The sequence below is a fragment of the Sabethes cyaneus genome, chromosome 1 (assembly GCF_943734655.1).
Source record: "Sabethes cyaneus chromosome 1, idSabCyanKW18_F2, whole genome shotgun sequence".
Lineage (NCBI taxonomy): Eukaryota > Metazoa > Arthropoda > Insecta > Diptera > Culicidae > Sabethes > Sabethes cyaneus.
In genome coordinates, this window is record NC_071353.1 from 115,325,432 (window position 1) to 115,613,789 (window position 288,358).

The 288,358-nt window shown below is 41.8% G+C and overlaps 3 protein-coding genes across 12 annotated transcripts; 1 reads left to right on the forward strand and 2 right to left on the reverse strand.

Annotated features, from left to right (window-relative positions):
- Positions 1-20,737: 20,737 nt before the first annotated feature.
- Positions 20,738-34,671, reverse strand: LOC128738442 (uncharacterized). The gene is made up of 3 exons (XM_053833575.1): positions 34,211-34,671; positions 22,460-23,928; positions 20,738-22,393 (listed from the first exon to the last, which is right to left on the reverse strand). The coding sequence occupies exons 1-3, from the start codon at positions 34,241-34,243 to the stop codon at positions 20,941-20,943; spliced, it is 2,955 nt and encodes a 984-aa protein (XP_053689550.1). The 5' UTR covers positions 34,244-34,671; the 3' UTR covers positions 20,738-20,940.
- A 9,037-nt stretch (positions 34,672-43,708) lies between these two features.
- On the reverse strand, positions 43,709-60,399 carry LOC128738449 (endoplasmic reticulum resident protein 44). Of its 2 annotated transcripts, XM_053833596.1 has the most exons (7): positions 59,923-60,395; positions 57,527-57,602; positions 57,365-57,456; positions 45,278-45,671; positions 44,948-45,214; positions 44,678-44,876; positions 43,709-44,611 (listed from the first exon to the last, which is right to left on the reverse strand). In XM_053833596.1, exons 1-7 carry the CDS (start codon positions 59,968-59,970, stop codon positions 44,458-44,460), a joined length of 1,230 nt encoding a protein of 409 aa, XP_053689571.1. In that variant the 5' UTR covers positions 59,971-60,395; the 3' UTR covers positions 43,709-44,457. The 2 variants fall into 2 exon arrangements, with proteins under 2 accessions (XP_053689571.1, XP_053689561.1); XM_053833586.1 differs by having other exon boundaries at positions 44,948-45,671; positions 59,923-60,399.
- A 12,110-nt stretch (positions 60,400-72,509) lies between these two features.
- LOC128738457 (protein FAM107B) lies at positions 72,510-222,374 on the forward strand. 9 transcript variants are annotated; one of them, XM_053833609.1, is made up of 6 exons: positions 72,510-72,741; positions 84,320-84,615; positions 85,158-85,504; positions 157,641-157,750; positions 210,632-210,893; positions 220,524-222,374. In XM_053833609.1, the coding sequence occupies exons 5-6, from the start codon at positions 210,748-210,750 to the stop codon at positions 220,807-220,809; spliced, it is 432 nt and encodes a 143-aa protein (XP_053689584.1). In that variant the 5' UTR covers positions 72,510-72,741; positions 84,320-84,615; positions 85,158-85,504; positions 157,641-157,750; positions 210,632-210,747; the 3' UTR covers positions 220,810-222,374. The 9 variants fall into 9 exon arrangements, with proteins under 9 accessions (XP_053689584.1, XP_053689605.1, XP_053689614.1 ...); XM_053833630.1 differs by having other exon boundaries at positions 72,510-72,673; XM_053833639.1 differs by having other exon boundaries at positions 72,510-72,673; positions 84,442-84,615.
- The last annotated feature ends 65,984 nt before the right edge of the window (positions 222,375-288,358 follow it).

Consider the following 288,358-nt stretch of genomic DNA (forward strand, 5'->3'; position numbering starts at 1 on the left):
TGCTGTGATGAGGAAAGTACGGTTTTGGGCACTTACCATTCGGTTTGGTTACAGCTTCGAAGCTTTCCAGAGGGATGAGACGAGCGGTTGCAGGGGCGTGTTCTGGTGCCTGCATGATGTGCTCATAAAGGGTAGCGATCTAAACGAGAAGGAAAGTTTAGAGATCGTGTTGTCACGATTAAAGGCCTAACCGAGACATTGAACTGAATTGGGGGAGGTACCAATTGAGAGTTACAGAGTTGGACTTTTTTTTTAGGGTAAAGGAGGAAAAGGAAAAAAGTGAAATACAAACGATTCAATTGTCGCGAGAACCAAAATGCGAATTATCTTAAGTTTTTGCCAATGTTAGCTACGGCTGAGGAACCTTTACGAGGGTTAGTAGGCAAGGAAATAATATTCGGATGGAACAAAAAACAATCGAGGTCATTCCACGCTATTAAAGATGCTATGAGCAAGATTAAGAGTCTCGGGCTGGGGGCCATTTTGACTCAGTTCGATGAGCCCAGGAAACGGCGTGTTATCAATTTTGCTTCGAAGTCACTGGCTGATACGGAACGCCGCTGTTGTCAAACGAAAAAGGAAGCGTTGGAAATGATTTGAGGTACCGAACGTTTTCAGTATTACAGTATAGTGTATGAGTTGGTATTGCAGGCGTTTGACCACAAAGTAGTGTTTACGTTAGAAAAAGACAATCTGGCAAATACGCACAGTTAACCAATGGCAAATCAGGGTTGTCAATACAAAAAGCAATACCATTTAATTTTTCAGAAGAGATTTTTGTTAAAGCAGAGCTGATTCAAAAATCCAAGAAATTTGGGGATACTGAAATCCATGCTGCAATCGCCAACGAATTTTGTGGTTTTCGGGGCGTCCTTATTCGAGGAGATCGAATTGTTGCTGCATGCTCTATCCGAGAAACACTACTAATCGCTCATAACGGCCACCCAGGAGTCGCGATGATGAAGAGCCATCTGCGGTCTCACGTTTGGTGACCAGGGATCGATGATCAAGTAGAAAAAATCGTAAGGAACCGAGGAGGATATACCTTAGTTGGCGTATCAGAGCCTCCAGAGCCATTGCAACGGGGATAGCTGCCTAGTTATCCATGGCATACGATAGCATTGGATTTTTTCGGTCCTCTATCGGAGGGACAGCATCTGATGGGTTTTGTAGATTACTATGGCCGCTTCATAGAGATATGCGAATTGGAAAAGAACACTGCGCGTGATGCTATAAACGAATTTTCTATTATGTTCTGTCGATACGAAATTCCTTTTACATTGAGGGCAGACAACGCACCACAAATTAGAGCAGACTATGTTGAGTTCAGGGAATTCTGCGATGCGAGTGGCACCAGGCTTGTGGACACTATTCCCTATTGCCCACAATCAAACGGGGTGGTTGAGCACCGGAGCCGTTCAATTATTGGGCGTGTTCGTATAGCCCAGGAGCTGTGAGATGACTGGCCCCAGGAGCTTTACGTGTGTTTTATTACCCTGTCATTGCTCCAAGTACCCAACGATAGGAGAGTTTCCGGGTGAGATTGTTTGGTTGATGCGTCGAAAGTGGTTTGCCGAGCATTTCATCTTTTCAGGAAAATGCAGGGGTTAGGGAACGAGATGCTGTAGTCAAAGAAAAGGAAATGAATCCGCGGATCAATTGATATGGGATACTGGCTAATACTGGTACTGGTAAATCTAATAAACTTGACTGGAGACTTCATTAATGACGAATTGGTCATGTTGAGGATTACAACATATTTGAATTTCGCAATAATCAAAAAATACCAAGTGAATATCAACCTTAAATTAAATTAGTACATGTACACGATATTGTTACTTTACCCACTGAACTGAAAGTGAGCTACTATTTGGCCTACGGCAATTGTATTTCCGCTTCAATTGATATTATAATACTTATTATCGCTTCATGAAAATCTACATATGTATTGGTGAATATAAAACCACTTTACATGAATAGTTTAGTTAGTCTTAAGAAACTCGTTCAATTATATACATCAAACAAATTCTCGTCGTTATCATTTCGCTATCTCGAAAATTCAATAAATTCGAAATCGTCGAATTATATTAAACAGTGGTGCCGAAACCCGGGAATCGCGTCGCCGGATAAATTTTGTCGTAATTTCTCGTCATCGGGGGAACAATCGAGTTCACTAACCATCGTTTCTACTAAGGAAGGCTGATCGATCCTCATCGAGAAGGAGCGCATGGTGAAATTGTGCAATCGCTTGGGACTCATTCTTGGACTCACTCGTTGGAATTATCGTTCGTTGCATGCTACGAGTGTCGGTAGCAACAAAGGTTAAGTAAGGCAATTTAAGGTGTGTACTTTTATACGATAATGAGCCCGAAGAAGAGAGCTCGCCCTGGTGTTAGCCGAATAAAGATTTTGATTCGCCGTAGGGCAAATGTACTAGGTTCTGCGTCTTTAATTAAATCTTTCGATGATAACTACCAAGAAAGTGAAGTGAGCCAAGTGCAGGTTAGAATTACTCTTTTGGACGATCTTTGGCGGCAATTTTCTGAGATACAGGACGAAATTGACATGTGTGAAGATCCAGATAGTTCTGAGTTGTCTGAGGATCGTATTTCTTTTCAAAATTTGTATATGACCTTAAAGTCGTCGCTTATGGTTAAATTACCACGTGAAATCCCTTCAGCGCAACCACGTGCTCCTCCTATCATCCAGCCAAATAATATTACCCTAGGAGTGCGCCTTCCCGAAATAAAGATCCCGGAATTTTACGGCAATCCTGAAGATTGGGTAGAATTTCGCGATTTATTTAAGTCTCTCGTACATGGTAATGCGCAGCTCACCGCGGTGCAAAAATTCCATTACCTAAAGGCTGCTTTAAAGGGTGAAGCACATCGCATTGTCTCTTGTTTAGAGGTTTCAGCCGCCAATTATCTCATTGGCTGGAATCTCATCGAAAAACGTTATAACAATCCCAATTTTTTAATAAAGCGTCACATTGCGGCATTGTTCTCGATACCAGTTCTAAAACGTGAGTTAGCATCAGCGCTTTCAGAACTGGTCGATCAATTTGACCGCCACGTTAACGTTCTGAATCATTTGGAAGAAGCAGAAGAACACTGGAACTCAGTACTTGTCGAGGGCCTCAGTCGTCGTTTAGATTCAGTAACTCTAAAGGAATGGGAGAAACAGTGTAAGGAAGACGAAAGGCCAACCTACGAACAGTTAGTTACATTTGTTCGCAAACAGTGTCGCATGTTACAGTCCGTAAAGTTATCTCAAACCGGTCAGAATATTATCGAACCTAAGCAACCGGTAAAACCCAAGCCAATTTCCACTTATGTAGTAACAGAACCATCAAATAAATGTGTAGCATGTAAGCAAAGCCATTCGTTGTTTAGTTGCGATCGCTTTAAGGGCATGCCACCCAAGGAAAGGTTTAATTTAGCGAAAAGGAATAAATTGTGCATAAATTGTTTAAAGGGTTATCATATGGCGAGAGACTGTAACGCATCGTGCTGCAGTATATGTACGCAACGCCACCATACTCTCCTACATTTGCCACCAATCGCCGATAAGGTTATCTCGGAATCGAATATACAGCATCCGCATGCCTTTTTCACTACAGCTCATCCGTCGTCTCGTAAGGTGGAACAAATATCTATTCAATTTGATAACTCGTCGTCGCAAAGAAATAGAAAATCAATCGTGTCGCCTCGTTTCGTGCATATGCCGATTGCGTTTTCGAGTACTCGATCGTGTGATAAGCAATTTGTCGATCCTCAATCGTTAGACACATCTCAACCGTCCGAGTCAACAGTGCACCCCTCGCGGACCGGTTGCGAAGTGTTCTTGTCGACAGCCTTGGTGAAGGTCAAAGATAAATTTGACTTCACACATCTCGCTCGCATTGTTTTAGATAATTGTTCGCAATGCAACTTTATTTCAGAGTCGCTTGCCCGAAAACTAGGCTTAAAACGAATAAAAACCAATATGGATGTAGTCGGAATCGGTCCAGGTAAGGTACATATATCGGAAATGTTGGCAGTGAAGATCAGCTCTCGTGTTGGAAATTTTAGTGTTACAGTTTCATGCTTTATTATACCAAAAATTCCAGCGGTTTTGCCTAGTATGAACGTAGACATCAGCAATTGGAGATTGCCAGAAAATTTACGTTTGGCTGATCCAAAATTTAACATTAGTGCAGGGGTGGAGATTTTAATTGGCGCAGAATTATTTTTTTCCTTAGTTGAGAGGGAAAAACTTTTATTAGAAAAGGGTTATCCTTTATTACAGAACACAGTTCTCGGATTCGTAGTTAGCGGTATGTATTCGAACCCAGTGAATAAACCTGCGATATGTGTTATAAGCACCGGAGAGGCTTTGGATGCCATGCTGCAGCGATTTTGGGAGACTGAGCACTGTTACGAAGAAAGAATGCTGTCTCCAGACGAACAACAGTGTGAGAACCACTTTAGAAGAACAGTTTCGCGTGATGAACACGGCCGCTATGTTGTTAGATTGCCGTTAAGGGAAGATAGATTGCCAATGCTCGGGGATTCTTATCCACTAGCGCAGCGTCGATTTCTTTCGGTGGAGCGACGATTCAATTCGGATCCCGTGCTTCGAAACGAATATCTTCGTTTTATGGACGAGTACGCCAGATTGGGACATATGGAGGCTAGCTCTAGAATAGGTAATTTTCAATTTTTTCTACCGCATCACGCTATTCAGCGTCCAGACAGCTCAACGACAAAAACGCGTGTCGTATTTGATGCTACTTGTAAGGGAGGTAACCAGTTGTCGTTAAACGATGTTCTTTATGCAGGCCCTATAGTAAAACCTTCACTTTTATCGATTGTATTAAACTTTCGCATGCCGAGATTTGTGTTCATCGCGGACATTGAGAAAATGTTTAGACAAATTTGGATTCATCCAGAAGATCGAAAGCTACTGAAAATCGTGTGGCGATCGGATGTGACTGAACCCTTGCAAGTTTTCCAATTAAAGACGGTCACGTATGGAACTAGTTGTGCTCCTTTTCAGGCCACACGTGTACTGAATCAGCTGGCAGCTGATGAGGGAAAGGAGTTTCCCTTAGGTGCTAAAATAATAACCAGTCGAACTTATGTTGACGACACGTTAGCAGGTGATGATGATTTAGATAGGGCAATCGAGTCAACCGTTCAGTTAAATGATCTGCTGAAACGGGGTGGTTTCAAGCTAAGAAAATGGTGCGCTAATGACACTAGGGTACTTTGCAGTATTCCTCCGGAGTTGATCGAAATGCCCACTGAAGTAGAAATTGATCGTACATCATCCGTAAAAACACTAGGTTTATTATGGAATCCACACAGCGACCAATTTCGATTCAAAATTCCCCAATATGATGATTTGCAAACTCTTACAAAACGAATTGTTATGTCAGAGATGGCCCAACTATTTGACCCTTTGGGGCTCGTCGGATCGGTAATAATAAGTGCGAAAATATTTGTACAGCATTTATGGGCGGAAAAATATTCGTGGGATCAGACCCTTCCAGAAAAACCATCGTCGTGGTGGATGGAATACCGAAATCAAATTTCTGAATTACAAAAACTCAGTGTACCGCGTCGGGTTCTTTATAGTATTAGATACCATTTGCACTGCTTTTGCGATGCTTCGGAACGCGGATACGGTTGTTGCGTGTACGTCGTGTCGTTCGATGAATCGAAAACGGTATGCAGTAATCTGCTAATAACGAAATCGCGCGTCGCTCCGCTTCGTGGAATTTCTATACCGCGTTTAGAACTTTGTGCTGCACTACTTGGTAGTCAGCTGGTCGATCAAGTATTGTCGTCAACAGAATTTAATGGACCGGTTACATATTGGACGGATAGTACCGTGGTGCTACAATGGATTAACTCGCCACCTTCAAACTGGAAGGTATGTATCGAATCGCGTTACTGAAATTCAAAGGTTATCTAAAGACAATAAATGGCATCATGTGCCTTCTGAATTAAATCCGGCTGATAAAATATCGCGTGGAATTCAACCACATAAAATTCTCGATGATCAGCTGTGGTGGTATGGTCCACCCTTCATCCTTAAGGAAAGCAAATATTGGCCAAATACACCTATTGGGAACGTTGCTGCCAATATTCTTGAGGTCGCACGCCGACCAGCTATCGCTTTGTTTTTAGCGCGTCAGCTGGTGAACGAAATAGAAATATTCGACAGGTTTTCCGAACTATCAAAATTGTTAAAGGTAATCGCATATTGCCTACGGTTTGCTCGAAATTGTACGGTTGCATATAATCAACGCGAATTCACTCCATTATGTCCTTCTGAAATAAATAATGCCCTCAAAACGCTCATTCGACTCGCTCAACAACAATCGTTTCCCTTCGAGATCTCGAAATCACAAAATGCTGCAAGAGATGATTGCAGCCCTACGGAATTGCAATTTAAGTCGCTCTTAAAGGGCTTGAATTTATTTTTAGACGATCATGGTTTAATTAGAATCAGTGGTCGGCTGGAGAAATTATCTGCACCATTTGACACACGATGCCCGATTTTGCTACCTGGAAAACACCGTTTGACTCAGATGATAGCGCGGTCGATTCATCTGCAGACTTTGCATTCAGGTCCAGCCTTATTATTGGCTACAATGAGGCAACGGTATTGGCCTATTCATGGTAGAAATTTGGCCAGAAGGATAGTACGAGATTGCATACAATGTTTTAGGTGTAATCCACGTTTCCATAACCAAATTATGGCTCCGCTACCTGAAGTAAGAGTTACCCCCGCGCGCGTGTTTTCGAAAAGCGGTTTGGACTACTGTGGTCCGTTTCTTGTTCGCCCGCTTGTAGGAAGAGGCTCGTCGGTTAAAATATACGTCGCGTGCTTTGTATGTATGTCATCAAAGGCAATTCATTTAGAAATCGTGTATGATCTCTCGTCGGAATCATGCATTAATGCAATTAGGCGTTTTATTGCAAGACGCGGTGAAATATCGGATATATATTGCGATAACGCAACAACATTTGTCGGTGCAGATCGTGAGCTGAAGGAGACACGGTTACGATATTTGGAACAGTTCAAAACAAGCAAATGGGAGAATTTTTGTCTTGACAAGGGAATAACCTTTCACCACATACCTGCCCGCTCCCCTCACTTTGGGGGTCTGTGGGAGGCAGGTATAAAATCTTTTAAACATCATTTTCGTCGCGTCTTTGGGAATCGAGCATTTAGATTAGATGAGATGTCAACGGCAATCGTGCAAATCGAATGCATCCTCAATTCTCGCCCTTTGACGCCCATGTCGGATAATGTAGAGGATTTAACTGCGTTAACCCCTGGTCACCTGCTAATTGGTGAACCAATGTTTTTCTTACCTGAGCCAGATCATACAAATACAAATAGTAATTACTTGCGTCGTTTCCAGGAAATGAAACGGAGCGTACAGGATTTCTGGAACCGATGGTCTCGCGATTACGTCAGTCAACTGCATCAACGAACGAAATGGCAATCGGACACGCACCCTTCTCTACGCGTAGGTACGCTAGTGCTGCTCAAGCAGGGCAACGTACCACCGCTTTTCTGGAGCCTAGGACGTATCGTGGAAACTTTTCCAGGCAGCGATGGTCGAACCCGGGTGGTTCAGGTCAAAACCGCAAAAGGATTGTACAAACGCGCAATTACCGAAGTATGCGCTCTCCCCATCGACAGTCCAGAGACAAACAACACTAAACGCATGGCAACAGTGCATCCAGAAACGGATCAACAACCCGCTGCGGTCCACGAATTTTTTCGGCAATTGTATTTCCGCTTCAATTGATATTATAATTGATATGATATTATTATCGCTTCATGAAAATCTACATATGTATTGGTGAATATAAAACCACTTTATATGAATAGTTTAGTTAGTCTTAAGAAACTCGTTCAATTATATACATCAAACAAATTCTCGTCGTTATCATTTCGCTATCTCGAAAATTCAATAAATTCGAAATCGTCGAATTATATTAAACAGGTCATTTGCCGGAGGAGAGGGACAGATACAATAATCCAATCAAAAGGCAATGGCAAGCAATACAGACGAAACTCAGGTCTTCTTAAAACAAAGAATAGGAGAGCAACTACATTCTTCTGTTAACGAGGCAACCAATGGTGTTTGAGACCCAGCACACACAGAAAACACTTATCAAAGAAACTGGACCCAAACACTTGTTAAGTGATCTAGACTAATGAATCAGAGTACCACCGTCAAAATATCATGCTGCCCCATACTCGGGCACCAATAGTAATATACATCTTTACAGCATCTACATCAGTGATGGCCAAACTGCGGCCCGCGGGCCTGAAGTGAACTAATGATCTAACAAAGGCAAAATTATTTTGTGGCATCTTACAAATATACCAGTTGTAATGTTTAGAGACTGAGATTTAGTAACTTACCACAACCAGTCACATCTTTGAGCAAAACTTGAATGCTGCAGCATGTGATTTCCCATAGGATTGGATGTTGCATGTTTTATTTTTTACTATCGATTATTTGACAACCAACGAACCGAAGTGCTAGTAATAATAGTAGTGATTTACTGCGACCCAGTAACTGGGTCACCATGCCTTCTGGCAAAATCATAATATACGACTACTAACCGCTTAACTGAGTTCGTTACAAGCAGTGATCGTCTGTGTTTGCAAATGACACCGCCAGTACCTACCTACGAAAGAAGACGAAACATTAAACGACAAATGGTTGGTCGCCCTGAGCGGAATATCTTATCAAAGAACTCAAGGAAGATTGGTACCTCAAGCCATACTTACTGAATAGTGACACCGATAGAAAAAATCCAACCGACAGTTTTGATCTTGTGTATAAGTAGTGAATCCTGGGGGTGAATTGAAATTGGAACAGAACGGTGCACGGTGTGTGTGACTCTGAGTTCTATTGATACATCGCAAACTGCTACCCGGCAGATGTTCATGAGTGCACACATTTACCTTCATTCGGAAGCCGTCCATCCTGCAAGCTGCAAGTCAAACGAATGCATGGTGGTTATCATCAGGATTGCAGAAAATGTTTTATTCAATTACCTCAAACACAACTCACGCGACTACTACAGTCAACAGTCAATTGTTTGAACTGGCATCTTGCCATCTTCTCGGGGTTCTGCAAACTGCAGATTTACGAACGGGTGGTTTGGACAGTGTCCGAATCCATTCATCATTGAACCTCGAAGAACACTTCGAAACGGCAAAACACTACTATGATTAAAACGAACTAATATGGAAGAATAAATATGGAGCTCTAAGACCTGGCAACCAACTATCATTCATTCCATTTCGTAAACATTTGTCCTACTCCTGCCCGTTGATCTGATTGGTAACATATGAGCACTGGAATGATAAATGTAAGGGAAAAAAGTATGAAGGTCTGTACTTAGGCGCACGGACGAAGGGCTCACGAAGGACTACGAATGCAGGTTCAATTCGACAAAGCTTGACACTTTACAAATGTTTATTACGCAAATTTTTAATTTGCTGAATTGTTAAATCCTCTTAAACATTTCTATACATTCAATACAAGAAGAAAAATTTAAATTTCCTAAATGCCCGTGCTCTGTATCAGTTTTATCCGTTTCTTAGAGTTTGTAGTTCCACACTTGTTCTTGTGATTGGCAACAATATAGCATTTTGAAATTTTTTATGTGACTTGTCACTAGTCAACTTTAGGTAACTGGCTTGAAACTGGTATGCTGTTGACTACTGTTAATTGGCTGAAGAATCTTGCTCAAAACATAAAATATTTGTCATTGGACGCACATTGAACGATAACGATTCGATTGAACGGAAAAATAAATAAATAATTGCAGTAGGTATATGGATACAAACGGGCGAAAGATCGAGTTGGTCACTAATTTTTTTATAACTGTTCACTTTCAGGACATCAAATTGGACTAGGTTTATATCGATCCCAAGTAATCTTGTTAAGACGAAAGGACTTTGGATATCGTACGCTTTTTTTCTATTTGTCTGTCAAGGCGGTAATCAGCCTTTGGATTACGTTCCATATCTGTAAGGGCGGCATTGTCTCGTCGATTGATTTGCTTCCTCTTGTCTTTCCTTTCTAATCTTTTAATCCCAACTTGATTTTTATTTAGCTCTAGTTGGCTCGTTAAGTTCTTATTTTTATTGAAATTTTTCAAAAGCTCGCTTTAGTTCATACGCGATATGCTTTTTGGATTTCCTCATTCCACCATCTTTTCAGAAAGTTGGCTTTCTTACTACTAATTGTATATGTAAGCAATATATGTTCTTCGAAGTGTTGTAGCATCTCGTGTGGACTGTACATCATTTGCGGTTGAATTTCATTTAAGTTTTTAATTGCCTTTGTGCTATTTACTTTGGTAGTTTTTGTAGCAGGTACTAGAATTGCTTGTTTAATTTCTATGTACAAGTGCAAGTGAGTACTGCCAAATTCTTCCTGTATGACATTCCATTCTATGACTTTGGCCAGCTCGCTAATGGTGAAGGTGAGGTCAATTGCTGTAGCATAGCAATTGATGTGTGGGATAATGGTGGTCTGGCGATTTTTTCCGCCAATATTTCGGACAGATTTTGATCTATCCGCTTGATCTCTAGTAGCAGCAAATTTCTAATAGGAAACTTTTCACATCTGATGTCTTCTCGTATGAGAATCACGTCTCCGCCGTAACCTTCATCCCGACGTTTGGCAGCCAGGTTGTATAAATTAATTCTTAAATTCTCATTTGGTCTGAACCATACCGCTTGTAGGCTAGCAATTTCTATATTTTCTTTTTTCAGGAAACCCGTTAGTTCTTTTCTGGTTTCTATTGGTCTTAATGATTGTACGTTTGACTGCAAAATTTTAATTTTATTAATTGTGAACTCTTCTGGTTCGCTTATTCTGTTATCTTCTTTTTCCTGAGACTCTACGAAAATTCCTATGATATCTGAGAGCGTGGTACTAGTTTTTATTAACAACTGTTCTCGAATATTGTTTATTTACTAACTCTTCGTTTATCCCGTTTTGTAGTTTTATAATTTTGCCTATAATTCTTAGATGCTTCCAATTTGTCTCTAGTTAATAGTGGAGCTGTTCTAACGCACCCACTTCGCGCTGATTTTCCAAATAAACGAGTGGAACTGATTCATCTCAAGCTGTAGAGGGATTTTTTTTTTCGCAATGGTTTCTCAAACGATTTCATTGGCACTCAGATTGTTCTGAGTTGAGACCAGGCTTGTTATTTCCTCACTCATTGTGCAAAAAGTGCAACTTTTTTTGTTCCACACAATGAGCAGAACTGCTTTCAGAAATGAGAAGTAAATCCACACAATGAGAAACAGACTAAACACAATGAGAAAAACTGACGTGCAGAAAAATTTCTTAATGCGCTCTTTAAATGAGCAACTTTCGGTTTTGCTCCCGGTCCTCTCGGTAGCTACAGCAGTAAACCTGGAAACAAAACAACCGGTGCGCGTACAGCAGCTATACACTCAGAGGCGTCAAGACAATCAAAAGTCGTTATATTTTGAATCTTAGCGGAGAATTGCCTTTGTTTATAATGGGACTTTCCTGTTGGTACGCGTCAAGAAGCAAATGTATGGGAATTCAAATGTTGCCATATCTAAATAACATTTTTCGCACTGTTGCCGTTGTGACATGCCTAACCATATGATGCAGTTGCGTTCACGGGCAGCCAAACTCAACTGAATATACTAAATGTAAGAATCATGATTCAACTGCATTAATGGATTAATATTTTTCTGATGGCAATGACTGCTACTGACAATCGTCGTTTTTTCTCAACGCACTACCCATGTTAAAACTACCCGTAGTTGTCATACGTCAGCGCATCGCATCAACTTATTCAAAGTGTATTAACATTCTCCTCAATGAGTAGCACAGTGTACGGTTGCTCATACAACTGCGTTCAGCAAGAAAGAGCACAGTTAAAATGAAACGGAGCAGAATAAATCGCGTTGAAGACTGAGCACAGTTTGAATTTTTCTCTTCTCTTTATTTCTTCTGAGGAGGTGCCATTCCTGGTTGAGACCCACTGGTTCTTCTCGGAATGCGATTATCCAGTTCCGGAAATTGATCATGATTTGATAGCAGATCGATACGGTTCTGTATCACGACACTCTCGATATGCTTCGTCGTACGATTTTTTTTGTTTTTCTATAATCTCTGAAATCTTATGAAACTTTTCAACTGGACCTAAGTACCTCTGAGAGTTTCTCGTCGGGTTTCTTCTCTTATCACGGCGATGCAAAAGCACTTTAATACATTAGCTTTGCATGAATCGGTTGCTGGCGTCACAAGCTAGCTATTCATTAATAGCGAATTCATAAATTAACCTGGGTTCGTTAACTCGAACCCGAAATTTATGAACGATACGGGCAGTTTGACAGATCGATCCGTAAACCGTAATGCTAGACAGTTTTAACCTGCGCTTCAAACTGAATGCTGACAGTTTAACCGAGATGCAATCTCGGTTAATTTATGAACGCTTTGACAGCACTTCGATTAAAACTGAGTGCAAACTGAGTTCCACTGCCTATTACTCTCCGGATAGCTTCGATCAGCTGCGTCGTGATTTCCTTCGCAGTTGATGCACTTAGTCTTGTCACAACCCCTTTCGTCGTGAGGATCGTGGACTGCATTTCGTTTGTCTTCTACATTTTTTTCTTTTTAGTGCCTATAGCCCCAACAGTTATGGCACCGTCGGACAGGGAATATAGGGCACGGGAGGATATTTTCAGCTCATTAAGCAATTGCATCTATTTTTTCGGCCTATGGCCGAGGGGCAAGACACTTCATAATATTGTCATATATATTAATATATTAGGCCCTATTAAAGCCCTATAAATGTATATCTTTATAGGGCTTTAGGTTATATTATGAGTGGGAACGGTAGGGAAATAGGGAAAAGTAATATATTTTCAACAGTGTCTTGCCCTTCGCCTATGGCCTAGTTCTAGTGGAAGAACAGATGGTTTTGACGTTCTTTGAATAAAAAATAGTAGATTACTTACAATCTTGAGAAAATAGACGTTATATCATACTAAAATTGTATCTTGGCAAAGTATTTTTATTGGCGAAAGAAGAGGCAAATAGGCTGAATTTAGAAACCTGCTGAAAATACCCTCCCGTACCCTATATACTTTGTTCGACTTTGGATTTACATCCGTACATATCAACACTTTCAGGGATGATTCTACCGTCAAACGTTATTTTCACATTCTATGTCGGCAGGAGATCATCTTTGTTCTTTTTACGCATCATTTCTACTTTTGAAATTTTCATGTGGCTGTGCAGCTGCTTAGGTACTTCGTCTTCCTGGTACTCAAGCGGGATAGATATAATCAATCCAATTGTTTTTCTTCAAGTCCACAGGACATAAAGCTTTAAATTGTGCTTGTTGAGGTTGACTTCACTGGCTTGTTCAGCTTCTTGTGCCGTGCTAAACGTGTTTTTGCTAGAATATTTTTATAGTTTTTAATTCTTGCTGTATTTAGTGCTTTCCCAATATGCACTGGGTGCTTTAGTATTTCCTTACCGAACTCAATCAGTTCGAGGAACATCGTTTCTCTTGTATGCAATCCCGTTTGTTTTGAAGTAGTTTATTGATTTTTCCACCCCTGTAGCGTTTTGCTCGAACTGGGCTCGTTGAAATTATGCCACTTTATCGCGTGACTCCAGTTTTGTGATCTCTACTATTAACAAATCGTTGATTGTTTGGCTAACAGTGCTGTCAGAACTATCTTCATTGGAAAAACTCATTGAATATTGATCAATGCTATCGTCCATCAACGATGACGCAGGTGTCTCCTTCGGATCAGTTTTATCAACTTTATCATTTTTATCTAATCCAAAACTATGAAATATCTGCAAAAGTTTACGTTTACGCCACGTGTATGTTGACGAATCGAAATTAGTAATGGTGGATGATGGAGGGCGTCCTTGACGAGAGGAGCCGGTGCCAACACACATTCGGGAGCAAGACTGCGAATGCTGGAGAAGCAAAGGTCCAAACAGCGTCCGTTTTCGTTGAGGGTTTAATTGATTTGTTGCAAAGTAGCTGTACTGTAGCAGTCGAGCAATTCATTGGTGATCGGGGGAAGTGTTGAAGAACTGGAGTCGACGAACAGATATCCGTTGCCGCGTTCACACCAATTTATACTGGGGAGATTGAAATCGCCCAATATGAGCATGTCGTCAGAAGCGGAAGCTGCCGAGGAAACCTCGGAAACCGAAGCCATGTGAGCCTTAAGAAGAGCGGCATCTCTTATCCGGTCTGGTGGGAAATAGACAGCGCACAGGTATAAACAGCGATCGGTTAATTTTATAGTGACCCAGACTTGCTCGACAGGTAACCAGTCGCTGTGTTCCAGGACAGCGGCCTTGAATTGGCGATGAACTGCAATTACAACACCGCCACCCGTTGATTTACGACTGTTGTGAACACTTCGATCGCACCGAAAGACTTCGTAGTTTGGTCCGAAGATTTGTGTAGAGGAAGTTCGATCGTCAAGCCAGGTTTCGACCAAGACAATTATGTCGTATGGACTAACAGCACATGCTAGCAGGTAGTCGTGGACGCTTGCGTTCATTCCGCCGATGTTCTGGTAATAAACGTGGATGTTATCGTATTGTATGTCGCACGTGCTGTTCAGTGGCCGGTTAGATGACGAAGGGCTAGAATCGGAAGACAAATCAACGGTGGAATCTGAATTGGCGATAATGCGCTTGCCTGGCCAGGAGTTTTGGAAGCCCCCATCACTATACCCACACGCAGGGCCGGGACGGCTGTTGGACACTGGTGAGAAAGGCTCGACTGCGGCAGGGAGGATGGGAACTTCCATAGTACCAAAGTCGGTGCGTCCCGGTGTCCTGTGGAGTCCAGATTTTGGCATGGCGTCGTTCTGGCGGGTGGCTATGGGCTTTGTCCCTGATGTTCGCACGTTTTGGTTGTTTCCTACGTTGTCAGTTGAGATGGGACGATAGATCGACTCTGAAGCTGGGGTACACGATGCAAAACAGCTTGAGAGAACGCTGGGATCAGAGGCTCGACGACGGGGCATGTCGCTCCAGAAACCGTTGCTATGGACGGAAGGAACTTCAGGAAGCGAAGACGAGTTATCGTGTCGATACTTGCCTGTGGAAGCAAGTTGGAAACCCTCATCGCCGACACCACGCACAGAAACGGAACGGCTTTGATGGCGGGAACTGATTGAACGATCGACGAGATAGCGAGGCTTGAGTGGAGCGGGCGCGTTGAGGGTTTCCATCAAACTTTTTGATGTGCGTTCCGTTGGTGTAGAAATAGGGGCGAAAGGCAAATGGTCTTCCAGTGGTCCAGAGGTCGTTGGCCTGAAAGCGCGGTACGCATCAGCAGAGCATAAAGAGGAACAAGATTTATACTTGCCAAGAGTTAGGTTCTGGAAGCCCTGTTCCCCATACTCACACGCAGGGCCGGGACGACTGTTGTACGCTGGCGGCAGTGGCTCGACTGCGGTGGAGGGGTAGAGGGCTTCCAAAGTACTAAAATCGTTGCATCCCGGCATCCAGTTAGGCGACGAAAGGTTGTCAGTCCTGCATTCGGCGTCTAGGAACCTATTTCCAACGGTCCCGGATCTATGATGGATGACGGTGGATTGCTCGCTGGGGTTATCTCTATTCGTGGAGTGGATGGTGATACTCGAGGTATAGATGGTGCCCAGTAGTTTTTTACGCTGGTGCCTTCAAATTCCCTGAACAGTTTAACAGATTTAATTTGTAAAAAGTTGCATAAATAACAATTCAGTTTCACAATACAGTTATTGCGTACTACTGGCACATGAAATATAATGTTTAAGCACGTTATTTTTAGTGATCAAAATTAACGATATTTTCGATACAAGGGCGATATTTTTCGAAGCCTTTCGAACCAACACGATCCCGCGAATACAACGCATTTCGCAGTGAGTCAGGTAACACAGTAGGCTTAACTTTGGTCATATCTGGACATGTTTGGGGGACTCCGGAAAACCCTAGGAAATGACCAATTTCAAACATGAACATAATAAACTCATCATACGACACCTTAAATCACACTAAGACTTTTAAAATAGATCCAAGTAAGCCAAATTGAGTATCAAGAACCACAATAACCAATTCCGAACAAGTCTTTATTATCAAAAATGTACCACATTGTGTTATTGACTTCCCAGGGGTTCCCGGGGTCCCCCAAATATGTTTAGACATACCAAATCTACCCCTAGATAGCAGATTTGGCTTCCATTGATCTAGTTATTGAATTCTAGTATCATTTAAGGTATCGCACGATAGGTTTTTGTTCATGGACGTAATTGGCTACTTGTCTGGGTGTTCCCGGAAGTCCCTGGAACTTGTCCAGATATAACCAACGTGATGCTAGGTAGTTGATCTGACTGTCAGTGATCTAGTTTTTAACTTCTGGCGTAATTTGAAGTGTCGCATGATAAGCATTTGTTCATGTTCGATACAGGTTATTTTCCACAGCGATAACATGTGTAGGGACGAGGGAGAGGATCTAATCACAAACGAGCGCGAGGTGATCGACAGGTGGAAGCAGTTCTTCGATGAACACCTCAACGGCGATGTAGCAGCAGGAGACGCAATGGAAGTTAACCTCGGAGTACCTACAAACGACAACAGCGTACCGGCTCCCGATCTCGAAGAGATCCGACGAGAAATCGGTCTGCTGAAGAATAATAGAGCCGCCGGGAAGGACCGACTCCCGGCAGAACTCTTCAAAAATGGCCAAGAACCGCTAGTAACGGCACCTCCCTGGCTGATTTCAAGTATTTGGGAAGAAGAGAAAGTACCGGAGGAGTGGAAGGAAGGCGTAGTCTGTCCCATCTACAACAAAGGACGACCGGCTAGACAGCTGTAACTATCGCGGCATTACGCTGGTCAACGCCGCCTAAAAGGTGCTCTCCCAGATTTTATTGCGTCGTCTATCCCCAATAGCAAGAGAATTCGTAGAGCAGTATCAGGCGGGCTTTATGGGGGCCCGTGCTACTACGGATCAAATTTTTACTCTCCGACAAATCCTTCAGAAATGTCGAGACTACAACGTGCCCACGCATCATATTTTCGTGGATTTCAGAGCAGTATACGATACCGTTGAACGCGAACAGCTATGGCAGATAATGCACGAGTAAGGTTTTCCGGACAAACTGACGCGGCTGATCAAAGCTACTCTGGAACGAGTGATGTGCTACGTGCGCGTTTCGGGGACACTCTCAAGCCCTTTCGAATCGCGCAGAGGGTTACGGCAAGGGGATGGACTGTCCTGTATGTTATTCAATATCGCTATTGAAGGTGTGATCCGGCGAGCGGGCATCGAAACGAGAGGAACGATCTTCAGTAAGAGTAGCCAACTCCTAGCCTTTGCAGACGACCTCGACGTTACTAGAAACCGTGGGACGGCGGAGGTAATCTACGCCAGACTAAAAACGGAGGCTAAGAGGATAGGGTTACAAATTAATGCGTTGAAAACCAAATATATGGTAGGAAGAGGCTCCCGAGAAAGTAACGTCTGCCTCCCACGGACAGTGACTATTGACGGCGATGAACTGGAAGTGGTTAATGAGTTCGTATATTAGGGATCTCTGGTCACCGCCGACAATAATACCAGTAAGGAGATCCAACGACGCATTCAAGCTGGACATCGAGCCTACTTTTCCTTTCGCCAGACGTTTCGATCAAGGAGCATACGCCGCCGCACAAAGCTGACTGTCGTGCTTATCAACCCGTTTCGTAGCCATTTTCGAAATATAATTTCACCCACGAGAAATACGTGCATTCAATGCAAACTTAGCCAACAGAATGAGAATCGTCTCCCTTTTTAAATGTTAGCAACCTTTAGCTGCTCTTCTAACTCAAAGCCGAATTGCTTCTCTTAATCACCCGTTCCCCGAACGCTCCGAAGAACCAACGATACCGACCGATTCTCTTCCGCTCATACAATTTCTCTCCCGCCAATAACATCGTTAGAGAATATTCAGTAATCGGACAAGCCATCTTTATTGATGGCAATACGTTACTGGCTTCCATCGATATTGTATGTGTGAAGTCGGGATCGGCTCCCGCCAAAGAGCGCTCGAGGCAAAACCAACTTGCGCAAGTCCTCAGTCACACTCACACACGCGCAGCTCTATAAGTGGACAAGAGTTCGCTCAATACCGCCAACGCGAAAGCTACGACTCACGCAATTTATTCTCGCATATCATATTTGATCGGTTTCCACTCTTTCCTATCTGGAAAGGCTGCCGTCTGCCTGTGTGCGTATGTACGCTTGAGACCTGTGACTCGAAGTATATAGCGGGCATACATATTTTGCGGATGCCAACTTTTATTAATACCTCGCTTATCTACTACACTGACGATGTACAAAACGCTAATTAGACCGGTAGTCCTTTACGGACTTGAGACAGTAACTTTGCTTACGGAAGTCATACGTGCACTTGCCGTTTTTGAACGAAAGGTGTTGTGGACTATTTTTGGCGGAGTACAGACAGAAAGCGGAGAGTGGCGGAGACGTATGAATCACGAGCTACAGGCACTGCTTGGAGAGATTACCATCGTACACCTGGTGAAAGTTGGGAGACTACGGTGGGCCGGCCACGTCGCCAGGATGCCGGACGACTGTGTAGTGAAATCCGTTCTCTTCAAGAACCCCACCGGCACCAGGAATAGAGGGGCTCAACGTGCTAGATGGCTCGACCAGGTTGAAGTCGACTTGCGTGTGTCGAGACGCGCAACGAATTGGCGACGAGTAGCCCAGGACCGAGTACAATGGAGAGGAATTCTTGATATGGCAAGAGCCACCCCGGTTCTCGGCTGAATAAACGAAAACGATGAGCAATCTATCCTTTAAAACTTCAAAAGGGCGTAACTCAAAAATTCGTCGACCGATTTTTTAAAAATTGGCTCAGAGGTGTAGGATGGCAATACAAACCAACTGGCATTTTCCGTTTAAATGGCCTATTTTATTTTTTAATAACGGTATTTTGAACACCGTGATATCATATGTTTAAACTAAACTTGAACTTTCATAGTTTTAAATCACTTCTTAGTAAGTGCATTCGCTGCAGCCACGTTATGGAGCTTGAGAAATAAGCCAATCTGCATAGAATTGTGATAATTCAGGAGCAATATGTGAAAAGGGTCTATGTGCAAATGAGAATCCCTCATTTGCACATAGGCCCTTTTCACATGTTGCGCGACAATTGTACGTGTTCCCCCTGAAGCTGTAACGTTAGGACAAATAATGGGTAAAATGCCTGGCAGAACTGTTCAATAAAAATCCAATGTTTCGTTAAATCTGTAAATTTGCTCGGTATGTATGAATATTTAAAATCAATAATATTTTAATGTTACTACTTATCAAATGGTCCTGATTTTTTAATATCGGAAGCATCGGGTGATCTTTCAAGTCCTTGAAGTGTTTTAAGAGTAAATACCAGACATTCCTTCTCGTTTTTAAGACTTTCGTAGGAAGATGGCAATCTTTTGAAGAGAAAACAGCTGTCGGTGAACGTTGTGTCACATAAGGATTCCAATCTTATTTATTGCCGCTATACGTGTTTTGTAGGATTTTAATACATCCCATACCGCTAACTGAGCAGTATGGACTGCACATCGTTTACTCTCCAATAAATCCATTTCGTATGATTCTTCGACATCAGAAGAACCATCACAGAGATCAGACCAACCAAGCTTCCCGTTCTTGTAGTCGTCACACATCTTTTCTTCATTCACCTGATCTTCCACGAGAATTTCTTCCCTATCGCCAGGAATATTTGTGTCATTTTCGGAATAGGCATTCAGCACATCGATTTCTTATATTTTCAATTCATTAGCTCTGAGGTCGTGGTTTCTCAACTGCTTCGTCCGTTTCACCGAAGATATCAAATTTTGACCGTTATCGTGTGTGATCGACAATACCCTGTTTGCTGCTTAATCCGTATTCCTGCATAACACTTCGCATGACCTGTTCCACATTCTCTTTTGTGGCTCTTTCAACCATTTCCATCGGAGCTGAAGGACGGATATTTGTGGCTAATAATATAGAAATAACTTAGTTTTTTACTTTCCATTTATTTTCTTATTTGTTTGTGTTGTTTTCTCCTGTGAGGATTATATTCCAAAGGCGAACAGGAGAACGGGCAGCGGCTAGTTGCATGACCAGAACAAAACAAAAACTCATTCGTCATTAGCTGACAGCTCTGAGTCACCAGGTTTTTACCGGTCGACCCAGTCGAGTTACTTGATAAAATCGTGTCGCATGTGACTTACATAATACACGTGACGTGACGTGGGTTACAGAATAGAGGCCATCCAAAGAGGATCCAAAGACCTTGAAGCAATTGTGATGCTGCACAACGGTTGCAGATTGTGTGATATTATATACCGCAGTCGGATTCCTATAAATTACAGTAACTAGATCTCGGCTCGCTGATGGTAGTCATATGATAATTGGGCTTGTTTTGACGACGACAATAGTCCGTCAGGTGTTAAACACCATTCTAATCAACCAAGTAAGAAGTTTTAATTTTAATTTGCTGAAATTAATCGAAAAACCAACGAGCGGGCGGTGTCTGGTGCTTTCTCTGACAGGCTGCAACGAAATCGGGTTACCTACAACACTAAACTCAATTAGTACGACATGCAATTAAAGCACCGACGTGTTTGCTACTATCCAATTAATTTATTATCCTTCTTTGTATTCTGATTAGATTCAATTTAAAACCACGTTACTTTGTATTATTTGCTTATTTTGTGTTAGAACGTAATTTTGTATTCTCGTACGTTTGCCTGTGTTTAAGGACTTTTGTTTTTGTTTCTGTTTTTTTTTTTTCACCTGTTTCTTCTTTATACACCTTTATCCTTTCGTGCGCACCTCAGTAGAGATTCAGCGCCATATTGACCATTCCGGAGGCGGAATGCTGCACCGGTGATTTGCACAACCCGGACAGACTGTTCATTGCGTCGTCGTGGCAGCTAGAATTAATCAGCGGCAGATGGTGATGATGGTTGTAGAGAACAGCACCCCCGCCGTGGTGGCCGTTTTGCTGGGGCAGGTAGTGATTGTTGTTGTGCTGATGGTGGTTGACGGCAATGTTGTTGTTGTTGTTGATGATGTTATTGTTGTTGTTCGAATGCAGCAATAGGTTATGTTCATTGACCAGTGTGCTTAAGCTGGGAAATGAGCTGGACTGGTTCAGCAATTCATCGGCGTTGAAGCTGAACGATTGCCGATCAACGTGGCCGTTTGGAGTGCTTGTTACCAGGGGAGTCGTTCCGTTGTGGGCAGATATGCCGTTGCTGATGTTGTTTCCGCTATCGGTGGGATTATTGTTGTTCAAAAGGCTCACCGTGTGATTCAGTTTCTTGTACTCCTCCGCCAGGGAAGATAGCTTCAGTCGGTACTTGCCATGATTCAGGCGTAACACGTCCGCCACATTATGGTCGATATATTCTACAGTACTGTTCTGCTCTTCGTTGGTTATCAGTTTCGGAATCAGCGCCCGAACAAAATCCACGAAATTACTTATTTCCTTCAGCATGATGCGGCCCTTGTCGTTTTCGGTAAACTTTTGCAACAGATCGAACAGATGTTTGTAGAGGTAAGTTGACTTTTCCTCTTTTTCCGCCTTCTTCTTTCGTTCGGTTCCAACGCAGTCCCGCTCCGAGTTGTGGCTGGGATATTTTTGCAGGTGTGTTTGCATTCGCTTCCCTAGGAACACTTTGTTGCAGGTCGAACAGCGATATTGCAGGGGAACCTTCATTTTACGTTTGGCGTCCGCACCGGAGAGTGGCGTTACCGACAAGGCAGATCCTGCCATCGAAGGGTTTACGGTGGAACTGAGGGCAGCGGAGAAGTTTGGTAGTTTTTCCGCCGTCTCAGGGTCCGGCGCTGGCAGTTCCAACCTGGTAACCGGCGGTGGAAGTGGCGGCGGTGGGGGTGGGGAATGTTCGGTTTTCTGCTTGATATTCTGGAAGTAGTTGTTCGCGTAGCGCGGTGGTTTGCTGAGACGTCCGGAACGGGTCACCGAAACCGGAATGTCCGGATCGAGAGGTTTTGAGAGTTCCGCATTTACGGCAGTCGTATTCTGTCCGTTAATAGTACCGTCTGCATTCGGTCCAGCCTCCGGGAGAACCTTCTTCTTACGACCACGCTTTTTCGGCTTTCGACTTCCACGGTGTGGCTGTAGAGTAAGGGTGGCCGACGTACCGCGCCCGGTACCTGCCAAACTTAGATTCAGTGATTTAGGGTTCAAAATGCTGTAGATTACGTTCGTGCTGGTCACTGGATTTTGATAAATCACCGTTTTGCCACGATCATGGGTATTACTGCAATCGAAAAAAAAATGTTGAGATTAAACCAAAAATTTCTTCAAAATAGATTTTGCCACTTACTTCAGCAGTGAAACATGTCCAAACACATTTTTGTCCATCACCAAATCCGCAACCACCTTCAGCTCTACCGGTGGCGGACTGGAAACCGTCTCCCCAGGCACCAACCCAATCTCAGTCGAATCGATAACTCGCAGGTTGCTTTCCTTGTGCACTGGTGGCTGTACAGCTTCCGATTTCAGTGACGCCGCTGCTATCTTCTCATTTCGTTCAACAAAAATCGCTTCCTGGGCTGCTTTTTCTTTGATGCCGGAGAAATTTAGAGCATTTTCCATGACAGCAACGGCCCCACCAGGTGACAAGTTCACCTGGCTGGCTACCGATGTGAAACAATTACCCTTCAAATTGTTCATGGTTGCACCTGCCGTCGTAAATCGTTTGCCCGCAACACCGGGTTCGGTCGAAAGTTTCCTAATAGTGGTGACACCCAACGGTTTGATCGGTTCCGGTGCAACTCGTGCCACAATTCGCCCATTAAGTGGTTCGACTTTGGCTGCTAGTAAAACCTTCTGAGCCGGTTTCTTCTTGCGTTTTTTTGTTCTCATTATGCGACGCTCCGGAGTAATCGGAATCGCCGATTGTTCCTCGCTCGTAGATAGGTGCTTCTTGTTTACGATCAATCCGTTGTTGATGACAGTGGAAACGACCAGCTTGGCGGCCGGTTGGCTATCGTCCGTTCCAGCCACGCCGCCGCCGCCCCCATTGCAAAGGCCATCGCTGTTGGTAGTGGAGGTAGATTTTTTCTTTAGTGGAGACGCACCGACCGAGGACGATCGAAAAATACCCGAATTGCTGTACCGATGGTCGGAAGGAGAGAGTGGTCGCTTGATGCCTTTTTCAATGTAGAACAGTGTCTTGGGGACGGGCGGCTCGGGTGACGGTGAGTTACAGAGCACTGTTTGAAAGTGGTTTACCAGATGTTTAGCTGGTGCAGGAATTGTCTCGACGATGGGAGGCGGCGTTTGCAGAATCGGCCTCGGTTGCGGCCTCTGAGATGGAACGAAACTGCCTGCCAATTCGCAAAAGGTGCCCGATTCGTTCGAGATGTATATTTCGTTATTGGGAGTGACTTTAAGCTGAAACTTGGACACTATTGGAGCAGGCGAAGCCTGCTGTTGTGGCTGTGGGGTTAGCTGTTGTGGTTGTTTCTGTTGTTGCTGCTGCTGCTGCTGCTGCTGATGATGATGCTGCTGTTGATGCTGTGGTGTTGTTGACTGCTGTTGCAGTGACTGTGAATGAGGCTGCAGTGGTTGAACGAACTGGTAGTGTTTTGGGGTTTCCAGCAGTAGTGGGGGTTCCGGTATGGGCGAAGGAGTTTTCAGTGAAGCTCTTGAATTTGTGGTTACCAGCGCCGACGGATCTAGTGCAGGCGGAGGCGGAAGGTTTTCCAGCGCGGGAACCGAATTTGAATCGAATCCGAACAGACTGTTGGAGAAGTGAAATCCATTCAGGTTTGTCGAGTGGTCAAATTCCTAAAAGAAATAAAAAAGTTTTAGTAATTTTGAATTATTTTTTAGAAAAATACGCATGCGATGGTATGACATTTGCCAGCCCCTCGGTGAACTACGAATGAATTGGTACATCCGGCTCATCGCCAGAGGGGAAATAAAAAAAATCGAATATATGATTGCCACAGCATGAATAGAATAGATCAGTTAGACGGCATCAGAAAGGAATGGTGCTACAGTTAACAACTGATTGACCTGCGGTGTTGCCCTGTGATGCTCGTCAAAGCATAAAATTGGATTCGTTTATGCAACATTGATACCAAACTTAAAGAATAAATTGTGTTCATTCACTCCTATTCGATAGTAATTTATTTCATTGCATATCAAAGCTAGATGAACCAAGTTAATGAAATTGGAATGATTCATCTACACGCTGTAGGAAATCCCACTAGCGCCACGGAAAGCGATTGCCAAGAAATTCACTCCTTATGAGTTCGACAAGCAGTGTGACCAGATTGTGGGATTAATTATGTTCGGAAAATTAAGTTCTGTCCGTTGTCACTTGGAATGTTTTTGAATATTTTTTTTCTTGTTTGTAAATTTCTAATCTTTTAATAACATTATTTGTTGTTCTTGAGTTAAAGCCGAAATACTCGGTTTTCTTGAAGATTTACCTGAGTTTAGTGTTCATATCCCATGAACCAGCCAACGTAGAGCATTTCATATGAAAATGTTAGTAAACCGTCCTAACATATTCATAGATGGATTACCGAAAGAATAAAAATCGGCACGAGAAAAAGAAAAAAGTGACAGAATGGAAAGGAAAACGGGACATAAAAAGAGAGAAAAAAAAGAAAACGTGCAAGAAGAAGAGCGAGTTATACGTTATTAGGCCATTGCAAATTATTTTTAAAGTTTTTGTCCCCTCGTCCTTCAAAATTGGCTCTAAAAACGGGGGGCAAAAAAATTTGTTGAACTTGAATAAAATTTTTTTGTATAAAATCAATTATCTGTGGGTTTTACAATCTAAAGAACTCAAAAAAAGAGTGTACGGAGTGTTAACGCTTCTAGCACAAAAAAATGGAAGTACAAATAATGTAGGTTCCGAAAACCGGCAAAAAAATTTTTTTTTTTCGATTTTGACTTTATTTTGGAAGTTTTTTGCATAGAAAATAACAACGCATATATCAAAACCAAGAATAAATTCGGGTTTCACGATTAAACTTCAAGCAAAAATTCCTACAAATCTCAATTTTTTTTTGTGTGATTAAAAAAATCTGTTATTTTTCGCCCCCCTTCAGTTGTCTAGCATCGAAAGGACAAACACTTTAAAACATATTTGTAATGGCCTTATTTTCATGCAAAAATCTACGAAAAAAAGCCAAAAACGAAAGAATTTTTTTTTGCCGATTTTTGGAAATTCCACTGTTTGAATTTCCATTTCTATTTCGTGCTAAAAGCGTTAACTCAACTCGTAAACTCATTTTTCGGATTTTTTAGGTTCTAGAGCCCACAGACAATTGATTTTATCTATACCTATAAAGAAGGATTTCTGTCTATCTGTCTGTCTGTCTGTCTGTCTGTCTGTCCGTATGTTCCTTATAGAATCGAAAACTACTGAACCAATCGGGATGAAAGTATGCATGTAGAGGTTTCTTGGGGTCAGGAAAGGTTTTAGTGATGGTTAGAAACCCTTCCCCCCACTAAGAGGGGGGGCTCCCATACAAATGAAACACAAATTTCTGCATAACTCGACAACTAATCAAGCAAATAGAACAAAATTTATCATGTGGGTGTTTTCGGTGACAAGAATTTATTCTATGGTAAATTGAGACACCTCCCCTCTTTATAACGGGAATTATAATTCCTCTCCTCTTTAAAAGGGGGGGCTTCCATACAAATTTCCTCATAACTCGAGAACTAATCAAGCAAATGGAACCAAATTTGACATGTAAGTGGTTTTGGACGCAAGATTTTTTTCTATGGTGAATTGAGACCCCTCTCTTCTTTAGAAAGCGAGTTATGGCCCATCTCCCCTTTAAGAGGGTGGGCTTCCATACAAATGAAATGCAAATTTCCTCTTATCTCGAGAACTAATCAAGCAAATGGAACCATATTTGGCATGTGGGTGTTTTTGGAGGCAACCATTTTTTCTATGATGAATTACGACCCCTTCCCCTTTTAAGAGGGGAGCTCCCATACAAATGAAATTCAAATTTCCTTATAACTTGAGAACTAATCAAGCAAATGGAACCAAATTTGGCATGTGGGAGATTTTGGAGTCTTGAATTTATTTTAGGATAGCTAGAGACCTCTCACCCCTGTGGTAGGGGGATATGGACTCTCATACAAATAAAACAAAAATTTTTGCGAAACTCAAAAACTAATCGAACTCGAGAAATTCGAGACTCTTCCATAAAACATTAGTCAATACAAGACCACAAAAACTATCTACAGTTACACTAGATCATTCAGGACGAGACGGTCGCGAGTGTTGCCGGTGACCCGCCGTCGGAAGCGCCGCCCACTGGGGGGCTTGCAAAACTCGAGATTGTGACAAAGATCATCCGAGATTCATGATTTATGTACAACACAGGTTAATTTGTGGCAATACGAAGTTTGTCGGGTCAGCTAGTAAAATATAAATGTAACTCATACCCTACAAATTATTTTTTGCCCCCCGATTTTTCAAGCCAATTTCCAAAGGGGGAGGGGTAACAAAAACTTTAAAAATAATTTGCAATTGCCTTACTTATTTGGTAACTCTTAGTCTAAATATATACTTCGTCATACCAAAATCAAACATATCAGCAATTTGGTCTAAACAATTACAGAACATTTCTATAGGGTTGTTCCATAGGCACCTCGATCTCCAGAAGGAAAAACAAGAACAGAAAAAGAGGAAAAACGAGACAGGAAATAAAATAAAACGAGGAGACATAAATAAAAACGGAAGACAAAAGAGTTAAAACGGAAAAGAAATACAAAATGTGATGGAAAAATCGGAAATCTGGACCTCATAAGGGGGAAGAACCGAACCGACGAACAAACAAAAAAACGGGATATAACAGGAATTAAAAAACGAAAAGAGATCCAAATTCAGGCCGATAAAAGAAAAGAATCAAAAAAGGATAGAGTATGACAAAAAACGAGACAATTGGAGACGATAAACGGACCCAAAAACGGGATAAACCGAAGAGAAAAAAACAGAGGAAATTCAGGACTCAGGAATTTTCAAGGGCGAAAAACGGGACATGAAAAGAAGAGAAAACACAGAGAAAGTGGAAACGACGGGTAGAAAACAAGGAAAAACGAGAAAAAAGGGAAAACGGGACAAGAGAAAAAGGAATAAATAACAAAAGAAACCAAACAGGAAAAGAATCACAAGAGGAAAAGAAAACCAATAGATCATAAAATATAAGATATATAAGAAATATTATAGTATTATAAGAAAACGATGGTAGTTTTCTTAGAAAGCAGCGGCCGAAAGACCCCAAAAGATCAAAAAGTTCATTTCAAGATTTCGCAGTTTAATCAGTATCCTATTCTAAGCATTCTATGGACCTTGTGGTGGCTAGATATAATATCGATGACATCAACTACAATACCTTCCAGCTTCTGCTATCACGTTCAGAGCGCTTGAACCACCCAAAGAATCCTGCATACCCAAATGGAAAACTTGCAATAAAAATAAAAAATTAGAGGGGTTGTGTACAAGACACGACCGCATATATAGGTGACGCAGGACTACGTAAGTCTCTTTGTAGTGATAATAGCATGTATTCATGCTTGTAATCATTCGATTGTTCCTGTATACATGCTATATGCAACATATATACATGCTACATGCGTTGTATGTAACATTTATCAACGTAGTAACATTGCATACGTTCAATTCAAAAGATTGTGCATTTGAAAACAATTTAACAAAATCAAGAACACAAACTATTGCTTTCCTGCTACCTTACAGATATTAAAGATTGTTTTTATTACCCATGGTTCCCCACGTTGAAGGGATTTTATGAATTCAATCCTATTTTATCAACAGCACATCTTTCCACTAGCACTTCCTCGGCAAGCATGCGTATTCATACAGAGTCGTATTATAACTGAACACTACAGCTGTAGCACATTTTTCCAAAACAGATATCAAATTCGCCTAGGTTTAATCGTCTCGCAGTCAAGAATTTGCGATCTGTTGGGACAACGAACTTGTGCCATTTTTTCTGGCACACTTCCCTAACACAGACATCAAATTGGAATAGGTTTAATCGCGTTCGTAAGAAATCTGTTGGCACGAGGGGGCTTTGTTACTCTCTCTGGCGTACTTCCCAAGCAAGGACATCAAAATGGTCTAGGTTTAACCGCGGTGTTAAGAAATCTTGTTGAAATGAGGAAACTTGGTCACTTGTTTTGGCTTACTTCCCAAGCACAGATATCAAATTGGTATAGGTTTAGATCATCGCAAAGAATCTTCCAACCAATGACGAAGCGAGAATTCTGGTAAAACATAGGTTCATTATTTTCAATTTTTCAATAGTTCAACATCAAGAATCCATACTTTTCTTCATTTGGGTCAATTCTTAGAAGATTTTCCAATCGATTGGTGTAAGAATATTGAAAATCGATAGGAAAACCGCTGAGCTATTAGCGCTCAAAACCTTTCATTTTTCGTGACGCTCGCATTTTTCGATTTTTTGGAATGACACCCTATCTCAAAACTTGCCGTAAGACGTAGTCCTACGTCAAAAAATCGTCGACATCAAAAAGTTGGAATCTTATATTCTAGATGAAGATGATATCACTAAATTCTATAAGGATATTTTGACAGACTGGCCAACGTGTAACACTGAAACCCAGGATGATCACGACGAAAAATTTGAAGGATAACCTATTCCTCGTTTCTCACAAAAGCAGTAACCAACCATTTGTTATGTAATGTTAATAACAGTGCAATATAGAAAAAGTTCAATACTCTATTTGTTTTTTGTTAACTCCCAAGCAAATTTGACATGCTGTTTTCTCTTCGATTTCGCTCTTTTAATTATTTCATCTCAGCCGAACAGATTAAGGTATTGCTCACGTATCATTCTCTTTTTTCCTTATGGTATAACGTATTTTGAGAATAAACCCTAATTTCCATATAATTCTGTTCCATATTCCCAGTATGTTTGTTGTCCATTATTTAACATATTCATTTACTGGTTATAATATCATTAATTACTGATAGTAAACGACTTTATCGAGGTATTCAATTTGATATAAATACGAATTATTCCGGTCAAGTTCTTTAATTCAAGAACTGCTGTTACTCTATCATAATTTCAAGTGTTAATAGATACACACACTGGTGAAAATTCGAAAAATCAAAAATGGTGAAATCAAAAATGTGAAAGCTTGTATTATCCCATATCAATTTTTTTTTTTTGATAAATTACGTTCAATGACCCCCCCCCCCGGCTATTTCTTCCTGGTGCACATAGTAAATTAACATCCCCTGTGATGCATTCTAGCAAATTATATCACTATGAACATGAAAAGACCTCGATCGAATTTGAATGAAACTGGCCTAAAACTATTCAAGTGTACCGCCGATTTCTCGTTTGTTTGAGAAACTCCAAATATCCATCAACTTTAAAGCATTGTAATTTGAGCTTAAATCATTATTTTGATCCAAAAATAAGTCTATACAATATATTTTTAAAACTGTAATAGAACCTCTTACCAGAAAATATAAGAATTGGTTCAACATTTTGAGAAAATCGGGTTTTTGTTGTTTTCCAACAATTGTGCCGAGTGGACTTGTGGGGTTTCTCAAACAAACGATTGATTCATTTAGAATTGTTTATAGATGCCTTCTGCTATATAAACAAGTACAAGTTTGCTTGGGAAATGTTGCAGAGTGGATTTTACTTCCAAATTTTGCTTTCATTTTTGAAGGTTATTCATCACGCTCGTAAAAGTTTTATAATTCGTGTAATCAAAATCTTTAAAATGGAGATTAAAAATCAAGGTTAGTAGAATAAATTTTGGTTATAGAAAGAATTCATTTTGACCTCACTCCTAAAAATCGCCTATAGAAACGACATAGACATTGGCCTTCAAAAAACAGAACTACAATTTGGATTATTGATTTAAAAAACTACAAGGTATACAGCCCTAAGGGTTGTACGAAAGGGTGACGTAGGACTTTATCAGATCATCAGATCAAAGACTAATGTAAACTGCATTTCTGACATAAGTATGTTTATAAGAATCTGTGAGTGCCATTGTTTAAGTGAATGTTTAAAAGAGAAGAGCGCAAAATTCAGATTCAATTCTTCATGGAATGCAATGGTGGCTTTGAAATACGTGGACGGGGGTTCATAAGTACAACGCCAGCAACCATTGAGACATGGAGATTTCTTTTAAAAATCACTTGTGTGCATTATAAACGTTGAAATGGTAATAAATGGTAAATGGTAATTAATGGTAATAAACCAATTTCTGTTTTATTTGTATGAGAGTCCTTATCCTTCTACCACAGGGGTGAGGGGTCTCAAACCATCATAAAAAAAAATTCAAAATAAATTCATGCCTCCAAAAACCCCCTCATGCCAAATTTAGTTCCATTTGCTTGATTAGTTCTCGAGTTATGAAGAAATTTGTATTTCATTTGTATGGGAGCCCCCCCTCTTAGAAGGGGAAAAGGTGTCAGTACACCGTAGAAAAAAATCCTGCCTTCTGAAACCCCCATATGCCAAATTTGTTTCCATTTGCTTGATTAATTCTCGAATTTTGAGGAAATTTGGGTTTCATTTACCCCAATGCAATGTATATGTCAATGCACTGCATATACTGCCATTATGCACATATCAAGTATGTACACTGTTGATGGAGATATGTGCTTGATGTTAGTAAAACAATATTTTAAACTCAATAAGACAAAGACAAAGTTTAAAAATTCTAAAATCCTATAAAGAATCTTTAAATCGATAAAGCATTACCAAGTTCAAATTTGTTTCCCGACTTGTTTCTTAGCTAAGACGGGAGAAACACTCGACGTGATGTACCTATTCATCTGACCTTATCACTCGTCTTCAGATTCATATTCATATTCATATTGAAAATCAAGCTGCCAGGCTCCAACTCAACACCCAACAAAAAAAATGTTCCACCGACTTCCAAGCTAAAATATACACAGAATGTTTGTTCAAAGTGTCCTCTACAACACGACCGAACAGGCTTTAGCTGCAACTATCTGCAACTCTGCAAGATATTCCAATATTTGTAGATAAATGTCAGGCACTGATAAACCGTCAGATTTTCGTTTATTCTGCTATATTATGTTATCCTTGTCAGAAGAAACCACTGCTTATGAAGTTTTGTGTTATTACTGATCAAAATTAAACTCAAAGCAATTTAATTTCATATAGTGAGCAAATATTTCTTAAATTTTTTTAATAAACTTGGTACCAGCTGATGTTTTTCCCGTTTCTCGGCTTGATAATAATGATGAATGATAACGATTTCTTGCTGGGAATTCGTTTCGTGGATCTAACTAAAATGTTTTCAAAAATTACCCAACAAAAACAGAAAACGACGAGCTGCAGACTTTGTCTAAATAATGCCACGGAAAAATTATTATTTACTTTTCCGTTACGGCTGAGAAGGGTAAAACATGGTATTACTGTATTTTATTTATATTATGGTATTAATGGTATTACTCAAACACTAGCTCTTTCCCAGCTTTCACGCACTGAAGAAAAACCTTTCGATTACCGAAATTGCTGCCAAGCTGGATCTTCAAGTGCTACTTAATCTAACAAGATTGCATTGCTGATTTTACCATTGTATTTCTAGTACAAATGCCGCTTTCACAACTACTAGATATATTGGTAGATATATAGCCGTCGGCAACCCATACAACGATGAAAAATGAAAGCAATGCTTGCGTAAAAATTTGGCGCTAGAGACATTTTTGCCATTATGTAAATATTTTGAGACATTTAAGCAAATACTAGCTTAGATTATCACAAACTACTTTTTTCATTAAACTAGCTTGATAAAATGTCTAAAACTAGCAGTTTTGATTTTTGTCTCGCAGTCGCAGTCCGTACGTTCAACGCACTGTGCGATGTTTTGTTACAAAATTTGTTCGAAGAGTTACGTCTGTTACTCTGTGCTTTAGGTGTCTTTAATATAATATGTAAATGTACAAAGTGGAATTTAGTTAGAAATTTAAGCAAGTTAAATAGTCAAAGGTTCGTGACACTTCGCTACAACTCCGCGTCTGGAAAACAGAGTGTATGGTGCACCGTGCACAGCATATTCCCAGACTGTGATTATCGCCCCCGCAGGCCCTAATTGCTTGCCCAATACAGCCATCCAATAAACAATTATCAAACGATCCTCTCGATCAAAGTGGTAGGACATTTCGATTCGGTCATCGTGCAGTCCAAATCATCGTCCTCCGCTTAACTTTCAAACAAATACTGAACAAATACCTGAAAGTATTGGGATGATTAGGACCAATCAGTACCAAAGGTAATGAAACCATTTTTCCAGTATGTTTCCAACTGTTCCGTATTGGCTAAACAAAGAAAAGTGATCCAACTAGGATTCCTTCCAGAAGTATGGAGCATGAAAGAAAATCTCTATTCACAACATAACTTGAACCTCGAACACTATTACGGGCTTTCATAACAAACTTAACAAATATGTTGTTGAAAGGCGAAAGCCACATAAAGTTGAATGCCATAGTAGAAGCATTTCAATAGGAAGAGGTACGTTTGAAGTGGCTAACTGAACGGGAACGGGGTTACGGGACACCATATCCACTACGCAAATCAATTTCCATTTCACTAAATTTTACTAAGAACGAATAATTTAACTGTTATTTTCGACACTTCTTTGCATTCATCAGTTAGCACGAAAAGAATACGCTATTTGTTGCGATAGAATGGTAGCCTTTTATCAAGCGATCCAGTTAGTATACTGCCAGTTCAACGATCACCTCACTGCAACAACGCTATGTTGCAAGTTTGTTTCACGACAACAAAAGCTATCGGAGGTTTACAAAATTTGTTAATAGTTAGGGCATGGGATGGTATTTTCGACATGTTTCTAATTATTGGACCTACTCTATTTTTGTGTATATAAGCCTGAAGAGCCAATCTGTCACCACGAAACGAATATGCAAGAAAAATAGTGTATATTGGTAACAGTTTTCACTCAGCCTCAGGATATGGAGGAAAGAGGATATGCCCTCAATAGAAGTAGGCTGAAGGACTACTTCCGAACCCTAACTAGTGCCACTGAGTAAATAAAATATCTAGAATCAATTCTGGGATAAAAGCGTGAGGAGGCTGCGAGTGTGATTCCTCATTTACGGTGTTGCTGTAAACTATTGAGATTAATGAGGTAAATTGTACAAATTCTACATTCTATTACCTGCGTTTTCGCACGAGACTTCAATTTCGATTAGGATCTAATAGAATATCGATTGAAACTGTTCAATTTAAGGGACAGTTTCACACTTTACAAACACATTTTACATTCAATACATCACATTGATTTAGGTTGACATAACTCGTGGTCTATTACGAGCCGAATTAAGCCCTTCAGGTTAAAGGTGCTAGAATAAAAAACCAAAAAAAATAGTGGTCTATTGGGATGAGGACGAGGAGATCCTGTCACTGTTTCTCAGAAAATATGCTTACACGTGATTGGTTGATTCAAAAATTATAATAATGCTATTAGATGTTTATGCGTTTATCAATAGCGAATTTTAGAAAATGAATTGTTTCTAAAATATTGTTCAATTCATAGAAATATTTCTGACCGACTGTTATTGATATCTTTCGAATTGATAGAGAAAAGAACAAGTTATTAGCGCTCACAACTTAAAGTTTTTGGCGACGCAATTTGGGGCCATTGTGCGGGCATTTAATTCAACATAACCCAGTAATTCTACTTTTGCCCGGATTATTTGCAAATAATTTTAGAGATAATCTGTTTTCAAACCCTAGAGCAAATCTGTTTTCCGCCAATTTGGCAATACTGCCCGTACGCTACGGGAATCAACATCCACACACACTCGCGCTGGAGAAATGAACTCCCCCTCCCCCCGTTCCCCAGCACACTTTGCACAGAAAAAATAACAGAAATAAACTGTATCGAGGTCGAATCAAGAGCAAAGAGAGGGGCAACGGCCGGACGGTGTTGGATGTATGGAATGGCAAAGATGACGGACGACCGTCATGCCAGAGCAATGAATTTTCCGCTAGGCAGCCGTGCCGTGGTGGAACGAGGAAAAATCACTTACCAGAAGATCCTGAAAGGAGGTGAAGAAACTCATTTTGGCAGCTTCGGACGTCCGTTCCTGTAGTGGTTATATTCCTGTGGGGTACTCCCCGCAGCAGCTACTCCCTCGCAGCGTAGTAAAACCGATCCACTGTCCGCCAGCCGCACTTCTCTTCCGTCGTCTTCTAAACTAACTTAATTCCACACCTGCTCTAGAGATTCGTCACCATCGCTGCCACTGCGTGATACCTTAATTCGAACGCGTCCAGGCGGTTTTTCGATGTTTTTGCACACTTTTGCCGTCGAAGGAGGTCAAATTTTTAGCAATTTATCTGCGCTTCACTGCAAAATGCACTTGCGGCCCTATACTTTCTCTCTTCACACCTCACGATGAAGATCCCACACTCCTGCGGTTGAGTGTACGCGAACGCGAACGAAATGCAATGCAAGCTGAGTTGGTTGGGTATATAGAAAAACTCAGCGAAGAAGCACAAAACTGTGCTTCACACACCGACCGAGGTTAAAGAATTGTAAACGAAAACGACTATTTTGACGTTTCTGTCATGTCGTGTTGCTTGCGGTGAGCGTTACACTCGTTGCTGCAAATTGTCTGTATAGTGTTATTCTGCGTTACACATTCTACAGAGTCGAACTAGGGTAATGGAAGTACAGGTAGTTTAGACCATGCGTTACGCAGTCTCTGTTCCGAAAATCACGTAAAAATCCGTGTAAATCCAAAATGTGCGTAAAACCAAGTAAATTTCAAAAATCGTGTAGAAAATCACGTTAATTTCGAAATTTGGGTAAAAAATAATCGTATAATAAAAAATCAGAGGGGCTGTGTACAAGACACGTCCGCATATATAGGTGACGCAGGACTACGTAAGTCTCTTTGTAGTGATAGTGGCATGTATTCATGCTTGAAATCATTCGATTCATCATGTATACATGCATGTATATTATAGTTACTATATATATAGTTCGGCGGATAGAAAACCAGGCGAATTGGCATCCCTGATTTATGAAATTAAATTTGAAATTATGGTGTAATGTGCAGGTTTTTACAAAAAATAATCACTGGCGGGTGTTGAAAATGACTAGTTCTATGAAAATAAAGTGTATTTTTTTAACATTACTCCTGCATTTTGGATTTTGAAAAGCTTTTGGCTCCGCTTTTGACGTTTATTTGGCTCCCGATTTTCTATCCGCCGAACTATATATATAGTAACTATAATGTATATATGCAACATATATATACATGCTACATGCGTTGTGTGTAACATTTATCAAAGTAGTAATATTGCATACGTTCAATTCTCAAAAGATTGTGCATTTAAAAACAATTTAACAAAATCAAGAACACAAACTATTGCTTTCCTGCTACCTTACTGAAATTAAAGATTGTTTTTATTATCCATGGTTTCCCACGTTGAAGGGATTTTACCAATTCAATCCTATTTTATCAACAGCACATCTTTTCACTACACTTCCAATGAAACGGCAAGCATGCGTATTCATACAGAGTCGTATTATAACCGAACAGTACAGCACATTTTTCCAACACAGATATCAAGTTCGCCGAGGTTTAATCGTCTCGCAGTAAAGAATTTGCGATCTGTTGGGACAACGAACTTGTGTCATTTTTTCTGACGCACTTCCCTAACACAGACTTCAAATTGGACTAGGTTTAATAGCGTTCGTAAGAAATCTGTTCTCACGAGGGGGCTTTGTTACTCTCTCTGGCGTACTTCCCAAGCAAGGGCATCAAAATGGTCTAGGTTGAACCGCGGTGTTAAGAAAGCTTGTTAAAATGAGGAAACTTTGTCACTTGTTTTGGCTTACTTCCCAAGCACAGATATCAAATTGGTAGAGGTTTAGATCATCGTAAAGAATCTTCCAACCAATCACGAAGCAAGAATTCTGGTAAAACATAGGTTCATTATTTTCAATTTTTCAATAGTACAACATCAAGAATCCATACTTTTCTTCATTTGGATCAATTCTTAGAAAATTTTCCGATCGATTGGTGTAAGAATATTGAAAATCGTTCGGAAAACCGCTGAGCTATTAGCGCTCAAAACCTTTCATTTTTCGTGACGCTCGCATTTTTCGATTTTTTGGAATGACACCCTATCTCAAAACTTGCCGTAAGACGTAGTCCTACGTCAAAAAAAAACGCGTAACTGCGCGCCTAAAGAGCGACTTCAGTGTACATGTATGATTACCCAAGTAACAATTTCTGGCTGATTAAACGCTATTATCCAGCTTTCCACGAGCGATAATGGCGGTTATTGAGCACAAGTGGGCACAATCTTTTGACATTCATTGGAGGAGCGTCGAGTTCGCCCTGACGGAGTTACTATGGAAACATCCATGATTGTTTGTTGTTCGAATCAAGGTTCGAATGTAAAAATGTAAACATTGTTCAATTTTGTAGATCAGCTAAAGAGGAACATAATTGAACGGCCAAGTTTTATGAATTGTGGCTTCGCAGTTTTCGGATATTTCAGGGAGAATGGCCAAATACGCAGCGGAAAGTTTCTTATCAAAACGACACGCTGTTCGAGAGCAAACTTGGCAACGGTTCGACTAATATGAAGTTCAATGTTCACGTTTGCCTCTGAGTGCATTCGAATGTTTAATTCGCACGATTGTAGAAAGTATCCTGAGCCGGTGCTTTCAGGAAATTATGGCCACAAACCACTACAAAAGTTTGAATCCGTTCAATTATGTTCCACTTCAGCTGATCTGCAAAATGAAACAATGTTTATATTTTTACACTCGAACAACAAACAATCATGGATGTTTCCATAGTAACTCCGTCAGGGCGAACTCGACGCTCCTCCAATGAATGTCAAAAGATTGTGCCCACTTGTGCTCAATAACCGCCATTATCGCTCGTGGAAAGCTGGATAGCTGATTTTATTCAACCTGTGGCTGATCTATGGTTTAGGTTTAGAAATAAAAACCTTTTTTCAGCTCTTATCTAAATCGGGTGATTTTATCAAGCCTCAGACTAATTAATAGCTGCTTTCGAAGCTGCAATGAAACTTAAGAGAAACTTTTTTGCGCTCCTCAACAGCCAATTTGCGCAATGCTGTCAATTCTATTATTAGAACGAGAAATAATTTTGCAATCTGCTTTTCCAGTCGCTTCATCAACCTTTATGCAGCCAAAAAAAATCTATTTTTAAATTTAAAAAATGGAGCGCAGCCTTAATTATTTTGCTGTGAACATGTTTCGAACGCGATATATTTTTAATTTCGAATAACTTTAATTCGTATAATTAAGCTAGCTACACTGACGAACTGACAAGACACATAGAAGAAAATCCTTTAAAAACCATCGTCCTACACATTTTGCTTGCACACTAGCACCCTCTACTGCGGAGTAGCTTGCATTTGCAGGGTTTTATGCTGTAGGATTTTTACATTTGTATGGTTTTATACTGAAAATTCACTCGCGCGCCGTGGTGTGTCCATGTTGCGAAACATGCTTTTTTGAAAAATGGGTGGTTTTTGATTGGACGATGGAATTAACGCGAGTGTCTCGTCTGTTTGTCTGTGCTAGCTACTTAAAAATGCATATCTTTTTTCCGGGAATTGAACCCGCCATCTTTTGATCCATAAGCACTCACCGTATGATCCGCCCCATTTGCATCTGCAGAACAGACAGTGAGAATATCTTTACACCTGAAGCCTAGCCCGCCTAGCGTGAAGCAGTCGATAATATCGATAACTGACAAACTTTTGCCGTCAGCCGAATTGCGAAATTCTATGCTCTGACAGTATGTGTACTGTGAGCCGAAAGAAAACTTGGTAGAAGTTTGTAAAGCCACTTTAACACCCTTAAGCAGCCTTAAAGTAGTTTGAAAGCTGTGAGCCTAATGAAAGCTTCCACTCTATACTTTAACACCTTTAAGCAACCGTAAAACGGTTTGATGTTTATGGCTGTTTAGAAGCAGATTTTTTAGTAGAAAAATCCGCTATTAAACTTGTTTATCAGCTTTTGGGAGAGAACTGGTTTAAAAAACTTAAAGTAGCTTAAACGTCGCTTATTTAAACGCCATTTAAGTGCTTACTTTATGCAGCTTTGATCGCCTGAAACCAACCCATAAACAGCCATTGCTCTTGCAATTCAGCTACCATTGTTACTTGGGTAATTTGTTATAACTTTCGACTGAGTAATAAATAACTTTTCAGAAATTGCTGATTAAAGCGAACGTTTTTCATTTGCTTCCGACGTTTCGATTTTTATTAAACCTTTTCCAACTTACTTACTTATGTGTCCATGTCCACTGATGATGAAATCAGAGATGTCCACTGCTGACGGTTACCCGCTGTCGCCAGGCCAGGTTCTTCTCTATAGCCCGGATGTCGTTGGCTAAACTGCGTCGCCATGAGCCTCTGGGTCTGTCTCTTCTACGCTGTCCTTGTGGATTTCATTCGAGTGCTTCTCTGCAGACCTGTTTCACTCCTTTCCTCAAGGTGTATCCGACCCACTTCCACCTACGTTCACGAATTTCTGCTGCTATCGGCCGTTGATGACACCGACGATGGAGTTCCTCATTGGATATCCAGTTATCAGGCCACCAGGCACGAATGATATATCGCAGGCACCGGTTAATGAATACCTGCAGTTTTTGCGTTGCCTCTGCTGAGACGCACTAGAGGTGGTCGGGTGGCGGAAAATTTGCCCGAAACCCGCACCCGTACCCGTAACGTATCCGCCGGGTTCAGGTCGGGTTAGGGTATTGAAAAAATATAATTTGCGGGTTCGGGTCTGGTACGGGTTCTTAATTTTTGTTTTTGAAACCGGGTACGGGTCGGGTATTCAAATTTTCATACCCGACCATCTCTAAGACGCACCACGTTTCGCAGGCATACAGCAGTACGGATTTCACGTTTAAATTAAAGATTCGGGTTTTCGTACGTAGAGTGATCTGGTTTGAGCGCCAAATATTTCGCAGACCTGCAAAGGCACCCCTGGCATTCCTGATCCGTGTGGCTATATCAGTCTTGGTACCACCATCGGGCGTTGTCTGGCTACCAAGATATTGAAAGGCGTCTGCCTGCTCAACTTGTTGTCCCGCTACTGTGAAGTTGGTGGAATTGTCAGTGTTCACTACCATCGACTTAGTTTTTGCTACATTGACTGTGAGACCTGCTGCCTGGGAGCTCTCGGAGAGGTCATCTAACTTGCTTCGCATATCGTTTCGACGTTGTGCGAGCAAGATAATGTCGTCGGCTAGGTCGAGGTCATTTAGCTGCTCCATCGTAAGAGGATTCCAAGGCAATCCTCGATTTGGTCAACTGTCAATTGCTCCAACTAATATTTCATCTATAACGATGAGAAACCGAAGCGGTGATAAAATGCAGCCCTGTCTCACGCCAGCAGTAACCCTTATGGGGTCGGACAAGACGCCGTCGTGCAAAATCTTGCACGAGAACGCCTCATACTGAGTCTCGATGAGATGGACCAGCATATCTGGAACTCCTCTGCGCCTAAGTGCGCCCCAGATGTTTTCGTGGTTGAGTCGGTGGAACGCCTTTTCGAAGTCAACGAATACCAGCAGAAGAGTCCTGCAATTCGTTGATCTGCTCCAATACAATACGGAGCGTTGTGATATGGTCTACACATGATCGGCCACCACGGAATCCAGCTTGCTGCCATCGGAAAGTAGCGTCGATCTTCTCCTGGATCCGGTTGAGGATTACCTTACAGAGTACTTTGAGAGTAATACAGAGCAACGTGATGCCAGTTGAATCAATATATATAGAATGCCAGTGTTGCTGCAGCGCTCGTGGTAAACATCACACATTTGAAAATTACGTATTTACACTGTATGCGCATATGTGTGAGTGATCGATTCGAAACGGGAATCTGATTGTCAAACTAAAAAGGGTAACCCAATAAAAAATCCTTCTGCTTCTCCGTAAATCACGTAGGATAAATCACCCGATTTGGTCGTTTTGGGGTATTTCGTCGGCAGGAAAATTTTCTATTGGGCAATTTGACAATGTAGTTCCCGTATCCAAGACACGAACCAGCAACATGTTTGCCACCAAAATATCCATGAAACACCAGCGACACTGGCATTCTATATATATATTGATTATACTGCTTTGACCAACATGCCCTGTCCACCGGAAAAGTTGCGGTTTCCCAAATATTGCTGAAAAGCTGATGCATCATCTGGGCTGACAAAGATGGGTCAGCTTTGAGCATTTCGGCTAGAATACAGTCTATCCCTGGTGCTCTATTGGATTTCATACTCTTGATGGCTGCTACAATTTCATCCAGCGATGGCGCCTCCGAGTTGACGCGATTAATTCGACGAACTGTAAGCGTCATACGCTGCTGATTCTGTTTATCTCTGACATTTGAAACTCGGAAGAGTTGTTCAAAATGTTCAGTCCATCGCTTAAGCTGTTCTGTACGGTCAGTCAGTAGGTGACCAGCTCTGACCTTTAGCGGCATCTTTGTATTCATCCTGGCACCACTAAGGCGGCGAGAAATTTCGTACAGCAAACAGATATCACCATTGGCCGCGGCAGTTTTATTAGGAGTGCTATCGTCACAAATTGCTGTCTTTGCTCCGCATCTCTTCGCGCTATGTAGTAAGCTCGCTTTTCGTTTGCACCTGAGACACGGAAATCTTTTGAGAAATGTTATCGAATCTGATCTTAAAATCAAGGAACTTGCCTGGAATCCAGCGCTCCCATCCAATGTGCCTTACCGCTTCAATCTGGTACTCTAGTTGTGAACGGAGTGCAAATGACGATGCTGCCGTTTCTGGTTCGCATAAGTTATCCTCCAGATGTCTGGTTCAGAACAAATTTCAGCATGCTCAGTCACATCATGTAGTCAGCAACATCATATTCTGCTACTGGAAACGCCATCGCTTCTCTCTTGTTCGCTTTGTTGCTTACTCAGGAACACATCGTCTCAGATAACGAAAGCTTACGTCGTTTGCAGTTTGGTACCCTATCTCTACACTGAGAAAACTTTTCGTATAGTTTCTATGTGTCCCACACATAGATTTTTGCAATGTGCCCAGTTAATGAACTTTATATGCCAAACAGTTATAATTTATGGGTACGCATATTTTTTATGTGTATTTCTAGGCGGATTGTGCTTATATGTGGCACATGATAATCATCTGGAATTTCATATGGAAATTTACCATTAGTTATGTGCAGAATATTTTGAGTGTAGGTTTCTGCTGCAGATCCCAAAAATACTCCAGACTCGGACCAGAAATCCCATTTCTACCTTCATATGTTCGAAGCATGGACCATAACTTTTGTCCCGAACACCTGCAACTGCGATACATAGATCTGATCTCTTTCCGGTGAACTTTTCTCTTGGTGTAACGTAACTGTAAGCCCTTCTCTTGGTTGGCGTACTCTGTGCCGTTGTCAGTCCTCGCTTCTCAACGTAAGCTTTAATTTTTTTGAAGCAATTCTGCACTTCTGTTTTCGTTCACAGAAAGTACACGAAACATTTCCTATTACAATCATAAATCAAAATACTGGCTTGGCCGCACAAATCGGAATGGATCAGGTCTAGCACTTGACAAAAGTTCCGCATCGATGAATTTTATTCGCAGCACTTTGCCACGAAGTTGCTCGAGACTTTGAAGGTTAAAGTGTCGCCTTCACTTGTGCCACAGCTCTAGATCTAGATCACCGGTATTCTACATTTCGAACGAACTTTCCGCCAGCAAAATCAAATGGGCAAAACATCTCGTTCGAAACAAGTCGAACGGGGTGGGGTGAATGACTTCGCCACACGTGAAACATTTTCACATCTCTGATGCAGCTTCGCAATGACGTCGCCAGCCGAATTGCCCACTTCGCACCAGTCCTTCATGAAAGCATCTCGAACTCGATGACCAAATCCGCAAATCTTCGACACTGACATCAGATTCATAGCAAGCTCCGGAACACAAAGCGCATCTGCAACCTTGATCTTAATAGATTATCCTCCTGCATCAAGCTTCTATTTCCAGGTCACTTCCTTAGCCACCATAGACATCTTCATGTTATTGGCAACCTTCACGCTCTCGGTCACGTTTCGCCAGTTCTCCAGCTTTTTATGATCCAGAGTCAAGAATCCAATTTTCTGTGATTATTTTTCTCCGTACATTAGAAGCGCCGAGTGCTTCTTCTTATTCTTCTGTTGCTCCTTTGAAACTTACGGTTCCTGCTTGCATTTTTTTGTAATACCCTTTATTTTTAAAATTTTATATACATGGTCAAATTGTATATTAAATTCATAACATTGTGACTTGATTGAGGTGTTTCGTTTACGAACATTATATACCTAATGAATATCTTCATTATTTTCCTCATGGTGTTTGGATGATTTGCTCTTTGCAGTTCTGGGTATTGTAGAGTCTTGAAAGATTGAATTCTAGCAATGCTTGATAATTCTGTGAATATGTAACTCCATGCATTCGGACGCGTAGTGTCCGACCTGCTTCACCGGTAACATTTCACCCTGGACTTGTCCAGCTTCACGTTCACGGCCTTCTTATTGCTCTGGACATAGGGCACCCTATCAACATCGCATGCTGCTGACTCATTTAGTGTAAGAACGCTCTATTGCTCCCGGTCCACTTTTTCTTACAGGGCGGCTCGAGTGCATCCTATCTGAATTTAGATGTCCACTTAACACAACACAAGCAACGCAACAAACAAAATTTACCGTTATCGAATCTCGCGGTCTCTCTTATTGCGGTGATGGTGTATGGAAGGCGGTCCCCGGGTATCTTGCTGATGAAGGTGATGATCAGCTATAGCTGTCAAAACGCAAACACGTGAAACTAATGCGGTTTTTTATTTAACGTATCGTATCACAGATGCCTGACTCTTCTGAAATTTTTATCCATCTTGGAGACAAAATCTGACATGTCTTGTAGTTTGCCCCTTTGCATGAGCCGTTCGTCATTCGGGTTTTTTTTTCTCGGGTCGCTTAGTCCAATCGTCACGCGCTGATGATCAAGGCTCTCCCTTCGACTCTAGTTGCGTTGTGCGCCACGCACACATACCATGCGATCATCCTTGCTGTCTCTGTTGCCGAATTCAGCGACCGAACTCAGCGCTTGTTTCCTATTTACCGCGGGAGACGTACAACCTAGCTATCCCTAACCCAAGGTTAGTCAAGAGAGGTTTTCTGATGTTCAAATTTGTTTTTTACCCCCGCTGGGTTACCCTTGACGATCACCGAAATTTTCAAAGCGGAAACTGTTGAATGTTTTAACAACGTCGATGGTTGCTAACCAATCGTTCCGCGCACTTCTGTTCTACAAACTGTGAAAACTAGATCACCTATTTTAACTCACCTTGCCCTAACCGTTTATTTTCACCAGTGATGGCCAAACTGCGGCCCGCGGACTGACTTGTGGGATGATGGACTTGCCTATTGACTAACTGAATTCATGGATTACTACGATCTCTAAAACAAACCCCCTGGAAATGTCATCACAAAATAGGACACATCAAAACGCGGATTACCTATACTCAAACCGGATGCGTACAGCTGATGGTTTAGTTTCTTCAATTTATATTATGCAATGCTTTACGTGAATTATCAACAGAATAAAGACTGTATACATCACTTCAGTATGTTTGTTGACTTCTATAATCGATGAGAGAAATTAAAATTCCCAACTTCTTATTCATTCTACTACTGGGTCTGTCGATCGATTCACCTTCATCCGGTAGTGGGTAAGGGTCGCTGCTTATACACAACTAAAAACAGTCACAGCCAATCCAGGAGAAGAACTATGGTCTTCCCAAATCAAACACAAACATTTATTCACACATTCATTCAAACATCCGTATTATTTCCATGCATTTGGTTCAAGTGTAACCCACAAACTAAGTTTATGTCCTCAAAATGTGTACTACATTATCCTATTGGGCTGATTTGTTTAGGATCAATATTTTGTTCTTACAGTTACTATTTGCGTCGTTGACTGAAGCCTGAACGAACAGTGAAAGCAGCGTTTTCGTAGTGAAAAGTAAGAACAGGCGGGGGGAGGGGGACTGGAAAATGAGCAACAAATTGAAACTGCTACGAAATTGTCCGAACGTTATTCGCAGTGCTGCCTAAAAAAACTAAAAAACTGATACTGGGCTGATCAAGTCGGACGAAAGAAGGATAGAGATGTTCTATACGCTAACCGTTCTCACTGGTTACCAAAAGGAATTCTACTGGTTACGTTTATCCCGCTATTAGTTGCACTCAACACTTCCGTGTCTATAGCTCGTCCTTCAGCAGCGTGTATCGTTTATCGGATGGTGCCAAATGTTTGAAAGTCGATTCCGGAGGTGTAGTTCCTTTTTTCACATCTTGATTGGTGACGATTTCGATCGTGTTGTCGTCGGTCTTCTCCGGTCCGTAATGGAATTCGCTGTGGAAGTTTTTCAGTAAGAAAATATTACTATTTTGATTGGAACACCGGAAACCATCAACCTACCGATGCAATTTTCCGCTGTAGAGGTCATTGAGGAATTGTTTCAATTTGCCGGGAACAAAAATATCCTTGAAGTTGGGGAATAGATACATATGCCGGAAGGAATCGATTGCAATCAACGGTAAATCCGATTGACTTTTTCCAAGATGGTGCAGCGGATGTGCGAACCGCTTGCCGTCAGCCGTTAAGAAATTGACGTTTTCTGTGAAAATGTTACAAAAAAAATATGTTTATCTTTAAAAAAATATTTGAAACAGATATATAGTTACGTACGTTTTTCCGATAGCAGCTGACTTTCGATGATCGCCTTGTAGTCTTTGATAGATTGAAAATCGTCCGGAGCATGAAACAGAATTAAGAACGGAAGACCTTCCTCCGTCAGCTCTTCGGCATTCTCGAAGGTGATCTCTCGCACCAGTGGAACGCAATTCTCCTGCACCCAAATGTTCAACTCGTCAAAGCTGTTCAGATCTCCTTTGAAAACCTCGTCATTACCATCCGTGACAGCCACATCTGGTCGAAAAACAATTATTGGATGACCTGAAAAAGGTTGATCGATAATAAACTTCTGAAAAAGAGTTGGTGATGATCTTTTGATTTTACTTGGCGGATGCATGGCCGCAACGACGTCGCCGAAGCCGGCGTGAAACACGCAATCCTCCTTCAGGTGGCTTGCCACCCGCCGGAACGTGTTATATTCCGGCATGTCGCGTCGATCGAAATACCCCACGACTATCCGCTTTTTGGTGTCCAACGATTCCAGGTCCTTCAGATTGTGGAACTCCTTGATAGGATCTTCCAGCTGCTTTTTGATGAACTCGGTGAACGCCTCCACCGTTCGGGCTCCCCGGTACTCTCGCTTGGTGGGTTGCCCGTTGCGGATCACCTTTAGCGTCGGGTATTTGGAGATGTGGAACCGACTCGCAACGGTGGATTCCTTATCACAGTCCACCTTACCCATGACTACGCGACCGGCTTCCGGGAATGCTTCCCGAACCTGTGTGGAAAGTGAGATAGGTCTTAGTTGGATCGGTATCAATAGTGAGCTTCAGAAATATTAAAATAGTTTTAAACTTCTTTTTTCTTTTTTTCAGGTTCTCAGTTGGTCGTTTATAGTAGCGTATGAAACTCTATGCCGGACTTTATGTGTTGTCATCATCAGAGTATGAGGAAGACCTCAAAGACCAATTCTACCTGGCGAGACAGGGAATGTCGCCCACTAAAACACAGGTAGAGTCCCAGGCATAACCGACACGCCTATGCCCGTAGGCGGAGGACAATGATGATGAGAGGACAAATAATAGATGTAAATGTGCTTTTTCCTGAATATTTTGTACAACTTGAGTTGTAAAATGTAGTATAGTAAAGTGAAGATCTAGTCAGCCAGGCCTAACACCGATTGTCCTCAACCGCGCACCCGCCATCTATTTTCTAACGCAACCAACCACAAATGATCAATTGGAAGGTAAATCTCGGACCATCAATAATTATCAACTTATCAGGGCTTGATCCATGGAACCAATTTCAACTTTCATCCGCTGGCATTTATGCACTATGCACTATTTATGCGCAGCACGACTTGGGCGTTCGCGGTAATCGACAGAAGCTTTAATCAACAGAGCCGCACTCGCCTCCCAACCCTCGAGACTAAAGACCTAGTGCGTAGCATTTATATCGGGAATCCGTGCCAAACCCCTTTCTCGAAATTTCTCGAAATTAGACTTTTGACACTTGGTTCGGTCTGACTTAACACCGACCACTTGAACGTTTCACAGCTGATATTAAAATCAAACAAGTAGAACACAGAGTTAAAAACTGCACACATAGCGGCTAGTAAACGGCTGAGATATGCGTACCGTCGGTGCCTTGTGCACGTGTAGGCATAAAATAGACCCTACAGTGGTTCATAGCCTCTTATTCGGCAACTCCTATTCCTACCTCCTCGTGGTACCAGCCGGGATACAAGTAACTTTGGTGGAGATCGGGTAACCAACCCCGATGGAAGCCAAGGTCGTATGCGGACAAGAAAGGAGGGCTCTTTCGAGCTTCGTTGGCCCTCTGGTGAAACAGGGGGTTGATGTAGCAGGTCTTGCAAGCCGTCACCAAGAGAAATACTAAAGCATGGAACGATGAACAAAGAAATTCTTACTGGAACAATCGGAATAGACCCACGCGACGAAAAAGGACTATGGATTGGAAACTCGGGACGTGGAGCTGCCGAACTCTCAACTTTCAAGGGAGCACTCGAGTGCTCTCCGACGTATTGAAGAGCCGCAAGTTCGACGTCGTAGCGTTGCAGGAGGTGTGCTGGAAGAGCTCAACGACACGTACGTTCAGAGATGGACATACCATCTACCAGTGCTGCGGCAACACACACGAGCTGGGTACAGCTTTCATAGTGATGGGCGAGATGCGGAAACGGGTGATTGGGTGGTGGCCAATCAATCCTCGAATATGCAGATTGAGAATCAAGGTCCGATTCTTCAATATTAGCATCATCAACGTGCACAGCCCCCACCTCAGAAGTACCGATGAGGACAAGGATGAAATCTACGTGCGGTTGGAGAGTGAATACGACTGCTGCCCAAAACAAGATATCAAGACCAATGCTTTTTTCAATTTCAATGCTCATGTCGGCCAGGAGTAGGAATACAAACCGGTGATTAGAAGGTTCAGTATCTTTTTCCAGCACAGAATCCATCACAAGTACACCTGGAGGTCACCAAATCAGACAGAATCACAGATCGACCACGTTTTGATCGACAGTCGGCACTTTTCAGACATTATCATTACCTAGTGATGGTTAAGATGCGCCCAAGACTCTCCGTTGTGAACAGCATTCGGTACCAACGCCAGCCTTGGTTAGATCTCGCGCGGCTGAAGCAGCCAGACCTTGCCGCAAACTACGCGCATTCACTCGAAGCTGCGCTGCCGTAACAGGACGAGCTGGACGAAGCCCCTCTCGAAGACTGTTGGAACACTATCAAAACAGCCATCGGCAGTGTAGCGGAGAGCTCCATCGGGCATGTGACCCGGAATCGGCGGAACGATTGGTTTGACGATGAATGTAGGAGGGTGATGGATGAGGAGAACGCTGCGTGGGCGGCCAAGATGCGCAGTGCCACACGTCAGAACATGGAAAGACACAAACAGAAGAAGATGCAGCGAAACCAAATCTTTCGGGAGAAAAAGCGCTACCTGGAATAGTAGGAATATGCAGAAATGGAGCGGCTGCATCGTTCTCAGGAAACGCAAAAGTTCTACCAGAAACTGAACGGATCCCGCAAAGGCTTTGTGCCGCGAGCCGAAATGTGTCGGGATAAAACTGGCAGTCTTCTGACGGACGATCGTGAGGTGACCGATAGGTGGAAGCAGCACTTCGACGAACACCTGAATGGCGCCCAGGCGGAAAACCATGGCGGCGGGGAAAGCGATTTCAACGGTGCAACAAACGGGGAAGAGGTGCCAGCCCCACTGATAGGCGAAGTTAAGGAGGCCTTCATGCAGCTAAGGAACAATAAGTCAGCTGGGAAAGATGGCATCGGAGCCAAAGCCGCATATGATACCCCTTCAAAGTCGCATATGATACCATCGACCGGAAAGAGCTATGGAAAATCATGGACGAGAACAGCTTCCCCAGGAAGCTCATCAAACTAATTGAATCTGCGATGCATAGTACACAGTGCTGTGGTCAGATTTCGGGCGGATTGTCAAGTTCATTTGAATCACACAAAAGGCTTCTTTAAGGTGATGGTCTGTCATACCTGGTGTTCAACATTCGTCTGCTTTGCCGATGACATGGATATGATCGGCAGAACATCTGTGGCGGTGGCTGAACAGTACACCAGACTAAAGCGCGAAGCAGAAAAGATTGGGTTAAAGGTAAATACGTCTAAAACAAAGTACATGCTGGCCAGCGGAACCGAGGACGTACGACACCGCTTGGGCAGTAGTATATTGACCGGCGACGATGAGTTTGAGGTAGTCGACGAATTTGTCTACCTTGGCTCACTGGTAACGGCGGACAATGAAGCCAGCCGTGAGATTCGGACTTCGGAGGCGTATTATCAGCGGAAGTCGTGCTTACTATGGACTTCACAAGCAATTGCGGTCGAGCAGACGAAGTCCCCGTACAAAGTGCACCCCGTACAAGACGCTTACTAGACCGGTTGTTCTCTACGGTCAAGAAACATGGACAATGCTCGAGGAGGACCTGCGAGTGCTAAGAACGATCTTCGGCGGCGTACAGGAGAACGGAGTATGGATGCGGAGGATGAACCGTGAACTCGCACAGCTCTATAGCAAACGCAGTATCCAGAAGGTGGCTAAAGCTGGACGAATACGATGCGTGTTCGCTTCAAATCCGGTAGGAAAAAGACGACCAGGAGCGCAGCCAGCAAGATGGTTAGACCGGGTGGAGCGAGATCTGGCGGAGAGTACTCGGTGTCCGAGGAATTGGAGAGCGGTAGCCCTCAACCGAGTTACATGGAGAAACTTTGTTCAACAGGCTTTGTCTTAGGACGGCAAGCCACCTAAGTAAGCAAGTAACAGCGGTAACAGGTTCGTTTTGACCATATAATGTCCGATGAAACGGAATTCTGAGGAAGTCAGTTGAGCGAAGAACTCTCGGGGGCGCGTTCATATTGTTCTTTGCTAGAATCCAAGGGGTATCATTTGCTCTACACAACTTTGCAACAAATACGGCACGCATATCGTCCCTTCTCTTTTCCAGTGTCCAGTGTAAGCAGCTTACACCTGTGTTCGTAAGGAGAAAGTTCGACTGGATCCGCCCAAGGTAGATCCCGAAGCGCATACATGATGAACCTTCTTGTATAGATTCGATTCGAGCCGTCCAAAACTGCCGTCTCCAGTGATAAGCGTACAAGTGCGTAATACAAAGCTCTCAGGCAGTATGGATCACGAAACTGTATTGCAATTTTCATTATAAATCCCAGGTTCTTGTTTGCTTTGGAAATTATGCTGCTGTACTGGTCCTGGAATGTATTTTCGGTGTCCAATAGAACACTACGATCCTTGACGACTGTTACGCTTTGAATATTCTGGCCATTTATGGAATAACTGTATTGAATTGAAGCCTATTTTCGGCTGTAACTGATTACGGAGCACTTGGTAATGCTGATGCTGAGTCGGTTGCGTATAAACCAACCGTAAAACATGTCGATCAGCTTTTGTAATTTGATACAATCAGCAACTGAGCGAACTGCAAAGTACATTCTGAGGTCATCAGCGTACACGATTCTGCATCCTGGGGAAAGTATCATGCAGACATCGTTGTAATATAGCGAAAATAGCAATGGTCCGACGTTGCTGCGCTGAGGCATGCCTACGGTACTTCGGAAGTCGCAAGACTCAGTGATCCCCGGTTTGACAGAAAGACAGCAGTTTTCAAGGAAGGATTTCAACCATTAAATAGAAGCAGCACCGAGATGCTTTATTTTAGCTAGCAGTGTGGTGTGGTCAACACGATCGAACGCAGCTTTGATGTTAGTATACACGGTGTCAACTTGTGCATATGTTGTAGACGAAAGGTGCTGAACTCCACCAGATTTGTGCTGATCGAGGGATTAGGAAAAAAGCCATGCTGATCAGTTGAGATGTATAGCGCAAAACTTCTGTGCAACAAGCCACCGATAAGAGTTTCAAATAATTTCGAACCAGTGCAGAGCAACGTGATCCTGCGGAAATCGGCAATATCGTTTTTGTTTTTGTTTTTTCAACACAGAAAAGATATAGGAACTCTTCCAGCATACAGGAAAGTTTTCCTGAAGAAGCGATTGGTTTATAATAAATTGTAGAGGTTTCGAAAGAGTAGATGCGCAATTTTCCAATATAATCGAAGGTATTTCATCCGGTACGGAAGACGCCGATGATTTCAACTGCTTTAAGGCAACTTCAACTTAATTTTGCGTGAAACTAGTTACGTTTATATCGTACACGTTTGCGGGAGCGAACTTAAAACCTTCCTGATAGGTAATTATTAAGTCATGCGATTTCTCAGACACCAATCTTGAAAATAATCAATTATCCGCAGAAGTTCCTTGGAAGTCCTCAACATTCCGTATAGTAAAATAAATCTACAGATCATCAGCATATGCCGGGCGTACTGCTGATGAAAGCCTAGTAGCATATGTCGTTGAAGAATATTGAGAATAATAGTGGACGAAGATTGCTTCCTTGGGGAACTTTAGAACTATTCGTGAATATTCAGGTTGCACTGCTTGACACAAAGGCGACGATTTATCGGGTTTGACTTCTGCCAACGCATGAGGAAAGACGGAGCACCTAGTCACCTAGTCCATTTTTGCTATCAATATTCGATGACAGCCCAGTTAGCTGAAGTACGATGCTGGTCTAATAAGCCAGTCGTCATATGTTCGAATCTCGACTAGACGGCGCTTGCTAGATAGAGTCAGTAGGATCGTCACTAGCCCCGTAATTGTACTGTACTCTAACAGCCCAATTAAGCCTGGGCAATGCGCAATGCAACGCGACGCAAATTGAATATTTGATCAATAGATCACCCAGGAAAGATTTCATGTTGATCAGGAGAAATGCATGATTTGGAAGCATATCTCTAACGAAAATTTCGAGCAGTTTGGAACCTGCACAAAGCAATGTGATCCCACGATCACGTTTGTCTCCTTTTTATGACCAGGGGGTATAAACGATTCTTTCCACTGTGTTGGGAATGTAGACGGTGAGTGGTACTCAGCGATTCGGCGCATTTTATTAGGACCAGAGACGAAATGCCATTAGGACCTACAGCAGTAGACGCCCTCATTTTCTTAATTGCCGTTCAAGATGTCTCAATACGAGAAGTACTGAAGTACAGTACGATCTAAAGTTGCCATTGTCCAAGACATTGTGAGGGGCATTCACCATTATCACCAGCATTATCAATCAGACGAATGGACTCAGCTGGAGGATTGAGGCAATCAACTCCTGGAGCAAAACATCAGGAAACTGTATCGTAATTAAGTTGAATATTTCTTCACAAGCATCGGGTTGTAAACCACTATCCTATCTCTTCTGATTCATGAAAGACTAGAAACGCTATCGGTACCGCTTGAGACTTGATTCGATACACTTTATGTACCTTATGTAGACCAATTTATGATACGGCCTGTATCCGAGTCTGTATCCTTTATCCAAGTCCGACAAAGGAACATAGGAAAGAAACAGGCGCCAGAACAGGTTCTCGTCTAAAACCTGGATATCGTTAGCTAAGCTGTGTCATTGCAAGCATTGCTAAGTTGCATTGCATCCGAAGAAGGCAGTGAATGTTTTACCACAAGCGTTATTCAATTCATTTATTCACAACACCTTTAACTCAGCCAATTTAGGTAGATGGCTTTTGTTTTTTCAGCCGTTCAGATATATTGTTAGGTTCCTCGGTAATGCCAACAACGTTGACTCGCGATTTAAAAGATTTCTGGGTATCGACCTCGTATTTATCAAAGTGATTCTCGAGCCACATCCTTAACCGGGTAGGAAATTGGGTTGAATTTGCTACACATGTCTTGTTTGTTGACGTCAACCGAATGGGTCTGCTTTGGTTTAAAAACAATTGTCTGCTCAAACCACTTCAGTTGTTTTGGCTTACTTAATTTAGAGATGATGGTGATAGCAGTATTGGATTTGCTTGCTGGTGCTTTCGGATATTGAAGGACAACTTTAACGAAGGCATAGAAAAACGTGGTTTAAACGAAGAACTATTTATTACGTCTAAACTCAACTGAGTGTACTGTTGGAATGAACTGTTAGAAAAAAATAACAACTCTCGGTTTCTATGTGAAACGATTACATCTATATGTTAGGCGATTGCTGCTAAGTTAACACCCCCTCTCAATCGACCAATCCAATTTGAGAACAGATTTCAGTTAAACATTTTTTATCTAACGGCTTTGTAAACATATCAGCCAACTGACGATGTGTTGTTATATGTTCAATCTTCAATCGTCCATTTGCAATATGGTCACGCAGGAAACGGTGCCTTATGTCAATATGTTTCGAACGTTTGGGTTCAAAATTACGCGCTATGCCGATACATCCTTGGTTATATTCATAAATAACGAATGCCTCTTCTAGTTTTAGATCTTCAAGAATGCCAGCGATCCAAATTCCTTCTGATACAGCTGCACTCAATGCCACATATTCTGCTTCGCTTGACGATGTAGCTACCGTTGTCTGCTTTTTACTCGACCAAGAAAACAAGTTTCCAAATACCTTATAGATATAGCCGCTTACTGACTTACGATCTATGGTATCCGATGCCCAGTCTGTGTCTGCATATCCGGTTAATGGTTTTGCTTCATTATGCCGCTTAAATTCCAAATATCTGGCTTTTGTTCTTTTTAAATATCGTATGAGGTAGGACCCTTTTTAATAACTGCCAGTGAAACGTAAGAGGATTTTGTGTAAATGTTTCTAGGAAACCAACTGGGTAACATAAATCTGGTCTGGTACATAGCATGATATACATTATTGTCCCTAGTAGCTCACGATAGGATTCACTGGTGGAATCTCCATTAGTAGCCTATAATATCCCTATCTCCATAGGGGTTTTTACTGGATTGCAATCAGTCATTTGGAATTGTTTCAATAACTTTTCAATGCTCGTTTCTTGTGACAATTGCATGACTTCATTGTTGCCATAGTTTAGTTTTACACACAAGAAGTGATTTGCTCTTCCACAATCTGACATCGCAAAAATGGCCATTAGCTTCTTCTTTAGTTTGATGATAGTTGACTCTTTTCATCCAGCAATCAACAAGTCGTCTACATATAAAACTCTTTTAATTCCCCATGTAGGAACGCCGTTCATCTGGTGAAACCGGAAATCTTGATGAATGCCGACAGCCAGTATAATTCGTCTCTAGTAACTTACTGGGTAACCTGCGCTCCCGTCCACTGGTCCTCGACAATACACCTTGTCGATCTGTATGCAGAGGGAGCGCTGTGTTGATGTCTTCTGTCGTTGTTGGTTCACCTTCAAGAGCATCGATTCCATCTGAGTCGGCCTCAGCATCATGGAATTTACAGTCATTTTCAGGTTGAACATCACATTGCCTTTCTTGCTCGAAAGAGAAACTTATTATCAGCGGTACGTCTTCTTCGGGGTTGCTTTTCACATTTTGCTCGTCAGCAAACGGAAACGAGCCTTCATCAAATTTCACGTCTCTAGCGATGATTATTTTTCGTAATGTCTTGTGCCAAAGCCTACAGCCGTTTGGAGCGTAGCCGATCATTACCATTTCACGACTCTTCAGATCTAGCTTTTTCCGTTGTTGTGCCGGTATCCACACGAAGCATTTACATTCAAATATCCGTAATTTTTCCAAATTTGGGTTGGTATCAAACCACGCTTCTGCTGGAGAGATTTTACTAGGCACAGCTGCTGTCGGACTTCTATTTAAAAGGTATACACATGCAAGTACTGCTTCAGACCATACATTTTTCGGTACTTTTGAATTTATGAGTTCTGTGTGAATTCTTTCTACCAAGGTTCGATTAAATCTTTCCGCCATACCATTTTGTTGTGGGGAATAAGCAACCGTAGGCTCCACCTGAATGCCTTTTTGTTTATAATAGTTGCGCTGATTTGTCGAAAAATACTCTCGTCCTTGATCTACCGTCTTGGTTGAAATTGGTTTACTTACCATAGACGTTACTAGTGCCTCGTCTTCCTTGAATCGCTCAAAAACTTCCGATTTCTTTTTCAGCAGGTAGATCATTCCAAAGTGACTGTAACCATCGATGAAGCTGACAAAATATCGGAATCCATCCCATGCTGGAGGATCTATAGGGCCACAAACGCGACTTGCCCGTCTTCTGGTACCATTAAAAGGCTCTCGACACTGCTTACCTTGTATACTGCCGGTGGAAGCATAACTGTCCCATGTTACATTTTCTCATTTTGTTGTCAAACGTTATAGTTATATATGTATTTTTATAATATGAATCGAAAACATAATGTTTATATTAGAAAACCTCGAAAAAATTTGAAGACAATTTGTCCCTCTGGAAAAATGGACGCATATTTGTCTCGCAGCTTATCCCTTTTTATACAAAATGTTTTCAGGTTGTATACAAAATTGAGTGAAGTTTTTTAACATTATCTCAAAGAGGGACAAATCATAACATCAAAACTAAATAGTTTTAGAAAAATCAGTACTTCAACTTTGAGTGCGATTTTTTCGTTTTCGTGTTTTGTAACATGGGACAGACATGTTTCCAGCGGCAGTATAGGGTAAGCAACGTATTTTGGACCCCTTCAGCAGCTGTACATAATTTGGACACTTACAGCAAAATCAAATGGAAGTGTCCAAATTATGTACAGCTGCTGATGGGATCCAAAATAGGTTGGTTACCCTACATGGTTCACAAATAGCAGTTTTTGCTGTCCTTTTGATTCCTTTTAATGCACCTCGATTGATCATTTTTTCCAAGCCACTCTGACTAATGTGGCCTAAACGTCGATGCCAGAGTTTTCCAGTTTCCACATCACAAATTTCATACAAGATGACCTGTGGCCAGAATAACTCCGTCTTTCTCCAAAACTGCTCTGTCGCCTGAGAACACTACATCAATGCCCTTTTTCGTCATTTTCTTCGCTGACATCAAATTCTCCCTCAGTTCTGGCACGAGCAAAATATCCGTCACATTAAAGTGTACTCCTCGATTGCTTACGTTTATCTCTCCTATCTCCTGGGCTACCATTGTCTGACCTTACTTTGCCACTTGGATTTTCACTGGCTTATCCAGTTTTCGCAGGAACGAGATAACAGACTTGTCTTCCACCAGGTGATCACTGCAGCCTGTGTGTAACTTGAAACAGATTAAAACTGTTTTCATGCATCGACATCTGCCATGAAACTTACGAAGTTTTTAACAACAGAATTGGCTTTACTTCTATTTTGCTGACGGCAGTCTTTCTTGAAGTGTCCTCGTTTACCACACCCATGACACTTTCCATTGAACCGTTGCTGCTTCTTTGGCTTGTTTCCTGCAAACGCTGCCGGTTTTTCTACCACGTATTCTTCCTGACGGTCTGCCCGCTTAGATACGTTCCAGCGTTACGGGACACAATTAGCACCTATTGTTACCCTGTGAATCGCCTCCTGTTTCACCAATTTTTTGGGAAATACCTTGTAAAATAGTTGTTTAAGGAGTACTTCATTTTACACTAGAATGTCAGGGATTTGATGAAACAGGAACCGATCTGCATAGTAGGGATAGTGTCCCGTAACGCTGTAATGTGTCTTAGATTCCTCCGCTTGAACCCTTCCCTTTACTAAATCCAGTGTTAGTCCAGTCTCTGTTTTATTCTCCAAAGCGGTCACAAGGGGATCATACGATTCTGGCAGTGTTAAGAAAAGCTGCGATACCAGATTCGCCTCCACCAGGGTAGCACCAGCCGTCTTCAACTTTCTCACAAGTACATCGAACTCCTAGAGACTCCTAGTACTCCTGACTTCTGATATCAGCTCCATTTTTCATATGAAATCGTGCCAACTGCTTCCGAACCAGGGTCTGACTAATGACCGATTTCTTGACGTATGTTGCTTCCAAACTGTCCCACCTCAGTTTTGTCTTCTCTCTAACGATTTCCAAGCAATCGTCAGTTAGGCAGCTTACCAACAGCGCTTTTCCTTTGCGGTCCTTTTCCATGAACCTGTTCTTCTCAGCTTATTCCACTAGCATATTTTGAGTTAGAACTTCTGAGACTCCGGCTGCTTCCAAGAAAAGCTTGACACGGTAACTCATATTTCTCATATTTCTGTATTCCGTGAGCAAGGTCCTTATGCGTTGTGCCCATAACCTATTGAGGGACTTTAACGAAGGTACAGAAAAACGTAGTTTGAACGAAGAACTATTTTATTCCGTCTAAACTCAACTGAGTGTAATGTTGGAATGAACTGTTAGGAAAAAATAACAACTCTCGGTTTCTATGTGAAACGATTACATCTATATGTTAGGCGATTGCTACTAAGTTAACACCGAAGAATCGATGACACATTTTATTCCGGACCTCAATGATCCCGATGAGGGCTCAGCGGCACCAAATTCAGTGGACGCAGTTTTGACTTGTTAAATCGGAACTTTCGGAGTATTCTGGACTGTTGGATCATAATGCTTTCCAGCAGCATCAGCACAAGTCATTACTGATCTTCATGTCTTCGATCTTCGAATGCATTGAACTGTTCTTTCCGAACTAGAACAAGAACTTACATTTCTATTCATTGTGATCAAGTGACTACTCAAATATATGAACAAGACTTTTGTGAATTCTGCTAACGTGTTGAATTAGTAAATTTCACGTGTTGGCATTGTACTCCGGTACGTGTTAACCGGTCGTGTGAAAATTGAGAACAGTGTGTTATTCTGAAGCAACGGTAGCTTGGATAACTTCCACGTGTTCAGTCGACAACTGTTAAGTTTTATATCGACTTTCCTACTCGACTTTATGATGATCTCCTATTGTTCAGAAATATAATACAATTTACATTTTCGAGCCTGACCCTGAAGGGCCACTTATGACGCACCGACATCAAACAGTAGTATGTTATACGACTCCTTCGACTCAAAATAATAACAAATCTATAAGTGACGTAAACGTAGACCTAATGTTAGGCAACGAAACGAATTGTATCGTTCGTTACCACTTACCTTATCAGCCGCTTCGTCGAATATTGGTTGCAGAATGTTGCTAAACCTGCACCACTCAGCGTAGAAATTGATAAATATTAGTTCATTAGAAGCTGGAAAACAGGAGAATGCTGTTAAAATCAACTGTCCTGAAACCTAACGATGTATTAATAACCTACTCACCTAAAGTCATATCTAGATTTTCACTGTTGAGCTGAACCGCACCGCTGTCGGTAGGATTGTAGAAGAGATAAACCACCTGCGAAAAGGGGAACAGGATTAATGCGTGGATTAACTGCTTATTGCCGAATCAGCTGGTTCCAGTTGGGAATTATATAATATCGCCCCAGATATGAATTACCATACCAAGAGCGATCAAAATGCTAACCTCCTTATGTAGGACTTACATAAATCAAAATTCCAAAAAGCAGCAACCAACCCAAATTCACCCAACAGTGAACGTATCCCTGACTCGTGTGAATTCCACATAAATATACCAACACTTTTACTTGTTCTTTTGAGAGACAAACGAGTCAGTTTGAATCGACTCAACCCAGAATTACGCTTCAAATTCAGTCCAATTACCAAAACTCAAATTAATGTAATACATTTTTTCTTACAAACAGTTTCCAGAAGAAGCGTAAAATGTGTCAAATGATCATTGGGCTGATTCAGGTTAAACGAGGCATATTGTTTTCGAAACTCGAATCAACTAGCAAGTATATCTGATTTAATTTTTGCAAACCAAATTTACTTTTGGAAATTGAATGATCGCAATTATGCAAGTGTTGCTCTCCCGTTTTATCATCACTTTCTGTTTGATCTCGTGTCGTGACAACCGGTTTTAGATGATCCATCCATGCATATGTAGAAAAAGCTTTAATTGCTAATGAAGATGCCCCAGAAGCGTAACGCCTCCATCCAATCCAGTCAAGTCAAGTCAAGTCGGAGCTGCTATGGCTCTACTTTTGACAACTAGCGCATACATCCGTTGCAGAACGAACCTGCTTGCAGATAATAAGTGAACGACAAAACGCTTGTCTAGCTGCCGGCATGGCATGGTTGTAGCCGACGAGGAAAGCTGATAAGTATCGACATGACCGTGTTTTACTTTTCTGTGCGGTTCCGCGACATTCGCAATCAAGTCGCACAAACAATAATACGTCGGCATATCCACTTCCAACCCCCTCCGGTGCCACCGACACGTGCCGCACGCACGCACGATACTCAGTAGCACACCCACTACACCCAGGGCCACCCTCTCGCAGATCGAGGGAGGTTCATATTTGGCACCGTGTTGCTAGCAAATTTGGTTAAGTTTAATTTTGAGTCAAGCACGGCTTTAAGATTTTTGTAACATTTATAATAATCTTTACAAATACAACAAATACACACTTAATCGGTTCGGTAAAATTTTACCGAAATCTAAACAGCAGAACGTTCGGTAAATTTTTTTATTGCACCACACATTATTAATGATCTGTAAACGTCGATTGGCAACATCGAAATTTTTACTGAACGTTCAGCTGTTTAGATTTCGGTAAAATTTTACCGAATTCGGTGCTTTTGTTAAGAAATGAATCAAAATTGAGTCAAAGTGATCGAACCATCCCTGGGTACTGAGATTATCTACTAATTCAACGAAGGTTACCTAGTCATTTCCATGTGGCTTTTCATTGTCTCCCTTCCCTCTTAGTTATTCATTTCACCAACAGAAAACTATTTTTATGTTTTGGTTTTTATTGAATACTTTCTTCAAAATTATTTGACAATTAGACACCTACTAATATTTTTGGTAGCTGGTCCATTTTTAAAGAGTGAAACCTGGCTTTAGTTTTCGAAAGGTCGCATAATCAACCCTTTTACATACATTATACGACCTTCTGAAAACTAAAGCCAGAAATAAGTGTTTACATCCTTGGGCTACTAAAACCTAACTAAATGCTACAGTTTTATCCCCGAGGGAGTGGAGTCTTACGTTGACCTTTATTTAATAAAATTCTCCCAGCTGTAAATATGTAATATAGGAAACGTGTGCTACAGGAGGGTCACGCTTTCTTGCTTCCCCTTGATATTAGTTGGTCTGGCAATTGACAAAAAAAAGTAACAGTTTTATGTAATTTTCATTTTCCAGGACGCTGTCTAGAATTGTTAGTATGCGATCGATAGAATTAGACAAGTCCTATCGCCATCTCTCATTAAGTTGGTTACGTTAACTCTTTCGTTAACCATAACATGCCGAGTTTCCATCTGATAAATTGGCATCACTTCCTCTGCATTGTGTGATGCGGCATGAAGAAAAATGTCAAAAGCTGATTCGTCGAGAATACTGTTGTGTTGTGAGCCGCGGATTGGTCGGAACATTTTCCCTAATTCCTTGAACCAGCCGGAATATTTTAGCTTAGACGACAGCTTGCAATGCAAATGGGTCGAAACGGTTCCTTTTCTACCATATAATACAATTTTAAAAACTTCACTATTTCTGGGTACTTCACTATTTAATTAAATCCGTTACCCTTGATCCCACTCAAAAAATCACAAAGGGAAAAACCTGAGGTATCAAATCCGCCGCTACTCACCATAAAATAACTGAATATCGTTAATTTTGCACCCTTCAACATCGTCATTTTTGGGCCTTCTTCTCAGGTGACCAAAGAACTTATTTCAATAACACTGTTTATCTGGCCCTTATCTGCTTCGTGATACCCGATGTTACACTATAACTGTTATTTATTTCCTGCTTCGCAAATTTCGCACCACACACCGACGGATTGAATACTGACAATAGATTTTTCCCAATCCTCAAGCAATATCCGTACACATTGACTGATGCTGAACAGCGAACGTTAAGCAAGCAAGCACCAACTGAACCGCTAACTCTTTAGCTTGGCTATTACAATGATGATGAGCCTATTGCCGACGAAGACGAAAAACGATGACGACACCGAGCACGCGTAGGATGGAGGAAAATTTTTGGGTAAATGCTCACATCACACTTCACACTGTATACGATCACAGTCCGATGGCCGAAGGATGGCGAGAAAAGTCGCATCACCGCACCTTCGCAATTATGAAAAAATGACACCGATACTGACAGCAGAGCTACCAGATAATTTTCAAAATCTCAGTTGCATGAATACAAGTTTTAAATTTGAAACTTTGCTGCTTTTAATCAATACTGAAAAATGATTGGGTATTTCATATATTTTTTGAGTTGCAAATTTTGTATTTTGTTGATTTTTCATCTTTGTAATTCTGTATTGAAAAATTAAAAAATTTGCACTGCTACTATAATCTGTAAACTGTTCGCAAATCTGTTCGCCTGGCAGCCCTAACTGCCAGTAGTAGCGGTGGCAGCAGTGACAATCTGTAATGGGAAAATATAGATAACGCTAGTAACGCTTCGGTACAACATAGGCGATCTATCTATACATTTCAATAGGGCGAAAGTCCAACTTGTAAAGCAAACTGAATGAGGGTTCTTTTTTGGATATGCTGATATGCTGATAACCTGCCTCCGTATCCTGCCTGATTGCTGTCGCCTTATTGGGCTTGACACCTTAGAACGTCGTAGGAAAATTCAGCAAGCCATGTTTATTGCCAAAATATTGATTGGAGAAATTGATTCAACAAACATATTCTTTCAACGTTGAGCTTCCGTGCTTCTAAGCGTTCTCTCCGCTCTGCTGGACTGCTACAACCTCAACTGCACCATACAACCACAAACTATAGTTGTGATTACACTGTACGGAACATCCATTTTAGGTCATGCCTCCATCCACCCAAGTAACAACGGTAGCTGAATTGCAAGAGCAATGACTGTTTACGGGTTGGTTAAAGGCGATCAAAGCTGCTTAAAGTAAGCACTTAAATGGTGTTTGAATAATGTTTAAGCTACCTTAAGTTTTTCAAACCAATTCTCTCCCAAAAGCTGATAAACAAGCTTAATATCGGATTTTTCTGCTAAACAATCTGCTTCCAAACAGCCATAAACTTCAAACCATTTTACGGCTGCTTAAAGGTGTTAAAGTGTAGAATGGAAGCTTTCATTGGGCTCACAGCTTTCAAACTACTTTAAGGCTGCTTAAGGGTGTTAAAGTGACTTTACAAACTTCCACCAAGTTTTCTTTCGGGTCACAGCACACATAATGTCAGATCATAGAATTTCGCAATTCAGCTGACAACAAAAGTTTGTCAGTTATCGACATTATCGACTGCTGCACGCTAGGTGGGCTAGGCTTCAGGTGTAAAGATATTCTCACTGTCTGTTCTGCAGATGCAAATGGGGCGGATCATACGGTGAGTGCTTATGGATCAAAAGATGGCGGGTTCAATTCCCGGAAAAAAGACATGCATTTTTAATTAGCTAGCTTACTTAGACGAATTAAAGTTATTAGAAATTAAAAATATCGCGTTCACGGCAAAATAAAAATGACGCGCTCCATTTTTTCAAATTTAAAAATAGATTTTGTTTGGCTGCATAAAGGTGGATGAAGCATTTATTAAGCGAATGGAAAAGCAGATTGCAAAACTATTTCTCGTTCTAAAAATAGAATTTACAGCATTGCGCAAATTGGCTGTTGAGGAGCGCAAAAAAGTTTCTATTAAGCTTCATTGCAGCTTCGAAAGCAGCTATTAATTAGCCTGAAGCTTGATAAAATCACCAGATTTAGATGTTTAAGAGCTGAAAAAAGGTTTTTATTTCTAAACCTAAACCATAGATCAGCCACAGGTTGAATAAAATCAGCTATAAAAGCGTTTGATCAGCCTGAAATTGTTACTTGGGTATGGTTTCGAAGAGCCATTGACAAGAAGCGAGCGAAATACGCGTAGTGTACTACCGAGAAGATTCGATGACTATGTAGTCGGGCAGGTCACTCACAGTGAAGAACCGAGTGATTATTCTGAAGCGATGTCTGTAGCCGAGTGGAAAAGAGCGATGTGCGAAGAAATGGATGCTCATAAGCTAAATCAAACCTGGAACCTTGTGGATCTACCAATCGGAAAGAAGATTGTTGGTGCAAAGTGGGTATTTAAACTAAAGAAAGATGAAAGTGGTAGGGTAGTGAAGCACAAGGCCCGAATAGTAGCTCAGGGCTACTCGCAGACCCTTGGCATAGATTATTTAGAAGTGTTCGCACCAGTGACTCGCCAAACAACATTGCGGGTAATGTTAGCTGTTGCTGGAAAGAAGAAGCTAGTGTTGAAGCAGTACGACGTAAAAACAGCGTACCTCAACGGTACTATCGAAGAAGAGCTGTACATGCGGCAACCGTCAGGCTTTGAGGTACCCGGTCAAGAAAAGAAAGTGTGCAAATTACAGAAAAGCATTTACGGGTTGAAACAGTCGGCCCGGTGCTGGAATAAGGCACTGCACGCGGTGCTTCTAAAGCAAGGTTTTGTACAATCCAACTCTGATCCCTGTGTTTACGTTCGTAAAGGTAAAGGTCCAACTGTGCATCTGGTTGTATATGTAGATGATCTTTTGCTTGAATGTACGGAGGAGAACAAATTGGATGAAGTCTTTGAAAGCCGTCTTTACGTCTCTCGGTTTAGTGCGTCATTTTCTAGGCTATGATATTCAGAAAGAAGATGGTTACTATACCATGCGTTTAACTGCTTATATTAATGATCTGGTCAAGAAGTTTGGAATGGGGAATGCACACCCCGTGAAGACTCCCATGGATCCTAGCTATACATCGGTGAACAACGGAAGTCAACCTTTCGAGGATAATACTTTGTATCGTAGCCTAGTTGGAGCGCTTTTGTATTTGGCGGTGAACGCTAGACCGGATTTATCGGTGAGTGTAGGGTTGCTTGGCAGAAAAGTACAGGAGCCGAATAAAAGCGACTGGGCAGCTGAGAAAAGAATTTTGCAGTACGCAAATACAACCAAGGACTACAGGCTTAAGTTTTGTCCAAGTGATAGTTGGGAATTAATAGGCTATTCTGACTCAGATTATGCAGGCGATCAGCGGACAAGAAAATCAACGACCTGATTCATATTCTTCTACGGCCAGGGACCAGTATGCTGGACCAGCAAAGCACAGGACACCGTGGCGTTATCAACACTCGAAGCAGAGCACAATGCTTTGACTTTGACGTGTCAGGAAGTGGTCTGGCTTAGACGATTGCTACAAGACTTGGACGAACCGCAGATTGGAGCTACAAAGATTTTCAAGACAACCAGGGATGTTTAAGTTTCGCCAAGGCCGAGCGAGTTAGTGGAAGAGTGAAGCACATCGACACGAAGAGGCATTTTATTCGAGAGCTTTGTGAGCGAAAGGTGGTGGAACTTATTTATTGTCCTTCAAGTGAAATGATTGCAGACGCTCTGACGAAGCCGTTAGGACCGTGTTTGTTAAGGAAGTTTGTGGAGAGAATTGGACTTTTGTAACTGGAGTAGTCATTTAGGAGGAGTGTAGGATAATAATGACTACCTGTGTGTCACCCTCCCGATTGAAGACTTACATATTCATTTTTGGTAACACTGCATTGTATGACATTTTCTTTTTTGATCTCATTCTGTCTCATTCTCATGTGTATGAACCTAGTGGTAACACGCAAATAAACGTATTCCTTTTGTATACTAAAAGTACCGCGTCAATTAGTTTTTCCTCGAACTTTATCTCTTTTTATCCGAGTTCCACGGACAGCGCAGCAATTCAGTCCATCATCTCTCTCTGTTTTGACGCGTTGCCGCAGTGAGCATGCGACTCCTGGCCTGGTTCTTTTCATCTGTCACTCTCTGGCATTCGGCATCAAACCAGCTGTTACGCTGTCTTCCACGCGTCGTGCCTCTCTCGCAGCTGTTTCGATGGCAGCATGGATGTTCCTTCACAGCCCATTTATATCTTCTCTTTTTACCTGCAGTTCTGCGATACGTTGGTCAAGCTTCCTGGCGTACTCCACTGCTACGCCGTCTGCCGTTAACCGCTGGATGTTGAAACACAGCGTCCTCTCAGTGCGAGCTTTCGCCGTGTTCGACAGCCTTACGCGAATCTTACTCACTACGACATAGTGGTCATAGTCGATATTTGGTCCCCGAAAAGACCGTACATCGATAATGTCCGAAAAGTGTCGACTGTCAATCAAGACATGATCGATCTGAGAGCTAGAGTCTCCATTTGGCCACAGATACAGATGGCCATTCCTCTGACCGCGGCAAAATTTATAAGGTACAGACCGTTATCATTGGTTGACAGATGAAGGCTATATGTCTTACAATAATTGGACGGAAGAATTCCTCCCTCCCGATCTGCGCGTTTACATCTCCGATGATGATTTTCACGTCGTGTTCTGGGCACTCTCCATAGGTCCTCTCAAGCATGTCGTAAGACTCATCCTTAGCATCATCGGATTTATTATTTGTCGATGCGTATAAGATGATTAGGCTATAGTTGAAAAATTTGCCCTTAATCCTCAACACATATACGGTCATCTGCGGGCCTCCACCGGATAACTCGTTGCTTTTGTTTTCGTAACACTACGAGACCGACTCCATGTTCTGCTTTTTTACCGCCACTATAGTAAATGTGGTACTTGAAAGAAGTGCATGTAATAGGGTCTACTACACGGAATTCCCTTTCTCCGGAATTTGGCCACCGAACTTCCTGAATAGCAGCGATCTCCACTCCGAGTTGATGCAGCTATTGAGCAAGTAAGCCAGCCCGTGCCGGTTCATGGACAATTCGGACATTCCAGGGACCAAGTTTGCAATCGTTATACCTTAATCGTTTCCTAGTCCCTTGCCGTGTCCTATACCGATTGTTCCGTCCTGAATTTCTTTCTTCGTTGTTCGTGGTAATTGAATTTTCGGTATACTATCTCACCGGGGTCGCAATACCTACATCCCGCTGATGAGTCTGCCATCTCAGGTATAGCTTGTGGGATACAGCATTTCATATACAGCCGCCCGTTTCGAGACAGACGCTGTGTGAGCCGCCCCTCACCTGGAGAACAGGCGCTCTAGTTCGCACCTCCTAGCTTAACTGCTTCAGTAAGTACATGAAGCATTTCCGGGTAAGGCCTTCGACCGTCATCAGTTGACTTAGATCTGCGTGGAGGCGCCAGGTGGGAGCTTGAGAGAGCGAGAGCTATGTTTGACGCTCCTTCCAGGTAACTCTCTCCATTTCATACCCCCTTGGGTTTGTCCCATCTACAAAAAGGGCGATCGGCTCGATTGCTGTAAGTACCGCGGCATTACGCTGACGAACACCGTCCACAACGTGCTCTCCCAAATTTTTTTATGTCGTCTTTCTTCAATAGCAGGAGAATTCGGTGGGCTGTATCAGTCGATGCTTATGCACGTACTACTACAGTGGACCCCCGTTCGTTTGAACGATTTCTCATGCAAACTAACGGGGTTCGGTTTTAATTTGAACAACTAGCAACCCTAAATATGTTGAAACCTGTATGAACTGGCCGCCCATTGTTATTGTTTTGGTAGTTTGATTTAGTCTCGTTTAGTTGCTAGTTGCATGCAGCGAATGTTATTCTCCGATCGGATTTCTATCGTAATCGTTGGGAAACGAAATGTGAAACTAGGATTATATACGCTAGATCAGTACAAACAAATCGTGTTTATGTGCATTGTCTGCAAAGGCAAATGATGCCATGTTGAGAATGACATTTGAACCATTTTTAATTTGCACATCGTGCAAACCAGCGGGGTTCAAATTAAAAAGCGTTCAGATTAAAAACGGTCAAACGAAAGGGGGTCCACGGTACTAGTATGAAATTTCCGCTCTCTGACAAATCCTCCAAAAATGTCTGGAGTAAACGCACCCACGCATCTTATTTTCGTGGATTTCAGGGCAGCATACGATACATCCGAGCGCAAACAGTTGTGGCATATATTGCACGTGAGCGGTTTTCCGGACAAACTAACGCAGCTCATAAAAGCTACCCCGGAGCGAGTGATTCGCTACATGCGTGTTTCGGCGCACTTTCATGTCCCTTCGAATCGCTCAGAGGATTGTGGTAAGAGGATGGAATAATGAGTAAGGAATATCACCGACGCATTCAAGCTGAAAGTCGAGTCTACTTTTCCCTGTACAAGATACTTCGATCAAGGACCATACGCTGCTGCAAAAACCTGATAATGAACAAAACGCTAGCCAGCTTGGTAGTCCTATGCGGACTTGAGACGGAAAGCGCAGAGTGGTGCAGACGTGTGAATCACGAACAGTATCTTGGAGAGATTCTCATCGTGCACCTGGCGAAATTTGGGGGCCTATGGTGGGCCGGTCGCGTCGCAAGGATGTCAAACGATTGTGCAGTGAAATCTATTCTCTTCAATATCTCCACTGGAACCAGGAATAGAGGGACTCAACGTGCTGGATGGCTCGACCAGGTTGAAACCGACTTGACCGTATATTAAGACGCGCAACGGATTGGTGACGAGTAGCCCAGGTCAGAGTAGAGTGGAGAGAAACTCTCGATACAGCTAGAGCAACACTGGCTCATTGCCGTAAGAAGTAGTGATCGACATCGGACCGGGTAAAGTCCGGAAAGTCCGGTCCGATACCCGGTCCGAAATCCGATCGGAACGAAATTTTTGAGTCCGATTTTTTATCGGACCGGAACCGGAACGAAGCGTTCCGGAACCGGACCGGACCAGGTCTTCCGTTGAAAGTCCGGAGCACTTTTGATCGTAAAACTGACCGCAGTGGAAACGATGACTAGGACTTGCTTTATATGTTTGAAACTAATTTCCTTTAACTTCCTCAGTATTGAGGAAAGACAATAATTTTGCTAGCAATAATACACTTTCTGTTAAAGGCTCCAAAACAAGTCCAACGAATTGATTTATTTTTGAAAAATTAGCAAATATATGTGGGTCTGAACGTTTCGCAGCATCGGTTCGCCCTTATGATCCCTCAAAATTTAATTTCAAAGGACTAGTTTTAAAAGTTATGTAATTATAGCACTTCATCTTCCCGGTAATCCCATAAGTCACCGATATTCACGCTTATGGTCCAATATGAAAGATAACTCAATAGTTTAATCGGATTTTTCAAAATTATCGTATAGGTTTGGGCCGAAGTCTCAGATTTTCATGAAATTTTGCTTACGAGCATAGGATGTTAACTTTTTAATGAAAACAATATGTTGTCCTATTATCCCAGAAAACTCCACTAGAAATTTTTCGATTTTTTCGAACTCAGCTCATTTCGAAAGTTTATAGTTTTAAAACCAAGCATTAAAGAACAGCTTTTTTTATGAAAGTGCAATAAAATTTTCTCAGCAATCCAGGAAAAATATTAGTTGGAACAAGCTTTCCACATCATTTTCTATGACGGTGCAAAATTCTAAAGAAATGTTGGAAAGCCCATGTTCTAAGTCATAAGAAATGAAATATAGTGGACTCTCGGAAAAGTTAATCGATTGGTGAATGGGTCGATTAACTTTTTCGAAATATTACCTTTTCTGAGTAGTCCTAAGACTCATTGAAAATAATAAACACAAAAGCGGAAAATATATTCTCGGATGCAGGATACTCATTTTTAAGTATCTGGAAGTTGTAACGTAAAGAAATATGTAGCAAGATCTTTATGAAATAATGCTTCCCTACGATAAAACTGAACCTTGTCGTGGTGTAGAGCTTTTTAACTAATCAGTAAATGAACAGCGGTCACGTTTACTTCTGAATGTGGGTATATGTCAAAATACTTTTGTGATTTCAAGTGGAACTCGGGGTAAAAATTTACCAAATGCGATTGTTGCGTTGTTCAGAAAGTGCTTTTATTCCGTTTAAGAATAAGGCCAGTATGGGGATGTCTGATAATTACTAGATGAATGCTTTTGGGATTCATCCCTATTTATCACAGCTGTCACAAATATCTCCAAAAAATGTCGGATTGGTTGGGTCGATCGGGGGCTTAGGGTTAGTAAGGGGATGTAAGCGGGATACCAGATCCTGTTGGATGCCGAAGGAACACTCTACAATGATTACGGGTATAATAATAGAAGTGCTTAGGTAGCAGATGGGAAAATTAGGTCAATTCGTGTCGTGTGTTCGAGTCTCGGCAGGGCGGTGCTGCTAGATAGTCAGTAGGATTTTTGCACTGGCCCCGTGGTTGACCTGTGCTCTGATGGCCGGCGAGGTCTGTCGATAGGGAGGGATTGAGTCTTAGAGAGACGTTAAAGCCCACAGCTTTACTGCACTAGCTCTTTGGTCTCGAGAGTTGGAAGGCGGGTGCGTCTCTATAAAGCTTTATAAGCTCTAAAACTTCTGTCGACTGCCGCGAACGTCCGGGTTGTACTGCGCTCAATTTACTTTGTATCTTGGGACAGTGCATAAATGCTGGGGGAATGAAAGATTCAATTTGCCCTGATAAGTTGATAACCGCCAATGCTCCGAAATTTGTCTTTCCTATTAGTTCATTTGTCGTTGTTTGTGTTATAAAATAGAAAGCGGACGCGCGGTTGATGACCGGCGTCAGGCGGGGCTGACGAATCCTCCACTTCACTATACTACATTTTACAACTCAAGTATGACCGCATTTCAAGGTCAAGAATAAAAACCTGAGATTAGTCTAACTCAAGTAGTACCAAAAGTCCAAAGCACATTTACAAATTCGATCTATCATTTTTCTTGTCATCACCATCATTATCATCATCATCGTCATCATCATTATCATCATCATTATATTTATAAAATGGCATTCCGGCATAAAAATATGCCAAACCTCCCAGTTGGCTCCGAGGTATGACGCTGGCCTAATAAGCCAGTCGTCGTATGTTCGAATCTCGACTGGGAGAGGCTGTTAGAGTAAATTAGATCGTAGCAACTGGCCCTGCAATTGTCCTGCACTCTAACAGCTGGCTGCGAAGTCTGTCGTATAAAAACAGAAGGTCAAGTTTCGATAACGGAATGTAGCACCTAGGCTTTGCTTTGCTTTGGCATTCCGGCCTTTGGCAGAGAGATCTTAGAGTCAGTTCATGGAGTCTGCGCAGGGCCGGAACGCCGACATTGCCTGTCTGGTCAGATAGAACTGATGTTTGAGGTCTCCCTGACACTTTGTTGACATCACAAAAGGGCCCAGCGCAGAGTGTTATACGCTACTAGATGACCCGGCAAACTTCGTATTGCCACAAATTGAAATATGTTGTACATAAATCGTGAATCTGTCACAATCTCGAGTTTAGCAAGTTCCCAGTTATGATGAGACTCTATAACAAACTGTGAAAAGGCGTCAAGAAATCGAAAAAGGAGAAATAAAGATAGAAGGAAAACACACGTGTGTGAATGAACGCTTTGGATAAGCAAAAAATTTAAACTCTCAGAAAAGTTACGGCAAAAATAAACTTTTTAGAGTGTTGCATGGGAGCTAATATTCGCTTAACTTTTCTGAACAATTAACTTTTCAAAGTGTTAACTTTTCCAAGAGTCAACTGTTTTTTTCTTATTTGATAATTCATTTGTCTGTTACTGTCAAAAAGTTCATTGCAGTGATTTTATTTTTCTACAGGAGTTTTCCACCACCGTGAGAAATATTTTTTCCAACTGGTATTTTTGCCGTTTCATAAAACAAATTGTTCAAAAGTTATAAACTTTTGAAGCAAGTGATGTCCGAGAAAACTGGAAAATTTGATTTGAAGTTTCCTGAGAAAATAAAAATTCGCGAATTTAAATTAATTTTCATTAAAAAGAACATAAACTGGCGGTTGAAAGACAATTTTGACGTAGGACTACGTCTTACGGCAAGTTTTGAGATAGGGTGTCATTCCAAAAAATCGAAAAATGCGAGCGTCACGAAAAATGAAAGGTTTTGAGCGCTAATAGCTCAGCGGTTTTCCAATCGATTTTCAATATTCTTACACCAATCGATCGGAAAATCTTCTAAGAATTGACCCAAATGAAGAAAAGTATGGATTCTTGATGTTGAACTATTGAAAAATTGAAAATAATGAACCTATATTATACCAGAATTCTCGCTTCGTGATTGGTTGGAAGATTCTTTATGATGATCTAAACCTATACCAATTTGATATCTGTGCTTGGGAAGTAAGCCAAAACAAGTGACCAAGTTCCCTCATTTCAACAAGATTTCTTAACACCGCGGTTCAACCTAGACCATTTTGATGTCCTTGCTTGGGAAGTACGCCAGAAAGAGTAACAAAGCCCCCTCGTGCCAACAGATTTCTTACGAACGCGATTAAACCTAGTCCAATTTGATGTCTGTGTTGAGGAAGTGTGCCAGAAAAAATGACACAAGTTCGTTGTCCCAACAGATCGCAAATTCTTTACTGCGAGACGATTAAACCTCGGCGAACTTGATATCTGTGTTGGAAAAATATGCTACAGCTGTAGTGTTCGGTTATAATACGACTCTATATGAATGCGCATGCTTACCGTTTCATTAGAAGTGTAGTGGAAAGATATGTGCTGTTGATATCCCTTCAACGTGGGAAACCATGGATAATAAAAACAATCTTTAATTTCAGTAAGGTAGCAGGAAAGCAATAGTTTGTGTTCTTGATTTAATTAAATTGTTTTCAAAAGCACAATTTTTTGAGAATTGAACGTATGCAATGTTACTACTTTGATAAATTAAATGTTACATGCAACGCATGTAGCATGTATATATGTTGCATATAGCATGTAGCATGTATATATGTTGCATATAGCATGTATACATCAAGAATCGAATGATCACAAGCATGAATACATGCCACTATCACTACAAAGAGATTTACGTAGTCCTACGTCACCTATATATGCGGTCGTGTCTTGTACACAACCCCTCTGATTTTTTAATTAAAAGCTGACTTTCATGTTTGAAAGTGTACCATTCCATGATGGGTAAGCTACCAAGCACCAGTTAATGGTGTCGCATTTTCATTTTTTTTAAATGATCCGTTTCAGGCCGGTTAAGCCCCAAACACAATGCATACGGATTTTACTACGTTGCGGCAATTTGACAGTTTTTCCATGGGTTTTCTGTCAAATTTCCGCAACGTAGTAAAATCCGTATGCATTGTGTCTGGGCGTTTAGCTTTTAAAAGTTACAGAAGGTTCCACACATTCAAAGCTTTGCCTTTGACATTTATCTATTTTTTAAAAATTGGTCAATTTTGCATCCGGACAATTTCGGACTTCCGGACCGAAATCGGACCGGAACCGGAACCGAGCTAAATCGGACCGGAACGAAATCGGACCTAAAAAATTCGTTCCGATTTTTTATCGGACCGGACCGGACCGGACCGGAACCCGGACTTCAATTTTCGTTCCGATGTCGAACACTAGTAACAAGTACACTAGTGAGAAGCAAGGTTAACTAAATCGTTTGTTTGAGAAACCCCACAAACGCCATTTGACATGCGTCAATTTTTATCAATTTTTGACAGTTTTGAATCCTTGGGGATTCCTATACATCTTCTCTCAAATTCTGGAAAAGGTTGGTTCCATAAACCTCTTTTAGTTGAGGTTGAAAAAATTTCGAGAAAATCAGTTTGTTGTTGTTTGCCTACAATTGTTTCAAAAGCATCATATGGGATTTCTCAAACAAACGATTCAATTATAAACTAAGCAATTAGAAAACCTGTATGTGCCAACGATGCTGAATCAACCCACTACAATTTTTTGTTTTTACAGCAAAACTAAACTAAATCTGTATTTTCAGCAAATTATTGGTTTACTATTTATTTTTCTATTATTTAATTTTGAAAAACTCACAAATTTATACTTCGGCATGTGAATTTTGCATCGCTTTTGCGCAGTATTTGACTTATGGATGCGTGACTTTTGTTTGACAGATTGTTTTAAGGGTTTTTGGGCTTTCAGTAAAAAGTGCTATCGTTTTATGGCAAATTCTAATCATTGGCTGCAGATTTCAGCCGCAAATTTTAAGCTAACAGTTTGGCTGCATCGAAAGGGCCAGGTATTTAGCTTTGGCAGGCAGGTTCCATAATCATCCGAATATCTGACATCGCTGCTACGCTGTGAAAAACGCGGAGAATGAGACAGCGAGTACAAGAGAGTATACAGAGTGCAGGAGAATCAAGAGAATAAGCGAATGAAAACTTTTGTCGGAGTTGGGATTAGGAGGAAGCTACCACAGTTTTTATTTACACCCGATTTCGGAGTTCAGCCGGAGCCGGATCGAATCCATTCGTTCGTTTGTTCGGTCGGTCAGTCACATTTCGAAGCTCGCGCTGAATGGTAATAGTTTGTTTGGAGAATCGTTAGTGAAAACACGACAGTTGTTTTATTTCTGTGTTGGGCAAACAATCGATTGAACCGCGCAGTAGTGTGGAAGAAAAATAGACAACCGCCGCGTGTGTGCTTTTGGGTATTTTGGTTTTCGGTGTGAAGTGCATCCTGTAAGAAAAGAAGTTGCCGAGATTGGAATACACACATATTGTGCTTGCTGGTGTTGTTGTTTTTCAGTGTAAGGACGTTGTGATGTTATGCTTTTTGCTGATTCCGCATAACCAAGTGAAGTAGATCTGCAAAGTGCTTTAAGGGTGCCAGGACTCTGTTTCTCTCTGCTGGTCCTGGTCAGGTTTGCTGAAGCGGCTAAAACCATATGTGTGCAAATTGTTGCGTTAGTATCATCTAAATTTGTGTCAAAATCGTTTCTGTTTCGTGTTGCATTGTGCTATTATTCATATTTTGAATAATTTATATGTGGCAATTTGTACAAATAACTGTTGTGTAAAGTTTTTACTCAAGTGTTGCCTCAAAAATGTAATTTTTCAATTGAGAAATTTCATTTCGAAAACCTATTGAATGCTTGTATGTGTTTACCATACCAATAAACTACTTTCTCAGTAACCACTAATCCAATTTGGGAGCTCTTTGTTACGGTTGAAGGTTGACATAACTTGTTGGTTCACTATTGCGCATATGCCATTCATTATCTTCTATTCTGTACACTAAAGAAATTCTGTCATGTTAGAAAATCGAATTATAATACTAAGGACAATTTCCAGACTTCTAATTCTTGAATTTGAACTGTACTATTACGGTTATACCGTATTGTTAGAACGAAAAGACATTAAGTAGTTATCTTTGGTATTATAATTCGCTTTTCCACTGAAAGAAAGCCAAATCCAATTGAATCAGAGAAAACAAAATAAAATTAGGACTGCACTCAAATAGTAAATTAGCCAATAAGTACGTATGTGGTAAGATGTAAAAGCCACCGAAGAAGTTTCTATGCCAAATTAGAAGATTTTCTTATTAATTAATTACACAGATTCAATTTTCAGGAGACCATCTCTTCAGATCCCTGTCTGATGTTTAAAATAGGCTCCTCCACCGTTTGGGTAACCTTCGCATATATTTGAACCCCTAATTTCACTTCTGTTCACTTTGGCTGGACGCTAATGAGGTAAATTGCCTACCTCGTTGCAAAATAGGTTGAACGAAATCTCGGAGGCTCCTTCCGGGCCTATTCGATGCTGGTTGGGGCATGGCATTAGCGATGATAATGGCAGCCAGGCGGTGGGTTCAAATTTTTTTCTTGGTAGACCACCAACACTACCGTTGTGATGTGTTGTGTTGTGTGGTGTTGTGTGGACGAAATGTGGCCGGTGCCTGATTTCGAGGCTGGCAAATGATGGCTTTAACGGGAGTTGGAGGTGGATGAAATTTATAATTATTGTTACACTTACGAGTGATTACACGCGCTATTGCCTGTTGGCTGTCGAGCAGTTGCTGCGTAATTTAAAACCATTTTTTTGTTTCCTGTGACCGATATATGCTATTGGGTTTACAACCAAACTAGAGAAACATGGGTAAACCATGTTTAAAAGTTGAATAACTATAAACATACAGAATTAGTAAGGCAACGTCGACATTGACTCTCATATTTTTGGGAAAAAAAAATTATGGTTCAAAATACAATGACATAATCAGTCTTAGCTGCCACATTGGTTAATATATTTTTATGCAGAACAACTCAGTTGTGCATAACTTACCCAAAGCCTTTTGTGTGTTTTCATAGTTCAAGAGTTACCCATACATCGGCGAAGTTTGAAGACTTGAATAGGGCACAGATATTTGTCTAGATCAAACAATTTAGCTACTTTCTAATTTCTGTACAAACGTAAGTTTAGCAATCACAATCGGTTGTCTATTCTCTGTGCATATGCCTTACATGACCCTCAGTATTTGCAATATTTACGCCTTTCGCCTTTCGCGACCTACTTTGGACTCTAAAATATTAAATTCCAGTGGACCGTATTTCTACTTTCCATTTTCTCTGTATTGTTATTAAAAACAATTCGGTATGATTGGTTACTCGAATGAAAAGAACACACTGGCAAAACTCTTTCCCTTTTGTTTCCCTTTTTTCGCATATTCGTATATGATTCAAAGCGTTGGTTGTAAGCAATAATTGCGTGACCCATCGATGAAAAACAAATGGTACTCAGAAAAAGCATGGGATAAAGTTTCTTAGCAGAGTATTTCCAACGTATTGCCTTGCAACTGCTTCTATTGGTATGTAGTGGATCTTTGTCATGGAGAAGTGTCATCTTCTATTGCTTCTTTTGGTGATTTGAAATGGAACTAGAATAACTTCAATATGAAATAAAATATATTTAGTTGGTTATAGTGCTAACAAATACACTTCAATGGTGAATGACCAATTGGTTGAAACCACATTAAAAAAAATACACTTCAAGTTTCATGGCATTAATTTTAAATAAGCTCAAGTATTTGTCTCTTTTAACGAAAAACTACGTTTTTGTTTATTAGATAGGGGTCTACTTTAGAAGTACGAGAAATGAACATGTAACGAAAAGTGGTTACGTTTTGCACGCTTCTAACTCAGCCATTTTTCGATGGGTTTTAAAGATATTTGCAACAATCAAACAAAAAATTTTTCTATGCAGTGGTTGGTATAGAGAATATAATAAAAAATTATCGAGTCACTATTGAAATAAGCATAAATATCAGGCACTGTTACGAATGAACGAATCAGCCAATCACATGTAAGTACGCTTTTGCTTCCCAGACCTGGTGCGACAATTTTACATACCTGCGATTTGGTTTGCTTGAGTCTAGAAAAAAGTGACTAAATCCTTCCGTTCTAACCGGTTAGGGATTACCTATTTCGATGTTCTGAAAGTAAATAATATCGTAAAAGTGTAAAACAAAGTCTTCCCTTCGATCGATTCTATAATTCGAACATTGAACCTAGGCGAAATTGATGTCCTGAAAGTAAACCACCAAAGAAATAACTCCATTTCTTTCATCTATATGTCGATGTTCTGTGAGAATTTACTCAGAACTGAAGTCTTGTACGAACAACGTAGTAGACGGAATATTCGAGCATGTAACGTGATGCAGAAATTTTCAGAGTGGAGAATTCAGCACTCAAAGCCGCGTCGTCCGCAAACCATAGAAGCATGTTCGAATAGCACCTTACAGTGCAATGTTGAACAGTAAATCCGAAAGCCCGTCACCTTGCTTCAAACCATCGAACATCACAAACGAGTCCGATATCTCAACCGCTATTCTAACGCTTGATTTTGAATCATCAAGGGTAGCACGTATTAGCGTAATCTAATCAGCTTCGTTGGAAGACAATGTTTGAGTATAAACCTTCGTAACCCATCTCGTTTAACTGAATTGTACACTGCCTTGAAGTCTAAAAACAAATGGTGAGTCTGCAAGTTGGATTCCCGCATTTTATCAAGGATCTGTCGCAAGGTGAATATATGGTCCGTAGTAAAATTATATTCTCCAATAAAGGTTTTTTGTTGTGAGAAACAGGATTCGGGACAGAATTTTCTTTGCCGAATTGAGGAGAGTAGTGCCTCGGTAATTACTGCATTCGAGTCGATGGCCCTATTTGTAAATGGGGCATATGAGACCTTTCAAGCAGTCCGTAGGTAGTTCCACCTCAGTCCATACCTTTGTTTAGTATAACCTGATGGATTGCACAATACAGCCATTCGCTCCCGAATTTCAACGTTCGGCAGGGACACCATCCTTTCCAGCTGCTTTGCCGATTTTCAGCTATCTCGCTGCTTTTCTAACCTCGTTCCGAGTTGGTGAATCCACAGCTTGTCTATCATCCCCAATCTGTAAACCGCTCCATTTTGTTCACCATTCAACAATGCATCGAAATGTTGTTTCCAACGCCTAGCCACCTCTGATCTTTCGGTAACCAGGTTCAGCTTGTCGTTGCACATAACAGGAGTTGGCACGGTCCGGTTCCTGATTTCGTTGATCTTATTGAAGAAGCTTCTCGAATCGTGCCTTTCGAAGCAATTCTTCGCCTCTGCAAGAATACAATCTCAGTGCTACGACGGTCGGACGGATGACGGACGACTTTTCTGCTCTGGCGTGTCATAGTTGCAGCCAATATGTGACTTCTGGCTCGATTCTTCTCACCAGTCACTCTTTGACACTGCGTCAAACCACTCACTGGAAGCGGCTGCAGCAGCAGTATCCAACTCGTCTCGTGCTGTAGTACTGATCGCGTCGTAGATGAGCCTCTACTGTTCGTTCAGCTTCTCTCCAAGTTGTTCACCAAACCGCTTAGCGTTCTTCCGAGAGTACTCTGCAGCAACTTCTTCCGCTGATAACCGCCGAATGTTCAGTCGTATCTCCCCCCGTTGGTTTCGATTTGAATACATTGGACAACCGGGCGTGGATCTTGCTTACTATGAGATAGTGGTCCGAGTCGACGTTAGGTCCTCGCGAGGATCGCACGTCTGCGACATCAGAAAAGTGCCAGCCATCAACCAGAACGTGGGCGATCTGAGGGCAGGCCTCTCTATTAGGGTGTTTCCAGGTCTGCTACAGAATGTTCCATCGTGCAAAATGAGTACTATAGACAGCTATTGCTCTGGCTGCAGCGAAGTTGATTAGCCTCTAACCATTGTCGTTTGTGGCAGGATGGAAGCTTTCTCTATCGATAACGGGACGAAAAAACTCTTCTCGTCCGATCTGTGCATTTGTATCTCTGATGCCTATCTTTATGCCATGTCCTGGGCACTCCATATGTTCCCTCGAGAAGATCACAGAGCTGCTCTTTTATGTCATCGGGTTTGCCATTCGTCAGTGCGTACACGTTTATGAGGCTGTAGTTAAAGAATTAGCCAACACGCATAAACGGTCATTAATGGGCCTCTACCTAATGACATGCTTCATTTGTTTTCCCTGTAATACGAATCTGATTCCATGCTCTGCTTAACTACCGCCACTGACAGTAGATGTGATAGCTGCATGTCGTGCCCGCATTATCCCGTCTTCGGCCATCGCACTTTCTGGATGACTGCAACCTCGTCCTTCATCTTCTGCAGCTCTCTTGTCAGGATACCCGCGCATGCCGGTTCAAGTAGAGTCATTACATTCCAAGTACCAAGTTTCCCATAATCGTTGTCCTTTTTCTTTGGCCTGGGTCCATATCGATTATTCCGTTGTAGTTCATTTCCAGAATTTTTTCTAGTACAGTCAGTCACAATCATGGGTCACACAATTATGGGTCATTTTAGCTTTATTTGCCGATTAATGCGTAAATATTATGGTAATTAATTGATAAAATTGTTACTCGTAGGTAGCACTAATAATTTGATCAATCATTAGATGATATTTAAACGGAAATTACCGCAATTACGGAAGCATACCGCCTTACTAGGACTGCGATGCTTAATCTCGCGGACAGGGCTGCCATCTTGGCTTGGGTATAGCAGGCGAGGCACAGTGTTACATAAGTCAGACGCCCACTCCGGATCAATCGCTGTTGTATGCCGCCCCTAACCTGGGATATAGCCGCATCACCGTCGTGAGTCGCCCCTAATCTGGATACAGCTGCTCACGGCTGACAAGGCTGTTTTTTTTGCCAATACTCAGCGGAAGCATGAGTGCCTCCTTCCCTGTCGGTTCTCGACCTTAGTTTCCACCGGTGTTGGTTACCCGATCTCCGCTAAGGTTGCTCGTATTCCGGCTGGTAGCATGAGGAGGTAGGGATAGGAGTTGTTGGGTAAGAGGCTAATGACTACTGTGGCCATTGTGTGGTCTATTTCATAACTGCAGGTACGCGAGGTACGACGTCACGCATTGCCCAGCCAACAAAGGTGTTGATAGTGTCCAAATAGAACTGGACAAGGTGTGAAGGGGAAAGACCGTAAAATTAGGTAAGGGAGAAGAAGTTGTGTACTTAAGAAGTTGCGTACCGCATCGTTTTCCTAAACTTGGGGATCCGCAAATCAGGTCCTCCCAGGTATTGATTAAACTTTGAACAGCGGGCAGGCTAAAAGAAAACTTCACAACCCCCTTATTAAGCGTGCGACGTACTTCAAACTTCACCAACGCTGACGAGTTGAGTTATTTTTAGAAACAAATTGTGCCTCTTCCTTCTATTGTGTCTATTGTAAACGGTGTCCTTCAAATTCAAATTCTGGCATTGGGGAGTTAATGTTCTTGGGTACGGTAGTGACCCCGTTGGTTTCGTAGCCCTCCAGGACATCCCTTGAATAGTGGCACTAAGCTAGATCCGGCTAGAAGATCGTAGGGTCCTCGTGTTGTTTCAACAGAGAAAGCAGACGCTTCTGCAGACACTCTTTGAGATAGATCTTCCTGTGTACAGTCTCGGTGGTCAGGAACAGCGCACTGCTGTCCGGGCGGTAGGTGAAAAACAGTAGCTCCGGAAGCTGCTGTACAGTTTCCGGACCCGTGACTTTCCCATCGTATTTTGCCGTTTGTCTCGATTTGGAACCTTCTGCCCTTTGTACGTATGCAGTCCGATGATTCGGATCAATAATAGAACATCCATTCTGTCTGCATTTATTTTTCCGTTCGATGCTCAGAGTTTCGTAGTAACGTTTAATCACAAGACCCACACACCGTTGACTGCACGATTTCGAGTTGTTTTCCGATGTCCCGATGAGAGAGTTTAGGCTTTTCCAGGAGCTTGCGCATAAGCAATTCGCGACGTTGCTTTTCGGCTGACGCCAAAAATTGACAGCGATAAAAATACAGTGTAAACAATACACTCTAAACTATTTATATCCAAGTTTTTAAGAGGAAATACCCAATGGGTACTTTCCTACGGCGTTTTTTCCATGACGCAATTTGATGTGGCACACTCTTTAATTAAACCACCTACCGAGAAGTTTTATTTTAACTTCTTTTACTAGCCGGGATCACGAAACTGTATCCAGCTTTTTACGCGTTTTAATGGCGGACGCTATAAAGTGTGTTCGTAATATACAAACCATCTTTTTGACAACTCTGCATCCATCAAATCTGGCAATCTGCACCTGCATGGCAGTGTTGCTCTTTCTTTCGTTTACGCAAAAGAAGGAAAGCAAAATTGTGCGAAATGTAAACAAAACTATTGCTCTCCTTCTTTTACGTAAGCGAAAGAAAGAGCAACACTGCCGTGCAGGAGAAGAGTGCCAGATTTGATGGATGCAGAGTTGCCAAAAAGATTGTTAGCATATTACTTACTTAGGTGGCTTGCCGTCCTAAGACAAAGCCTGTTGAACAAAGTTTCTCCATGTAACTCGGTTGAAGGCTACCGCTCTCCAATTCCTCGGACACCGAGTACTCTCCGCCAGATCTCGCTCCACCTGGTCTAACCATCTTGCCCGCTGCGCTCCTGGTCGTCTTGTTCCTACCGGATTTGAGGCGAACACCATCTTTGCAGGGTAGTTGTCCGGCATTCTTGCAACATGCCCTGCCCATCGTATCCGTCCAGCTTTAGCCACCTTCTGGATCCTGGGTTCGCCATAGAGCTGTGCGAGTTCATGGTTCATCCTCCGTCTCCATACTCCGTTCTCCTGTACGCCGCCGAAGATCGTTCTTAGCACTCGTCGTTCGAAAACTCCGAGCATTCGCAGGTCCTCCTCGAGCATTGTCCATGTTTCATGCCCGTAGAGAACAACCGGTCTAATAAGCGTCTTGTACAGGGTGCACTTTGTACGGGGACTTAGTCTGCTCGACCGCAATTGCTTGTGGAGCCCATAGTGAGCACGACTTCCGCTGATAATACGCCTCCGAATCTCACGGCTGGTATCATTGTCCGCCGTTACCAATGAGCCAAGGTAGACAAATTCACCGACTACCTCAAACTCATCGCCGTCGATCAATATACTACTGCCCAAGCGGTGTCGTTCGGCCTCGGTTCCGCTGGCCAGCATGTACTTTGTTTTAGACGTATTTACATTTAACCCAATCTTTTCTGCTTCGCGCTTTAGTCTGGTGTATTGTTCAGCCACCGCTATATATGTTCTGCCGATAATATCCATGTCATCGGCATATCAGACGAATTGACTTGATTTGTTGAATATCGTGCCCCGCGTGTTAATATCCGCTCGGTTCATAACACCTTGTAGCGCTATGTTGAACAGCAGGCATGAAAGACCATCACCTTGACGAAGCCCTCTGTGTGATTCGAATGAACTTGACAATCCACCCGAAATTCGAACACAGCACTGTGTACCATCCATCGTAGATTTAATCAGTTTGATGAGCTTCCTGGGGAAGCTGTTCTCGTCCATGATTTTCCATAGCTCTTTCCGGTCGATGGTATCATATGCGGCTTTGAAGTCAACGAATAAATGATGCGTGGGAACTCTGTATTCACGCCCCATTTGGAGGATTTGCCGCAGTGTAAATATTTGATCCGTAGTAGACCGACCTTCGACGAAGCCGGCTTGATAAGATCCCACAAATCTATTCGCAATTGGTGATAGACGGCGGAAAATGATTTGGGACAGCACTTTATAGGCGGCATTGAGAACGGTGATCGCTCGATAGTTCTCACAGTCCAACTTGTCGCCCTTTTTATAGATCGGGCAGATAACCCCATATTTCCACTCCTCCGGTAGCTGTTCTGTATCCCAAATTCTAACAATTAGATGGTGTATGCAGACGGCCAGCTTTTCTGGTTCCCATTTTAATAAACTCCGCTCCGATGCCATCTTTTCCAGCTGACTTGTTGTTTTTAGCTGCATGATAGCCTCCTTAACTTCGCCTATCGTTGGGCCTGGTACTTCTTCCCCGTTTGTTGCACCGTTGAAATCGCTTTCCCCCGCCGCCATGGTTTTCCGCCTGGGCGCCATTCAGGTGTTTGTCGAAGTGCTGCTTCCACCTATCGGTCACCTCACGATCGTCCGTCAGAAGACTGCCAGTCTTATCCCGACACATTTCAGATCGCGGCACAAAGCCTTTGCGGGATCCGTTCAGTTTCTGGTAGAACTTTCGCGTTTCCTGAGAACGATGCAGCCGCTCCAACCCTGCATATTCTTGCGCTTCCAGGTAGCGCTTTTTCTTCCGAAAGATTTGGTTTCGCTGCATCTTCTTCTATTTGTGTCTCCACGTTCTGTCGTGTGGCACTGCGCATCTTGGCCGCCCGCGCAGCGTTCTCCTCATCCATCACCCTCCTACATTCATCGTCAAACCAATCGTTCCGCTGATTCCGGGCCACATGCCCGATGGAGCTCTCAGCTACACTGCTGATGGCTGTTTTGATAGTGTTCCAACAGTCCTCGAGAGGGGCTTCGTCCAGCTAGTCCTCTTCCGGCAGTGCAGCTTCGAGTGAATGCGCGTAGTTTGCGGCTACGTCTGGCTGCTTCAGCCGCGCGAGATCTAACCGAGGCTGGCGTCGGTACCGAATGTTGTTCACAACGGAGAGTCTTGGGCGCATCTTAACCATCACTAGGTAGTGGTCCGAGTCAAAGTTAGCGCTTCGATAGGATCTGACGTCGATAATGTCTGAGAAGTGCCGACTGTCGATCAAAACGTGGTCGATCTGTGATTCTGTCTGATTTGGTGACCTCCAGGTGTACTTATGGTGGATTCTGTGCTGGAAAAAGGTACTACATACGGCCATATTCTTGGAGGCGGCAAAGTCGATAAGTCTTAGGCCCATTTCATTGGTCCGTGGGTGTGCACTGAACCTTCCAATCACCGGTTTGTATTCCTCCTCCTGGCCGACCTGAGCATTGAAATCCCCGATGACGATCTTGATATCATGTTTCGGGCAGCGGTCGTATTCACTCTTCAACTGCGCGTAGAACTCATCCTTGTCGTCATCGGTACTTCGGAGGTGAGGGCTGTGCACGTTGATGATGCATATATTGACGAATCGGCCCTTGATTCTCAACCTGCACATTCGAGGATTGATTGGCCACCACCCAATCACCCGTTTCCGAATCTCGCCCATCACTATGAAAGCTGTACCCAGCTCGTGTGTGTTGCCGCAGCTGTGGTAGATGGTATGTTCATCTCTGAACGTACGTACCATTGAGCTCTTCCAGCACACCTCCTACGGCGCTACGACGTCGAACTTGCGGCTCTTCAATACGTCGGAGAGCACTCGAGTGCTCCCTTGGAAGTTGAGAGATCGGCAGTTCCACGTCCCGAGTTTCCAATCCATAGTCCTTTTTCGTCGCGTGGGTCTATTCCGATTGTTCCAGTAAGAATATATTTGTTCTTCGTCCCGTGCTTTAGTACTTTTCGTGGTGACGGCTTGCAAAGCCTGCTACATCAACCCCCTGTTTCGCCGGAGGGCCAACGAAGCTCAAAAGAGCCCTCCTTTCCTGTCAGCATACGACTCCTCCGATTCTCCACTCATACGACTCTCCACCAAAGTTGCTCGTATCCCGGCTGGTACCACGAGGAGGTAGGAATAGGAGTTGCTGAATAAGAGGCTATGAACCACTGTAGGGTCTATTTTATGCCTACACGTGCACAAGGCACCGACGGTACGTATTATTCAGCCGCTTACCAGCCTATGGACCAACCTATGATTAATTATTTGTGACAGTAGTTTTTTTACAATTGACGGAAGGACGGTAGAAGGAATTAATAAAACAAAGATGTTGATAGTGTTCGCACAGAAAGGGACAAGGCGTGAAGGGGAAAGAGCGGGAAATTGTGTAAGGGAGGATAATTGAAGCAACACTTGAAAATTTGTGTGCTATTTAGGCAAATAATTTGACATGTTATACATTTAGTTTTCGCTACAATTTATAGAAGATACAGAAATGCTCGTGTCAAAGCTACCCAATGGGACTCCAGACGATACTTTGTTTCATGATAAAATATGAACAACTGAAATGACTTCAAAGCTCGGTTCGCTGGACCGCGAAAGTGAACTTTGCCGCACCACGGATCATTTCACCTTATCGGAGCAAAGCCAAAGGCCACGCAGTTCATTGCTGTTTTCTCCGGTTAGATCGTCAGTAGCTTTTCTAGTTCACTGCTGTAGACAATAGAAGAAAAGCTATGATAAGTTCGCGTCTCACGCACACGGTGCGGCGCGGAGGTAAACGGATGTGTCTGCGCTGCGTGCTAAGCGGCGGTGAAGGTGAAATGTAACATTTCTGTACCACATTAAGCTGGAAAGTGAAATCTGCCCGTCTCAAGAAGTCATGCATATGCCGCCATGCAGCAATAATAGACCGTTGAACGACGAAGGACGCCGAGAAAACGTTAGGCGGCGTTCATATCTCAATGACATTACCATCGCAGTATATTGTTTTTTTTTTCTTTTTCTAAAATTACTGTTTTCGTTTATCTGCGTGTACTTGGCCTTCCAGCAGTTTTACTGGATCGCTATGCACACAGCAAGTGGAAAACTGGCTACGTTGAAGCTCCCCTCCTTTCCTTTATCCGTGCGATGGGTTGAAAATATCATTAGACCTGGAAATCGGATTTTATTTCATATCGCAGACTGGTGGTTGCTAACACCTCAGACAAAGATGATGTGCTACATCAGATAATGAAATTATTACACATTTGATTACCGATTTTTCGCTTTCCTGTATGCGAGTGCTTCACGCTTATACACCGAAATAATGAACATTTTTGGTACACCCGAAAGAAGAAAGAGGGGGCAATGGAAGACGAGACCGCGTATAACTGGCTGCCGCGGTAACGGATGACCGGAGGAAGCGAGAAAAGAGAGAAACAGAGAACCAAGACAAAAGAATTGCACGTACATTTCGCCTTCCTATTCGATCCATTAATATCTTGAAAAACACCCGTTTCTGTTACAGGCTTTTTGTGAAAATAAATTGAAAACAAATTAAAACAACAAAAGCAAGTGTTTCGAAAAACATACTCACTTACTCGCTCACTCACACAAGCGCTTGCTCTTGTGCGTTTACTCCGAGTGCAGAGTGTAGAGCGTAGAGTCTGCGAATCATCTCGAATTGAAACTTGCGTACACAAGTTTTTGTACACGGCTGCTGCCGGGCGGTGATGCTGCGGAGTGGCTGACTGGCTGCGGCTCTAGTGGAAGTGAAGAGCCAGATAAATAAAAAGAAGGCGAAATAAAGGAATACAGAAGGAGGTAAAACAATCAGCCCCACAGGCCCGCGGCTTTTGTTTTCGGAAAAGGCCCATTCATCGCGAATCGAAACAATGTAGCGGATCTTTGTTTTCGACAGAAGAGTGATGTATGCGCCTTTACTCGTCCGTCGGAATGGAATGCTAAAAAACGATTCACTTTGACCGGTTCATCTGTCAGCGAATTTGTTCACAGTGAATGAATGGAAGAATTTCCCAGCGTCCACCGAATACGGCTGGTCCACACGTGGTGCTCTCCCTACATCTTGCCCACTTCAAATTCAAGCTTTTTTCCTCGTAGCCGTAGGTTATCAACTTTCCGGTCCGGTTCTGGAAAATATTGAAAATGTCAACAAATTGCGCCAGTCTGGCGAACAGTGTTTGACCATTTCGTCGAACAGCCGTTTTTTCGGTGGATGCTGAGGAAGTAAAGCAAGCAAAACAAAGGCACACACTGTTGAAGGGAAGCCCAAAACAAGTTTTTGCGCATCCCGTTCGGGTGTTTAGCGGCTGTAGTGGTGATCCGATTGTGTTCTTTTTTTTCAGTGATTTTGAATGTGTATGTGTTGCACCGTGTAAAAACCAGTCAAGTTCTAGACACTCAAGAAAAAAAGGAAGAAAGCTCACCCGGTTTTACAGTGTGACGTGACAGCGGGAACGAAGAAGAGAGTGCATGATAGTAAGTAGTGAAACCATACCGTTGTGTGGACCAAATCATCAAAACAAAAACAACGAGCTCCCGAGGTCGGTAAACTAACAAGTGAAGCGAAAAGAAAGACGAATCTTTTGCTTTCCTACCCACACATACACACACACAAACACGTACGAGCAACAGCCGTCCGTCGCGGAACGTGACACCCACCAGGGGGAATTCGCAGACTCACTAGCAGAGGGTAAGTTTCTATCAGCTCTTGTTACCGATTTTATTCAACCCTTTCTTTCACGGATGCTGGAAAGCGTGATCCCAATAGAAATTATAGACAGACTTATGGTTATACGTTATAGTTGATTTGCATACAATTCCGCCATCCCGTGCCGTGTATTTGGGTCGTTGCTCGATGCTGCTGAGTAGGGGCTCATTTTCACTTGAATTATTTGCTTTTGTACTTAAAATGATTCGACATTTTGCTTACTGTTCATTAATAAGTAAACTTATACTATCAAGCTCCGATCTCTGACTATTATATTTGTAACTTTGGACACGGACCAAATAGGACAAACATAGTAGTTTGTGGCATATATGCTGGAGCAGAAACCGTGAAGGTTATCAGAACCTGTGTCTTTTATTCATCACTTTTAAAAATCAGAGGAGTCGCGTTTATTGACATGACTACAAGGTTGACGTGGGCAGTTTTTTCCATAAAACTTTGAATAAAAAAACAACAAAAAAATGGCCTGTACAATTGCTAGAAACAAAATCGGGGAAGGGCAAATTGAAAATCTGACTCCCGCTCTATTTGTTCCATTCCATTGCCTAAATGAGGTCTATTAGAACGTCAGCTGTCAGCAGAACGTCAACTGTCTACGTAGTTCTACGGAGCACGTGTTTAGGTTTTACGTATTGTTTACTTCAAGTCAATTCTTATCTATCACTAACAGAATGTAACCTATCAACATGACCTCAAAACCTACTGTATATAAAATCAACTTAATACTCAGACTTATAGTAAATAGTAGATGAGAATTACAACATATTTGAATTTCGCATTTATATATATGATCAAAAAATACCAAGTGAATATCAACCTTAAATTAAATTAGTACAAGTACACGATATTGTTACTTTACCCACTGAACTGAAAGTGAGCTACTATTTGGCTTTCGGCAATTGTATTTCCGCTTATATTGATATTATATTACTTATTATCGCTTCATGAAAATCTACATATTTAGTTAATCTTAAGATACTCGTTCAATTGTATCGAAAATCGCAATCTCGAAAACTCTTAAATTCGAAGTCGTCGAATTATATTAAACAGTATTCTTTCTAATATTAAATTGTTAGACTGTGTCCAATGTTATCGTTAGTGATGTCCGGTAATCGCTCGATTAATCGAGTAATCGATTAGAACATGAAATAATCGAATACTGCCGGCACGAATAATTCATTAATTGAATAGTTCCAAGGGGATAAGAAAAATGCGAAAAATCCCCATTAATCGTTCATAATCGTACGATTAATCGAAATATTCGAATATTTATAGTCGAATACTACTAGCACGAATACTGAACTGATCGATCAGTGCATACAACGCTAACCGATAAATCGTTAATCGAATAATTGAAAATTTCGGACATCACTAGTTATCGTCCTTGCCTGAAAAGTTAAGAAAGCGTGTATAGACAATGACTCCGAAGATGTTAACTAAATTTTCAAAAGTGAGAAAAATCAATTCACTCTTCTTCATTAAACGTACGTTCGTCGGCAGCTGCAAGGACAATGATCAAACTGATGTCTGTGCTAGTAAAACACGGTGCTAGTAAAACGCGGTTTGCTTTTAACGCGACTATTTTTACCTGAATTTTGAAATTTCACAGTTTTTACACAATTTTCGGAATTCACGCGGATGTGCTCTGAGTCTGCTTTTACAAGTAGCTTTAGAATTCACGGGGTTTTTACCACGAATATAGGAATTTAGGCACTTTTTACGCGAATATCGTAATTTACGCGAAACCTATCCGTAAAATTCGACTTGAAAGTTACAAAAATGAGACATGGTAATTTTTCAATGTACTTCCTATTGAATTTGATACTCAAAATGTATTCCGATCGATTGGCGCCATATTTTTTATTTGAAAAACGATTAGGAAATTGTTGGGTTTTGAGAGCTAAAAACCTAATAACTTTTCGTGGCGCTCACATTTTTAGACTAACAATGAAACCAAATATTTTACAACAGTTTGGCGTTAGTGGGATGATTTTATCTCGTCGCATTGTTGCTTTCGTTTAAATTATGTGAAAATTTCCGATCGCAGTATCCGACACCTATTAAAAATGAGCTTTAAGGTCCAATCACAGAAAATAGATATCCAATCAAAAGGTCCCCACTTGAATTACTTACTTTAGTGTAGTGGAAACGGTCCATTACCAATCCTGTGCCAAACGAACTATGGTCCTCCAATACTGTCGATCCTGGGCTGCCGTTTTCCAATCCTCACCAGTTGAACGTGCATCATCTTCGACAGTGCACGGCCATCGGGTGCGGGCTCTGCCTCGGAGTCTACGGACTCTTCCTGGGCAACTCTGCTGAAAATAGTTTTGACTACGGGTATTATGGCGACTTGCCCAGCCCACCGCAGCCTGCCACATTGTACTACCTTCACTATATCAGTAGATTTATATAGTTGGTACAGCTCGTGATTCATGCGTCTGCGCCACACTCCATTTTCCATGTTGCTACCAAGTATGGATCGCAGAATTTTACGCTTAAAAACCCCAAGCACTCGTCCATCAGCTTCCTCTAGCGTCCATGATTCATGTCCGTAAAGGGCCACCGGGAGGATCAGTGTTCTGTAGAGTGCCAGTTTTGTGCGAATTTGCAAACTACGGGACTTCAGTTGGCTACGTAGTTCGTAGAAAGCCTGATTCGCGGCTGTAATTTGTCGTTTCACTTCGCGGCCTACTTCGTTGTCACATGTCACATAGAATACGAGTGTACCAAGGTATATAACTTTCTCCACTACTTCATATTGTTCCCCATGATAACTCCACCTCGGCACCAACACCACTTGGTCTCCCACGTTCCCTGCCAGCAATCATGTACTTCGTTTTGGTGGTGTTAATGGTAAGTGTCGCACGAATCAGCGTAACTAGTTTCGTCGGCAAACCATGTTGTAGCATTATCTGCCACAGCTCGTTTCGTTTGACTGAATCGTATGCCGCCTTAAAGCCCACAAACAGATGATGTGTCTGCAAGTTGTACTCCCGGAACTTGTCTGGTAACTGACGCAGGGTAAACATCTGATCCGTCGTGGGGCGACCCTCACGAAAACCAGTTTGGTACTCCCCTACGAAGAACTCCGTTAACGGTCTCAGTCTGCAGAACAGGATACGAGACAGCACCTTCGCCTTCACCAATGAATACTGTAAATGATCTGTTCCATAACTACTGATGTTGTACATTTTTCCTTTTGCATAACAAGACGTGAAAAATTGTGCAACAAACCTTCAAATGTTTACCTATTTGTTACTAACCGCAGGGAACAGACCAACAAACTCGAAGATTTTTTTGGGAATGAATCATTTTAGCTAGCTTTTGCTTATGCTTACCGCTAAATGAACACTAAAGCGCCACGTGCCATATTTAGAGTAAGCTTTAAGATACAGCTAATACGACATAATTTCTTTCCATTCCGTTGCTGTTGACGGTTGCTGATGGTTAATCTGAATGGGCCTTTTTGGGAGGAACCATCAGATTGAAATTGAACTGCAGTGTGACAGTCGTTCACAGACGTTCGTCGAGTACGTTTGTCAAAAGATGTGCATGTCTATGCTGGAGATTTCTCAGCTTTTTAATGATCCATTCTTGGATAAAATTACAAATTAAAGTCGCCTACTATAAATACTAGTGTCACCACCACTGTACATAGTTTCTCCACAGAAAATAGAAATCCATTCAGAAACAAATTTTGCTAGAATTCTTGGAATTCAAATTAAAAACGAATAATATACTAGCGTCACCACCACTATAGTTTCTGTACTAAATGATTCTTTTTTAGACTAGGGTTTATTTCTAATTTCCGTCGTAGTAAGTAAAGCCACACTAATTTTCATCATTTCTTGGATGGATTTAATGAATACTCCAAAAGTTCTTGTACTGATTTGATTCAAGCACACTTGACTTACCTTTCGAGCCGTGCAATTTGAATTCACTAAAAAGCGATTATTAAAGCGTTTAATTGAAATTACGCAACTGACTTTATATCTTAAATTCATCGTATCGTTTTAAAATCCGTCTATCAAAATTTTTCATCGTCCGAACTAAAAATCAAAACAACGTTTACGAACGGACGTTTACGTGTAGGACGGTATGACAAATGTTGTGTTGCAAAAATTTTTGCTGGTAATGCAAGTTTCCCGGCTGCAGAATAACGACAATGTATTGCGTGAATTATTTGCATTGTATGAATGACGGAAATTGAAAGGATTAGTGGACATTTTTTTCTTCGTCGCACGAAAAAACCTAGGAAATTGGGATGCTAGGAATTCTTTAATGAAAACAGCTGTTGTGAGGTTTTTGTAGAAGAGACATATGTGGAGCAGTTTTTGTGGGCAAATTACTAACAGGCGAGATCGACTCCTCTTTTATCCTTGCACTAATTTGCATTGACATTCCGTCCAGAAACCTGAGATCACAGACAAACAGACATAACTCTTGGAAGAAAAATCAACAAAAATTATCGTACCTCACATTTAGCCTGAACACTAGCACCATCTATGATCGACATTCCCAAATATCAAATAGCAACATGGGTGTCCCTCGAAGTAGTAAGTATTTTTCATGGGGAATTCCCCTTCTTTCGCCAAAAAGCGCCACTTTGACCAAAACGGAGACATTCCCAACTAGGCCCAAATATGAAATGACGGTTTAATCGGTACGAAGAATGGAAAATGAGTGTGATGTCTGTTTATCTTTGCTGAGATCTTGTGAATTTTTAAGACTACAATACCAGCGCACTGAATATGAACAGAACGAACCCCTAAGGGCGATGTGTGAAGTTTACAATAAATGTTATTTATATTTTGACTTTTCCATGACCAGTGTTAGTTTAGAAAATAGATTCAGAAGATTATTTAGTTTATAAGTTTTGTGAATTTGTATATTAGAAATGTCTGTGAACCTTGTGCTATATGTAAAAACTTATTGTAAACGTCCAAAAGAAGATGGGGGTTTTTATGCCTTTTTTAGAGTCTATGTTAGATCTTCTCAAAAAGGCTCCTCATCCAAGTAAATTCATGGAGGCCTACCTGGCCAGATGGATAAATAAATAAAAATGAAAATTTTATCTAAAATGATTAAAGGACATAGAAACGCCACTCTTCACAGATTCTATCGTCAGTCAAGGAAGTAATTTGCGGCTTCGTCATTAACGAGAATGACATTAGCTGAGGCTCGTTTATGTAGGAGTGAGAGGGGAGCGAAGAGAGGAGGAGAGGATCCGGGAGTTTGAAATTTGATGTTGTTGATATTATTCCTCCTGCAAACAGCCTCAGCGAGGGCTTCAGCTAATGTCAAAAAATCTTTATCTGTGTGCGTGTTGAATTACTTCAGAGGTCCCTGACGGCCAAAGTGTTTACTAACCTGTCATAGTGTTTGTAAAGCGTTCTCTTAAGCACACGTTTGACTATGTCATCTGTCACTAACAGGCATTCAATTTATCGTTTCAAATGCGCGATATTCAATGAATTTTGCCGACTACGACTAATAATCTAGCAAAAAAGAAACGAGAATGTTTTATACGTATGTATTGTCGCTCGTGAGCGCAGCCTGCCTAAATTTTCCTTTATCGCTAGAAACACGCGATCATGATTTGTTTATTTTTTTTAATTTTTCGTAACACGAGTTTATCCTCTCTTTGTTGTGAGAGGCAGAGGACAAAGCAGTATCAGCAGTCTTTCAGAGACGAAAATACACAGGTTACTATTGAATTTACCAAGCAACCAGCCAACAAGAGAGAGACATGTAAAACAACCGAATTTATGTATTTGGGTATCACCATGGTTTCAATATTTACCTAGTACTGCATTAGAGTTTCGCGCCAATTCCATCTGCGATTAATATTTATCATGGTTCACTGAGAGAGGATAAATGTTTTTCAGGGAAAAATGAAATGATATATCACAGACTAACAGACGTAACACTGAAGCCTCATTCCATCGCCAATAAAAACGATCATTTCAAATGGTAACTTAAGCCAAGACTCAAACAACAGTCGCTGCGCGAGAACGCCGCTCGCTTGCGCTGGCGCTGTTGTCAGATAATATACAAGTAAATTTATAGCATTGCTAACTTTATAGCAAGCTGTTTTGCGTAGCGCGAAGACTGCACCAGGTGATGCTAGTGTTTTTTTTTAAGTTTTATGGGTGTCATTGAAACGACGTTTTGTTAGAAAATTTGTTCGAAGTGTTACGTCTGTTACTCTGTGGAGATACTATCAACTCTCATTCTGTAGCAGAAAAATGTTTTTCTTTCGCTTTGTACAAACAGATAACTACAGAATCTAGTTGTCATATGAGAATAATGGGTGAGCGAAAATCGTTTATCCTACATGTGAACATTTTAATCTCTGGTCACTAACTCATGTGTAAAATGAGAAGACGATACAAAGCCTATGATAGTTTAGTAAACCCTGCCACCAGTAGATAGTGCTGATGGCATACATTTTACTCATTTATTAGGAAACTAGCTGACCCCTTCGTATTGCCACAAAATAACCTGTGTTGTACATAAATCATGAATCTTGGATGATCTTTGTCACAATCTCGAGTTTTGCAAGTTTCTGAGGAGTTCAACCTTATATGATTCATTTTGGCAGTTACGTAACTATGAAAGCATCCCAGGTAATTAATAAGCATCACCAATGCTATTTAAATGTAGGCCAATAAGCATTAAAGTCGCCTTAAATGCTAATTAAATGCTATTTTGGCAAAATATACAGCTACTTTACTGATAACCTTCTTATAGTGCTGACAATGCTAATTTACAGCTAATTACCGACACGAAGAATTTGAATACAATTTTAGATGCCAATTTACAACACCTATGCAGTCAAAAACATAATATACAACAACGTGCAGTATAAAATGCCAGATACGCTGATTTGCTGCTTATGTTAATGCTTATTAGTTACCAGGAATGGGTAGTTTAATATACAAATTATACAGTAAAGTAGAAAACAACTCCCCTGTCCCCTCATTGCATAGCCAGAAAGCGGATAGTAATATTCGCCATGATTGTACAACATTTCGCAGAATATCATTTTGCGAAAAACCTTAAGTGGAATGTACCATTTCACGGAAAACTTTTTTGTGGAAAGTCCCATTTCGCGATCCTCTCCTTACTCGCTGTCGCTCGTTCCAGGAAACCCAGGTAGACCTAGGAAAACATATAAACCTAGACAGTAGTGATTTCTGCGGGGAGTTGCCTCCCCCCAGTGGGCGGCGCTTCAGACGGCGGGTCACCGGCAACACTCGCGGCCGTCTCGTCCTGAATGATCTAGTGTTACTATAGATAGCTTTTGTGGTCTTGTTATTGACTAATGTTTTATGGAAGAGTCTCGAATTTCTAGAGTTCGATTAGTTTTTGAGTTTCGCAAAAAAATCTGTTTTATTTGTATGAGAGTCCATATCCCCCTACCACAGGGGTTAGAGGTCTCTAACTATCATAAAATAAATTCAAGACTCCAAAATCTCCCACATACCAAATTTGGTTCCATTTGCTTGATTAGTACTCAAATTATAAGGAAATTTGTATTTCATTTGTATAGCAGCCCCCCTTTTAAAAGAGGAAGGGGTCGTAATTCACCATAGAAAAAAATCTTGCCTCCAAAACCGCTTACATGTCAAATTTGGTTTCATTTGCTTGATTAGTTCTTGAGTTATGAGGAAATTTGTTTTTCATTTGCATAGGAGCCCCCCCTCCTAAAGTGGGGAGGTGTCCTAATTCACCATAGAAAATATTTTTGCCTCCAAAAACCTCCGCTTGCCAAATTTGGTTCTATGTGCTTGATTAGTTTTCGAGTTATGAGGAAATTTGTATTTCATTTGTATAGGTGCCCTCCCTGCTAACGTGGGTAGGGATCCTAATTCATCATAGAAAAAATTCATGCCTCAAAAAACACCCACATGCCAAATTTGGTTCCATTTGCTGGATTGGTTCTCGAGTTATGAGGAAAGTTGTATTTCATTTGTATAGGAGCCCCCCTCCTAAAGTGGGGAGGGGCCCTAATTCACCATAGAAAATATTGTTGCCCTCGAAAACTTTCACAAGCCAAATTTTGTTCCGTTTGCTTGATTAGTTCTCGAGTTATGAGGAAATTTGTATTTCGTTTGTATAGGAGCCCCCCCCCCCTCTTAAAGTGGGGAGGGGTCCTAATTCACCTTAGAAAATATTCTTGTCCTCGAAAACACCCACATGCCAAATTTTGTTCCATTTGCTTGATTAGTTCTCGAGTTATGAGGAAATTTGTATTTCATTTGTATAGGATCCCCCCTTCTAAAGTGGGGAGGGGTCCCATCGTCATAGAAAAAATTTTTGTCTCCAAAAACACCCACATGCCAAATTTGGTTCCATTTGCTTAATTAGTTCTCGAGTTATGAGGAAATTTGTATTTTATTGGTACAGGAGCCCCCCCCCCCTCTTAAAGTGGGAAGGGGTCCTAATTCACCATAAAAAATATTCTTGCCCTCGAAAACTTTCACATGCCAAATTTTGTTCCATTTGCTTGATTAGATCTCGAGTTATGAGAAAATTTGTATTTCGTTTGTATAGGAGCCCCCCTCCTAAATTGGGGAGGGGTCCCAATTCATCATAGAAAAAAATTTTGACTCCAAAAACACCCACATGCCAAATTTGGTTCCATTTGCTTGATTAGTTCTCGAGTTATAAGGAAATTTGTATTTCATTTGTATAGGAGCCCCCCCTCCTAAAGTGGGGAGGGGCCCCAATTCATCATAGAAAAAATTTTTGTCTCCAAAAACACCCACATGCCAAATTTGGTTCCATTTGCTTGATTAGTTCTCGAGTTATGAGGAAATTTGTATTTCATTTGTATGGAAGCCCCCCCCCCCCCCTCTTAAAGGGGAGAGGAGTCATAAGTCCCCTTCTAAAGAGGGGAGGGGTCCCAATTTACCATAGAATAATTTCTTGTCACCAAACACACCCACATGCCAAATTTTGTTCTATTTGCTTGATTTGTTCTCGAGTTATACAGAAATTTGTGTTTCATTTGTATGGGAGCCGCCCCCCTCTTAGTGGGGGGAGGGGTCTCTAACTATCACTAAAACCTTTCCTGGCCCCAAAAACCTCTACATGCAAATTTTCACGCCGATTGGTTCAGTAGTTTTTGATTCTATAAGGAACATCCCGACAGACAGACAGACAGACAGACAGAAATCCATTTTTATATAGTAGACTAGCTGACCCGACAAACTTCGTATTGCCACAAATTAACCTGTGTTGTACATAAATCATGAATCTCGGATGATCTTTGTCACAATCTTGAGTTTTGCAAGTCCCCCAGTGGGCGGCGCTTCCGACGGCGGGTCACCGGCAACACTCGCGACCGTCTCGTCCTGAATGATCTAGTGTTACTATAGATAGTTTTTGTGGTCTTGTATTGACTAATGTTTTATGGAAGAGTCTCGAATTTCTCGAGTTCGATTAGTTTTTGAGTTTCGCAAAAATTTCTGTTTTATTTGTATGAGAGTCCATATGCCCCTACCACAGGGGTGAGAGGTCTCTATCGTAAAATAAATTCAAGACTCCAAAATCTCCCACATGCCAAATTTGGTTCCATTTGCTTGATTAGTTCTCAAGTTATAAGGAAATTTCAATTTCATTTGTATGGGAGCTCCCCTCTTAAAAGAGGAAGGGGTCGTAATTCACCATAGAAAAAATTTCTGCCATCTTAAACTCCCACATGCCAAATTTGGTTCCATTTGATTGATTAGTTCTCGAGATAAGAGGAAATTTGCATTTCATTTGTATGGAAGCCCACCCTCTTAAAGGGGAGATGGGCCATAACTTGCTTTCTAAAGAAGAGAGGGGTCTCAATTCACCATAGAAAAAAATCTTACGTCCAAAACCACTTACATGTCAAATTTGGTTCCATTTGCTTGATTAGTTCTCGAGTTATGAGGAAATTTGTTTTTCATTTGTATAGGAGCCCCCCCCCCCCTCTTAAAGTGGGGAAATCCATAGAAAATATACCATAGAAAATATTCTTGCCTACAAAAACACCCACATGATAAATTTGGTTCCATTTGCTTGATTAGTTCTAGAGTTATGAGGAAATTTGTATTTCGTTTGTATGAGAGCCCCCCTCTTAAAAATGTAAGGGGTCCTAATTCATCATAGAAAAAATGGTTGCCTCCAAAAAGACCCACATGCCAAATTTGGTTCCATTTGCTTGATTAGTTCTTGAATTATGAGGAAATTTGTATTTCATTTGTGTAGAAGCACCCCCTCTTAAAGTGAAGAGGGGTCCTTAGTTACCATAGAAAATATTCATGCCCTAGAAAACTTTCACATGCCAAATTTGGTTCCATTTGCTTGATTAGTTCTCGAGTTATGAGGAAATTTGCATTTCATTTGTATAGGAGCCCCCCTTCCTAAAGTGAGGAGGGGTCCCAATTCATCATAGAAAAAAATTTTGTCTCCAAAAACACCCACGTGCCAAATTTTGTTCCATTTGCTTGATTAGTTCTCGAGTTATGAGGAAATTTGTATTTCGTTTGTATAGGAGCCCCCCCTCTTAAAGTGAAGAGGGGTCCTTAGTTACCATAGAAAATATTCTTGCCCTCGAAAACTCACATGCCAAATTTGGTTCCATTTGCTTGATTAGTTCTTCAGTTATGAGGAAATTTGTATTTCATGTGTATAGGATCCCCCCCTCCTAAAACGGGGAGGGTCCCAATTCATCATAGAAAAAACTTTTGTCTCCAAAAGCACCCACATGCCAAATTTGGTTCCATTTGCTTAATTACTTCTCGAGTTATGAGGAAAATTGTGTTTCTTTGGTACAGGAGCCCCCCCTCTTAAAGTGGGAAGGGCTCCTAATTTACTATAGAAAATATTCTTGCCATCGAAAACCTTCACATGCCAAATTTGGTTCCATTTGCTTGATTAGTTCTCGAGTTATGAGGAAATTTGTATGGAAGCCCCCCCTTTTAAAGAGGAAAGGAGTTATAATTCCCCTTATAAAGAGGGGAGGGGTCTCAATTTACCATAGAATAAATTCTTGTCACCGAAAACACCCACATGCCAAATTTTGTTCTATTTGCTAGATTAGTTGTCGAGTTATGCAGAAATTTGTGTTTCATTTGTATGGGAGCCCCTCCTCTTAGCGGGGGGAGGGGTTTCTAACCATCACTAAAACCTTTCCTGGCCCCAAAAAACCTCTACATTATGTATGTAGATGTTTTCATGCCGATTGGTTCAGTAGTTTTCGATTCTATAAGGAACATACGAACAGACAGACAGACAGACAGACAGAAATCCTTCTTTATAGGTATAGATTTAAGACTGGCATATCTAGTTTCTTTAATAACCTAAGACGTTATGCATTTAGCGACATCAGCACTATAGTTTCCTAACTAATTAGACATACATTTTGTACAAGTAGGATTGTTTTGCTTGAAAGTCTGTTTTCTGTGCTGTAAACATTCTCATTCTCTTACTCAACATCTTACCTATTTTTATGCGATTTTTACGCTTTCGTTGAGTAGCTACTTTTCTGTTATTCAGCCCATATATCTTCGAGGTACGATGCTGGTATAACAAGCCAGCCGCCGCATGTTCGAATATCGGTTGGGTGGTGCTGCTCGAGTCAGTAGGCTCGTTTCGCTAGTTCCGTAATTGTCCTGTACTCTAATAACCGCGCGACCGCGAAGTTTGTCGATAAAGAAGGGTCTAGCCTTAACGACGTTCATATCCAAAGTAACAAGGCAGCATCCAGGAAAACAATAATATTTTTAGCATGGACAACTTTCGATTCTTGAGAAAGATTAGAATAAACAGTCGAAACGTCTGAAATGATAAGGATATCGTTTCTGATTTCCATAACAGACTGAAAAGTCGGACAAAGCAATAGAAAAACAACGAAGTTAACTATCGGATGGCGATTGAATTCAACTATCGCCTCATGGCGCGGGCTGCAGTCCTAGTACTGATCGACGAATGCGTATCGTTTGATTGTTGGCTGTCGAAACTCAATCACGAAACCAATTCCTAGCCCCATAAGCGCCCTCATTGCACGCCACCTGTATGCTTGATGAGCTCACATGTAAGTCGGAAGCAGTAATGTTACGAAACAAGATGACCAAGTATCACTGGCTGCTAGGTATATATGTGGGTCTCTGAGGCTATCTTTACGGACGGTGGCCGCCTGAGTCCGAGCTGCGCTAGGTGCAACCGTATGCCAGGTAGGCACACAAGATCAGTACCGGTCTTTTCTATAGCCGCCCTCTATTTCCACTTCCAATGCAGCGCCAGCGAGTGCTTGTTTTGGCTGCCAAATGGCCGGGCAAGCACTTGCTGTGGGGTGGAAAATGCGGTTGCGCAAAAGCAGCCTACATATTGCGCCTGCGCCTAGATGGTGCTGCCGGCTTGTAGGTTCCGATCCGAATCTCGGATCGGCACGTAACAGGAGCCACGATCGACTGGGCATCAATCTCGCATACACCGGCGGCCGGCGATGCGTAAGAGAAAATATGGGTGAGTAATAGTAACAACAACAACAACAACAACAACAACAACAACAACAACCACAACTACAACAATAATGGGTCGACCTGTGTGGCTAATCTGACCAAAATTGATTGTTTGATCGGCAGTTTGTGAAGCCTTGTTGAAGCCATCAACGGTGCGTGCGGTGGGTGGTTGGTGAGTACGCGGTGGAGGGAAATCGGTTTTCGCTGTTTTTCCAAAATAGCTCGAACAATGACATAAAATGTGGAAAAGGCGGAAGATAAATACGTAAGACTTTGATCGTTAATTTTCATATACGTAATGATTGAATAAATCGAAGTTTTATGCTCGGTACTTTGAAGTCGTTAAAGCCGTGGCAGCAGTGCCAGTGGAAGGAAAAATGACCACCATAAATTTGCAGTCGTGGCTTGTAGCAAATGGACGATTATAGAGGTCTTTGACAATTCTTAATTCAAACAAAGATTAATTTCATTTATGTTATCGCGATCTCAAGCCATATATTTTATGAATCATTTTTTCTCTGTGCGGAAAGTCACGAAAGTAGTTGATTACAAGAAAGGCAATTGAGCAAATTCAATAAATTTATTATTCATGACATGAACGCATAGCTTGGCTTGAACTACCGAAACAATCGGTGGCATTTTCGCTTTCAGTCAGGAGAAACTTCCCGTTTATGAAAGACTTTCATTCATCGCCGGAGCCAGAGACCGTTGACGAATGTTAAGCGACTTCGAGGACACTTCGGTGCGCTGCGCCGAGGGCGGGGGGATGAAGGCAACCTAATCGGTCAGCTGCCCGAGTGGCCTCCGTTGGCAATGTCGCTTGAAGCCAATCAGCATCATTCCTGCCTGGCTGCACGGTTATCTGCCTGCGCTTGCAAGGAAACTGCTGAGTTGACTCGGCGAGCTCGTTGATCACTTTTAATTGAATTAATTAATAGCTGTTGGCTCGGTGCATCTTGATGACTTCTGCCGGCTCGGGATAGTAACTGACGTCCTCTGAGATGACCCTGTCGCAGAATTTCCATACCATACATTACTTTCATTAGTTTGTTTTTCATTCCCTTTAGTTATTCCATGGTAATGGTCTTGATCAATTGAGGGCCACACTGGTCACACATTTCTTGTTTCTTAGAAAATGAACATAATTCAAAGCAATGATTGCACATAGCATGATTCATCAGTTTCAACCGTACTTGAAATGGAAATCGATTCAAAACAACCACAGCAAAGATGCAGGAAAAAGTGAAATGGATCATTAAAGATAGCTTGTTTTGAAATCACAATAGTTTGTTTTTGGCGCTAGTATATATGAGCGATTGAATGCACACTTGCGCCAGAGGCAAGCTGTTGTGATTCCAAAACTTACGTTTGAGCAAAGTGTATTGACATTTGAAATTCATACCTTCTCTCTTTGATTCGGTACACTTTTTACTCATGTATAAGGAAATCGAACATTAACATATCTAGTTCCTTTGATAATGCAAGAAATTGGTTGGATAGTGAAACATTTATTCTAGTAAAAAACATTTAGTTAGTTGGGAAACTAACACCACTAGATCCTCATAGTTCGACGGCCGTGTGATGGCTCTTGACTACGAATCTAAACAAGCTAATCTTTAGACTTGAACTCCAGACGTCTCAAGGACCAGAGGACAAGCAGATTGCACAAACAGAGAAAAATGACAAGCTGCAAAGATAGCCCGAAGCCTTGAGTCTCTAGTTGGCAAAGCAGAATATTTAAAGAAAACACAGCTTGATTATTAGAAGCGCCTAGAGAATAACACTATTGATAGCGGAGAGTGAGTATTGCACTTCTGCTGCACACCGGCGCGCGGACGGCATGGCAAGCAAGCAACAATGTTGTTGCAGACCGCAATTGACCCTGAACCAACCGAACGCCTCCACGCGCGCTGCCAGTAACTAACGTTACTTGGCTCGAGAAAAACTTTACCGCTTCTGGCCGGGCGATGCCGCCGCCGTCTGCTCGCACTTGTGAGGTGAGACCGACGTCGGCAGTCGGTAGAGCTTTCCTTAGCTCACAAAGCATCCCACACCTTGCCACCCAACCACCCACCCACCCAACACTTCACGGCACCTTCACGAAAACAAAGCAACTCACAGAACAAAAGCAATCGACATAGTTAAACGGCCTATTGTTCAGCTTAGGGTTGTTGTTACTGCGCGTGTACACAAGTTGCATTCACAACACAACAAACCCAACCCCATCTAGCTCCGGCCCAGGAGCTGCATTTTATTTAGTCAACATTTGCTCAGTCGTCGTCATTTCACAGTCCTACCTATCTTTCGCCGGTTCGGAGGTGCGTGGAAACGAGGGAGGCTGGGACGCAGCTATTGCAGTAACCTTCGAAAAAGCTTCCACTGCTGTTTTGAAATTACTTTTCCACGGCTTGACGGTCAGTTCTCACCAGCAACGGCAGCCAAACAGCGGTTGACGTCGTTGCCAAAAGATTGCCAGTTAACCTAAAATATTTATTACCTGTGCATTGTTAACGAATTTAGTTAAATATTGAACTACTTGATGCCATGCTTCAATATTGTAATTTATTATGTAATCTATAGTAACTCTCACTGCAATTAAATGACAGTGATTTTGTTAAAAATTCTTAAATCTCCGAAATTTAGAAGCTTTTTTAACATGTAAAGGAACATTTTCTCTTAGCTAGTACCGTCAACCGTTTTATTGCAAGAGAGATGAATCAGAAGATCAGAAAAAATAACAACCCACTTCCACGCAAATGGGGAAAACAACCGCGCCGGCTCAACCGCCCTAGGCTGTTTTTAAAGTCGACACGACCGTCAAACAAAAGAAGCTCCGAAACTTGCGAAGTGTTTCGTTATGAAAACAGTTCATTGCTTCCACGCAAGTTTGGCCTTTTATGTGATTTTTTGTTTGGACTGCAGGAAACCTTCGCGTGAACGTGACTGACCAATGAAATGTTAAAGATAACATTGAAAAACGTTTTTATGCTTAGTAATACCTCAAGAAACTTTAGGAAAAACTGAATTGGGTGACTTGTTTGTCGTGGAATCGATTTTACATCAATTAAAATGTATGCCGATTATGGATAGATCCAGTACAAACTGGAACAGTGTCGAGTTATGAGGGAATTTGTATTTCGTTTGTATGGAAGCCCCCCCCCCTGTTAAAGGGGAGAGGGGTCATAATTCCCCTCCTAAAGAGGGGAGGGGTCTCAATTCACCATAGAACCCATTTGTCAAATGTTGTTCCATTTGCTTGATTAGTTCTCGAGTTATGGAGAAATTTGTGTTTCATTTGTATTAGAGCCTCCCCCCCTCTTAGTGGGGGGAGGGGTCTCTAACCATCATAAGAACCTTCCCTGGCCCAAAAACCCCTATATGCAAATTTTCACGCCGATCGGTTCACTAGTTTTCGATTCTATAAGCAACATACGGGCAGACAGACAGAAATCCATTTTTATGGAGAGGGAGCCCCCCTCTCTTAGTGGGGAGGGGTCTATAACCATCATAAGAACCTTCCCTGGCCCCAAAAACCCCTACATGCAAATTTTCACTCCGATCGGTTCACTAGTTTTCGATTCTATAAGGAACATACGGACAGACAGACAGACAGAAACCCATTTTTATAGGTATAGATAGATTCTGAAAGGTTAGTGTATTTCAGGTATAGCAATTCTGCCCGCTACTCAATGTTATGCAGATCTTGCCTGCATCTGGAAGATAAAATCCCGGACAATTCAGACTAAAATTACGACAAGCCTTCAAGCCGCGTTGAGCCGAACGTAGAACGGTCACATCGGCACAAATCATTATGAAAAACCGCAAGTAACAACGGTAGCTGAATTGCAAGAGCAATGACTGTTGGTTAAAGGCGATCAAAGCTGCTTAAAGTAAGCACTTAAATGGTGTTTGCATAAGCGATGTTTAAGCTACCTTAAGTTTTTCAAACCAGTTCTCTCCCAAAAGCTGATAAAAAAGCTAGCGGATTTTTCTGCTAAACAATCTGCTTCCAAACAGCCATAAACGTCAAACCATTTTACGGCTGCTTAAAGGTGTTAAAGTGTAGAGTGGAAGCTTTCATTGGGCTCACAGCTTTCAAACTACTTTAAGGCTGCTTAAGGGTGTTAAAGTGGCTTTACAAACTTCCACCAAGTTTTCTTTCGGCTCACAGCACACATAATGTCAGATCATAGAATTTCGCAATTCGGCTGACAGCAAAAGTTTGTCAGTTATCGACATTATCGACTGCTGCCCGCTAGGCGGGCTAGGCTGCAGGTGTAAAGATATTCTCACTGTCTGTTCTGCAGATGCAAATGGGGCGGATCATACGGTGAGTGCTTATGGATCAAAAGATGGGCGGGTTCAATTCCCGGAAAAAAGACATGCATTTTTAATTAGCTAGCTTACTTAGACCAATTAAAGTTATTAGAAATTAAAAATATCGCGTTCACGGCAAAATAAAAATGACGCGCTCCATTTTTTCAAATTTAAAAATAGATTTTTTTTGGCTGCATAAAGGTGGATGAAGCATTTATTAAGCGAATGGAAAAGCAGATTGCAAAACTATGTCTCGTTCTAAAAATAGAATTGACAGCATTGCGCAAATTGGCTATTTAAAAGCGCAAAAAAGTTTCTATTAAGCTTCATTGCAGCTTCGAAAGCAGCTATTAATTAGCCTGAAGCTTGATAAAATCACCAGATTTAGATGTTTAAGAGCTGGAAAAAGGTTTTTATTTCTAAACCTAAACCATAGATCAGCCACAGGTTGAATAAAATCAGCTATAAAAGCGTTTGATCAGCCTGAAATTGTTACTTGGGACATTTCCAAGAACGCGTACATTTCCCGCAAGCGGATATCGAAATTAACACCCGAAATTATACCGAAATGAGCATCGTCATCAAGTTTCGGTTGCTGTCGTTGGTTGCTATGCTCCGCTCTGTCAAATTCAACCCTGCGTTACTCGCGTTGTTGTATTTTGTACAATGCCTGTAAACCGTTAACTTTATCTCGGTATATCTCGGGATTCCAGCAATAAAGAAAATTACTGCCTTCAGCAAACTAGATCCGCAGACCAAGATCTTTCAAACGGTGGAAAAAGTTTCATAAGTTTGTCTCCAATTGGCATTAATATTCGAGTGATTTCTGTTAGGTTTTACCATGCCATTAAATCGAAGTTGGCGCGAGTAACGAAAGGTTAACTTACCTTTACGATCCCCTCTACGTGAGCTTGGGCCCCGAGAATGAACACTGAGAACGAGACGAGTGACAGGCACTCATAGCAGGCTGCGAAATAATGGCAGATAGAGTAGGAAGACGCAAGTGTCGTATGTAGGACTCGCCTAGGGACAAAAAGTAGGTGGGGAAAACCCCTTCATTCTAGAGTAAGAATAAAACCGTAATGTACGAAAAAATATATGCGATTTGGTCGTCGTCTTAGTTGTACGCCTGCGGAAATTCAAAATTCATGTTTATGTCGATAAGGTAGTCTAGTTTGAACACCAAACATTGCGAGAAATCTCACTGGTACCTCTGGCGTTCCTGACCCGTGTGTCTGTATCAATCCGGGAACTACCGTCTGGCGTTGTCTGGCTGCTAAGATATTAAACAACTTCCACTGTCCCGCAACTATGAATTTGAAAAAAAAGTATTGTTAGTATTCACTTCCATCGACGAGGCATTTGTGACGTTGAATATGAACCTTGAAGCTGTCGGTGAGATTATCATGCTTGTTCTGCATATCAGATCCGGAGAACAATAGAGTGTCATCGGCTAAGTAGAGTTAATTTAATTGCTAATTGCATTGTAAAAACGCCCCGGCTCCAATTGAAATCTCTCCGTATCGACGAGAAACAGTTCCGGTGAAAAGTGTGCAACCCTGTCTCAATATAGCATTAATCCTTGTAGGGTCTGACAAAGTGACAAAACGCCCCCATGCAGCACTTTACACGAGAATACCTCACACTGAGCCTAGATGAGCCGATCTAGCTAGTCCAGGACTTCTTTACGCCACAAATGTTACAAATTTTTGTGTAATCTCCGCCAATTTAGTACACTTTTATCAAACAACTCGAAAACCCTACATCCTAGGTCCACCTCTGACCAAACTGTTGACAGTAGGAGTGATAGCTCTCCAAGTCTTCGGACGGGGATGTCACTCACAAGGGAAAGATTACTCCAATGTGGAGTGCGATTTTCCATCTCCGGGCGAGCTGTCAACTGTGATAGTGATAACCCTCCAAGTCTTTGGACGGAAGGGTCACTCATACGGGACACCTTTAAGAAATGGCAAATTATGCACAGTCGGCAAAATAGCCCATTTTGCCCCATTCATCCCTATTTTCTAATTGTGAAATTCTAGAAAACGAGTAATTGTAAAAATGCTTTGATTTCGTTCAAATTTTGTGTTTGTTCCTAGTTGAAAAATTTTAGACCCTTATTTTCTTATTGGATGCTTAGGGTGCCACTTTATGAATTAGGGTGGCTACAAAAATCTTCATGTTTGCTATTCTTTCTTTCTACAAAGTTTCAATGTCTTTGTAGTTCTGAATACTTTAAGCTATAGTAGAATGTATTTTCTGAAAAGCCTCTTCCCAACAGGCATGCCAGCTTGAAAATCTCTGGTAAAAGTATCGAATTGGCATTTTGCCTATGGTACAAAAACGCTTGTTTACCCTTGAGTACAATGGAGCCAAACAGACTTCCAGGTTATGTTGTATTAAAATAAAATTGTTCATATACCTTTTTTCTAACATTCTTTTTCTTTTCTTATCATAGAATCTCAAATTAAAGAGAATTTGTACATGATTCTTTCAAAACTATTAGAAAATACGGGTTAATGGGCTACTTCTCGGCCTTCCCGCACGTTGAGACCATCACCAATCAATTTCTCGTCATTTTTTACAAAAGAAAAGTCACTTTTTACCCCTTACAAAACAGCGGCAACAAAAAGTTCCGTTTTTTCGGTCGATTCTGCTCACTGTGCGAAGACTGAATGGGTGATAACACACCAACTCTTCGGACGGAACGGTCACTCATACGGGAAAGCTTTTTTAATACCACCACGAAGACTCGCAACGGTATGGGTGATAGTAGTCCAAGTCTTCGTACGAACTAGTCACTCATAGGGTAATGTCGTTATCGTCGGGCCACTGTTATGGTCGGGCCATCACGATTTTACAGCTTTAGTAACTCGTGATAACTACGTACCAGCATGGTAAAACTTTTTACTGTGACAGCTAGCTTTTCATAATATTGTGAGTTTCAATCGTGTATTCAAAACATGTGTACTGAATTCAGTGATCAAATCTTACAAAAAAAGTTTTGCCGGGCAGTGAACTTTTTTTCAAGAAATGATTCATGAAATGCAATTTTCGAGATAAATATTGAAAATGTATTGCATGTGTTGTGCTCATGAAGACTAAAAATCCCTCCGGTAAAGTGTTTGGGTAGGCTGAGGTGAAATATTACAAAAGCGCTTATTGTAAAGGTCGGGCCACTCAAGCAGTCATGGTTGGGCCCCTTTACAGCCCCTTTACAGGGAGCCAAGCGATGACTTTAAATATATTTTTAACATCAAGTTGTCGGAGAAACTCCTGACGACCGACGAGAAGGGTTATCGTACGAGAGCCTTAAATGCGGTAGCCGTAAGGACGGTTATCATACGTATGAATGGTATAAGGTATGTTTGCCATAATGAACGGAAGCCATAATGTAAGTTGGCTATAATTTATATACACAACGTTTCCTAGATGATTTAGGGCGAGACGGTCGTAGGCCGCAAGTGTTCGCCGGTGACCCGCCGTCGGAAGCGCCGGCCACTGGGAGTTGGATGGCTCCCATCCATTATGGCAAACATACATTATAGCATAGCATTCGTCTTTATGACATTCATACGTATGGCAAACGTATATATGGCTAATGGGGTGTTATCGTTGCCACCTTGACAAGAAGTATCACGTGAAGGAGGATGTGGTCTTTTGTCCAGATCTGACCTCGGTCCATTATGCCATAATATCACTGGAGCAGATCAACCGGCTGAAGATAAACATTGTACCAAAGATCGCCCTCCCTCCTAACCTCCCCAGCTGCATCCGATAGAAAATGCGGATGATCAATGAACATGTCGACATCCAGCTTTTCTATGGCGCCACTATGGCGACGATGGCTCGAACTGTGAGGTTTCCGTCAAACTTCTGTCTTGCTTCCCCGTGTTCATTTCTTTTTAAAAATCGCTTTTCGTTTGGGAGGTATGATTACTTTCCGTGGCAGTGCGGGTAAGACCAGCAACCCTTAGTTTTACTAGAATAGCATCAATTAATTGTGTTTTAAAACAATGGACATGTTAGTATTAATAATTTCAGATATTTTAAGACGTCATGACTGATATGAATCGTCAAATATCGAAATATAAACAAAAAAATGCGAGTGCCGCCGACTGAATGTATGCGAAATGGACTCGACTGAATGAACTCGCGAGTACGTTTTAACCTCTAATTCTCAAAAGGAGTTTCAAGTTCGTATTTTTAGTCTTTTTAGTCTGCGATCAACACGCCTTAAATGATCTGCAACTCGTTTACAGCCTTTTACAGAAAAAACAGATGTTATTTAATGTTACGGCTGTTATGGCTACCACTTATATACCGTATATACAACTATTGTCCGGTCACCAAGCCATTTCTTCAAAAGTATCCGGGACATGTTTAGATCTAGCCAATGTTAACCCAGCTATATTATAGACAAACTTCTATTGAACTAATTGTTGCATCTTGGTGTGACTTGAGGTCGCATAACCCATCATGCGTTAGCGTTTTCAAGTCAAAGGACTGGTCACTTTCTCGGTGGATACGGAACTTACTCGGTCATTGAGACTCAAGTACATGATTTGACTTTTGTCGTGCCTGCAAACTGACTGACAAAATTAGGTGCCGGTCTTACCCTGATACTGATTTCCAGTGTTGCAAGCCCGCGCTCGTGGGGTCTAATTTTCTTACACGCGTGTTTTTGTTCTAATGAACACGCCGGCATGAGCATATCCTTGGGACTCTTGCTCTTATTTTTTTCATGCACTGCGACAAGTTTTTGCGAGTGTGCATTCAACTATCGGCCGCGGTCGCCGCCTTCGCTCGTAATTGCGATCCAAGCAACTTACACCGATCACTCGCGAGGGCTCGCAGTCTTATCTGCGTGTGTAAGTGAGGGCGTAAGGTGAACAAAAAAGAAAAGCGAAATACGTATCCATGTATCCTAGTATGCCGCTAGCCCGCACAGGCTGTTGGCTTCTCACGAGCTGTTGGTTTTGTGAGTTGGCTGTGCAGAAAGACACTTTGAGGCTATGCGCTCGCTAGTAAGTAAGTAGCAGGATGTACGCACTCAGCATCGGTGGTTGTTTATCGTACGTTTGCGTCAGTATTCCCAATATTCCCTGCCTTTTGGTAAACGTACCATATTGCGTATTCACAAACATACAAATAAAAAATAATTCATAGATTAAAGTGTCATTAAAAATCATGCATAAAATAAGCATTATTAGGATTTGTTTTACTTGTCAATTTTAGTTCGATTTTTAAAAACATTTTGTTGAAACTAATACGAAATGCGGTATTTTAACGGAGTAAAATACTTGCACGCCGCCGCCGCCGCCGCCGCCGAATAAAAATTATTCCTACGCCGCGGCCGCCGATAATCTATAGAGCCGAATGCCATAGAGTGACAGATGAGAATAATCAGGCCATGCTCACTGTTACGGTACACGCAGACCAGACAAAGGTATTGAGAGGTGAGGTGTAGGAATTTTACTATGCCTGTGATATATGTTTATTTATTTATTTATACACAGTCAACAGGTTAAAAACAACCCCAATGATTCCACTTAAATTAATTTACAGATAATACAAACATCATTTATAACATCACACCGATAGCGCTCTTACAAAATTACTTTTAATAACACGTCTACACAAATTAATATCGAAGCACTCGAAACAATTCTCAAATACACGACACATATTTTTTATTGGCTTATGCATCCCATAGTTTGTCCTGGATCTCCCTATATCGAGGAACATATGGGAACGAAGAGCACATCTGCGGATGTTCACGTCCAAGAGACCGAGAAGTTCAGGGCAGTCAATGTAGGACGTTAGTAAGTCGGTGATGAAGCAAGCCTTGGCGACATCTCTCCTAACGCTGAGTGAGTCGAGGTGGATTAACTTGCAGCGATCAGCATAACGAGGTAGGTTATTCCGGTCGTTCCATGGCAGGTGTCGTAGTGCATAACGTATAAATTTGCGTTGGACGGCCTCGACTTTGATGATTCCATTTTGATAGAACGGTGCCCAAACGACCGACGAATATTCGAGCGTTGAACGCACTAAAGTACAGTATAAGGCTTTGTCCTGTTTTTTTTAAAAAGGCCATCAACTCGATTGTAAAAACTATCGATTGCTAAAGGCTGCTCTGCCGTATCATGTTCTGTTGGACTGAGACCGTTAGAGGAGTCCTTCGTAGGCGAGTGCCAAGTTAAGTTTCATGAGGATTGCTCAACGATGGATAATATACTTAATATACCCTGCATCAGTTACTAGCCAAGTTCCGGCAGTACAACTTGCAGACTCATCATCTGTTTGTGGACTTTAAGACGGCGTACGATTCAGTCAAACGAAATGAGCCGTGGCAGATAACGCTAGAACATAGTTTTTCGACGAAACTAGTTAAACTGATTTGTGCGACGCTGGATGGGTCAAAATCATGTGTCAGAATAGCGGGTGAAACCTCTGTCGGTCTCGGGTTTTTTAAAATATATTAGAGCAGAATATCGCAGTGTAGCTTGTTGCGATAAAAAAAATCATCGGAAACATGGACTTTTGGAATTTCTTCTGAACTTTGGCAACCAAATTAAAAGGTGTTTATAGAACTAACTTTATCTGAAATTTTTAGAGATTAGGTAGATATACTCGATAGGAATCGAAAATTGTCAAAGAGTGAAAACAATTCCATAGCATTGAAAAGTTATTACTCAACGGATATCTGTTCTTTCAACGCTTGCCTTTTGATGTTAAAGTTACTTAGGTAAATACCTAATCTGAAATCTCGTCTGGTTTCTAGTTTTCGATCCGTCAATCAATATCAACAACTTGCACTGCGAACTACATGTGCAGGCACTACCACACAGACGATTGCCGGGCGTACCACCAACTCATCGACCGATGACGGTAACAAACTAAAAGCTCAAGCCTCAAGCACGGGCAAAGAAGGTTGGCTGCAAATTGGGGAAACGGTTTTGGTTTACAGCCCCGCGGGCTTGTTCCCCTTGTGCTGGTGCTTGTGCTTGTGCTGTAGCCCGCCCACAGCTCGACTGCTTGCGTAGTCTGAAACTTACCCCACAATCTTCTGAATGCTGGGATTTGTGGATTTAAATAGCAGATCAAAAGTGGCCTAGCAAACGGTACATCGAAATGAACACCGAGCTGTTGTTTTTTTTGCTTTGTTTTGGAGGAATATTAATTTAGTTTTCGAGGCTCTGCTCTGGTGCGAAAACGATTCCCCCCGCAGCATCGAAGCAGAAAGTCAGTCAGTGACGCGACTTGCTGACTGACACCTTTGGATTTTTTTTCACTAATTTTCCGCGGCAAAAAAATACTTACAATGCGGCGGTTACTCAATTTCACGCACTATTGTTCGTCTTTCCGTGCGCGTTGTTGTTTGTCCGACCGAATTCGGTCATCGGTGGAGTGCTGTTTTATAATCGTTCCATAAATTTCACCATAAACCTATCGAATGTGTCAAAAGTGGTCCACTTTCGAACGGAAGCCGGTTACTTATTTTGCCGGAGAGCCGATAAGCCTTCGCGCATAAAGCATGCAGCGAATGGAACGCGTGTCAAACTTCTACAGTGCAACTTTACTGGGGCATACGCTAGTAATAATGGGGGTGTTCATGCGAGTTCGGTTGAATTTGAATTACCTATCTTAATTAAAACGCAAATTTTTAAACCACTATCTCATCATCCTCAGACTGCAATGCTCTTGTGTTTCAAGTTGTGTTTAAAAACCAATTTAGATTATCTGCTACCTCTTATGAGCGATAGTGTCGAACACCGTTCAAAAAGGTGCGAAAGATAAAATCAGTTTTACAACAGTTATGACAACTGTCTGCCATGCAAAAGCCGCGACGCGAACATTTGCTTTCTTCGCATAAAACCATCTCTCTTAAAGTGCACCCGATGTGGTGAACCAGTTTTGTCGCATAACCTAATATTTTGCGCGCACTAACCGTGCAACCACGTGAATCTACCGAACCCACCGCGCCCGATCCCCGACAGGTGGTGGCGGTGGTGGGCGCAACCCCGTAACTAATGCAATATTAAGAGCAAATTTTCCTTCTTGCCATGTACGTATGCAAATTAGCTTTTGCCCGTGTCTGGTTTGCTTGTTTGTCATTTGCTTTGTCTCGCTATGCTGTTGTTGCCCCGTAAATCAAGTTCGCTTCTTTTCGGTTTCGGGTTGAGGCCCCGGAATTGCTGCTACCTGGCAGTTTTACGATCCAAGATGGTTTGCAGGCGATACATGTCTAACTTGTGTGTTAGTAGGTTTTAAAATTTCTGCTTAATTAAGCTATTATGACACAATAAATGATTTTTACTGCTTTCATCGCCGGCCGCTCTCAAGCCAGCCCAGCATAGCAGCGGGAAAGTCATTTCAATATTGCGAGACTATTGGACGTTAGATGCATGACATTTCGCCATGTGTTACGTTGTATTTATGATATTCAATCGTATGGTGTAACACAATGGATTTTATGCACATGCAATCGAAGTCGTAGAGGAAAAACTCGACTTTCTGAATTGGTAACCCCCGGTAGACCACCTTAGTTATGGAAATCCAAGCAAAGTTTGGACATATCAATACGGCAAATTCGTTAATAGATAACTCATCGTGCCCGTCATCCTCAATTGCTATCCTGTTTCTTTCGTCAGGTCCAACTTGTTCAGTGTTAAGCTTTCAAAATAGCATCATAATATTGTTTCTAACGCCTTGCCACCTTCGATCTTTCGGTAATCAGGTTTCCCTCCCTGTCGTTGAATAGGGTGACCATATCGATCCAACTAAAAATCAGGACATTTTTTGCCCAAACATGCCGATGAAGATTTACTTACCTACTTAAGTATTTTGCCGTCCTAAGACAACGTCTGTTGAATAACGTTTCGCCAGTTAACTCGGCTGTGGGCTACTGCCCTCCAATTCCTCGTACACCGAGTACTCTCCGCCAGATCTCGCTCCACCTGGTCTAACCATCTTGCTCGCTGCGCTCTTGGTCGTCTTGTTCCTACCTACACCATCTTTGCAGGGTAGTTGTCCGGTATTCTTGCAACATGCCCTGCCCATCCTATCCGTCCAGCTTTAGCCACCTTCTGGATACTGGGTTCGCCATAGAGCTGTGCGAGTTCATCCTCCGCCTCCACACTCCGTTCTCCTGTGCGCCGCCGAAGATCGTCCATAGTACTCGTCGTTCGAAGCTCCGAGCACTCGCATTGTCCATGTTTCATGCCCGTAGAGCGTCTTGTACAGGGTGCACTTTGTACGGGGACTTAGTCTGCTCGACCGCAATTGCTTGTGAAGCCCATAGTGAGCACGACTTCCGCTGATAATACGCCTCCGAATCTCACGGCTGGTATCATTGTCCGCCGTTACCAGTGAGCCAAGGTAGACAAATTCATCGACTACCTCAAACTCATCGCCGGTGATCAATATACTACTGTCCAAGCGGTGTCGTTCGGCCTCAGTTCCGCTGGCCAGCATGTACTTTGTTTTAGACGTATTTACCTTTAACCCAATCTTTTCTGCTTCGCGCTTTAGTCTAGTGTACTGTTCAGCCACCGCCACAGATGTTCTGCCGATAATATCCATGTCATCGGCAAAGCAGACGAATTGACTAGATTTGTTGAATATCGTGCCCCGCGTGTTGATATCCGCTCGGTTCATAACACCTTGTAGCGCTACGTTGAAAAGCAGGCATGAAAGACCTTCACCTTGATGAAGCCCTCTGTGTGATTCGAATGAACTTGACAATCCACCCGAAATCCGAACACAGCACTGTGTACCATCCATCGTAGATTTAATCAGTTTGATGAGCTTCCTGGGGAAGCTGTTCTCGTCCATGATTTTCCATAGCTCTTTCCGGTCGATGGTATCATATGCGGCTTTGAAGTCAACGAATAAATGATGCGTGGAGACTCTGTATTCACGGCCCTTTTGAAGGATTTGCCGCAGTGTAGACCGTTGTAGACCGACCTTCGACGAACCTGGCTTGATAAGTTCCCACAAATCTGATCGCAATTGGTGATAGTCGGTGGAAAATGATTTGGGACAGCACTTTATAGGCGGCATTGAGAACGGTGATAGCTCGATAGTTCTCACAGTCCAACTTGTCACCCTTGATCGGGCAGATAACCCTGTATTTCCACTCCTCCGGTAGCTGTTCCGTATCTCAAATTCTAACAATTAATCGGTGTATACAAACGGCTAGCTTTTCTGGTTCCATTTTAATAAGCTCCGCTCCGATGCCATCTTTTCCAGCTGACTTGTTGTTCTTTAGCTGCATGATGACCTCCTTAACTTCGCCTATCGTTGGGGCTGGCACCTCTTCCCCGTTTGTAGCACCGTCGAAAACGATTTCCCCGCCACCATGGTTCTCCGCCTGGGCGCCATTTAGGTGTTCGTCGAAGTGCTGCTTCCACCTATCGGTCACCTCACGATCGTCCGTCAGAATACTGCCAGTCTTATCCCGACACATAGGGGGGCTCCGTAGCCGCAAGGTTATCGAGTCTGCTTTGACAAGTGAGTGGTCGTGGGCAAGCATGGAAAAAATCACATCAAACAGCATTCATTTTGAAATCATCGACGAACCTACTCATCGTAAGGTTTCAATCGCACTGACCATCTCTGTACAAAATTACGCACTCATACGAACGAAGCAGAACAAGCAAAGCAAAGGAAAATATGCGACAGCGTTCGTTGGTGGTTTTGTTCACGCGATGGATCTTTCGTGTGGTGTGTTCATTATACTACGAACGCTTGGGAAAAGATTCGCTTTTGAATGCATTCACTGAGTCGCAAAGAATCGTTCAAAAAAAATTCGTTCGAATGTTTCTTCCGCGATCGTTCGAATGTTTCTTGAGCGTTCGTTATTTATTAACCCCTCTATGCGGTCGGCATTATTTTTAAGCCCCGCAAAATTAAATGAAATAATCGTAATTTTTAGTGTTTTCCAATATTGTTTCACCAAATTTGGAAATTTTCTCTTCATAATCGCTACAGATTGTGATTATATGTCATTCGGTTCTGGATAGGGTTGAGATACCGGGCGTACCGGAACCGGGAAAACCGGTAGTATCGGCTGATTTTTCAATACCGAAATACTGGTACTGGCACGGGAGAATACAGGTTGTTTCGGTACCGACCAATGATGCAATTTTTCTAACATTCGTCCACAAAAACAAAGACGAGTAATAATTTTTGCAAATTTTGGAAACTGCGCGGAATGTTTTAATAAACCATTATAACGAGATTGGCGAAATCGTTGGTAAGGGTCCGCCGAGCGTTGGTTATGCGAGTAGAACTGAAGGAAAAATTTGAAAGGCCTGCAGAAGCACAAGGCAGTGGCAGCTTGAAGGGACTCGATTAGGCCCGTATTCCAAAAAAAAATAGGTCATATGAATTCACTTACAGTTGGATTTTGATTTTGGCATGGTTCGATTTTGGCATGCCTCGATTTTGGCAACAAAAGTATTCGTTTTTGGCAACACAAGATATTTCACTTCCAAAAATATGCTTAAATATCAATCAGTTTCCGCATACATCCCTTAAATGACGAAAAATGATGCCCTTAGTATGTTCATGAAAAAAAGTTATGTGCTTTCGAACAATAAAATTTTTATTGCCGTAGAACTACGTCTTACCGCAGGGTGTCAATAACTTATTTGTACCGGACGGATAGCTCTTGGCGGACTTTTTAAACATAAAATTGTTGCAATCGTTGATTAATGATATTTAGTCAATTTCTAAAGCATTTACATTCAATTTTTTCTCGTCAAAAAAGGGTCTCGATTTTGGCACGGTTTCGATTTTGGCATCATAGGCAACACGCATTTGTTGCCAAATTCGAAATCCTACTGTACTTCGAAACAAAGATTTGAAGAACAAGTATTTGACTATATGCTTTACGATACCTTGTGTACAGCCTGTCCTACGATGATAGATTCAGAGAGAAGATTTTGGGTGTCTGGCAATTTTGTTACAAAGGCATGGAGAATAGTGTATTGAATATTCTGTGCATCTTAAAGTCGAATTTTTGCAACCGCTAATTTTATTTAGAGTCTGTTATCTTATCTACACCGGTAGTATTATTTCCGGTTTTCGGACATTGTACTGCTAAAAATAATTAATACAGCTGGATTTAAAATTTGGCAACAAATGCCTGTCGCCTATGTTGCCAAAATCGAAACCGTGTCAAAATCGAGACCCTTTTTTGATATGAAAAAATTGAATGTAAATGCGTTAGAAATTGAGTAAGTATTATTAATCAACGATTGCAATCATTTTATGCTTGAAAAGTCTGCCAAGAGCTATCCGTTCGGTGTAAGTAAGTTTTTGACAACCTGCGGTAAGACGTAGTCCTACGGCAATATAAATATTATTGTTCGAAACATTCTATAACTATAACAGCTAACTTTTTTTCATGAACACACTGAGGGTATCATTTTTGCGTCATTTAAAGCATGTATGCAAAAACTGACTAATATTTAATCATATTTTGTTAGGGAAATATTTTGTGTTGCCAAAAACGGATACTTTTGATGTCAAAATCGAACCATACCGAATTCGAAATCCTACTGTGTTTCGAAAAAGTTTATCGACCCGATCCCCAATCGATTAACTTTACCGAGAGTCTACTGTACCTCTAACCGTCACAGCTATCCAGCAAAAATCACTTTAACATTGTTTAACTTGATGCCATACGTGACCAACATCGATCGATAACATGATAACATGAAATAAAATAATTTAATTTTTAGATTGGTCACACAAAGCCCGCACGACTAATTTGCATCATTTCATTTTTATTTAGCCTGTTAATGATGAGCGATACATAAAACATAAAACAAAAATGGCAGGATTATTCCGTCAATACCATTACAAAATCTGCTGAAATATAAGTTTCAGTTAGTGCCTTAGTTGAAAAACTGCATTGAATGTTCCTTGCATAGCTACGCATTGCGCGGTTTGCGCTTTACCAACAGCAAACATTCTTCTATTTCGTTCAGTAAGAAGATCGTTGAACGCATTCATTTGGATTCGCAATCATAGTTCGCAGATGATTCTTTCCAACACAATCTTTTGATTCAAATGATTCTAAATGAACCTCGATACAAAAGTTCCGATCTTGTTTGAATCATTCGCATTCTTCCTGCTGTAGGTCGGAGATTCATCGGTGAATTAACTCTGTAGGGTTCTATTCGAGAGCTTGCATGCGAGGGAGAATGATTGGAAGCAATACTTCGAAGCAAGCAATATATTCACCAAAAATAATGTGAGTGAATGAATTTTTCCATGCTTGGTCGTGGGTTCGAATCTTAGTAGAATCAAGCCATTCGATGTCAAGTGACTTTAGCATGGGTTTATTCTCAGGCCCCACCAATTACCCTTCCTTCATGCTGAATTCTATATTTACCCTCTGACGCCTCTTGACAGTGCAAATGTCCCTCCTACAGTTTACTGTGTACTGGTCAGAGGCACGAATGAGTCCTCGCCAGGGACGGCTATAATATGGGGATAGTACTGGCAGTGAGGAATATGTGGGTAAAGTAGATCAAACTTTGAAGGAAGGGTAAACCCCAATACACACAAGCACTCATAAAATTTAATAAGCATATCGCTCATTTAATAGTGATCATAGTGCAGTGCAGGTCATACAGCAAACACCCGGGCGATATCACAATAGATCAACGATACTGGTCGCAGTGATGAGTCCACACATGGAAAAAAAATCCCGACACATTTCGGCTCGTGGCACAAAGCCTTTGCGGGATCCGTTCAGTTTCTGGTAGAACTTTCGCGTTTCCTGAGAACGATGCAGCCGTTCCAACTGTGCATATTCCTGCTCTTCCAGGTAGCGCTTTTTCTCTCGCAAGATTTGGTTTTGCTGCATCTTCTTCTGTTTGTGTATTTCCACATTCTGACGTGGCGCTGCGCATCTTGTCCACCCGCGCAGCGTTCTCCTCATCCTACATTCATCGTCAAACCAATCGTTCCGCTGATTGCGGGCCACATACCCGATGGAGATCTCCGCTACACTGCCGATGGCTATTTTGATAGTGTTCCAACAGTCCTCGAGAGGGCTTTCGTCCAGCTCGTCCTCTTTCGGCAGCGCAACTTCGAGTGAATGCGCGTAATTTGCGGCGACGTCTGGCTGCTTCAGCCTCGCAAGATCTAATCGATAGGATTCTGACGTCGATAATGTCTGAGAAGTGCCGACTGTCGATCAAAACGTGGTCGATCTGTGATTCTGTCTGATCTGGTGACCTCCAGGTGTACTTGTGACGGATTCTGTGCTGGAAAAAAGTACTACGTGCGGCCATATTCTTGGAGGCGGCAAAGTCGATAAGTCTTAGGCCCATTTCATTGGTCCGCTGGAGTGCACTGAATCTTCCAATTACCGGTTTGTATTCCTCCTCCTGACCGACCTGAGCATTGAAATCCCCGATGACGATCTTGATATCATGTTTTGGGCAGCGGTCGTATTCACTCTCCAACTGCGCGTAGAATTCATCCTTGTCGTCATCGGTACTTCTGAGATGAGGGCTGTGCACGTTGATGATGCTTATATTGAAGAATCGGCCTTTGATTCTCAACCTGCACATTCGAGGATTGATCTCGCCCATCACGCTCATTCGGGCATCTCGCCCATCACTATGAAAGGTGTACTCAGCTCGTGTGTGTTGCCGCAGCTATGATAGATGGTATGTCCATCTCTGAACGTACGTACCATTAAGCTCTTCCAGCACACCTCCTGCAGCGCTACGACGTCGAACTTGCGGCTCTTCAATACGTCGGAGAGCACTCGAGTGCTCCCTTGGAAGTTGAGAGATCGGCAGTTCCACGTCCCGAGTTTCCAATCCATAGTCCTTTTTCGTCGCGTGGGTCTATTCCGATTGTTCCAGTAAGAATTTATTTGTTCTTCGTTCCGTGCTTTAGTATTTTTCGTGGTGACGGCTTGCAAAGCCTGCTACACCAACCCCCTGTTTCGGCGGAGGGCCAACGAAGCTCGAAAGAGCCCTCCTTTCCCGTCGGCATACGGCCTTGGCTTCCACCGGGGTTGATTACCCGATCTCCACCAAAGTTGCTCGTATCCCAGCTGGTATCACGAGGAGGTAGGAATAGGAGTTGCTGAATAAGAGGCTGTGAACCACTGTAGGGTCTATTTTCTGCCTTCACGTGCACAAGGCACCGACGGTATGCATTATTCAGCCGTTTACCAGCCTTTGAGTAATGGCACGAAGCTAGATTTGGCTAGAAGATCGAAGGGCCCTCGTGTTACTTCAACAGAGGAAGCAGACGCTTCTGTAGACACTTCATAAGGTAGATGCGGCATGAGCAACTCGATTGGCAAATCATATATTTCTTAGCAAACTTTGAAAGTTTCTGCTTCCTTACTTCCTGCGGAACATCAAGCTTGTGCTAGGCAGTGAAAAACAGTAGCCCTGGAAGCTGCCGGAAGTCAGCTTTGACGTAAGTTTCATCATTCATGATGAGACAATGAGGCTTCGTCAGCATCTGGTTGTACAGTTTCCGGGCCCTTGGCTTTCCCACCGTATTCTACCTTTCGTCACGATTTGCAGCCTTCTGCACTTTGTACGTATGCAGTCCCTCCCGATCATTGGCCGTCTGAACGAAAGACTTGGACAGATTCAACTTTTCGGCCACATCGCTGACCGAAGCATTGAGATTCCGCTTAAACGCTTTCACGACACGCTTGTGATTCCGATCACTAATGGAACATTCATTCTGACCGCATTTCTCCTTACGTTCGATGCTCAGAGTTTCGTAGTAACTGCAGTGACTGCATGATTCCGAATCGTGTTCGGATATCCCGATGAGATCCCGTTGAGGATTTTCCAGGTGCTTGCGCAAAATCAATTTACGACATTGCTTTTCGGGCGACACCATTTTTTCAGTTTTCAAAAAACTGACATCGATAAAAACACAGTTTAAGCAATACACTCTGAACTACTTCTACCCAAATTTTCAAGAGAAAATACCCAATGGATAATTTTTTACAACGTTTTTTCCATGATGTAATTTCATGTGGGACACCGTTATCAGCTCTCGGTCGACTGTATCGTATGCTGTTTGTAGTCAATAAAGATGTGATGCGTGGGTATATTGTACTCTCAACATTCCTGTCAACATGAGATCTGTCGGATGGTCAAAATTTGGTTCGTAGTGGTGCGAGCCTCCATAAAGCCCGCTTGATAATTCGTCACGAAGCCTTGTGCTATCGGTGACAACCGGTGTATTAGCATCTGGGAGAGTACCTGGTAAGCGGCGTTCACCGGCGTTATTCCGCGATAGTTGCAGCGATCGAGCCGATCACCCTTTTTGTAGATGGGACAAACCACTCCTTCCATCCATTCCTCCGGTAGCTCATTATCTTCCCAAATCTTGGAAATAAACCAGTGTTTCTTTGCCATATAAATAAAGCTCTGATGCTTGGCGGTCCTTACCGGCAACCTTGTTGGCCTTCAGCAGAAAATTTAAAGTGAACACTTACTGCTAATGTGGTTTTGGTATGTCGAAGATCGACAAGACAAAGCGTCAAAAGCGTTACGATATCCTGAGGCATCCCATCCCAAATCTTCTTCAAACGTTGCTTGAAAGTATCCACAGACAATTCTGTGGTGCTTCCTAGTTTGCTTAGCATGCATAGAAGTCGAGCATAGAGGACTCAAATCAGGTGAAGAGGTAGGCCACTCTTTCGAAGAAATAAAAACCGGAAAATTGTCCTCACAAATCATTTTTCAAAATATTCTTCATGGTTGACTGCGAAATTCCCAGTTCCTTGGCCATTTATATCCAGACTGATCTGGTTTCCGTCGAATTCGCTCTCTTACTCGTTTGATCTACCGGTGTCCTTACAGTGCATTTACAGCCAGGTTTAGGGAGTATTTTCCAAGAATCGGTTTCCTTGTATCGCTTGATGGTACGAAAGATGAATCTGTCGTTTATTCCGAGTGACCTCAACTTCTTTAAAATGTCAAACGGTCGAAAACTTTTCAATTAGAAACTTATCACAAGTACCCTTTTTGCATCTATGATTATCGCGACATCTTAAGACCCAAACAGAATGCTGCGTTAACGTATCCGTTAGCGTCAATTTGACAGTAAACCCATGGGAAAACTGTCAGAATAACGCTGACGGATGCGTTGACGCAGCAATCTATTTGGCCCAGAGATGCCATATTTTCTAAAAAATGTCTGGAACTGCTCGAAAACCGAAAAAATCGAGTAGTTTTCCGGCTACTCGAATTTTCTGGTTTGAAAATAATCTGCGAAAATCTGCACACTTTTTTAGGAAGTCTGTGAAAGTTTAAAGAGCTTCGAACAAAAATCTGCACCAAAACAATAAAAGTCATAAAAACTGCAAATATCTGCAAATTAAAAACGATCTGCAAGACCGTTCCAAAAATCTGGAATTTGCAGACAAATCTGCAAGTCTGGTAACCCTGATTTGGCCCTAACTTGCAAATTGTGTTGACATTTGAATACACTTTAAACGAAAAATATGTAGACACATTTAAGATCAATCCATTTTAAATAAACACGTCCAAAAAACACTGGCAGTTATTACTACTCATCATGTATCACGGACCACTTTCAGACTTTGGATTGCTGCAAAGAACTGACAATCTGCTATTCTTTACTGGTTTTCCCTAGAGTGACTATATATAGAGTGGTGACAATGTCAAAATTAGAATGATAATTATCTGTCAGTGTCATTCCAATCGAGCAGACGACCGATCCAACGCGAATACTGGAAAGAGATAGAAAATACGCATTGCATACTTTTGGGATGACATGTCGCCACTCTGTATATAGTCACTCTAGTTTTCCCTGCAGGTCACACAGTAGTGTGAGGCCATGAAACAGACTACCAGTTCAGCTTGTCATCGTAGCAACTAGCAAGCTAGCGGACAGCTGAAATGATGAGATGACAGAGACTGAAAGAGGAATGCAGATAGGCAAAGTGCAAAAGTGGAGCAAGCCTAAAATTTAGTAACAGCCTCTCGGTTCGCGTAAACCATTTCATAATGGATGTAAGCCATTTAGCTGTTTTCTTTCTTTTTTTTCTGTGTCGAAGTCAAACCCACGATAATTTCGAAAGAGGGTGTGAACTCGTCATCAGTTGATGATTATTATGTCGATAAGTATGATGTTGCAAACACCTTCGTCTTCTTTATTACCGCACGCCTCAAGCAATGAGAGTTGGGCACTCCCCAGTGCACATAAATATTCCGTACAGTAAGGCTTGTCAAAATATGGCGCCCGGTAAACAACATTGAACCAACCGTGGCGGTAACAATTCTGCATATCAATCAAAATTCGCGAATAAAAATTATCTGACAGCTTGCTGTCGGCTTGCCTATGTCAACATTTTTCAAGAGATTATTAACAAATCTGGCATCCCGCCAAACACCTTTCAGTGACCCTTGCGCCAAGGCGCGGCAGCACCACAAGACGAGACCGATCTACGTTCATATGGATGGTAACCCGAGAGAATCGGTGCTTCGAAGCCAGCGTCAAAGGCGAGCGCAATTCGTTCGGGGTGAGGGAATAATTACGTTTTAATTTGAGCTTGGTGAAATTGAAATTACTCGCTGCTGCTGCTGCTCCCGCCCGGAGCCCGAGGCACGAGGGTAAATTAGTTTTTTTTTCATTAGTTTTTGCACACTCACTTCAGAAGCGCTCTGCGCATCGAACCGCATTCGGTATCGCATTCGAGCCTAATTTGAGTGGCGTCTAAAATCTCATATGTTCCACGTCAGCCACTGAAAGCAAATACAGAAAGCAAATCTGAAGCTACCGCGTCGAGTCGCTTATGGGAACGGTACAGGGAGTTCAGCTCGGTAGCAATAAAAGATAGTAATTGCAAACAGTTGGAATTCGGTGTATCTGGCAACCTGAGTAAAGTTGTAGTTTCTTTGTCGTTATTTAAATTTAGCCAGTATTACGGCTTCTAAAAGATACAGATACCATCCGGAGAAAAGATGCGTGATAACCAATAGCAACACTTATTAACTTATTCATAATTCATAATTTTTATCGTTAAAGTACTACAAGAACAGTAGCGGTCCTTAATTGTTTACTTGCGGAACCCAAGAAGTGGCTCAGAAATATCGAGATTTAGTGCTGCAAAACTTCGCCGTATGAATCGAGTAAACGTCGCTGTAGAGGACTTCAATTAGTCCCCTCCCCCATGTGTTTATAGTTAAAATGAGTCAAATTAGTCACGATTATTTTATTTCAAAGAACTTATTTATCTTACTGTCGTATATTCGTGATCTTGCATGTTTTGTAGTCTTTCTGACTATAGTCTTTTTGACTACAGTCTTTTTTAAACGTTTTTTGCCGTTTTTTGTTGTGTATTGTTGTTGTTTTGCCACGTTTTCGTTGTCTTTTTTCTGTACTTTCATGGCATTTCCATCGCATTGTTGTAGTCTTTCATGGTCTTTTTGTTAACGTTTTTCCTAGATTTTTCATTTGTTTGTCAAAGTTTTTTCACTGTCCTGTCGTCGTTCTTTAGTCGTCTTTGCGCCATCCAGCGCCGTAGCGTGCCGTTGGCCAGACTGAGCTATTTTTTATGCCACGTTATTAGTCGATTTGCTAGCAACAGCTATGACGAAAACAGTCAAATAATTACGCTCGATGCTTTGTTCGTACTGCCAGTGAAGAAGTTGGCATGGTGAAGCACTTCGTATCTGTTGAATAGAGCCAACCTAGCAATTACAACAGCCTTCCCCACGAGAAACTCGAAAGCGTTGAACGGAAACATGGTTCCGGACCCCCGACAATGCTGCGCGACGTGCTGCAGAAGCTATAGATGAAAACCGAGAGCAAGGTGGTCTCATTGTTGCGCATCTTGGGGTCGAAGCAACCAGCTAAACGATGGAGAAGTACTGGGCCAAAATGGACATTTTTGACGTAGGACTACGTCTTACGGCAAGTTTTGAGATAGGGTGTCATTCCAAAAAATCGAAAAATGCGTCACGTCACGAAAAATGAAAGGTTTTGAGCGCTAATAGCTCAGCGGTTTTCCGATCGATTTTCAATATTCTTACACCAATCGATCGGAAAATCTTCTAAGAATTGACCTAAATGAAGAAAAGTATGAATTCTCGATGTTGAACTATTGTAAAATTGAAAATAATGAACCTATGTTTTACCAGAATTCTCGCTTCGTGATTGGTTGGAAGATTCTTTACGATGATCTAAACCTATACCAATTTGATATCTGTGCTTGGGAAGTAAGCCAAAACAAGTGACAAAGTTTCCTCATTTCAACAAGATTTCTTAACACCGCGGTTAAACCTAGTCCAATTTGATGTCTGTGTTAGGGAAGTGTGCCAGAAAAAATGACACAAGTTCGTTGTCCCTACAGATCGCAAATTCTTTACTGCGAGACGATTAAACCTCGACGAACTTGATATCTGTGTTGGAAAAATGTGCTACAGCTGTACTGTTCGGTTATAATACGACTCTGTATGAATACGCATGCTTGCCGTTTCATTAGAAGTGTAGTGAAAAGATGTGCTGTTGATAAAATAGGATTGAATTGGTAAAATCCCTTCAACGTGGGGAACCATGGATAATAAAAACAATCTTTAATTTCAGTAAGGTAGCAGGAAAGCAATAGTTTGTGTTTTTGATTTTGTTAAATTGTTTTCAAATGCACAATCTTTTGAGAATTGAACGTATGCAATGTTACTACTTTGATAAATGTTACATACAACGCATGTAGCATGTATATATGTTGCATATAGCATGTATACATGAAGAATCGAATGATTACAAGCATGAATACATGCCACTATCACTACAAAGAGACTTACGTAGCCCTGTGTCACCTATATATGCGGTCGTGTCTTGTACACAACCCCTCTGATTTTTATTGCGAAATATCAGTCGATGCTGGCTGTGTCGGATAGCATGCAATCGCCCAGCGAACGGCTAAGGGTGCTAGTGAAAACATCTTTCCGGCTAAGTACGATGTACCCGGCCGACATTTTTGGCACACTTATACTATATTCTATGGCGGTTCAAGCGATGTTAACTTTTGCTGCCAGTAGGTGCCTATTTATGGAAAAAATTACTTGTAAAAACGGTAAAATTTATGCTACAAATCAATTTATAAACCAAATAAAACAACAGATGATATTTGCACCTTCTGGAAAGTTACGTATTTTGATAGTATCAAATAGTTTGTGGAACATGCCGAATCTGTTAGATGAGGTTTTGTGTACAAAAAGTTAAAAAACTGATTTTAAGGGGGTCACGAAAGAAAGTAAATTTTATTTCGCAAACCATGCAGATGCAGATACTTATGAAGCGACCCTCATTTCCTTCTGTAACATTACATGCACGCATTTTCATCTGGCTGAACCCGGATGAACCAACCCCGGTCGGCTCAGAACATAAATTTAACATTTAATTCGATTACCCACGCCCACGCACGAATCTTCGGCAAAGTTTAATGAAATTCAAAGTTCTACAACTTTGCTGAACACATGACCATGCTATTTAGTTCCTATAAAAAATTAGTTTTTTCAAATTTGTTATACCCTTAATATCTAATTATGTATATTAAAATGTCATTAGATCCAGACTACTTTTCTATGAAACTTCTCCTAAGACACCTAAGCTCGAAAACGTCAGAAAAAGCGAGAAAAGACTTTTTCCAGAATGGTCCAACTGTGCGATGTCGCGGTCATAATGGTAGTAGTAGGATAGTAGTAGGGAAAAGCCACCATCACTTCAAGGAGTTAGCAGTGTATGTAGGTAGAATTACAGTAGATCCAAATTTGATTACCAAATGAATTTCACACTAATGCTGTTACAGAAGGGCCAAAAAGGATTGGGCGGACCCACAAGCAGAGGCACTTGTGCGCATTCCAGGGTTATAAGAGTCGCCTTCCAGCATTAGGATCATTCCATCCTTCCTTAATCAATTTCGCTGTATCAACTTTAACCTTCGTGATGATTTGTTAGTGAGAATTGTAAACTGCCATATTTGCTTCAGACCTTAAGGATTCAGGTTGGCAATCCACTCCATCATCCAGCCTTCCACATATATGATACACTCAACCCCCGCTAATATGAAAAACACCTCGTTCAGATTGGGCGAGTTCATTTTTAATCTGAATGTTTGGTAACTCTATTCTTTTTCACATACGCGCAAGTCGCGCACCCTATGAACTAGTTGTTTCGATTTAACGAAAACAAACGACTTGAAAACATTTTAAACATGCGCGAATTCTAACCGTCCGGTTTGTAGAAGAGGTAATTGGCTCGGCAGTTTCGACTAAAATTATCTATTTTGTGTGCTGGAGAGAGGTAAGTTCCATATGAGCTATATTGCCAAAGCTCTTGAGCAAGAGGAAACGCATTGAGTTCTTGTGCTTTTTTTTTCAATTAAACCGGTCAACTTTAACGTCAATTTTGTATGACGCTTGATCGGTTTTTAATGTGAACGCATTCATACCACCGGGGTACAGATTAAAAATGTTCAGATTAAAGAAGGCCATACCAACGGGGGTACACGGTATCAATAATAATACTATTAATAATATGATATTAAGATGAAATGTTGTATATATGGGCAAAAATAGAACAATCTCATCAGCAGTCCTTCGAATGGAATAGTGTTGCGTCCTTTGAGTTTCCATAAGTGCTTCCAATAATTAATTTAATTTTTTATTCTGTTATCCATGTGCAGTATTAAAACTCGTTTTGGCCAAAGTTTTCGCTATATAACAGGAGGTGCTTCATAAGCTAAAACGAAAAAAAAAATTAAAATAACTTATATTAGTCTTACCTATTAGCAAGGCCGTGTGGCTGACGATCAGCGAGAAGAGAATGTTCTAGTCGCTGTTGTTTCGTTCGGGGTTTACGGTGAACGAAAAGTTATGAAGATATCACTAGAGAAGATGAACCGGCTGTAGATTAACGTTGTACTGACGATCATTAATTCTCCCAACGTTCCCCAACTGCTACCAATAAAATTTTTTAGGTGAAAAAAACGGAGCAAAGCAAAGCCTAGGTGCTACATGCCGTTATCAAAACTTGACTTTCTATTTTTTTATACGACAGATTTCGCAGCCAGCTGTTAAAATACAGGACAATTGCAGGGCCAGTTGCTACGATCCTATTGATTCCAACAGCATCTACCAGCCAAGATTCGAACATACGACGACTGGCTTATTAGGCCAGCATCATACCTCGAGGCCAACTGGGAGGCGAGCATTTTCTTAAATAATTTTGTGGCCAAAACGGAGAAAGAGCTGATCGCTAAGGCCACGAAAGAGTCATCTGAAATTAGTCCATTTTTTTAATACATACGTTAAGTGCAACAAAGTATTGGATAAAGGAGGTATACGAAAAAATGATAAACCTGGAAGGAACACTGACTTAGGAAACAAGGGGGCGCCAAATGAGGTTTCCGCCAAGAGCGCGTCAATATCGCGCTATGGCTCTGGCGCCATCCTATTGTTATCTTTTCGATGCCCTTTCGCGTTTTTTTATCTTCCTTCTGTAGTCTATTCCTCGTATTCGTCATCTATTTGTCATTTCTCAGCGTATTTTTGTCGTTGCTTCGTAACTTTTTTTGCATCTTTTCATCTTATTTTCGTTTGTTCACTTATTCTTGGCGGCAAATTAGAACAAGGGGTGTTGCTTAGGTGCATAAATGTCGAGTATATAAAAATGTGGATATTGTGAAGCGACTAGAACACGGAAGGCTACTGTGGACTGGCTACTTAGTAAGGATGCCGAATGAGCGACCAGCAAAGATAATATTCTGTAGAGAACCCGACAGAGGGCAATAACTTCGTCGTAGACTTCGTTCTTGTATAATGAGTGCTGTCGACGCCGAGCAGCGGGTGTTAGGGGCGATTGGAGAATGGCAACCCTAGACCGACTGATGTGGATCCTAAATTCGGCGAGGAAAAGTAAGTCGCCGCATCCAAGACACTTTCACTGCACAGCTCTCCATGGAGCACTTGCGAAACTGACACGCTATGTATTTGCTGATTCTCTATACACATTTAGTAAATTAGAATCAGTTAGGTACTGAAAACGCAAAGAATTTGAAAGTTCAACTGAAAAAGCAAGCTTGTAGTGTTTCTTGTTCCCACCCTTTAATCGTATGCATTTTCCCAAAAAAAAAACTATAACGAAACACGCCGTCGGACTGCTCGACTGTATCCATCAAACAAGCAGACCTGATTAATGATTGTGTAAAACCGCTGCCAACGCGGTTTTAATTAAAGCACAAACAAGCTAAGCCTCAATGGATCATTGAAGATAGTGGGTACTGATTTCAGAACAGCTCGTGCTAAATGGACGATTTAATGCACACTAACGCCAAAAGCGTTTCAAAACCAGCTAACTTCAATGATCCATTCAAAACTAGTTTTTTTTGTAATCGCGAATTTATGCGAACTAATCGAGTTAGCTGTACTTAGAATCTGAGTACACTTCAAGAGGATTCTCAGTAATGTCAACAAAGTTTCGGAAAATTAGGAGGACCACCACCACACCATGCTTCATCCTTGTCAGAAGAACGTCACCCACCCCCAAATCTGAACGTTGGGCATGTTTTAAATCACCTTAAAGTGGTGCAACGAGTCCGTCGGAGCGTGCGAAAAGCCCAGCCCAGCGCAATCGGGTAGCAATTTAGTACAACAACTAATTAACACGATCGCCAACCCTGCAAGGCAACAGCCCGGCGCACGTGCTTCCCTTCCATCGTGCGTGCAAGCAGAGGCGTAGGCGACCGGCCCAATGACGACGCACGATAGCGTTCAAAAAGGCAGGCGATGAGAAAATGTTGGGTTCGCGAACAAAATGGTTTAATTGATTGGGTCGACCTGTTGTGACGACCAACCGACCGGGCGGCGGCGTGTAGCGTGGGATGCGAACTAATGTTTTGCAAATTGAATTAAACTTATTTTAACATTCCACTAACATAAACTTATGAGCAGGTGAACCCGTAAAGTATATTCTAGTGTTTTATATTTGAATTGAAGACGGGATCAAAGCAATGTCATAAAATTACCGCACCGGAAAAACGCGGAAACTTATCGACTTAACCTGATTCTTTCGTCTCGTGCGAGGCAATAATTCTAGCAGAGCGTAAACAACACTGCTGACTGTAACTAATTATACTAAAGCTAATTGTTTACTCCGCATCTTAGTATGTGTACGGGTTCGTACCGACCGAGCACTATTTGCGCGCTTGGAAATAATATTACGACTTCGGATGAGGCCGTGAAACCCGGCGGCACGGAGGGTTGAAGTGTAGCGAACCGTGTTTACTCGACGAATTGTTTAGATAAGGCTCCAAAACAATCGGTGCCATTCATCGATGTCCGGTGTATACAAACCACCCATTAGCCTGATCCTAACGTAAGCGTACGTTGTAGCAACTATAAATTACTAATATAGTGGATGAACGTCAACTGTCTTACAGCAGGGTACACTAAATCACTTGGTCTTGGGTGAAGCCAAGACTGCGGAGGAGCGGCAGTAAGGAGTACGCCACAGCCCGAGTTTAATCAGTTCGCCTTTAGCGAACAGACGCAGCCGGAGAGGAGGGCTGGGTTGGGTAGGTGCATGACACAGTGATGTGAATGTTGTCTAAATGGCTTTGCGGCGCAGCGATAGTGCACCGAGGATTCTTACTTTTTTGTTTTCCACAGCAAGGAAAACGACGACGTGTTGACACTGGCGATGTACATACTGTGTGTATATACATGTAAGCAATATTGATATGAACAGACACGTAATCGCACCGAGGCAGGCAGTAATTATCTTCGGATACGATAAATTGCTGTCGTACACTATTGTGTCAGATTGTGGTGTAATTATCCTCGGCGATAATCAGAAAGAAGGCCTCTGCAATCTCTGTTTGACCATGATACATACCGGATGGTTTGTTAATCTGTGAATATTTACTCGCTAGATGGTACAACTCCAGAAAGTATTTTGGTTAGTATTAAATAGAACAAATGAAATATCATAAAGTTTTCCCACTGGGTTATTTCGAGGATTTGGGAGGATGAAAAGCTACCGGAGGAATGGATGGAAGGAGTGGTTTGTCCCATACAAAAAGGGTGATCGGCTAGACTGCTGCAAATATCGCGGTATTACGCTGGTAAACGCCGCCTACAAGGTACTCTCCCGGATCCTGTTACGCCGGTTGTCACCGATAGCACAAGGTTTCGTAGGGAATTATCAGGCGGGTTTCATGGGGGCTCGCGCAACTACGGACCAAATTTTTACTATCCGACAGATCTTGCAGAAATGTCGGGGGAACAACGTGCCCACGCATCACATCTTTATTGATTTCAAAGCAGCATGCGATACAGTCGATCGAAACAAGCTATGGCAGATAATGTACGAACACGGTTTTCCGGACAAACTGACGCGACTGATCAGAGCTACATTGGAACGAGTGATGTGTTTTCGTACGGGGTGATCAGTCAAGCGGGCATCGAAACGAGAGGCACGATTTTTACCAAGGGTAGCCAATTTCTAGGCTTTGCAGATGACTTCGATATCATAGCCAGGAACTTTGCTACGGCGGAGGCAATCTACGCCAGACTGAAAGCGGAGTCTACCAGAATTGGGCTAAAAATAAATGCGCGTAAGACCAAATACATGAAAGTAAGAGGCTCAAAGGAAACAAACCTGTGTCTCCCACGGACGGTAACTGTTGACGGCGACGAACTAGAAGTGGTAGAGGAGTTCGTGTATTTGGGAATGCTGGTGACCGCGGACAACAACACTAGTAAGGAGATCCAGCGGCGCATCAAAGCGGGAGATCGGGCCTACTTTGCCCTTCGTAAAAAGCTACGATCAGGAAGCATACGCCGCCGCACGAAGCTAACAATGTACAAAACCCTTATTAAACCGGTAGTTCTTTATAGACTTGAAGCCGTGACGCTGCTCACGGAGGACATACGCGCCCTAGCCGTGTTCGAGCGGAAAGTGCTGCGGACGGCATTTGGCGGAGTACAAACTGAAAGCGGAGAGTGGCGGCGGCGTATGAATCACGAGCTACAGGCACTGCTTGGGGAGACTCCCATCGTACATCTAGCGAAAGTTAGCAGGCTACGGTGGGCCGGACACGTCGTAAGGATGCCGGACGACAGTGCGACGAAAATAGTGTTCTTTAACAACCCCACCGGCACCAGGAACAGGGGGGTCCAACGATGGCTCGACCAGGTCGAAAGCAATTTGCGACTTCTGAGAAGACTAGGAAATTGGCGACGAGTGGCCCAAGCCCGAGTTGAACGGAGACGAGTGCTTGAAACAGCACGAGCCACCCCGGCTCTATGGTAATGAGGAAGAAGAAGAAGAAGAAGAAGCAGAAGAAGAAGAAGAAGAAGAAGAAGAAGAAGAAGAAGAAGAAGAAACACAGCTACAGAGAACAAACATTCAAGTAAAAGGTCTCACTTGGCTACAACGTATGTCAAATTAGTTGAAAAACTATAGTGATGATGTCGCTAAAGACGCACAAATTTCTGCGATAAGCTCACAACAGCTAGCTTCTGGCTCTAGTGAAGCATTGAAGCAAATCAGCGAATTCCAGGACTCTTTTCTGTTTGTATTCGTTGACTTTGAAAATGTGTTTGACCGACTCACCCTTGAAAACATCTGAGGCGCCACTATAGAGGAATTCCAAATAAGTTAGTCCATCTCATAGTCCTAGAAACTCAGTACGAGACGCGCTCGTGCAAAGTGATGCACAACATACTGCTGGTGTGAGACAGGACTGCATATTATCACCGCTGCTATTTCTCACCATTATGGATGAGATACTAGTTGGAGCGACTGACAGAAGACCAAACCGAGGATTCCCTGGGAATTCTCTAACAATGGAGCAGCTGGATAACCTTGATTTAGTCTTACTCAACTATCCGAGAGCTCCCAGGCGGCAGGTTTAAGTCTATGATAGTGAAGACTGACAATCTCACCAACTTCATAATAGCTGGACAACAGGTTGAGTAGGTGGACGCCTATCAATACCTTGGTAATCAAACAACACCCCATGGTGATACCAAGACTGATATTGTCAAACGGATTAGGAAGGCCAGAGGCTCCTTTGCGAAACATATAGCGCTCAAATCATACCGCTCTACCTACCTAAAATCCTAGAAATTCCATCGTCGAGGTCATCTACGTTCATGAAATTTGAGAACGTAGATGGAAGTGGATCGGACACATCTTGAGGAAAGGAGCGAAACGAGATCTGCAGAGAAGCACAGCGTACAACAGGCAGGCCTAGAGGCCCGTGGCGATGCAGCTTAGTAATAAGTAGTAAGTAAGTTGGAGAGGTGATTGGAGATCTTGTAAAAAAACCAAAGCAACGAACGGCCTAAGTTACAACTCAGATCGGAACAATCGGCAAAGTCTCAGGCAATGAAAGCGGACTAACGATTAGAAATTAGCAACTTAGTCCCTAATATTCTTCGAAAGTAGCCACGTGCTTTCTGAAGTAGTAAAGAGCCGCAAGTTCGCAATCATCGAAAAGAACGATGATACGTACGTATAGGGATAATCACACCTTCTACCAGAGCTGCGGCAATACACACGAGCTGGGCATCATCCGCTCGCTACCTCGAAGAGCAGGAATATGCAGAGTTGGAACGGCTGCATCGTTCTCAGGAAACGCGAAAGTTCTACCAGAAACTGAACGGATCCCGCAAAGGCTTTGTGCCGCGAGTCGAAAAGTGTCGGGATAAGACTGGCAGTATTCTGACGGACGATCGTGAGGTGACGGATAGGTGGAAGCAGCATTTCGACGAGCACCTGAATGGCACCCAGGCGGAGAACCATGGCGGCGGGGAAAGCGATTTCGACGGTGCAACAAACGGGGAAGAGGTACCAGCCCCAACGATAGGCGAAGTTAAGGAGGCCATCATGTAGCTAAAGAACAACAAGTCAGCTGCAAAAGATGGCATCGGAGCGGAGCTTATTAAAATGGGACCAGAAAAGCTGGCCGTTTGTATACACCGACTGATTGTTAGAATTAGGGATACGGAACAGCTACCGAAGGAGTGGAAAGATGGGGTTATCTGCCCGATCTATAAAAAGGGCGACAAGTTGGACTGTGAGAACTATCGAGCGATCACCGTTCTCAATGCCGCCTATAAAGTGCTGTCCCAAATCATTTTCCGTCGACTATCACCAATTGCGAACAGATTTGTGGGAACTTATCAAACCGGTTTCATCGAAGGTCGGTCTACAACGGATCAAATATTTACACTGCTGCAAATCCACGAAAAGGGCCGTGAATATAGAGTTCTCACGCATCATTTGTTCGTTGATTTCAAAGCCGCATATGATACCATCGACCGGAAAGAGCTTGGAAAATCATGGACGAGGACAGCTTCCCCAGGAAGCTCATCAAACTGATTAAATCTACGATGGATGGTACACAGTACTGTGTTCGGATTTCGGGTGGATTGTCAAGTTCATTCGAATCACACAGAGGGCTTCGTCAAGGGGATGGTCTTTTATGCCTGCTGTTCACCATAACGCTACAAGGTGTTATGAACCGAGCGGATATCAACACGCGGGGCACGATCTTCAACAAATCTAGTCAATTCGTCTGCTTTACCGATGACGAGGATATTATCGGCAGAACATCTGTGGCGGTGGCTGAACAATGCACCAGACTAAAGCGCGAAGCAGAAAAGATTGGGTTAAAAGTAAATACGTCTAAAACAAAGTACATGTTGGCCAGCGGGATCGAGGCCGAACGACACCGCTTGGGCAGTAGTATATTGATCGACGGCGATGAGTCGGAGGTAGTCGATGAATTTGTCTACCTTGGCTCACTGGTAACGGCGGACAATGATACCCGCCGTGAGATTTGGATTTCGGAAACGTATTATCAGCGGAAGTCGTGCTTACTATGGGCTTCACAAGCAATTGCGGTCGAACAGACTAAGTCCCCGTACAAAGTGCACCCTGTACAAGACGCTTATTAGACCAACTGTTCTCTACGGGCATGAAACATGGACAATGTTCGAGGAGGACCTGCGAGTGCTCGGAGTTTTCGAACGACGAGTGCTAAGAACGATCTTCGGCTGCGTACAGGAGAACGGAGTATGGAGGCGGAGGATGAACCATGAACTCGCACAGCTCTATGCCCGAACCTGAGCAGCGAACCCAGTATCCAGAAGGTGGCTATAGCTGGATGAATACAATGGGTAGGGCATGTTGCAAGAATGCCGGACAACTACCCTGCAAAGATGGTGTTCGCCTCAAATCCGGTAGGAACAAGACGCATCCAGCAAGATGGTTAGACCAAGTGAAGCGAGATCTGGCGGAGAGTACTCGGTGTCCGAGGAATTGGAGAGCGGTGGCCCTCAACCGGGTTACATGAAAAAATTTTGTTCAACAGGCTTTGTCTTAGGACGGCAAGCCACCTAAGTAAGTAAGTAAGTAAGTAAGTGGGCATAGCTTTTATAGTGATGGGCGAGATGCAGAAGCGAGTCATTGGATGATAGCCCAATGTGCAGTGAATGATGTGAATTAAGGGCCGATTCTTCAATATTAGTATAATTAATGTGTACAGTTTTCGTCTCGGTAGTACCGATGGTGACAAATACGAATTTTACGCGCAGTTGGTGCGCCCAAACGACTGTCTCCCAACACATGATGTCAAAATCATCTTCGGCGACTATAATGCTCAGGTTGGTCAGACGGAGGAATTTAAACCGGTGATTGGACGGTTCAGTGTAAACCGTAAACGAACGAAAATGGCCTAAGACTTGTCGACTTCGCCGTCCCCAAGAACATGGCCATACGAAATACCTTTTCCCAGCATAACCTCCACCACCGGTACACCTGCAGATCACGCAACCAGACGGAATCACAAATCGATGCGTTATCGCACGAAATCGTGCTGCCAAAAGAGGGAGTTGGATGAAGCCCCTTTTGCGAACTCTTGGAGTACCGCTGAAACAGCCATTAACAACGTAGCGGAGAACGTCTTGGGTCATGTGGCACTGAATCGACATAACGAATGGTTTTACGAGGAGTGCCAACAGATATTTTATGAGAAGAAGGCAGCGCGGGTGTTAATGCTGCGTAGAGCCACCCATCAGAATGTAGAGCGATACAAACAGAAGCGAAAACAGCAAATCCGATTCTTGCAAGTCGAAAAAGTGCCAGTGCCAGCGCCACCAGGAGGCGCAGGAGTGCGAGGAACTCGAATAGTTGTGCCAGCTTGTAACGTACATAATACGCGGATGTTCTATCAAGACCACAACGAATCTCGCAAAGGCTTTGTGCCGCGAGCCGAAATGTGCAGAGATGAAGAAAGAGGTATTTTAACTGACGACCGTGCAGTGATCGAAAGGTGGAAGCAGCACTACGATAAACATCCGAATGGCGTGCAGACGGAAGACCATAATAGTGGAGGAAGCGATTTCATTGGTGCAGCAAGCAACGAAGATGTGCCACCCCCGTCGATAAGGGAAGTTAAAGAAGCCATCCAGCTGCTGAAGAACTACAAAGCAACAGAAAAGGAAGGTATTGGAACGAAATTTATTAAAATGAATCCGGACAAGTTGATCAGCAGCTTGCATCAATTGATTGTCAAGCTTTGGAGTACGGAACGACTACCGGAGGAGTGGAAAAATGGGGTTATTTGCCCTATCTGCAAGAAAAGTGATAATCTCAGGTAAAGCTACCGAGCGACCAGTATCCTACATGCCACCTACAAAGTGCTTTCTCAAGTCATCTTCCATTGACTGTCGCCAATAGCCAATAGGTTTGAGGGAAATTATCAGATCGACTTCCTGGAGGCAGATCCTTCAGAAGTACGGCAAGTTCCGAGTCCCCACGCAACAGCTGTTTATTAATTTCAAAGCTGCATATGATAGTGTAAACCGAGAAGAGTAATGAAAATTTTGAACGATGGGCTGGGCCAAGCGCGATAGGGCCCGCTTAGGCAGTACCGTGGTAATCGACGGGGATGAGTTCGAGGTAGTCGACGAGTTCGTATACCTTGGTTCGTTGGTAGTAGAGGACAACAATACCAGCCGTAAGAATAAAAGGCGTATTACCAACGGAAGTCGTGCCTACTACGGACTCCACAAACACTTGCGGTCGAACAAAGTACACATTGCACAAAACACTAATTAGACCGGTTGTTCTCTGCGGGCATGAAACGTATACATTGGTAGAAGAGGACTTGCGAGTACTCGGAATTTTCGAACGGCAGGTTCTAAGAACCATCTTTGGTGCTGTACATGGAGACGAAGAATTGTGGTTCATTCTTCGTCTCCATGTACAGCACCAAAGACTCGCGCGTCTCTATGGCGAACCCAGAGTTCAGAAAGTGACTAAAGCTGGAAAGTTACTTTGGACGGGAAATGTAGCTAGAATGTCGCATAACTGTCTTTTAAAATGGGTTTGGCATCGAATCCCGAAGGAACAAAACAAAGAGAGCATAGCAACCGAGGTGGCAAGACCAGGTGGAGTGAGATCTGGTATTTGAATGAAATCCGGCAACTGTCACAATCAGTTTACGACCTAGAAAGTGGGTACCGAGTCTTTCCAATTTAGCAATCGCATTAGCATGATTGATTTTGTCAAACGCAGCAGACAAATCAGTCTCGCTTGAGCGCATTCTGTTAAGCTTTTCGCAACATATTAGGTGAGACAACGCAGTGATTCGTAGTAGTTGATCTGCCTACGATGAATCGATGTTGATCATCACTCAAATATTGTTTACAGTGTAACAGTAGCGGAGTCATGGCTACAAGCTTAAGTAACTTGGAAATGGCACACAATGACGAAATTCCTCGGAAGTTGTTGATATCTTTCCGATCTCCTTTTTTAAACAAGAAACATAAGGACGGTTATCCATTCAAGCGGAAATACCCTGCTTGATATGGATAGGCCAAACAGCAGCCGGAGAGGGGTAAACAGGTGTTCAATATGCTTTTTTAAAAATACAGTCGGAATTCCATCTGGATCGCACAGAGGAGTATTTGGACCAAAAAGCTGGTCAAAATAAGGAAAGTTGAAACTCGTTCAATCACCTCCAATTAAACCTCGCTGTCTTCCCAGATACCTATCACACAATGTAAAAAAAGCAAAGCCATGGGTTTATACCGTCTTTAGACATTACCCTTCTTTATCGACAGACTTCGCAGCCGGCTGTTAGAGTACAGGAAAATTACGGGGCCAGTGCAACAATCCTACTGACACTAACTAGCAAGCACCGCCTAGCCGAGATTCGAACATACGACGACTGGCTTGTTAGACCAGCATCGTACCTCGAAGCTAGGCTTGGCGGTATCACACAATGTAACGTTAATTTTGAAACCATTTGTCTTGTTTACATCTTGCATAGAGCTGTCAAACTTCGAGTAAAAATGGGCCATATATTTTCACTCATGTAGGTAAGGATGTTGCCTTTCACATTTCTAAGGCTATACATATCCTATTGACCAGCTGTAAAAAGGCTTTTGAAACTCAGAGATTTTACAATAATTTGTTGATACAGACTTTAGATTTCAATGAATATAATGATGACAAGCGAGCAGTATTTATTATAGCAAATTAGCACAAATATGTTGCTACTTTAAAGTGATATTTGTTTATGTTCTCACCTTTTCTCATCACAATCTTCCATCTTCCATCTTCCATCCATCTTCCACAATCTTCCAGCCATTTGATAGCTTAGCGTCCCAGGAAGAGCGTTGTGAGGGATATTTTTGCAATTTTTTGCAATTTCATGAAATAAAAACTTTTTACTGAATGATGAAATATTCAATTTCGCAGCATTTTTCTTATGATAAATTATACTATCATGAAATTTCAAGCATTTGAAAGATAAATTTTATGTCATTGTGCTTGTGAGACACCAGAGGAATGCTCTATAAACTAATTGAACAAGAAATTTTAGGTATTAAAAGAGAAAATCGCCAAATTTCTTTAATTTCTATCAAATTTGCGCATGCTTTGAGTCTCTTCATTACGTAAATCACTCGATAAGCGTGTTATCATTCGAAAGGCCTATTTTGTAAGAAGAATAATTACATCCGGGAACTGGATTAGGTTTTCCTGTGATAATTTCCGGAGGGCCACCCATCGAAGGGATTCAATAATGGACCGAGAGAGAAGCATGCACAGGAAAACGAAGGCAAGTGTTTCAGATCTCACCTCTCTCTCTCTCTCTCTCTCTCTCTCTCTCTCTCTCTCTCTCTCTCTCTCTCTCTCCACAGCTCTCCATACACCTCTATTTCTCACCTCTCTCTCTAATACACACCTGTCTTTCTCACCTCTCTCCTTCTCACCTTTCTCTCTCTCTCCTATATTACCTCTCTCTCATATATATCTCTCCCTTTATTCACACAATTTCAAAAAAGTTTCCATTCTTCAACTATCAGTAAAAGCAATATCAGAAAAGTTGTGCTACACTACTAGGTAGATACAAACATAATTCCATAAAAAATTGCTTCATAGAACTAATGATACTATTTTTCACTCGTTACCGCTTGTTTACTTTACTAAAAATGATTAACAATACTTTTGACCAACTTTTCGGCTCAAATACTCCTATGTGGATCGTGTTTAACGTATGCATTAAAAACATGGACTTTTTTCGGATGGTGATAAAAAAACTAAGACAGTTAATTGAGTTTGATAAATTTCTCATGGAAGGTAATTATATTAGCTTACATGCAGAAAAATTCTAAGCTCTTGTGAGCGGCCTACCGGCAGTTAACCGGAACATTCGCCATGGCGGACGAAAACATGCGTGTTTTTGAGTTCCTCCTCAGTTTTCGTCATTGTCTGCAGCTCCGAGATCAGTGGACGGGACGGCCTCTTCCTGACATGTATGTCCATGTTCGCCAGGTGCTTTTTCACTGTTTGGTCGGTTGCTCCGACCTCTCGACCAAGCGCACGCAGCGACGTAGCGACTTTTTCCTCGGTCTTCCTCTTCAGCATCTTTTGGAGCTTCTTGTCGCACAAGGTTGTCGGCCGACCGAAACCGGGCTTTTTTTCGAAGCTCTGATTATTGTCCAATAGTGCCAAGGTGTTGTAGATGCGAGAACGGGCGTATCCGGCGTCCATAAAGTGCCGCACGATGTCCGTTTCCGACGCGGAGGGGTTCCGTTCTTTGAACGCGCACACTTCTGAGCGGAGTTGCTTCACTGTTTTCGCCATCACGGTCAGAGTTCGACTGATAGATGATGCTGCATGGGTAGTTTCGAAATTTAATCTCCGAAACGAGCAAAATGACTCATGATTCCAGGTTTCTAGCTTATGGTTTATGAAAATACACCATGAATAATAATCTGATATCAGTACAACAGCTTCTTACAGTACAACACGACGCAAAATCATGAACTATTATTCATGATTTTGTGCCGCCCGATATGACACGTTTAGTCATGATTTGACAGCAATTCAAACTTCATGATTTCATTCATGGCATCGGAATCAAATTTCTTTCCGTGTAAGAACTAATCAAGCAAATATTTTAACAAAACTCATTCCAAAAAACAACCATAAACGCGTCAATCCTATTAAATTTTTGTTTACTTAGTTGCAAGCGTAACTACGCTCAAACAGGGTTCAAATAGTATTTTTTTTAAAGAACAAAGTTACGAAAATGCTATATAGACGCATGGGGTTTTGTTATGCGTTTCTTTGCCAGAATTTCCTTTCATTAAGACTAAAAACAATCATCGTCTGACTGCTACAAAACACATTAGTTTGTAGACTGATTCGAACGTCGTTTCAAGCCAAACGATCAGTTTGGCTTTCGAGTTTGGTCCGAGAGCCGAGACTTACGTCATCCGGTGCCATTTTCAAGCGGTCATGGTGGATGATTGCCACTTTGATCAAAGCTCGAAAAATATTCGATTCGTCATCCTTGTCCGTGAGATCATTCCTTAACAACACACAAAAGGAATACAAACTCACGGATACTGTGGCTGGCTGGTAACTCTTACGTTTGGCCTTTTCGTCGTTCGAATAAAACATCTGTCACGTTTGTAAAGGAACGAATCGTCGAGATGCAGAAGAATGCCCAGTTTGCTGCGTTGTAGCAGGTTCTTTTCACATCTTTTCCTGATGCCTCTCCGGTGGTGGTGCTCAACGAAAACGTTTTCGTGTTTTGAATTTCTTTTTCATTTTCAACCCTGTTGCCTGCCCGGATTCGACCTTCCCATTATGTGCTCCAGCAAAGGAGAAGGTTTTGTGTATTATTTTTTATCGCTGTTTATCTCTGCTCGTTTTTACGTTTTACTGGTATCTTCGTTGGAAATGTTCCGATCTCAGCTTCAGTTCAGCTTCGTTCCTTGTTTTGAATCTTATACGGTCTGCTTGTGGCAATCAAGACCATTCATCGGAGGTGGTATCATTCAAGGTTTCGAATTACTGAAAAACACTATCAGGCTTGGGAATTCCGGTCTACGTTTGGTATTCTAAAACCACAACCTATTTATCGCTATCTTGATAGCTACAATCAACGGTCGTGCAAGAAGTAGGAAACTAAAATGCACTTGCACTGTCGTCTTGAGCCGTGTGGTCCACCGTTGATCATAAACAACGATTTTTTTTCATCTCGACACTGTTCGGCGAGACGGTCTATTTAGTTTCTGGCGCACATCTGTGCTGTGCACCGATAGAGTGAAAGGCAGAGAGAGAGACGCAGACGGTGGGAATTTTTCCCCCTGCCCAGGGCAAGCGCAATCCCGGATGTCACCAATCTGTAGACCGACCGACCGGGTGAGCGGTTGATGTGTTCCAGTAATTTGGAAGCCGGGTCGGTCGGTCGGTCGGTTGTTGTCGTCGCCATCGTTATCATCGGACGATGACACCACGACGACTGGACTTGGCATTACTAGAGGTGGCGTGGCGGTCGAGGCCGAACCGGTTCAAGTAGAATGCGGACTAGATGGGGTTAGGTTAGGACTACGATTTGCTGCAGCTTTTTCAGAATGATTTGTGTGAAATGTAGCATCATAATTGCTAGGGATGCTATTCAATATTTTCTAAACCTTAAAAACTTGAACTATTTCAAACTGTTGATAGAGTAAACATTGATGAGCAAAGATGAGCGTTGCCAGTTCTGCGAGAAGATGCATCCGCTTATCTATGTTTACTATCAATATTTCAGGTTTTTTTTTTGTAAAAACGAGTATATTTTCAGTGCTACGAATTCCACTCTTTAGAACTACCCTACCGTTTGTTGATCATCATTCAATCTAGGAGACGGACCGCCAAGGGACAGTAAATGAAATGATAAACCTGTCCAAACGATTCACTGGCGGCACCAACCCCACCCAAGCCGAGTGAACTTTGTCGGCAATTTGGTTCGGTTGATGGGATTGAAAATTGGATCTAATGCGATTAGCGTCTCTGAGCGAGCGGTAACTGAAATGGATTTTCCGAAGCATCGGTGCATTTTATATCTGCTTACTCCAACCTACCTACGTGTCAGTGTTGACAGCTCTCAACAAAATATGACAGCTTACGGTGGCGCGGCGGCCCGATCAAAAGCCACCGGTTTGAGGGGTGTAAGCCTTGGTAATTAAGTAGAAAGTTTAGAATGCGCCTTTTGTAAAACGAAATTTGTTTAGATTCGCTGTGAAAAAATGCACTGAAAATATTTTTTGTTAAACATCACAATGGGGTGAAACACCAAGAAAGTTCAGCAGCAGTTGAAGAAAAATTTAATTATACAACGAAACAATCAGGTCAAGTTCACTCATGATCCCATAAATCTATAATTAATCGTCCGTTCAAGACCTTGAACATTCGTGACCGTGTAATCCAATATAAAGCATGGCAATAGATTGGCAAAAGCCAGCTTTGTTGCCGTGGGCCATCTTTTATCCGCCCGGAGGAAGTAGAGTTGAGCGTTTGATTGTAAACATTTGAACACTTGTGCTTCTCTTTTTCGCGTGGAGCATTTTTCAAGGTTCACCGGGTAGTGCCGGTTGACCACTTCAGACTTCACTGCTCCGGAGGCGTTGAACCGAGTGAATCACTTCAAATGCGTATATCTGAAAAAATGAAAATTAGCAGAAACATTAGGCCAATCTACCAGGCGGCCGAGGCAAGGCTGCCAAGAGTGGAGGTTTTCACCTTTCGGAAGATATTTCCTAATCTACATCCGACTCCACGCAATGATTCCACGCCAGTAGGGTAACCAAACCAACTTTCAGTTTATCTTCGCTCGTGAGCTTTGGCGCCGTTTGTGAATTTATCAGTTCGGTCGGATACCCTAGTTTTTTTGTTTTCTTCCAGTGAGCAAACGCACCACTTTCCGAATATGCCCTCGCCGCAGCGCTGACGGACCTTGAACGAGTGAATCTTTTCCAGTGGAACTCTAACCTAACCTAACCTCTCTCATACTGGCAGTTGGCCGCCACTTGCTTTCAAGTGAAAAAAGATTATAGTAAATGTGAGAAAAAATACTGATCGATTTCGTTGCGTGCAATTATACATCGATACACCCAAAAGTTCAGCATTCATCATTTTGTATGTTTTTAATGTTACAACCATTCACACAACAGTTAGGCCGAATCGTAAATCGCTTTTCGATGCTTGGTTTAAAATACCACTTTTCTTGTGGCAGCTTCGTGTCGATGGACAGAATCGAATTAGCTTCGCATTACTGAGCTTTCGTGTGCTGCGTTCCGTTCACACATATGCAGAAGAGGGGATTGCCGATTGTAGGTAGTCATTGAGGTGAAACCTGCCTGTCCGTCCGCTAGGTCGAGAAACTTTTTTTTTTTTGGGGAAACCATTTCGAAAAAGTTAATTTTGATTTGAAGGAAATTAGTCCGATGAGCCTTGATGGTGTGGTGTAATGGCATTTGTCGGCGAATGGCGAGCGCCATAGATAATCATTTGGGTGATATTTGCTAATTGAAAATTCGGAAACGAATTTCTTTTTCGTGCAGACACGAAATTTTTACAGTGGACTGACAAGCAAAGCACTCATCGCCACAATCTGTGAACGATGTAACAATCAATATAAGTTTTAGTGTTGGTTGGGAATGACTCCATATTCGTCAAAGTGACGCTTTTTAACAAAAGGAGGGGAAGACCACTTAAAAAATATTAGCTCGTCTTTCCGACGATACTCCTATTGTGGTTCGTGATATTTTTTTTAGATTTTCAAATAGTTATCGCAGAGAACAGATTAACAGGCTCGAAGAAAGTAATCGATTTTTTGTGTGTCAAATCTGCCGGTGGTCCAGAAATAGTTTGCTAAACGCATAAAAAATATGTATGCACCCTTACCAATATCATTTTGCGCTGGAGTTACATAGTAGCGATGGCAGCGACATCAAGTTTTAGTTTGCCATTTACTGCTCGAGGGGTGCTCCATCGAAGGATTACTTGTTGATTACAGAAAAACCTTTTACACACTTCTCGTCGATTACCTGGTAGTCTGTTCTCTGTGTAGTTATGACTACTTATCTGACTTTAATTCACCTTAAATTTATAGAAAAAGAAATGTTGTATACTAAAATCACAGACACAACCAGTGGTTAGAGAATTTGCAAAAAAATTATTATTTGAATCGATAAACCTCCCTCATGAACATACTATTCGTCTGCCACACCGATAATGCATCCATCGGCTTTGAATTTTATCACGAACATAACCTCATTGTGAACATTGGAATTCGTTCAAAAATTGAATATTGAACATTGCGTGTAGCCGATTTAGCGGGCGTAGGATGCCCGGGAACACCGGAAAGTATACAAATAAATATTACCATGAAAAGAGAATACTTGAAAGTAGTATTAGTTGTTTTAGAAGCAGCAGACGGTGTTATTTCGCACTTTTACGTTGCACACGATATTCGCATATATTCAACGATGTTATGAAGCGTGAATGTATGTGGCTCATTCTTTTAAGTGAATTGAACCAATCGCCTCTGTGTTTTCTCATGATAAAATCATTTGTCGATGCTCGGGGTACATATTCATTTTGCGAATTTTCCAAACTAAAAAGAACTATTTCTGTTAAAAATTGTCATTTGTGATTTTTCATGTAAACTTCAAACTTCTTGTAGTGATCAGCGCTGCATAGTCTAGACTAGTCTAGTTCCAGTTCCAATTCCAGTCGCAGTTCCAAAGCTCCAGACCCATTTCCACAGTTCCAGTCCCAATTCTAGTCCCAGCTCCACATTTCCAGTCCCAGTTCTACAATTCCAGTTCCAATTCCACAGTCCCAGTCCCCGTACCACAGTCCCATTCCCAATTCCAGTCCAAGCTCCACAGTTCCATTCAGAATTGATTTGCGATATCGTTAACATATACCAGAAATAGGAATGGTCCTATATTACTACCCTGTGGGACGCCATTTCCAACTAAACGAGATGAGCTATTGACACCGTTAACAGTAACAAATTGTTTTCTATCAGTTAGGTAACTTTTAATTAAATCATTTGCTACTCCTCTGATTCCATAGCATTCCAATTTTTTTATTAATATGTCATGATTTAGAGTGTCGAAGGCCTTTTTCAAATCTAAGAAAAGAGCTGCTACCAGATTTTTAGCTTCAATTTCTTGAGTTAAGTTATCTACCAATTCAACAATTGCTGTAGTAGTACTACATTCACTTCTGAATCCGTATTGCATGCAATAGAATATATTATTGTATTCAAAAAAGCTTACTAACCGCGTAACTAACAGTTTTTCAAATATTTTGTTGAAAACTGATAGTGTAGAAATTGGTCGGTAATTACTTGGAGCCGGTACACAGGTCACCAGATTTAGGAATTGGAATAACTTTAGCTATTTTCAATATGCTAGGATAAGTTCCTAAAGAAATAATAATATTAAACATTTTACACAGAATTTTTGCGAACTGTAAAGGGTTGTTTTTAATTGCGTGAACTGGAATATTATCCGGTCCACAGCTTTTTTTAACATTAAGACCATTAATAAGTAAAATTACCTCATTAACAGTCGTAAGAATATTGAATTATTTACATGTCGAATGTTGCTGTACGGATTTAGATTAGATGACTTGGGAATGTCATCAGCTAACTTCTGTCCAATTGATGTGAAGTACCTATTAAAAATTTCACAGGTTTCAAGATCATTTTTTGCTCTCAAACCTTCGGATATTAACATTATATCTTTTTTTTTTGCTTTGATCTTCCAAACAGTAAATTTATATTTTTCCACATTTTCGAGTGACTGGTAGCACTGAGAATATTGTCATAATACCGTTTTTCGCAACTTTTTACCTTTGTTATACTATATAACAAAGGTTTAGGAATTGGTCGAAAAACACGAAGTTGATCTAAGGCCCGGAGGGCCGAGTCACATATACCAATCGATAGGGTTCGACGAATTGAGCAATGTCTGTGTGTGTGTGTGTGTGTGTGTGTATGTGTGTGTGTGCGCTGCTTATTTTCTATCGCCTATTTCTCGGAAATGGCTGAGCCGATTTGTCTGTTATTACTTTTGTTTGAAAGGTATTATAGTGGAGAATATCACTATTGAATTGTTTCGTGGTCCAATTTTTCGTTTAAAAGTTATAAGCAAAAATGTGAAAACTACGTGACACGATTTTCTCCGGAACCACACAACTGATTTCAACGATCTTAGTACCAAATGAAAGCTCTTACTATTGCTAAACTATTATGCTAAGTTTTATTGAAAACAAACAAGTGGTTTAGAAGTTAGCCTTAAAAAACCAGTTTTGACAAGGTCCAAATGATCGCCTGTTTCTCAGTGATGGCTAGACCGATTTATGCGGTATTAGTTTCATTTGGCAGATAATATAGCCTGATAGATCACTATTGAATGGTTTTTTGATTGGACGTTTGATGTGAAAGTTATGAGCAATCGTATGCACCACACCAAAATTAACAATAATTTATAATGATTTTAACCAAGATAATCTACCTAATTTTAATTATTTTAATATCAAACGAGAGGTTTTGACACTACGAATATATATGCAAAATTTTATAAGAATTGGTTTTGCCGGTCAAAAGATATTAACACTCCCTCGAACATTCGCGCCATCTTTTGTAACACGGTTACTCGCGCGCACAATAGCCCAAAACCAAAGAAAATGTGCGTACTAGAGTTTTGACTAGGAAAACTTGGTTTTAAGTTTATCGAGCCGTTGGGAGAGTTTCTTTAAATTGAAAGCTCTATCGTCTGGTAGAATTTAAATTTTGTATTAATCCCCCTAAAAGTGAAATAAAAAAATTATTTTTCTTCAGTTTCAATATAACACATTGATATGTTCTGCAAAGTTTTAGAGCATATTATTACAAGAAATTTTGCTGAAGACAGTAACCTTCTATCTCTCAGCGAAGATAGAGAAATCTTATTAATTGCATATGCATTTGTAAAATCAGTTTTTCTATTTTAGCTCTTTTTGTAATTGTTGTATGACTTTTTTGTGTATTACAAAATTGTACAAACAGTAAAAATACACAACTTTGCTGAAAATAATATACCTCTTTGTTTGCTTGTTTAGGAATTGTAGAACTTTGATTATAAAAAATATCCTGATTTTGACTCGACTACCAACAGCCGGATACATATCAAACATTTTACATTTACTGATAATTTTGCTGAATACAGACACCATTTTTCCATATGAAGAAACGAGAGAAAACTCCAGTTGGGGCCAATTGCGGTACACCTCACATACTGCTTGCTTCGTTTCTGTGATGTCGGTTTATGCTGATCTGTTTTCATAACAATTTAAAGTATTAATGCATTGAATAATTCTGACATTTTGCTCATAACAAGTTTATTGAAGAATATACGTTAGTTAAACAACGATTTGAAACTTTATAACAATATGGCTTGAAACCTACACATGTTGCACAAAATACAACAGCATGAGTAACCGAAGGTTAATAAAAATTGATGAAATTTATTCAAGAAAACTTTATTGATGTGAATCAAACAGAATGGCATGACAGGAAATTATGCAAAGTTCAAAACCCCATAAACTAAACCTTTACTAATGTTAAAGAATAATATTTTCTCTTACAATTTACTTTTACATGCACTTATCCACATTAGTAATAACTTACTCAGCAAATTCATAAGAAAAGAAACTATCAAAATTTATAACACAGAGAACAGACATCCATTCAGGAACAAATTTTGCGGGAATTCTTGGATAAAATTTCAAATTAAAATCACCTAATATGCTAGCGACACCACCACTATAGTTTCCCAACTAAATGATTCTTCTGATTTGCACACTGACAACCTTTGTCTCCTCTGGCGGTAGTATATATGGACTATATGCGTTATGCTAGCGCCAGAAGCTAGCTGTTGTGAGTTTAGTGTAAAATTTTATGCGCCTTTAGCGACATCATCACTATAGTTTCCCAACTAATTTGACATAAGTTTTATCCAATGGGGACCTTTCACTTGGATGTCTGTTCTCTGTTTATAAGTGCCGTAAAACGGCGTAACATTGATCAAATGAAACATTCGCATAAATAAGTGAAATAAACCACTACTGCCAACTTTCCTGAACTGATCAATGTTGTAAAATTTTATGTAAACCAACGCACAATGTAATCTTAACCAATACATTAATTATTTTCCGAAGACGTTTCGATTTACATCTCAAATAGCACGTAAGACCGTATAACAAAGGTTCCTTTCACCACTAGGTGGATTAAATCAGGTTTTTTTACCTAATTCTACTTTCTTACTGACATATTTTAACATTTCTTTCAGGCGTAAGTCATTAGGGTTTCTTTTCACTCTTTTTAGGTAATTTTGTTTGATTCTAATTAGGAACCATAAATCATAAGACAACCACGGACAACGATCATCTTTCATAGGAATATGCTTTGTGAATCTTTTTGTATTATGTTCAAGAAGAGTATTATACTTTTCAATAATTTCTCGCAAAGATTGGTCTACATCAATTATTGGGCCTATACCATTGATATACCTATTGAATTCATTGGACAGGTTGACACGATTGACAAGAGTTTTAACTACTAATAAAGGTTCTTTGTTTAAGACAAGATTTACTGCGGACACAATTTGGAAATGATCACTTACATCGGTAAAAATAGTATCATTACGTACGCGCGAAGCATCTTCAATTTAACATACTAAATGATCCAGAATATTGTCACTGCTCGGGCGGGTAGTGAATGTATTAGCGCATATCAGTCCATACGACTCAAGTAACCTCTTATATGTGACCACAACGTTATTGCCAAGAGAATTCACTGGTATATTGACGTCTCCCGCAAGGAAAAACGAACGATTATTACAGACTGACACAAACCGATTCTCTATTATATCGAAAAAGTTATGAGAGTCGAATGAAGTTGCCGAGAGCTACGCGCGCTTACTGGATGAACTACCTTCTTTATTTATCAACAGACTTACATGGTCCCAATGATGGTTTAACTTCTTAAAACTAGTGATCAAGCGTATAAATTGTAATAAATTCACATAAATATAAATAAAAACGGGTAAACAAATTAATTGGACCGACTGAAGAAGCAGTTGAATCGCTCACGTAGGATTTGATGCGATAGATGGAATCGATGGATGGATGCTACTTTGTCAAACCTCCTCTGAAGACCGCTGAGGGCCCCGTATTTGCTGCAGTTCGTACGGTGGTATGACATCCTCAGCATAGCATTATTTCGAAGGGATCGAGGCTGCACATCGATTCGCTCTAGAATTTGAGAGCAATCTATTTTTCCTCGCAGAGTATCGGCGACTAGCAGGGCTTTAGATGTATCCCTCCGTGTGGAGAGAGTACCCAGGTGGATTAGGAGACATCGATTTTCGTAGCGCTGTAAGTGATACGGTTTTCGCCAGGGAAATCGACGAAGAGCAAAACGCAGAAAGTGGCGCTGCACTGTGGTACCACCATAGGCCAATAATCGAAAAAAAAATTGTTTTATTATCCGGTTTCTAAAATTTTTTCGGATCTTTTATAAACCCAAGAAGGCAAAAATAACATTTTCATCTAATATATTTGAGCGACAGTTCACATTTGAGCGTAAGATGTGATATAGCATTTGACATTTTCGATATAAGCTTGAAAAGCACATGGTTTTTGGATTGTGTATATTGCCACCGTAAAGCGAATTTCAGCTAGTTTTCATCAAGGAACTTTGAAAAGCATCTATTTCTTACAAGTTGAGCTAGATATTCACTAGTATTTAATTCACTGTTGTGCGTGAGTGAAACAGAAGTTTTGTAGTTACAGAAAATCTAAAACATTCAAATTGACTTTAGTTTTTAACTATGATTCTACCCGAATCTAATCATCAAACTACTATCTACTGATTCGTTCAAGTCCTAAAAATAAACCTGTGAAGGTTTTAGCTGCTAATATTTAAGAATTGACAGTTGAGAGACATGGTACGATAACTTTGATCAAATTTTGATTCATTTTACTATACAGCCTCTGTCAAGCAGAAGTCGATAAAGTAATATATGAGGAATTTCTACAGCTATTTATTGTGCACAATATTGCAGAACTAAGTTTTACTGCATCTTTGGTATTTACAGTGCTTCAATGCCGCTACTGTGTTGCTAACCAAATATACGTTCACTGGTTACCAACGGGATAGGAGCCGTATTGCATCGTAAATACAAAAGATACAACAAAGTTTTGTGAAGAAAAATTGTAGATGATAACTAGCTCTATAAATGTCATCTGCATAACTTTTTCGAGTTCTGTTTGGCTGAAGCGGTACACTCAAATAATCAAAGTCGAGCCAAAGTGAGCGCGCCATGCTTGATAGTTGAGAAGAGGAATTGAGACAACTAATGATGGCAATACAGCGAACAAATTCTTGAAAAGCTTTAAGATTGGAAGTAATTGGTTTGTGAAATTACTTGAACGTTGCAGAACTATTTTGTAGCGCTCGTCCTCTGGGTACGCAATCAATACGGTAAAATTTAAGGAATAAGCTATAAACTGCTCGAATGCTGGTAGATGAATACTCATAATTTTATTTTTTTCTCTATCTATTAATAAATTGCTCATTTATAATCATTTGGTGATTTATCACGTACTCGTTTCAATTGCAGAATTGTGTAAAGAACCAGCGGAATCGAATAATAAATATATTGAAAGTTTTCATTTGACTCATACCCGTTAGATGCCACCATGGGTAGCTACCAAAACAATTTGCAATGATTATTGCTAAGTTCAAATTCATTCATTGCAAGTTTAAACTTATTCTTAAAATTTAACAAACCAAAATTACCTCAAGAACTGTTGGAACTATTACATATTTAGATTGAAGTTTGTAAAATACTTGGATAAATAACATAAAAACATTTGCATTTCAAATATTATCATTATATTGCTTGCAATTTTTTGTTGAAGCAAAAATAAACATACAAAAATGATCAAAAATAAGCACAATAAGTATTTTGAAACTACCTTTAAGTCAAAACAAAGAAAAACGTAGCGTTAGCTTATTTAGAGAATGACAATAAAAAGTCTAGTAACAGTGCTCCTAAGCAGGGTTGCCACATGCACAGATTATTCTGTGTTTAACAGATATTTGAAAGAAATCGCCTGTACAGAATCTGTATGCATAGAATACAGATTTTCGCCAAATTACACAGATTAAACAGATTTTTGAGCTTTTACATGAGAGTGAAAGAGACGGAAATAGTCAGCAAAATGACTCTCTATCTCTTTCACTCTCATTGTTTTGCATTGGATAGATTTTTGCACAGATATTTTTCCTCGTCGTACAGATTGTCAGATTTTTCCAACAAAAAACACAGAATTATATGTGGCCTAAGTTAAAAGTATTAAATCATCCAAATTGAAATAATTGTAACGAAATCGTAGACATACAACTTTGACGTGTGTTTTGGTTAAAAGAGACTTATTTTCGTCCATTTTAATGATGCTGGACTTCATTATCATGAAAAATCCATTTATGGCCGCCCGTCCTAACAAATGGAACCACTGTGCGCTGGACGGATTCGATTCGTTGTGGTAGTTCGGGTTCCAACCTGTAGAACAGTACTCTAGAGTTGATCTGACAATGGATCAGTATAATGTAGACGTCTGTGAAACTTTTGGCGATCCTAAAAATGAATCCCAGAATCCGGGAGGATTTGTTAACGATATACTAGTAGCTGTCTGAATATTAGCTTTGTATCGAAGATTACACCTAGGACTTGTGGCAGCCTGTGGTTGAAAGTACCATCATTTTTTTACGTGAGAAGGATGTTACACAGAGCACTTTGGGAGACTTACAACCATTCTGTTTAAGGTACACCAATTAGCGGAGACATCCAGCTGGCGATGGAGAGCGAGGCAGTCTTCAGTTGAGCGGATACAGGAGAAACCTTGATCCTTCAAGCACGAGGTCCACGTCTTTGAAATAGAGCAGGAATATGGGGAGTCCGAGATGACTGCCCTGCGGAATACCTGAGGTGGCACAGAATGTAGAGCTGTAGACGGATGGAGCAGGATTTTTTAGTGCCTTGACCGTTGACCCTTCATTAGCGCCAGACTTTACAGTCGACTGTTAGAAAATAGGACAATTTCGTAGCTAGTGCTACGATCTTCACTTGTGAACATCGATTACCGCCTAGCTACAGGCTATTGACAGCAATTTTCACTTGGAAAAGCCGGTTGCTCATACGATTGTGCGGTAGACCAAAGAAGCACATTGATTTGCAGAAAGAAAGGCCAATAGGCAAAGGGAAGCCATAGTCAGTGCGAGAAAGAAGGTTGCTTGCATGCGACAAAAACGGAAAAGAAAAATATAGATTAGATGGAGATCACGGCGGAAGTTCCACAAGGGTCATCCTTGAGCCAACACTCTTGAACGTGATGTGAAGCCGAAACCAAGACAGCAACACATTTTCGATTACTCACTATCCAATTCCATTATTGATCTATTTAACAAAGCCATCGGATATTTAACCGAAAAGCATAATGAATTCACAATCCAAAAAAATAAATTCATAACTTCATAATTTAGTAATGAGGAGAAATGCAATCGGAAGCATCCTCTCGAACGGAAGTTGTTTTTCTGCCACATCCGCCTCTATATACCACCCCGTGCATGCTTCCTTTTCCATCATTGATGGAAAATTGTTTTGTTGCTCAATCCGACGACGACGATGCTCGAACACGCCTAATTGTGTGAAATAAAGCCTATATCAGTGTGACCGAAAGCGTGCGCTCAGCTGGCCTCCATGGTCTATCTACACAAGCCAATTTTCCCCAAATTGAAGACCGTTAAAGCGCAATCATACTGCAATAACTGCAGTTGAGTAACTCGAACACTCGCCCGCATGCTAATGCACTTCTTATTGATATATAAACAATCGATAATTGATGACATAAAACGCAAACAACGCATAAACGTGTGTGTGCATGTGTGTATGCGTTTGCGATCGCAATAATTGGGATAAATAGTGGTTTGCAAGAGGTAGAGAAAGAGAAAAACGAAATATACTTGGGTGCAATTTTCCAATCCTCACCGCAACCCGGTTCCAATTTTCGCGCATCATCATTAGTCGCGCATCCAATCCATTTGTTGTCTGTCTGTCAATGCACCCGCCAGCCGAGCCGAGGCAATTTCAGCATCACGTGGTAATGTTCAGCATTCAGCATTCTTTCCGTACTGGTTTTTAATCAACAATCGGACCCCCCGTCGGTTCTGGCTTCCTCCAATTGAAGCCGCATGATTTGTTGGCATGGCGAACATTTGCGAACCCATCGGATTCACACAGAAAACGCTCATTATTGCGTTTAACCTAAATCAGTCAGTAACGATTATTGAGCTTTTTTTTCGCGCGCGCACACGCTTTTTTTATCGTTCGGTTCGTATTTTTTTCAATGAAAATTGGTAAATAATAATAACTATCCATACGGTGTTGTGGTGCTGTATGTTCACGCTGCATTGAAGGTTAATTTGAACCTACTGCCGCGAGCTGACGCGTTAATTCGATACTAGTAGGCACACTACTGGACGAGTAACCTTCATTTTGGAGTTGCTTTTCACTTGTTCACTGGTGGCGCCGCATATTCCCGCCCATTTCTTCGGCTTTTGCTTTAACAGAGTTGATTTTTGCTTTGTTTTCTATTGCTTTGTGCAGATGTACTAGCTCTGTAAATGATGCAGCAAAAAAACTAAGCGTACAGTCTGTTAATTATATCCAATATTGCCCAAGGGTATTACACAATATTTAACCCGCTGGATGCTTGATTTTAGTTTGAATGCGAAACAATATTTTAGTTCACTGCAGGAGAAATTAAATGCCTCGGACAGCGTGGATTCGAATTTTCACTTTAGCTTAAGAGTATTTTATCAAAAACATCACCCTTTTTATTTAGCGTGCAGCATTGTTGATAGTAGACATCACACACCGTTTACAGTGTAAGCATAAACCGGAATCTCAAGCGTTTCTTCCTTCAACGACGGCTTAGTCTATCATCTTTGCCAACCAACCAACCTCAATCCGCTGGCAGCTGGTGGTGTTAGTTTTTCGATCATCTGTTTTATTTCATATTTCACTTCAATCTACTCGTTTTTGTTTTTTTTGCAGTCGTTTGCGAAAAACCAGCAACACATTGTACAATAACATAGAGAATCTGCAGGCTGACTGTACTGTAGTCTGGAAACTGTTTATCTCTATCATGGCAGTTCGATACACAATGGGGCCCATTTAGTCGACCAGTAAGGAAGGCGGCAAGCAAGTGAGGGGTCGTCGGATGGGGCAAAATTTAAAAAGAAATAAATAAAAGATAAATTATGAATGAAAGTTGGGCCACCAAGTTGAGTAGAAAAGGAAGTGCTAACCGCCTGTGGTAACGGGAAGAAAATGGCGCAAATCCGAGAAGATGCATTTGACTTAACAAGTCTATCATATGCTGAAATTTGATCTCGGATTCTCGGCTAAAGGTTACGTCTTAAAATATTTTCCGTGTTTGTTGAGCGTTACATTTGGTGATCAACTTTACCTTCTTTTGGTAAGGAAATGTAAAAATTCTTGTTGGTGCATGCGGATAACGACTTAGTCTGAAAAAGGCAGCTAAATTGAAGCTGTGCTGTAGAACAGTATGAAATCTACGACTTTTTATCGATTGCCGATTCTTGCAGAATATCATTAGTTCCTTTTCCCGATGAGCATAATCTACACTAGACTGAAAATGCAGTTAGTAACACTATATGATACCACTATTGAACCATGGCTTAGAAATTAGCTTAGCAAGGTTACCGAGTCTGCCTTGACAAGCGAGTGGTCGTGGGTTCGAATCTTAGTAGAATCAGGCCATTCGATGTTAAGTGACTTTAGCATGGGTTTATTCCCATTCATATTCAACATCCTTCCTACTGCATTCTGCATTTACTAACAATGAAAGCCTCTTGCCAGGGCAAGTTATAAGAGTGGTACTTGCTTGAAGTGTGAATGAAGCCTCTTGTTCAAGGGCAAATTATAGCTTGTTCCGCTTCATGGTTCTAGGAACGAGATTGGTAATGCAAACGTAGTAAGGAACATATACATACCCTCACTCTGTGCTGAACTCTGCTTTACCGACCATGAAGCCTTTAGCCGGGACTGGTTATAAGAATGATACTTGCTCGAGGTGCGAATGAAGCTTCTTGTACAAGGACAAATCATAACTAGTCTCCGCACTTCCTGGCTCTAGAGCTAGATTGGTTGAAAAGTAGTAAGAAGCGTAGAGGAAAAAAGGGGTGAAAACACACCGACACTTTAAGCACGGTTAATAAGCAGTTCTCTCGCTCTATAGCGATACTGCAATACCAACGAAGTGCGGAACAACACCTGGATAAGATCACAATAGATCAAAATACTGGTCGTAGTGGTAATATCCACATACACATAAAATGGCTTAGAAATACCTCTCTCAGAAATGGCAATGTACAGCATCACTTTCTGTCCAAACTTATATTTAAACTTGTATTTTTTTTGTGTTTGTTCGGAGATGCAGTAGAACTATCCATGGAATAGTATCGATCATTGCCGGTAATGTGTGTCTTCGAAAGAAGGAACTAACTTTTGTTATCCAAAACCAAACATTTTCTGGAATAATTTCTTATCAACTAGCAACACTGGGATTTTAGCGTCGAAATTTGTCCCTCAGTAATCAGTATATTCCGGGGCTCTTGTCTTCTTTTGGCACTTTACTCCGGCTCTTTTCAGTGTTTTGCAGATGTACTGGTGGGATCAGTTGAACTTTTCTGCAGTATCCCGTTGGCTCACGGAATCCTTGTTGTTGAAAGCACAAGAAAGTAAACGAAGTCCTTCTGCGTTCATAACTACCTTGCTCGCGAGTAGCTGTTGGGGTTCCTAGTTTAGGGTTGAGTTAATATAAAGGTCAGTGAATACGGCCCTGCCTGTCGGCCGTACTTGTGCTAGTGAACAAGTGAAGCGAAAGCGATGCTCGCTCACATCAGCTTGGGGAATTCGTAAATCGTAACTAAACCGTCGACGCGAGCAGCAGCTAACTAACTGGGGATATTCGGTCTGCCTAGACGGACTGAAAGTACGGAAGGCACGACTCTACACTTAGGAGATGGTAAATAGTTGAAGCCGCAAAATTTTTGCTTTCAAAATGTTGTACCGTATATTTTCTGCAGAGATCTTTGTGTAATTCGTAGAAGTGTACAACGTGCTCGCGGGATGCTTCTTGTTTTGACGCCATTTTAAACAAAACTTAAAAAACATACGCAAAATAAAAAATACTGGCAGAAAGAGGAGAGAAAGAGCTAACACATACACAATCTAATTTGTCCCTGAGCTCGTTTGTTGTTGTGTATTGGGGCCTAGAAAAAATTCCAAAATTTTAGTTGTCACCCGTTAATGTGTTTTGTTTCAAGCATGTGAATAGCGCTTGTAAAAACATTCTAAAGGGAGAGTCTGTAACATCAACTTCAACTCGGTTTACTTTCAGAGACATCAAACCGCTCTAGGTTCAAACGAACTGAATCATTCCGGACCGATAGGACGGGGGAATCTTGTCACTTATTTTCTGAAATGGAAATTGTCGAAATCTTGAAATCAAACTAATAGCACAGACAAACAGACGAGACACTCGCGACAATTCCATCGTCCAATCAAAACCACTCATTTTTCAAAAAAGCATGTTTCGCAACATGGCCACACCGCGGCGTGCAAGTGTTGCTTTGAGTTTTCAGTATAAAACCATTCAAATGTACAAAACCCTACAGCATAAAACCCTGCAAATGCAAGCTACAACGCAACATGCATAACAGAGGGTGCTAGTGTGCAAGCAAAATGTGCAGGACGATGGTTTTTAAAGGATTTTCTTCTAAGTGTCATGTCAGTTCGTCAGTGCTAATAGTGTATTAATAGGTGATAGTGTATCACCTTGAAACCACATTAAAATAAAAAAATCAGAGGGGTTGTGCACAAGACACGACCGTTGTCCCTGTCTATGAATGTTGCCTGTGAAACTTATCAATAAATTTCACTTCCTAGCAATCGGGGAGCAATCTTAAATATAAAAGTTAATATAGGGTATGTTGCTGCTTCGTCGTAATTGCCTATTGCCGTCCTATCCGACACAAATTATTAAAAATATCAGCGATTTTTATGACACACAATGCAAAATTAGTTATTCCCTAATATTTTAGTTTGTTGCCTCTCATACGCGATCAATCAAAGTGAGCTGAGATCTATTTAAATGCTTTTTTTTTTCATTAAAGAATTCTTAGCAGCCAAATTTCCAACGTATTTCGTGCGACGAAGAAGAAAATGCCGACTAATCGTATCAATTTCCGTCATTCATACAATGAAAATAACTCACGCAACGCATTGTTGTCATTCTGCAGCCGGGAAAACTTGCATAACCTACAGAAATTTTGCAAAATAACATTTGTCATGCTGTCCTACACAAATACATGCGCGCTAGCTTCGTAAACATTATTGTGATTTTTAGTTCGGATGAAAAATTTTGATGGCTTGATTTTAATACGGTACGACGAATTTAAGATATAAAGTCAGTTGCGTAATTTCAATCAAATGCTTTACTAATCGCTTTTTAGTGAATTCAAAGGGCACGGATCGGAAGGTAAGTGTGTGTTAGTCAAATCAGCAGCAGAGCTTTTGGAGCTAATGAATAATTAAATCCACCTAAGAAATGATGAGAAAATTAGAGTGGCTTTCCTTACTACGACGGGAATTAAAAATAAATCCTATGTAGGGCTTTTTTTTATTCCTGCCGTAATAGGTAAAGCCATTCTAATTTTCATCATTTGTTGGATGGATTTAATGATTTAATGGATTTAATTTCTGCAGGTCAAGCAAGTTTTCCTGGCTGTAGAGTAACGACAATGCCTTGCGTGAGTTATTTTCATTTATGAATGACGGAAATTAAAACGATTAGTCGACATTGTCTTCTTCGTCGCACGAAAAAACGTAGGAAATTTGGCTGGTAGGACTTCTTTAATGATAAAAAGCATTTAAATAGATCTCAGCTCACTTTGATTGATCGCATGTGATAGACAACAAACTAAAATAATAGGCAATAACTAGTTTTGCATTGTCTGTCATAAAAATGCTGATATTTTTAATAATTTGTGTTGGATAGGACGGGAATAGGCAATTACGACGATGTAGCAACATACCCTGTTGGGAAATAATCCATCATAATAATCCTGCAATGCCGGGACTCTTGTCCACCAAACTTGGCATAAAAGTACGTAAGCGGAAAGGTATGGTACCCACACAAAAAGTACCCCAATTTTAAAATACAGAGAGCGAAAGAGAGAAAAAGACAGAGATAGAGAAAGAAAGATAGAGATGAAAGAAGTAAAGAGAAAGATAGAAAGAGAAGCAAACACATAGGAGAGAGAGAGAGAGAGAGAAAAGAGAGGAAGAGAGAAAGATAGATAGAGAAGCAAACACATAGGAGAGAGAGATGAGAGAGAGAGAAAGACAGAGAGACAGAGAGAGAGAAAACCAGAGAGAAAGAGAAAGAGAGAGAGAGAGAGAGAGAGAGAGAGAGAGAGAGAGAGAGAGAGAGAGAGAGAGAGAGAGAGAGGGAGAGGGAGGTTGAGAGAGCAGAAGGGAGAGTAGCTGTTGCCCGCGTGCGCCAAATTGAGAGTAAATTTCAGCAGTGTTGCCAAATTCCAAAATTTCTACTGGAAAGCTGGCAACAATGTTGGAGAAAATTTTACCATATACTGTATACTTGCTTTCACAATAGGGCAAAATATTTTTACATTGCGTAGAGACTGACTGTTTTATGAAAAAGTAATTTCACTCTTGGTTTTACATGGGAAATTGGGGGTTACTTGCTTCAAAACGCTGTATCTCTGGATCGGCAGGGAAAACCTCGTGACGATAAGTGATTCTTATGTAAAAAAATCTGGAGAATACGATAGAGTTGGAATTTTTGAGATCAAATTGTCTTCATTGAGGGAAAAATAGAAATTTAGCTTTCAAATCGAATAAAAAAATATTTGGCAGCACTGGTGCTAATAAATACCATTTTCTCTAATTCCTTGGCCAATTTTCTATGAAAATATGAAAATAGTGTCCTTCTAGACTTGATATTTCCGGAGATATAAACAAATGAAAATAAGTGGATTTGACGAAAGCCAGGCATTTGCTTATAAAAAGGGGGGCTCCCATAAAGGGAGTCCAATCGGCACCAAATCTGGGATTTTTGCTTTTTGAGCCAAAAGGAACAAACTGACAGAATTTGGTAAAAATCCGAGAAGATTGATTACACGTGTCTCGGACACTTGGCGTAGCATGACCCATATGCATTCCGCAGTGAAAAAGTTACTTGAAATATTCTTCATTCCAATGACACAGTTTTTAGTTTGTTTTCTTAAAGTGCTAGCACCATCAGCAATCAGAATTGTGAATAAAAACGTAGTGTTACGTCAAAAAATCTTTTCGCTTTTGTAAATTAATATCGTAGTATAAACGAGTGGCGTTCAGCTGTCGTCTTGTACACTCGGATGCAGTTGAAGTGGCTCTTTATGTTAGGTGCAGATTGAGAATGTGAATCTGAAATTAAATATCCCGTTTCCGTGTACGTCTTCATGATACGCAATAAAGAAATCTCGTGCAAGTATCGCGCCATAGAAATCTGGTGGGTATTTTAATTACTCAGCAAATCGCAAAAAGCATTAGAACCGTGGCTTAAGAGCCAAGCCACAACAAGACGCACTTCAAAATATTACCATTTAGCATAATGAAATAACTTTCTTACAATATTAAAAACTACATTTTCTTTTTTAATTGCAGAATTTCACCAACACGTTCGACGTTTGTTCGACTCCCTTCCGCAAGGGCGGCAATTGAAGCGGGTGTCGGCACGTGCGGAAAGTGCGACGGCCACGAGCTGCATGTCAGTGGTAAGTGGTCAATCATTCGATTATACTGGCTGTAAGTCGCTGTGCATCGAAGAAAAGCAAATACGCGAAGGCAACCTTCGCGGCGGACCTCCGTTGTAAGGAGTCGATGCAACTGCACGGAGAAAAAAAATTAAACTTAAGACTGATGAAGAGAGGCACACTCGAAAACCAAAGTGTCGATCTGGCGGCACACTTGACACCGATAAAAGCACCCTCCAAGCAAGACAAAGTTGCAGTTGGTCTCTGGGGCTGAGCATAGTTTTACGATGTAAAAGTCCATCCCCGCCAGCACCGCGAACTGCATGCTGTGGTCAGTTCGTCGGACGAGAGAATACCGAAGGCAAAGAAAGTTTCTTCCGTGTCGGGTTTTTATTGCTCTGTTCGGCCACTCGCCATCGCCACTTGGACCGGTTGTGCGGTTATGCGGTCTCAGAGCTGTGAAAAACACATAGCCAGCACAGCATAACTTCTAAAATGTGGGCGAAGCAAGAGGGCGAACACTCTGTCTGGAATTCAGGAACGGCTTCTCGGTTATTACGTGTTGTTGTTGCTGTGCTACTGCTGCTGCTGGCTGACCCGATTGGTCCAACACTCAACAGTGTGTAATCATACACAAATACTACATTAAGAATTCTGCATCATACAGTTTAACCTGACGGGGTTCCTGCATGCAGAGTTATTTCGTGCTTAGGAAAGCCGGTGACCAGGCTAGGCAGCTCTCGCATAGACAGCATGGGAGAAGTTCTGGATCATTGAGAATCGTTTCAATGAGCCAAAACTTTTCCACTTCGTTGAGGCGAATAGAATAGAATAGCTTTGTTTACCGTACCGTTTGATGTTCGACATTGGAGTCAAGGTCTATCCGATTAGGAAAGACATGTAGTACTTATATGCGAGTTTGGAAGCTGGTTCTAGGGAAGATTAGTCAGCAGCGCAGTCCTATACCTATTTCAAAATGGAAAATTAAATATTTTATGCTAGTATGTCAGGATTACGGACTTCGAAATAAAGTTTAAAAATAAAACAAAAGTTGGAAAAGCGTGAGATTTTCAATGATCTCACGATTCAAAACAATTCTAGTTGAAAAGCTATGATGCGTCTCCTTTTTCTTCGAAAACGATGGAAATGTATTGTGTTAAATTATGGCCGATTTCCTGTTTAGGAATTAGTATTTTCCGCGCGGTTACAACGGTTAAAACGTCTTTCGGGAAAACTGCACAAACAGCGCTTTTAATAAATATCATAAAAATATAAGATTTCTTCTTCCTTAATATGGTTTATATGGCTATATGGTTATATGACTTGTAATAATTGTTTCACACCTTCCGTAAAAGGAACTGTTGCATTGCTAAATATTTGCACATTCTTCTTACTCGGGATAGTTGCAGTTTCCTCCTGACGTTCGATTTTCTTAAACTATTTACACATACTTAGAAACACAGAGCCAAAACATCTGGTTTTCTGTGGTATGCAACGAGTTTTCTTACCAAGCTCTTTTGGCTCACCTGGTTGTTCTATGTAGCATAGCACCACTTAACAATCTTCGGGCAGGTGCTATCCAGCAGCTACCGGATAATTAATATAATTATCAAGTGATTGCTTATCGAAAGAAACAAGATGTAACGGTTAAGTACCTACTTTTAAGTTTAAGCTCGGTGATTATTTACTTATATTTACTATTTCACAGTCAGTTGAAGCTCGTGTTAACCTTGCTTCAGCAAGCATCTTGCTTACGTAGCGTGTCACAGTGATACCGTGAACATAAAATCGATAACAGCATTTGTTTTGCTTCGAGTTGCATTTTCTTTGCCGACAGTTTGTAGCGCCACACACAGGACTACGAAGAAACATCAGATTGGTCAGCAAATTATATTTTAAATTTCTTATTAAATTTATTATTCTATTGTTCAGCTGGAGCAAATGGAAGATTAAATTTGTTAGCATTGTTGGTTTCTATCAAAAGCCTTCTGTTTCTTTATTTATTTTGTTATTCCATAAATGTTGTGACGCATTCTTTGCAAATTACTACAATTAAGTGAATCTGGGTTAATTTCAAATAACTTATAACCGTGTAACAATTCTAGGGCCGCATGGTTTTATTTGAATTTTATAAAGGCTTTATTGCGGTACTCTTATTTTATTACGGTACTAGCTGATTGCCCGATCTTACTCGGGCCCCTTTGTCTCTCCTGTATCACCTGTGCATCTGTTAGTATGACGAAAATTTTCATAATGCAAGAAACAAAACCTTTTTTTTTTCATATGAATGTGTCTACCACGTTTGTCAGTTCCCCTCCTATTCACCCGAGAAACGGGTTGGATCCAGAAGTGGTTGGGATAGAACCTTGTGATACATAACGGAAGTCCGAAGTTCTTTATCCGAAATTAGCTGCTGTATAGGCTCACGTGGCCAGGATTCGTGCGGTTCTCGAAGAAAATTTGGCCCAGTAAACCAGCGACTTTTTGGGTCGAAACTTGGACCAGAGCCCCATTTTGTTGCTTCATCGGCGACGTTCATTTTAGATGGTAAATAAATGGTGCCATTCGTTGACGGTAGTTGAGCTTAGAATCTCCCCAACTCTAAATGCCACAAACTGATGGAATCTTCGACTATCAGAACGGAGCCATGCTAGTACCGTTGATGAATTTGACCAGAAGAATCTGCGTTGTATAGTTAATCGAACGGATGAGCTAATCTCGTTTAGCAAACGAGTTCCGAGAACTGCCGCCTGAAGCTCCAGTCGGGGAATAGCAAGCGGCTTGAAAGGGTCAACTTTGGTTTTTGCCGCGATCAACGCAAGCCTAGGAAGTATGCGACCGCTGCATTCACTAGCGTCCACGAACACATGGATTTGCAGACTAGAAAGTGCTTCGTCGCTAACCCCGGCGAAGAAACAACGAGGAATTTCGACGGTGCCCAACTCGTTAAAGAGCTGACTCCATCTGATCCAATCTTCGTGTATGTCTGCCAATATCTTCTCGTCCCAGTTGGATCCTGACCGCCAAATGTTTTGCATGATGACCTTGCCTTGCACAGTGAAATGGGCGATGCGGGTCGAAAAGAGACATGATTGTTCTAAGAACTTGACGCTTGGTTGGTACGATCTGACACTGAAGTGTTTCGCGAATGTTCTCTCTGAGACAGTTGTCGAAAGAGAAATAGTCTTCTCCCGGTTGCCCGACCATTCCAAGGATCCGTTCCGTAGACCCCGATTTTTCCAGATTCATAATTTTACTCTCTGAACGAAGAGGCTCTCCTAAGCGTTGTAGGACGTCAGTTGAGTTCGAGCTGAAGTTTCGAATCTCGAATCCCGCTCTGGAGTGCAATGCCTTTACCTCGTTCACCAACTGAACGGCTTTGTCAACGGTGTTAACGCTATCGAGATACAGTGGACCCCCGTTCGTTTGAACGATTGCTCATGCAAACTAACGGGGTTAGTTTTTAATTTGACCCTAAACTTGTTTAGGTTTTTGGTTTTGGTTTGGTTTTATTTTAACTGGCAACCCTAAATATGTTGAAACTTGTATGAATTGGCCGCCCTGCTCTTTGTTATTGTTTTGGGCGTTTGATTTAGTTCGCACTTGCAAGCAGTGAATATTTCATTCTTCGATCGGATTTCTGTCATAATCGTTGGGAAAACGGAATGTGAAACAAAATAAACACGCTAGGTTAGTACAAACAAACCGTGTTTATGTGCATTGTCTGCATAAGCAAATGATGTCGTGTTGAGAATGACATTTGAACCATTTTTAATTTGCACGTCGTGCAAACCAACGGGGTTCAAATTAAAAAGTGTTCAGATTAAAAACGGTCAAACGAACGGGGGTCCACGGTACTCGTCGACATAGTGACATTCGAGTATAGCCTTTGCCGCTTTAGGGTATTTTGCCGTAAACTCCGACGCGTTGAAATTTTTTATGAATTGAGCCGAGCAAGGAGAACATGTTGCTTCAAAGGTTGCCACTGTGGTGCTTGATCAGGACTGTTCCTCCACAAAAAACGCTGCGACTGTTTGTCTGCGTCTCTAATACGGATTTGGACATCTCTTTGATGTCACCGCACACCGCAATGTTCCTTTCCCTGAAGCGCAGCAAGATGGTCGGCAAGGATGTGTAGAGATCTGGCCCCTTCAGGAGCATATCATTGAAGGAAATACCGTGGACAGCTGCATCCCAAATGAGGCGGATCTTCCCTGGTTTCTTTTCATTGACCACAACACCTAAGGGCAAGTACCACACTCGATGTGGATCACAACTTTCCAACTCCGATTGCGTAAGCTTGTGGGCATAGCCTTTCATCTCGTAGGCCGCAACTTGCTCCTTCTCCTTGGCCGCTAAAAAAGGATCCTTTGCCAGCCGCGTGGTAGCCGTAAGTCGACGCATCGCCATGAAGTATTCCACCACGCACACACATAAAGATTTTGTGACATTAGCTGGGGCCCTCGCTAAGGCTGTTTGCAGTAGGAATAATATCAACAACATCAAATTTCAAACTCCCGGATCATTCCCTCCACTCTTTGCTCCCCTCTTACTCCTACATAAACGAGCCTCAACTAATGTCATTCTCGTTAGTGACGAAACCGCAAATTACTTCATACGGTAACTATCGGGAAATGATGGATGATCGTGCTTCCAAAGCAATCCCGTTTCGAACGCGTTGCCGATTCTTCGAGTAGTTGCCTCTAGAATTTCTCTTGCCCGTTTGTCACTGTCTGCTTCTGGTCGATGAGCAGTGGTTGGCTCGTCAACAGCGAAGAACTTTCCCATCAGTTCACGCAGCTCATTATTACTCGTGTCGGCTTCCAAATGAACGTGTAACTGTTCAATCGATTCGTCGGTTCCCGATTGGCGGCCGAAAACGCACCAACCAAGCCTCGTTTTTGCTGCTACAGGATCCGCGCTACGGCCTTCACGTACTTTGAGTGCTATCAATAAGCGAACGTGCTCCAAACCAATGATAATTTTCGGTGTAGCATCGCTATAGCTGCTAATAGGTAGTCCTTTCAAGTGTGGATACACCTGTTGCAACTTTTCGTATTACAATGATTGGCTGGGTAGTTTCAGCATCTGAACGGTTCTGACGTTGTGTATTTTGAACTTTTGCTTCGAATCACGCCCCGAAATCTCCAACGACACGCGCTGAGAACCCTTTTCTTCGCGAGAAATATCTCCGGTCCAGCTCAACCAAAGTTTGTCAGATGGGCCCGAGATGCCCAGCTCTGCGGCTATTCCGGCTTCAAGTAGAGTTGTAGTAGAACCGTCGTCCAGAAAGGCGTAAGTTTCTACTGTTTTTCTGTTACCCTGAATAGTGAAAATTTGCATTTAGGGGTTTTTGGGGCTATGGAAGGTTCTCTCGATTGCAAAAGACCCCTCCCCCACTAAGAGCGGGGGCTCCCATACAAATCTATGCCTCTAAAAATGAATTTCTGTCTGCTTTATGTTCCTTATAGAATCGAAAACTACTGAACCGATCGGAGTGAAAATTTGCAAGTAGGGGTTTTTGGTGCCAGGGAAGGTTGTTATGATGGTTAGAGATCCCTCCCCCTACTAAGAGGGGTGGGAGGGGGGTGCTCCCATACAAATGAAACACAAATTTCTGCATAACTCGAGAACTAATCAAGCAAATGGAACAAAATTTGACAAGTGAGTGTTCTTGGAGACAAGATTTTTTTTCTATGGTGAATTGAGACCTCTCCCCACAAAAACTATGATGAATTAAGACCCCTTACCTTTTTCGGAGGGGGGCAAATGAAATACAAATTTCCTCATAACTCGAGGACTAATCAAGCAAATAGAACCAAATTTGACATGCGGGTGTTTTTGGAGACAAGAATTTTTTCTATGGTGATTTGAAACCTCTCCCTACTTTAGTAGGGGGGCTCCTATACAAATGAAATGCAAATTTTCTCATAACTCGAGAATTCATTAATCAAATGAAACCATATTTGGCATGTGGGTGTTTTTGGAGGCATAATATTTTTCTATGATGAATTAGGACCCCTTACCTTTTGAGGAGGGGGAGCTCCTATACAAATGAAATACAAATTTCCTCATAACTCGAGAACTAATTAATCAAATGGAACCATATTTGGCATGTGGGTGTTTTTGGAGGCATACATTTTTTCTATGATGAATTAGGACCCCCCTCCCTTTTTAGGAGGAGGGGGGGGCTCCCATACAAATGAAATACAAATTTCCTCATAACTCCAGAACTAATTAAGCAAATGGAACCAAATTTGGCATGTGGGGGGTTTTGGAGGCAGGAATTTTTTTAATGATGGTTTGAGACCCCTCACCGCTTTGGTGGGGGATAAGCACTCTCATACAAATAAAACAGAAATTTTTGCGTAACTTGAAATCGAACTCGAGAAATTTTAGACTCTTTCATAAAACATTAATTAATAACAAGACCACCAAAAACTATCAATAGTAACATTAGATAATTCAGCGCGAGACGGCCACAGGCCGCGAGTGTTGCGTTGCCGGCGACCTGCCGTCGGAAGCGCCGGCCACTGCGGGGGGTAGCCCCCCATAGAGATCACCTCTATCTAGGTTTATTTATTTTCCTAGATCTACTGACCTCTATTACTTTCCTTCAGTTGGGTCACCCCTGCGAAATGGTACTTTTTACGAATAGATTTTCCGTCAAAAGGTACATCCCGCGTAAGGTTTTTCGCGAAATGGTATTCTGCGAAATTCTGTATTCCGTGTTATGGTCAACCGAGAATTGGTGTGCCGCAAAATGGTATTTGGCGAATTGGTTTGTAATGATGGCGAATATTTTAAAGCTATCCGCTTTATTTTATCAGGCTAAGCAATGGGGGGAGTTGTTTTCTACTTTACTGTGAGGAAAATTTGTATATTAAAACATCCATGAACTCCCCAGAAACTTGCAAAACTCGAGATTGTGACAAAGGTCATCCGAGATTCACGATTTATGTACAACGCAGTTTAATTTGTGGCAATACGAAGTTTGTCGGGTCAGCTAGTGTACGATAAATATTAATGCGCATATGCCTTACAATTACGGAAGCTGCAGAAAATTATTATTTATTCTATCGGATATTTTTTTATGGTCGCTATAACTAAATCGATCTGGATGATCTCACAGTAATCCTTTAGCTTTTCGTCCTACAGTTATAGATTGTCAAGTTAACAAACCTGGCAGACTGATTTACCTTTTTATCACAGCAAACTTTATGCTTTACAGGGTGCGTGACGAATTTTTGCAGTAAATTTCAAATAGCACTTTCTTATGCTTGCGAAACAATATTCAGATATATCTGGCAGCACTGAATAGCTTATACTGTTGGGTGTCCAGATGTAAACAAACAGTGTTGAGCAAACTGAAAGAGAAGACATACAAGTGCCGTTTCATTACCGCTGAACGGAACAGGGTCATTAAAGTAGAAAGAATGATCAAAAAGAATCCAGCGAGGTCAATGGCTCGAGAAATCGGGTGTTCGGACTTCTCAATCCGGCGAGTAATGGCCAAAAACCTTGGTTATATGGCGTATGCGCTACGCAGAGGTCAGTTTATGGATTTTGCAACCATTCTCATCATAATGATTCTGTCTTTTTTTCTTCTGATGAAAAAAACTTTAATCAGGATCAAAACGTGAATCGAAAAAATGACAGGTGGCTTGCATCAGATCGTATTCAAGTTTCTATCGTTATGTCAACAAAGTTTCCGGTTCCACGTGATGGTTCTACGCGTAGTCTTCAGCGAGGGAGGTGTAATGTCTCCGTATTCTTTTAACAAGGACTCAAGATAGCAACCGATGCATACCTGAAGGTTCTGAAGGATGTTGTTATCCTATGGATGAAGAAGATTGCTGCTGGCCGTCATTTCATCTTCGAACAAGATGCAGCACCTACTCATAATGCCACCAAAACATAAAAAATGCTTGCTGAAAATGTACCTAAATTTTGGGAAAAGGAAATTTGGCCCCCTAGCAGTCCCGATCTCCCGATATCAATCCTTTGGATTATTTTGTAGGAGGTGTCGTCAAGCGGGTTACCAATAGGACGCCTCACACCACGATTAGGTCGCTCAAAATTAGGATCATCGAGGTGATGACGTCTGTAGATCGAAATATGGTAAAACGCGCATGCGGCAGTTTCCTGAAGCGTCTATCAACAGTCATAGAAAAGGAAGGCGCTTTTTTTTAAATGAAATAATTTACAATTCCCGTAAGAAAATAAACCATAAAACATTCCTCGCTTATATTTCTAACTGGTGCTAATTTTCTAGAATATGTCATTTACTGCAAAAATTTGTCACGCACCCTGTACAGTACAATTACGGGGTTAGTGCAACGACCCTATTGGCTCTAGCCACCACCACCCAACCGAGATTCGATCATACGAGGAGTGGCTTGTTAGGCAAGCATCGTCCCTTGGGCTAACCGCTAATCCAAGGAAATGGTCATCACTTGGATAAAATGTACGGCAAATTAGTTGGGAAACTAAAGGCGAATAAATTTTTACAATAAGCTCACAACAGTTAGCTTCTGGCGCTAGTGTAGTGTTTATAGTACATATGTATATACTAGCGCCATAGACAAGCTGTTGTCAGTGTGTAAATCCTTTAGTCTGGAATATAAGAAGTAGTTGGGAAACTATGGTGGTGGTGACACTAGTATATTGGGCGATTTTAATTTGAAATTTCGTACAAGAATTCTCGAAAAATTTGTTCTTGGAAGTGTGTTCTCATTTGTTATTGGCCACCAGAATGGGATTTTACCAAAAAAAATCGAAGAGAATTTATTTACACCTCAGCCACACCTTACCTTAACCGCATTCATTCTCAGCTGAAAAGCAGCTCAAGGTTGGCTTGGCTTGGCAAGGTCAAACGAACCATCACGTGCTTTCCGGCAAGCGGGCGACACACGTGACGTTCGGATTCCAATTAAATTCCCTTCGGCGATCAATCAAGCGTAACATGCCGAAACACCAACCATTGAGGGAACAATGAACCAGTTTGTTATGTATATCGGTCGAATTCAGTCCGACACCGGGCTTCCCCGCCTAACCACCCATTCCGCCTTAGTTTTCATGTCGATTACGCCCCCCGAAGAGAGCTCGAAACGCAAATGCAGCTGTACAACCGCGATTCCCGCTTGTGTGTGGTTCACTGTATCCCATTTAAGCCAATTAGGTTCGATTAGTTTAGCATAAATTGAAGCCGGCTTCGAAATCGATCAGACCGGTACTTGTAAACTATTGGGATGTCTAGCCAAATAGAATAAGCCGGTTTCAATCACAGATGCTGGATGTTTTGCATTCTCTGCTGGCTACATAATCTACTCCTTTATGCTGCATCAATTCACCACGAAAGTAAACGAATTTTGTCTTTGACAATCAAAGAAGTAACTGCAAAGTGCCTAGAATCTACCGTTTATAATCCGCTTTTGGATTTCATAATCCACATTCAGTCTACCGTGAACGTGCTCAATGCGACACGTGCAGCAGTTCTTTGATGGCAAACCCAAATGGGCGATAAAACTGTGCAAACAACCTTCTGCTACCGTGTCGGCCACATCCCATCGCGCGCTGTCAGGATTCAAGAGCAGTGCGAATTTCGATAACAGTTATCCCTTTTTCCCCTGGCTGTGGCGACCCAGTGCTGTCTTGGCTTGAATGACATTGGCCCAAGGATATTGACACACTCCTCCACTCCGCGGGAGGGATCGGCACGCGGATATTTCCGTGCTGACGCGGTTATAAAAATAACGGTGCTTATGACTGTGAATTGCCCTTAAATATATCTACAGTTATGTATAGGAATATGCTGCCGAGTGGGATGGCGGTGGACACTAAACGGATGAAACTTTGTTGCTTCTTCCTTTCCCTAGACTCGCTAGGATGGAAAATTACGACGAAGAAATGGTGTAACTCGAATGGTTCCAAGAGTGTGGAGCTGATAAGGACGACTGGATGCAAGGTGCACCGGGCAGCAGGGGTGGGCAACTAAATCGCTTTATCACCCTCTACCATATAGCCGTAGCGCGTTATTTGATTGAGGACTGTTTAACCATGTCCGTCATGACAGCAAACGATGCCCTTGGAAGTTGTCGTATAAAAATATCTCGTCACAACGAATCGCGTTGGTGGAAGGAACTTATTTTTAGATTGGTGTGGGTCGTCCGGACACAATTAAATTTTCAATAAAGTTGATTACATACTCATCGACGCTGCTGCTCGTCTGCTCGATCCGCTCAGTGACTAATGTTTGAACTATGCATTTAACGTTACAAAAACTCGTCTGACGGATATGGCCTAGTTTCCGACTTACAGTTGTACTAATGAACGAAGCGCTAGGCTAGGTTGTTGATCTTTGTTATGGCAGCTTCTAGCCGCTCTGTTCAGCGTCAACAACGCTAACTGAAATGAAAATTTCCTGATCTATTCAATATTGAAATACTCGAAATGAAAATAGTGAAGCGGCCATAATAATAACCCAAGATCAAATAAAACCACGACCCTGATAAGGCTGAAACTGATTCCAGCTGCAATCAATCATCGAAGGGTGACCATTGGCCAGCCACTTCAATCATACTTTGGGTGTGAAATCCGTGCTGTCATTCAGCACGTACCGCGCGCCGCTCATAAATCATCGATCAGAAGTGTCTTTCGTTCGCGAGGTGATGATGTTGATCCGCCAGCACCGTGTGGTTGGAAATAGATACTTTATTATTTTCGTTTGTTTGTTTGGCTGTCATAAACTTCCCCATTGTCACGTTGGTTATTGCATCGTCTCTTTTTGTAACAAGCTGAATGAATGGACAAACAAGGTGAAATTATTTGGTTTCCTTGTTTTGCTGGTTTTGCAATTTCGATAGGGTATCAAGGGTAATAAATTATCCAATATATTTTCATTTATACACTTGATAGGGAGTGGTTTTAGTCATACAAATACTTCTGACAATAGTAAACAAATAATGACGACGAAATTACAATACAAAAAACATTTTCGTTAAAATATAGCAATTCCACTGATTATCTTGACACTTTCGGAAACTTTTTATTTGATTTCAAATGTGTTTCATTTGTATGGGAGACCCCCCCCCCTCCCCCTCTCAATAGGGGGATGGGTCATAATTTATCATAGAAAGAATTTCTGTCCCCTAAAAGCCCCACATGCCAAATTTGGTTCCATTTGCTTGATTAGTTCTCGAGTTATGAGGAAGCCCCCCACATCGTAAAGGGGAGAGGGGTCATAATTCTCTTTCTTAAAGGGGAGGGGTATCAATTCACCATAGAAAATATTCTTACCTCCAAAAACACCCACATGTCAAATTTGGTTCCAATTGCTTTATTAGTTCTCTAGTTATGCAGAAATTTGTGTTTCATTTGTATGGGAGCCCCCCCTCTTAGGGGGAGTAGGGGTCTCTAACTATCATAAGAACCTTCCTGGGCCCCAAAAACCCCCACAGGCAAATTTTCACGTCGACCGGTTCAGTAGTTTTCGATTCTATAAGGAACATACCGACAGACAGACAGACAGATAGAAATCCGTTTTTATAGATATAGATAAACCTAGTTTCGGTCTTCTGGTGCACTTTTTCTTTTCTGCATGGGGCACATTATACTGCAGCTGTGGCATTTTGCACCGCGTAGTTGAATTACCTGGAATTTGGACGTTGGTAATAAATTATTCTCACCACGGTTATTCTACAATGCTAATTGAGTTGAATAATGGCAATTGACTTCAACTTAGATCCGTTTTACTATGTTTATAGCCACATTTGCCAAGGGGCAAATTGCACCACCGCACGTGGGGCATATTGGCCTACTTTTACTTATTTGAAAAAAATATTCAATGCTAAAACAAACCAAGCGTGTCATACCGTCTTTTCTAAAAGGGATGTCTTTTTGAAGCTCACTTCACGCAATCGAATCGCAACAACCGGTTATTTACAGATTTTGACAAGACAATAGCTTATGCAAAAGACGCAAAAAGTTACATCGGAAGCTACTCAAACACAAATATACATTTGTTTTGTTTTTACAGCATGTGACAACTGTCACACTTACGTAGTAGGCTGATTCCATCAAATACTATGGTTTCTGAGCGGTTTTGAGTTTTAATTCCGCTTGTTTAGGGAAAAACGAAAGAGGGCAAATTGGCCAGGGGGGTACGTTATACACAATTCCCCTAATTCTCGTTGAACCGGGACAACTATTGATACGAGGTCTTCAAATATTGGAACTTTTGCACTTAATTGGTTGAAAATGGTTAAAAACTGAGAATTACATTTCTAATACCTCGAAATAGTGAACCCCTCGTTCGCCAAGGGGACTAACAGTTTCAAAAATAGTTGAATTTTCAGCAAACCTTGAGATGTATATCATGTGATATTTCATATATTTACAATGAAACAACTAACAAATTGTCCAGTTCTGTCAAGAAGAAGAACAGGATGTAAAAAGTTTTTGGCGGCCATCATGGATTTGGTCGCCATATTGGATTTTATCAATAAACTAGAGGACCCGGCGCGCGTTGCTACGCCATTCCAAAAAGGGGGTAGATGCATAATGCTGAAAACTTGCTTAATTGTAATCTTGCAACCAATAGCTTTCTTTTTGAAAAACCAAGATATTCCTAATTCATACCGCAAATTTCTAATCCCAAATTATGGACTTAGAGAAATCAGTTTTGTTCCAAATGTACTCTATATTTTAGTATGGAAGGCAACACTCGCGGCCTGCGGCCATCTCGCCCTACCAAAGAGAAAAAAACTTGCCTTCAAAAATGTGGGCATGTGGGAGGCCACATTTGTTTCCATTTGCTTGATTATTTCTCGAGTTATGCAGAAATTTGAGTTTCATTTGTATGAGAGCCCCCCTTTCAGAGGAGAGAGTGGTCTCAATCCGCCATAGAAAAAAAATTGCCTCCAAAAACCTTAGGTTGCCAAATTCGGTTCCATTTGCTTAATTAGTTCCAGTTATGCAGAAATTTATACTTCATTAGTATAGGAGCCACCCCTTCTAGAGGGAAAAGGGGTCTTGAACGCACACGACAAATTTGGTTCCATTTGCTTGATTAATAGTCGAGTTATATGGAAATTTTTGGGTTGTTTGTATGGAAGCCCCCCCCCCCTTCCTATTAAAGGAAGGATGGGTCTCAGTCCACCATAGAAAAAAATTCTGCCTCCAAAAACCTTAGGTTGCCAATTTTGGTTCCATTTGCTTGATTAGTTCCCGAGTTATGCAGAAATTTGTTCTTCTTTTGTATGGAGCCACCCTTTCTGGAGGGGCGGAGCGGTTTTGAACCACCATAAAAAAAATTCTGTCTCTAGAAACCCCCACACGCTAAATTAGTTCTATTTGCTTGATTACTTCCCAAGTTATGCTGAAATTTGTGTTTCATTTGTATGGAAGCCCCCCCCCGCCTTCTAGAGGGAGGTGGGGTCTTAAACCATCGTAGAAAAAAAATCTGCCTCCAGTAACGCCCCTCATGCCAAATTTGGTTTCATTTGCTTGACTAATAGTCGAGTTATGAGGAAATTTTTGCTTTATTTGCATGGGACCCCCCCCCCCTCTTAGAGGAAGGAGGGGTCTCAATCCACCATAGAAAAAATTTCGGCCTCCAAAAACCTTCACATGCCAAATTTGTTTCCATTTGCATAATTAGTTCCCGAGCTATGCAGAAATTTGTGTTTCATTTGTATGGAGCCCCCCATTCTAGTGGGGGGAGGGGTCTCAAACCACCGTATAAAAAAATCTAGTCTCTAGAAACCCCCACATCCCGAATTTGGTTCCATTTGCTTGATTAATAGTCGAGTTATGCGGAAATTTTTGTTTTATTTGTATAGGAGCCCCCCCTCTTAGAGGAAGCAAGGGTCTCAATCCACCATAGAAAAAAAAATCTGCCTCTAAGAACCTTTACGTGCCAAATTTGGTTCCATTTGGTCCATTAGTTTCCGAGTTATGCAGAAATTTGGGTTTCATTTGTATGGGAGCCCCCCTTTCTAATGGAGGGAGGGGCCTTAAACCGTGCTAACAACATTCCTCACATCATACGCAATGTATATGCCAAGTTTCATTAAAATCTGTCGAGTGGTTTGCGAGTCTATACCGGACACACGAACAACATTTCATTTTTATATATATAGATCACTGTTTTCGCCATCTGTAAAGAGGAGAGATAGGGTAAATGAAGTGAAAAAAAATTGGCGGTCATCTTAGATTTGGCCGCCATGTTGGATTTTATCAATAAATCGCCGTTTTCCCCCGCCATGATCCCCCCCATCGACTTTAATTTTAACGTTACTTGTAGTATTTTTTCTCAGTTTTCCTACGGTAGTCTTAACATTAAACTCGGTAGTGGGGATCATGACGAAAACAGCGATTTATTAATAAAATCCAACATGGCGACCAAATCCAAGATGGCTGTCAATTTTTTCTCACTTCATTTATAAGTCCTTTCTCTCCTCTTTACAAAACCGTGTCGTTTGTAGTTTGTTTCATATCAAATTTTGGAAATATCACAATAATCATATGAAAATTGTAAACCTTACTATAGATAACTGATAGTAAAAAATATAATTCTCATTTTTTAACCATTTTCAACCAATTAAGTGCAAAAGTTCCAATATTTGAAGACCTCGTAATGTCCTCGTAAGATAGTAATGTCCTAGCACCTGATCTCCAAGAAGTCAAACGAGAAATCGGGCTGCTGAAGACCAATAAAGCCGCTGGGAAGGACCGTCAACCGGCAGAGCTTTATGAACATGGCGGAGAAACGCTAGCAAAGGCTCTACACTGGGTTATTTCGAGTATTTGGGAGGAGGAAAAGCTACCGGAGGAATGGATGGAAGGAGTGGTTTGTCTCATCTACAAAAAGGGTGATCGGCTATATTGCTGCAACTACCACGATATAACGCTGGTAAACGCCGCCTACAAGGTACTCTCCCAGATCCTGTTACGCCGGCTGTCACCGATAGCACAAGGTATCGTAGGGAATTATCAGGCGGGTTTCATGGGGGCTCGCGCAACTACGGACCAAATTTTTACTATCCGACAGATCTTGCAGAAATGTCGGGAGTACAACGTGCCCACGCATCACATCTTTATTGATTTCAAAGCAGCATACGATACAGTCGATCGAGACAAGCTATGGCAGATAATGCACGAATACGGTTTTCCGGACAAACTGACGCGACTGATGAGAGCTACATTGGATCGAGTGATGTGTTTCGTACGCATCTCTGGGACACTCTCGAGTCCCTTCGAGACGCGACGAGGGTTGAGACAAGGCGACGGTCTATCCTGCATGCTGTTCAACATCGTTCTTGAGGGGGTGATCCGACGAGCGGGCATCGAAACCAGAGACACGATTTTTACCAAGAGTAGCCAACTTCTAGGCTTTGCAGATGACTTCGATATCATTGCCAGGAACTTTGCGACGGCGGAGGCAATCTACGCCAGACTGAAAGCGGAGTCTAGGAGAATTGGGCTAAAAATAAATGCGTCGAAGACCAAATACTTGAAAGGAAGAGGCTCAAAGGAAACAAACGCGCGCCTCCCGCGGACGGTAACCGTTGACGGCGACGAACTAGAAGTGGTAGAGGAGTTCGTGTATTTGGGATCGCTGGTGACCGCGGACAACAACACTAGTAAGGAGATCCAGCGGCGCATTCAACTGGGAAATCCAGCCTACTTTGCCCTTCGTAAAACGCTACGATCAGGGAGCATACGCCGCCGCACGAAGCTAACAATGTACAAAACCATTATTAGACCTGTAGTTCTTTATGAACTTGAAGCCATGACGCTGCTTACGGAGGACATTTGGTTGGAAAACGAATATTCTATAGCGAATTTCTGCGATCATACAATTCCGATCAAACATCTCTTTTTATCTTTAGTTGCATGCATCTAACCATTTCATCCCTAGAGTTTATTGAACTCTTCTAGAAGAAGAATCTGCCGGCAACCTTCGTGCTTAGAGATTCCATCTAGCGAATCGCGAATGAGAGGCTCTAAGAAAGAGTAAAATTGGAAACTCGGCTAACTTGTATGCAAGGAACCAATACATACGCGTAACCAACTAACCATAATTTCTAGTATACCATGCTTTATTTGCTAACTTAACGAAGATACAGCAAAGGGCCAATCGAATCAACCTGCTTGCTACAACACGTCGTAAGGATGCCGGACGACAGTGCGACGAAAATAGTCCTCTTCAATAACCCCACCGGCACCAGGAACAGGGGGGCCCAACGTGCACGATGGCTCGACCAGGTCGAAAGCGACTTGCGACTTTTGAGACGACTAGCAAATTGGCTACGAGTGGCCCAAGACCGAGTTGAATGGAGACGAGTGCTTAAAACAGCACGAGCCACCCAGGCTCTATGCTGCTGAAGAAGACGAAGAAGTCATGATTTCGTTTGCATCGACGCATATCAATACGAATAATTCGGCAAATTATTAGTTTAGTTTACGAAGCTGATGAGCAAACCGTTCAACACGACGTTTGAACGTTGTTTTAGAGATCTCAATGCACAAGCATACCAACACATTATTCCCGGTGTTGATTCTTGATACTGAATTAGCACCAGGAACAATGTGTTGGTACGAAAGAGATAAAAAGAGAATGTGAAACAGCTTTTACTCGAAAGCGCGTCATTAACTCGTTCATCTTCAGCATTGAACAACTTACTACCACATATCCCTATGGCCTGCGCTTTGATTCCATTTTATTTAGTTACGAAGCTAATGAGCAAAACGTTCAACACGACGTTTGAACGTTGCTTTAGAGATTAGCAAAAGGAACAATGTATTGGTACGAAAGGGATTTGAAAATAGAGCGCGATTGGCATGCATTATTCGCAAAATTTTCTCATTAACTCGTTCATCTTTAGCATTGAACAACTTACGCATATTGCTTGTGGTGCGTGTGGTGTGGGCTTGTGCACGTATCGCAGTAAGGTGGTTATTCTTGAATTTGGTTCAATAGGTAAATTTTCGGTAAAAGTTTTCGATTCGTAGTTAAAATTCAGAAACGAGTTTGCTGGTAAAGTAAACCGTCGTGTTCCGTTATTTTTTAAATAATAGGGGTATTCACGTAGCGCTTGATATGTTGCGTATACGGAGTATTGCGTATTTATACTGACGCTACTCGCGTAACAGTTCCACCTCCATAAACACCGGAGCTGCAATGCGAATTTCGGCAGTATATACACGAAATACACCGTTTACGCAACATAGCAAGCGCTGCGTGAATGCCCCTAATGTTTGTTCCATGATTAAAATATAGAAATGCGATAATAAAAAAAGCTGCTTATTAATTTGTATTTTCGCTGGTTGAACAGGTTAGCTAAACCCCCACGAGTCGCTACTGTCAGCAACATCAGGCCATGGGTTCAAAATTTGACAGCGGGCCCAAAGCAGGGTGCTGGCAGTCGAGTGAAACCACCTTCTCGACATCGCTATCTTGGTCTACAGAGTTTGACAGTACCCCCGTTAAGTTGGACCCCTCACTATTGTACCCCAAAGTGATTTCCCGCCTAGTGTTTTTCACGTCTCAGTTTCAGTCACAGCGAAACGAAACGCAGCGATGGAACTCTATTTCATTTTCGCACACTCGAGATGTTGGCGGCGAAACATGGTACCCTGCCGATGGGGTGGTTTGTAAGCTATATATACTAGCGACAGAGCCAAAGTGTTTTCAGTGCGTAAATCAGTGTGTAAGTCTCTACTCTAGAAAAGAATCATTTAGTTGAGGAATTATATTGGTAGTGATGCTAGTATATTAGACGAACGGAACGATGAGGCGGAACGATTGGTTTGACGATGAATATAGGTGGATCGATAGGTGGAAGCAGCACCTCGGTGAACACCTGAATGGCGCTCAGGCGGAGAAACATGGCGACGAGAAAAGCATCGAAATGGTGCAACAAACGGGGAAGCGGTACCAGCCTCAATGATAGGCGAAGTTAAGCAGACGCATCACGTAAAGAACAATAAATCAGCTGGGAAAGATGGCATCTGAGCGGAGTTTATTAAAATGAGACCAGGGAAGCTGACCCTTTGTATGCACCGGCTAATTGTTAGAATTTGATCACCACCTACAAAGTGCTGTCCTAAATCATTTTTCGCCAACTATTACCGATGCAGTTGGACGCGAACAGTTATGGCGGATAATGCACGAGTACGGTTTTCCGGACAAACTGACACGGCTGATAGAAGCTACCCTGGAACGAGTGATGGCTACGTGCGCGTTCCGGGACGCTCTTGAGTCCTTTCGAATTGTGCAGAGGGTTGCGGCAAGGGGAGAGACTGTCCTGTAGGTTATTCAATATCGCTATTGAAGGTGTCATCCGGCGAGCGGACATCGAAACGAGAGAAACGATCTTCAGCAAGAGTAGCCAACCCCTAGCCTTTGTAGACGACCTCGACATCATTACTAAAAACCTTGGGACGGCGGAGGCAATCTACGCTGGACTAAAAACGGAGGCTAGGACGGTGGGCTACAAATCAATGCGTCGAAAACCAAATATATGGTAGGAAGAAGCTCCAGAGAAAGCAACGTTTGCCTCCCACAGACAGTGACTATTGACGGCGAAGAACTAGAAGTTGATGTGTTCGTATATTTGGGATCTCTGGTCACCGCCGACAATAATACGAGTAAGGAGATCCAACGACGCATTCAAGATGGAAATCGAGTCTACTTTTCCCTCCGCAAGACGCTTCGATCAAAGAGCATACGCCGCCGCACAAAGCTGACGATGTACAAAGCGCTAATCAGACCGGTAGTCCTCTACGGTCTTGAGACAGTGACTTCGCTTACCGAAGACATATGTGTACTTGCCGTATTTGAACGAAATGTGTTGCGGACTATTTTTGGCGGAGTACAAACGGAAAGCGCAGAGTGGCGGAGGCGTATAAATCACGAGCTAAAGGCACTGCTTGGAGAGATTCCCATCGTACACCTTGCGGTAGTTGGAAGACTACGGTGGGCCGGCCACATCGCAAGCAAAGCCATGGGTTTATACCATCTTTTAGACATTACCCTTCTTTATCGACAGACTTCGCAGCCGGCTGTTAGAGTACAGGAAAATTACGGGGCCAGTGCAACAATCCTACTGACTCTAACTAGCAAGCACCGCCTAGCCGAGATTCGAACATAAGACGACTGGCTTGTTAGACCAGCGTCGTACCTCGAAGCTAACTGGCACCGCAAGGATGCCTAACGACTGTGCAGTGAAATGCGTTCTGTTCAAGAAACCCACCGGCACCAGCGAATTGGCGATGAGTAGCCCATGACCCAGTACAATGGAAAGGAATTCTTGATACAGCCAGAGCCACTCCGGCTTTCGGCTGGTAAAATAAGTATGTAATCTAAGCAGTTTCTCAATTTCGCTTCGATCATTTTAAGCTGATCACTGAACGACAGCCAGCTGAATAATGTAATTGAAAACAGCCCGACATTCAGATCCATTTGGACGACTTCAACTCGTAATTGGGCTCAAACAACGCCGACCTTGAGCGCGTCATGGGGTGCCATGGCCTAGGACAGATAAGCGAACACGGGGAACTGTTTAAGAAGTTTTGTGGTAATACCAATCTGGTCATTGGTTGATCGCCCCATATATCAGTACAACAGGTCACGCGGGTGCCCCCCCAAAGGCCGAACAGAAAATCGAGATAGTAGAGAATGAGCCTGCTTGATGTTTGCAACAAGCTCAGTGCCGGTATTGCATCCGAACATCACTTTGTTCTCGTTGAGATACGCTTGTGCTTAAGCCTTGGGCTAAACATTTTGATGAATCTGGGACCCCCGGACAAAGAAATAATTAAGTGATCTCGACTTGGTCACCGGCAATCTGTTACTTTTTCGATCTGATCGACAAAGCAATCCTGATGATCTTTCCGACAGCTCCAAGACAGCGGGTCTCGCAGTCATGCCATGATTCAAAGACTTAGTCGATGGCATGATAGTCATCACTAACAATCTTCCAATTTTACAGGATCTGATCAACAAAACTTGGATATGTAAGTCTTTCAATAATAATTTGTCCAAACCAAACAACGCTAGACGCTGGTTGGTACCAAGATTGATATAGACACACGCCTCAGGAAGGCTAGAAATGTCTTTGTGTTGCCGATGGAAACGTAGGATATTTGGGATCCTACATGTCAGTAGGTCGGATATACCTAGAGGAGAGTAGCGAACGAAACTGGCAGTGCGACACTCGTAGAAAAGTTTCTAAGTTTTAGGTGCGATTTTAAAACAATCAAACTCCCCATCAATGATCAAACCGAAGGTTATAAAACATTACGCAATTGTGACCATTAGTGGTAGAAGATTATTATTACCGCCGAGGTGGCAACGCGGACAGTAACTTTTCAATTTCATTTTACGACAATCGTTATAAAATCAACGCTGTAATGCTCACTGATCACCACAAATAAAAACCCATTTCCATAGCGGAAGCCATTTGTTGTTGTCGTTACCGCGGCCAGCATTGCGATTTCATTGCCGTGATGAAGTTTCATATGTACCTACAACAAATGCAAGCCGACCGGCCCGGCCGGCGGCGGACGGGCAGGCGGTGCGGTGGGCTGGTTGGTGCGAATACCAGTTTTCCGATGCAGTTGGCCAAATTGATTAATATGATCGGTCCCGCAGCAGCGATGGAAAGCTAATTTCATTGCATATCGTTGAACTTTACAGATGCTTAATCTTTAAATTGATCTGGTATTATTATAATTAGTGGTGGGTCACATGGAAATTCACATAAAAATGTACTTTCGTTGATTAGAGCACATTCCTCTGCTTTTGCTGGCTGTGTTTTCTTATCTGACTAAGTGGTAGATTTGGAAGGAACTAGAAATGTAGGATTGGATGAGCGAGTAAAACTCGAAATTATTCAAGTTGAATTAAAGACGCTTATACTCAAGGCTTTGCTTTCTATGCCAGTTTTTGTTAAAACTATCTGATTAATACTTTTGGAATAGTGAATATTACCCTGTCTAATGAATCGTAGGCTATTTTTATGGGACATTTACCGTTTTAATTGCAATTTTTCTTACGGTTGTTCTCCTGGTATATGTTCGGAACCACGTTCAGCACTTTCGCGGCACGAGTGGGACAACTGCATGTGGGTCGCGACTGTCACCACCGCCAAACGCACGTGCGTCCTCTGCCGTGGAACTGTTCGGTTGTTCGTTTTTTTTTGCATTCCTGTGCGCTTGCAGGTAGGGTTCTCCAAGCTGTGAACCCAAGCAGTCGGTAAAAGTCATCGCTCTACCGTCGCCCTTGGCGTCGCATCTTTTACCCCCGGAGTGCGGTGAACCGGATTGACAGCGCCGATGAGGAAGCAACAAGTTTCGAGAATCGAGAGGATAGGATGAGCCTCCGCCACCACCGCTATCATCATCATCATCATCATCATCATCAGCAGCAGCAGCACCATCGTTGCAATCACCACAATCAACAGGAACGTGTTTCTCGTCGTGACGTTCCTTCTTTATGTGCGATTGCATTTTACCGCGACTGAAAGGCACCAAACGTTTTTTTTTCGTATTTTTCCAGCTAAGAACTGGTTTCGGGACTCGTGCGCCTTCGATATGTAGATAGAAGCGGCATGTCTCCGTGGAAACTCACCCGCACGAATCGCGAAATAAGCCCGGAAAACCACCAAAGTCACTAAAGGTTGCATTTGCCATCGAACTTTCGGTAGGTCGCACCGTCAATCGCTCTGCATGTGTAGTTCAGTAAAGACTAAAGAGCAAAAGTCAAGGTTTGTACAAACCGGGTGTACATGAACTTGAACTCCCAAGGTAGTATCCATTATTTTTGACCACATAAAGAATATGGACTTGCCTTTGATTTCACCTTGTTCGAAGGCGGTTGCTTTTTCCAAACGTAACGCCTGTGTAGCGGAAAAACAACAGAACTGCTGCGGTACAATGTTTATTGATTGAGCTTCCAAGCGGGCGGGCGTGCGAGATTCAAGAGTTATTCAACCCGCGAAAATATACACATGTTGATGCAGACATCATCATCGACCAGCATCAATATCTGCCGGTAGCTGGCGGCGGAAGTCTTCGTCCTTCGCAAGTCTTCTGTTACAGTCCCTCGGGTTGAACGATTCACTCTTCTCCGTAGCGCAGCCCACCGACCGATCGACATAGGTACATATATAGCGTTAGGCACACGAATGCTACAAAAATAAACTTCACTTATTGATTTTTGTTTCAATAGCCTTGGCGCTGTATGCGGTTTTTCTTGCCATTCTGCGGCGTAGTAGGAGGTATATATATGAGCTAAGAATCTTAGCACTCGATGGTAAGGAACATCAGTTGGCGATTTACGGTGTGCTTACTCTTTCACGTTTACTTCCTCATCCTTTCACCATTGTATCCGCTTTTTTAAATCGTACAATCCAGGATTCTTGCTTGCCTGGAAAGTGTAATTTAATTGAAAATTTGTCTATATGGACGGGAGAAACTGTCAGAAGAGGATTTTAAGTCCTTGATGTTCGTGTGCTGAAAGCGATGCTGAGCCTGAGATTCGCACCCATCTACTTAGCAAGATCAAAAAAAGAGCAAACGTCACTTTGGAGCAGCTATCAACGTGATCAACAGACGACAGCAGCAAGTTCCGTAAGTTCCGAAAGCAATCGGTGACGAAGCAGGACAGTTCCCCGAAGCAGCATCCGTCCACTATGGAAAAGAACCCAGATAACCAATAAGCATTACTAATGCTATCTACATGCATACCAAAAAGCATTTAAGTAATCTTAATTGCTACTTAAATGCCACTTTACTGCTAACCCTTTTATAATGCTGAAAATACTTGTTATCAGCTAATTACCGACAAGAAGATTTAAAATAGAATTTTGCGTGTCAATTTAGTAGAATCAATATATATAGAATGCCAGTGTCGCTGTTTTACTACAGGACTCATTGTGGTAAACAGGATGCTAACAATCTGTATCAAGTCTGTGAATCGGGAACTTCATTGTCAAACTTGCTCATTGTTATTTATCTGTTCTTTATCTGTGCGCTGGTTGGTGCTGTCATCAGTGCGCTCATCGCTGTGTTTTCAAGCCAGTGAAATGTTTTTAAACGTTCTTTTTCTTTTCGTCCGGATGAATTGAATCCCACAACTGCGCCCTTTTGCACCGATTTTTTTTAGAAATTTGCAACAAGCGAAGTTTCCAATCACATTACTTGGTAGCCATATTTGAAATTTTAAACTGGTTGTCAAAGTTTGACAATGAGATTCCCCTTTTGATGAATCTCAGGCACACACACATATGCATATATAATATAACTACATTATCTGAACATGTGTGATGTTTACCACGCGCACTGCAGCGACACTGACATTCTATATATATTGATTATACTGTCAATTTACAACAGCTATGCAGTCAAAAAGCTAATATACAGCAACGTTACGTGCTGTATAAAATGCCAGATATGCTAATAAGCGATAGATTAACTGTTTATGGTCATGCTTATTGGTTCCCTGGGAAGCTACCTGGTCCATATTGCAATTGTGAGCTAATGTATATCATGGTTGATGTATATCGATGGTTGAAAAGATCGTACACTATCGATTTTGCCGGACTACTGATCAATCCGATTTAGTTTGGAACTTCGATGTCAATCGAAAACCGCTTCGAATGAATCAAAACATTCAAAAAGCAAAAAACCTTTAGTTCATGATTACAGAGACGACAAGACACTCAAAAACCGCTAAATTTTGAATCATAACGGAGAGTGCCTTGTCGCCTCTGTAATCTATAGTCTCTGTGTTCATGATGCTTCGGAACTATGGTTACACCACAGAGAACAGACATCTATTTAGAAACCAAGTTTTCGGGAATTCTTGGAGAAAATTTTCAATTATAATCACCTAATATACTAGCGTCATTCCAACTGTAGTTTCCCAAATCCCAACTAAAATGGTACCAACTTTTGAAAAGGGCCGAACTGCAAAATGTCAACTAACCGGTTGCGGTTGAGAGTTACCGTGAACGTACCATATTCTGCGCAGTTAAGACATTTTTATGATTCTTCCGCTATTCTAAGTATTCTAGATTTAAATTAACAACGTAGATAGCAGCAACGTGTAGTGCTACGATCTATAATATCTGGTAAAAAATATAGGCATTATAAGTCGACTAACAATTGAGTATATTTTTCGTTTTGTAAACTTATCCACGGTGCCCAATTCTGCGCACTTTCTTGTTCATGTTCCTAATTCTGCGCATGTTTGCTCCTAATTCTGCGCACCCAAAAAGTGAAAATAAATACTCCTGCCATACTGTTTATGTCTTTATACGCTGAAATCACGCCAAAAAATCCGGCATTAGCTATTACCATAAATAAATCCATGATCCGGCCTTCTTGTGCTGTCCGGGTAGCAAAGGAATAAAGGAATATCATTTTGATTGCCTCATTTTAAATATTTTATTCTCGATAATGTTAAGGGCGAATTGATTCGGGTTTTCTGCATACTTAACATTACACTTTAGATTAATACTAAAAATTGTGTTTTCATATAGAAACCACTTCCCCACTCTCTGACAGCCCCATGAGGTAGGACATTAAAAAAAATAGAAGACATGGTTTCATGAACTGGCGCTCGTAGGTTCGGTCCCCGAGACACAGCACAGGATTCCAATCAATGCAAGTTAAAGATTCTACTTGAATTTTCATGCCTCTATACCTCAGCCATTTGGGTGCGGTTGCGTATTCTTTAGCAATTTCTTTGTAGGATACATTACTGTGCAGAATTTGGCACATGAATAAAAAATCTGTGCCTAAATCTGCGCATTATTGCATCGCATTTTTCTAGGGGGGGGCCTGTAGCCGCAAGGTTACCAAGTCTGCCATGACAAGCGAGTGGTCGTGGGTTCGAATCTTAGTAGAATCAGGCCATTCGCTGTCAAGTGACTTTAGCATGGGTTTATTCTCAGGCCCCTCCACATCCTTCCTACTGCATTCTGCGTTAACTAACAATGAAAGCCTCTTGCCAGGGCAAGTTACAAGAGTGGTACTTGCTTGAGGTGCGAATGAAGCCTCTTGTTCAAGGGCAAATTATAGCTTGTTCTACTTCCCGGTTCTAGGAACGAGATTGGTAATGCATAATAAGTAGTAGTAAGGAACACATACATACACACAAAACACACCCTCACTCTGTGCTGAACTCTGCTTTACCGACCATGAAGCCTTTAGCCGGGGCTGGTTATAAGAATGATACTTGCTCGAGGTGCGAATGAAGCCTCTTGTCCAAGGACAATTATAACTAGTCTCCGCACTTCCTGGCTCTAGAGCTAGATTGGTTGAAAAGTAGTAAGAAGCGTAGAGGGAAAAAGGGGTGAAAAACACACCGAAAAGCACGGATAATAAGAAGTTCGCTCACTCTATAGCGATACTGCAATAACAACGAAGTGCGGAACAACACCTGGATAAAATCACAATAGATCAAAATGCTGGTCGTAGTGATAATATCCACACACAAAAAAAAAATCGCATTTTTCTAAGGAAAGCAATGCATGCCATCACTCTTTTTGTCTAAAACATGACTTAAACTAATTATTCTTTCTAATTATGCTGGCTAATTTTGATCATTGCAAAGAATTTCGATCATAAATTTGTTAATTTTCTAGAAGGATAATCTTAGCGTTGCTGCTAACGACAATGTTTTCTGCCATAAAAAATACCTTATGTTTCACGTTAAATTATTTCGCTCTCAAATATTATGGCCCGTTTGTGAATAATGGCGTAATATTCAACAGACATTTATAAAAAAAAACGCAATGATCATAGTTATGCACAATGCTAAAAAATACTTATACAGCCCGGACTCGATTATCCGGGTGCTCATTTTTATTTTCAGCCCGGATAATCGAATCACCCGGATAATCGAATCATCATTTTTGGTACAAAATTCTTTTTGGGGTGTCAAGTTTTTTGACTTTTAGGTATCAGAAATGTTTTATTTATTATTGATCTATCTTCCCAAAAGTCAGAAAAATCCTTTCTTACGATTTTTTTCACTGATGATTTTTTTGGTACAATATTATTTTTTGTATGTTATGTTTTCAATATTTAGGTATTATAAATGTTTTTTTATTATTGATTAATCTCCCTTAAAGTCATAAAATTCCTTTTTTGCAATTTTTTTTACTGATGATTACGATGATGATGGTGATGATGATTTCTAACCAAAAAAATATGATTTCATCAACGCAGGATTTATTTTAGTTTTTTTCGCCGATAAAAGGGATATAAGAAAGGAATTTTGTAGCTTTAGGGAGGTTAATCAATGCTTGTCTAGTTGGAATCATCATCTAGCATGGAAATTATAACATTTGGGTTTAAAATAAATCAGTGAAAAGAAGAATTGTGTGTGTGTGTGTGTGTTTTTTTTTTTTTTTTTTTTTTTTTTTTAACGAGTAGAAAAGAAGAAAAGTCCGCCACATCAGAGCCCCTCATGATGCGGTAAGGGCTGATTACTGTGGAGGGCGCTCTGGTACTCCACAGGCTCCGTTTGAGGCTGAGTATTTATAGAACCCCCCCCCCCCACCATTCATCCCTCGGCACGGGTCGCATGACACCTTGGATTAGGGGTTTATCCATTCATGTTTTTACTTTTAGCCATGGATAATAGCTATTAAAACTTTGGACCCTCTGCTCAGGTTCTCGGTATTTTCAGGTTCATCGAACATGCTTCTACCGAGATCCGTCATTTGCAGGCGGAGAGTTTACACTCAGCCTTCGCATGAGTGCCCCCTTCTCTGTCCGCATACGACCCTAGTTTCCACCGGTTGTCCGATTTCTACTAAGGAGCGTATCCCGGATGGTACCACGAGGAGGTAGAGATAGGAGTTGCTAAATAAGAGGCTGTGGAACTTCGTGATAGTTCTGGAGCGCATTATTCAACCATTTACCATCCGTGTGTGTGTGTGTGTGTGTGTGTGTGTGTGTGTGTGTGTGTGTGTGTGTGTGTGTGTGTGTGTGTGTGTGTGTGTGTGTGTGTGTGTGTGTGTGTGTGTGTGTGTGTGTGTGTGTGTGTGTGTGTGTGTGTGTGTGTGTGTGTGTGTGTGTGTGTGTGTGTGTGTGTGTGTGTGTGTGTGTGTGTGTGTGTGTGTGTGTGTGTGTGTGTGTGTGTGTGTGTGTGTGTGTGTGTGTGTGTGTGTGTGTGTGTGTGTGTGTGTGTGTGTGTGTGTGTGTGTGTGTGTGTGTGTGTGTGTGTGTGTGTGTGTGTGTGTGTGTGTGTGTGTGTGTGTGTGTGTGTGTGTGTGTGTGTGTGTGTGTGTGTGTGTGTGTGTGTGTGTGTGTGTGTGTGTGTGTGTGTGTGTGTGTGTGTGTGTGTGTGTGTGTGTGTGTGTTACAATTTCATCTCCCGCTGACCGGCAGCGCTTTTATGTTAAAAAAATGTTTGCAATCTATGTTTTATTTAATTTGACCTTTGAGTTTTCTATTTATCTGTTGAAGCAAACAATTTTAATCCTGGAAATGGAATGTGTTAGCACTACTGTTCATCCCACGACTCATTTCTAGAATGCCTAGATTCTATAAATGCACATTCCGAAGTCGCCTTCATAACCAGCGAGCCCCGCATGAATATTCGTCATATTTATACTTCCAGAATAATTTTATTATTCTGGCGCGTATTTAGTTTTGTCATAGAATTAAAATAATTAACATTCATACACAATACCATAATACCACATTCATCCTCCTTGTTTTGTATGTTTGAGGTTTATGGTGGATGTTCTGCAATAAAATAATTAATTAGAACATAGATATTTAAGAGGCGAAGCAGCCGCAGGCTAAAAACCTCTCTAATATAGAATAAAACAAACGAAAAAAATATAGATATTAGACCCGAAGATCATTGCTGAATCCGGCCAACAATCCAATTTCCATCCAACAATCCGATCTCTATCTGCAACAGCAAAAAAAAGGAGGGGGGGGGGGGTGTCCCTTATATATATATATATATATATATATATATATATATATATATATATATATATATATATATATATATATATATATATATATATATAATATATCTATAGATGTGTGTGTTCAAACAAGTGTTCTATGTGTAACAAGTGATTTTTTTTGTTCAAACAAGTGTTTTATTATTTTTTTTATAGTTTTTATTTAATCTTCTATTCCTGACTCTGATTCTTGCTCACTTCCTCCGTTTTTATAAATCTCCTCTGTCTTTGCTTTTAACTTTTCTTTGTTTTTTGCTAGTTCTACCCAATCATCTTCTGATAGCCCTGTTATCTTACTTTTATCTTCTTCTATACAGTCATTCCATGTCTTAGCAGGTCTCTTTTCTTTTCTTATTTTTCAGCCCTTTTGCAACTTTCAATGGGTGTTCCGATTGTCTCCTTTGAATGTGACCCCTGTATGTTATCCTCATTACTCTTATTTTAACTTTTAACTCTGAAATGCCCCTAAAGTGGCATTGAAATAGCCCCGAAGCGGCGCTTGAATAGCCGCTCTGGAAGGGTCTGGAATGGTCCTGAATTAGCCATTCAGTGGTCCAGAAGTGGAACCGAAATGGTCCTAAAGTAGCCCTGAAATAGCCTTAAAGTACCACTAAAATAGCTCTGAAATGGCTCTTAAACTACCCCAAGGTGGCCCTAGACCGGCTCTGGAATAGCCTCGAAGTAGTTCTGAAACAGTCTGGAAGTAGCTTTAAAGTGGCTCCGAAACAGCTTTGTAGTGGCTCTGAAAAGAAATGGCCCTGAAATTGTCCTGAAATGACCCTTAAACTGTCCTGAAATGACCCTGAAGTTGCGCTGAAATAGCCCTGAAGCAGCCTGAAGTGGCTCTGAAGTAACAAAGAAGTGCCTCTGAAATAACCCTGAAGTTGCTCTGAAACAGCGTTGAAATAGCAAAATAACTCTGAAGTTACACTGAAATGGCCCTGTAGTGACTCTGAAATAACCTTGAAATGGCATTGAAATAACCCTGATGTTGCTCTGAAACAGCCCTTAAGTGTCTCTGAAATAGCCCTGAAATCTCTCGGAAATGGTCTTGAGGTGGCTCGGAAATGAACCTGAAGTGGCTCGAAAATGGTCCTAAAAAGCGCTAAACTTCTTCTTCTTCAGCATAGAGCCGGGGTGGCTCGTGCTGTTTCAAGCACTCGTCAACTCGGTGTTGGGCCACTCGTCGCCAATTTCCTAGTCGTCTCAAAAGACGCAAATCGCTTTCGACTTGGTCGAGCCATCGTGCACGTTGGGCCCCCTGTTGCTGGTGCCGGTGGAGTTGTTGAAGAGGACTATTTTCGTCGCATTATCGTCCGGCATTCTTACGACGTGTCCGGCCCACTGTAGCCTGCTAACTTTCGCTAGATGTACGATGGGAGTCTCCCCAAGCAGTGCCTGTAGCTCGTGATTCATACGCCTCCGCCACTCTCCGCTTTCAGTTTGTACTCCGCCAAATATCGTCCGCAGCACTTTCCGCTCGAACACGGCAAGGGCGCGTATGCAAGGAAAGGTCCCAGAGATTTGCAATCTTCTGTGAAAACATGTGTTTTGAGTCCTTCAATAATCGCCTAGAACCATATACTCTTGTAAAATGCAAACAACATAAGCTAAGTATGAAAAACTAATTTTTAAAGAATTTCCAAGGAAAATGCTCTATAGCTCTGCACTCGATAGAGATAGAATTGTTATTTCTTTAGCAAAGTTATTTGTCTTTATATTTTCTATAACTTTGCCAAAGAAACCATGTGTCTATCTACTAACACAAAAGAATGGGCATGTATCGAGCCTATAACGAACGCGAAACACATAAAACGTATGCTTGCCGTACTCTCATTTGGGTGGTTGGGGACAAGCGGAACCCATACAAGTTTATAGTACTCGACTTAAGCTTTAAGATGAAGCGGTGATTCTATTAATCCGCTTACCCCATTTTACTCCATAGGCTCGTGAAGCTATGGAAATTTAAAGCTTGAATATGCGATAACTTAGCAAGTAAAGGTCCAAGAGATTCGCGGTCTTCTGCAAAAACGTGTATTTTGAGTGCGTCGATAATTGTCTCCTAGAACATTGTATTCTGGTAAAATGCAACTAAGAAAAGCTAAGTATGAAAAACCAATTTTTAAAGAAGTTTTAAAGAATATGCCCTATAGTTCAGCACTTGATAAAGATAGAAATTTTATTTCTTCAGCAAAGTTGCTTGTTTTTACATTATTTACAACATTGCCCAAGAAACTATGGCTATATTTCAAACACAAAAAAAGTTATTTTTTTATTTTCATTATAGAAAATAATGACTTTTGACTTTTGACAGTTTAAGATTAAGGGGGATATTCATACGAACAAAAGTGCTGAAGACGATAAATGATAAAATGAAAGCACAAGAAACTAGGAAAAATGTTCCGCTTTTCGCCCTTTTGGACCACTGTTCATCGTCATTCACATCATGGAGTTGTTTTTCGTTTGTGAGCAAGTACTATTTTCGTGAATGGAACCGAATATTTCAGCACTGAAACCGCTCTTCATAATTTCAATCTCAAAACTGTACATAATTCGTATTCATGTCCAGGATTAGTTTAGGTTTTGATAACTAATCACTAATTTTCAACCGTTTTTAATAGAAGAATATGTCAAAAATTTGGACGTGAAAAAAGTTTTACGTCCGTTCACGACCGTATAGCTTACTTCGATTTTCGACATCATCTTCATAGTTTTCCATCTAATATTGATATACATTTTATTGCCCCTTTTATGACTATTTAGACTACTGTGCTAATCATTTAATGAAGTATACTCCCTCTTGCAATGTTAATTTGACACTAGAGTGGCTTTTAGTTTAATCAACTTATGAGTTTGACTTCTTTTTCCTTCTTGCCCTTCTTTTTCACTTCATTTTCCTTGAGCGAAATTGTGTGCGTGATTCGACTGTGATAGTTGTGTAAATCGGGGTAGTCTAAATAGGGGCAAATGTTGCAATATCCAAGTGGAGACCTTTTACTTGGAGGTCTGCTGGCTACAGCTACACTTCAATCGTGTAGTAACCAAATGATATTGATAACGTTCTATCACAGACAAACAGGCATAACATTCGTTTTCCATTCTTCGTACCGCTTAAAGCGTCATTTCAAATTTAGCCTTAGTTGGAAATGTCTCCGTTTTGGTCAAAGTGGCGCTTTTCGGCGAAAGAAGGGGAATTCCCCATAAAAAATACTTGCTACTTCGAGGGATACCCATGTTACTATTTGATATTTGGGAATGTCGATCATAGATGGTGCTAGTGTTCAGGCTAAATATGAGGTACGATAATTTTTGTGAATTTTTCTTCCAAGAGTTATGTCTGTTTGTCTGTGGTTCTATTGCGGCATCACTAATTTTAGCGGATTTATGCCTTGAACGAGTAGATATACCAAGTTTTATCTCTTTTCATCTAAATACCGTAAATAATGTTGTATTTTAACCTCGGTACCATCTAACCCCAAGCTTAATCACTAGTTTTCCGGTCGTAAATCACACTTGTAGTACGTCCTTATTTTGACCATGTCCGTTGAATCAATAAAAATAAAGATAATTTCTTTAACCTGTACCAGTTGAAACGGTCATCAGCTCACCTTCCCTGAGTATCACAGCTCAACTTTCAATTGCAGATTCGGAACCGGCCAATACCGAGCTCGTCTACCGCAGCTGCTTTGTCCGAAGCCGCAGCCGTTTCGCTTGTATGCTTTGCTCATTATGACCGTAAATGGCAGCACGGTCGTCGTCGTTGTCGTTGTCGTCGGTCCCCGTTTCCACTACCGACCGTGCCAGACTACGACGCTTGTAGGACCGACCGGCACGGCGCGGCCCGGCCCGGCCCGGCCCGGCCGTAACCAAACGAGAGTAAATCTTGTTGTTCACTTCACATTCGAGCCGGAGTCTGGTAAGAGGAAAAAAAAACTTTCATCCGAACCTGCCCTCTACGGTGAAGAAAGGTATATCATGTACTTTTTACCCATTCGCCGTGGTTGAGGTCTTTTCCTGGTCTACCACCAACGGCAACGGCCGCCCGGGTTTGAATCGGCTTCCAAGTTTGATTTGTTTCAGGTTTCGTTACCGAAGGAAAAGGTTTTACAATTTCACCGCTGATGAATGGACGAAAGTTCTTTTTTTCAGCTTGATTATTCCCTTTCCTTTTTTAATTCTGCTTGGACAGAATAAATATATTTAAAACCAGTTATTAAAAAATTCCTTGGCGGAGAAATAGGAGGGTTATAGTCGGTTAAAATCCAATTGCAGTTTGCGAAGAAAGCAAACTTTTCACTGTTGAGTGAATAGAAGCAAATATTTTTTCACAACCTTCTCTTGATCTTATCGGCATCAAAAGAAGTCATCGCGCGCTGCCAGTCAAGCGTGATCAACGGCCAGCATAAATCGGCATCAGCTCCGGCCGGGAAACCGCGTAACATCACATCGAGGGCAACCAATACCGGTAGCACATCTACCCAGAATGTGCAAATGCAATCAGCAAGAGCCACACTCGACATGAGCTGAATGATTATTCATGCACCGAACTGGTCTAGGGTGTAAAATGTTGAACCTAGAATCTTATAATCTATGAATTTGAACACTGCAATGTAATGCAACGTGATTCACAAAATTGTAATTGTAATAAAAAATTATAAATTTAAAAAATAAAAATGCTAGGCTTTGTAGTTCCTCTAATGTTACTCCTAGACCATACAGATTCAGGACGTGCTTCACTAGTTCATCCTACACAGCATTAAAGACGGCAGGGAACCCTTCCAGTGGCGAATGAAAACTTTAAAATAGGTCCAGCTCCGTTGGTCCGATCGACGCTAAGATCTTTAGATATCGCAAAAGGGCCTTTTCGGATTTCACCTGTACATAAGAATGTTCCGGCAACAAACTCGGTGCATAGCTCCTCGTCTCCAATTTCTTGAATGTCTCGCTCTTCTTGGTCTAACCATCGAGCACGTTGCGCACCTCTCCGTTTGGTACCAACCGGATTCGAGGCGTTTGCGGGATTGTTGTCCGGCATTCTCACAACATGTCCCACCCATTGTACCCTTCCAGCTTTAGCTACTTTCTGGATACTGGGTTCGCCAAAGAGCTGGACCAGCTCTTGGTTCATCATTCTCCTCCATGTGCCGTACTCACATCCACCGCCAAAGATGGTCCTAAGCACACGACGTTCAGAAACGTCCAGTGCTTTCGAGTTCGCGTCGAGCATTGTCTACGTTTCGTGCCCGTAGAGGACGTTTGGTACGGGGGCGAAGCTTACCAGACCTTAGGAACTTGTGGAGCTCTCTGTAAGCACGACTTCCGGCAAAATACGTCTGCGTAATTCGCTTCTGTAAGTTCGCTTCAGACGCCATCAACGACTCGTGTTATACAAACTCTTCCTCTTCTTTAGCAGCATAGAGCCGGGGTGGCTCGTGCTGTTTCAAGCACTCGTCTCCATTCAACTCGGTCTTGGGCCACTCGTCGCCAATTTCCTAGTCGTCTCAGAAGTCGCAAATCGCTTTCGACCTGGTCGAGCCATCGTGCACGTTGCCCCCCTGTTCCTGGTGCCGGTGGGGTTGTTGAAGAGTACTATTTTCGTCGCACTGTCGTCCGGCATCCTTACGACGTGTCCGGCCCACCGTAGTCTGCTAACTTTCGCTAGATGTACGATAGAAGTCTCCCCAAGCAGTGCCTTAGCTCGTGATTCATACGCCTCCGCCACTCTCCGCTTTTAGTTTGTACTCCGCCAAATATCGTCCGCAGCACTTTCCGCTCAAACACGGCAAGGGCGCGTATGTCCTCCGTAAGTAGCGTCACGGCTTCAAGTCCATAAAGAATTACCGGTCTAATAATGGTTTTGTACATTGTTAGCTTCGTGCGGCGGCGTATGCTTCCTGATCGTAGCGTTTTACGAAGGACATAGTAGGCCCGATTTCCCGCTTGGATGCGCCGCTGGATCTCCTTACTAGTGTTGTTCTCCGCGGTCACCAGCGATCCCAAATACACGAACTCCTCTACCACTTCTAGTTCGTCGCCGTCAACGGTTACCGTCCGTGGGAGCGCGTATTTGTTTCCTTTGAGCCTCTTCCTTTCATGTATTTGGGCTTCGACGCATTTAGTTTTAGCCCAATTCTCCTAGACTCCGCTTTCAGTCTGGCGTAGATTGCCTCCGCCGTCGCAAAGTTCCTGGCAATGATATCGAAGTCACCTGCAAAGCCTAGCAGTTGGCTACTCTTGGTAAAAATCGTGCCTCGCGTTTCGATGCCCGCTCGTCGGATCACCCCCTCAAGAGCGATGTTGAACCGCATGCAGGATAGACCGTCACCTTGTCTTAACCCTCGTCGCGTCTCGAAGGGACTCGAGAGTGTCCCAGAGATGCGTACGAAGCACATCACTCGATCTAATGTAGCTCTGATCAGTCGCGTCAGTTTGTCCGGAAAACCCTATTCGTGCATTATCTGCCATAGCTTGTCTCGATCGACTGTATCGTATGCTGCTTTGAAATCAATAAAGATGTGATGCGTGGGCACGTTGTTCCCCCGACATTTCTGTAAGATCTGTCGGATAGTAAAAATTTGGTCCGTAGTTGCGCGAGCCCCTATGAAACCCGGCTGATAATTCCCTACGAAACCTTGTGCTATCGGTGACAACCGGCGTAACAGGATCTGGGAGAGTACCTTGTAGGCGGCGTTTACCAGCGTAATACCACGATAGTTGCAGCAGTCTAGCCGATCACCCTTTTTGTAGATGGGACAAACCACTCCTTCCATCCATTCCTCCGGTAGCTTTTCCTCCTCCCAAATCCTCGAAATAACCCAGTGAAGAGCCTTTGCTAGCGTTTCTCCGCCATGTTTATAAAGCTCTGCCGGTTGGCGGTCCTTCCCAGCGGCTTTAGTGGTCTTCAGCAGCCCGATTTCTCGTTTGACTTCTTGGAGATCAGGTGAGGGACATTACTATCTTCCATGGGCGCTCCTAGGTTAATTTCCGTTCCGCCTCCTTTTGCGTCTTCGCCATTGAGGTGTTCATCGAAGAACTGCTTCCACCTGTCGACCACCTCGCGCTCGTTTGTAATTAGATTCCCTCCCTCGTCCCTACACATGTCAGGTTTCGGTGTGTAGCCCTTCCGAGTTTGGTTCACCTTCTCATAAAACTTGCGCGTGTCATTAGCTCGGAATAGTTGCTCCAATTCTTCACGATCTCTGTCCTCCTTTTGGCGCTTTTTTCTCCTCAGGATCGTGGTCAACTGGTTCCTAGCTCGTCGGTATTTGGCCAGGCTCTCTCTAGTGGCAATACTTAGATAATTTTTCCAAGCATTTTTTTTCTCCTCCACCGCTTGTTGGCATTCCCCATCAAACCAATCATTTTATGTACTCCGAGGCCTAGTGGCGCGGTAGCGGCCTCTCCGATGGCCGAGCGTATTCTACCCCAACCGTCTTCGAGGTTTGAAGCACCTAACTCCTCGGAAGAAGGCAGTGCCTCATTCAGTACTCGCGCGTAGTTCTCGGCAGCTTGTGGGTTATCTAGCTGCCTGATGTTCAGCCGAGGAGGGCGGCTTTGACGTGTCCGGTATACGGTGGACAGCTTTGAGCGCACATGTACTGCTACTAGGTAATGGTCAGAATCAATATCCGCACCCCGTCGGGAGCGTACGTTCGTGATGTTAGAGAAAAACCGGCCCTCTATGAGAACGTGGTCAATTTGGTTCATTGTACGTTGGTCAGATGAACTCCAGGTGGCTTTGTGGATATCCTTGCGCGGGAAAAAGGTACTTCGGATCACCAGGCCTCGGGAAGCTGCGAAGTTTATACATCGTTGGCCGTTATCGTTTGTGTCGGTGTGCAGGCTATGGGGTCCTACCACCGGTCTATACATTTCTTCCCTACCGACCTGGGCGTCCATATCCCCGATGTCTCGTGACGAGCAGCTGTCGTACGTTGCTTCCAGCCTCGAGTAGAACACTTCTTTCTCATCGTCGGGTCTACCTTCGTGCAGGCAGTGCACGTTAATGATGCTATAATTGAAGAAACGGCCCTTTATCCTCAATACACACATTCTCTCGTTGATCGCCTTCCAATCTATCACGCGATCCTGCATTCCGCCCTGCACTACAAAGCCCGTTCCCAGTTCGTTGGTAGCGCCACCGCTCTGGTAAAACTGGGCCTCTTCGCCACGGATCTTCCAAACCTTCTCTCCTTTCCGGCTGATTTCTTGCAGAGCTACGATGCCGAGTTTGCGGGGTTCCAGCTGTTCAATCAGCACACGCTCGCAACCTGCGAAATTTAGCGATCTGCAGTTCTAGGTCCCGAGTCTCCATTTGTCGTCCTTGTTCCGTCGCCTAGGTCGATGCCGAATATTCCGCTCCGAATATGCTTGAATGTTAGTTTAAGTTTAATTTAGGTGTGTAGCCGTACTGGGGCAACACTACCGAGTCTCGTGATGGGGATGCCATCTTAGAGTGCCGAGACTCACTATACTTCCTTCCCGGTTAGTATTCGACCTTAGTTTCCACCGGGGTTGGTTACCCGATCTCCGCAAAGGTTGCTCGTATTCCGGCTGGTACCACGAGGAGGTCGGGATCGGAGTTGCTGGATAAGAGGCTAACGACCATTATTGGGTCTATATTCCGCATCATCCAGCCGTTTACCAGCCAAACATTACTAGCGTTTACCAGTTATACAAACTCACCCTCGTCGAATTGTACACTATTGGCTTTGCGAGCTCGTTCACGCTCGGTTCCTCTTGCCAACCGGTACTTGGATTTAGACGTATTCACCACTAAACCAACCTTCACTGCTTCACGTTTTAGTTTAGTATTCTGTTCAGCATCCGCCTGGAACATCCTCCCGGCAATGTTTACATCTTCAGCGAAACAGATAAGTTAGCTTGATTTATTGAAGATCGTGCCCGCATGTTCAAACCCGCACGTTTTATAACACCTTTTAACAAGTTCTAACGCGATATTGAACAGGAGACAGGAATTATCGTCACCTTATCGAAGTCATCTGCATTTTTCAAACGGGCTTAATAACGCGCCCGATATCCTCACACAGTACTGATTCTCTGTAGTGATTCTCACAGGGTTCATCATGATTTTCACATTGTTCAACATGAGTTTTGCAATGCACAACCTTACTGCAAGGACCGCACGGGTCGCAGGTTGCGGATAGCGAACCGTATCTGCCTGCTGAGGATCAAGGGCAAGTTCTTCAACTATAGCTTGATCAGTACACACGCTCCAACTAACGACAAACCCGAACGAACCCCCCCATCGAGAATACGAATGTACAGATCGGAAGGGAAGAGTTTTTCCACCCAATCATTGGAATAGAGAGCCTTCACTCGACGACCAATGATAACGGCCTGAGGTTGATAAACTGCGCTGCAGCCAGAGGTATGGCAATCTGTAGCACCTACTTTGTACGCCGAAAAATTCGAATGAACACCTGGAGACACCCGAATGGTGAAACGTGCTCCCAAATCGATCATGTCTTGATTTATGGACGATACTTTTCTGACTAGTAACTAGTTCCAGAAGACAGAGAACTATTCGGCTGAACATCCAGCGATCATCGGCTCAGGGCGTGGCCACAGAATATGCCCAGAAGCTTGATGAGAGAATAGAACAACAAATAAGTGAAGAAAGACACTTTGGATGCGAGGTGGCGGCAAGCATGCTTTGCATACACTTTTCGCTTCGATTTTGCTCTTTTGATTACTGCATCTCAGCCAAGCAAAATTTGAAAAAGTGATGTATGGGGCGTTTGTAGAATTTGTTTTTATCTACAATATTGCTGAAGTAAGCATTACTGTGCATTTTGTATTTATGGCGCTATAAGGCTGCTACCCTCTTGGTAGCCAAAAGAGCGCTCTTTTTGCTACCAACGGCATTGCTGCCCTAAAGCGCGGTAAATACCAAAGATAAAACTTCACTTTCTTCAGCAATATTATAGATAATCACTAGCTCTACAAATGACCCATACACCACTTTTTCAAATTCTGCTTGGCTGAGGAGCAGTAATCAAAAGAGCAAAATCAAAGCGAAAAGTGTATGCCAAGCCTGGCGGGGCAAGCCCACGATGTGTTAAAAAGCACATCCACTTAGGTACTGGATACCGGGACAAGCCGACCAAGAAATGGCAGGTTTGATAAAGAGTGCTCAGGGATGGGAAAAATCGCTTCTAGCGATCAAGATCATAGAAGCGATCAGATTCAGATTCATTGACATCACTACTTGTAAGCGACAAACACTTTGTCGCGATCCGCACAGATTATGACAAACCTCATATCAGATCATGTTCATTGCATGATTGCGTTGAGAATTATAACAGATACAGACGATTGGTTGTGTGCATCGTATGAATCACAATACAAACAACATGTGTGACCTTCTTTCTCGCAGCTAGGTAACATGTAACACTGTGATCGACTGCTGAAATTGTTTAGAGAACAAAATCTTGTGATCAACGCTAAAGATTCACTGTTTGTCTTGATCTGTACGGATCGTGATCTGTGCGTGTGGCGATAACTCACAGATTTTGTCAGAATCACTGATCTTCCATCCCTGAGAGTGCTAAAGAGCGACAGATGAGAAGAACGTGGCTAGGAGTTGCATGCCCACTGCGGCTACACGTCAAAACAGGGAACGATATAAAGAGCTACGAGCAGCAGAGAAAAGAACCCATCGGCGTTGCAAGCGTGAGTACCAAGAGCAGGTACTCAGTGAAGCAGAAGGTTGCTTTGCCAGGAATGACGCGAGTTTTTTTTTATAAAATTGTACGGCGAATAAGACCATTCCGGTGCCAGCGATGTACAACGACCCTGGCGAGGCTGTGGTGGCTGCCAGGTGGAAAGAGCACTTTGAAGAGCTTCTAAATGGTACAGGTAATAGAGAAAGTGTCAGACACAGAATACGAATTAAGAAAGATGGTCAAGCTATACAACCACCCACGCTAGTTGAAGTTAAAAAGGTGATAAAAGAGCTTAAAAACGGAAAGGCCGCTGAGAAGGAAGGAATTCCGGCCGAACTTCTAAAACTGGAGAGTGAGCAGCTGCACAAAGCAATCCATGCCACAATCGAAAAAATCTGGATGAAAGTTTTCAGACTGGTCTTGATGGTCTCATTTCCCCGATATACAAGAAGGGACACCGACTGTAGTTACTATCGGGGCGTAACACATCTAAATTCCGCCCATAAGGTATTCGCCTGTATTCTTTTTAACAGGTTACCTCCTACATCCGTTGCGGCATAGTGCTATTACAAGCGTGGTTTTCGAAAAGGAAGATCGACTACGCATCAAATGTTTACCTTACGTCAAATCCTTAACTAATTTCGGGAATACAACTTGCGGACTCACCATCTGTTTGTGGATTTTAAGGCAACGTACGATTCAGTGAAAAGAAACGAATTATGGCAGATAATGCTCGATCACGGTTTTCCCACCAAGTTAATAAAACTGTGTTGTACAACGCTAGACAAATCACAACCAAGCGTCAGAATAGATGGTGAAATATCAGATATTTTTTGAAATGATGGTTCTTCAATTGATGAAGGGACGGTAGGGGAAAAAAATGAAAATTTTTTGGTGAAGGAGGGGAAGAGCGGAAAGGAAAGTGGGGGGGGGATATTGGTAGCTACACTTGACAAGTAGTCATTTCGACTCCTACCTTTTGTCCAATGCTGGAAGGTGCATGAGTCGAACCAAGCTATAATTTGAGATTATAACCGGATTTGAACCCACAACACCCGCCAGGGCATGTGGTTCGCTGGTACTTGTACCTTTGAACCATAGAGGCGCTGGACAAAAGGAGACTGCAAAATCCACTTATCAAGACAGCGACGCGTTTGGTTGGGTTATCGACACATATTGTGCCTCTTCCTACATCAATTGCAGATTAGCACCGAGCGAGAAGTTTAAATCTAACTAGTTTTTACTGGCAGGACGACGACACTATGCCGGCCCTTTCGACTTGCAAGGTACTGCACGTGCCGTTGTTCGTGTGTCAGCGTGTGTTAGCCGTCGATAATCCATATAACTGAGATGGAAATAGATGGAAAACGGTACGAGGTTGTCGACGAATTCACATATCTGGGAACTCTGGTAATATGCGCCAACGACGTCACTCGAGATGTGAAGAGCCGTATTTCTGCTGCAAATAGGGCTTCTACGCACTCCGGTAGCCAGCTAAAGTCACGAAGTTTGCGGATGCGTACAAAATTAGCTATGTACAAAACATTAATATTGCCGGTGGCCCTCTACGGTCATGAGTCATGGACGTTGAGAGACGCAGATCGGCGTACACTTGGTGTATTTGAACGAAAACATTTGCGGTTAATACTTGGCGGAAACCGCGAATGGCGTAGACCCATGAACCACGAGTTGTACGATGTGTAGAAATATGATGATATTGTGTGAAGCGGTTCAGGCGCCGGCGGTTACAGTGGGCTGGACATGTAACCCGAATGCTAGAAGAAAGGTCAGCGAATATAGTGCTCCGCGGAGAACTTTGGCGAGGTTGTCTGCTTGCAGGTAGACCACGTACACGTTGGTTGTGTGCGATCGAGGAAGACACACGCGCAGCAGAGTGACCGGAGACTGGCAGCCCAAAACCGAGAATCCTAGAAATCACTAATATATTCGGCTAGGATCTGCTAACATGGACTGTCGGCCATTAAAGTAAAGTAAAGTAAGTATTGTACACCATTCATCGTGGCCTTAATCAGTCCTGTCAGCTTCCTGGGAAAGCCATTTTTGTCAAGCTCTTCACGGTTGATGATATCGTAGGCGGTCTTCAAATCTAGCGATATGTGATGCGTGAGGACTTGGTATTTGCGACACTTTTGGAGGATCTGTCGCAGCACAAAGATTTAACCCGTTGTTCATCAATTTTGTGAGTTTAAGTTTATTTTTCTTCAAAAAAGCCTTTAGTGAATGAATGTTTCGTTATGCGAACAAACAAGAGGCTGTGAATTTTTATAACTGTATATTGAGCAGCACTGCAGCATCTTCTCTAGCCAATCTCTAGTGAATGCAATATGGTGTCTAACCTCATGCCACTATTACAAAACAGTTCCACTGCTGGACTGTGATGGAGCAATCTAAACTGGTCTTCCAACCGACCAGATACCATTATAATCAAGAATACGACGTCACATATCACATCATACCGCTAGCAATGACTTTTGCAACAAATCACTGCAAACTGCCAACAGAGTGTTTCGCCCAATATATTTTACGCCTGTTTATCGGCAGCCGCTCGAGCTCCTAATTTGGGGCCATCGAGCCGATTGTTGCAGGCCACCGCTTGACAAGACTGCAAGCGATTAACATAACCACTTGGGTGCGTGCTTTGACTTGTAAATTAGTCGAACGTAGTAAAGGCCGGCCTCCTGGTTCAAGTGCTACCGCTGTTAGAGCGGTGCACCGGCAGAGCCGGGTGAGTGTCCGTCGTGTTCGGGGCTTACTTATGCATGCCCCTAGATGGCATATTTGTGTGTCGACAGCGGCTGCGATGTGACGGAGTGAGGGGGTGACCACTTTTAGTGTGTCCTCTCACCAGTAGCAGCAGGAGCAGACGCAGACGATGTGAATGCATTCGAAATCTAATCTATTCGGTTAGTTGTGTATTCCAAACAGAGAAACGGTGTTAAAATGATCATAATTATTTCTCCTTGCTGCCAACATGGTATGTACATTTAAAACAAGTGAATAAATCGAACAAGTTGCACAGAAGACGACTAATTTGGTTTTTAGGGTCGTACTCCGTCTTCGAATAGTTTTTAGCTGTACAATAATTACAAATTGGTTGTTGTTACATAAGTCAATAAAAAGTACCTAAATGGCTTAGAAAGTAAAACCACAGAGAACAGACTTTCACGCAGAATGTTCCCACTTGAATAAAACTTATGTCAAATTAGTTGGGACACTATAGAGTTGGTGTCGCTAAAGGCGCATAAAATTCTACAATAAGGTCACAACAGCTAGTCTTCTGGCGCTAATGTAGTGTTAATAGTTCTTATATACTAGCGCCAGAACCGAACTGTTGTCAATGTACAAATCATTTAGTCTAGAAAAAAATCATTTAGTTGGGAAACTATAGTGGTGGTGTCGCTGGTATATTGGGCGATTTTAATTTGAAATTTCATCCAAGAAATCCAGAAAAACTTGTTCCTGAATGGATGTCTGTTCTCTGTGGTAAAACCTCACCACACCAGTCTGTAGCAGGTGTTATCACAGAATTCGCACACATACGAACGTAGTTCGCACCATTCCTTTCAAGGTCATTGACGTCGCCGTTTGTTAAAACGGATGATTCGTTAAGGGTGACACTAAAAGTGTCACTAGATAAGACGTGGAAGAAGTGGCAAACTTTAAATGGCAGCTATGCTTGGTCGAGGCGGCTCGGTACGGTAGAAATTACTTTTGTTGACTTGCATAGGTGGTTGTCGCGTAATCACATAGACTGCGAAGCCCCTCGTTTCGGCATGATCGTTTACCGTTTTTTTGCGCAGTGATGCAGTAAACTCGACGACGGTGAGGTTTTGCAGTATAGCTGGCTGGTGATGTGTAAAAATTGGATTTTAAACCTGTGTTGTTATTGCGTCATTTTGTCAATGCGAGCACAAACTGGTGGTCGTACTTGGAAGGAGTGGTAGTGCTTGGAAGGAATAAGTGCCAGTTTTTAAAGTTAAAAAACGCCTTTTAATTGAATATATTACCACAGACAAACAGCGATAATTCGTTGATGGAGAGCTTTCAAATAATTCGACGCATATTTTGCGTGCACAGTAGTCTATGGCCGATGTTACTAAATCTTGACACCACTGTCCACTAGGTATTGGAATTCCGAATCCATCCCGAACCACAGGCTGGATCAAATCAAATCAAACGAAAAGGCGGTAAGAGTGACAGAACCTCTCGGCGACAGGAGCGACGCAGGCGGCGTTGGCGGCGGCAGCTGCTGCAAATTGAATTTTAGTTCGTGCGCTTTCTGATCCGATTTCCGCCCAATACCTATCAGGCTGGAAAGCTTCCGATAGGATTTACCATCTAAATTAAATCGTGCTGAAAATCGTTTTTCCAATCAAGCAAGGATTTAAATACAAACAGAAAACGGTTCTCGGAGGATGCTCTGCAAACATTCCCGGTTGACATACGGATGAAAATAAATACACGTCAACAGGATCATTGCGACTCTGGCAAACATTTCAAATGCACCGGTTGATGATGGCCATCAACCGTAACATTATATGACATAATGAGTGAGCTAACATTTGCCATTCTTTTATATTCCTGGATTGTTTATAAAACTTCATCGAATCGTTCTGCAGCAACGCACGTGGGCTTTGTGTACGCATTACCGGTGAGTGCCGTTGTATTGTTGAAACTGTCACTTGACATTATCAACACCATCACTTCACTCAACCAAACAAAACAGACCCCTTGGAGCAGCTTCAGTCGTCGGCGGATGGTTAATCCAAGTGTAGGGCGGTATGTTCATATGTTTTTCCTACCTGTTTGTTATGCAAAAATAAAGGTACTGGGCGGGAATCATTATAATATGGTACATTCGACAGTATCGCTTCGTCAAGTCGAGGGCCTTTGCATTTCGGTTCGGTTCTCGGAGAATGGCGACCTGTCGGAATGCATGCGTGACACGACCCAATCGAAGGGGTTTCACTGTGCTTTTGTCTGATTGTGTACTGCGTGTTGAATGTATATTATAACCAATTGAAAGACCATTTTTCTGGATTTTTTTTCCGACTATTTTGTCATTATGGTACTGATTGCCGTGTGGTTTTGTTTGCCGATATGTGCGACGTATAAAACGCGGTGCTGCAAAAAGTTGCACAAATGACGCACAATAAGGAGATTTGCTGAAAATGGCATGAAACGATTCAACGAAAAAAAATAACGATTTGATCCAAACGAACAAATTAGGTTCGGGCTTGAGCTGCTTGAAAATTGCTTTACGATGTTCACAATCGGAGCCATTCTGCCAATTTTATACTTTCAATTAGTCTATCTGTGAAATCGCATTATGTTTGCATCCGGTTGATGCCATATGAGAGCAACCGATCGGAAGGTTTTATTCCGATTTCAATAATTAGATGATTTTAAGGGTATAATTAATCATCGATACGGCATCATCAGTTTGGAAGTAACTGCTAGAGGATCGAGGGGAATTTTGCTGACAGCACTGTAGTTTAGTAACTCCAGCACCTGTCTGTGCTTGACAAAATAATGGAAAAGCTTATCGTTAGTCGGATTATGAATTTCATCGATCATTATGGCCTTATTTACAAGCATCAGTACGGATTCAGGTAAGGCTTAATCGTACTGTCAGCATCCTCTGACCTGGTAGAGAGCATCTATGACCCGTTGGACAATTGAAAAATAGTAGTATCCCCGTTTATTCACTTCAAAAAAGTTTTGGATACAATAGACCATGGACTTTTAATTAATAAACTGGTGGCTTATGGAATCGCAAAATCATTCGGTAAAAGCTAGCTCACAAACAGAACCCAGTTCGTGTCTGTTGGAGACTATATAATGTCGCTGGGAACAGTGTCTGCGGGTGTGCCCCAAGGTAGTAATCTGAGGCCAATATTCTTTTTAATATTCACCAACGACCTGGCCGAGCTGAACCTCCATGGAAAATTGCGTCTCTTTGCAGATGAAACATCTGTTTTCCACCAAGGAATTGATTGTAGCTCCATATGAAACAATATCTTCTACTTCTCAACGAATTCTTTGCAATCAACCTGCTATCGTTGAATTTATCAAAAACTAGATATACTTACTTACTTAATCAGCTCCAGGCCGTAGTTTCCTCTGCTGTACGAAGAAGTCGTCTCCATTCCACTCGGTCCATGGCCGCAATTCGCCTGCCACGTAGTCTGCGTTGGGTCCGCAGGTCGCCTTCCACTTGATCGATCCATCTTGCTCGCTGCGCGCCCCGCCGTCTCGTTCCGGTCGAATCATTATTGAGAACTCTTTTAACCGGACTATCGTCCGACATCCTCAAGACGTGTCCAGCCCATCGCAGGCAACCGATTTTCGCGATGTGAGCGGTGGGTGGTTCCCTAAGCAGCTGATGCAATTCATGGTTTGTTCGCCTCCCCCACGTTCCGTCTTCCATCTGCACTCCGCCGTAGATGGTGCGCAACACCTTCTGTTCGAAAACACTAATGGCGCGTTGGTCCTCCACGACCATAGTCCATGCCTCATGACCGTAAAGGACTACCGGTCTAATCAGCGTCTTGCAGATTGTTAACTTCGTGCAGTGGCGAATTTTGTTCGATCGCAATGTCCTACGGAGTCCAAAGTAGGCACGATTTGCTGCCATAATGCGTCTTTGTATTTCTCTGCTGGTTTCGTTGTCTGCGGTAACCAGTGAGCCCAGATACAGGAACTCTTCTATCACTTCGATTTCATCACCGTCTAAATGAATCTGGGGAGGGAGGTCGGCATTCACTTCTCTAGAACCTCTTCCTTTCATGTATTTTGTTTTCGATACATTAATGACAAGTCCGATCTGTTTGGCTTCAGCTTTCAGTCCGATACACGTTTCCGCCATCCTCTCAAAGGTACGTGTAATAATGTCAACGTCGTCAGCAAAACCAAGAAGCTGGATGGACTTCGTGCCACTCGTGTCTATCCCCGTTCTTCTTATCACACCCTCCAGAGCGACGTTAAACAGCAAACATGAACGCGCATCACCTTGCCGTAACCCTCTTCGAGATTCAAACTCGACTCGAGACTGTCCCTGATACTCGAACAACACACATTACTCGATCCATCGTCGCCTTGACCAATCGCGTTAGTTTATCCGGAAATCCGTAGTAGTGCATAATCTGCCATTGCTGATCTCGATCGATCGTGTCATACGCCGATTTGAAGTCGATGAATAAATGATGCGTGGGCACGTTGTATTCGCGACATTTCTGCAACACTTGCCGAAGCGTGAAAATCTGATCCGTGGTGGCACGGGTGAATCCCCCATGAATCCCGCTTGATATTGCCCCACGACCTCCTTGGCATAAAAGTTGGGAGAGTACCTTCTAGGTGGTGTTCAACAGTGTGATTGCGCGGTAATTACAACAATCCAACTTGTCGCCCTTTTTGTAGATCGGACACACGATGCCTTCCGTTGACTCCTCCAGTAGTAGCTCCTCCTCCCAAATCTTGACAATGACCAGGTGCAGCGCTCTAGCAAGTGCGTCACCACCGTATTTCAGCAGCTCGCCGCGTAGCTGATCAGCCATAGCCGCTTTATTGTTCTTCAGCCGACGGATCTCTTCTGCTACCTCCTGGAGGTCGGGGGTTGGTATTCTGTCGTCTTCTGCTCGTGCTCCAAGCTTCTGCTCGTGCTCGTGCTCTATTTCCATATCGTCACCGCACGTTCGTACGTGAGAAGATTATCGTCTGAATCCCGACACATATCGACCTGCGGCACATAGGCTTTGCGCGAAACGTTTAACTCCTCGTAGAACTTCCGTTTATCGTTAGCACGGTACAGTTCTTCCATCGCCTCGCGATCTCGTTCTTCCTGTTGGCGCTTTTTCCTCCGGAAGACCATGCTTATGTGCCCTATTCTGTAAGTCACGTCGAGAAACTCGGCTCGACTCAGTCACTGTCGAGTGTCGAGTGCAAGAAAAACGGGCAGCATAGCGGCTCAATGCACGACCAAAACAAAGCTAGCTCAGGCGTCACTTGCTAACCGTTTAGTCACTAACTTTTTGGCGGTGGACTCAGTCGAGTTACTCGACAAAGTCGGGTCGCGTGTGACTTACATAATACCAAAAGTCGACTAGTCGAGCAAAGTGACACTCGACGTGACATACAGAATAGGGCCCTATTTATATCGCTCCACATTCGCCCTCGTACGGTGTTACAGCATTCTCGCACGTACTGCATTCACCTCCAGCATTAATTGCTTGCATTCGCCGTCGAACCAATCGTTTTTTCGGTTCGGATTCATTGTACTTAGTGCCGGTAGAGCAGTACTGCCGATGCCGGTCTTAATACCTCTGCAACCATCTTCAGTTCCTGCGCCAAGTTGCTCATCCGTTGCTTCCAGCTGTCGCGCGTATTCCTGAGCAACTCCGGTGTCTCGTAGCTGCTCGATGTTGGGTCGTGGCGTACGACTGCGACGCGTGTTATACACCGTCGAGAGTTTTGAGCGCATGCAGACTGCAACTAAGACATGGTCCGAATCTATATTCGCTCTGCGGTAGGGGCGAACGTTTATAACATCAGAGAAGAATTTATCGTCAATTTGGTTTTCTATTCGTCGGTCTGGTGATCTCCAGGTGGCCTTGTGGATATCTTTGCGGGGGAAGAAGATACTTCGGACTACCATACCGCGGAAAGCTGCAAAATTTACGCATCATTAGCCGTTCTCGTTCGTTGCGGCATGCAGGCTGTTTGGCCCGATTACCGGACTGTATATAGCTTCCCGTCCTACATGCGCGTTCATGTCACCGATGACGATTTTCACGTCCCGTCGCGGACAGCCATTATACACCTGCTCCAGCTGCGCGTAGAACGCCTCCTTTTCGTCATCGGATATCCCTTCGTGAGGGCCGTGCACATTGATGATACTGTAATTGAAGAAACGGCCCTTAATCCTCAACTTGCAGATCCTTGCATTGAACGGTTGCCAACCAATCACACGCTGGCGCATCTCTCCCAGTACTATAAAACCGGTTCCCAGCTCGTTAGTGATGCCACAGTTCTGGTAGAAAGTAGCCGCTCGATGCCCGCTTTTCCATACCTTCTATCCTGTCCAGCAAAGTTCCTGCAGTGCTACGACTTGGAAGTTTCGATCGAGGATGTAGTTCATCATAGATCATCTTATCGCAACACGGGAAGCCGAGCGATTTTTTGAACTGACAGCTGAGATCCTTTTTCTATTGGTGTTTTGACAGCATTGCACTCAACCATTCTAAACTTGGTGAGCACACGGTTGATTCCAGCTTCATTTGATAGCGAAAGTCTCCCTGTTAATCTGTCGTATAGAATCTTGATTCCAAGGAAACAGCTGATTTCTCCGCAATCCGTCATTTGAAACTGCTCCGAAAGCATCTTATTCGTATCCAAGACCGAATCCAAATGGTCTCCGACTACCAGGAGATCGTCGACATATACAAGGACGTACACCATACCTTTCTTGGAAGTCCGAGTATTTTTTCTTTTTTTTATTAGGGGGGACTTAGGGGGACTCCGAGTATACAGAAAGTAGTCGTGTTTGGAGCGTACGAATCCTTTTGCCAAGAGTGCCTCGTTTAATTTGTTGTTCCAACACCTTCAGGGGCTGCCAGGTACACGTTCTCTTGCAGGTCTCCGTAGAGAAAAGCTGTCTTCACGTCTAGCTGATGCACGTACATCTTTCTATGAACTGCCACAGCGAGTACAGTTCGGATCGTCGCCATTCTTGCTACCGGAGCATAAGTTTCTGTGTGGTTCAATTCTGCCTTCTGTTGAAAGCCTTTAGCAACTAAGCGCGCTTTATAACGGGCAGGCTTGCCATCTTCATCCTCCTTGATGCAAAACACCCATTTCGCCTTGATCGGAAAAATTTCGCGCTACCGTTCCACTAGATGCCAGACGTCGTTTTGTTTCATGGAATTGAGTTCTTCTCTTACGACTTGCAACCAGTTGCGTTCATCGGGGTGGCCAAAGATCTCATTGTAGGAACCAGGTACATCGGGAAGTGGACGTTCGGGTTAAAGTGAAGGTCCATTGCAGGCATCTGCGTCTGTTGAGCGAAATTTTACAGCAGTAAAAGTTCTCCCGGTATTAAAATATTTGCACTTACCAGGAATCCTGCGCTCTCGTTCGCTGCGCCTCGTGGTTGCCGTGTCTAGGTTCGAACCAAGTTCTTGTTGCGAAGGGAGCGCTGCTGGTATTGAAGACTGCTCATCGCCATCGTGGTCACTATACTCGTACTCGTCATCAGAACTGCTTGATGCACCAGATCCGACACCTTGTTGCATGTTTTCCCCCTCTTGCTCGGCATCTGGTGTACTCGTAAGGCTTGGTTCACTTTGCTGATCGTAGATAGAATCAACTTCCGTATCGTAGGGTACAACTGTTAACCCCTCTAAGGTCTACATCATTTTTAGCGCCGCAAAATTCACTAAAATGACCATAACTTTTTTATTTTTCAAGATTTTTTCACCAAATTTGGGAATTTCGCCGAAAATATTTTCTATTTTATAATATCTATAGATAATGGCCATATGCCATATGGTCCCGGAGTTATTCCGGAGTTCCTTGGGGGACCGAGATATGGCTTTTTTAGATAAAGTTACCAAATATCTAAAATTTGTTTGAAATCTGTTGATTTTTGCAAACATATCATCGACTGTGGACATATCAGTTACTTTGCCGCAGTTATGAGCCATGGTACGCGCCATCCGGATCCGGGGGGACACTATAAATCCGGAACCGGTTCCCGTAACGAGGCATTTCAGCTTCATTAAAGCATGTCGTGTCGCATATCAAAAAACATCAACATTCGATAAAATAGCGATTGGCGATCATCTCATGTCTTTGAGAGGCCATATAGCCGATTCCAGGTCCCGGACAAGTTCCTCCGAAATCCGTTCTGTGCTTGAATCAGAAAAGAAACCCTCCCCGGACCCGGAACCGGTCATACGGCCTCTGAGAGACATGAGATGATCACCAATCGCTATTTTATCGAATGCTGATGTTTTTTGATATGCGACACGACATGCTTTACTGATGCTGAAATGTCCCGTTACGGGAACCGGTTCCGGATTCATAGTGTCCCTCCGGATCCGGATGGTGCGCACCATGGCTCATAACTGCGGCAAAGTAACTGATATGTCCACAGTCGATGATATGTTTACAAAAATCAACAGATTTCAAACAAATTTTAGATATTTGGCAACTTTATCTAAAAAAGCCAGATCTCGGTCCCCCAAGGAACTCCGGAATAACTCCGGGACCATATGACATATGACCATTATCTATAGATATTATGAAAATAGAAAATATTTTCGGCAAAATTCCCAAATTTGGTGAAAAAATATTAAAAGATAAAAAAGTTATGGCCATTTTAGTGAATTTTGCGGTGCTAAAAATGATGTAGACCTTAGAGGGGTTAAGGGCACTTCAGGTTCCATCTTCATTGCAAATGGAAAGGATGATTCATCGAATTTAACGTCGCGAGAGATAAACAGCTGCTTCCACACGATTGTGTGAAACGTGCTGCTCGAGCCACAGACGCTGATACACTAGCGCCGGAAGCTAGCTGTTATGAGCTTATCGCAGAATACTATGTGCCTTTAGCGACATCATCACTATAGTTTCCCAACTAATTTGACATTCATTCTTTCCATGTAGGGACTTTTTACTTAAAAGTCCGTTCTCTGTGCTGATATTTTCCCCTGAAGTACATTCTAATATTTGGTGCTTGTTCGGTTGACAGTTTTTTTTACTAATGTATGCTCATGTAGAGGTCAGAAAAAGCTTCCTAATCCACTCAAGATTTAATAATCCCAACGCCCTGCTCGAATTTCTACCACAACGCGAGTGTAAACAATGGCTCGGCTTCCCCACAACTACTAGTAGGGGTTATGCAATATAGTCGTCACAGTGCCAGTGTCAGGCTATAATCTTACCGTCACACAAATGATCACAGACCGTCCGTCCGCGTGTCCGTCCTTATACTTTTTTGCGTGCTCGGTACCATTTCATTTAGATTCGCTCGTTTTCTGCACAAAACTCGCAACCATCATCCACTATATACAGTATGGTATGATCGGTCGGCACACCAGGCGTAACCGAGACTGGTTAAGGGCATCATAATCGTGTCTCGCTCTTGTAGTTGTAACCAGCAGTGTGGGGTATCAGTGCGAGTGTACTGTGTAGTGGCCAACGTCCGCGTTGTGCTCTGTGGCGAAATGACAGCAGCAGACGACAATAACGACCGGAGGAAAACGAACTTGTACTTTTCACTTCCATTTCCGCATGCTTTTCGGAGGTGAGAACCGGCTGGCCAACATAAAATGCTTTGCAGTTTTGTTTGTTTGACTGTTTGCACGGTTACTTTAAAGTACTAAGTTCGAATGTATTACATTCTGTGAAGTTTATCCCCGGCGTTTAACTTTTTTTGAGTGTATTTCTCCATTTGATTACGACCGTTTTTCGCTTTACCTTTGTGTCCGCAGATTAAGTGCTTAATCGTAGTGGATTGTCACTACGGGTTATGATTGGGTTGCATTAGTTACAGCACCGCGTGCGGACGGTTTTGCCTGCTTTTCGACATCTCGAAATCGCAAGTTTGGATTAAGTTGAACTTTGCCTAATGCGGCAACGTTCACAATTGATCGTCACCACATGCGGATTAAGTAACAGACGGTGGCATTTGAAAAAGAAAAACCGCACATCGAACGTGCCACTTTGGCCGGCGAATTCCGGTTCGCGCAGATAAGGATTCCCGGCCTCGAAATCATTGAACATAATAACCACATCTGCCGCGTGCATGAAATCTCGGCGAAATCAATCCAACAACAAGCAAGCATGTGCACGCGACACGAAATGTGCGATGGCTTGTGCCAAAACTGGTAATCCCTTACTTGGTTTCTGGAAAACTTATGAGCGGAGCCGCAACGCAACAGCCGGACCCGAGCAATATTTCACGCCAGCTGTCAGCGATTAGCGTGTGGTTATAAACAAATAAGGGGTCATTGAAAAGCGATGACCGCCGCACAGATTACTGGTTTGAGAGAAAAGAGAAAATTTAAATTTACCGTCGGGTTTCCTGATCATCACTGTTCTACGAAATTTATAATTGGGGTTTAACGGTGGCTAAATACGTCGTCGAATCAAAGATACCGGAACTTAGATTTAATCATAATTTAATAGAGGACCCCCGATTACCGCAAGCCTGTTTTCACAAATAGAAAACTCTGCCACTCTTGTCATTAGTCTCGATGCATGTTTACAACTTTCTTTTCATTTTGCAACTTTCCAAATATACAGAAGTGTTTCATTGGTTAAATCTGTGTTTTCACCTGAAACTCACTTGGTTTATTTCTATTGACAGCATTCTATGCGCGATTGTGTCGAAAACACCTTCTGGCAATACTAGGAAGCACCAGTGTTCCCACCTAGATGGTTACTTAGTCATCTACCTGGAACGAAAGCAACAGTTCAATACGAGAAAATCATGTTCCGACCACAGCTCAATCCCACTGAGAACATACGGGAGAAGATGAAGCTCTTCGAGCAAGGTTTGAACTGCATTTGCGGTCAAAAATATCAACTGTAGAACGCTAATAATTATTTATACCATTTTATTATTTTAATTTCTCTTCGTCGCTGAAGTAGAAGAAAGATTAAAACTTTTAATTTGAGTTGATACATTCTTTTCAACTCCATTCCATATAATATATAATCCAATAGGTTCCATATGTTATGAAAGCAATCAAGTAAACCAATCATCTTCATACCCGAGTTGCGCTCGAATGTAGTCAATACATTATCTGAGGTATAGTAGAGTCCATCCTCTTTTACCCGGCAGGTCAGCACCGCAGTTCAGTCGACATTTGCCGACCCTTCGCTATATAATTTGCGCTTCACCCCCGCCTTATCGCCTCATACTCATCACATTAGATCGCCTCCTCGAACCAGACAAAGCAGTTTGTCTTCTTTTCCGTTCGTTTTCTGCTACTGGCTGCGCCATTATGTCCATATTTAGTGCTCTTATCTTAACCGCACCACCTATTTGCCGCACCAGAAACGGCGATAATTAACGCAACACGTGTGCGGCACGGATCTAATCGAACGTTTGTGTTTTTTTCTTCTTCTCTTCTTCTTCCCTATTTCTCACCGATACCGATGGGTTACACACGCACTGACTCCAGATGCCAGCTTACTAGAGGTGTACGGCCAGCGGCGAAGACATTCGGACCAAGCGGATCGTTTCGGTAGTTACGGCAGTACCGGCGGTAGCCACTCGCGGGAGAACAGCCCGAACCGGATGATGCCCCCGATCAACCACTCGGCAACACCAGGCATCATGACGGACGCCCAGGGACTCATCGTACCGAAGAAGCTGATCAACCCCTGCGCCGAATCGATGGACCGACAAAACCTGCACCGGGAGCTGATGTTCAACCAGAAAATGTAAGTTTTAGACTAGAAGTTTAGGGCAAATTAACCATGAACACTGCATTATAGACCCTCGAATGTAAAAGCAGTAAAGTGCGCAACACTGTTTCAGTCAGATGTGGTGATACAATTTTTTTTTGGACTCCGCGAGAGGATCGAGTGAAAGCATGATCTCTTACAGCTGCGAATATGCAAAACATTGCATTGACACGCTAACAAACAACTTACAAATCCAGTTATAAGGCAAAGCAAATTTTCTTTTGCACTTTGCTCGCAGTTTATTTCAAATTTTTATTGAATGACGCAATACTATCCGTCTTAGTTCGTCTCTGCTCGCTGATTAGGAACCTATTTTCGGCTAGCAAACGTCAAACGTCATATGTCCGCAGGTATATAGTATAGTGTTCATAAAATAAACGGGTTGCCTTTGTTTTTAAATAGATAATCCTGAAAATGCTCTGCAAGTTAATGGGACACTACTTCTCTAGGGTCTGATAGTACCTAGTACCTCTAGGTTCTGATAATAAAACACAGAAGCTGACGCTAGAGATTAGACTAGGAATTACATTTGAAATTAGACTTCATGAAATTAGAGAATTACATTTTAAATTAGGCTCTAATCAGAAACTCTAATGGCTGTCCCTTTAAATTCTACAAATTCACTAAATTCTGCCTGCAGCTTTGCTGCCAGAACAAAGTTTTCAACCGACTCATCTTCCTCCAGAACAAGGTTATAAAATTTGAAGCGTTAAATTAAATCAGAATATTTCCGAATTTAACAAAGTAGCTATATCTTTTGCAGGATACAACAGTTTTATTTTCTGGAAAACTGCCATTCCGCTAAGAGTATTAAATAACGCTTTTTGAAAATCTTACGGACGTTATTATATTGGAACAAGAAGCTCAGCCGCTTAGCGTCATTGAAGAACGAAGCCCCTGGAACATAGGGCTGAATGTTACCTACAAAATTAGAAGCCATTTCTGCGCAAAAATTTACCAATATAGCAACAAAAAAAAAAAGAAAGAAGAAACGTTTTTGTCCCACGTTTGCACCATTTATATGAAAATAGTCGAACAATTACCGTGGCTTATCCACCTACCAGCCACGTAGCCAGGGGGGGTGCCCTGGGGGCCTTGGGCCCCCCCGAAATGTTTTGGCTTACATTTTTAAAAAAAATTTCAATGCAGAATAACAATACACCAAGCTAAAACTGTAGCACAAGTATATTTTTGATGAGTGCACCTTTGAATAACAATATAACCGACATTGTTTTGTATCTCTCATAGTCTGTGAAAATTCTTAGCTCTTAGCTCTCCGTTACTTGGAACATTCGGCATGGACAAAGGCGACGAAGGGGGGCTCTGTAGTCGCAAGGTTACCGAGTCTGCTTTGGCAAGCGAATGGTCGTGGGTTCGAATCTTAGTAGAATCAAGCCATTCGATGTTCAAAGTGACTTTTAGCATGGGTTTATTCTCAGGCCCCTCATTTACCCTTCCTTAATGCTGAATTCTATGTTATCCCGATAAGGCCTATTGACAGTGCAAAATGAGATCCTTATAGTTAAATGCACTGGTGTGCAGTGCCAGGGATGGCTATAATTGGGGACAGCGCTATCATGTGGAACAAGGTGGGTATAGTAGAGAAAGCATTAAAAGAAGGGTAAAACCCAATTACACACAAGCACGCATGAAATTCAATAAGCATATCGCTCACTCAATAGCGATTATAGCAAATAAATGCAGTACAGGTCATACAGCAAACACCCGGGCGATATCACAATAGATCTAACTATACTGGTCGCAGTGATGAGTCCATACAAAAAATCAGAGGGGTTGTGTACAAGACACGACCGCATATATAGGTGACGCAGGACTACGTAAGTCTCTTTGTAGTGATAGTAGCATGTATTCATGCTTGTAATCATTCAATTCTTCATGTATACATGCTATATGCAGTGCTGTTAATATTCATCAGCATAGCGTTCAAACTTCTGGATTATCAGTCTACCTTGCATTGAAAATCTGCTTGCTTTGATCAAACGTACATAATAACTAAATGCAGCAAGCATGAACTTCATGCACGAGAATATACAATATCAGCGCCCTGTGATATTGTAACAAACTGATATTCACGTTTGAGCAGTGAAAATCAATAAAAAAAATTTATGCTGTTATTTAGCATCTATTGCGTTCAGCTGTTGGACATAAGATTTTTCTTTTCATTTACTGCATTTAAAATTGTTTTTTTCCTGAAGTGAATATCACCTTGTGGATTTGAAAATCACTTTCTCCTGTTCTATTTTTACGATATATTGAACTTGTATACTACGATGAAAATCACTGTGCAGTTGTACATACGAAACTCAGAGGCATAAAAAACAATATATGCTAAGAAAAAAGATTTTCTGTTTTGTTTGAAATTCGGTGATAATTAAAGGCCCTGGCTATATGTAACATATATACATGCTACATGCGTTGTATATAACATTTATCAAAGTAGTAACATTGCATACGTTCAATTCTCAAAAGATTGTACATTTGAAAACAATTTAACAAAATCAAGAACACAAACTATTGCTTTCCAGCTACCTTACTGAAATTAAAGATTGTTTTTATTACCCATGGTCATTGGCGGGGGGCTAGGGGGGGGGCTAGGGGGCCCCCCCTAGAAGACATACAGCCCCCCTAGAAAATTTAAGCTGGATTTTTAAATTTAAGAAAAAACTATAGTTAGATAACTTTACATAATAAAAACCTAAGAGTAATTTTTATATGCATCACAACTTAAAGTTCCTATGCATCAATGTACATTTAATCTTAATATGCCAAAGTAATAAAATGGTCGAAAAAATGCCGGGGGCTATAGCCCCCCCTAGAAGTGAGCGCTAGTTCCGCCAATGCCCATGGTTCCCCACATTCAAGGGATTTTACCAATTCAATCCTATTTTATCAACAGCACATCTTTTCAATACACTTCTAATGAAACGGTAAGAATGCGTATTCACGGGAAACTAGCAGTCATTGACTTTTGTCGGAAAGCCCAATTTCGGAAGCAGCTTTTCGACCCAAAAGCGGGATTGTGTTTATAAAAATGTATATGCTGCATTCTTCTTGCCAATCTGAACACAGCGAATATATTTTCATAAACCGAATTTTTGTTTCAAACCAAAAAACTGCTTTTGAAATTGGCAGAATCGATGATGACTAATTTCACCTTCATACAGAGTCGTATTATAACCGAACACTACAGTTGTAGCACATTTTTCCAACACAGATATCAAATTCGCCGAGGTTTAATCGTCTCGCAGTAAAGAATTTGCGATCTCTTGGGACAATGAGCTTGTGTCATTTTTTCTGGCACACTTCCCTAACACAGACATCAAATTGGACTAGGTTTAATCGCGTTCGTAAGAAATCTGTTGGCACGAGGGGGCTCTGTCACTCTTTCTGGCGTACTTCCCAAGCAAGGACATCAAAATGGTCTAGGTTTAACCGCGGTGTTAAGAAATCTTGTTAAAATGAGGAACCTTGGTCACTTGGTTTGGCTTACTTCCCAAGCACAGATATCAAATTGGTATAGGTTTAGATCATCATATAGAATCTTCCAACCAATCACGAAGCGAGAATTCTGGTAAAACATAGGTTCATTATTTTCAATTTTTCAATAGTTCAACATCAAGAATCCATACTTTTCTTCATTTGGGTCAATTCTTAGAAGATTTTCCGATCGATTGGTGTAAGAATATTGAAAATCGATCGGAAAACTGCTGAGCTATTGGCGCTCAAAACCTTTCATTTTTCGTGACGCTCGCATTTTTCGATTTTTTGGAATGACACCCTATCTAAACTTGCCGTAAGACGTAGTCCTACGTCAAAAAAGGCGACGAAATATGGACATGGAATGGAGGCTTGGTACCTGGAACTGCATATCGTTAAATTTCGTTGGTGGCGATAGAGTGCTGCTCGATTAGTTAGGACCCCGAAAGTTTGGCATCTGGCACTGCAGCGGAGATATGTCGCAAAGGCGAGAAGGCGTGGAGGATCCGTGGCAGTAAAGCCCAAATTTTTCAGATCGGTGGAGCGACCAACAAGCTGGGAACGGGCTTCGTAGTGTTGGGCAAAATGCAGAATCGCATAAAGGACTGGAAAACGATCAACGAGAGAATGTGCGTGTTGAGGATAAAACGCCGTTTCTTCAATTACACTATCATTAACGTACACGAAGGTATACTCGACGACGAGAAGGAAGCTTTCTATGCGCAGCTGAAGGCAACGTACGACAGCTGCTTATGAGTCATGATAGGACATCAAGATCGTCATCGGGGCTATGAACCCAGCCGGCACCTAGGCTATGAACCCAGGTCGGCAGGGAAGCAATGTATAGACCTGTGATCGGGCCCCATAGTCTGCACACCGACACAAACGACAACAGCCAGCGATGCATCAACTTTGCAGTTCCCGAGCATTTTCGTTTCCCACAAAGATATCCACAAAGCCACCTGGAGATCACCTGACCAACGAACTTCTAACCAAATCGACCATATTCTCATCGAGGGCCGGTTTTTCTCGAACATCACCAACGTATGCTCCCTATCGACTCGGACCATTACCTAGTAGCAGTACATGTGCGTTTAAAACTCGGTTTATATCTCGCGACAAAACCGCTCTTCTCGGTTAAACATTCGGCAGTTAAACAACCCGCCAGTTGCCGAAAACTACGCGCGCGTACTGGATGAAGCTCTGCCTTCTTCTGCGGAGCTAGATGCTTCAACCCTCGAAAACGGATGGAGTATGATACGCTCGTGCATACATCGAGTGCACGAAATGATTGGTTTGACGGGGAATGCCAACAAGCGATAGAATTGTAGGAAAAGAAGAACTTGGGAAAACTATCTAATCATATCCACGAGAGAGAATTTGGCCAAGAATCGACAAGCGCGGAATGAGTCGACCATGATCCTGAGGAGGAAAAAGCGCCAGAAGGAGGACAGAGATTGTGAGGAGCTGGAACAACTATTCTGGGTTAATGACGCGCGCACGTTTTACGAAGAGATAAACCAAACTCGTAAGGGCTACACACCTAAACCTGACATGTGTAGGGACGAGGGAGGGGATCTAATCACAAACGAGCGCGAGGTGTTCGATAGGTGGAAGCAGTATTTCGATGAGCATCTCAACGGCGATATAGCAATAGGAGACGCAACGGAAGTTAACCTCGGAGTGCCTACAAACGACAACAGCGTGCCGGCTCCCGATCTCGAAGAGATCCGGCGAGAAATCCGTCTGCTGAAGAATAGGATTATCGGTCTGATTACTCCTTGATCGAAGCGTCTTGCGGAGGGAAAAGTAGGTTCGATGCGAGAGTGCCAGAAGCTATGAAGTTTTTAAAAATCCTGTAAAACATTTTTCTCACCAGCAAACTAATTAGCAGAAATCATATTGTACGCAAACTTATGAAAACCATGAGAAAGTTACTTGTGTTACATGAATACTTAGTTAAACAAATTAATTAATTAATTCGAAAGAACATTCTGTAACATAAGCATTAAATATATTTCTTAAACAAAAGGTTTTCTGCGTACTAACTTGGCCTCCCTCCAGAGGTGAGTGAACCTCTTAAGTTTAAAACTTTTCTTATAAAAAAATGACTTGGCCCCCCCCGAACGAAAATCCTGGCTACGTCACTGCCACCTACCTTGGAACGACCTTTAACGTTCCACTGTTTGCCGATCTATTATTTTAGAAAAAGTGATGTCTCCTCATCCCAACGAGATGTTTTTTAGGACCACGATTAACCTAGTCTTAGTTGGAGTTCTGGCAGCACGGTTCAGAATAGATGTTTTTATTTTATCGCTCCGTTGCTTTCGAAATTTTCAGTGTTAAAACTCAGTATTTATTTCAGCAGTTTGCGCGAGTGTGTTGTTTAGTGCTGATGGCTTCCTAATCCCGCTGATTTACAAAGGATAAGCACGGATAAGTACATTTTCAAACTTAAAGTAGTTTCCGATGACATGTCATATAGAAACCCCATAAAAAATAATTCGAGATGCCAATTGTTTTCGATGTTTATTGACCAATATGAGCTTCGTTTGACATGTAGTTGGCGCTACGGTACAGATGATGCTGTTATGCATCAAAATTAAAATAGTTAGCAGAGTTTTGAAATGTGTAGCTGAGCAACTGAAATGTTCTCTTGGGCTGTATTTTGATTAAAATTATAAAAGCGGATAATTTGAATGAATGAAATTTCGCGTTTAATGCAATATCTCCAAAATAGAACTTAAACGGTATATATATAGAAGAGAACTATTTCAAATCAGCTTCGCATGCTGCTTATTTCAAATTATAACTATGATTTTGTCAATCTAAATACGCGTCAGAATAATGAAAATTATTCTGGAAGTGTGGATATGTAAAAGTATTCATGCGGGGCTTATTGTTTATGTAGGCGACTTCGGAATGTGCGTGTATATCCAGGCATTCTAGAAATGGGTCGTTGGATGAACGATAGAGCTATCACCTTCTATCTCCAGGACTAAAATTATTTGCATTTAGGAAGACGAACTTGCTAACTAAAAGATGCAAGTAATTTTTTGACATAAAAGCGCTGCCGGTCAGCGGGCGGTGCATTGTATCACACACACACACACACACACACACACACACACACACACACACACACACACACACACACACACACACACACACACACACACACACACACACACACACACACACACACACACACACACACACACATACACACACACACACACACACACACACACATACACACACACACACATACACACACACACACACGCACACACGCACACACACACGCACACACACACGCACACACACACGCACACACACACGCACACACACACGCACACACACACACACACACACACATACACACGATTAACCTAGTCTTAGTCCAAGTGAAGAGTTATGAAAAAGTGAGCGAATAACCCTATTTTTCGCCCGATTGTATCCATTTATGTAAAATTTATGCCTAAAATTGATTTTTTTGTTCGAGAAGCAACCGTTTCGTCAAAAAATATTGTTTCGTTAATCCTTTCAAGCAGTCTCTAGATCATATCTAGATCATAGATCGCACCTTCAAAAGCGATATCGAATAACATACAGGACACACCGCAACTCGATATTGCCTCCGAAACGCGCACGTAGCACATCACTCGCTCTGGGGTAACTTTGATCATCCGCATCAGCTTGTCCAGAATACCGTTCTCGTTCATTATTAACCACAGCTGTTAGCATTTGACTGTATAACATGCTGTCCTGAAATCAACGAAAATGTGATGAGTGAGCACGTTTTACTTCCGACATTTCTGGAGGATTTATCGGAGAGTGAAAATTTGATGCGTAGTAGCACAGGCCCCCCATAAAGCCCGCCTGATACTGCCCTACAAATTATCTTGTTGTTGGGGATAGATAACGCAACAAAATCAGGGAGAGCACCTTGTAGGGGCATTGACTAGTTGACAGTGGACCGTGGTAATTACAATAATCTAGCCTATCGCCCTTTAGATGAACAAACCATACCTTCGATCCACTCCTCCGTATGACATTATCCATTGAAGTTCCGTTGATAGCTGTGCTTTGCTAGTTTTGTAGTGCTCTGACGACGACAATGGCGATCGTACAACTAGTCCCGTAAATTTGCCTGTGTTCTAAGCAATTGGAAACAGAAATTTCAAGCTTCAAAGTGTAGAACAAATTTTCGTCTGGGGGGGGGGGGGCTTGAACTCCCAAAAGCCCCACCCCCCCTCGTCGCTATGCCCATGCTTGATAAATTTGATATATATTGATAATTAGCATCTTATAGAGTGCGAGTTTTGTATGGAGTTGCAGGCTACTGAACCTTAGTTGGCTACGTAATCCGTAGAAGACCTTGTGGGCAGCTGCTATCCGCCGTTTTTCTTCACGGCTCACATCGTTGTCACATGTCACTAACGTACCAAGGTCAAATTCGTCGACCATTTCAAAAGTACCTCCATTTATCACCACCGCAGTTCCCACACCCGAAGGCCTACCGGACTCTCTACCAACCACCGTATATTTTGTTTTGGTAGAATTTATGATAAACCCTGCTCTCGTAGCTTCCTGTTAAAGATGCGTGTACGCTTCTTCCACAACTCCACGGTTAATACCGATGATATCGATGTCGTTCTCGAATCCTAGGAGTATTATCAGATTTCGTGATGTTGGTGACTACCTTCGAATAATACCTTCCAATGTTGAATAACAAATTCGATAGTCCGTCACCTTACTTCAAACCATCTAACGTCATAAACGAGTCCGAGGTCTCACTCGCTATCCTGACGCTAGATTTTGAACCATCAAGGGTGTCAGCTTAATCAGTTTTGTTTGTGTTGTTTTGTCTGTATTGAAGCATAATCTGCCTCAGCTCATTTCGTTTAACTGAATCGTCCGCCGCCTTGAAGTCTAAAAACAAAGGGTGAGGTCCCGGAATTTATCGAGGATTTGTCAGAGGAGTTCCGCTTAATTGGTTAGAAGTATGATGCTGGTCTAACAAGCCAGTCGTCGTATGTTCGAATCTCGGCTCGGCGGTGCTAGCCCGTAACAGTCCTGTACGCTAATTAGCCTGCTGTGAAGTCTGTCGATAAAGAAGGGTCAAGTCAAGCAAGGACGTTTAAGCGCAAGGCTTTTTACAGACATAAGGGTTCATATACCTCCTGTCTAAGAGCATCATACCTATAAAAATGAATTTTGAAAATTTGTCTGTACTTGTCTGTTGTTAGAGACCCCCTCCCCTCTAAAAGCGGGAGCTCCAATACAACTGCAGCACAAATTTCAGCATAACTCGAGCAAATTTCATAAAGGTGTAGTTGCAAATGTTTCCAATAAATAAAGGAGCAATATTTCTAAACGTTAGGTTGATATTTTTTTTGAAACAGTTTAAACTTGACATAAAAATACTAGATTTTGAAGCAAAAACATATTTTTTGATGTAGGACTACGTCTTTGTTTACTATACTGGGACTGGGTAGCACTTTGTGAAAACGAAAATAGCAGTGTAACGTTTGAATGAAAGATTTCAAATGCTAATAACTACAAAACTACTGAACGAAACTGAACAATTTGTATATCGTTGGATAGATAAAATGACCAGCAATTTTATAGGGGGCTATAGAGCAATTTTAAGGAGGGCGTAAGAGGGGGAGCTCCCATACAAATGAAATACAAATTTCCTCAAAACTCTAGAACTAATCAAGTAAATGGAACCAAATTTAGAATGTAGGGGTTTCAGAAGGCAAGAATATTTTCTATGGTAAATTGACATACAAATAATATAAAAATTTCCTCATAACTCGAGTACTAATCAAGCAAATGGAACCAAATTTGCAATGTGGAGGTAAGAATTTATGGTTTTTCTCCACATTTAAGGGAAAATAGATGCAATAAAGCCGGGTTTTATTGAGTTTTACCTGAAACCCCTTAAGTGTCCGAGCAAAGACGACCCCCTACGGTTTTATACCGAAGATAAGAAACTAATAAAAACAAAGACTTGCATATTCAATGGCATCTCCCTAAACACAGTACTATAACAAGATTGTCAGTAACGTTTCCATTAATCTGCCTTCCTTTCACTTGCAGGGGTAAAAATGTGCTCAATCAAAAATCCGAACTGCAGCGGGCACTGGAGAAGCAAAAGGAGCGCCAGGTTCTGGCGGCGCAAAACCTCGCCAAGCAGCAAGCCCAGGAGAACACGATCGCTAACGAGCTGGGCCGAGTGATCATGCAGCGAGCGGCCCGGCTGGAGCAGAAAAGCCTGGCGGCAGCGGCCGCCGGTTCCCAGCAGGATCAGCCCGACTCCATCAATCCCGAATACCTGAATGCTCGTGCGAAACTGCGTGCCACCACGGCCGTCTACTCGAAATAGACCGATAAGTAGTCGAATGCGAGCAGAGGGAGAGGTCGCTTTTAGTGAAAACACAGTAAAACCCGAGCCTCGGATTTATTTTAACCCCTTTCCCCCCTTCCCCACCAACCACCCGTACCAATTTTCTCGATTATCAGTTAAGTTTTAACGTGTAGACAAGTGATAGCGACTACAATGATTTCCGTTCTGTGTTTTTAAAACTCTTCAATGGCACTGCATTTGAGTGGAATGTGAGCCGGTTGGCGATGTTTTTATTTACAAATTTTTTTTTAGATAAATTCAAACCAGAAAAACAAAACGAAACAGAACAGTTAAGAGTATAATTGCAATGTATTGCAGAAAGAAGATGAGAGGCGACATGCTTTAAGTAGTTTTAATGAGTTATATGTATGTCTAATTCTATTATCTCTCTAGATAGAAAGATCTGTTGCATGTATAAAATTGGAAAAGTGTTTAATTTGTAGAGATACGCGCTCACGAGGAAGGATTTCCGGCAACCAGAGAATTAAAGGGGCGAAATTGTGATAAATGACTGATTGGGGACGTCCCGTCCCATTGAACCGGTCGGAAGACTCCACTCTGGAAATCCTTCCCGTAATCCTTCTTCCGTGAAAATAGAAAAAACGATAGTATAAACACAGACAAACAGTTAAGCGTCAGATACCGTATTCTATAGCGACTAGTTCTGGTTTAGTTTGTAAGTCATTTGTCAGCAGAATTTTATATGAAAGTAACCGAGGCAAAAGTAAATCTGAACAACCATGATCAAACATGAGAGAAAATCTGCCTTTTTTTGGTTCGAAGAAAGAGCTAAACGAGTAACGAATATAGAGGGACCGTAATCATCGATACTCAACCCAACTTGATGAATCTGATAGGACGTAAAATGGTATTCTAATCTCCATTCCAAAACCAAAAAAAAAACTAATGACCTTCTGTAACGTAGAAAGCAATGAAAGTTAACAAATCATCTTCACCATCACCGAATCACCACACCAAATCAATCTTCATCAAAAACCGTACTGAGCATACAAAACCTGATTAGAGACATGAGTAGAGTAGTGCGTACAGTTAGTACACAACACCAGAAGACTATCGAATCCCGCGTTCGGCCTTGTTAGTATGATCCGTATTATAGATGAGAACTGATTATTCATATTCCGCAGCCCTTTTCCCATGTAAAACGGTTTTGGTCTGCGACTCCACCATACAATACATACCTACAATCAATCATAAAACAAGTGTTAAGCTGGTTACTCAAGTGGAAAGTTCATGTAACTACGTGTTAAACTTACAGGTTTATAATAGTACATATAGGGAATAAATCAACAACTATCATAACACAAAAACAAAAAAATTCTACCACCTAGGCTAGAGCTCAGTTGACATGAGCAGCAGCAGTGATTGATAGTGGCAAAATTTGTTAACGGAATATCTAGTTATACGAGTACCGGATAACCTATCATAAGCAAGCAAACAAATAGGCAAACAAACCAGAATCATATGTGTAGTAAGTTCGTGGTAGTGAAGTTCTAGACGGTGTAGATCCTACGCTGTCGAACTTAGAGAGTAAAATCACTATTTTAACTGAAAACGTCTGGGTGTGCTCCTATCCTATCCGAATGTCTCTGTTTCCATTACTTAATACTTACTTACTTACTTACTTTACCAGCCGAGAGCCGGGCTGGCTCTTGTCGTATCAAGAATTCCTCTCTATTGTACTCGGTCTTTGTTTCCAATTCTTTCCGCCATTTTATAATAATCGCTAGCCTAGCTGAAAGTCTAGCAGATGATTTAGTACGATAATTCTATCCTTACCATCAAGGATGGTTCGATCACTTTGACTCAATTTTGATTCATTTGACAGTACCGTCTCAGCCGAGCCAAATACGACAATGTTATATATGGGATGGGACATTTGTAGAACAAGTTTTACACCCATATTCTGTATTTCGAACGAGTTGAAATATTTCGATCGACTTGGCAAATATTTCGTTCGAGTTGTTTTTTCATATGAAGATCTTTCGTTCGAGCCGCTGTTTTTCGAGTGAAATGTCAGTTTGGAACGAAACATAAACCTGTTCGATATACAGAATAGGGGTGTTAATTTACAAATTTTCTGAACAAAGTTTTGCTGTATCGTTTGTAGTTACGGTGCTAGTAACTCATCAGTGACTAAATGAAAGTTCATTTAAAATTATAGAAATTAATTTGTTCTACAAATGTCCCATATATAACTTTGTCATATTTGGCCCCGTTAAGACGGTACTGTCAAATGAATCAAAATTGAGTCAAAGTGATCGAACCATCCCTGCTTACCGTGAAGTCCTTGCTGTCGTGAAATGATGCCTGATGATGTCGGATCGGTTGATGATTCCAACCAACCTACGCCATAGTATTCTAAAGCAACCCCATCGACTTCATCCCGGAATCGAGGGAATAAAAGGTGCTCGCAGTAACGTTTTCTTGGCGAAAATCGACTACGCAATCGAAGATTTCGTTAACAAGTGCAAAAACTGTGCCACCCATTCGAATACACCACCGAAGGTTTCTCTGCAGTCATGGCCGCAAGCAACAAAATCGTAGGAGCGAATCCGTATAGATTTCATCGTTTCGCCGTTCTTCCATCTGTATTTCCTGGTTGTTGCCAATGCGCATTCCAAATGGTCTGAAGCGAAAATCGTTCAATCTCCAACCGCAACTGCTGAATTCCTGGATGGATCTCCAACCGCAACTGCTGAATTCCTGGACGATCTGTCTTCCCGATTTGGAGATCTAGAAACGATAGTATAGGACAACGGTTCGCAGTTCACCTCGGATCATGTTGCCGCATTCTGCGTGCTCCAGCTGCGTGAACTCCAGCATCTGCGAACAGCACCCCGTATCGCCCACAGTCCAACAGTCAAGCAGAAAAATTTGTTGAAATGCTGAAACGGTGGTTGCTGAAAATCAACGATGGGGAAAAGATGGACAAGACACTGCTAGTATTCCTTCAAACGTACCGTTCAACTCCAAGCCGTACACTGCAATGACAATCGTCAGCAGAACTGATGCTAGATCGAAAGATGCGGACAATCCTGAGCCTACATTCACCATCGCAACGGTAGCCAGGTACCGTGAATCAGCAGCAGAATGAGCAATTCAACAAGAAACTCGGAACAGCTCCCCGTTCTGTTGCCAAGAAGTGGACCTGGTACACAGGAGAAGTTATTGAATCTCTTAGCAACGTCAAGTGAAACATATTGTTGGAAGTTCAGCATGGAAGATGCAAGCTGATACGATCGAATGCAAACCGGCTCAAGCACCGTCAAGCAGATGACAATCCTGGACAAGTCAACTGAGCATTCTAGTGGACATGTTCGGACTTCATCCTATGCCAGCAGCAACCATACCTGAGACAACAGATCAACAACCTATTCTTCCGGACGTTCGAGAAGATCTAGCTAAGATACCTGTCGAAGCACCACTAATTCAAGAGACCTTGGAATTACCAACAGACCATGAAGATGATCCAGAAGTAGAAGAAGCAAAAGATCTAGAAGAACTCCAGCTCTTCCTACGCCAGAGTTCAGTTCAGAAGTCCAAAGCCGCCCGCTACGCTTCACCATCAATGTCATCAAAGTTCGAGCCGTATCTGGTGTTCGGGAAACATAAAAAGTGTGGCCAAAGTAGATAACAACTTTCTCCATGGACATATGTTTTGGCCATCTCGTCAACCACAAAGCTTGTTATTTTGGAACATAATAAAGAAAACCGACCGTTCATTTGTTTTGCTAAACCTAAGTTTCATCGATATTTTGCTGAAAATACTCTTTTATTACAATTAGTGTTCCATTTTAGATGGCTAAAAAAAGAAGAGAGATCACCCGAAAAATTATTCGGAAAGGAAAATCCAGCAATAGGCCGTATGAATAAAACAGTTTGCTTTGCTTTTCCCGTCAAAATCTTATGGGAGAGTTTGCTCTGACTTATTCATACGGCCTAATGTCCCCACGATATTAGAAATGATACCCCTGTAAGCACGACCTGCAAAGGATTCAATATTTCGAGATCAACCACCAGATTCAGGTTGTGTAAAAAGGGAAAAATCACAATAGATCTGGACCCGATACTATCATGTTCACAAACAAAGAATTGGAGCTCACCGACTGGGTGAAGTGATTGGCCAAAAGCGGATTTCCTATTAGATATAACCAAGCACAAACTTATGTCTCACGTCACAGTATTTTTATTTCCTTTTTCTAAAAATACAAAAAATCTATAAATCAATTTTAAAGCGGTTATCGTTGCTCGTTACGATTATTAAATACGTGGAAGGCATGTACTAACTGAAACAAAGTTGAAATAAAGTGACTATCGCTTTAGTTTAATTTTTAATGATATTAGGAAAATTTTGGTGTTTGAAATTCGAATCACATCTTTTACACGAGCGATTTATTCTTCGAACAGCCACGAATAATATCACATTTTGCGGGTTCTTATCTTACGAAAATAAACTGTCGTGATCACAGGCGTAGCCAGAAAAGATTCTTTGGGGGTGGAGGGGGGGGGGGGAGGGGGTTTACAAGAAGAAATCTCACATAGCCTTACCGTTTAGTTAGGATCAAGTTTATTCCGGAAATGGGGATTTTCAGTTAAAAGTTAATTTGGTTGAAATGGAGTCCCAGATAACACAAAATCGTAATAGAAACTTCATAATAAATCGTTTTCATGTCAATTTCACATTGGAATTGTATAATAATTAGAGTATGTCAAATCGAAGTGAACAATAAGTTGTTTTGCAGTCGTGCGTGCCTTCATATACAATTCATGACTGTGAATTATAAAGCAGTATAGACGATTGCAATATTTGATTATATCTTAATCATATATTCAGGAGTATTTAGTTGCGTGTTATAAAAACTACGCAAAAAAGAATTACAAATAATTGTCAAAGCTTTCGCACGTATATCGCCTCCACTTTGGTACATATATGTTCTTATATGGCGTGAAATAAAACTTTTTCGTTCAGATCTCAGTTGCAATCGAGATATACAAACCAAATGGTTTACTGGGGTGTTCTTCCTCTGACAAAAAATTAAATTGAAATAATAGAAGACAAATGTTACAATTTTGGCCTTGCAGTCGGCATTGAGGTACGTTGCATGTTCGAATCTTAGCTGGAAGAGGCTGTTAGAGTCTAGAGTCTTTTCGAGACGCGACGATGGTGCTACAGACAGCTTATCCTGCATGATTTTTAACGTCGCTCTTAAGGTGATCCGATGAACCGATATCGAATCGAGATCCAGATTCTCTAGGATTTCTAGCACTGGAATCGCATGAAGGAATTCTGTAGAGGATTCGCACTGAATACCTCGCTTATAGAACCATATTCATATATGAGAATCTGAGAGTTGAATCCACGGGATACCTATAACTCGGTAAAGGAATCGTCTGCACCATGAAATAAAAATCCACTATATTCTAAAAGCAGGATTCCTGGAGTGTTAGCAAGGCTAAGCTTGATGCTCTGCTTGAGTATGTCACAGGATCACCTGACTTGTGTTGTTGCCGTGGCTGCCAGCGATCCCACATGCACGACCTCAACTACTACTTCTTGTTTGTCGCCGTCAAAGATTACCGTCCGCGAAAAAGGCACTTTCTTCTCATTCGAACCTCTATCATTCATGTATTTGGTTTACAACACGTTTATTACAATCCCAATCCTTCAAGCCTCCGCTTTCAATCTAGCGCAGCTGGCCTCCACCATGACAAATTTTCTGTCTTCAATATCAAAGTCACCACCTCTTTTTCTGGCAACCTGGCCTGTAACGTTTGAGTGACTATTTTGATCCCCGTATTTAAACTCTCGTTCTATTGGATTTTGGTACCTGATTTCCGTGAATTCGCGATTATTGATCTGCTGAAATAGCATTTATTGTGCAAGTGGTGAAGTTTATATGCATCCAACGCTTTTCGAGCTAATCTAAGTGAAGAAATTTTTGTCGTTATTTTGCACATACTTGCCTCTACCGCTACGCGCATTTTTTTCTACTGAAGCGCCATCTAGGAGCAAAAGTTGAAAGCTTTGAAAGCTTGATTGATCTCCTTCTCTACGTGTGCGCCGTCCGTATCTAATCACCGCAAGCTGCTATTTGGAATTTGGATTTTTAAGCCGCCCTTGACTATGCAATCTGACAAACGTAAAGCTCCCACCGAGATGAAAAAAGTTTGTTACAAGTGCTCTGAACCCATTAAGAATCGTAATTTGATCAAATGCCATCTATGTGACTGTGTTGCACACTTGAAATGCTTCGGTTGGGTTCGTGCGAATTTGGACTTTTTCAATGAACAATCGAACCTACTTTGGATCTGCAACGATTGTATGGATTCGGTCGAGAGCTTGAAAACAAAAGCCGCAACCGACTGTGCTGTTGCTGATATAGCATCTGCTGCTGAATCAATCAACAGCTGCGTAAGTGATTTGAAAAATGAGCTTGGTCGAATAACGACATTCATTGGGTCGATTTCTGACAAGTTTTCGGTACACGCAACGCCTGATTTTTCGACTGCTAATCGCCGTAATAAACGCCCTAGAATTGCATCACCAGGTGATACACCCAAACGACCAAGAATGTTTTCTAATTTGATTAGCGGAGCTAGAAACGTCGAAAATTTTCCTAAATTAGTGGATACAGTTCCCCAACCGGAGGAAAAATTTTGGCTGTATCTATCACGCATCGCTCCGCATGTGTCTGAGGATGAAATATCGGCTCTAGTTAAGGAATGCGTACCTGGTGCGCAACCAGATGTTCGAAAGCTGATTAAAAAAGATGCTGATATAAAAACGCTTGCTTTCGTGTCCTTTAAAGTTGGCTTTGATCTTGAGCTTAAAGAAGTTGCGCTTGATGCTAACATCTGGCCGAAGGGGATTTATTTTCGGCAATTTGAAGAGAGAAATAGCTCTAAGGATTTTTGGGGGCCGAAAGCATCAAAATTTCAACGTACGGTACAATCGGTTCCCTCGCAGCCTTCAACGAATCCTCGTCTGACACCTTTAAATTAGTTTCCACCATTGGATCTGGCCCGGGACGCACCGAAACAAGCATTTTGGAAGCCCCTAATCCACTCATCACAGTCGCGCCACTGCAGCCAGCGCTCATCAGTCGTCCCGGTCCTGTGTTTGAGAATGGAGAAGGGGTCTTCCAGCTTGCTAGTGTAGGCAAGTATTCTTCTATTAATATTAATTCGGCACCTGATATCCCCGCACCTTGTAGACATTTACTTGCTAATCACCATCAACTCGACAACGATGTTCCTGGACTGCGGTTTTTGTATCAAAATGTCCGTGGACTGCGGACAAAAATCGATGATTTCTTCTTGGCGGCTTCTGAATATGACTACGATGTCATTGTATTGACGGAAACGTGGTTGGATGCTCAGATTAATTCTGTGCAACTCTTTGGTAACTATTTTAATGTATACCGTTGTGATCGCAATAGCACTAACAGCGCTAAGGCACGTGGAGGAGGAGTTTTGATTGCTGTTTCAATGCGTTTGATTAGTTATGTTGACCCGACACCAGTTTGCGACAGAATCGAACAGCTGTGGGTGATGATCAAGACATCAATTCGCAAAATCAGTGTTGGCGTAATATATTTGCCACCTGATCGCCGAGCTGATGCCAACGCTGTAGATAGTCATATTAACTCCATCGGCTCTATTATGTCTCGTCTGCAGCCGAATGATCTCTCAATGCTGTTTGGAGACTACAATCAGTCTGGATTACGGTGGATTCGCTTAAACAACAATTCCCCTTCCATTGACTACCTCCATTCAAACATTTCTACTGCCAGTTTCGATTTGTTGGATGGGTTCAACTTACATAGTCTTTCTCAAATTAATTACGTGACTAATAGTAACGATCGTCTTCTTGACTTAATACTGACTAACAATGAAAGTATGTGCGAGTTGTTCGAAGCTGCTGAGCCACTAGTCCCGCTCGACCCTAACCATCCAGCGCTGGCCATAACGGTTCACCAAAGCTTACCCGTCCAGTTCGAAAATACTCCAGTGGAACCGAGTTTGGACTTTCGCAGAGCCGACTATGATGCTTTGAGTAATGCTATATCACAAATCGATTGGCGGTTTTTAGAACTTAACCCGCCACTTGATGATGCTATCGAATATTTCAATGATGCTGTTAACAATGTACTGGCTCATTATGTCCCTCCCTGCAGACCGTTGCGTAAACCACCGTGGTCAAACTCTCGCTTACTACAACTCAAGCGTCAGCGATCCCTGGCGCTACGTAAATACTGCAGACTGCGTGATGCTTTATTGAAGCAGAATTTTAATCGTATCAGCAATCAGTATCGCAAATATAAACGCTACTTGTACAAACGATATACGCATCGAATGCAGCGTAATATTAGATTAAATCCAAAGATCTTTTGGTCATTCGTTAACAGTAAGAGGAAGGAGGAAGGATTGCCTAAAGACATGTTCTTAGGTGATTGTCATGGTAGCACGATGTTGGAAAAATGTACATTGTTCGCTGAACACTTTCAGCATAATTTTCGTAGCTCAGTTGCTACAATTGCGCAAACCAATACGGCAATGAGTAGCACTCCTAGCGAAGTGTTGGATTTTAATCTACCTGCAATAACTGATCGTCACATCGAAGCTGCAATCAATAAAGTTAAATGTTCGTTTGCAGCTGGTCCTGATGGAATTCCTTCATGTGTTTTGAAAAGGTGCGCAGCTAGCTTTATACGTCCGTTGCGGCTGCTATGTAACTTGTCGCTTCAACAGTGCTTATTTCCTACGACATGGAAGATTTCTGTCATGTTTCCTGTATATAAAAAAGGTGACAGACGTAATGTAATTAACTACAGAGGTATAACATCCCTTTGCGCTTGCTCAAAGGTGTTCGAAATCATTATACACGACGTTCTTTTCGCAAGCTGTAAACAATACGTATCAACAGATAAACATGGATTTTTCCCAAAACGCTCTACCGCAACGAACCTCGTGCAATTCACAGCAACTTGCTTACAAAACATGAGCATAGGTGCACAGATAGATGCAGTTTATACCGACTTGAAAGCTGCATTCGATCGGGTTGACCACAATATACTACTCGCCAAATTGGAAAAAATTGGAGTTAATTCTGCACTTGTACGATGGTTTCGATCCTATCTATTGAATCGAATGCTCTGCGTGAGGATAGGAAACCAACAGTCTTCGTATTTCACGAATCTCTCCGGCATACCACAAGGCAGTAACCTCGGGCCGTTGCTCTTTATGCTATTTATTAACGACTTAACAGCTTTACTTCCGGATGATTGCCGCATGTTTGCAGATGATATCAAATTATACAAGGTTGTCAGAAATACTGCTGACTGTTTGGAACTCCAACGTTTGATTGACATTTTTCTGCAGTGGTGTTTCAGCAATCTTCTAACCGTCTGTATTGAGAAGTGTTGTGCAATTTCATTTCATCGTAAATCCAGCCCGATCACTTTTAACTATACAATGTGTGGTCAGAGCATAGCTAGAGTAAACCTGGTTCGTGACTTGGGTGTTACATTGGATACTCCGCTTACATTTGGCCCACACTACAACGAAATAATTGCCAAGGCTAATAGGCAGCTTGGATTCATGTTCAAGGTGGCAGATGAATTTCGCGATCCAATGTGCCTACGATCGCTTTACTGTTGCCTGGTGCGATCTCTTCTTGAGACCAACTCGGTTGTTTGGTGTCCATTCAACGCGAACTGGATAGCAAGAATAGAAGCCGTGCAGCGGAAGTTCGTGCGATATGCTCTACGTTTCCTGCCATGGCGTAACCGATTCCAGCTTCCTGCATACACCGAGCGCTGTCAGCTCCTCGGAATTCAGACTTTGGAGCGCAGACGGTTCGAAGCGCAAGCTGTGTTTGTGGCAAAAGTTTTGCGTGGTGAAATCGACGCTCCAAGTATTTTGCATCAACTGAATTTGTACGCTCCGGAAAGGCATTTGAGGCCCAGGAATCTTCTGTTTCTACCTCATCGAAGTGTTTCGTATGGGCAACATGATCCCATTCGATATATGTCGGCAAGCTTCAACGCGGTGGTAGATTTGTTCGACTTCAACATCACCACATCGTCATTTAAAGAACGGCTTCGTAGATGACTGTATTCTCGTGTGTTTTTATATTGCCTGTATTTATTGTACCGTTAGTTATGTTAATTTAGTTTTATCATTCAGACAAACACTATGTCAGATGATTTTTATACACCAAATAAACAAACAAATAAACCTGCGTAGCCAAGAAGGTTACTACCTTTCCTGAAAATCAGGCCACTCGGCCTCTACTGTGCAAATCTACGGTGGGTGCCATCTTGTCTGTCACTAAGACAGCCGTGGTGGCGATCCAGCACAAGAGAACAGGTATTCGCTATTGCGCAGTTGTCACCCTCGACGTGAGAAATGCGTTTAATAGCGCTAGCTGGGACTCCATAACCAACTCGCTTCGTAACGTCCAAGTGCCGGTGTCGCTGTACAGGATCCTGGAAAATTATTTTCAGAATCGTGTGCTATGCTACAACACGGAGGAGGGTCGGAAGTGCGTTCCAATCACCGCAGGGGTTCCGCAAGGTTCCATACCTGGCCCGGTGTTGTGGAACGTCATGTATGACGAGATTGGATGCGATCCAGGAAACTGGAGCTGGCGCATCATAAAACGGAGGTTATCGTGGTGAACAACCGCAAGTCGGTGCAACAAGCAAATATCAGCGTCGGGGACTGCACTATTTCGTCAACGCGGTTCTTAAAACTCCTGGGAGTCATGGTCGACGACAAGCTCAAGTTTGGGAGCCACGTCGACTATGCCTGCAAGAAGGCTTCCACAGCTATTTCGGCATTGTCTCGTATGATGTCTAATAGCTCTGCGGCATATGGCAGCAAGCGAAGGCTATTAGCCAACGAGGTGCAGTCCATACTCAGATATGGCGGGCCGGTGTGGACATCGGCGTTAGGTACCAAAAGCTATATAGCCAAGCTGGAAAGCACCTATCGTCTCATGTGCTTAAGAGTGGCGATTGCGTATCGCACAGTTTCACATGACGCAATCTGCATCTTAGCGGGTATGATGCCTATTGGTATCATCATCTGCGAGGACGTAGAGTGCTTCAACCAACGTGGAACTAGAGGCATACGGAGTACCACAAGATCGGCCTCGATGACCACATGGCAGCGGGCTTGGTCTAATTCCACAAAAGGCCGGTGGACACATCGACTTATCTTGGAACTATCCGGGTGGGTTAACAGGCGCCACGGCGAAGTCAAATTCCAGCTGACACAAACCCTATCAGGGCATGGTTGTTTTAGACAGTATCTGCACAAGTTTGGGCATGCGGAGTCCCCGCGTGTCCCGAATGCGTGGACGTTGAGGAAACTGCAGAACATGCTTTCTTCATATGCTCTCGTTTCGCGGGCGTGAGAAGCAACATGATGGCAGTGAGCGGACATGACACTACTCCGGATAACTTACTCCAAAGCATGTGTTCTAGCTCGCACTTCTGGGGAGCGGTCCATGCGGCTGCTACCCAGATCGTACTTGAGCTACAAAACCGCTGGAAAGCCGATCAACGGCGAATAAACAGCCTAACTACCATAGTCCAGTAGTTATCTAAGAGTGTGCGTTAAGCACAATAGCCCCTCCCTGAAGTAAAACCAATAAGGTGGTGCCAGGGGGGATTGAGGCTGGAGACTCGAGTAGGGTTTTAGTGGGTCTGGATCCTCACGCACCAGTAGGGGGGTCGGGATACCAAACCCCACTCCCTGAGTTGTCATCTCAGGTGTCTGATAGTAGATTTCCCTACTCGTTAAAAAAAAGAAAAAAAGGCCACTCGTTTCGATATCGGTTCGTCGGATCATCTTAAGAGCGACGTTAAAAATCATGCAGGATAAGCTGTCTGTAGCATCATCGTCGCGTCTTGAAAAGACTCTGGACTCTAACAGCCTCTTCCAGCCGAGATTCGAACATGCAACGTACCTCAATGCCAACTGCGAGGCCAAAATTGTAACATTTGTCTTCTATTATTTCAATTTAATTTTTTGTCAGAGGAAGGACACTCCATTTCAACCAAAATAACTTTTAACTGAAAATCCCCATTTCCTGAATAAACTTGATCCTAACTAAACGGTTAAGCTATGTGAGATTTCTTCTTGTAAACCCTCCTCCCAAGAAACTTTTCTGGCTACGCCCGTGACAAACCCCCAATTAGATCGTCAGACCGTGCTCACGGAGGACTTGCGCGCCTTTACGGACGACATTTAGCGGAGTACAAGCTGAAAGCGAAGAGTAGCGGAGCCGCATGAATCAATCGTACAGGCGCTGCTTGGGGAGATTACCAACGTACATTTTTCGAAAGTCGGTAAACTACAGTGAACCGGATACGTCGTAAGGAAAACGCAACAACCCTACCGGCATCGGCACAGAGGGACTCAACGTGCGAGATGGCCTAAAGCGACACTTTTTAGTAAAAAACTGCGACTTTAGAGACGCTGGGAAATGGGCGACGAATAATCCAAGATCGAGTTGAATGGAGCTTAAAACAGCACAAACCATCACGGCTCTAAGCTGCTGACGACGCCGACGAGGATTGTACCACCAGCCTCGTACATTTTCCTGTGCTCTAAACAGCTGGTTGTGAAATTTTAAGCTTAAAAATGTAGAACAAATGTTCTTCTGTGGGAGGGGGGTTTGAACCTCAAGACCCCGCCCCCCGTCGCTGCGCCCATGGTCGTGATTATAATGGTCTGCCAATTGAACTCGCTTTGAATGCCGTTCCTGTAGTTTGAAAATATTAATCAAACAAATATGTAGGGTATGTTGTGCTGCTTCGTCGTAATTGCCTATTCCCGTCCTATCCAACACAAATCCTTAAAAATATCATCATTTTTATGACACACAATACTAAACTACTTATTCCCTAATATTTTAGTATGTTGCCTCTCATACGCGATCAATCAAAGTGAGCTGAGATCTATTTAAATGCTTTTTTTTCATTAAAGAATTCTTAGCAGCCAAATTTCCTACGTTTTTTCGTGCGACGAAGAAGAAAATATCGACTAATCATTTTATTTTCCGTCATTCATAAATGAAAATAACTCACGCAAGGCATTGTCGTTATTCTACAACCTGGAAAACTTGTCTGACCTGCAGAAATTTTGCAGAAACATTTGACGAGCAAAATTTCAAAAGACCCAATGTGCAGATGAGAGATTCTCTTTGCGTCTCCTCTCTTACGCTTATCACGGCGGCACAAAGTAGCTGCATAGTTGAAGTGTCCGAAGTTAGAATCAGAGCGGTATGTAAAACCAATCATTTTACTAGCTTTTATTATCTCAACATTGTGAAACTCAGAAACAATTATTATCCTTCGGGCCTGCTTGAGCCTGTTCGACGTCTAATGGATAAATCAAAAGTTCGTCGAAGCTTTCTCACTCTTCGTTACTAAAGTTGCGCTTTTCCGATAATCGCTGCCAAAACGATTACCTTACAGAAGGCGCACTACATTTGCCGTAACTCTTGAATGTATGGTTTGAGTCTTAGCTAGAGATAAATTTTCATTCGTCTCATTATAATGTTTAGAATGTGTTTCAGCTATTCGTCTATAGATGGCTAGAACGTGCGAACAGGAAAGTGTAACGCAGCGTAGCCAAGTAACGTTGCTGGTGTTACAGTAAGTTAGGACACAGGAAACACAGTCCGCTTACTTTTTATGTAGAATGCATCATAAACATCAAAAATTACCTGCAACTGCAACAAAACCACGATCATAGAATATCTATTATTTTAATCTCTAAGTTAAAGCAAATAGGGATTTCAAGAATGTTTTGTTCTGAAGGAAAGGAAAATGTGAAGTATTATTTTAGTGTCTACATAGGTATAATTCGCCTATCGGCAACTATTAACTGAAGGTCGGGGCACCGACCTTTTAGAAATACATTTTGAAAAATCAAGTAATCGTAGGATGGTGGATTTATTTCTACATAATTAAATTACTTATCGCAAAAACACCGACTGAGTAAATTAACCCTCTAACGGGTAAGACCGTGGACGGGCTTCGTCTCTCAAGCTTCAGACCCACATATGAAATTTGTCTTTAAGGTAGGCTGACCAGACGTCCCGGATTGTGCGGGACTGTCCCGGATTTGGATGGCTTGTCCCGGACTACCAAGCATCCCGGAAAGTGTCCCGCATTGATTAATTTTTAATCGTGCCAGTTGAATGTTGAAACACTCAGAGGAACGCTACATATGAGTTTTAACGGGTTTTCAAGTAGTATCCTATTTATGAATTATTGTTGAAACAAGTGCATTCAACTGAAAAATTCATGTATATTTTGTATGACAGTCGTTCTGGCGACCTTAAATATGCTGCACTTGTATGAATTGACCCCTGCCCTGCTATTTGGTATAGTTTAGGCGTGTTTTGATTTAGTTGAGAATTACAAACGGCGAATATTTCGTTCTCCTATCAAACTTTTATCAGAATTATCGAGAAAACGAATATGGAACACGCTAAATCAGAACAAACAAATTTTTAATTGGCACGTCGTGCAAATTAGCACAGTCCAAATTAAAAAATGTTGAGAATTAATACGGTCAAGCGAACGGAGGTCCATATGGTATACTATAGTAGAAGCAATTTTGTAAATAAGTCATTCAATATGTCCTGCCGTCGGTCGTCGTCAGCATAACGTTGGGGTGGTTCGTGCTGTTTTAAACAATCATCACCATACAATTTGATATTGAGCCTCTTGTCGCCAGTTTCCCAGGCGTCTTAGAAGTTTAAAGTCGCTTTCGACCAGGTCGAGCCATCTGGCACGTATGTCCCCCTTGTCGCCCGGCATCCTTACGACGTGTCCGGCTCATCGTAGCCTACTGACTTTCGTCTAATGTACGATGGGAATCTCCCCAAGCAATGCCTCATGATTTATACGCATTCGCCTCTCTCCGCTTTCACTTTGGACTCCACCGAATATTGTCCGCAGCACATGCCACTCAAAAACAGCAAGGGTGCGTATGTCCTCTGTGAATAGCATCACAGATTCAAGTCCATAAAGAACTACTGGTCTAATAAGGGTTTTGTACATAGTCAGTTTCATACGACGGCATATGCTTCTTGATCGTAGCGTTTTGCAAGGAACAAATTAAGCCCGCTTTCCCGCGTGCATGCAGTGCTGGATCTTTTGACTAATGTTGTTGTCCGCGGTCACTAGTTATCCCAACTATGCGAACTCACTACCACTAGTTTGACGCCGTACCGGGCTACCGTTCGTCGGAGTCGCGCAGTTGTCAGCTAGAATCTTTTCTTTTCATGTATTTGGCCTTCAATGCATTTATTTTTAACCTAAAATCCTCGCTTTCAGTCTGGGGTAGATTGCCTCTGCCGTCCCGCATTCGTCCAATAAAATCTGGTCACTTTACTTTAAGGGGACACCTGCTATTAAAAAAACTATTCCAATTAAAAAACTACAGTTTAAGGCGACACCCATTTAGTACGTCTCGCAAATTTTGACCGAAATCACCCCCCCCCCCTCCCTCCCCTTCTTGCCATATTTTATCACACATTCATGACCATCTGAAAACTTACGTCACGTCCCGGCAATCCCCCCCCCTTCACGACAAAAAAATCTATTTATATAATCTACTAGTTGACCCGACAAACTTCGTATTGGCACCAATTAAACTGTATTGTACATAAATCCTGAATCTCGGATGACCTTTATCACAATCTCGAGTTTTGCAAGTTTCTGAGGAGTTCATGAGTGTTTTAATATACAAATTTTCCTCACAGTAAAATAGAAAACAACTCCCCTCATTGCATAGCCTGATAAAATAAAGCGGATAGCATTTAAATATTCGCCATCATTACAAGCCATTTCGCCGAATACCATTTTGCGGAACACCAATTCTCGGTTGACCATAACGCAGACCATAACCCCCCCCCCTACCTCGCCGCAGTGGTCGGCGCTTCCGACAGCTGGTCGACGGCTACACTCTCGGCTTGTGTCCGTCTCACCCTGTATCATCTAATGTTACTATTGATAGTTTCTGGTGGTCTAGTTATTGACTAATGTCTTATGAAAGAGTCTAAAATTTCTCGAGTTCGATTAGTTTTTGAGTTACGCAAAAATTTCTGTTTTATTTGTATGAGAGTTCTTATCCATCTACCACAGGGGTGAGGGTTCTCAAAACATAATGAAAAAAAATTCCTGCCTACAAAACCCCCCACATGCCAAATTTGGTTCCATTTTTTTGATTAGTTCTCGAGTTATGAGGAAATTTGTATTTCATTTGTATAGAAGACCCCCCTCCTAAAGTAGGGAGGGGTCCTAATTCCCCTTCTAAAGAGGGGCGGGGTCTCAATTTACCATAGAAAACATTCTTGTCACCAAAAACATTCACATGCCAAATTTTGTTTCATTTGCTCGGTTAGTTCTCGAGTTATGCAGAAATTTGTGTTTCATTTGTATGGGAGCAGCCCCCCCCTCTAACCATCATAAGAAAACCCCCGAAAACCTCTACATGCAAATTTTCACGCCGATTGGTTCAGTAGTTTTCGATTCTATAAGGAACATCCCGACAGACAGACAGAAATTCATTTTTATATATAAGAAGATATAAGAGGCTTATGTCTATACCGAGAACCAGGTCTCTGACAGGACGTCATAAGAGGCTTATTGGTTGCTAAAAACATGTCCCTGACAGGACGTCATGCTTTCGTAGCAATGGGTTGTATTCTTAGTCACCTCACTGGTCGACTTGCTCAACTGGTTGATTAGACTGCTTAACTGAACTGCTCGACGGAACTGTTCGATTCGACTGCTCGACTCAACTGCTTGATTGGACAGATCGACTTGACTGTTTGACTGAAATACGAAATACGACGTTTCGTTTAAAAGTTATAAAGAAAAATGTGAAAAATACGTGACACGGGTTTCTTCGAAACTACATGACCGATTTCATCGATCTTAGTATCAAATAAAAGCCCTTATTAAAGGTAAATTGTTCAGGAATTTTTAATTGAAAACAAACAAGTAGTTTAAAAGTTAGCCTTAAAAAACCTGTTTTGACAAGGTAATAACTATCGCCTGTTTCTTAGAGATGGCCAAACCGATTTATGCGCTATTAGTCTCATTCAAACGATAATATATCCTAATAGATCACTATTGAATGGTTTTTTGATTGGACGTTTAATTTGAAAGTTATGAGTAACCGTATACACCACACCAAAATTAACAATAATTTATAATGATTTTAACCAAGATAATTTACCTAATTTCAATTATTTTAATATCAAACGAGAGGTTTTGACACTACGAATATATATGCAAAATTTCATAAGAATTGGTTTTACCGGTTAAAATATACTAACCGTCGAACACTCGCGCCAACTTTTGTAACACAGTTACTCGCGCGCACAACAGCCCCAAACCAAAGAAAACGTGTGCACTAGAGTTTTGACTGGGAAAACTTGGTTTTAGGTTCATCGAACCTTCGGAAGAGTTTTCTGAAATTGAAAGCTCTATCGTCTGGTGGAATTTAAATTTTTATTAATCCCCCTAAAAGTGAAATAAAAAAAATATTTTTCTTCAGTGTCAATATAACACATTGATGTGTTCTGCAAAGTTATAGAGCATATTATTACAAGAAATTTTGCTTAAGACAGTTACCTTCTATCTCTGCAGCGAAGATAGAAATATCTTATTTATTGTATATGAATTTGTAAAACCAGTTTTTCTATTTTTGCTCTTTTTGTAATTGTTGTATGACTTTTTCATGTACTACAAAATTGTACAAATAGTAAAAATACACAACTTTGCTGAAAATAGTATACCTGTATATTTGCTTGTTTAGGAACTGTAGAACTTTGATTATAAAGAATACCCTAATTTTGACTCCGAATTACTCGACTACCAGCAGACGGATACATTTTAAACATTTTACATTTGCTGATAGTTTTGCTGCATACATTTTCCCAACAATTTAAATTATTAATGCATTGAATAATTATGACGTTTTGCTCACAATAAGTTTGTTGAAGAATATACGTTAGTTAAACAACGATTTGTAACTTTACAACAATATGGCGTTGAAAAACCTACACGTGTTGTATAAAACAGCGTGAGTTAATAAAAATTGATGAAAATTATTTAAGAAAACTCTATTGATGTGATTCAAATAGAATGGCATTACAGGAAACTATGCATAGTTCAAAAACCTATAAACTAAACCTTTACTAGACAATGTATATGCTAAAGGATAAGATTTCCTCTTACAACTTACTTTTATTTTCACTTACTCAGATTAATAACAACTTACTTATCCTTACTCAGCAATTTCATGAAAAAAGGATCCATCAAAATTTAAAAGTGTTCCTATTTTGTTCAAATTTTGTAAACTTTTTCAATTTTCAAAATTTTTATGTAAACCAACACACTACGCAACGATAACCAATAGATGAATTATGTTCCGAAGACGTGTCGATTTCTATCTCAAATAGCAAGTAAGACCGTATAACAAAGGTTCGTTTCAGCACTAGGTGGATTAAATCGGGTTTTTAAAGTGTTCACAATTTTGCATACGCAAATGAAATTACGTATTATTTCAATGCAGACGTTACTTGAAAAGGTATTAAATCGAAATACTTCATGCTATGGGCAACATTTAGGAATTAAACCACTCAAAAAGCTTAATTTCGATGGCAAAAAAGTTACATCCAGAAGCTGAATATTTCCAATTTTTAGTTTTTCTGTACTTTATCAAAATTGGAAAGTTCTAAATGATAATGGAAACGTTCAGACATCATGAGATAGCAAGATGGTTGGATGCCCATCAAAACATTTACGAATTTTAATGCTGAACTGGTAGAATCAACCACCTGTCCATCTTACCCACCCTGTTCGTCTTACCCACAGTTCCCCTACATGCTGTCCTTGCTCGCTGTCGCTCGTTCGGACTTAACTAAGGGATAATCCCTGCTAGTCAGTAAATCTCGGAAAATGCATGCCCCTGAATAGTAGTGGTTTCTGCATGGGGGCTGCCCCCCCGCAGTGGCCGGATCTTCCGACGGTGGGTCACCGGTGCACGTCTCTTCCTGAATCATCTAGGAAACATTTGCTACTAACACGGTAAATAGGTTTCGCACCTAATAATGAACCAAGTTCCTTTGCGCTTAGGGGAACAAAGAACTATCAATCATCTATATTCTATAGTAAATAGTTGTGAAGCTTATTTTGTTTTTTGTTTGATTAAAGTTATTTGTTAACTACTTGCCAATTCATGTTTCGTGATTCGGCCTTTCATGATTCGGCCATTTGTATTTCGGCCATTCGGTACCAGCCCCTCTTTTATGTACACCATAGAGCTACACTCAAAATATATTTCACGTCGAAGTTACCTGAAAAGTTATGTGAATATTTTCCACCTAGCTTTTCCTGTATTATTTACGTGATTTTCAAGTAGTTCGCACGCATACTAATACGTTAAGGTGACAATCAGATAGATGTTATTATTTTTTCCAATAACAATCACCTGAAAGTCACGTAAATCCCTGTAGAGAAATTTACGTGATTTTTCACGTGGAAAGGACGTGTGGATTATTTTGAGTGTATATTATGCAGTATACACTCTTAAATGGTTCTACCTGTAAATAGGTCGGATATAGTTAAAGCTAGGTTGAAACTACTCAAAATGCCCTTAAAGTGTACAAACTCAGATTTTAAGTAGTTTTTCAACCAAAAAATTGGTAGTAGGAATTTTGTCATAGAGAATAATTCAATTATCGGTAGCAAGTAGCCAAAATTGGTAATACACTTAATTTCCTATTCAACTATTCCGAGCTAATGACACGCGCAAGTTTTATGAGAAGGTGAACCAAAATCGGAAGGGCTACACACCAAAACCTGACATGTGTAGGGACGAGGGAGGGAATCTAATTACAAACGAGCGCGAGGTGGTCGACAGGTGGAAGCAGTTCTTCGATGAACACCTCAATGGCGAAGTCGTAGAAGGAGGCGGAACGGAAATTAACCTAGGAGCGCCCATGGAAGATAGTAATGTCCTAGCACCTGATCTCCAAGAAGTCAAACGAGAAATCAGGCTGCTGAAGACCAATAAAGCCGCTGGGAAGGACCGCCTACCGGCAGAGCTTTATAAACATGGCGGAGAAACGCTAGCAAAGGCTCTACACTGGGTTATTTCGACGATTTGGGAGGAGGAAAAGCTACCGGAGGAATGGATGGAAGGAGTGGTCTACAAAATCCATCTACAAAAAGGGTGATCAGCTAGACTGCTGCAACTATCGTGGTATTACGCTGGTAAACGCCGCCTACAAGGTACTCTACCAGATCCTGTTACACCGGCTGTCACCGATAGCACAAGGTTTCGTAGAGAATTGTCAGGCGGGTTTCATGGGGGCTCGCGCAACTATGGACCAAATTTTTACTATCCGACAGATCTTGCAGAAATGTCGGGAGTACAACGTGCCCACGCATCACATCTTTATTGATTTCAAAACAGCATACGATACAGTCGAACGAGACAAGCTATGGCAGATAATGCACGAATACGGTTTTCCGGACAGACTGACGCGACTGATCAGAGCTACATTGGATCGAGTGATGTGTTTCGTACGCATCTCTGGGACACTCTCGAGTCCCTTCGAGATGCGACGAGGGTTGAGACAAAGTGACGGTCTATCCTGCATACTGATCAACATCGCTCTTGAGGGGGTGATCCGATGAGCGGGCATCGAAACGAGAGGCACCATTTTTACCAAGAGTAGCGAACTTCTAGGCTTTGCAGATGACTTCGATATCATTGCCAGGAACTTTGCGACGGCGGAGGTAATCTACGCCAGACTGAAAGCGGAGTCTAGGAGAATTGGGCTAAAAATAAATGCGTCGAAGACCAAATACATGAAAGGAAGAGGCTCAAAGGAAACGCGCGTCTCCCACGGACGGTAACCGTTAACGGCGACGAACTAGAAGTGGTAGAGGAGTTCGTGTATTTGGGATCGCTGGTGACTGCGGACAATAACACTAGTAAGGAGATCCAGCGGCGCATCCAAGCCGGAAGTCGAGCCTACTTTGCCCTTCGTAAGACGTTACGATCAGGGAGCATACGCCGCCGCACGAAGCTAACAAAGTACAAAACCCTTATTAGACCGGTAGTTCTTTATGGACTTGAAGCCGTAACGCTGCTCACGGAGGACATACGCACCCTTGCCGTGTTTGGCGGAGTACAAACTGAGAGCGAAGAGTGGCGGAGGCGTATGAATCACGAGCTACAGGCACTGCTTGGGGAGACTCCCATCGTACATCTAGCGAAAGTTAGCAGGCTACGGTGGGCCGGACACGTCGTAAGGATGCCGGACGACAGTGCGACGAAAATAGTCCTCTTCAACAACCCCACCGGCACCAGGAATAGGGGGGCCCAACGTGCACGATGGCTCGACCAGGTCGAAAGCGATTTGCGACTAGGAAATTGGCGACGAGTGGCCCAAGACCGAGTTGAATGGAGACGAGTGCTTGAAACAGCACGAGCCACCCCGGCTCTAGGCTGCTGAAGAAGAAGACTTAATTTCTTTGCCATTTTGATCAAAGATATGATATATGATTCAGGATATGATATTTTGAAAAAAAGTAATTTCATTTCTACACCCTTTTGAAAAGCTACTCTAGACGAAAAAAATTAAATTTAGTGGAAAATGCGTTCTTGCTTGGTATCCAACACGTTAGGAAAATTTCATTCCAATCAAAAATAGTCGAGTCAAATCGTTTTGCTAGTTGAGCTGGAATTGCTCCTAAGCTATTTGGAATGAAAATCTACTGCTCATCAATAAATAGTAAATATTTCCTTTAATTCTAAAACTATCCTGGATTGGTGACAAAAAAAATTAATATTTGCTTCCAATGATGAGATATAAAACGTGAGGATGATGGGCGTTACTCAAGATAATTAAACTATGTAGCAATCGATAAGTTGAATAGATTAAAACAGAACAGCTCATTACTAAAGCGATAAACATGACATTGTTAGCAATAGTGCGGAAGGCGCGCATTTAATAATTGAAAGATACACTGAAACCACGTATCAGTTTCCATCAGATCTTCCCCGGACGAAGGCTCCTCAACGCTAACAGCAAATAAAACGATAATCTCATACATTATTTGCTCGGAACGAACAAGCTCCTAATCCGTTAATCCAATTACGATTACCCGTAAAACCAACAAACCGTAGCGTAAAATTTCATTTGTTTCTATGCTAATCTCGCCTAGCGGACCTCATTGTCTTAGCTTGGGCTTCGGGTTGCTGTTCGTGCGAAATCCTCAACTCCAGAGGGTTCATCAGTAATTCCGTGCGGTGTGTAAACCCTTGGCACGGATTTGCTTTGGCTGCAGTTTATTCACACAGACCTCGGCCAGTATAGCAGCGGTTAGTCCAGCAAAAGTCCGATGTAAACAAGATGACTTTTTAAGCAGTCACCCCGCGTCGGACTGAGCCGCAGTAAATTTAAGGATTTGGCCAGCCAAAATCCATTCGGTTATCGATTGGGATTTTCTGGCTGTCCACAGTTTTTGGTGTTCGTATCAGCTCAGCTGTAGGTATTTGCAGGAATGGGAGGAATTTGGCTTCCGAGAGTGAACCAATCGTTAATCCAATTTCGCACTCTTGGCTTTTGGCTTAGCTTGTTTTAACCATTTCGGAGGAAACTTTCGGGGGGTGTCATAAATCTGGCTAGAAATGGCAGTTAATTCAATTATGGAAAAATGGAAGAAACAATCACAGCCTTTGGCTGTGGACTTTTCCATTGGGACTATTTTCAATTTGCGATTCACAAATTACCAATAATTTTAAGAAAATAATCGCTCGTACGAAACTAACCCACAACTATCTTCATATTTCTTGTTTCAAATGTTTCAATTTGCGTTCGCCTATCTCATCACTGCTGTCAAGCGCATCCCACGCACCTTCATCATCAGGTAGCAGCCTCCAATCAATGTCTGATCCCACTCATCAGCGGAATCATGTTCCAAAAGGTGATAATCCTCTGCCTGCCTCGTCTAGGAAGTTGTGAAATTCTATCGACAACGCTGCTGCTGCTGATGGGCTGCTGGGAAAATTAGCGTAATTCGATAGTTCTATCCTGTTTGAAACCGATTCAGCCGGCAGTTTTATCGTCACATGTGATCATCATCAGTGCGGATGTAGTCCATTGTTCATCTCGATCCTTTTTAGACGATGAATGAATTCACCTTGCAATATGAAATCGAATGTAGGTTTTTTTTCTCTGAATAAAAACACTACATTTAGGATCGCAATCGGTTTTCCTGTAAATGTATCAAAATCGAAAGGAAAATCCACATTCATCGATCCCCGATCGATCGAGTCATATCCTCTCTGAAAGATGACACCACTTTCTAGAGGAAAGATGTGTGCTTTACAGTGTCCTTCGCACTTCGGCGAAGCTGCCAAACACATGCTACAGGCTAAGGCCGAACAAGGCCTTATCTGCTGTGCAAGTGGGAAAGAACGTGATAATTTCTGCCCGTCGAGTGTCCACTGCAGACGCATTCCTCGCTGATGCGGATGCAAATAATCATTCGTCACTTTCTTCCTAGCGTTTGATTAATGATGCTGAACGTGGTGCGGTGTTGAGTGGTTCTGGCTGATGGTTTCGGGATGATTATCCCCCGCTTCTTTGTCCACTTGTTTCCTTCGCAGAATGCGTAAGTAGGTACGCACCTAGTTTGCATAATCGCATTTATCAGCTGCCGCCATCAGTCGCACGGGTTCTGCATCTGCAAGGAGACAAAAATAAATACTATGTTTTTTATGGATGGTTGCGCCGTCAGCCGAAAAATATTGCGGCCCAGCTCAAGTAACAATTCTAAAGCTACAAAATTTTATTCGAATTTCATGACGATTTTATTAATAATCATTGCCTCTGGTTTTACTATGGTATTACGCAATACTAAGATGATACGAGTCAAAAAATAGTTATTAAACTTTGATAAAATTGTTATTGAAGCAAATTTATTGTGGTTACTTATGTGTAATGGTTTGCACATCTCTTATACACTTTTTATAAGTGCGGCGTAGAAATACAAAATGGTGTACCACTACAAAATTGATATTACTGTGGTGGCTTGTCAAACCGCTATAAATCTGAAGTTTTGTAGTGCTATTAATATGGTAGCATCCTCACCAAACAGATTTATTGCTGCTATTTTGAAAAGTATTCAGCACCGAAAACATTTGTTTATGCGAAGCTATATTGCCATATCAATCGGTTTTCAAGCCACAGAAAGCAACTAGAATAATTTTGCTAGAAATTGAGATTGAATCATTGAGTATATTTATTTGGTTTTAGCAACTGATTTTCAACTGCAAAATTTCGCAAAACTGCAAAACTTCACGGTGCGTTGATTTAGGTGCAAATCCAACATGGCGGCCAAATCTAAGATGGCCGCCAATTTTTTTTACACTTCGTTTTTAGCCCTATCTCTCCTCTTTACAAAATCGTGTCGTTTGTAGTTTGTTTCATAGCAAATTTTGGAAATATCACAATAATTATTTTGTAGCATTTTTTCTCAGCTTTCGAATGGTGGGTTAAAATAAAAATCGGTTGGGGGGCTCATGATGAAAACGGCGATTTTTTGATAAAATCCAATATGGCGACCAAATCCAGCAAAAATAATTTGTACTCAGTTTGAAAGCCCTATTCTTCTTCTTTGCAGAACCGGGTCATTTGTTAATTGTTTCATGGCAAATTTATGAAATATCACATGATATAGATCTAAAGGTTTGCTCAAAATTCAACTTTTTTTGAAACTGTTAGGCCCTTTGGCGAACGAGGGGTCCACTATTTCGAGGAGTTAAAAGTGTACTTTAATTACGTAGTCGTACTAACGCAAGAACTAGAATGACTCTTAAATACCTTTGGACACTTTACTTTTTGTTCTTACAAAGTTTAAAAAATTACCTTCTTGCCGACCGGTTTCGGGTAATTCTTATTTTGTAACCATTTTCAACCGATTAAGTGCAAAAGTTCCAATATTTGAACACCTCGTGTCAGTAGTGGCCCCCCAGGTAACCAATAAGCATTAATATAAGCAGCAAATCAATCGTTTATTAGCATCCCTGGCGTTTTATACTGCAAGTTGCTGTTTATCAGCCTTTTGACTGCATAACCGTTGTAAATTGGCATCCACAATTCTATTTAAATTCTTCTTGTCGGTAACTAATTGCAAATAAGCATTGTCAGCACTACAAGAGGGCTAACAGTAAAGTAGCCGCATATTTTGCCAAAATAGCATTTAAGTAGCATTTATGGCAACTTAAATGCTTATTGGCATGCATTTAAATTGCATTGGAAATGCTTATTGGTTACCTGGGACGTTTCAGCGAGAATTACTCATATCTACTCCCAGCGATGATTCCTCCTCAGAAGAAAAAAAGAGAAGAGAAAAATTCAAACTGTGCTCAGTCTTCAACGCGATTTATTCTTCTCCGTTTCATTTGGACTTTTCTCTTTCTTACTGAACGCAGTTGTATGAGCAACTGCATATTGTGCTACTCATTGAGGAGCAACAGAATATTAATACACTTTGAATATGTTGATGCGATGCGCTGACGTATGATAACTACGGGAAGTTTTAACATGGGTAGTGCGTTGAGAAAAAACGACGATTGTAAATAGCGGTCATTGCCATCAGAAAAATATTAATCCGTTAATGCAGTTGAATCATGATTCTTACATTTAGTATATTCAGTTGAGTTTGGCTGCCTGTGGACGCAACTGCATCTATATCAAGAGCAACATGTGAAACGGGCTTATGTGCAAATGAGGGATTCTCTTTGTGTCTCCTCTCTTGCGTTTACCACAGCGATATGAATGCATTCCAATGCAATTTTTTGTTACCAATAGCTAGCAAATAACGCCAGCAACATTGCATCGCCGTGATAAGCGGGAGAGGGGAGACACGAAGAGAATCTCTCATTTGCACATAGGCCCTTTTCACATGTTGCTCTTGATATGGTCAGGCATGTCACAACGGCAACAGTGCGAAAAATGTTATTTTTCGTCGTTTTTCTCAAAACCAGGTTTTGAAAGTCGGTACCATATATATCTCAAGAACGGCTCAAGCAATTCTTATGATTCTTTTTTGTTTGAAAGCCAACAAAATTATCTAGTGTTTGACCCATCCTTTTCTTGATAGTGTAATTTTTGTATTTTTTAGAAATGTTTAAAGTCCATTTTTTCGCTTAAAAACCATACTTTTATGTTTCAATGCCCGCCATTTTGTTATGTGTTCGAATTCTAAAAAAGGATGGATCAAACACGAGATAATTTAATGTTCTTTCATGTCGTTTTGGAATTTTTCAATTCGGATAAGCCCCCCAGCGCCAATCCATGGTACCGCAATTCATGGTTTTTTTGAACGACTATCTTCAAGGAGCCGTAGGAGCAAGCGGAAGAGGTTCCCTTATGAAAACAAAATTGCAAATATTAGTATAAAATGCAATGTTTCGAATGCAAAAAACCCGATTCAATTTGCCTTTCGCGTTATCGAGAAAAAATTATTTGAAATTAGGCAAAAAATATGGTGTAAAAGGTACTATGCCCCATTGGATTTTACGTATTTGTTTTACCACGAAGCAAAAGCGTAATCTATATAATCTATATAAGTAATCTATATAAGTAGAGTAAAATTTTCCCAATTTGTTCGCCCTATGTAAAAAAAATCCCAAATTATGCTAAACGGGACAATTCTTGTATCATTAAAAGTAATGCACAGAAGAATGAAACAAGTTATTTGAGAATACAATTCCGAAGATTTATATATAGCTTTATTGTATAGGAAACTCTAATATTGGAACTTCGAATTGAGTTACGAAGCTAATATTCCAAACTCTATTTAAAGTGGTTATCCCTGCTTAACTATCTACGGGCAACATCGTAAAAATGGTGGTCCTGTATCTATACCTATAAAAATGGATTTCTGTCTGTCTGTCCTGTGTTCCTTATAGAATCAAAAACTACTGAACCAATCGGCGTGAAAATTTGCATGTAGAGGTTTTTGGGGCCAGGAAAGGTTTTAGTGATGGTTAGAGACCCCTCCCCCCACTAAGAGGGGGGGCTCCCATACAAATGAAACACAAATTTCTGCATAACTCGAGAACTAATCAAGCAAATAGAACCAAATTTGGCATGTGGGTGTTTTCGGTGACAAGAATTTATTCTAGGGTAATTTGAGACCCCTCCCCTCTTTATAAGGAGAATTATAACTCCCTTTAAGAGGGGGGGTTTCCATACAAATTTCCTCATAACTCGAGAACTAATCAAGCAAATGGAACCAAATTTGGCATGTGAAGGTTTTCGAGGGCAAGAAAATTTTCTATGTTGAATTAGGACCCCTCCTCACTTTAAGAGGGGGGTTCCTGTACAAATGAAATACCAATTTCCTCATAACTCGAGAACTAATCAAGCAAATGGAACCAAATTTGGCATGTGTGTGTTTTTGAAGATAAAATTTTTTTCTATGATGAATTGGGACCCCTCCCCACTTTAAGAGGGGGGGGGGCTCCTATACAAACGAAATACAAATTTCCTTATAACTCGAGAGCTAATCCAGCAAATGGAACCAAATTTGGCATGTAGGTGTTTTTGGAGGTAAGAATGTTTTCTATGATGAATAAGAACCTCTCCCCACTTTAGGAGGGAGGGCTCCTATACAAATGAAATACAAATTTCCTCATAACTCGAGAACTAATCAAGCAAATAGAACCAAATTTGGCATGTGGGTGTTTTCGGTGACAAGAATTTATTCTATGGTAAATTGAGACCCCTCCCTCTTTATAAGGGGAATTGTAACTCCTCTCCCCTTTAAGAGGGGGAGCTTCCATACAAATTTCCTCATAACTCGAGAACTAATCAAGCAAATGGAACCAACTTTGGCATGTGAAGGTTTTCGAGGGCAAGAAAATTTTCTACGGTGAATTAGGACCCCTCCCCACTCTAAGAGGGGGGGCTCCTGTACAAATGAAATACAAATTTCCTCCTAACTCGAGAACTAATCAAGCGAATTGAACCAAATTTGGCATGTGTGTGTTTTTGGAGACAATTTTTTTTTCAATGATGAATTGGGACCCCTCCCCACTTTAGGAGGGGGATCCTAAACAAACAAAATACACATTTCCTCATAACTCGAGAACTAATCCAGCAAATGGAACCAAATTTGGCGTGTAGGTGTTTTTGGAGGCAAGAATTTTTTCTGTGATGAATTAGGACCTCTTCCCACATTAGGAGGGGGGGCTCCAATACAAATGAAATACAAATTTCCCCATAACTTGAGAACTAATCAAGCAAATAGAACCAAATTCGGCATGTGGAGGTTTTTGGAGGCAAAAATATTTTCTATGGTGAATTAGGATCCTTCCACACTTCAAGAGGGGGGGCTTCTACACAAATGAAATACAAATTTCCTCATAATTCGAGAACTAATCAAGCAAATGGAACCATATTTGGCATGTGGGTGTTTTTGGAGGCAACCATTTTTCCCATGATGAATTAGGACTTCTTACCTTTTTAGGAGGGGGGGGGGACTCCCATTCAAACGAAATACAAATTTGCTCATAACTTTAGAACTAATCAAGCAAATGGAACCAAATTTGGCATGTGAGAGTTTTAGATGGCAGAATTTTTTTTCTGTGGTGTATTACGACCCCTTTCCCTTTTAAGAGGGTGGGCTCCCATACAAATGAAATACAAATTTCCTTATAATTTGAGTACTAATCAAGCAAATAAAACCAAATTTAGCATGTAGGAGATTTTTGAGTCTTGAATTTATTTTATGATAGTTAGAGACCTCTCACCCCTGTGGTAGGGGGATATGGACTCTCATACAAATAAAACAGAAATTTTTGCGAAACTCAAAAACTAATCCAACTCGAGAAATTCGTGACTCTTCCATAAAACATTAATCAATAACAAGACCACAAAAACTATCTATAGTAACACTAGATCATTCAGGACGAGCCGGTCGCGAGTGTTGCCGGTGACCCGCCGTCGGAAGCGCCGCCCACTGGGGGGCTTGCAAAACTCGAGAAGTGACAAAGATCATCCGAGATTCATGATTTATGTACAACACAGGTTAATTTGTGGCAATACGAAGTTTGTCGGGTCAGCTAGTCTTATATATAAAAATGGAAGTGAAAAAGTTCGACCGCGCATCACTTGAGAACGGAGCGTCCGATTTGAGCCGTCTTTTCTTTATTGTGTTTGTTTCCACCACCGCTATGTTTTTACGGCGAGAAAAGTTGAAAAATTTACTCGGAAGATAGGAAAACTCGAAAAATTAGTTTTCCATATAAAACCCGCAACGCATTGTATGCGCCATGTCGTTGCCTGCTATGATCATCGTACGATTTTTTGCAGCACCGTTGTCGTATTCAAACAAACACGTGGTTACCTTCATTGGAATCGCCACATCTAACAATGCTATTAAACATTTTGGGGGTTTACAATTTCAGAAAATAACCAATCAATACGTCCAACTTTTTAATCAACCTAAATTCAAGCCTAAAGTGTCAGCAATAAAATTCGTTAATTTCATTCATTCGTTATTTCATTTATCAAATTTATGAAACAAACACGAATCATTTTTATTCCTTTTTACATCGGATGCATAGCCAGAAGATGCAGGTTAACAAAAGGTTTAAGCACTAAATTCACTAAATTGCCACTTCCCAATCGTCAAATGAAGAATACATTTTGCATATGTTAACGGATTATGGGCATATTCGGTTTAACTGAATATCAAGCTAATAAATCAACAGTAAGAGCATATGATTTAGAATTAAAAAAAATTAGTGAACTAAGCAACGATTATACATCGTATTTAAGGGATCAGTCCCGGCGTAGTGGTTAGCATTCACGCCTTTCACGCCGAGGACCCGGGTTCAAATCCCAACCCCGCAGAAGTCACGAATGACCCAAGCTGTTAAAGTGACTATAATCAAAACAAACAACAATCGTATTTAACTTTCAGTCGATTTCATTTCGTATTAGACTCTTTAGAAGTGTAAAAAGGTTTATAAAATGACGTTTTTATGTTAAATTGTTTTAGTGCGTGAATTACCAAAGGAACAATACAGCGATCAATTGATTTTGTGGAATAATAAAATTTAGTTTGTTTTGAGAATTGAGAATAACAGTTATCGAGATTCAGCGATGCAATTCCTTTGGGTGATTCTTATCAATAGATTTATGAATCAAAAAAAAAATAAAAATCTGATGACTATTGATATTGAATACATATCAGAATATAAAATTGGCCCTTAAATTATCGAGAAATTCCAAAGTTGCAGCAGACGATATTAGCCGTCGTACCAAATTTTACAACAAATATATTTACATCCAGTATTACTATTTTTAAGGGGGCATAGTAGTCGGTACCATAAATATCTCAAGAACGGCTCAAGCAATTCTCATGATTCTTTTTTTGTTTTAAAGCCAAAAAAATTATCTAGTGTTTGACCCATCTTTTTTTTGATATTACTATTTTTGTATTTTTTAGAAATGTTTAAAGTCAATTTTTTCGACTAAAAACCTTACTTTTATGTTTGAATGTCCGCCATTTTGTTATGCGTTCGAATTTTAAAAAAAGGATGGGTCAAACACGAGATAATTTAATATACTTTCATGTCGTTTTGGAATTTTGGAATTCGGATAAGACCCCCAGCGCCAATCCATGGTACCGCAAATCATGTTTTTTTCGAACGATCATATTCAAGGAGCCGTAGGGGAGAGGGAAAGGGGTTCACATATGCAAACAAAATTGTAAATATTAGTATAAAGTGCAATGTTTGGAATGCAAAAAACCCGAATCGATTCGCTTTTCGCGTTATCGAGAATAAAATATTTGAAATTAGGCAAAAAATATGGTGTAAAAAGTACTATGCCCCCTTAACCAGCAGAGTTTATAAAACAAGACTCAATGCAACTACCACAAACACGACTGTTGATATTGCGGGGATTGGCAAACCAACTTTTACACCGATATGCATTTCTTACTAATGACTTAATACAGTTGTTAAATTTAGACATTCTCTGAAATCCCAGCGTTTAATAAACCAAACGCAGAACTCCTTAGACAACGGCAAAACTTGACTTATAGCTAGAAAATATCCCTTTTTCTAAAACGCAGCAGGAGTTCATCTGAAATTTACATATCGTATATTTAGCCCAATTTGTGGCAGTACGAAGTTTGCCGGGTCTTCTAGTTTTCCATATAAATACAGCAAAAAGTTTTGCTGTAAGTTTAAGTTTTGACAAAACTCAGATGAGAAATAGTTTAAACACGTTAATCAAGCATATTCCAAAGCTTCAAAACACCTTTAGCGCGCTGACCGAAAACCCTAAGGCCAATAAAATTCAACCGGATCCTGTAGTCACAGAATCAGACTCGTCTGAGTAAAAAGAAGCAGCCACTTCTGATGGTTAAGAACGCCAACTTCCTCACCCTCGTGAAACTTTGTGATGCCCAACCGTCCTACAAAATTACCCGATTTGGCAATAATATCATCTGTGCGTCAATGGAAAATTTAGGAAAAGGCCTGGATAATGATATGGTGCAAAAAAATATAAAATTTGGATCAATATCTGGACCATTTTCGAACAGGATATGCCTAAAAAAATAATATTGTATTTGATAAATTTCCAAATAGTTTAGTTAAAATAATTATGAGGCTCAGAATAAAGTAAAATTAGTCCATTATAAATATTTTATAAAGTTTTTGTCCTTCCGGTGTTGGGCCACTGAATGGGGGGAGGGGAACAAAGTGAATTTTTTAATCGAGCAAAAAACATGGGTTTTAAGCATTTTTATTTAAAGTTTAAGCGTGAAAACCAAATCTGTTCTTGCTTTTAATATATACGTTATTATTTTCCATGCAAAAATATACGAAAAGAAGACAAAAACGAGAGAATTTTTTTGACGATTTTCGGAAACTCCGAATTCGAATTTCCATTTCTGTTTTGTGCTAGAAGTGTTAAGTACACTCATTTTTCGAGTTTTTCAGGCTGTAGAGCCCACGGACAATTGATTTTATACTCATGTCCTACAAATTTTTTTAGCCCCCCGATTTTTCAAGCCAATTTCCAAAGGGGGGGGGGGGGAGGGGGTGACAAAAACTTAAAAAATATTTTGCAAAGGCCTTATATTCCGCCGATAAGTAAGCAGGTTGACTTCACATCACGTTTAAACAATACCTTTGGTCCAGCGCCTCTATGGTTCAAAGGTACAAGTACCAGCGAATCACATGCCCTGGCGGGTGTTGTGGGTTCGAATCCGGTTATAATCTTAGATTACAGCTTGGTTCTACTCATGCACCTTCCAGTATTGGACAAAAGGTAGGAGTCAAAATGACTACTTGTCAAGCATAGCTACCAATACCCCCTCCCCCCCTTTCCTTTCCGCTCTTCCCCTCCTTCTCCAAAACAATTTTCATTTCTTTCCCCTACCGTCCCTTCATCAATTGCAGAACCATCGTTTCAAAAAAAAATAATAATATTGATTAATGTTTTGTGAAAGAGTCGAAAATTTCTCGAGTGCGATTAGTTTTTGAGTTACGCAAAAATTTCTGTTTTATTTGTATGAGAGTCCTTATCCCCCTACCACAGGGGTGAGGGGTCTCAAACCATCATTAAAAAAAATCCTGCCTCCAAAACCCCCCAAAAGCCAAATTTGGTTCCATTTGCTTGATTACTTCTCGAGTTATGAAGAAATTTGTATTTCATTTGTATGGGAGCCCCTCTCCTAAAATGGGAGTGGGGTCCTAATTCATTATAGGAAAAATTCATGCCTCCAAAAACACCCACATGCCAAATATGGTTCCATTTGATTAGTTAGTTTTCGAGTTACGAGGAAATTTGTATTTCATTTGTATAGGAGCCTCCTCTCCTGAAGCGGGGAGAGGTTTCAATTCACCATAGAAAACATTGTTGTCTCCAAAAACACCCGCATGTCATATTTTGTTTCATTTGCACGATTAGTTCTCGAGTTATGAGGAAATTTGTGTTTCATTTGTATGGGAGCCCCCCCTTTTAGTGGGGGGAGGGGTCTCTAACCATCATGAGAACCTTCCCTGGCCCCAAAAACCCCTATATGCAAATTTTCACGCCGATCGCTTCAGTAGTTTTCGATTCTATAAAGAACATACGGGCAGACAGACAGAAATCCATTTTTATAGGTATAGACTAGCTGACCCGACAAACTTTGTATTGCCACAAATTAACCTGTGTTGTACATAAATCATGAATCTCGGATGATCTTTGCCACAATCTCGAGTTTTGCAAGTTTCTGAGGAGTTCAACCTTAAATGATTCATTTTGGCAGTTACGTAACTATGAAAGCATCCCAGGTAACCAATAAGCATCACCAATGCTATTCAAATATAGGGCAATAAGCATTTAAGTCGCCTTAAATGCTACTTAAATGCTATTTTGGCAAAATATACAGCTACTTTACTGATAACCTTCTAATAGTGCTGACAATGCTAATTTACAGCTAATTACCGACACGAAGAATTTTAATACAATTTTGGATGCCACTTTACAACACCTATGCAGTCAAAAAGCTAACATACAATAACGTGCAGTAAAAAATGCCAGATGCGCTGATTTGCTGCTTACGTTAAGGCTTATCAGTTACCAGGAATGGGTAGTTTAATATACAAATTTGCAATTTTTCTTCATAGTAAAGTGGAAAACAACTCCCCTGTCCACTCATTGCTTAGCCAGAAAGCGGATAGTAATATTCGCCATGACTGTACAACATTACGCCGAATATCATTTTGCAAAAAACCTTAAGCGGAATGTACCATTTCACGGAAATGAAGTGGAAATCATTGATCGTCATATTTCGTTGCTCGAAAAAGCTGTAAACTCATCCGATATTAACGATTGTCTGATTTTATTTGGTGATTTCAATCGTCCGGGTTTATCTTGGTCGGCGCTTCCACAGGCTGGTTATCTTTACGTTGATGCTTTACGCTCAACGGTGAACGTCGGCAGTTCGCATTTATTAGACGGTATGTCTTTTCACAACATGTATCAGATTAATCCTGTATGCAATGCAAACGGAAGATTTCTGGATTTAATTTTTGCAAATCATCAAGCTTTGTCTGCTTGTTCCGTTACGACCGCTCCCGATGTACTCTGTAATGTCGACGTTCATCATCCACCTTTGATGGTTACGTTCAACCGTACGGTAAAGGCACATTTTACTGATGATTTTGATCCCAATTGTCTTGACTTTCGGCGAGGAAATTATGATGCAATCAATATCGCATTACGAGAATAGATTCTGTCAATAACAGTAATGATCCGAATGAAGCTGTGTCCAGATTTACTGTTAAAGTGCAAGATCTTATACTTCAGCATGTTCCCAGAGTTCGTCCGCGTCCTAAGCCTATCTGGGGAAATAAGCTTCTTACTCGCCTCAACCGCTTACGGAAATCCGCTCTTCGTGCTTATCGGAAAAGTAGAAATCCGGTCAATCGATATCGTTTTACCTCGGCAAGCAGATCATATAAAGCTTTGAGCAGAAATCTGTATAGAAATTACGTACGCAAAACAGAACGCAGTTTACGATTGAACCCTAAAAGTTTTTGGAGGTTTATCAATACAAAACGAAAAGAGGATGGGCTTCCCTCTAGCATGTTTTTGTCAGACAGTGAAGCGACGACAGATAGTAGTAAATGCGACTTGTTTGCTGAGCACTTTGCTAGTGTTTTTAATACTGCATGTGCTTCGTCGAACGATATTGCTACAGCCAAGGCACATGTTGCTGACAATGTGATTACCGCTGAAATATTCACAATCACAGACGAAGAAGTTGCTAAGGCCGTGCGTGATTTGAAGCAATCCTATCGCCCTGGCCCCGATGGCATTCCAGTTGCTTTACTAAAAAATTGTTTCGAAGCTTTAAAAATGCCGCTAACCTCCATCTTTAATCTCTCTTTGCATTGCCAACTATTTCCTTGTATCTGGAAGGAGTCATACATGTTCCCGGTGTTCAAGAAGGGCGATAAACGGAATGTGGCGCAGTATCGAGGAATTTCCTGTTCGTGCGCCTGCTCGAAAGTTCTAGAAGCTATCGTATACAATCATCTAATGTTCAGCACAAAAAGCTATATTTCGACCGCACAGCACGGATTCTTCCCTGGCAGGTCCGTAACCACCAATTTATTAGAGTTCACTTCATTTTGCTTGCGCGGCATTGATCGAGGTCTAAAAGCTGCATTTGATCGTGTCGATCATGGGATATTATGTGCCAAGTGTGATAAACTCGGAGTATCTGTCGCGATGGTTGCATGGATAAAATCGTACCTGCGGGATCGTAAAATTGCTGTGAAGGTGGGAACGTCGCAATCTCGCTGGTTTAGTAACAACTCCGGAGTCCCTCAAGGAAGTATCTTGGGGCCTTTGCTGTTTTCGTTGTTTATCAACGATGTTACAAAGTTATTACCTCGTGGCACACGACTGTTGTATGCCGATGACACAAAAATCTACCAGGTTAATCAAAGCTACGATGATTGCTTCAGACTCCAAGCGTTAATTGTTTTGTTCGCTGAATGGTGCCACCGCAACTTTTTGACATTAAGCATCGCCAAATGCACTGCCATGAGCTTTCACCGCAAAAAACAGCCTTTGTTGTTTGATTATCGCGTTGATGGAATATCCCTATTACGCAAGGAAGTTGTTACGGATCTAGGTGTTATTCTGGATGCTCAATTGACATTCAGACAACATTACTCCATGATCATTAACAAGGCGAATCGGCAACTTGGCTTAATTTTCAGAATTGGAAAAGATTTTGAGGATAATGGAACCTTGCTAACCCTCTATTGCTCGCTGGTACGCTCAATTTTGGAGTTTGCCTGCGTTATTTGGGACCCGTATTACGACATCTGGGTGAAACGTATTGAACGTATTCAAAAACGTTTTATTCATCGTCTTTGCCGCACCCTGCCATGGAGAAATCCCGAGAGCTTACCACCGTATAATGATCTCTGCATTCTCTTTGGAATAAAACCCCTCGAACAGCGACGCAAGGATATAATATCTCAAATGGCCAACAAAATCCTGACCGGTAGCTACGATTGTCCCAGCATCCTCGCTATGCTACAGATATATTGTCCTCTGCGCCCGCAACGTCATTTACGTCTTCTACGGGTAAACGTTCATCGCACGAATTATGGTCAACATGAACCCATCCGTCGACTTGCTTTGGCATATAATGAAAATGACAGTAATTTTAATTTTTAGTGTTAGTGCCTACTGCTGTTTTCTGTTCATTCAAATCATTGTAAAGTGTGTTTAGTTGTTAAGCGTTATATCAATGTAACTATGTGCATAAAAGATGCTGGGTTTTTGCGCCGCTTTGAAAACTGCATTTTCAAGGTGGCTTTTCCCAGCCATATTCTTTATTCATTAAGACTATGATAAGTCGGATGAAATTATCAATAAATAACAAATAACAAATAACAAAAACGTTTTAGTGGAAAGTACCATTTCGCGATCCTCTCCTTACTCGCTGTCGCTCGTTCCAGGAAACCCAGGTAGACCTAGGAAAATAAATAAACCTAGACAGTAGTGATTTCTGCGGGGAGTTGCCTCCCCAAAGTGGGCGGCGCTTCCGACGGCGGGTCACCGGCAACACTCGTGGCCGTCTCGTCCTGAATGATCTAGTGTTACTATAGATAGTTTTCGTGGTCTTGTTATTGATTAATGTTTTATGCAAGAGTCTCGAATTTCTCGAGTTCGTTTAGTTTTTGAGTTTCGCAAAAATGTCTGTTTTATTTGTATGAGAGTCCATATCCTCGTATCACAGGGGTGAGAGGTCTCTAACTATCATAAAATAAATTCAAGACTCAAAAATCTCCTGCATGCTAAATTTGGTTCCATTGGCTTGATTAGTACTCAAATTATAAGGAAATTTGTTTTTCATTTGTAAGGGAGCCCCCCCTTTTAAAACGGGAAGAGGTCGTAATTCACCATAGAAAAAAATTCTGCCATCTAAAACTCCCACATGCCAAATTTGATTCCATTTGCTTGATTAGTTCTCGAGATAAGAGGAAATTTGCATTTCATTTGTATTGAAGCCCATCCTCTTAAAAGGGAGATGGGTCATAACTCGTTTTCTAAAGAGAAGAGGGGTCTCAATTCACCATAGAAAAAAACTTGCCTCCAAAACCACTTACATGTCAAATTTGGTTCCATTTGCTTGTTTAGTTCGCGAGTTATGAGGAAATTTGTTTTTCATTTGTATAGGAGCCCCCCCTCCTGAAGTGGGGAGGGGTCCTAATTCACCATAGAATATATTCTTGCCTACAACAACACCCACATGCTAAATTTGGTTCCATTTGCTTGATTAGTTCTCGAATTATGAGGAAATTTGTATTTCATTTGTGTAGAAGCCCCCCTCTTAAAGTGGAGAGGGGTCTCAATTTACCATAGAATAAATTCTTGTCACCGAAAACACCCACATGCCAAATTTTGTTCTATTTGCTTGATTAGTTCTCGAGTTATGCAGAAATTTGTGTGTCATTTGTATGGGAGCACCCCCTCTTAGTGGGGGGAGGGCCATCACTAAAACCTTTCCATCACTAAAATCTTTCCTGGCCCCAAAAACCTCTACATGCAAATTTTCACGCCGATTGGTTCAGTAGTTTTCGATTCTATAAGGAACATACGGACAGACAGACAGACAGACAGAAATCCTTTATTATAGGTATAGATTATAAAGTCACCCATTTGTGATCTGAATTTGTTACGGCATTTTTGGATGACACATTCGTAAAAATATTGTTGCCTTTCTACTATATAAATACATAGTATAAAGGTATAGAAATCATTCGGAAAACCGGAAATGGAAAAAAGGTCCTGCGGGCCGAATGTCATATACCATTCGACTCAGTTTCGAAAACTGAGCATTTTCTGTTTGTGTGTATGTATGTGTGTGTGTATGTGTGTGTGTGTGTGTGTGTGTGTGTGTGTGTGTGTGTATGTGTGTGTGTGTGTGTGTTTGTGTGTGTGTGTGTGTGTGTGTGTGTGTGTGTGTGTGTGTGTGTGTGTGTGTGTGTGTGTGTGTGTGTGTGTGTGTGTGTGTATGTGTGTGTGTGTAACGCTTTCAAACTCACTCACTTTTCTCGGAGATAGCTGGACCGATTTTAATGTTCTTAGTGTCAAATGAAAGGTCTAGATGTCCCATAGGTCGCTATTGAATTTCATACTGATTGGACTTTTAGTTCAAAAGTTATGTATAAAAATACGAAAAATATGGGACTTCATTATCTCATAGGTCCCTTAACCAATTTGAACAAAATTGATTGCATATGAAAGAGGAGCCTTGCAAACCCTTAACTTCAAAATTTTATGACGATTGGACTTGTAGTTTGAAAGTTACATAAAGAAATGTGAAAAAATAGTATTTAAAACATATTTTTGTAACATATAAACATTAATTCAATGAAAAACATCACACATTTTTTTATTATTTGAAAATTACTGCTGAGATCTATTAAACGAAACCGAGTTATTTAAAATCGAACGGTTCATTCAAAAGTTATTAAAATTTTAACACTTAACCACCGTATATTAAACCGTCAAAATGTGTGAAATCATAGCATATCAATCAAATGTTGATTGTATTCAATGTGTGTGTGTATGTATGAGTGTATGTATGTATGTATGTATGTATGTATGTATGTATGTATGTATGTATGTGTGTATGTATGTAGGTATGTGTGTATGTATGTATGTAAGTGTGTATGTATGTGATGACAATTTGCAATTTTTAAATTTGCATTGAAATTCAAGGAAAGTGAGAAACATGTCAATTGTCTAAAGTTTTTGAAGCCTCTTAGTGGAATACGAACTCTGAAATTAAAGAAAAGAAAAAACTTTTACCGACTAAATTCCACTATTTAATATTTATTCGCGACAGATAAGTATACGCTTTGAAATAGGACACTGATGAAGCACGACCTGCAGGCGAACTACGTATCTGTTGCAAATAAATATTAAATAGTGGGATTCAATTTTTTCTTTTCTTTGATTTCAGATTACAATTGTTATTTTCTTCACTTGCTGCTACTCACACTCACAATTGTACAGCAAAAGCAAAAAGCGAAAAAAAGCAGTTAATTTAAGCATATAGGTATAGTGGTGTATAGGGTTAAAAATACCAGTGAGTTGATTTTTCCAAATAAGCTTATATAAATTTCAAACAACTTTTGCGCATCAATAGATGCTCTTTCCAATCAATAGATACTAGAGCTTAGAAATTTTATATGAAAAATAAGAGGAAAACATTGTACGGTACTAATTTTGTACGATTTCTTTTCGGTAGTGACATTTTAAAAGACAGAAATCTTATGTCATGTATCATATTTTAATAAATAAATCGAATTGACAAGCACTGGAAATCATATCGATCGTATTTCCCATTCTCAAGCATGTTTATGGCGCAGCTTTCGCACTATTCGCTCTCATCTTGTTTTCCTAATCCTCTAACGGGAAACATTGTAAAAACGATGCGATCAAGTTAATGACTATCTTTTCATGAAAGTACATTCAAAAGAAGCTTTAGTTTTGATTTTCATGCAAAAATAATTATCTGAAGGAGTGCCAGCTAAGCAATAGTTCCATTTCTCTTTTTCATATCTAATGCTCTACTCAGTTATTTTTTTTCTAATTCAGATAAATTGCAAAATTGAAGCCAAGCAATCAATCATTTTGTTGTAGGTATCCTTTTTCTTCAAAAACGAAATATAATAATAATTTTTCTGAACTCTTGTTTTTCAAAGATGCTAACTTTTGAACGCATGGTATTAATATCAGAATATCTGCTATGAACACATATTTCATATTGTCAATTCAAAACAAGTTTCATATGTGGCTCTGAAGCCCGAAAGTTAAGGCCGTCTGTAGACTCGTTAGAGGGTTAATTTCTAATTTTGTATATGTATTCATTCAAGTCTGCAAAATTATCTTTTGTGTTTACATTATGTTTCTATAAATCGCGTAAATATTATAAAACTAAATAAGATGTTCATCAACATAAGTGACGCTTACAAGTATTTCTGCACCCAAGGAAAGAAAATATAATTATTAATAAATAAATAAAGTTTTTGAGGAATACAGAACGGATATTTAAAAATATAGTGAAGTTAATTATAAATGTTCCTGAGAAATTAAATAATGATTATTGTGGCAGTAGAAAGGCTAGATCACGCCGCTAGGTGGATTAATTCGGGTTTTTTTGATTACTTCTTGCTATGCTTTAACGTTGCTGTATATTACCTTACACAATTTTCTGTTATTTTATGCTTTTCAATCAAATATGAATATAGGTCCCACTTGCCCCGGCGGATGGGGTAAGTGGAACCTATCGTCACGATTTTGAAAATTCTTCTCCAGATTTATTTCATGTTAATTGATAGGCCTTTTTCGTAATTAAACCTTCGAAGTGATACCTCTGAAGAGTTTCTGTGCTAAATGAATTTCGAAATAAACATAGGTATAAATTATACAATCGAATAAATCCTAACTATGCAATTTTTAGGTCCCACTTGCCCCGGGGTACCTTATAATCATTTCGTGAATTTACAGTAATGTTTATATAACAAGTAAAATAGGTACGCTGCTTTCCAGCCAAAAGTAAAACATTAAATCACAAGCTGTTAACGATTTTTGTTGTATAAAGAACACCAAAAAGAAACACCCGAATAAGTGCTATCTACTAAAACGAGCGTTTCCATTGCATTGGTAATAACTTAACCAATGGCGTTTGTAATGTAATTAAATAATGTCTTCTATTAAATACAAATCACACGCATTTGATTCTCAAATAAAAGTCCATTCTTTCATTTCAGTTGATTTTACTTTGCAATCTTTGATATAATTTTACCTTTTTCGGTTCACATCTGAAGAGGATGATAATAATTTCACTTATTTTCTTCATCAGACGAGACCTATAAACAAATAAATTACTATTATATGTTAGTTTTACCATTTATCTTACTGGTCGGGTTTTTATACAAAAGATGAAAAAAACCGTTACAGTTCATCATTTTGCCATGTGTTTTCCTCACAATAGAAGCGCATGATTTCACTCTCCGTTGGCACCGGGTGCGGTGGTGGTGATGGTGGTGGTGGTGGTGCTGGACAGGTTGGCTCCCATGCATTTACGGCCGGTAAGTAATTAAGTTGTAAAAATTGCTTGCGAATTCCGTCCAGCAAAGCAGGCAAGGGATAGACGAAAGACGTTGGTTGGTTGGGGTGCTGGTCCTGTCAATGATGATTAGCAACAACCTAACGGTGACCGACATACGACAAGATGTCATAAAAATCCGAATAACAATTCGTCACAGTTTATAGACACTGAATCTGGATGATTAGATGTTCTTTTGTTTGGAAGAAATGTCCGTTGGATGGAATAGATGGCAAGCTTGTCGGTAGCTTGCCGGAATAACGACACCAAGGACACAGGTAAGCGGTTCGGTCTTTTTTTTAACGTGTCGTAATTTCGTTGCCAAGTGAGGTTAATTTGTCAATCCACCTACCGACGAGCCTGAGTTTTTGCTGTGCTGTGATATTTGCTTGCTTTAAACAGCACGGGTGACGACAGTTGGACGCAGGCCGTAGCTGGTTCAGCCCCCAAAAAGAGGTACACTGCAAATAAATGTACGTATGGAATTTTCCCAACATACAGCAACCACCGATTGACAAGGTTTGGCCCTTCGCTTTACTGCTAAATGGTGGAAAGAAAGCCCTTTGTCGGGGGCGTTTCCGGGCGGGTAGTGACCGATTGCTGATGGAGTTGTCATAATACTCTGTGTGTGCCATATTTGGCTGCCATCGTTCCTGTGCATTATGCTTGCGGTTCGTCCGACCCGTCCGAACGAGGCACAGTTGTGGAAACTTTGAAGCAGTATCCAGGCAGAAAAATATGCCGGTTGACACACCACCAATTCGGAGAAAACCGTTGAAGCCGGCTCGATTTACAGGTCGGTCGGATGCGTGCAAGGGGGGTGACCTTTTTGCACAATCCATTTGATATGCGGTCGGACGTTCAGTTCGTATACGAAAGTTGCACTAATCGAGTGCTGACTGTTGCTTGCAACGACGACGGGCAGAAATTCCGATGTACCACCACCATCCATGGATGGACCAGCCGCCATATGTAGGAGGATGGACTCACGATCCGCAGCGTGGGTTTTGCTGGCACACGCGCAAATAATTTATAGCACAATATTTCCCTTCGGATAGACGGCAACGCCTGGTGAAATCTAATCAGACAGGATTTTAATCTTTCGTACAACTGTGACTGTGACTTAGCCGTGCACGAGAGAGAACTGTCGAACTGAACTTTATCATTTAAACAATCCAAACATATAGTTAAAAATAGAGTTAAAGTTTTAAAAGCCACTTTAAAGGTTATGTTAAATTATTATGACATTTGAGATGACATCTCTCTAAGTGGTAACCAAGTGTAAGAATAATTGCGATACAATATCTATTCGGTAGTGATATATTTTAAATTACTCGTAACTACATAATAAGCACGCATTACTCATAGCTAAAACGAGCTGCGGAGACCTAGATCCCAGAGCCGGTCGGTCGGCATCCAGCAAAGAAACTTTACGCTCACACAGATTGCCGCATATTTTATGACTTGTTGACAGTCCCCTTTTGTTCTATCGAGTAACTGGTACACAGGCGGACAATTATTTGCTATGCTCTGTGCGGAGATTTTTTCCCATGACCGACAGAAAATTTGCTCCGATTTCCGAGATCGGTCGGATACAAAACGAAACGACCCAAGTGACAGGTTGCAAAAGGACACCGACCGACCGATCGACCGACCGACCGACCGTCCAACCGGTTGAAGAAGCATTTTAGAAGAGCAGAAACGAAGAAAACAAATACCGGACCGACAAAACTAGAAGTGTTCCATTTCGCAGAATCGTCCACCAGATAAGATTTGTATGTTGAATCTGGCACCTTAACTATGCGCACACGGTCAATCCGCGTGGCCCAGAAGAAGATGCGTGAAAACGGTTGTAGTAAATGGGTGACTTTTGTTGTCCATTTCTCGGTCCGATTCGGAGTTGAAAGGTTGCGCTAAGGTTCGTTCGGGTCCTTGTCCTGCCGGCACGGCAGGACAATCTCATTGTGTTGATGGTTTTTATTGTCACCGGACAGTACAAGTAGAACTTTTTTTATGGAGCACACCCGCTGGTCTCAGTTTATTGGTTTGTAGAATTCAGTAGCTAATGATAATTGTTATTGTTCGGTTGCGTCGGTTTCGTTTGATGCTGGCGAACTTTAGGAAGAGATTCAATTACCTACCTAGAAAGTATTGTAAGTAACTAATGACTGATGTCCGTGTATAACATTAGGAGCATCCCTTGAATAGGCAGTCTTCGCAAAAATGTCAAAAACAAATAACGCAAGTTCTTCCATTTATCGTGAAGTATATTATTCAAAATTACATCCACGAAAAACGAAATTCGCTCCACCCGAAAGCGAGAGTCAACTATCACAATTAGTCAACGGCGAGTGACTTTGCTGGCCGCCTACAGGCCATCAAAATCATCATTTCATACGGACTACAAAGAAGTGTACACAATCCATTAATTAATTCGAGTCAACAAATCATTAATCAGCCGAAAATCATTCCCGCTCGGGCGCAGCCCGCCAAGCGCGATTTGAATGAAAGAAACTCACAAAAGGCGAAAGCACCACAAGCACAAGCACTGGAAATAGGATTCTCATTCTTGGTGTAATTTTGTACCAACAATCAATTTTTCACTCTTTTACCGGGTCGTATTCAATTCGGGAATAGAGAGCGGTTCTAATTGAACAATAGAGGAAACCGAGCTCGAACGGCTTAAACGGCCAGCCTTGAGGGGAGAGACAGGCGCTGCGGCTTTTGGTCTTTTTTTAATTTCAATACAAGGAGGCTGATCCGGCAAAACTCCTGCCGCGAGCAGCTTGGGCGACGATCTGTGCTCTCAACTCAAGTCGATGTGAATGAAGGAACAATACCAGCGACGGACGACCAGCAACGATCGAAAATATAAACAGTCAATTCTCACTTCAGGTGGTGCGTGCGCCATCCGAACCGCCTTGACTTCTTGTCTCCTCTTCAGTTCCATTCTTCCTAACACATCGAACAATCCATCAAATGCGTCCATAAACCGCCGGAAAAAGACAGTTCCTTGCTTGAGCCTTTGCAGAGCCCTTCGCCTTTCTTCACAGTTCATCGGTTCAGCGGTTCGAGGGCAGCAAGCAACCCTTTCGTCGTCAATCGTCACCGTGACGCGACCACCCCGTCGGGATTGGTTCGACATTGGAAATAATAGTTCGACAAAACGAATGACCCCCCGGATGGCAGTAGCATTTCGACCGATGGTGGCAAACCCGGTTCAATTGTTTGTCAATAAATCAGTGTGGGGTCGTCTGCAAAATGTGCTGAAAGGGTTTTTTTCCGCGCTTCCAACCGTCATATTTTGGGCGCGATAATTGAATCAACCAAATCGATCGCGCGAATTTATACAAAGTCGAGCTTCACTCGAATTGTGGTTGGCGCTGCAGTAAAACTTGTGATGATTTTTTTTTTGATCTGGCATAATTTATTTTGTGTTATTTGTTTTACTCATCTAATACAAAAGAAAACTGAAAAAAACTGAAATTGTGCCAGCTAGTTTCGTATAAAACAAACGACATTAGTTGATCGGAAAATAGCTAAATAACTCTTTCCAATGGTTTTTAAGTGTTTGGAACTTATTGTCTGAAACACGAATATCAAGTGTATTGTACCATCATTTTACAATCGGCACGAAGCTCAGTCGGAAAGTATTTCTTTCTTTTCTGTTCCTTCGACAGTCATAATGTTTTTCGGAAATGGTGTAGAATAATACCTACCTCTATCCGGAAATCGTTCCAAATAAAAACTGTGAGATGTATTTCACTCCGGAAGACTCTATGGAAAGTGTATGCGCGATTTTTTATTGTTGACAAAATAGTGGGCTAACGGATCACGACAAATGACTTGGACTTTGACTTGGAATAAAGCCAGCGTTACAACGCGCGAGGCAGCGAAGCCTTTTTATATGCCAACTAGCTGACCCGACAAACTTCGTATTGCCACAAATTAAGTTGTACATAAATCATGAAACTCGGATGATCTTTGTCACAATCTCAAGTTTTGCAAGTTTCTGACGAGTTCAACCTTAGATGATTCCTTTTGGCAGTTACGGAACTATGAAAGCATCCCAGGTAACCAATAAGCATCACCAATGCTATTCAAATGTAGGTCAATAAGCATTTAAATCGCCTTAAATGCTACTTAAATGCTATTTTGGCAAAATATACAGCTACTTTACTGATAACCTTCTTATAGTGCTGACAATGCTAATTTACAGCTAATTACCGACACGAAGAATTTGAATACAATTTTGGATGCCAATTTACAACACCTATGCAATCAAAAAGCTAATATACAACAACGTGAAGCATAAAATGCCAGATACGCTGATTTGCTGCTTATGTTAATGCTTATTGGTTACCAGGAATGGGTAGTTTAATATACAAATTTGCAATTTTTCCTCACAGTAAAGTAGAAAACAACTCCCCTGTCCCCTCATTGCATAGCCAGAAAGCGGATAGTATTATTCGCCATGATTGTACAACATTTCGCCGAATATCATTTTGCGAAAAACCTTAAGCGGAATGTACCATTTCACGGAAAACTTTTTTGTGGAAAGTACCTAAAATATATTAAATATTCACTTTACTTCACTTCACTTTACATTAAAATAACCTGGGCCGTGATATAGTTTATCATAAAATAAGACACTTGATCAAGACTGACTGTCTTCTTTAATTGCTCTCTATACGTGCCTCGAGAGGTTCATTGTAGTACCAGAATCTCGAAAGGGTTTAACCCAATAAATCGAACTTACATCTAGATATAACAGTACCATTTCGCGATCCTCTCCTTACTCGCTGTTCCAGGAAACCCAGGTAGACCTAGGAAAACAAATGAACCTAGACAGTAGTGATTTCTGCGGGGATTTGCTTCCCCCCAGTGGGCGGCGCTTCCGACGGCGGGTCGCCGGCAACACTCGCGGCCGTCTCGTCCTGAATGATCTAGAGTTACTATAGATAGTTTTGGTGGTCTTGTTATTGACCAATGTTTTATGGAAGAATCTCGAATTTCTCGAGTTCGATTAGTTTTTGAGTTTCGCAAAAATTTCTGTTTTATTTGTATGAAAGTCCATATCCCTCTACCACAGGGGTGAGAGGTCTCTAACTATCATAAAATAAATTCAAGACTCCAAAATCACCCACATGCCAAATTTGGTTCTATTTGCTTGATCAGTTCTCAAGTTATAAGAAAATTGGAATTTCATTTGTATGGGAGCCCCCTCTACTAAAATGGGTAGGGGTCCTAATTCACCATAGAAAATATTCTTGCCTACAAAAACACCCACATGCTAAATTTGGTTCCATTTGTTTGATTAGTTCTCGAGTTATGAGGAAATTTGTATTTCGTTTGTATGGGAACCCCCCCTCCTAAAAAGGTAAGGGGTCCTAATTCATCATAGAAAAAATGGTTGCCTCCAAAAACACCCACATGCCAAATATGGTTCCATTTGCTCGAATAGTTCTCGAATTATGAGCAAATTTGTATTTCATTTGTTTAGAAGCCCCGACCCATCTTAAAGTGGGGAGGGGTCCTAATTCACCATAAAAAATATTTTTGCCTCCAAAAACCTCCACATGCCAAATTTGGTTCTATTTGCTTGATTAGTTCTCGAGTTATGAGGAAATTTGTGTTTCATTTGTATATTAGCTCCCCCTCCTAAAGTTGGGAGGGGTCCTAATTCATCATAGAAAAAATGGTTGCCTCCAAAAACACCCACATGCCAAATTTGGTTCCATTTGCTTGATTAGTTCTCGAGTTATGAGGAAATTTGTTTTTCATTTGTACAGGAGCCCCCCCTCTTAAAGGGGTGAGGGGTCCTAATTCACCATGGAAAATATTCTTGCCTTCGAAAACCTTCACGTGCCAAATTTAGTTCCATTTGCTTGATAAGTTCTCGAGTTATGAGGAAATTTGTATTTCATTTGTATTGAAGCCCCCCCTCTTAAAGGGTAGAGGTGTCATAACTCCCCTTCTAAAGAGGGGAGGGGTCTTAATTTACCATAGAATAAATTCTTGTTACCAAAAACACCCACATGCCAAATTTTGTTCTATTTGCTTGATTAGTTCTCGAGTCATGCAGAAATTTGTATTTCATTTGTATGGGAGCCTCCCCTCTTAGTGTGGGGAGGGGTCTCTAACCATCACTAAAACCTTTCCTGGCCCCAAAAACCTCTACATGCACATTTTCACGCCGATTGGTTCAGTAGTTTTTGATTCTATAAGGAACATCCCGACAGACAGACAGACAGACAGAAATCCATTTTTATATATAAGATATGGCATTGGGTTAAGGCCAATGTGCTACATACAGGTGTGGCAATGTTGGTTACGTGGTGTTAGTGCAATGAAGAAATTTCATCATGGTGTGGGTGGAATCGTAAATCGACCAATCACGATGAAGCGTGACGTCAAACTCCAAAAACAAACCCCATTGTCCGACACGGTTTGTATTTGTAGTTTGACGTCGTTTTCTGATTTTTCGCTACTAATACCATCAAATGTCCTCATCTGCCACACCTTTTTAAACCTCATTGGGTTAAGGCAACATAAACGTCTGAAAATATTGAAAAATTCATTATTTTTTATTTCAGATTTTGATTCAGCAGCCCTTTCCGCTTATTTTGGTACTAATTTTGTAATGTTCCGACAACGGGAAGTGCCCGGAAAACGATCATACACATAAGCGTTCCAAGACGGCGTGGAACAACCGGAACAACGGCGTGGAACAACGGAATAAAAAGCCGCTCCTGAGAAACCACGATTTTCCAAGTTTATGTACCTTTTTCTCGGAAACTACACTTATTTTGTTTTGTTGGTAGGAGCTTGGTAAAGACTTTTATAACATTTGATCTTTGTATACGAAATAGAGCTTGAGAAAAACGAAAAAGAAGAAGAAAAGATGACTGAAAAAATAAAATTTTATCTTCTTTTTGGGGGTCAAATCCCCCCTAGACGAAAATTTGTTCTACACTTTGAAGCTTGAAATTTCTGCTACCAATTGCTTAGAGCACAGGAAAATTTACGGGACTACAGTGATACAAATCCGTATTCGTACGGCACCTTGCAGATTTTATATTTCTACATTCGAAAGTTTAACAGAAATTTTAGGGACATGTTATTCAAGTAAAATCATAGTGTCAGATGTTAATCTTAAGGTATGATATCTGGTTTTGGAAAAATGGTTTTTATTTATCTGAAAAAATATTATAAATTAGCGTATGATAAAATCCACTCAAATCCATATTCGTACGGGCTTCGAATTAACAGTTTTGATTTCGCTGATCTGGCTTAATTTCAAATTGGCCAAACTCGTGACTTTAGTCATGACTTTGAAATGCGATCAGGCATATATTATTATTTTTTTGAAACGATGATTCTACAATTGATGAAGGGACGGTAAGGGAAAGTAGTGAAGAAGGATTTTTTTTTCGGGAATGAAGGGGAAGAGTGGAAAGAAGGGGGGGGGGGGGGGGGGGGTAATAGGTAGCTATGCTTAACAAGTTGTCGTTGTGACTCCTATCTTTTGTCCAATGCTGGAAGGTGCATGGGTCGAACCAAGCTGTAATCAGAGATTATAACCGGATTTGAACCCACAACACCTGCCAGGGCGTGTCGCTCACTGGTACCCGGGTACCTTTGAACCAGCGCCTCTGTGGTTTCAAAAAAATATTAATTTCAAAGATTATCATTTAGTATGGTTCCCTTGGTCATTGCAACTGCCTTTAGTCGCTTTGGAATGCTGTCTACCAGTTTTTTCTTGTTTTTAGTGGGAATTTGGTCTCATTCGTCCATTAAGTGCTTTCTAAGATCGTTTTTGTTAGAAATTTGTTGGTTTCTAACTTTTTTGTAGAAATATTCCAAAAGGTTTTCAATACGATTGATGTCTGGAGATATTGTGGTAGAGTATCAATAAGTTTTGAGCAGTTGTAAAGTAACCATGTGGGTTTCTTAAGTACCGTCATCCGGGGCGAGATTGTGCCTAAAAAGCATATGTTTCTGTTCTTTAGCTCAGTATACACACATTTGAGGAACTAAGTTGATTTCAAACCTGTCATATTTACTAAATTGTTCAATTAACAACTACCGCAGAGATGGTTTAGGTACAATGAAACCTAATTTTACTGGAAGTGCATGAACTTTGGCACAATCTCACCCCTTCTATGGGGTGACATTGTGCCAAAAACATAAAGTTAAGTTAAAAACCTAAACAGTGAACATTAGCATGTTTATAAAAAATTCACATAAATATCAGTATAAAGTAGTTCATATGGGGCTGTCCATGAACTAAGTGGACTATCAGAGGCAGGGAGTCGACCGAAAACAACGCATCATACAAAAAGTATGAACGAAAATAACCCGGGGAGGTCTGAAATAACTAAAAATGAGTTCGCAGTCAATGGGCAGCCTTTATATAACCAGTAGCGTTTCTAGGGTTGACAAGGGGGAGATATATTAAGGGGTGTATCCTAAGGGGGTATACTTGTTTGATCATTTAACAAAAGTAACCATTACTTCGTTCGAGAACCCGCGGCCTCAGAACATGTGGCCTATCCCACCACCCTCCCCCGTCCTTAAAACTGGCAGTTTATACACGTTATAATATATTCGTCTTATATTAGAGTGTTTATTCAAAGCATCCGAAATTTCCTGAGAAGAAGTAAAAATTAGTTTAAATTATTGACCAGACCTATGATGCTGTTTGCTCCAAAATGGATGATGCAATCTAATCTGTCAAAATATTGTGCTCATTAGTAAAGAATGTGATTGTACTGGTGTATACTGACGTATTTTTGTTGTGTATGTGAAATCCACAAATTGGATCGATCATTATGGCTTGGCACAATCTCACCCCCGTGAAGCTCGAAAAGTACAAAGTTTCGAAAAATATAATTTTCGTAATCAAAACTTGTCCAACGCATAATAACCTTTCAATACATTGTAAATGATTAGTTTATATACCTTCAAAATAGCAAGTTTTTGATCGCGAACTTTGAAACCCTGTTTAGGCTAAATAGTTTGCTAATATTATCTGTGTCGCATTCTAAGTTATGAATAAATATGTTATTTTCAACATCATTTTGAATTTAGGTCACCAGTTTCTATAGATATAATAAATTTTCACAAATAAACATTTTTGGTTTTTGGCACAATCTCACCTCCGTGGCACAATCTAACCCCGGATGGCGGTACTTTGTGCTATGGGTCATTATCTCGGTAAAACTTGAAACTTGAACCTCTGACAAAATTCCATTTTGTTGGCACTTGGCTTCAAATTTTGCTTCAAAATGTCTAAATAGACATTTTGATTCATTATGCCCTCGATGAATACTAAATTGCCAACCCCTTTAGCCGTAATCCACCCGCTTACCACCACTCCACCCCAGCCGTGTTTAACCATCGTTGAAAGAGATTTCGTAGGCTGCTCGCACTTACAGGAAATCTCGTGCCGAACTGTCAACGCGTGAGTGTTGGCAAAAGCAAAAATACTTCCCTTTCTTTTTTCCTCACGCAAAACCCTGAACAATATCAGCAACGCCGGCAAGGCCAATACAAAACGGCGCAAATCGCAAAACTAAGTTGTGCTATCTTGCACGTAGGGTCCCCCTGTTCTGGATGGCCGTTGGGTTGTTCAAATAGAACCGTTTTCCTTATGACTGTCCGGTCCACCGTAGTTTACCGTATGCTTCACCTATCCTATCACCTTCAGCTATCCGATGGTAATCTCCCCAAGTTGTGTCTGCTGCTCGTGATTCATATCTACGCAAATCTCGTTTTACGTCCACTATTATGGGACGTAAGAACAATCGGTCGTAAAAAGGGTGGACTTTAATTCAAAACGAGACGACATTAATTCAAATTCCGTAGGTAAAAATATTGACGCAAAATGAAATCACATAAAATAAATGAACGCAAAAAGAAATTCTAGTGTACCCCCGCCGCTCTCCGCTTCCAGCTTTTACTCCGTTAAATATCGTCCGCAAGTGCGGACATGTCCTCCGTGAGTATCGTCAAATCCATTGTATCAAATCTATTGTAATACACAGTCCAAGCCTAGGACTGCCATTCTGTTAAATAAGAGAATAACATTTTCTCCAATTACAGAATTCATCCAACGCGACGTCGTTGCCATTACGGTGGTAGTCCCGACGACTAGAGGGAAGCAGGAGATAGTCGTTGCGTCCGCCTACTTTCCAGGGGACAAGGACGAAATACCACCGCCCGAGGTTGCTGAACTTGTGCGGTACTGCAGAGCAGTCAACAAGCCGTACGTGATAGGCTGCGACGCAAATGCGCACCACACGATATGGGGCAGCTCGGACACAAACAACAGGGGTGAGTACCTACTTGAATATCTTACTTCTAACGATGTCAATGTAATCAATGTAGGGAATGACCCCACCTTTATAAACGCTATCAGACAAGAGGTCCTAGACCTTACTCTATGTAGCGCCTCTATAGCTGAGAAAGTCAAAAATTGGCATGTCTCTGATGAACCAAGTTTATCAGACCACAGACATATCATTTTCGACATCGAGGCTAATCCTCTAAAGAGAGAACAATTCAGGAATCCGAGGAAAACCAATTGGAGTTCCTTTAGGGATCATCTGATTGCCTCACGTAATTCCTGTCACAATAATATACGAACTCCAGTTGAGCTGGATATCGCCGCTAGTGACCTGCAATGTAGGATCACAGACGCGTATAACACAAACTGTCCCGTAAACACGCGAACAGTTTGCCGTGATGTGCCCTGGTGGAATGAGACGCTTAGCAATCTCCGTAGGAAGGCAAGGCGTCTGTTCAACAGGGCCAAAATCACGTCTAACTGGGAAGACTACAGAGCTTCCCTCACCAAATACAACGCTGAGCTACGCAAAGCCAAAAGGAAATCTCGAGTTAAATTTTGCGAAAGCATTCAAACTCTGCCAGAGGCTACGCGTCTGCAGAAAGCGATGTCCAAGGACCATTGCAATGGTCTAGGGCAATTGAAAAAAGAGGATGGGAGTCTCACTGTTACCACCAGGGAAACTCTGGAAGTTCTGATGAACACGCACTTCCCTGGTTCGACAGTGACCACTGGGCAAAACATAGGCGGGCAACAGTGGAATGGGTCATTACACAATGTGCCAAATGATTCGGTTCTACTTGCACGCCGATTGTTTACGGAGGCCTCGATCAATTGGGCACTCAGCTCTTTTGAACCAATGAAATCTCCAGGTCCGGATGGTATTCTACCCATTTTCTTACAAAAAACGGACGGTGTTATAATGTCCGAGCTCATCAACCTCTTTCGAGCCAGTTTCACTTTGGGGTATATCCCAGAGAATTGGCGGAAAGTAAGGGTTGTGTTCATACCTAAGGCTGGCAAAAAAGACAAAACCATGCCTAAGGCTTTCAGACCGATAAGTCTGACTTCAACGCTTCTTAAGCTGATGGAGAAAATCACGGATAACTATATCCGCAATGAGTTTTTAAAAAACTCTCCGTTACATGTAAATCAACATGCATACCAACACGGTAAATCTACGGAAACCGCACTGCACTGCTTAGTGACGTTAATTGAGAAATCGCTCAAATATCAAGAGACGGCACTTTGTGCTTTTCTTGATATTGAAGGCGCTTTCGATAACACGTCCTTTGCGTCAATTAATACGGCTCTCTGTCAAAAGAGAATCGACCACACTACAATGAGCTGGATTCAAGCAATGCTCTCGAGCAGACAAATTACAGCATCATTGGGAGATACGTCGGTCACGATTTCGGTGATCAAAGGATGTCCACAGGGAGGAGTTCTCTCCCCCCTGCTCTGGTCACTGGTGGCCGACGCACTCCTTCACAAGCTGTCACAGCTTGGTTATGAGACCATTGCTTACGCCGACGACGTTGTACTTATCGTCAGAGGAAAGTTTGACGCAGTACTGTCAAGTCGCTTGCAAGGAGCTCTAAACACCACCATGTTATGGTGCTCACAAGAGGGACTTAATGTAAATCCCACCAAAACAGTCGTTATACCATTCACTAGGCGAAGGAAACATACCATTACTCCGCCTATACTGAATGGTGTCAGACTGGGCTTCAGTAATGAAGTCAAACACCTCGGAATAATTCTCGATAAAAAACTGAACTGGGCTGCCCACCTAGATTATGCTGTTAAGAAAGCAACTTTGGCTATCTGGGCATGCAGGTCACTGTTTGGCAAAACCTGGGGATTGAAACCTCAACTAGCCTTCTGGTCATATACTACTATTGCACGGCCTAGAATAACCTATGCTGCAGTCGTATGGTGGCCAAAGGTGAATGAGGTGACAGCCCAAGCCAAACTAAACAAAGTTCAGCGCCTGGCCTGTCTTACAGTTACCAGTGCCATGCGTACAACACCTACTGCAGCCATGGAGGCAATGCTATGCTTACTGCCTTTGCATCTTCATGTGAAGAAGGAAGCAGAGCTCGGCGCACTACGGTTGCAAAGGAGTAAAACCATACTCGAAGGTGACCAAATCGGTCATCTTCGCATACTTCGGGAATTCAATCTGACACCCTTAGTAACTTCAGTCTCTGACTGCATGGAAGCCAGGCCCAATATGGACGTTCCATATGAGGTGATTGAAACAGATCGCTCAATGTGGAATAATGGAGGGCCAGATCTTCCATCTGGAACTATCTGTTTTTTTACAGATGGTTCAAAAATGGGGGCCTGCACAGGCTCCGGAGTCTACGGACCCGGCATCAGGGAAACTATCTCATTAGGAAAGTGGCCCACCGTTTTTCAAGCAGAAGTATATGCCATATACATCTGTGCGACAATATGCTTGAAACGAAAGTACAGGCATGCGAAAATCGGTATCTTCACGGACAGCCAAGCAGCACTACTGGCTCTCAAGTCCGCCAAATGCGTGTCCAAATTAGTTTGGGAGTGCAGCACAGCATTGAGGGAACTCTCCCGCCAAAACAAAGCTTTATTACTTTGGGTGCCCGGTCACTGCGGAATCGAGGGCAATGAATTTGCTGACAACCTAGCAAGACAAGGATCAGCTCAGCAATTTATTGGTCCTGAACCGTTTCTGGGCACCTCCACATCCGCCGTGAAAGGCGAACTGATGACATGGGAAAAGCTAGAAATAGCATCCCGTTGGAATCAAACACAGGGTTGTAGACAAGCTAAACAGTTTATCTACCCAAACCCTGCAGTAGCTAAAAAACTACTCCATTTAACTCGTAGTGAACTACGCACGATCACGGGACTCCTAACAGGACACAGCCCCGCTCTTTATCATTTAAAGAATATCGGCAAGGTATCATCTGACACCTGCCGCTTTTGTAACTCTGAACCTGAAAGTTCAGCGCATCTGCTCTGCTATTGCGGAGCTCTTGCATTATCAAGGCACAACTTCTTAGGAAGTTTCCTTCTTACTCCATATCAGGTATGGAGCCTAAATCCCAAAACGGTCATTGGCTTTATAAACCATGTAGTACCGAATTGGGGCACAGGATTACAACTATTCCGCTCAACTCCATCAATGGGTATGAGCGATCCGTAAACTGTGTACAGCAATCGGGGCCTGCCACAAAAGACGATCATTAAGACTGTCGCAGTGGCCTTTTAACCCAATGCCCTTCTGGCATACAAAAAAAAAAAAAAAAAAATCGTCAAATCCAAAAAAACTACCGGTCTAATAAGGGCTATCTATTTTGTCAGCAGCGTACGGTAGCTATCGTTTGCAAAGTAGACTCGATTTTCTGCTTAAATGTGCAGCAAGATCTCCTTATTTGTGTTAACCGCGGTCACCAGCGATCCCAACGATTACCGCCCACGAAAAGTGCACGTTCGTCTCTTTAAGCCTCTTCCAAGTAACAATTCCAAGTTTTATTGCGTTCGGATAGTGGTTTTCATGACCAATTTCATAAAACCGCTAATAGAACTATGAGCTCCACCAGAACTTTCTGATGACCGCTATAAAACTGCTTTCTGACCAAGTGACCCACTCCTCAGAATGTTTTCATAACCACTATAAGGATCAGGTTATAAGCGCAAGTAGTCGTATCACGCACTGCTAAAAGCAGCAATAAAATCGGTTAAGCTTTCGCTGCTTGACAGCCATCGCCATAATTTAAAACAGCTTTTCGCTTTTCGCTTTTTTGGCAAAAGCTAAATAAGTTGGCTAGGTTTGTCAACTTGAAAATATATCCGTGAGTAGAAAAGTTTAAACTTTACTAATAATCAGAATAAAATATCCCACAGAATATTTGTTAAATTTTAAGCAATTTCGTTGGTGTGCAACATGTGCGCATTAAATTTCATCGTGCATATGGATATGATAGGTCGATAAAATCAGCACGCCACTGAAATTATGCAATTTTCGAAAACTGGTTATTTTAACAAATTGAAAATATTCAGTTAGTCAATCTCAATTTCTAGCAAAGTCATTATAGTTGCTTCCTCTGACAGGAAAACCGATTGATAATTCTGCAAAATACTTTACTTTGATGAATTGATGTTTGCGAGCTAAAACAAAATACTAGAATATGACAATATAGCTTCGCATAAAAAATGATGTTGGTGTTAAACTTTGGTATTCTTCATAATAGCAGCAAAAAAACTGTTTGGTCAGGGTGTTACCGTTTTAATAGTTATAGAACTATAAACAGATTTATTGCGGTCAGACAAGTAACCGCGATACAATCAATTTTGATTGGTGCGCCATTTTTTATTGTTACGCCACACTTATGGTAAGTTTATAAGAGACGTGGTGCAGCCAACTGGTTTTAACGTAGTAATATAAGCAACCACAATAAATTTGCTTTATTAACAGTTTTATTATGGTTTTCTAGCTAGCTATAAGTGTGCTTGTACTCGTATCCTCTTGGTATAGCGCAATACCACAATAAAACCAGAGGTAATGATTAATACCGCAATAAAACCTTCATAAAATTCAAGTAAAACCAAGTGGCTTTAGAATTGTTACTTGGGATTGTTGTAGTGAGAAATCCATACAGAAGAGCAATATTCATATTTGACAAAATGGGCATATTTCAGGGGAAAAAGTTTTTTCTAACAAAAAAGTTTTTCTTAGAAAAGCTTTTTCCCTTAAATATGTCCATCTTGCAATGTATAAAAGACTTGTAGGCCGAATAGTTATATTAATTTTAGTTTTTAAAATGCTTTTTTTTCAGTGTAGAAATGATTTTTATTTTTTCAGTATTTTTTATGAAAATTCAGAAGATTTTCTAAAAGTCACTCATAGATCATTTTTTTGTAGGTGCTATAATTATCGATAATACTTAAATACCTTTTTCCCGGAAAGGACTTAAAAAAGTTTTTGTTAGAAAAACTTTTTTCCCTTAAATTCCCCAGTTTGCGATGTATGGAAGAATTATAGGTCACTAGCTGACCCGACAAACTTCGTATTGCCACAAATTAACCTGTGTTGTACATAAATCATGAATCTCGGATGATCTTTGTCACAATCTCGAGTTTTGCAAGCCCCCCAGTGGGCGGCACTTCCGACGGCGGGTCACCGGCAACACTCGCGACCGTCTCGTCCTGAATGATCTAGTGTTACTATAGATAGTTTTTGTGGTCTTGTATTGACTAATGTTTTATGGAAGAGTCTCGAATTTCTCGAGTTCGATTAGTTTTTGAGTTTCGCAAAAAATTCTGTTTTATTTGTATGAGAGTCCATATCCCCCTACCACAGGGGTGAGAGGTCTCTAACTATCGTAAAATAAATTCAAGACTCCAAAATCTCCCACATGCCAAATTTGGTTCCATTTGCTTGATTAGTTCTCAAGTTATAAGGAAATTTGAATTTCATTTGTATGGGAGCTCCCCTCTTAAAAGGGGAAGGGGTCGTAATTCACCATAGAAAAAATTTCTGCCATGTAAAACTCCAACATGCCAAATTTGGTTCCATTTGATTGATTGGTTCTCGAGATAAGAGGAAATTTGCATTTCATTTGTATGGCAGCCCACCCTCTTAAAGGGGAGATGGGCCATAACTCGCTTTTTAAAGTAGAGAGGGGTCTCAATTCACCATAGAAAAAAATCTTGCGTCCAAAACCACTTACATGTCAAATTTGGTTCCATTTGCTTGATTAGCTCTCGAGTTATGAGGAAATTTGTTTTTCATTTGTATAGGAGCCCCCTCTCCTAAAGTGGGGAGGGGTCCCAATTCATCATAGAAAAAAATTTTGTCTCCAAAAACACCCACGTGTCAAATTTGGTTCCAGTTGCTTGATTAGTTCTCGAGTTATGAGGAAATTTGTATTTCGTTTGTATAGGAGCCCCCCCTCTTATAGTGGGGAGGGGTCTAATTCACCATAGAAAATATTCATACCCTAGAAAACTTTCACATGCCAAATATGGTTCCATTTGCTTGATTAATTCTCGAGTTATGAGGAAATTTGCATTTTATTTGTATAGGAGCCCCCCTTCCTAAAGTGGGGAGGGGTCCCAATTCATCATAGAAAAAAATTTTGTCTCCAAAAACACCCACGTGCCAAATTTTGTTTCATTTGCTTGATTAGTTCTCGAGTTATGAGGTAATTTGTATTTCGTTTGTATAGGAGCCCCCCCTTTTAAAGTGGAGAGGGGTCCTTATTCACCATAGAAAATATTCTTGCCCTCGAAAACTTTCACATGCCAAATTTTGTTCCATTTGCTTGATTAGTTCTTCAGTTATGAGGAAATTTGTATTTCATGTGTATAGGATCCCCCCTCCTAAAGTGAGGAGGGGTCCCAGTTCATCATAGAAAAAGTTTTTGTCTCCAAAAACACCCACGTGCCAAATTTGGTTCCATTTGCTTGATTAGTTCTTGAGTTATGAGGAAATTTGTATTTCGTTTGTATAGGAGCCCCCCCTCTTAAAGTTGGGAGGGGTCCCAATTCACCATATAAAATATTCATGCCCTAGAAAACTTTCACATGCCAAATATAGTTCCATTTGCTTGAGTAATTCTCGAGTTATGAGGAAATTTGCATTTCATTTGTATAGGAGCCCCCCTTCCTAAAGTGGGGAGGGGTCCCAATTCATCATAGAAAAAATTTTTGTCTCCAAAAACACCCACGTGCCAAATTTGGTTCCATTTGCTTAATTACTTCTCGAGTTATGAGGAAAATTGTGTTTCTTTGGTACAGGAGCCCCCCCTCTTAAAGTGGGGAGGGGTCCTAATTTACTATAGAAAATATTCTTGCCCTCGAAAACCTTCACATGCCAAATTTGGTTCCATTTGCTTGATTAGTTCTCGAGTTATGAGGAAATTTGTATGGAAGCCCCCCCTTTTAAAGAGGAGAGGAGTTATAATTCCCCTTATAAAGAGGGGAGGGGTGTCAATTTACCATAGAATAACTTCTTGTCACCGAAGACACCCACATGCCAAATTTTGTGCTATTTGCTTGATTAGTTGTCGAGTTATGCAGAAATTTGTGTTTCATTTGTATGGGAGCCCCCCCTCTTAGTGGGGGGAGGGGTTTCTAACCATCACTAAAACCTTTCCTGGCCCCAAAAAACCTCTACATGCATATTTTCATGCCAATTGGTTCAGTAGTTTTCGATTCTATAAGGAACATACGGACAGACAGACAGACAGACAGACAGACAGACAGACAGACAGACAGACAGACAGACAGACAGACAGACAGACAGACAGACAGACAGACAGACAGACAGACAGACAGACAGACAGACAGACAGACAGACAGACAGACAGACAGACAGACAGACAGACAGACAGACAGACAGACAGACAGACAGACAGACAGACAGACAGACAGACAGACAGACAGACAGACAGACAGACAGACAGACAGACAGACAGACAGACAGACAGACAGACAGACAGACAGACAGACAGACAGACAGACAGACAGACAGACAGACAGACAGACAGACAGACAGACAGACAGACAGACAGACAGACAGACAGACAGACAGACAGACAGACAGACAGACAGACAGACAGACAGACAGACAGACAGACAGACAGACAGACAGACAGACAGACAGACAGACAGACAGACAGACAGACAGACAGACAGACAGACAGACAGACAGACAGACAGACAGACAGACAGACAGACAGACAGACAGACAGACAGACAGACAGACAGACAGACAGACAGACAGACAGACAGACAGACAGACAGACAGACAGACAGACAGACAGACAGACAGACAGACAGACAGACAGACAGACAGACAGACAGACAGACAGACAGACAGACAGACAGACAGACAGACAGACAGACAGACAGACAGACAGACAGACAGACAGACAGACAGACAGACAGACAGACAGACAGACAGACAGACAGACAGACAGACAGACAGACAGACAGACAGACAGACAGACAGACAGACAGACAGACAGACAGACAGACAGACAGACAGACAGACAGACAGACAGACAGACAGACAGACAGACAGACAGACAGACAGACAGACAGACAGACAGACAGACAGACAGACAGACAGACAGACAGACAGACAGACAGACAGACAGACAGACAGACAGACAGACAGACAGACAGACAGACAGACAGACAGACAGACAGACAGACAGACAGACAGACAGACAGACAGACAGACAGACAGACAGACAGACAGACAGACAGACAGACAGACAGACAGACAGACAGACAGACAGACAGACAGACAGACAGACAGACAGACAGACAGACAGACAGACAGACAGACAGACAGACAGACAGACAGACAGACAGACAGACAGACAGACAGACAGACAGACAGACAGACAGACAGACAGACAGACAGACAGACAGACAGACAGACAGACAGACAGACAGACAGACAGACAGACAGACAGACAGACAGACAGACAGACAGACAGACAGACAGACAGACAGACAGACAGACAGACAGACAGACAGACAGACAGACAGACAGACAGACAGACAGACAGACAGACAGACAGACAGACAGACAGACAGACAGACAGACAGACAGACAGACAGACAGACAGACAGACAGACAGACAGACAGACAGACAGACAGACAGACAGACAGACAGACAGACAGACAGACAGACAGACAGACAGACAGACAGACAGACAGACAGACAGACAGACAGACAGACAGACAGACAGACAGACAGACAGACAGACAGACAGACAGACAGACAGACAGACAGACAGACAGACAGACAGACAGACAGACAGACAGACAGACAGACAGACAGACAGACAGACAGACAGACAGACAGACAGACAGACAGACAGACAGACAGACAGACAGACAGACAGACAGACAGACAGACAGACAGACAGACAGACAGACAGACAGACAGACAGACAGACAGACAGACAGACAGACAGACAGACAGACAGACAGACAGACAGACAGACAGACAGACAGACAGACAGACAGACAGACAGACAGACAGACAGACAGACAGACAGACAGACAGACAGACAGACAGACAGACAGACAGACAGACAGACAGACAGACAGACAGACAGACAGACAGACAGACAGACAGACAGACAGACAGACAGACAGACAGACAGACAGACAGACAGACAGACAGACAGACAGACAGACAGACAGACAGACAGACAGACAGACAGACAGACAGACAGACAGACAGACAGACAGACAGACAGACAGACAGACAGACAGACAGACAGACAGACAGACAGACAGACAGACAGACAGACAGACAGACAGACAGACAGACAGACAGACAGACAGACAGACAGACAGACAGACAGACAGACAGACAGACAGACAGACAGACAGACAGACAGACAGACAGACAGACAGACAGACAGACAGACAGACAGACAGACAGACAGACAGACAGACAGACAGACAGACAGACAGACAGACAGACAGACAGACAGACAGACAGACAGACAGACAGACAGACAGACAGACAGACAGACAGACAGACAGACAGACAGACAGACAGACAGACAGACAGACAGACAGACAGACAGACAGACAGACAGACAGACAGACAGACAGACAGACAGACAGACAGACAGACAGACAGACAGACAGACAGACAGACAGACAGACAGACAGACAGACAGACAGACAGACAGACAGACAGACAGACAGACAGACAGACAGACAGACAGACAGACAGACAGACAGACAGACAGACAGACAGACAGACAGACAGACAGACAGACAGACAGACAGACAGACAGACAGACAGACAGACAGACAGACAGACAGACAGACAGACAGACAGACAGACAGACAGACAGACAGACAGACAGACAGACAGACAGACAGACAGACAGACAGACAGACAGACAGACAGACAGACAGACAGACAGACAGACAGACAGACAGACAGACAGACAGACAGACAGACAGACAGACAGACAGACAGACAGACAGACAGACAGACAGACAGACAGACAGACAGACAGACAGACAGACAGACAGACAGACAGACAGACAGACAGACAGACAGACAGACAGACAGACAGACAGACAGACAGACAGACAGACAGACAGACAGACAGACAGACAGACAGACAGACAGACAGACAGACAGACAGACAGACAGACAGACAGACAGACAGACAGACAGACAGACAGACAGACAGACAGACAGACAGACAGACAGACAGACAGACAGACAGACAGACAGACAGACAGACAGACAGACAGACAGACAGACAGACAGACAGACAGACAGACAGACAGACAGACAGACAGACAGACAGACAGACAGACAGACAGACAGACAGACAGACAGACAGACAGACAGACAGACAGACAGACAGACAGACAGACAGACAGACAGACAGACAGACAGACAGACAGACAGACAGACAGACAGACAGACAGACAGACAGACAGACAGACAGACAGACAGACAGACAGACAGACAGACAGACAGACAGACAGACAGACAGACAGACAGACAGACAGACAGACAGACAGACAGACAGACAGACAGACAGACAGACAGACAGACAGACAGACAGACAGACAGACAGACAGACAGACAGACAGACAGACAGACAGACAGACAGACAGACAGACAGACAGACAGACAGACAGACAGACAGACAGACAGACAGACAGACAGACAGACAGACAGACAGACAGACAGACAGACAGACAGACAGACAGACAGACAGACAGACAGACAGACAGACAGACAGACAGACAGACAGACAGACAGACAGACAGACAGACAGACAGACAGACAGACAGACAGACAGACAGACAGACAGACAGACAGACAGACAGACAGACAGACAGACAGACAGACAGACAGACAGACAGACAGACAGACAGACAGACAGACAGACAGACAGACAGACAGACAGACAGACAGACAGACAGACAGACAGACAGACAGACAGACAGACAGACAGACAGACAGACAGACAGACAGACAGACAGACAGACAGACAGACAGACAGACAGACAGACAGACAGACAGACAGACAGACAGACAGACAGACAGACAGACAGACAGACAGACAGACAGACAGACAGACAGACAGACAGACAGACAGACAGACAGACAGACAGACAGACAGACAGACAGACAGACAGACAGACAGACAGACAGACAGACAGACAGACAGACAGACAGACAGACAGACAGACAGACAGAAATCCTTCTTTATAGGTATAGATATAATTAGCTATCTTCAAAAAAAAATTTCACCAAATTCTGAGATGACCATTTTTGGAAAATCGATTTTTAGTTTTTAAAATGCTTTTTTCTCAGTGTTGAAATTAATTTTTAATTTTTTCAGTATTTTTTTATGAAAATTCAGAAGATTTTCTAAAAGTCACCCATCGACCATTTTTTTGTAGGTCCTATAGTTTTTGAGTTAGGCCATTGCAAATAATTTCAAAAAGTTTTTGTCAAAGGACCCCCGCCCTCCCTTGGAAATTGGCTTGAAAAATCGGGGGGCAAAAAAATAATTTGTAGGATATGAGTTAATTTTTATTCATAAAATCAAATGTCTGTGAGTTCTTCAGCCTGAAAAACTCGAAAAATGAGTGTACGAGTTGAGTTAATGCTTGTAGCACGAAACAGAAATGGAAATTCGAACAACGGAATTTCCAAAAATCGGCTGAAAAATATTTTTCTTTCGTTATTGTCTTTTTTCGTAGTTTTTTGCATGGAAAATAATAACGTATATATTTAAAGAAAGAATAAATTTGGTTTTCACGTTTAAACTTTAAGTAAAAGTGCCTAATATCAATATTTTTTCTTGTTCGATTAAAAAAATCTCTTTGTTTTTTTGCCCCCCCCCCCCCCCTTCCGTGGCCCAACACCGGGAGAACAAAAACTTTATAAAATATTTGGTATGGCCTTATATTTTTTATAATAAAAAAGAGAAAAAAATTAAGCCCTTTCCAAAAGTTAGTCTGGAATTTTCGAAAAACTAAGTATGCAAAGTTGTTTATTTACATGAACTCTTTACACAAAAAAAGTTTCATTGAAATCTGAGAGGGGGCTGCCAACCCCATAGACGAGTTGGCGTGAAATCCGTCGCAGGTAACTTTGATATTGAAGACAAAAAAATTGCCACGGACAGCGACAAAAATAGGGAGATCCAGCGGTGTATTCAAGCAGAATATCGAGCCTACTTTGCCTTTCGCAAAATGTTGCCATAAAAAGACAAGCCGCCGTACGAACCAGACAAACCCACTACTAGACCGATTGACCATGCTCACGGAGGACTTACGCGCCTTTACGGATGATATTTGGCGGCAAGGCCGGCGCTATCCAATTTGTCGCTCCACGCAAATTCTCAAAATGGCGCCCCAGAACATCCAAAAAACAGGCGGGTGTTGCTGTGTGCAGACATTCTACTACTTACACACTCGCAAACGCACAGTCTCGTACTGTCTTTCTGCATAACCACTCACGACGCAAACAACTCGTGAGCAGCCAGCTGCCCATGAGGGTGAGTGGCACACCAGTATACAGATTTTGCATTACTTTTTGTTTTCTTCTTCGTCTTACGCCCTACATAAATCACATAAAATAGTAGAATCCTACACGCGGGTAGGAGTGCGAGTCCTCGCGAGTGATCGGTATCAGTCAGATTCGAAAATCTCTTCCGGAAAATTTCTAAATAATTTAATATCATCAATGCCACTTTCCCACCACGTTTATCTGAGTGTTTTGATTGTTGTGTTTTGTTGCGAATAAAGTTTCGTCAGGAGGATGTGGAGCGCAAACGGAAAGCGAAGAATGGCGTAGGCGTATTAACCATGCACTGCATGCACTACTTGGAATGATCCTCAAAGTACACTTGTCAAAAGTTGGGAAAGTACGATGGGTCGGTCACGTCGGAAGACTACCGGATGTCCATGCAGTGTATCTGTGTTCTCTTCTAAAACTTCATCGGCCTTAAGGGCCCCATACATGTACGCATGTTGGGTTGGAAACGAATAAAATGTTGACGGGTCATTCAGGTCGAGCGACAAACCCAATTTCTTCTTTTGCCTGCTTGGTTTGTGGCACTCGTACACAGGCGAGAGTGTTAACCGAACATGAATTCACTAACATTTTCGGCCAATATGTTCGTCGAGGGCCTTTAGGAATAGAGAGACCCAACTTACTAGATGGCTCGACCATGTTGAAGCCGATTTGTTTGTGTCGAGACGAGATTCTTAACGAATTGCGAGTAAATAGCCCAGGACCCAATACAGCGGACAGTAATTCTAGATACACCACTTGCCATCCTGGCTTTATGCTGCTAAAGGAGAAGGAAGAATGTTTTATATTAACCACCTATTTATTTAATGTTACAGTTTTATTTAATGTAGGCGAAATGGCGCCCCCTTGTTTTGCTTAAGGGAAGCGCCGGCCCTGTTTGGCGGAGTACAAGTTAAAAGCGAAGAGTGGCGGAGGTGCATGAATCAAGGGCACCAGATACTGCTGGAAGAGATTACCAACGTACATTTGGCGAAAGTCGGTAAACTACAGTGGACTGGACGCGTCGTAAGGAAAACGGTTTTATACAACGACTCCAACGGCACCGGCACAGAGGGGCTCAACGTGCGAGATGGCTCGTCCAGGTCTAAAACGACATTTTTTATTTTTTTAACTAAAAAATTGCGACTTAAGAGACGCCTGGGAAATGTTAATGGTAATGATAAGTCATGATCGAGTTAAATGGAGCTTAAAACAGCTATCCTAAGCTCTAAGCTGCTGACAACGGCAACGGGGATTGTACAACCTACCCCCTACATTTTCTTGTGCTCTAAACTGCAGGCTGTCAAATTTTAATCTTAAAAGTGAACCAACTTAAACAGTCTCTGCTTGCTGATCGCCAGCAATAGAAGGATCTTTTTAGGGAACTTGGCACGAAAGACATACTTGACGTCATCGTTTTCCTTCTTAGTGGGGGACGTAAAGTACGCGGTTCTCTGCCAGACGTGGCCGTCCATTGTCAAGTAATTATGAGCACAACAACGTCCTTCGCCGGAAAGATGTTTTTACCAGTACTTTCAACCATTCTCTGGGCGTTCTACTCAGACACAGCCAGCCTCGACTAATGCTTCCACATAAAAATGGTCATTTTGGGCAAGTACTTGTTCACCGTTTAGACGGTTGCTCCAATCTCCCGGCCCAAAGCACGGAACGATGAGACCACCTTGTTCTCGTCTTAATCTGAAGCTTCTGCTGTACGTTACGGTCGTGCAGCATTTCGGACGGCCGAAACCAGGCTTCCGTACAACGCTTTCGCCTATCACGCGGGAGAGGATGTTTTAAATACTAGATTGGATCTATTCAGCGGACACGAAGTGCTTTACCACGTCCAACTTCTTCGCTACGGCATGGAGGCAGTACGAACATAGCATCGAGCGTAGTTGTTTGACTGTTTTCGCCATGGATGTTGCATGCAAATCAACTGATAATATGCCATGACAAATCGCTAAAATCAGCCAAGTTTTTAATGCATATGTTATTGCTAATGCTTTAGTTGAATGCAGACCCTTTTTGGCGGCCCCAAGAGCTAGCGCCATTGGCGGAGCCCAGTCTAACCAACCGCACGCTACAGCGCTGACAGCGGATCAAATTTTTACTCTCCGACAAATCCTCCAGAAATGTCGAGAGTACAACGTGCCCACGCATCATATGTTCGTGGATTTCAGAGCAGCATACGATACAATTGAACGCGAACAGCTATGGCAGATAATGCACGAGTACGGTTTTCCGGGCAAACTGACGCGGCTGATCAAAGCTACTCTGGAGCGAGTGATGTACTACGTGCGCATTTCGGGGACACTCTCGAGTCCTATCGAATCGCGCAAAGGGTTGCGGTGAGGGGGTGGACTGTCGTGATGTTATTCAATATCGCTATTGAAGGTGTGATCGGGCGAGCGGATATCGTAACGAGAGGAACGATCTTGAGCAAGAGTAGCAAACTCCTAGACTTCAAAGACGACCTCGACTTCATTTCTAGAAACCTTGGGACGGCGGAGCCGACGTGACTGGTTCACTGTAGTGTAACAACCCTTTTAGCTGAATCTGGGGGCCGTTAATTTCGGATCTCGGACAGTGAAACGCATGCGCTTCTACAGTAAGCTAATTTAAGACCGCTTTATTGTTAAGAATAATTGAGCCTCCAATGCTCATGCCTATAGATAAATGATAAGACAATACCGCTGTTGTCTGCTATAAATTATAGCGGCACAGTGGTCAAATTTCACAGCTCGGACACCCAGAATAACTAGATGCCCTCGTCTTCCACCGATTAGTAATTTTACAACAATAAGAAAATTTATTCAATTTTTATTCAACTGCGCCAATAACCTCCAGAATGTGATCTCCGTTAGCCTTCGTCGTCGTCTCCGCCAATTTCGTCCAATTCAGAAATAGAACACCAACGTTTTATTCTGTCTGCTGAGTAAACCGTGCGGAAACGCCTTCCATGTCTATCGCTTCCGGGCATGTCCTCAATCCGATATCGATCGTTGTCAAGGACTTCAGCTACCATAAAAGGTCCTTTGTATCGAGGCTCTAATTTCCTACTTCCGGGCATGAACTGGTCCTTCTTCACCAATATCAGGTCATTGACCTTGTACCGCTCAGCTGTTTTTCTTCGTTGATCGAAATACTTTTTCTGTGAACGCTGTCGTTGACTCGTCGAAGCTGCCGCTTGGGTTCGATAACTATCCGCGTCGCGTACTGCGCTATCAGATCCGTCATGTAGCGCGATAATTAGCTCGTTATACACATAGTCTCTGGGCTTGAATGAT

Excerpts from the sequence above, each read along its gene's own strand:
- LOC128738442 (XM_053833575.1), bottom strand. The coding sequence starts at position 34,243 with ATGAGTTTCTTCACCTCCTTTCAGGATCTTCTG. Across the intron at positions 23,929-34,210 it reads CCTCCTTTCAGGATCTTCTG|GAATTTGACCACTCGACAAA; the intron begins GTAAGTGATTTT and ends TATTTCTTTTAG. Across the intron at positions 22,394-22,459 it reads GGACATGTTTCACTGCTGAA|TAATACCCATGATCGTGGCA; the intron begins GTAAGTGGCAAA and ends TTTCGATTGCAG.
- LOC128738449 (XM_053833586.1), bottom strand. The coding sequence starts at position 59,970 with ATGACGATGTTGAAGGGTGCAAAATTAACGATATTCAGTTATTTTATG. Across the intron at positions 57,457-57,526 it reads AAATCTAGATATGACTTTAG|CTTCTAATGAACTAATATTT; the intron begins GTGAGTAGGTTA and ends CCTGTTTTCCAG. Across the intron at positions 45,672-57,364 it reads TCGACGAAGCGGCTGATAAG|GTTCGGGAAGCATTCCCGGA; the intron begins GTAAGTGGTAAC and ends CTTTCCACACAG.
- LOC128738457 (XM_053833609.1), top strand. The coding sequence starts at position 210,748 with ATGATGCCCCCGATCAACCACTCGGCAACACCAGGCATCATGACGGAC. Across the intron at positions 210,894-220,523 it reads CTGATGTTCAACCAGAAAAT|GGGTAAAAATGTGCTCAATC; the intron begins GTAAGTTTTAGA and ends TTTCACTTGCAG.